Here is a 288,358-nt window from a genome sequence, read left to right as displayed (position 1 = left end):
ATGTTTTGTTTCTTACATATTTGGATGACCCATTTTATGGTTGCTATAGCTTTGCAGAAACCTACAGACTTGCAGCTTGTCCATTTTGTTTTATTTGCACAGTACACTTCATAGCACTTGAAGTTTAGTAGATCATTACTGACCATCAAGACATTCCTAATCCCATTATTTTACATGTCGAGAAGCACTTGCTAAACTGGTTCATGATTCAGTCTATAAAAGGTTTGTACTGTGGCCAAAGCAGAGTGTTACCTAATAAGGAAATAAACATGGGGGGGGGGGAGGGAGTTGATTAGAGATTCTGTTTTACTTTGGAGGCAGGTTTTTGGTTGGCTTCCATTGTGACCAGGCCAGCACAGCACACGAGAGCACTGGAGCTAGACAGGCCTGAACTAGCTGGAATTGTTCCATCCACAACACACCGAATCCCAGCCAGAGGAGACAAGCTCAGCTGTTCCTGACATGTTGAAAAATGTATAACACATCAGTGGCTTTAAATGCTAGCCTTTTAAATGCACTCCAAGTATGAACTACAGTGGTGCTTGAAAGTTTGTGAACCCTTTAGAATTTTCTATATTTCTGTATAAATATGACCTAAAACATCATCAGATTTTCACACAAGTCCTAAAAGTAGATAAAGAGAACCCAGTTAAACAAATGAGACAAAAATATTATACTTGGTCATTTATTTATTGAGGAAAATGATCCAATATTACATATCTGTGAGTGGCAAAAGTATGTGAACCTCTAGGATTAGCAGTTAATTTGAAGGTGAAATTAGAGTCAGGTGTTTTCAATCAATGGGATGACAATCAGGTGTGAGCGGGCACCCTGTTTTATTTAAAGAACAGGGATCTATCAAAGTCTGATCTTCACAACACATGTTTGTGGAAGTGTATCATGGCACGAACAAAGGAGATTTCTGAGGACCTCAAGAAAAACGTTGTTGATGCTCATCAGGCTGGAAAAGGTTACAAAACCATTTCTAAAGAGTTTGGACTCCACCAATCCACAGTCAGACAGATTGTGTACAAATGGAGGAAATTCAAGACCATTGTTACCCTCCCCAGGAGTGGTCGACCAACAAAGTTCACTCCAAGAGCAAGGTGTGTAATAGTCGGCGAGGTCACAAAGGACCCCAGAGTAACTTCTTAGCAACTGAAGGCCTCTCTCACATTGGCTAATGTTAATGTTCATGAGTCCACCATCAGGAGAACACTGAACAACAATGGTGTGCATGGCAGGGTTGCAAGGAGAAAGCCACTGCTCTCCAAAAAGAACATTGCTGCTCGTCTGCAGTTTGCTGAAGATCACGTGGACAAGCCAGAAGGCTATTGAAACAATGTTTTGTGGACAGATGAGACCAAAATAGAACTTTTTGGTTTAAATGAGAAGTATTATGTTTGGAGAAAGGAAAACACTGCATTCCAGCATAAGAACCTTATCCCATCTGTGAAACATGGTGGTGGTAGTATCATGGTTTGGGCCCGTTTTGCTGCATCTGGGCCAGGACGGCTTGCCATCATTGATAGAACAATGAATTCTGAATTATACCAGCGAATTCTAAAGGAAAATGTCAGGACATCTGTCCATGAACTGAATCTCAAGAGAAGGTGGGTCATGCAGCAAGACAACGACCCTAAGCACACAAGTCGTTCTATCAAAGAATGGTTAAAGAAGAATAAAGTTAATGTTTTGGAACGGCCAAGTCAAAGTCCTGACCTTAACCGAATCAAAATGATGTGGAAGGACCTGAAGCGAGCAGTTCATGTGAGGAAGCCCACCAACATCCCAGAGTTGAAGCTGTTCTGTACGGAGGAATGGGCTAAAATTCCTCCAAGCCGGTGTGCAGGACTGATCAACAGTTACCGGAAACGTTTAGTTGCAGTTATTGCTGCACAAGGGGGTCACACCAGATACTGAAAGCAAAGGTTCACATACTTTTGCCACTTACAGATATGTAATATTGGATCATTTTCCCCCAATAAATAAATGATCAAGAATAATATTTTTGTCTCATTTGTTTAACTGGGTTCTCTTTATCTACTTTTAGGACTTATGTGAAAATCTGATGATGTTTTAGGTCACATTTTTGCAGAAATATAGAAAATTCTATAGGGTTCACAAACTTTCAAGCACCACCGTATGTTACCTACTTCCCTCACCTGAACACCTTTGACTCCACAAAGGAAGTAATAATACCATTGAGGATTCTCTGGGTCTATGGTGATTTCAGCAACAGATATTGTGAAGTCACTGCAGAAAAAAGAAAAAAAAAGTGGCAGTTATTTAATAAAATATTCAGGTTTACTTATTCATCTTCAGATTATGATATGAATCTCCTTGTTACCAGGTACACTTACCTGTATTTGGGGTCAGTGTTGGCCAGTTGGATTATCGGAGATGTGTTCACGGACACAGCAGCAAGGATATTCTGCTCGATAGCCATAGGAAGGACGGCATAACCGCAGTAGTCAATGTGTTCTCCTGTAATGGATTTAATCTAATATAATCAGTACAATCAGTTACATTATGTACACTATGCATAGCATGTATGTGAGACACAAATTACAACCAACCTATTAAATTCACTCTGCCAGGAGCGCATGCATAAAACAGAGGACTTTCTTCATATTTTCCAATAAATGCTTTTTTCAGTTTCTGTAGTCTGTAATGGGAAATGTACAAATAAGCTACTGTGATCTACTGATCACACAGATCCAAAGCCAAAGAATTACAAGTTGAAAATCTTCTTAGAATTACACATATATATTTACTCCAGGTGACAAAATCGGTTTTGATATGTTGAGTAAAATGTATTTTTATTCAGTGGTGAGAAAAAAAAAAATTGAGCATTTGCATGACATTTTGGAACCTGCAGCAGATAATCAGATTACAGATGCAAAATGGCATGGGGCGAATTTACTTTCATTCATGCTGGAGGTGTTCAGGAAGTGATGTGAAAGCAGAGTCCAGACATGAAGCAGTCGTCATGATGGCCCCTCATCCTGCATCTGTGGCCCTGTAGTCCAAAATGTTTGGCCATGTACACATCAGCCTACTAACACAACGGCGTATTATACTGGCTCCTTACTTAAGGCTTTGGGCTACAGACTGGTGTTCAAAATCCCAGCACTGCCACCAAGCTACGACTGCTGGGTCCTTCAGCCTTTTAACTCTCAACTGCTCAGCTGTATCTTGTCTCAATTGTAAGTCACTTTGCAACGATATATCAAACAAGTTAACGTAGAACAAGATCAGATAGATTTTGGTTATATTTGTTCTGTACTGTTTGCAGGGAAACCTCTGTAAATGCTTCTACTTACTCTTTGGGGGAGTTTAATGGTGTAATCTTACAACCAACCTACCTATAGGTAGTCTTACTGCCATCTACTGATGATAATTAGTAAATTATCAAGGACTGAGAAAAGGTTTCAAAACAATTTTTTTACCAATGACCGGGGGACAATTGCTATTTTTGCAGTGTACAATTGTTATATTAAATAGTTTAGCCACTGATGACAGAAGAATCAATCCTTTTATCAAAAGGAATGGACAAAAAAAAAAAAAAAGTCTGATATTTTTGTATATCCCTCATCCATATAAACGTTTCTTTCTTGCAGTATTGTCAGAAAAGTGAATGCATGTTGACACTGGATACTTGCTTATGTTGTGTTGTAACAAATTAATAAGGAGATAGTAACGCTAAGAGATGGCATAATAGACCACCAGCAAATTGAGAATTTTTCTGTGTTTTTGGGCTTTTCAGCATGTGACAGGGAAAAAAATAAAAGTTAAGAAGCATGTGGTTCTCGGCGCCGGCCATCACCTGAGTGATTGCACAATTGTGCTGTTGATTTGAGTGATTTACTTTTTTTTAAATTAGACTAATAATTTAATTTTCAACCTAACATCTTAACTTTTTGACAAGTTATTTTTACTTTCAAAGTGGCCACATCATTCAAAAGCACAGTCACTGAAAATAAAAATAGAAAATTCTTCCCATGACCTTCAGAAAATTATGACTTGTGGAATATTGCAAATGTTTCACAGTGATGAATTAAATAATAAATTCATGGAAGAGGATATTTCAAGCAGGAGATGTTAACTTAAGTATTTTAATTGTTTTATTTACTTAAATTACTATTTTTAAGCAAAGTGTCATCACACCAATATTGACCATTTATTACTGTTTACTGCTCATTCTAGTACTTTTTAGTGTAGATACAGTGGTGCTTGAAAGTTTGTGAACCCTTTGGAATTGTCTATATTTCTGCATAAATATGACCTAAAGCATCATCAGATTTTCACACAAGTCCTAAAAGTAGATAAAGAGAACCCAGTTAAACAAATAAGACAAAAATATTATACTTGGTCGTTTATTTATTGAGGAAAATGATCCAATGTTACATATCTGTGAGTGGCAAAAGTATGTGAACCTTTGCTTTCAGTATCTGGTGTGACCCCCTTGTGCAGCAATAACTGCAACTAAAACGTTTCCGGTAACTGTTGATCGGTCCTGCACACCGGCTTGGAGGAATTTTAGCCCGTTCCTCCGTACAGAACAGCTTCAAATCTGGGATGTTGGTGGGTTTCCTCACATGAACTGCTCACTTCAGGTCCTTCCACAACATTTCCATTGGATTAAGGTCAGGACTTTGACTTGGCCATTCCAAAACATTCACTTTATTCTTCTTTAACCATTCTTTGGTAGAACGACTTGTGTGCTTAGGGTCGTTGTCTTGCTGCATGACCCACCTTCTCTTGAGATTCAGTTCATGGACAGACGTCCTGATATTTTCCTTTAGAATTCGCTGGTATAATTCAGAATTCATTGTTCCATCAACGATGGCAAGCCGTCCTGGCCCAGATGCAGCAAAACGAGCCCAAACCATGATACTACCACCACCATGTTTCACAGATGGGATAAGGTTCTTATGCTGGAATGCAGTGTTTTCCTTTCTCCAAACATAACACTTTTCATTTAAACAAAAAAGTTCTATTTTGGTCTCATCCGTCCACAAAACATTTTTCCAATAGCCTTCTGGCTTGTCCACGTGATCTTCAGCAAACCGCAGACGAGCAGCAATGTTCTTTTTGGAGAGCAGTGGCTTCCTCCTTGCAACCCTGCCACGCACACCATTGTTGTTCAGTGTTCTCCTGACGGTGGACTCATGAACATTAGCCAATGTGAGAGAGGCCTTCAGTTGCTTAGAAGTTACCCTGGGGTCCTTTGTGACCTCGCCGACTATTACACACCTTGCGCTTGGAGTGATCTTCGTTGGTCGACCACTCCTGGGGAGGGTAACAATGGTCCTGAATTTCCTCCATTTGTACACAATCTGTCTGACTGTGGATTGGTGGAGTCCAAACTCTTTAGAGATGGTTTTGTAACCTTTTCCAGCCTGATGAGCATCAACAACACTTTTTCTGAGGTCCTCAGAAATCTCCTTTGTTCGTGCCATGATACACTTCCACAAACATGTGTTGTGAAGATCAGACTTTGATAGATCCCTGTTCTTTAAATAAAACAGGGTGCCCACTCACACCTGATTGTCATCCCATTGATTGAAAACACCTGACTCTAATTTCACCTTCAAATTAACTGCTAATCCTAGAGGTTCACATACTTTTGCCACTCACAGATACGTAATATTGGATAATTTTCCTCAACAAATAAATGACCAAGTATATTTTTTATCTCATTTGTTCAACTGGGTTCTCTTAATCTACTTTTAGGACTTGTGTGAAAATCTGATGTTGTTTTAGGTCACATTTATGCAGAAATATAGAAAATTCTAAAGGGTTCACAAACTTTCAAGCACCACTAAATTTAAATATTTAAGACATTTTTGTTCTACAGCATTTTTTAAATTTGGTTTTACAAATGAACTTTTTCTATGTTCTAAGAAAACTGCTAGTGCATACATTGTGTCATGTGACAGGATTGTCAGATGACATTTGTATTGTACAACCCTGATTCCAAAAAAAACTGGGACATTGTAAAACAAATAGAAACAGAATGTGATGATTGGCAAACCATGGAAACCCTATATTTCACTGAAAATAGTACAAAGATAACATATCAAAATACTGAACCTGAGAATTTTTTTTTAAATATGCTCATTATGACTTAGATGCCAGCCAGCCACACATTTAAAAAAAAAGTTGGGATAACGGCATGTTTACCACTGTGTTGAATCACTTCTGCTGACTGGGGAGGTCTTGCTTATTTCAGCAAGACAATGCCAAACCACATTCTGCACTTATTACAACTGCAGTAAAAGAGTCTGAGTGCTAAACTGGCCTGCCTGCAGTCCAGACCTGTCGCCCACTGGAATCATTTGACCCACTGTGAGTTGCAAAATACAGCAAAGGAGACCAAACTGTTGAGCAGCTGAAAGCCTAGATCAGGCAAGAATGGGACAACGTTTCTCTTTCAAAACTACAGCAATTGTTCTCCTCAGGTCCCAAACATTTAGCGAGTGGTGGGCGGCACGGTGGTGTAGTGGTTAGCACAGTCACCTCACAGCAAGAAGGGTCCAGGTTCGAACCCAGTGGCCGGCGAGGGCCTTTCTGTGTGGAGTTTGCATGTTCTCCCCGTGTCTGCATGGGTTTCTCCCACAGTCCAAAGACATGCAGGTGGGGTGGCCTTGGGCTGAAGTGCCCTTGAGCAAGGTACCTGACCCCTGACTGCTCTGGGTGTGTGTGTGTGTGTGTGTGCGCGCGCTCACTACTTCAGATGGGTTAAATGCAGAGAATGAATTTCACTGTGCTTGAAGTGTAAAATAAAGCTTTCTTCTAAAAGTAGAGGTGATGCAACACAGTGGTAAACATTCCCCTGTCCCAACTTTTTTGAAACATCAGTTTCAAAATGAGCATACATTTTTTTCAAAAAACAAAATTTCTCAGGTTCAACATGTGGCGGCACAGTGGTGTAGTGGTTAGCGCTGTCGCCTCACAGCAAGAAGGTCCTGGGTTCGAGCCCCATGGCCGGCGAGGGCCTTTCTGTGCGGAGTTTGCATGTTCTCCCCGTGTCCGTGTGGGTTTCCTCCGGGTGCTCCGGTTTCCCCCACAGTCCAAAGACATGCAGGTTAGGTTAACTGGTGACTCTAAATTGACCGTAGGTGTGAATGTGAGTGTGAATGGTTGTCTGTGTCTATGTGTCAGCCCTGTGATGACCTGGCGACTTGTCCAGGGTGTACCCCGCCTTTCGCCCGTAGTCAGCTGGGATAGGCTCCAGCTTGCCTGCGACCCTGTAGAACAGGATAAAGCGGCTAGAGATAATGAGAATGAGATGAGGTTCAACATGTTGCCTTCGTCCTATTTTCATTGAAATCGTTTCCATGATTTGCAAATCTTCACATTCTGTTTTTATTTACATTTTATACAACGACCCAACACATAAAATCAATTTACCTGAAAAGCACAATGGGGGGGGGGGGGAATCTGTAATAATATTTCAAAAGGATAAGTTTTAAAGCAAGAGGAGATTGCATATGTCCATGTGATAAGTCGCTGGCAGCAAAAATTTCGAAAAACATTAACACTATTTCATTGTATTACTTTTCAAGTCAAGTCAAGTCAAGTTTATTGTCAAATATGCTATACATGCTCGACATACAGCACAGATGAAATTTCAGTCCTCTCTGGCCCACGGTGCAAACAGGCAATGCAATAAATAAAAATAAAAATAGAATAATTGAAACAAACAAACAAGAAACACTCTAGATAGGAACTAGACATAGACTAAACACTCAGACAAACAATATAAACAGTATAAATAAACAGTATAAACACTAGATAAGAAGAAGAACTAGACATAGACTAAACACTCAGACAATATGAACAGTGTAAACACTAGATAAGAACTTTTGCACATTAAGACAGTGGAGTTAACTTACCTGTCGTGGTCGCTAAGCAACACTTTGATTTTGGGTGGATTTACAGCCATTAGGACACTACGACAGATTCCACACAAACACTCTACAACCTGTTTTCTAAACCGGAACGGGCTATCAGGTGACGCTCATATCCGGAACATATTTCAGATACACAGAAGAGGACTTCATTCAAAAAGCGTTGGGTTGCTAGCAAAAGTTAAACAGATCTGGGAGCAGTTTCGTCCTCTAAATATCCCATGAATATGATAAGATATATGGCAACGTCTGACCTGGGATCAGAGGACGTGTCATGTCTTCTTCGCATGCGCAGTACGGCTTACACTGTGATTATTTTGAAGCGCGGAGGATTGTGGGAGTGTTTCGGCCCTGTTCACCGGTCAAAATGTCTGACATGGAAGATGATTTCATGTGCGATGATGAAGAAGATTATGATCTGGTAAATTATCTAACTGATGTGGTTTTGCATGCATGTTGTTTACTTTTTATCGGTGAATATTTTGTCTTGGAATACAGTTAGCATGCTAGCAGGTATCCAGCTTCTGTCTCTGACTGGATAGCTAGCTCTCGCATAGAGCGGAGTAACTAGCCTAGCTAGCTTATGTTTATTAATGTTTTATCTTGGCTTGTACTCGGGTAGCTACTCGTCCTGTTCGTTTATCAAAGTGTGACTGAAAAGAACTGTAGTTGTGAAGTTTGTAATGACTTCTTGTGTCATTTTGCCATTACTTGCCGCTACAGCATGCAGTATTACAGAATGCTAAACGCCTCCTAGCTAGTTAGCAGCTCTGTGAAGCCGGAGAGCTGTCACTGATTCACTCCGGTAGGTCCAAAGTGAAACAATATACAATAACTATTTTACTACATTATAATTTAGTGACTGCACTGATGCTGGGAGAGAATTGATGGTGTCCGGATATCATGCGATGCCTGGACAGTAAAGCCATCCACTGCAGTGACGTGAACTTTCTGCTGTCATTTTATCACCAAAAACAGCAACAAGAACAACAATTCTTATACCCTTTAGTTCTTTCCCACTTTGTATTTATTTAAAATGCAGCTTTAAATGCTTTGTTGTGAAGTACAAAACAGATAAAAAGCAACAACAGGTGGTCAAATATCATTCATTCATTCATTCATTCATTCATCCTGATCAGGGTTGCAGTGGATCCAGAACCTGTTCTGGGATCTCTGGGGGTACAGTGGGATACACCTGGGATGGAAAGCCAGTACATCTCAGGACGCTGTACACACACAAATGCATATTAACCTCCTAGGGCTTAGCGGTCACATGCGTGGACAGCACTTTATGGAAAATCGGAACAAGAATCCACATATGTGGACGTACTTTTTCTCTAAAAGTACATCTTATCAAAAGATGATGCTTAGTTTTTATTCTAATCAGGTTCTAATAAGCCCAAATAGCAAAGAGAAATAAAAAATGCATGTAAAAAAACAGCTTGGGCCTTAGGAGGTTAATACACATTGACACCTAGGGCTAATTTGGCATAGCTAGTCTACCTATGTTTTTGGGAGGAGGGATGGAACCCGCACAGACGAGTGGAGAACACGATAAACTCCACACGGACAGAAGTGTGAGTTCAGGGTCCAACTGGGAGATGTGAGATGGCTACGTTTATTAAAAAATAAAATGGTAATAATGAAATTGATAATATTACTAACCGAAAGCAGGAATTCTAAAATGTACAAGTCTACAGAAATGGAATAAAAGTACAACTGTTAAAGAAAAATAAAAGGAATTAATAAAATCCATTTAGCAGCTCTTAAAAATGAGTGATAATTTTGGAGCCTGATATTTAATGGTAATGGTTTCCAGATCTTTGGTGTAAATGTTATTTTGTGTGCAAACGTGAATTGGATTCACTTCTCAGCAAGTCTATACAATGTTATGAATGTTTCCATCCACCCATCCGTTATCTGTAGCCGATTATCCTGTTCTACAGGGTCGCAGGCAAGCTGGAGCCTATCCCAGCTGACTATGGGCGAGAGGTTTGGTACACCCTGGACAAGTCGCCAGGCTATCGCAAGGCTGGCACACAGAGACAAACAACTATTCACACTCGCATTCACACCTACGGTCAGTTTAGAGTCACAAATTAGCCTAACCTGCATGTCTTTGGACTGTGGGGGAAACCGGAGCACCCGGAGGATACCCACACGGACACGGGGAGAACATGCAAACTCCGCACAGAAAGGCCCTTGTCGGCTGCTGGGCTCAAACCCGGACCTTCTTGCTGTGAGGTGACAGTGCTAACCACTACACCACCGTGCCGCCTCTTATGAATGATTTTGTTTGCTTAAAAAAAAACCCACCTAAACCTCATTTTAGCTATTCCAGTTATTTGCCTGTAGTTATTAAATATTGAAAATTTTAAAACAAATTTGAATGTCAAACTGAAAAATACTTCTAAAATATGTTTGAAAAAAAATCCTGCCTCCTCTTTATAGACGCTGTACGTTTTGACAAGATTTAACATTTAACTTGAATTAAAATATTTCTATTTGGAGTGGCTGCAGGTTTTGCGGTGCAGTGGCTGTATCTGACACATACTGGAAATTAGTTTCCAAACCATATGCCTAGCACAGCAATGGGATACTAAAACGCACTGTTGATAATCTTCATAGCTGATGTTTCTCTGTTTCAAATTTCAGGAGTACTCAGAGGACAGCAACTCTGAGCCAAATGTTGACTTGGAGAATCAGTACTACAATTCTAAAGCTCTAAAAGAAGACGATCCCAAAGCTGCTTTGAGCAGCTTTCAGAAGGTAAAGCAGCACTCCCTTATTTATGTCACATATTTATAAAGTTTGCTGTTAAAGAAATGACCGCATTCTTATCTGAACTCTAGGTGCTGGAGCTTGAGGGTGAAAAAGGAGAATGGGGTTTCAAAGCGCTAAAACAGATGATTAAAATCAATTTTAAGTTGGTAAGAAGCAAGGATACCATACCATACTTGATTTTGGAATTTGTGAAAATGTTTCAACAGTGGCTGACAAATATTTGATCTCTTTTCCTCCCCAATTCAGACTAACTTTCCGGAAATGATGAACCGATACAAACAGCTCTTAACCTATATACGAAGTGCTGTCACAAGGAACTACTCTGAGAAATCAATCAACTCTATTCTAGATTACATTTCAACCTCCAAACAGGTACTGTTTCCATGGTAACGCTTTAAAGTTCCCTTAACTGACATTATTTAACCCATTCATGAACTTGAACAAATCTTAACCCTCAGCATAAATACACCTTAAAGAACATGAACAGCGTGATTAACACTTGGGCCAATATTAACGATCAGCATAAATACATGTTTATAACATCAATTATTTAACTTAAATCTATAATGACCAACAGGAACAAACACCTTAATTCACGTTTGTGGATATTAACTGGAAAAAATCCAATATTTAAAACCTGGACATCCATCCATCTGACTTTAAACAATATGTTAACATTCAGATATGGATTAAAATTTTCTTCAGTTAACATGTGCTAACTAGCCATGGGTTCAACAAACATCAGAACAAATGTATTTCATTAACATTTATACAAAAGCAAATTAACTCTTTTTTGTTTTTGTGGCGCCAAGTCCAACAGTTGTTCATGTTAATTAGTGCAGTAAATAATGCTATATGGGAACCTTTATATTAAGGTGGGGTTTACATTAGACCGTATCAGCGGATCATCAGATTAACGTTTTTAAAATGATTTGCATGCACACAGCAACGCCAATACACGGATACGCTCGGCTCCGCAGGCATCCTGCGCTCCAAATCACTCTGCCCTGAACAGCGAGTGCCCTCTGGAGGGTGCGCACTCCGGCCCTGCGCAGCTCACAGAGCGCGCGAGTGAAGTGCACGAGCAGTGATTCGGGACTGAGCCGCTGTGTGTGTGATCCCAGCGCAGATCACTTACCACTTGCAAGTGGAAGGATGGCAAGCCTAAAGACAATCATAACTACACAATGGGCAGTATTTGCATCAGTATTTGCAGTATTTTCATACTTTTATACTCTTTAATGAAAGGTGATACAAGGCGGAAGTCCGCGCCGTTTTTCAGCAGCCGCGTCACATGACCAATGCCAGCGAATCAGGAAGGCGGATGTCACAGTGACGTTGTCCAATGACGACGCCAGCTAGAGCTCAGCACAGCGTATCCGCGTATTCTCAATGTTTACACAGCACCGGACCAGACACGATCTGGATTGAATACGTGGACCCTGGCGGATTCCCGTTTCCTGGCGTTTCCAGGCGTTTTAATGTAAACGGACAGTGCATCCGCGAAGAAAACGAGACAGATACGGTCTAATGTAAACTTGGCCTAAGTGTTAGAATTTCCTTAATGAATGTTTCTAATCAAATACTGTGAATTCAGATAAATTCAGTGGAAAAGACATGTTTGTGAGTTTCTTGCTGCGTTTGTTACAGATGGACTTGCTTCAAGAATTTTACGAGACGACACTAGAAGCATTAAAGGATGCCAAAAATGACAGACTGTGGTTTAAAACCAATACAAAGGTATTTATGATTCCTTTTAATGACCAGTATATCCTCAACCACAGTTTAAAAGAGAGTGTTTTTTACTTTATTATCCGACTGTAGATGTGTTTAACATGCTGTGAAGTAATTGAACTAATTCTGCTGCATTTCCAACATAGAAATGATAACATGCCAAACATATGTTCCTTTGTTCAATCCAGTTAGGCAAGTTGTATTTGGAGAGAGAAGAGTATGGAAAACTTCAGAAAATTCTCAGGCAGTTGCACCAGTCATGTCAGGTAAAAGAGCATCTATGTGGAAACGTTTGAGTTGGGATGAGAAGTGTCATTTGATTGTAATTGTTCTGTTGTCATTGTGAAGACGGATGATGGTGAAGATGATCTGAAAAAAGGCACGCAGTTGCTGGAGATTTACGCTTTGGAAATTCAAATGTACACAGCCCAGAAAAACAACAAGAAGCTGAAAGCTCTCTATGAGCAGTCTTTACACATCAAGTCAGCAATCCCACATCCACTCATCATGGGAGTCATCCGAGGTAATTTTTCCTTCACTGTCTACTTCTTATTTACTAAATCAATTTCTCAAATACAATGATGTTCTCCCACTGTGGTTACTTGAATTACAGTCTGCATTTTCATGTGTGTGTCTCTGATTTTAGAATGTGGTGGAAAAATGCACTTAAGGGAGGGAGAGTTTGAGAAAGCGCATACAGACTTTTTTGAAGCATTCAAAAATTACGATGAATCCGGAAGCCCCAGACGAACTACTTGTTTAAAGTACTTGGTCTTGGCTAACATGCTGATGAAGTCAGGAATAAACCCATTTGATTCTCAAGAGGTAATGAAAAATGGAATTCGGGGTCTTTTTGTTCATTTTGTGGCGTTGATTTTTCTAAACTGTTGTTTTGTGGCTAGGCAAAACCCTACAAGAATGATCCAGAAATTCTAGCAATGACGAACTTGGTAAGGTAAGGCAGCTTAAAGATAAAGTATTAATTAACACACATTACATAAGCTTCTCAGACAAAAAAAGAAAAAAAAAATTAGTAATTTCTTCCCCAGCGCTTGTAATATCAGCACCAGCCACTAATGTATTGAGATTTGTCAGTTTTTGCTCACTCTTCTGTGTACTGAGTTGCACTTCAACATGGCTGCCTGTGTTTTACCTGCTGTTCAACAACCTAATCGCATTTTGTATAGAAGTGGTGTACAATCTGTTGTGACACGTCTTTTGATGGGACAGATGTACTCTCAAATACTAGAATACCCTTTTGCCACTCTACACAACTTTTACACAACACTATCAGTATTCATGTGCTACATGAATGAATGAATATTCAAACATATCAAAGTAGTACAAAACAGAAGAGGAAAAAAAAGAACAAATAAAAACACTTAATTCAATTAAAAAAAACAATGGAACAATATTAACTTAACATGTTTGAAAAGGAGTAGGAAGAAGCATTAGCTTATTTAATCCTACCCCTTTTCCAATTAATTAATAATACTATTTACTTCCGGGCGGCACGGTGGTGTAGTGGTTAGCGCTGTCGCCTCACAGCAAGAAGGTCCTGGGTTCGAGCCCCGTGGCCGGCGAGGGCCTTTCTGTGCGGAGTTTGCATGTTCTCCCCGTGTCCGCGTGGGTTTCCTCCGGGTGCTCTGGTTTCCCCCACAGTCCAAAGACATGCAGGTTAGGTTAACTGGTGACTCTAAATTGACCGTAGGTGCGAATGTGAGTGTGAATGGTTGTCTGTGTCTATGTGTCAGCCCTGTGATGACCTGGCGACTTGTCCAGGGTGTACCCCGCCTTTCGCCCGTAGTCAGCTGGGATAGGCTCCAGCTTGCCTGCGACCCTGTAGAAGGATAAAGCGGCTAGAGATAATGAGATGAGATGAGACTATTTACTTCCTGTATATGTGTGTGTGTATGTAATATATTAGTTATTATTATTTTTATTTACTATTTTTAAATCACATACTCCTAAACACAAGTAATTTAAACATATTTACCTGTACCAACAAACTACAAAATAAACAAAGTAAATAAAAATATGTGCAAAAGCCCGAGTGCTCGTCCCACCCTTCTTCCTCACTGTACCTAGTGAATACCATGTATTTGTACCGCTGTTTGAATATACTCATGCTTGGACATTGCTTCAGCCCTCCCCACAGTCTGTTCCACAATTTCACTCTACATACTGAGATGCAATGTGTTTTTAAGGTTGTGCGAGCAAAAAGATGTTTAAAGTTCATTCCCCCCCTCAAATTATATTCCACCCCCCACCCCCATGTACTTCAGTGTTTGGATATAAACTTACGTGCTGGGTTTTACAATAAGTTACATGTGCACAAACGATTAACATTGTACTATAAGGTGCTGTTGTATGTGGACGCCACATGACTTCTTTTTTTTTTTTTTTGGTCTGGGGAGCTTATACTGTAATACATATCTTGCTTATAATTTAACAACTATCTTTAAATGTCTTCATTAATTCTGAAAGTCAGTTGTTCTGATGTATATTATAGTAGTTTTTTGACACTTTTTTTTTTTTTTAAATTACAGTGCCTACCAGAACAATGACATCACAGAGTTTGAGAAGATTTTGAAGACGAATCACAGTAACATAATGGATGACCCGTTTATCAGAGAACATATTGAAGGTGAGTCTGAATTATAACTATAAATGGAATGACTACTTTGATCCCCCACCTAGTTTGTGACTGAATATTCATCTTTTTGTTTTTATCTTTTCAGAGCTGTTACGGAACATAAGAACACAAGTGCTCATCAAATTAATTAAACCTTACACTAGGATACACATACCTTTCATTTCAAAGGTAATATGTTTTCTGTAGAATGGAACTCTGTTGTTGAAAGTTCAATTATTGTGTCTTGACTTGGTGGCTATTTTTCTGCAGGAATTGAACATTGATGTTGTGGATGTGGAAAGCTTGCTTGTGCAGTGTATATTAGACAAGTAAGTTGTCTGACTCCTGTACTTTGGAAAGGATATGATTGTGTGAAACATCAAAGATTATATTGTGTTTTATATATAATTTTGTGTGCACGCGTGCTTTATTTACTGGTTTGTCATGATTGATTTGAAATGTTTCAGCACAATCAATGGCCGCATTGACCAGGTCAACCAGCTGTTGGAACTTGATCACCAGAAGAGAGGTGGTGCTCGATATACAGCTCTAGACAAATGGACCAATCAGCTGAATTCACTCAACCAGGCCATTGTCAGTAAACTGGCTTGAGACCCTGAAAATCAGTCCGTTCACCAGACACCCAGATGGCTCAAAGGGCTGTCAGAGACACAAACTCCTTTCAGGTCCTAAATCCCCTGATCACTGAATGACATGAAGTGTGCGCTTAAACTGGCTAATTTGTGTTATGCAGCTGCTGATACTTAAATCCCAAACAACACAGAAATGCCCAAAGAAAATCTGCTGTTCTGAATCCTTGAAGTCTGTTCTTTAGACTGTATTGGAATCATCTTGGGAAGTGTTATTTTAATCACATGTCTTGACATTTGGTTATAGCATACATTTGAAAGGTATACTTTTTTTTTTTTTGTAAGAAGTGTGGTGATGCTCTGTAATAAAAGGAAGAATGTTTATCTGTTGTACAAAGCATTGTCAAAGCATGTTTTTTGTTTTTGCTGAAAGAGCCCCTTTCCAAAGTTTAGGAAGACGAACTGTGGCATCAGTGAATAAAGTAATTGCTCAAGTTATTCTGGTTTTCACAAATAAATAAGATTGGGTGAGTTTAGAAAGAAGACTGTGCCTCTAAGATGGCTGAGTCATAGCATGAGAATACATATTAATGAACATCAGTTAAATTATGGCTACGTTGAATTTGAAACCTCATCCCTGCTAATAAATTGTGTTCTGTTGTTTCATATTTGAACAATAAAGAAAAGGATGCATTTGTTGCGTCATTCAGAAAATAAAATCACATGTATGTTTGATGTGGGAGAAGAGATGAAGAAAATTTACATTTGTGAAAATTTGTTGCGAAATGTCAGATTATGGATTGTATTAATAGATTGCTGGTATTGGTTTTAAAAGTGGGGTTTGTGATGGATATCCAAGGAGAATTGTGATTGGTCACTGAATGGGTTTTAATCTCAAAAACAAGTAGGTTTATAAATAATGTAGAAAACTTGCCTCTAAAGTGGACTGTTGTAGGAAGATGGCACCAATAAGTCGCTAGAATATTATTTTACATACATTATTTACAGGGCTTTACATTAACTTTTTTGCTCAGAGCTAGTGGTTTTCCCGAGCCACTAGCCACAATTTTGTTGCCTGGAAATCGCAGTTTTTTTCTTCAGCATGATACGTTAAAGTTCAGAAGATCTAGATTTAATTATGAATGGCAGCGTATAATGTATCTCTACGGTAGCACTCAAGTATTCAGTGCTGTTAAGGTAGCTCCCTATATGAAAACATGCAACCAATTCAGACAAAAATATAAACAGAGTATTCTGTTTATTGAACAATATGAAATATCGTATTATATGAAAAATAACATTCAGTACAGCTGAACTGATTCTAAAATTAAAAGTCCAATTCAAAGCATTTATCATTGAAAAACATTTGATGTTTTGATATGCAAGTATTATGTGTATTATCAAGTATTATGTATAATATATTAATAGTGTGTGTGTGAGTGTGATGCATGTGTGAACATGTGTAGAGAGAGACATTAAATGTTCTCATGACATTCATCATCAGATGAGTCTGAATGGTCCATGAAAAATGGTCTTCATGACCTGAGGCTTCCAGCAGGCCATAAGTTGATAGCTGGGGCGAGATCAACTTCTTTCCAATCGCATGAACGTTTCTAAACGTTCATCCTCTCCAGCTCAGCTGACTTCATGACAGCCAGGGACTTGAAAGCAATGCTGTCCTATGGTGAACCAGTCATCTTCGGATGTTATAGTACTGATGTGTGCATTTGACTTTTCATGGTCCTTTATAGTTTCAAGTTTAAAATTGCTGGTGCCTGTCTTTGCCATACTTTCTACAGTCTTCGCAGTACATGGTATTTTTGGTCTTGCTATGAACTAGCCAATCTCGCCCGAACTTCCGTTTGTCATTGAACTGTCTTATCTTCCTATTAGCGTCTTGTTCATCTGCATGGCCGCAGCCAGCTATGAGGCCCCCGCGGTCCGGACCTCGGTCATTTTTAAGAGCTGAAAATACATTTGTACGCTAAATATTCAACTGCATAAAAAAATAAAGAATAACATTAAAACATCTCCATAAGAAGTGCATTGTTAATTATGTTAAACGTTGATTCTATCTTCTGTGTCTGTTTCGTGCACGCGGCTCTGAGACCAAGAACACAAAAGCAAATGACCACGCGACTCGGGGGAGGAACGCAGTGCAAGAGACACGTTTTTTTCATGGTAACCATCAGCGCACTTTCATCAAGCTGTTAAATTTACATTTTCGAAGCAGCGCAGTTGTAGCCTGCCTTGTTTGTGATTTTAAAAAGAAATCATTTGATAAGCCAAAGCAATACAGGGGAAAGTTTCAACTTGTGTTTGCCTTGGATAACTTTGCCTAAAACATGGTGGTGTTTACTGATTTTTTTCCCAGAATGTTTTTTGTGTCGGTGTAACGGATGCCAGATTGTTAATGTATCTTAGTTCCATAGGCTACATGGTTAAGGTATCTTTTGTCCTCATTGCTTGGGCCAGATCAAACCAATAAACAAGCTTAAATTATTCTTACTCTTGCCACATACATGATTTTTTTTTCCAAAACTGACTATATTCAGTTCAAACACCATTAAAAGTAATTTCAGGAATAGATCTCTTGTGTGATGTGTAATTCACCCCTCTCATTTAAATATGGCGAACGTTTTTCGGTGCGCACTTTGCGCATCATGGACCTCGGTGATTTTAAAATGCTGCTCTGGCCCTGCTCATCTCTGCCCCTTTTTTCCTGAGCAGCAGGGTTTGAAACTCCAGCCATATGCCGCCATAGTGCACTTGTCAGTCGTCAGCAACTTTGTTGCTTTGTTCATTAACCGCAGGTTACCATATCACTGATTTTATCTGAGACATCAACGAACGTTCTAAACCAGGGCTTTTCAAAGTGTGGGGCGCGCCTCCCCTAGGGGGCGCCAGAGTTCTTCAGGGGGGGTGCAACGTGAGGAAAAATAAACCAGAATAAGTTACTATTGCAGACATTTAGCGAACTTCAGCTAGCCTTTGCCAGAGACAAAATGGATTGATTTTTAGTACCTAAAGCTACAGTGAGTGAGGAGACAGAGTCTGGGCCAAGCAAAAAAAGAAGGAAGTATGACCACGATTATTTAAAGTTTGGATTTTCATGGACTGGATCTGAAGATGCTCCATTGCCATAGTGTTGTCATCTGCCAAGAGGTGCTAGCTAACGATGCTATGAGATGTTTAAAATGTGTAAAACAAGATGTTTAAAAAAAGCACAGATGTTTAAAATGTGTAAAAAAGGTTTTAAAAAAGCACATTTAAGATGTGTAAAAAAGATGTTTTAAAAAGCACAGATGTTTAAAATGTGTAAAAAAAAAGAGGTTTTAAAAAAGCACAGATGTTTACAATATGTAAAAAAAAAGATGTTTTAAAAAGCACAGATGTTTAAAATGTGTAAAAAAGGTTTTAAAAAAGCACATGTTTAAAATGTGTAAAGATGTTTTAAAAAGCACAGATGTTTAAAATGTGTAAAAAGAGGTTTTAAAAAAGCACAGATGTTTAAAATGTGTAAAAAGAGGTTTTAAAAAGCACAGATGTTTAAAATGTGTAAAAAAGAGGTTTTAAAAAGCACAGATGTTTAAAATGTGTAAAAAAGATGTTTTAAAAAGCACAGATGTTTAAAATGTGTAAAAAGAGGTTTTAAAAAAGCACAGATGTTTAAAATGTGTAAAAAGAGGTTTTAAAAAGCACAGATGTTTAAAATGTGTAAAAAAGAGGTTTTAAAAAGCACAGATGTTTAAAATGTGTAAAAAAGGTTTTAAAAAAGCACATGTTTAAAATGTGTAAAGATGTTTTAAAAAGCACAGATGTTTAAAATGTGTAAAAAAGAGGTTTTAAAAAAAGCACAGATGTTTAAAATGTGTAAAAAAGATGTTTTAAAAAGCACAGATGTTTAAAATGTGTAGAAAAGAGGTTTTAAAAAGCACAGATGTTTAAAATGTGTAAAAAAAAAGATGTTTTCAAAAAGCACAGATGTTTAAAATGTGTAAAGAAGATGTTTTAAAAAGCACAGATGTTTAAAATGTGTAAAAAGAGGTTTTAAAAAAGCACAGATGTTTAAAATGTGTAAAAAGAGGTTTTAAAAAGCACAGATGTTTAAAATGTGTAAAAAAGAGGTTTTAAAAAGCACAGATGTTTAAAATGTGTTAAAAAGATGTTTTAAAAAGCACAGATGTTTAAAATGTGTAAAAAAGATGTTTTAAAAAGCACAGATGTTTAAAATGTGTAAAAAAGAGGTTTTAAAAAAGCACAGATGTTTAAAATGTGTAAAAAAGATGTTTTAAAAAGCACAGATGTTTAAAATGTGTAAAAAAGAGGTTTTAAAAAGCACAGATGTTTAAAATGTGTAAAGAAGATGTTTTAAAAAGCACAGATGTTTAAAATGTGTAAAAAAGAGGTTTTAAAAAGCACAGATGTTTAAAATATGTAAAAAAGATGTTTTAAAAAGCACAGATGTTTAAAATGTGTAAAAAAAGATGTTTTCAAAAAGCACAGATGTTTAAAATGTGTAAAAAAAGAGGTTTTAAAAAGCACAGATGTTTAAAATGTGTAAAAAAGAGATTTTAAAAAGCACAGATGTTTAAAATGTGTAAAAAAAGATGTGTTCAAAAAGCACAGATGTTTGAAATGTGTAAAAAAAGAGGTTTTAAAAAGCACAGATGTTTAAAATGTGTAAAAAAGGTTTTAAAAAAGCACAGATGTTTAAAATGTGTAAAAAAAAGATGTTTTAAAAAGCACAGATGTTTAAAATGTGTAAAAAGAGGTTTTCAAAAGCACAGATGTTTAAAATGTGTAAAAAAGAGGTTTTAAAAAGCACAGATGTTTAAAATGTGTAAAAAAATGTTTTCAAAAAGCACAGATGTTTAAAATGTGTAAAAAAGATGTTTTAAAAAGCACAGATGTTTAAAATGTGTAAAAAAAAGAGGTTTTAAAAAGCACAGATGTTTTAAAATGTGTAAAAAAAAAGATGTTTTCAAAAAGCACAGATGTTTAAAATGTGTAAAAAAAAGAGGTTTTAAAAAGCACAGATGTTTAAAATGTGTAAAAAAGATGTTTTAAAAAGCACAGATGTTTAAAATGTGTAAAAAAAAGAGGTTTTAAAAAAGCACAGATGTTTACAATATGTAAAAAAAAAAGATGTTTTAAAAAGCACAGATGTTTAAAATGTGTAAAAAAGGTTTTAAAAAAGCACATTTAAGATGTGTAAAAAAGATGTTTTAAAAAGCACAGATGTTTAAAATGTGTAAAAAAAAGAGGTTTTAAAAAAGCACAGATGTTTACAATATGTAAAAAAAAAGATGTTTTAAAAAGCACAGATGTTTAAAATGTGTAAAAAAGGTTTTAAAAAAGCACATGTTTAAAATGTGTAAAGATGTTTTAAAAAGCACAGATGTTTAAAATGTGTAAAAAGAGGTTTTAAAAAAGCACAGATGTTTAAAATGTGTAAAAAGAGGTTTTAAAAAGCACAGATGTTTAAAATGTGTAAAAAAGAGGTTTTAAAAAGCACAGATGTTTAAAATGTGTAAAAAAGATGTTTTAAAAAGCACAGATGTTTAAAATGTGTAAAAAGAGGTTTTAAAAAAGCACAGATGTTTAAAATGTGTAAAAAGAGGTTTTAAAAAGCACAGATGTTTAAAATGTGTAAAAAAGAGGTTTTAAAAAGCACAGATGTTTAAAATGTGTAAAAAAGGTTTTAAAAAAGCACATGTTTAAAATGTGTAAAGATGTTTTAAAAAGCACAGATGTTTAAAATGTGTAAAAAAGAGGTTTTAAAAAAAGCACAGATGTTTAAAATGTGTAAAAAAGATGTTTTAAAAAGCACAGATGTTTAAAATGTGTAGAAAAGAGGTTTTAAAAAGCACAGATGTTTAAAATGTGTAAAAAAAAAGATGTTTTCAAAAAGCACAGATGTTTAAAATGTGTAAAGAAGATGTTTTAAAAAGCACAGATGTTTAAAATGTGTAAAGAAGATGTTTTAAAAAAGCACAGATGTTTAAAATGTGTAAAAAGAGGTTTTAAAAAGCACAGATGTTTAAAATGTGTAAAAAAGAGGTTTTAAAAAGCACAGATGTTTAAAATGTGTTAAAAAGATGTTTTAAAAAGCACAGATGTTTAAAATGTGTAAAAAAGATGTTTTAAAAAGCACAGATGTTTAAAATGTGTAAAAAAGAGGTTTTAAAAAAGCACAGATGTTTAAAATGTGTAAAAAAGATGTTTTAAAAAGCACAGATGTTTAAAATGTGTAAAAAAGAGGTTTTAAAAAGCACAGATGTTTAAAATGTGTAAAGAAGATGTTTTAAAAAGCACAGATGTTTAAAATGTGTAAAAAAGAGGTTTTAAAAAGCACAGATGTTTAAAATATGTAAAAAAGATGTTTTAAAAAGCACAGATGTTTAAAATGTGTAAAAAAAGATGTTTTCAAAAAGCACAGATGTTTAAAATGTGTAAAAAAAGAGGTTTTAAAAAGCACAGATGTTTAAAATGTGTAAAAAAGAGATTTTAAAAAGCACAGATGTTTAAAATGTGTAAAAAAAGATGTGTTCAAAAAGCACAGATGTTTGAAATGTGTAAAAAAAGAGGTTTTAAAAAGCACAGATGTTTAAAATGTGTAAAAAAGGTTTTAAAAAAGCACAGATGTTTAAAATGTGTAAAAAAAAGATGTTTTAAAAAGCACAGATGTTTAAAATGTGTAAAAAGAGGTTTTCAAAAGCACAGATGTTTAAAATGTGTAAAAAAGAGGTTTTAAAAAGCACAGATGTTTAAAATGTGTAAAAAAATGTTTTCAAAAAGCACAGATGTTTAAAATGTGTAAAAAAGATGTTTTAAAAAGCACAGATGTTTAAAATGTGTAAAAAAAAGAGGTTTTAAAAAGCACAGATGTTTTAAAATGTGTAAAAAAAAAGATGTTTTCAAAAAGCACAGATGTTTAAAATGTGTAAAAAAAAGAGGTTTTAAAAAGCACAGATGTTTAAAATGTGTAAAAAAGATGTTTTAAAAAGCACAGATGTTTAAAATGTGTAAAAAAGATGTTTTAAAAAGCACAGATGTTTAAAATGTGTAAAAAAGGTTTTAAAAAAGCACATTTAAAATGTGCAAAGATGTTTTAAAAAGCACAGATGTTTAAAATGTGTAAAAAAAGAGGTTTTAAAAAAGCACAGATGTTTAAAATGTGTAAAAAGAGGTTTTCAAAAGCACAGATGTTTAAAATGTGTAAAAAAAAGGTTTTAAAAAGCACAGATGTTTAAAATGTGTAAAAAAGATGTTTTCAAAAAGCACAGATGTTTAAAATGTGTAAAAAAGAGGTTTTAAAAAGCACATATCTTTAAAATGTGTAAAAAAAGAGGTTTTCAAAAAGCACAGATGTTTAAAATGTGTAAAAAAGATGTTTTCAAAAAGCACAGATGTTTAAAATGTGTAAAAAAGAGGTTTTAAAAAGCACATATCTTTAAAATGTGTAAAAAAAAGAGGTTTTCAAAAAGCACAGATGTTTAAAATGTGTAAAAAAAAGATGTTTTAAAAAGCACAGGTGTTTAAAATGTGTAAAAAAAGATGTTTTAAAAAGCACAAATGTTTAAAATGTGTAAAAAAGGTTTTAAAAAGCACAGATGTTTAAAATGTGTAAAAAATGTTTTAAAAAGCACAGATGTTTAAAATGTGTAAAAAAAGATGTTTTAAAAAGCACAGATGTTTAAAATGTGTAAAAAAAGAGGTTTTAAAAAAAGCAGAGATGTTTAAAATGTGTAAAAAAGATGTTTTAAAAAGCACAGATGTTTAAAATGTGTAAAAAAATGTTTTAAAAAGCAGATGTTTAAAATGTGCAAAAAAGATGTTGTAAAAAGCACAGATGTTTAAAATGTGTAAAAAAGAGGTTTTAAAAAACACAGATGTTTGAAATGTGTAAAAAAAGATGTTTCAAAAAGCACAGATGTTTAAAATGTGTAAAAAAAAGAGGTTTTAAAAAGCACAGATGTTTAAAATGTGTAAAAAGATGTTTTAAAAAGCACAGATGTTTAAAATGTGTAAAAAAGGTTTTAAAAAAGCACAGATGTTTAAAATTTATTAAAAAAAGAGGTTTTAAAAAGCACAGATGTTTAAAATGTGTAAAAAAAAAAGGTTTTAAAAAAGCACAGATGTTTAAAATGTGTAAAAAAGAGGTTTTCAAAAAGCACAGATGTGTACAACAACCATTTTTTTAATACGAATGGAACATTAAGTATAGCAACAACAAAAATTGAAGGGGGGCTGACTCTCCCACACTGAAAACCCCTGATCTCAACAATTCGAACGTTGTGTCAGAATGTTTATGCAGGTGCCCATGGGAGTTGTAGGCGCGTAATATTACACTGCAATGCGTTTATTATATCAGATGCCTTCAGAGAAAACTACAATTAAAATATATTGTCATACCACAGAATAAACCACCCGCCAAAGTGGCTAGTGGGACTAAAGTCATTACCCGCCAAAGCCGAATTTTACCCGCGGCGGGCGGGCGCTAATGTAAAGCCCTGATTATTTCCATACTGAGCTTTTAGTCTGCACCGACAGGCTGGGGAATTCATCTACTGTCAGAGCTGGCTGAAAGGGAAGTTGTAATGACGTCATCATTCGAGCAGCCAATCAGCTGCCAGAGTTTTTGCCGCTGTTCAGAGCGCCATGTTTCAAGATGACGCCTTCAGTGTCTTTTAGCATAAACACAATGTGGCTAGTTTTAACCAGCTAGCGAGTTTGTGACTGATGTCTATAACGTCGTCGAAGAGAAATTGTAGGGTGTTTTATTGTTGTTGCTGAGGCTTTTTGAGTGTAAAAGTTTTTTTTGTCGCTGGATGAGTTAGCTGCTGAATGCTCTGGGTTGAGTGAGATGCTAGCAGCGAGTGTGATGTAGCGTTACAGAGAGAGACAGAGAGGTGGACATTCGGCTCATGGATTAGAGGTGAGTGATGGCGCTGTTTAACAGCCTGTAGTGTAGAAGGAGCTGGAGATTTTGGGAATTATTGTTGTTGCTAAGCGGCGGATAAACAGGAAAAGGCCGGCTTTCTGGAGCACTAGCTGTGTAGCTCTGGTTCATAATAACACAAAGCTGCATGTAAGAGCGAGAAGCTGAGCTTCTGATGTTCCTCCAGGTTGTTATTCAGACTGTTGGGTAACATTTAGTTGTTGCTGTTTGTTTTTTAGACATTAGCTAGCGATGTCCATCGATTTTGATAGCGCTGCTATACAAACACAGCATGAAGAGGAGGAGGAGGAGGAATATGATCAGGAGGACTATGCGAGGGAGCAAGAGGTAATGTCCCATTCCTCCTTCCAACACATCAGAGCTGGCACTAAAGTAAAAACCCTGAAATATCCAACACTCTTCCTGGCAGTTAACACACACTCCTTCAAAGAAACCCAAGCACACTCCTCTGCTCGCTCGCTCACACACACACCTTCAAAGAAACCCAAACACACTCCTCTGCTCACTCGCTCACACACACACGCACCTTCAAAGAAACCCAAGCACACTCCTGTGCACGCTCGCTCACACACACACCTTCAAAGAAACCCAAGCACACTCCTGTGCTCGTTTGCTCTCACACACACCTTCAAAGAAACCCAAGCACACTCCTGTGCTCGCTCGCTCACACACACACCTTCAAAGAAACCCAAGCACACTCCTGTGCTCGCTCGCTCACACACACACACACCTTCAAAGAAACCCAAGCACACTCCTGTGCTCGCTCGCTCACACACACACACCTTCAAAGAAACCCAAGCACACTCCTGCGCTCGCTCGCTCACACACACCTTCAAAGAAACCCAAGCACACTCCTGTGCTCACTCACTCACACACACACGCACCTTCAAAGAAACCCAAGCACACTCCTGTGCTCGTTTGCTCTCACACACCTTCAAAGAAACCCAAGCACACTCCTGTGCTCACTCACTCACACACACACGCGCACCTTCAAAGAAACCCAAGCACACTCCTGTGCTCGCTCGCTCACACACACACACCTTCAAAGAAACCCAAGCACACTCCTCTGCTCACTCGCTCACACACACACGCACCTTCAAAGAAACCCAAGCACACTCCTGTGCTCGTTTGCTCTCACACACACCTTCAAAGAAACCCAAGCACACTCCTGCGCTCGCTCGCTCACACACACACCTTCAAAGAAACCCAAGCACACTCCTGTGCTCGCTCGCTCGCTCACACACACACACACACACCTTCAAAGAAACCCAAGCACACTCCTGTGCTCGCTCGCTCACACACACACACCTTCAAAGAAACCCAAGCACACTCCTGCGCTCGCTCGCTCACACACACCTTCAAAGAAACCCAAGCACACTCCTGTGCTCACTCACTCACACACACACGCGCACCTTCAAAGAAACCCAAGCACACTCCTCTGCTCACTCGCTCACACCTTCAAAGAAACCCAAGCACACTCCTGTGCTCACTCGCTCTCACACACACACGCGCACCTTCAAAGAAACCCAAGCACACTCCTGTGCTCACTCGCTCTCACACGCACACCTTCAAAGAAACCCAAGCACACTCCTCTGCTCACTCGCTCAACACCTTCAACGAAACCCAAGCACACTCCTGTGCTCACTCGCTCACACACACACACACACACACACACACACACACACACCTTCAGAGAAACCCAAGCACACTCCTGTGCACGCTCACACACACACACACACACACACACACCTTCAGAGAAACCCAAGCACACTCCTGTGCACGCTCACACACACACACACCTTCAGAGAAACCCAAGCACACTCCTGTGCTCGCTCGCTCACACACACACCTTCAGAGAAACCCAAGCACACTCCTGTGCTCGCTCGCTCACATGCACACCTTCAAAGAAACCCAAGCACACTCCTGTGCGTGCATGTGTGCGTGCGCGCGCGCACACAGACTACAGCCTGTTGTAACATGAAGCCTCTACAGCAGTTCATATCTGTGTTAGCTGCTAAACTCCTACAGAAAGAGGATTATACAGGATTTTCTCTGGCTATTATAAACTTCTCACGACACCATTATTTTGATTTTACCACAACGACACTCTTGTCAGCATCTGATATTTCTCACATTGTATGCATTGCAGTGTGTAGCATTTTGCATTTCTATTTCTACATGAAATTTTAAATGCTCACATACAGTAATGAAACATTTCTCCTCACCTGTATTTGTGAATGTACTTTTGGGTCTGAAAATGCAATTTTACAACTTTTACTGACATTCCCCCCCGGATCAATTTATAGTTTACTAGAAATGTGTTGGCGGCGTGGTGGTGTAGTCATTCACCATAGTCACTGTCGCCTCACGGCAAGAAGGTCCTGGGTTCGAGCCCAGCAGCTGGCGAGGGCCTTTCTGTGCGGAGTTTGCATGTTCTCCCCGTGTCTGTGTGGGTTTCCTCTGGGTGCTCCGGTTTCCCCCACAGTCCAAAGACATGCAGGTTAGGTTAACTGGTGGTAAATTGACCGTAGGTGTGAATGTGAGTGTGAATGGTTGTTTGTCTCTCTGCAATAACCGGGCGTCTTGTCCAGGGTGTACGCTGCCTCTTGCCCATAGTCAGCTGGGGTAGGCTCCAGCTTGCTTGCGACCCTGTAGAACAGGATAAGCGGCTGCAGATGATGGATGGATAGAAATGTGTTCAAGGAACACGAGGGTCCTCCGACAGCATTTTTGTAGGCGGTCATGCAGCTGTTATGAATGGTCAGTTACCTAGATTTTTCTATGTTTTTTTTTTTTCTGGAAGCTTAATAATTTCTGTCAAAACGCTTATTATGGCATTAAAAAAAAAAGCCAGATCAGTCTGCTGACCTGTCATAGTTCTTTGTCATTTTCATCATAGAACGCATGGAAGCAACAGAGGAGGCCAATCTATACTGTCGATTTATTGGACAACATATGCCATTCTTCTTTATTTGCCTTGTCTGGAGCAGACATTGGTGGTCATGATCCTCCATTTTTCTCGGTCATTTGAGGTCCTTATGAATGTGTTATTGTTAGCAGCCCAGTTGTTAAGGCTCTGTGCACATTTTATTCTTTGCCTTCCTCTGCTTTTCTTTCCATGGATCTTACCTGTCAGACTGAGTTGTTCTAATCCTTTTTTTTTTTCTGTTTACATTTCCAAAAATTTATTTGTCTCATCCTTATTGTTTCAATTAAGCTCCTTTTTAACCCTGCAAGGATTAAGGAGGCCAATCTGTACTGTCGATTTAGTGGACAACATATGCCGTTAGCCTTATACAGGGATGAGAGTTTTCCGCTTTTTGTCGGAATTCCGCATTTTTTTCAGTCAAAATGGACCTTTTTTATATTGTTGCAAATCCGTTGAGAGAATTTTAGGGGGGTAGGATAGGGTCTGGTACTATTTCTGGGCGGCCGGACTGACTCGCCATCAGCTGACTCATATATGGGTCAGTCCATGAAATGTTACTTTTCATTGGTCCAGGTTTACATAATCATTTCATCTTTAATTTCCATGATTTAAAGAAATATTTAGCAGATTATCCATAAATATTGTTTGAAGAAATAAAATAAATAAAAAAAATGAAGTTTTCTTTTGAAATAAAGAAATGTGAAACATTTTCTTCCCCTGTGACTGGACACGGATGACGTTTTTTGTGACATGGAATATTTGCTGACTTTGAGCTTAAATAAACCATTACTTTCTGAGAATTTCAATAAAATTAGTTTCATGGTACTTGCAATTTAGTTTTACACTCACATAATAAAGTTAAGAAAGTTCTATAAACTATTTAGCTTTGAATTCATCCACTAAAAATAGGTTGTGAATGTAACATTGTGGTGTCCTACCGTGTTACGTTAGAAACCAGGCTTATAAAAAATGATAAAATGAGTTGAAATCATGATTGATGTTTTTAATATAAAGAAGAATATACTATAAAACGATGTAGGTAGAAAGAAATTTAAACAAACGGCAATAAAAGAAATTATCGATGTTTTTTCTCACATCCTAACTTAGCGTCCACTCACTTCCTGGTTCGTTCACAACCTGCGAGACCCATTTACTCCATCTAGGTCAGCTGAACTGACGCGGGATCTCACACACCACAACACGTGCTCTAGAGAAGTGCAGATATAAGTGTGACTAAGTAAAGTAATGAATTCAATAATCTCATTTACCCCATATAGGATGAAACTGTTTCCTGTTAATGACTGTTGTTATTGTTCAAATCTTAGAGATTTTATGAAGTTTGTGAAATACTGGTATTTCATATTTTCAGTGTTTATGATGTTGAACTAATATTTCTAATGAATTTTTATTCAGTGTTAATGTTTAAGCAAATAAAAGCAAAAAATTGATTTTATCAATATTTTTCCTTTATTTTTAAAAGCTTGTTCGTGTCCTTGTTACATTAGCAACCGGGTAAATATTTATGGATTTTATCATACATTGTAGAGCAGGAGTTATCTTAACAACTATGTTATATTTTCTTATATGGTCAATGCTTCATGGAAATAAAAGTTGTTTTCAGTTGTAAATTGTTTTAAGTGACTCCCTCTATGTCACATTTTGGTAACCCTATTTCATGGACTGACCCATATCAGGACTCGCGTAATGTTTACAATTCACAGAAATGTAGGCATCCATTTTGAATATCGTACTTTCTCATAAGACATTAGTTTGCCGTTTGTTTGTATTTGGTGTATAACCAATGTCTCGTGTTGTGATTGGCCCCTGTATCGGCATTTGCTGAATGACAACCAATCCATATTCACCTTCTTAAACCACCTTCCCGTGCTACATGATTGGTTCTTTGCACATGTGGAGTACTGCAGCAATACTCGTTTATGCAGTTTTGTATCAATCAAAATGCCGAATGTTATCGAGATTTGCGACGAAGCTAAAGTGCGTGAGATAGATGCGGATCTGAAAAACAAAAGTTTTGATGGGACTGGTTGGATAGAAAGGTGACGGTGTCACCAGTGGGAAGCAGTAAGCAGGAACCATTATCTGTACTTGTGTCTGATTTCGTGAAAAAGCTCGATGTCGCTGACAAAGCTCTCTGTACAGTGTGTGATGTCATTCTTTACGGATCGAGAGGATGGAAGCCTTTACAGAGTCATGCAACCTCGGTGAAACATCGAAAACAGACATTTCTATTGAAAAGCAACTATTCGATTTCAAGTGCTTTTCGACAGCCCGGTCAAACTCACCCTACTGGCACCTTCTGCGACTCCCAGAACTGGTGACCAATGTGCTGAACGCTGATGAAGAAAGAGATGAATATGAGCTGCAGGTGTGCAGATTTCAGGTGGATTCCTTTCTACCTCTGTATGAAGCTCACAAGAGGATCGACCATTGGTGGTCAGATCAGCGTCTCCTGGATGTGTACCCAGCACTAATGAAGATGGTCCATGCTTTGCTGTCCTGCTTCCATGGTCCACAGGTCGAAGGCTCCTTCAACATCATGGGTGATGTCCTCGACCAAAAGTCCTGCCAGATGGAGATCCACACACTAAGTGCAGTGCAGACGGTGAGCTACCACATGAGAGCAAGTCAGAAGACACCACTGGAGTATTTCAAGAGGGAAAGTATACTCCATTCTCCAGTTGATCCTTTGCTGATGGAAAACGTGAAGAGGTCTTATTCTAAGTACAAGGCTGAACTTGAGGCAAAGAGAGAATTGAAGAAAGCTACCCAGACATCAATGGCTGTGCCAAGCACAAGCATGCAGAGTAAGAGAAAGGCCAAGGAGGAGTTAGACAGGGAGCAAAAGAAAGCAAGGCTGGAGCATGTGAAAAATCAAGAGGAGTTGGCTAAAAAGAGGGAGAGGACCAACAAGCTTTTAGCTCTTGCTAAAAAGCTCAAAATAAAGAAATACATTTTCTGCACCATGAAACTGTAAATAGTTGTATATATTGTAAATAGACAAACACTTTATAGAACCAAAGTAAAAATGTATTCAAATCATATAAACCATTATTTAATATAGCAGTGAATGTGTTACCTTAGTTTGGATTTAGAGCAGCAAATTTGAAGTATCATGTTGGTGCTCACCTGGAATGTATATGCAAAATCTATCACAAAAGGCCCATGCCAATGTTTCCTTTACATAGGTGTAGTTGATCTTTATCAAATGAAAGTTTAAGTAATGTATGTACTTGAAAGAGAGTTCTACTTTTGTATAAGTGTCAATTTTGTAAGCAAACAGGGTATGGTATTTCAACAACATTTGTAAAATTTTGATGATAAAATGTTTTTTAGGGTAAAAAATCTCTAAAATCCATGAGCTCCTCCCGAGTGACTGTGCTTCTCACCCTATCTCTAAGGGAGCACCCAGCCACCCTGCAAAGGAAACTCATTTTGGCCGCTTGTATCCGCAATCTTGTTCTTTCGGTCATTACCCAAAGCTCATGACCATAGGTGAGAGTCGGAATGTAGATCGACTGGTAAATCGAGAGCTTCGCCTTTTGGCTCAGCTCCTTCACCACGATGGACCGGTAAAGCGACCGCATCACTGCGGAGGCCGCACCGATCCGCCTGTCGATCTCACGCTCTATCCTTCCCTCACTCGTAAACAAGATCCCGAGATACTTAAACTCCTCCACTTGAGGCAGGACTTCTCCACCAACCTGGAGAGGGCAAGCCACCCTTTTCCAGTCGAGAACCATGGCCTCGGACTTGGAGGTGCTGATTCTCATCCCAGCCGCTTCACATTCGACTGCAAACCACCCCAGTGCATACTGAAGGTCCTGGTTTGAAGAAGCCAACAGGACAACATCTGCGAAAAGCAGAGATGAAATCCTGTGGTTCCCAAACAGGATTCCTTCCGGCCCCTCGCTGCGCCTAGAAATTCTGTCCATAAAGATTATGAACAGAACCAGTGACAAAGGGCAGCCCTGCCGGAGTCCAACATGCACTGGGAACAGGTCTGACTTACTGCCGGCAATGCGAACCAGACTCCTGCTCCGTTCGTACAGGGACCGGACAGCCCTTAGCAAAGAGCCCCGAACCCCATACTCCCGAAGCACCCCCCACAGAATACCATGAGGGACACAGTCGAATGCCTTCTCCAAATCCACAAAGCACATGTGGACTGGTTGGGCAAACTCCCATGAACCCTTGAGCACCCTATGAAGGGTATAGAGCTGTTCCAGTGTTCCGCAACCAGGACGAAAACTGCATTGTTCCTCCTGGATCCGAGGTTCGACTAATGGCCGAATTCTCCTCTCCAGTACTCTGGAGTAAACCTTCCCTGGGAGGCTGTGAAGTGTGATTCCCCTATAATTGGAGCACACTCTCCGGTCCCCTTTCTTAAAAAGAGGGACCACCACCCCAGTCTGCCACTCCAGAGGCACTGTCCCCGACCGCCACGCGATGTTGCAGAGGCGTGTCAGCCAAGACAGCCCCACAACATCCAGAGACTTGAGATACTCGGGGCAGATCTCCTCCACCCCCGGTGCCTTGCCACCGAGGAGCTTGCTAACCACCTCAGTGACTTCGGCTTGGGTAATGGACGAGTCCACCTCTGAGTCATCAGCCTCTGCTTCCTCAATGGAAGACATGATGGTGGGATTGAGGAGATCCTCAAAGTATTCCTTCCACCGCCTGACAATGTCCCTAGTCAAGGTCAACAGCTCCCCACCCGCACTGTAAACAGTGTTGGCAGAGTACTGCTTCCCCCTCCTGAGGTGCCGGACGGTTTGCCAGAATTTCTTCGAGGCCGACTGATGGTCCTCCTCCATGGCCTCACCAAACAACTCCCAATTCCGAGTTTTTGCCTCCACAACTGCCCGAGCTGCGGCATGCCTGGCCTGTCTACCCATCAGCTGCCTCAGGAGTCCCGGAGGCCAACATGGCCCGATAGGACTCCTTCTTCAGCTTGACGGCATCCCTTACTTCCGGTGTCCACCACTGGGTTCGGGGATTGCCGCCACGACAGGCACCGGAGACCTTGCGCCCACAGCTCCGAACAGCCGCGTCAACAATGGAGGCAGAGGACATGGTCCACTCAGACTCAATGTCCCCCGCCTCCCTCGGAAGCTGGGAGAAGCTCTCCCGGAGGTGGGAGTTAAAGACCTCCCCGACAGAGTGCTCGGCCAGACGTTCCTAGCAGACCCTCACCATACGTTTGGGCCTGCCAGGTCTGTCTGGCTTCCTCCTCCGCCAGCGGATCCAACTCACCACCAGGTGGTGATCAGTTGAAAGCTCAGCCCCTCTCTTCACCTGAGTGTCCAAGACATGGGGCCGGAGATCCGATGAAACGACAACAAAGTCGATCATCAACCTAAGGTGTCCTGGTGCCACGTGCACTTATGGAACAGTGTCACATGATATGCTAAGTAATTGGGAATCAATTTTTTTTCCTCCCTCCCATAGTGGAAGTTTGAGTAATTATTCATACACAATTTGCATATTGAAATTCTTTTCTACTTTTGCAATGGCCAAAAGAACGTTAAGGTGTCGATAATTGTAGCCGCCGCTCTAATTAGCATGCAGGTGTTCCTGATTGAGCTCTAATCGCAGCGTATGTATATAAGGACTCTCAGGAACACTCCGACTTTGAAGTATACACTCTGTACCTTATGGCTGAGGCCATTATTAAAAAATGTTCTGTTTCCGGTCCACCGGCCGGGTGAGTGCCATTTGTGCGGGTGAAATTTTTTTTTTTTTTTTAAACGCTGGTTTTTCGACATTTTTTTCGGGTTCATAAATCTAAAATCGAACTTGACATTTCCGCATTCCCAGGGCTTTCCACTAAGGCTCATACTAGCCAGCCATGACAAATAAGTAGCCAGCCGGGGGGGAATAAACACAAAATAAACTCCTGTGCACGCAGTTCCCAGGGTTAAGTGTATTTTCCACAGACCATTTATTTATTCACTTTACTCAAATACAAAGTAAAATGGCAGTAAATCTTCTTTCTTTTCTTGCGTATTGCATCATGAGGCGTTCCTGGCTTGTAAATCTCTTATTTTCAGTGCATGACACATTCACGCAACTGAGCATGCGCCGAGTGTGCGCGCACACCACATGTCGTGGCGCGGATGAGTTACTCTCCCTTGATCAACGGTTCAGTTTGACATTGTCAGTCCGTTAGATAAACATATTTAATTTTATTAAAATCGAAAATTAATATTTAGAGCCTGTGGGCTACAAAAATAGTCATTAAAGTAGCCGGCTGGACTTAATTGTGTGGCCGGCGCTTGTGGAAAGCCCTGTCGAATCAGCTCTGCGCATGCGCCGTGCGGCACACAAAAAAATGGCAGCCACCATGAAGGAAGGAGATCCGGAGTTTTCAAACATTTGCTTAAGTGTGAAATCGCAAAATGGTATTCTAGCGAACAACAAAATAGTAAAGATTCAGAAAAACAAATCATTCAGTGGTTATTTTAATAGTGTAATTTCATCCGAACTAGGCCTAACGGTCGATTTAGAACTACAAAAAGTCCGTGTGTTGGACATTTTAAGTACCTTTGTAAAAGTTTTGCAAATGTTGCAGTCAGCATTTAAAATGCTAACTTAGTTTTTGTACAAGTTTCAGTTGATTTAACTGTCATTTTATTAAATGTGTCTGCTTTTGTAATAAAAAAAAAGTACTGAAAGAAAAAGCAAACACAGCATTTGCGATTTCTTATCCATCCATATATAATAAAAAAAAATCCCTCCCTCCCTCCTGAAATTTTTTTTGCCCACCCGGTGGACAGGAAACGAATTTTTTTTTTTTTAAGGATGGCCTGACGTTACCAAGCCTTGTATTTTGTATCTCTTTTCTGGTTTTGGCTGTGGTTGTGTTTTTGGACTGTGAGTATTGTATTACCTCTGATATCCTGTCTGTGTCTCACTGGACCACTGGCTATTTTTTGATTCTGCCTTTGTCTCAGTTTTGGATCTATTTGCGAGTTTGTTTTCAATAAAACTCTTCCTGCACTTACATCCGTCTACTGCCCTTACATTACGGAAATGGTCCAACAAGCTAGTGGACTAATAAAACTATTTTAACTAGTTCTATACAAAACTATTGTGAATATTTTCCATAAAATGTTAGTAAATCATTTTTAAACAAAATTAAAAATAACAGTTGGATTAAAAACCCATTTATCTTATGTAAATAAATATAGACACAAATTTTGCTGTCAAGTGTTTGAGATGTTGCCTTGCACTTATAGTGGGGTTCCTTGTGATGGTACACGTTTGTCATTCATGTACATGCGTACCTGTACACGTGTACATATGGTTAAAAGCCATCAAAAATCAGATTGATGCATTACCCATATTTTCTTAAGTATGAGGCTCTGCTCCATGCACTTTGCTCTGCTATGACAGGGTTCTGAAAAAATATTCTCCACTTTTTTTCCTTGAAAAATAAAGTCTTAACTATTGTTCTCTTTTTCATAGTCTCATTTATTTATTAAGTTACTGACTTATCAAAGTGGACTTAATACAGGTTTACACCAACCAAACTGGCACAACTCAAATATTTATACAGATGGAGCTCCATTACATATAAGATTTGGGCTCCACTCCAGCATCAAAAAAGAGAGCCCTGATTTTGGGCGCCCTGTGCACCATCGAGATAAAATAAACCTCTTTAGTTTGAGCTTATTTCAGGTTAATTTAGCATAGAATTATTCAAAAGAGGTATCAGGACTCCCTTTAGCCTTTACTTCAACACAAAACTGGATTTACAGTTGAACAGAGTCGAGAAGAATCTGGGACCAAACAACACTGAAGGAATCTGGATTCGATTCACAAACTGAACACAAAATGACCTCGTTTTCTATCATGCGTTAGTTCTCCCAGGGCCGTTTCTATTCCAGCTGTTGAACAGACCGGGGGCTCAGTCCAGTTTTCCTGGGGCTTTTTTTTTTTTTAAAGGAGATTAGCATCCGTAGGTTGGCGAGGTTACATCTAACTTTACAAAGTAATATTATCATCACCCCCCACACACATTCAAAGGTCTTTTATTAGTGATTTTTACACTGCTCTTTAACATATGTTTTTCACTTCAGTTTCTTCTTCTTTATTATTGTGATGATGATAATGATAATAATAAAAAAACAACACCCATGGTGGCATGGTGGTGTAGTGGTTAGCGCTGCCACCTCACAGTAAGAAGGTCCGGGTTCGAGCCCCGTGGCCAGCGAGGGCCTTTCTGTGCGGAGTTTGCATGTTCTCCCCGTGTCCGCGTGGGTTTCCTCCGGGTGCTCCGGTTTCCCCCACAGTCCAAAGACATGCAGGTTAGCTTAACTGGTGACTCTAAATTGACCGTAGGTGTGAATGTGAGTGTGAATGGTTGTCTGTGTCTATGTGTCAGCCCTGCGATGACCTGGTGACTTGTCCAGGGTGTACCCCGCCTTTCGCCCGTAGTCAGCTGGGATAGGCTCCAGCTTGCCTGCGACCCTGTAGAACAGGATAAAGCGGCTACAGATAATGAGATGAGATGTTTATTTTTTGGCAGTCAAACTGTTACATAAAATGCAGCTACATGTACTTCATCAGCTGACTTCATCGTTAGTAAAAAACAGCAGCTAGCAGCACTCATTGACAGTCTCAGCATTTCTATTGAAAATAACTTTTATACAAATCTCATCAACCTAATCATGTAGGGGCCTACTGAATAGAAATTATGTAAATCTAGTTATTTAGTGCGGGTTAGGCACAACAAATTGTGTGTGTGTGTGTGTGTGTGTGTGTGTGTGTATGTGTATATATATATATATATATATATATATATATATATATATATATATATATATATATATATATATGCAGCCCTGCCTAGCAGTATTGGCACCCCTTAATTTTATTCACAACTTTTGTAATATCTCCAGAAATAAATGGAAATGGACACAATTTGCAATACCAAAATCTTTTAATTGAAGGTCTAAAGGAACTGAAAAGTTGTTTTCGTTCAAAATAGACATTTTAATTTCTAAGACAACAAAAAACAGAAATACAGCAGGTGCAGGAATATTGGCACCCCTCCTTAGTATTTGGTTGCACACCCTTTGGCAGTGATGACGGCCTCCAAACGTTTCCTGTAGCCATCAGTGAGCTTCTTGCATTTGTCTTGTGGTATTTTCTCCCACTCTTCCTTCGCTATGTGCTCTAGGTCTTGGATATTTGAAGGTTTCAAACCCCCCCCCAAAAGATTCTCAATTGGATTGAGGTCAGGACTCATTGCTGGCCATTTCAAAACAGTCCATTTTTTATTTTCTAACCATTTTTGTGTGCTTTTAGATGTGTGTTTGGGGTCTTTGTCCTGCTGGAGTACCCAAGATCTTCGCCTCAAACCGAGGTTTCTTGCACTGGGCAGGACATTTTGCTCCAAAATCTGTTGATAATCTTCAGATTTCATAATACCTATGACACGGGTAGTGCCTCCAGTCCCAGATGCAGCAAAGCAGCCCCACAGCATTATTGATCCTCCACCATGCTTGACTGTTGGTAGGGTGTTCTTTTCTTTGAATGCTTCATTGCAGCATCTGTAAACATACTGCCTGTGAGAATTCCCAAAAAGCTCTACTTTTGTCTCATCTGTCCACAGGACATTTTCCCAGAAGGACTGTGGCTTGTCCAGGTTCTCTTTCGCAAACTCCAGACACTCCTTTTTGTGTTTTGTTTTTTTTTCCCTCAATAATGGGGTCTTCCTTGGCCTCCACCCATGTAGCCCTGCTGTGTTGTGTGCGCCTTATGGTGCTTCTTGAAACAGTTACCCCAGACTGTTCCAGGTGGGCCTGCGGGTCCATAGATGTTAACTGAGGTGATTCTGCCACCAATCGCACCAACCTTCGACGACTTCTATCATTGATTTTTCTTTTACCCCCACGCCCAGGGAGGTTCTTGACAGTTCCATGCTTCAAATATTTCTTAACATTACGCACTGTTGACACAGGGATACCAAGCTCTTTGGAGATGGCTTTATATCCTTTGGAGCTCTTGTGTTCGTCAACAACTGCATTTCTTGTTTCTTCAGACGGCTCTTTTGTCTTCACCATTGTGAAAAAGGGACTAAGGCTACATCCACACGACAACGGCAACGAGATGTTATTTAAAAATATATCGCGTCCAAATGGGCAACAATCAGTAAAATATCAGGTCCATATGGCAACGCAACGCTTGCTGAAAACGATGCAATACACATGCCACACCTCTAGGGGCGCTGTAAGACGGTCCCTTCGGAGACACCAGAACAATAGAAGAAGTAAGGATGCATATTAGCCACAAAGTCAGGAAAATCTGTTTGTAAAATTACATTATAATGACCAAATACAATGAAAAGTATTTTTCCAGTCTCACCTGTGAAAGGTAATCCCATGTGATCTTGTTTGGATGGCAAACCTGTTGGTAAAGTTAAACGCAGCTAATCTTTATTCTCCGCTTTGACCTCTCCAAAATGGCGGCGAGGATGACCTATGATTCTACGCGGAAGGCGGTGTCTTTAATGGTCCGGAATAAATTGAATGCTAATTAAATAATGATTAATTTGCTCCTCTACGCCCTTTTTGAGGAATGTATTGTAGGACTTAAACCCACATCTGAAGAGGTGAGATCGCTCTTTTTTTCTCTATTTTTGCTGGCGGGATTGACTCTGTCCTAAGGGCAGAGTCTCTCTCTCTCTCTCTCTCTCTCACTTTGCACCATTACACAATAAATATTCACAGTGAAAATATTTTGTAAGCGCGTTTCATGAACCAAGTTATAGGATTTGTTGACAACTCGCATCGCAATGAGAAGATCATTGGCACTACTGGTGTTAAGAATCAGACCATTTCATAAATGAATATTTTGCTGTAGAGCTGCAGTGTTTGTACAATTGCATGTTTTTGCTTCACTATTACTGTCACTATTCTGCTTCTTGCATTACTACTGTGAACTAACACTGAACATAATAATAATAATAATAATAATATCCAAGCTCGTGTTTCACTCTCACTAGTGCTCTGTAAGGCTTTTTCCTGGTGATATCCGTTACACTTCTACCCGGCGTGAAGCACTCACAGTCATGTGGTTGTGACGTCATCGTAAACAAATCCGTTTTACTCATCCAGACGACTTCACAACGGCAACGTTGCCAGATCTTTCCACTCTGGAACCCGTTCTCAAAAAGATTGCGTTTTGGGCACCCAAAACGCCGGTGCCGTGTGGACGCCAGGCCTAAACGATAAGCAATTGTATCGGAGTCACCTGAATCCGTTGCCGTGTGGACAGGGCCTAAGTGAAACAGTTGGTTTTTCAAAACACAAATCTCATCATTCATTGGCCATTTCATGTCACATGGCCACAGACAGGTCTTCACAGGTGATTTCCATTTGTAATTTACCATAGGTGAGTCAAGATGTAAGTACGAATTTTTCATGGGGCGGGATGGTTTGGAACGGATCATCTAAAATTGGGATAACATTTACCCGGGACGGGTATTTGAGGCGGATCGTCTAGCTTAAGCTTGATTAGCGTTGTTACGCACGCAGTTTGTTTTTTCGAGCAGCTGTCAAACGCAGAGTCAACTTTACGATCTGCGATTATAATGTCTTAAGCAAGGCTGAGAAACGGTGGACTAAGACGTATTTATTTTTCTATATCAACACAATGACAATAAATTTGCGTTCAAAACGTACTTACCTTTCCCTGTAGACCTTTTTAGCCACGCATCCAGCATGGAGCCGCTTGCAACTCTCTTCGTCGCCATTTGTGAGTCACATGATGGTATGAACCATTCACAGTCCATGGAACACTCTAAGCCAATCAGAGTACGGCTTACATATGGCACAAGGGGCAGTAATGGCTGCACTCATGTCAAGGATGTAAACAAAGTTGACGTGGCAACGGACATAGTGGATGTAATTTACGTTCACAACTTTTTTTTGCCGTCAGAAATATTTAATATTAAATTTTGTGACTTGACTGACAATAGCCGGCGGCATAACAAGCCACAGACGGCGATTTGCCGCTGGTGTCCGGCTACTTTTGAGACCGCAGCAGGATAAAGCGGCTAGAGATAATGAGATGAGATGAGATAAGCACCCATAATGTCTCAGGAAACTGAGGCACATGCCAATGGACTTAATGTCACTAGTAAAATTAATCATAAGTTTAATAAAAACCATTTCTCACTCACATCTCTCCTTTAGGATCATAGACACCAATTCTAACTTGCATTATTATATTACAACATTGAAAATCCCAGATGACATCCAAGGTAGTGATTTTCTATTAATTTTTTTTTTTAATAGCCTTGAGTGACGGGGCCGAACTGCGTTATCCATGGGAAGTCAACATGCCACGCTGCCCAAAACATAGAACGCTTCAGTCGTTTGCCAGTCATTCAATCAATCGACCCCTGTATTCCTGACACTGCCCGATGTGCTCGGGGACGGTTGGGGCTCTGAGTGTGCCTCCCCCGGGCTGTTTCAGCCCTTACATCATCTTCAGTGCTTGAAGGAGCCCCAAAAAACTTCCTCAGTTTAGACTGCGCTACACCAGGCCGATGAAGAAGCACTGTGATTGGTCAAAAGTTTGGTGCTCATTTGGTTGTGTGTAGACAATTATTATTAGTCACAAGCACGTGCTCATTGTTTATACTCTGGCTTCCTGCAGTCTCTTCACTGGGGTTGGATTTCAGCAAAACGGAGGGATTTGTGGCGAGATTTCTATAAAAGATGACCTATGATAAAGATGACAAATATATTCGTCACTGTGACGACTGCTGGTAATTTTCTCTTCGTCACTGATGGATTAATGATGAGCACCAGTGGGAACCTTGTGTAGGTTTCTCTAATCTGTCTTAAAAAAATAAATAAAATGAATCCCCTGCTTTGATTCAGTGTACATTCTGGCGATTGCCTGGAGTTCTGTATGGAGTGATAGAAGGTTCATGTTAATTATGAAAATTTTCTGTACTCCTATATCAGCTATAAAAATGAGTAGAAACCCGAATAATCAACCCATAAATGTGTTAAATAAACCATGTCCGCTTGTGCACTTAATTCTTTTCAGTTAGTACGACCTCTGAGTTGTGTTGATGTTTAAACACCACACGCCTCCAATCAGATGCAGACAGGCTCTGACTCATGCTTCAGAAATCTGCTGAACGGTGGACCTGAACCATTATTGGCTGAAGTGAAGAGCTGTCAGGCGTGTCTGCTATGGGTCTATCAGCATGTGCTTCTTTCCCCTGACTGACTTTCTTTGTAAATGGAGGGATTGAAGAAACTAAGCAATCTTGTTGCTTTCTAGGAGGATTTTTTTTTCCAGTGGACCGTTTATTCTTCTTACATCTGAGAATTTGACTGATCTAGGAAATGTTTTCATAAGGACTGATGCAATGTCGAACTCCTGTTTATTTGCATTGCAGGTTTTGTAAAATGTTTCTTTCTCCGCTGCAGGGGAGGAATGTTTCTCCTCCAGTTAACCAGACTCTATGGCCAGAGCCTGAGAATAAGCAAGCTTCAGGCCGGGACGGTGCCCAAAATGTTTGGGGATTTTTTTTCCCCCCTTAAAGTTGCTTAATCATATGACCTTGTATAGCTAAACAGCAGGAACTTGGAAGTGTGTGGTTTTGTTACAGCTAACTTCTTTGACTTCAGGGTCTCTGTTTAGCCTAAATGCATGAGCATGAAAGTGTATGTGTGTGAGGCGACTGTGGAAGACGTCAGGTTGATTCAGCACTCTTTATGGAGAGTAAGTCTTTTTTTTTTTAAATCTTTAATCCTGTTCTATTCTGTTCTATGACTGACTGACTGATTACATACTGTATGTTACCTTATGGTAATGGGTTTTGGGTTTTTTTTCCCCCTTTAAATGTATTTATTTATTTTTCCCCACGTGTCATTTTAATTCATTAGTATAGCACATAGTTTTCAGCAGTGCCCCTTTCTAGTCAGTTGACAGGTCTGTTTGTGTAGAGAAACCGGGTGGGAGTCTCATCTCATTATCTCTAGCCGCTTTATCCTTCTACAGGGTCGCAGGCAAGCTGGAGCCTATCCCAGCTGACTACGGGCGAAAGGCGGGGTACACCCTGGACAAGTTGCCAGGTCATCGCAGGGCTGACACATAGACACAGACAACCATTCACACTCACATTCACACCTACGCTCAATTTAGAGTCACCAGTTAACCTAACCTGCATGTCTTTGGACTGTGGGGGAAACCGGAGCACCCGGAGGAAACCCACGCGGACACGGGGAGAACATGCAAACTCCACACAGAAAGGCCCTCACCGGCCCCGGGGCTCGAACCCAGGACCTTCTTGCTGTGAGGCGACAGCGCTAACCACTACACCACCGTGCCGCCCCTGGGTGGGAGTGTTTTTGTTAACAGTTGCTATGGTTTCCTATGTGTTTGTCTAAAAGTTGCCATGTAATTTTTTGTTTCATTGTGAATAACTTGTGTCCTCTAGCTACATAAGCTTTTGACTGACCTCCCAGATGATATGCTGGAGGATAGTCACGACTCCTCACCGGAGCTGGACTACTCAACCTGCAGTCCTCAGAAAGACAAGGATAGGTACAGGAAGGGATTTACACTCAATTAGCTAAAACTACACTTTTTAACAGTATTTGTATTGTCTTTCAAAAATTTAAGAAATTTGAGTTTTTATGTATTTTTAGACCACAGAGTGCTTGGAATGGACAGACTGATCAACGACAACGTCCGGCTGAAACGGTGAGTTTATTTCTTTTAATTTGCATGTTGGTATGACTACAGTACACGTTTGGACACTTATAACTGATGAACGTTATTTAAATAAACTGTTCGAGAAACAAATTTCGTGTAGCTTTTCATTTCACCTCCACTGTGGCTTGCTACATGCAATGTTCAGAAAATATGGAGCAAAATTTGTGCACTTTCTTGCACTAGTTTATCAAATGTAACCTGTACAAACAGATTGTCGATCCTCTCGGTGGTGAATTTTCACAAATTTAGAATTTTTATGCGTGTTGGACACAGGCTGAAATATAGCTTAAGTGCTGTTTATCAGCCTAAACTGCACAATATGGCACACATCCATTTTGGAGCATTTCTAAGTCGATATCTCGTGCATGCCAAGTGGAAGAAACAAAATTCATATGTCTGAATACAACCCCGATTCCAAAAAAGTTGGGACAAAGTACAACTTGTAAATAAAAACGGAATGCAATAATTTACAAATCTCAAAAACTGATATTGTATTCACAATAGACCATAGACAACATATCAAATGTCGAAAGTGAGACATTTTGAAATTTCATGCCAAATATTGGCTCATTTGAAATTTCATGACAGCAACACATCTCAAAAAAGTTGGGACAGGGGCAATAAGAGGCTGGAAAAGTTAAAGGTACAAAAAAGGAACAGCTGGAGGACCAAATTGCAACTCATTAGGTCAATTGGCAATAGGTCATTAACATGACTGGGTATAAAAAGAGCATCTTGGAGTGGCAGCGGCTCTCAGAAGTAAAGATGGGAAGAGGATCACCAATCCCCCTAATTCTGCGCCGACAAATAGTGGAGCAATATCAGAAAGGAGTTCGACAGTGTAAAATTGCAAAGAGTTTGAACATATCATCATCTACAGTGCATAATATCATCAAAAGATTCAGAGAATCTGGAAGAATCTCTGTGCGTAAGGGTCAAGGCCGGAAAATCATACTGGGTGCCCGTGATCTTCGGGCCCTTAGACGGCACTGCATCACATACAGGCATGCTTCTGTATTGGAAATCACAAAATGGGCTCAGGAATATTTCCAGAGAACATTATCTGTGAACACAATTCACCGTGCCATCTGCCGTTGCCAGCTAAAACTCTATAGTTCAAAGAAGAAGCCGTATCTAAACATGATCCAGAAGCGCAGACGTCTTCTCTGGGCCAAGGCTCATTTAAAATGGACTGTGGCAAAGTGGAAAACTGTTCTGTGGTCAGACGAATCAAAATGTGAAGTTCTTTATGGAAATCAGGGACGCTGTGTCATTCGGACTAAAGAGGAGAAGGACGACCCAAGTTGTTATCAGTGCTCAGTTCAGAAGCCTGCATCTCTGATGGTATGGGGTTGCATTAGTGCATGTGGCATGGGCAGCTTACACATCTGGAAAGACACCATCAATGCTGAAAGGTATATCCAGGTTCTAGAGCAACATATGCTCCCATCCAGACGACGTCTCTTTCAGGGAAGACCTTGCATTTTCCAACATGACAATGCCAAACCACATACTGCATCAATTACAGCATCATGGCTGCGTAGAAGAAGGGTCCGGGTACTGAACTGGCCAGCCTGCAGTCCAGATCTTTCACCCATAGAAAACATTTGGCGCATCATAAAACGGAAGATACGACAAAAAAGACCTAAGACAGTTGAGCAACTAGAATCCTACATTAGACAAGAATGGGTTAACATTCCTATCCCTAAACTTGAGCAACTTGTCTCCTCAGTCCCCAGACGTTTACAGACTGTTGTAAAGAGAAAAGGGGATGTCTCACAGTGGTAAACATGGCCTTGTACCAACTTTTTTGAGATGTGTTGTCATGAAATTTAAAATCGCCTAATTTTTCTCTTTAAATGATACATTTTCTCAGTTTAAACATTTGATATGCCATCTATGTTCTATTCTGAATAAAATATGGAATTTTGAAACTTCCACATCATTGCATTCAGTTTTTATTTACCATTTGTACTTTGTCCCAACTTTTTTGGAATCGGGGTTGTATGTTTGCAACTGGTTATTCACAAGATCTGTAACAAAATTTCTTCTTTTTATTTATTTATTTATTTATTTATTTAAGAATCCTGGGACTGCCTATGACCAGTCTGATCATCAGGGTTATATGTATAGCCATGGTCCCCTTCATCACCTCCAGGGTAGGACAGAACATTTAACCCATGGCTGGGATACACACCAAGACCAGAACTATCAGTATGAGTCTGGAGAGTATGTCTACTCCTCTACTGGAACAGCAGACACTAACGGTACCAACGACTTCTCTGATGGGGAGGGCTATGAACAGGAAGATTACCCACACACAGACTGTCATTCTGGAGCAGATGGCCAAGACTATGGAGAACATGCCAATGTCAGAAACCACTTTAAGGTAACTGTTAAATACATATTGGATGCGTTTGCTGTTATAAAATTGTGTGTGGGTAAATGTTCTAAAATTAACAAACATTTCTTTGGCGAACGTTTCTGTAATATTTCCAGAAATTTGATGAAATAACTGACGGCCAAGATGTTGACTGTTACAAAGCCAGCTATCGGCCACATAAGCCAACAAGACAACAAAATATGTTCAGCATTCAGTCATCTCATCAAAATGGCCAGTTTGACCAGCTGCAAAGAGACTTTCTTGATTCATCACCAAGTATGTCATGTTGGATTCCCATCCCAATAAAAAACAAAAACTACAGATTCATAATTTCCTCTACAATTGCTTTCAAATATATAGAACACTGATCATTTGAATGGATAAGTGAGGAATTTTACGTCAAATGTTTTCATGTTTTAGCAACTGTTGATGCCCAGGAATATGCTCAGTTGAAGATTTTAAACAAGGCTCAATTGAGGCAGATTGAGGATCTGGAGCAGAAACTGGAAGATAGTAGACGTAAAATGAGATATCTTGAGCATCAGTTTGCCATCGTAAAAGGTAAGCTAATGTTGAAGGGATGCCATAAATATTTCAGTGTTGTCAAATTCATGGTGCCTTTTTACGATGAAACTGAGTACAGTGGTATCTAGTTGGCGATATTGAGATCAATTTTATCTATCAGCAGTCAATATTATTAATCAAGCGCTTATGAATCCATATTTAAACTATTGGGACTGTGATTTGTTATAAAACAGAAAATCCATCTCATTCCACATTAGTAACTTTAATCCAGGTGATGTGTGTTCTGTTGGAGTTGAGCCAAGGAGAATTGTGATGAAATACTAATTATTATTATTATATATTTTTTTTACTTTGCTTTTGCCCAGATGAAAAGGATGGGCTGACATTATCACTGAAGGAGTCCAGTCATCTCATAGAGGAGGCAAAAGAGAGGGAGTCTCGACTACAAGCGAAAGTCATGTCTTTGGAGCGACAGGTTCAGACCCTTACAGAGAGAGAACAGGAGGTAAAAATATAGCATTGTGAATCGAAGCACTCAAACTGCATGTCTGTAGCTGAGCAAGAGTCTTGTTTTGATTGTTTTGTAGAACATGAAGAAGCAGTGCGTCGCAGAGGCCACGGTAGACAGTCTGCAGCAGCAGATGATGGAGCTGTGTCGATCCGACATGCTGACCCGAGCACGGGAGCAGCATGACCGAGACATAGCTGCCATGAAGGAACAGCATGAAGCTAGAGTGTTTGCACTACAACAGAAATTAGACACACAAGGTCAACATCTGGAGGAGCAGGTTAGTTCACTTCTGAATCATTATTTGTAATTTTATCAGGTAAACGTACCATGTAGGTGCAGTTGTACTTGTACTGACCCGTCTGCTGCTAAGTACAGTTTGTCACCTAACACCTACAGTGCTGTTTGAAAGTTTGTGAACCCTTTAGAATTTTCTGTATTACTGCATAAATGACCTTAACATTATCAGATTTTCACGTGTCACACCGGAGCTTTTGTGATGTGGTCCTGTTGGCGTCATCAATCTGTGACTTGAGCTGAGCTGGGATGGTTTGCGGCTGGGATGAGGATCAGCACCTCCAAGTCCATTGCCATGGTGCTCAGCTGGAAATGGGTGGAGTGCCTACTTCGGGTCAGGGGGGAGTTGCTACCTCAAGTGGAGGAGTTTAAGTATCTCTGGGTTTTGTTCACGAGTGAGGGCAAGGGGGGGCGGGGGATGGACAGACGGATTGGGGCAACTTCAGCAGTGATGCGGATGCTAAACCGGTCTGTTGTGGTAAAGAGAGAGCTGAGCCAAAAGGCAAAGCTCTCAATTTACTGGTTCATCTACGTTCCGACTCTCACCTATGGTCACGAGCTGTGGGTAGTGACTGAAAGAATGAGATTGCGGATACAAGCGGTAGAAATGAGTTTTCTCCGCAGGGTGGCTGGGCTCTCCCTTAGAGACAGGGTGAGAAGCTTGGTCATTTGGGAGAGACTCTGAGTAGAACCGCTGCTCCTTCACATTGAAAGGAATCAGTTGAGGTGGTTCGGGCACCTGGTTAGGATGCCCCCTGGACGCCTCCCAAGGGAGGTTCTCTGGGCATGCCCCACCAGAAGAAGACCCTGGGCAGACCCAGGACACACTGGAGAGATTACATCTCTCAGCTGGCCTGGGAATGCCTCGGTATTCCCCCGGAAGAGCTGGTGGAGGTGGCCAGGGAGAGGGAAGTCTGGGCTGCTCTGCTTAGGCTGCTACCCCCGCAACCCAGATCTGGATAAGCAGTAGAAAATGGATGGGTGGAATTTGTAATTCTTCCTCGCTTACAGTGACGAAGCGATTGGCCGCCATTTTGCCGAGTCACTCGGGGTGGTGATTGAGAAATAGTCCGAATTTCCGAACCAATCAGCGTGCACGATTTCCTATAATCACCTCCGTATTTAGCCCATGTTTACATTAGACCGTATCAGCGGATCATCAGATTAACGTTTTTAAAACGATTAGTGTGCACACAGCAACACCAATACACGATTTGCGTGCACACAGCAACACCAATACACGGATACGCTCGGCTCCGCAGGCATCCTGCGCTCCAAATCACTCCGCCCTGAACAGCGAGTGCCCTCTGGAGGGTGCGCACTCTGGCCTTGCGCAGCTCACAGAGCGCGCGAGTGAAGTGAACAAGCTGTGATTCGGGACTGAGCCGCTGTGTGTGTGATCCCAGCGCATATCACTTACCACTTGCAAGTGGAAGGATGGCAAGCCTAAAGACAATCATAACTACACAATGGGCAGTATTTGCATCAGTATTTGCAGTATTTTCATACTTTTATACTCTTTAATGAAAGGTGATACAAGGCGGAAGTCCGCGCCGTTTTTCAGCAGTCGCGTCACATGACCAACGCCAGCGAATCAGGAAGGTGGATGTCACAGTGACGTTGTCCAATGACGACGCCAGCTAGAGCTCAGCACAGCGTATCCACGTATTCTCAATGTTTACACAGCACCGGAGCTGACACGATCTGGATTGAATACGTGGACCCTGGCGGATTCCTGTTTCCCGGCGTTTCCAGGCGGTTTAATGTAAACGGACAGTGCATCCGCGAAGAAAACGAGACAGATACGGTCTAATGTAAACTTGGCCTTATACTAACACTGGCTAGGCCCTCCACTTTCTCTCAAAACAGCCTCAGTTCTTCATAACATGGATTCCACAAAATGTTGGAAATATTTATTTTAAATTCTGCTCCAGCGGTGGCACAGTGGTGTAGTGGTTAGCGCTGTCACCTCACAGCAAGAAGGTCCGGGTTCGAGCCCTGTGGCCGGCGAGGGCCTTTCTGTGTGGAGTTTGCATGTTCTCCCCGTGTCCGCGTGGGTTTCCTCCGGGTGCTCCGGTTTCCCCCACAGTCCAAAGACATGCAGGTTAGGTTAACTGGTGACTCTAAATTGAGCGTAGGTGTGAATGTGAGTGTGAATGGTTGTCTGTGTCTATGTGTCAGCCCTGTGATGACCTGGTGACTTGTCCAGGGTGTACCCCGCCTTTCGCCCGTAGTCAGCTGGGATAGGCTCCAGCTTGCCTGCGACCCTGTAGACCAGGATAAAGCGGCTACAGATAATGAGATGAGATGAAATTCTGCTCCATGTTGACATGATCTGCATCATGCAATTCCTGCAGATTTTCTTAGGTCCACTTTCATTCTGCAAGTCTCCCATTCTACCACATCCCAAAGGTGTTCTATTGGATTCAGATCCGGTGACTGGGAAGGCCACTGGAGAACATTTGATCTCGTGGTGTTCATGAAACCAATTTAAGACGATTTTTGCTTTGTGACATGCTGCATTATCATGCAGGAAGTAGTCATTAGAAGATAGTAAATCATGGCCATGAAGGGATATACATGGTCAACAACCGCAATACTCAAATAGGCTGTGGCATTCAAATGATGATTGGTATTAACAGCCCAAAATGTGCAAAAAAAAATATATATTCTCCACATCATTACACCTCCTCCACTAGCCTGGATTGTTGACACAAGGCAGGTTGGGTTTATGGATTCATGCTGTTGGTGCCAAATTCTGTCTCTACCATCTGTGTGCCTTGGCAGAGATTTGTCAGGCCAGGCTACGTTTTTCCAGTATTCAGTTGTCCAGTTTTGTTGAGCCTGTACCCACTACAGCCTTAGCTTTCTGTTCATGGCTGAGAAGTGGAACCCGATGTCGTCTTCTGTTGCTGTTGCCCTATCCACATCACGTTTTGATGTGTTGTGCATTCCAAGATGCTTTTCTGCTCACCACAATTGTGCACAGGTGTTATCCGAGTTACAGTAGCCTTTCTGTCAGTTCGACCCAGTCTGGCTATTGCCCACTGACCTCTCAGCAAGGCGTTTGTCAGAGAACTGCTACCCACTGGATGTTTGGGTTGTGTGTGAGTCTCTCTCTCTCTCTCTCTCTCTCTTCCCCCCCCCCTTTATTGCCCCATTCTGAGTAAACTCTAGAGACTGTTGCGTGGGAAAATACCAGGAGATCATCAGTTATAGAAATCCTCAAACCAGCCCATCTGGTGCCAAAAGTCATGCCATGGTCAAAATCAGAGATCACAATTTTTCCCCACTGACTCTGATGGTTGATGTGAACATTAGCTGAATCTGCATGGTTTTATGCAGTGCACTGCTGCCAAATGATTGGCTGATTTTAGATAATTGCATCAATGAGCAGGTGTTCCTAATAAAGTGCTCAGTGTGTATCTTGATCTGATTTTGTATAGTATTGTTTTTTTTAAGTCCTTTTGATTTAGTCACAAACATGAATCACGAAATTAAAAATACCGACTGCTTTCAGTATTCAGTAGAGGGCACTACAAGCCCTTGTGGACCACTGGCCCAAAAGTTGCAAAGATGTGTGCACTGTGTGTTGCGCGCGTGTTGTATGTGCGAGACAGGTGCAGGCGGCCCAGAGGCTGCGGGAGCAGGTGAGGCAGCTGGAGAGGCAGAGAGAGGAAGAGCAGGTGGACAGGGCTGCAGTCATCAATGCACTCGCACAGCGTTTGGAGGAGAGCCAGCAGCAGTGTGCCAAACTGCTTCAAACTGGTGTGTGCATGTTGTCATTTTTCTGTGCAATGTTAATTCAGGTGAATCATTTCACCAAAATTTAAATGACATTGATGAGTGGTTTAGCAATTACCCTTAAAAGGAGTGTACCTCAAAGGTCATTTTGCGTGCCATGTGTCGTGGATTTGTAAACCCCCCTGAAGTTCCCGATGGGATAGGTCTGCACAGTTGATTGCTATCACTCTGTAAGCTTTAGCAATGCTCACATTGTAGAAGCCTGTAATATTCAAATGAGCTCTCTAATAAACCACTGTGTTTCATAACCATCACAGAGGTTTTATGTAAGATTTGTGTCGGCATTGAAAAACGCATCATTGGCATGACAAATAATTTCCACTGATCCTGAGACTTTTTTTTTTTTTTTAATTTGTTGCTCTTTTTAGGATGTGTGCAAGAAATGAGCCAGCTGCAGATAAAACTACAGCAATCCCAGTCTAGTCGTAAGATAAGTGAGAACATGAACAAAGTGCTTCAAGTAAGTGAACCAGCCCTCCTTCGTACTTGTGCAAATCATCCAAAACTCAGTAATATTGACTGCTTTTCCTCATTTCTCCATAGGAAGAGTTAATTGAGTTGAAAGAGCAGATCACACTGTACGAGTCTGCTGTGAAACTTGGGGCAGTTTCTTTTGACTCGAACCCAAACTGGGAAAACCAGCTCTCGGAGTCCTACATGGATCTTGGCATTAAGAAAGTTCGCTGGAAAGATGGCAGAAATCCCAGGTAAATTGTCTTGCATGATGTCTGAGAAAATCACAATCATTTAATGATTGGATTCTGAGTTTCAAATACATCATGATTAGGTGAACTGTTTTCAGCAAGGGCCTGTAATTTCTCTTGTTTTCCAGCACTCTTGTCCTGTCAGACTCTAGCCTGCCGAAGGAGGACTTGATGAAAGAGCTGAAGAGTGAGCTGCAGCGGTGTCTAGCACAGCTGAAAACAAAACGGGAGAACATCTCCTGCTTACAAAAGGAGCTCCAGACCTCACGGAATCATGTCGAACAGCTACAGACCCAGCTACAAGGAGCTGAGAAAAAGGCTCAAGACCTTGTGGTGAGGACCATCTCTTATATGTACATGCACATTATTTGCTATACGTAAAAAGTATTCTGTATTATAAACTGTGTGCTGTGTACACTCTTGGATGTTGCAGGTTAGGGAAAGTGGCCTAGAAAAGCTTTTGGAGCAATCAAACATGACCCCTCACAAAGAGGTTGCGAGACTGGAAGAGGAACGACAGCAACTCCAGAAACGAGTAGAGGTCCATATGCAGCAAAATCTTTTGATTTTTATCCTTGTGGGAATATGTGGCTTCCTCAATAATGCATTCATAACAAACACAAATTTGATCTTGCATTAAAAGTGACGTGTAAAAAAGATTCATAAATAGGCCAGCCTAGTAGTGCATTATGTAGAAGTCACGTTTTTCAGCAGTGATCAGACATTTCTGCTATAATGATGAGTGGTTTATTAGTCACTCTCAGCCACCAAGACCTATTCCTTCGATGCCTTTTAACAGCAACAAGACACGTGTTTTTTTTTTTTTTTTAAAAAGCCGAATCATGTAACCAGTCATTAATGTTACTCGTGTCTGAGCATATATTATATTTGAATGCACTGACTCCACCTAGGGATTGTCCTCATTCTCATGCATATGATTTTAAGAGAATGATGGCTGAAAAGAACTCAAGTTTTTCATTTTTATGAATGTTCTTAGAAATCATTAACCAGAGCTTTTAGAAAATGACTTTATGGCCAGATTTTGGATAGTTGTATTGCTTTTTGTGTTCAAACGAGGCCCATGATGGTATTTCAACGGCAGGCACTTGAGTTGAGAAATAAGGAGCTGAAGCAGAGCGAGGAAAAGGTGAAGGCAGCTAATTCTGAGCTCTGTACCAAGATGAGAGAGATGATTCAGGAGCTGGACCAGGAGAAACAGGAGGCTGCAGAGAGGTAAGACACTAGTGGCTCCTTTTAATTCCCTTTTCAGGGAAAAGTGATTAAATGATGTATTAGATTTACTCTTGGTGGTGTGTGTTTAGGTATGAGAGGACCCAGCAGCAGTACAGAGATGATGTGGTTCAGCATGTTCGTGTAGAACTCGCCCAGGAACATGCAGCTCACATTGAGCAGCTTACTGCCCAGCATCAACAGTACGTCCAGCAGCTGGAGTAAGTGAATTATGTGCAAAAACATATACCAAATCTTTACTCTTAAATGAATAAAGTGCCATTAAGTACTATATTAATTACGCTCATAATGGTTTGTTGCGTAAGCTAATTTTCTCATGAATCCTTTACACAGATCTAAATTAGCTGGCCTAAGCCAAGAAGTATTAGCTGTGCAGGAATGTTACATCTCTGTCTGCAAGGAAAAGGATAAACTCGAGGAAAACCTTCAGAGCAGAATTGATGAGGAGAGAAAGCTGAAAGACAATGAGGTGCTTTGCCATATAGCTGAATTACATGTTTTAATGAATTTTATGTCAACCAAAATGGATAATAAATATTTATTTTATTTGATGCTCCTCAGGTAAAGAGACGACAGGAGATTGAGGAGGCTCAGGAGAAACAGAAGGCAGAGTTTGCCTCCCGACATCAGGAGGCTGTTGCACAGCTGAAGGCTCAGTGGAGCAAAGACAAAGAGATGGAGATACAGTTGCAGGTCACTAAGCAGCTAGCCTCTGCCGAAAAGAGCTGGCAGGAAGGACGGCAAGAAGTGAGTGGCAAACTTACTAAATATAATTAGGTACCGGCAGTATGAATAAAATGGCAGCAGCATTGTTTCACTGCTAGTGCAGCAAGCTGAAATTGGTTAACTTCATATTAGCACCACTTCCAAAATGTCTCATTTAACCAGATTATACCCATGTACATACACTTTAAGAAAATCCCTTTCAGTTGATATTAACGTTATTGAGTTATCAGTTAAATAACTAATATTTAATCAATTTAAAGAGTAAATCAACCTTAAAGATGGCTAATTGTTGTCTCACTCGCTAAACGCTCGACAAAAACGATGCGTGGTCACTCAGCTGGCACTTGTAAACAAACACCGTCGCAAAAATTCGATGCGTGGTCTTGTATTGATGGCTACTTGAAATATAATTACCACATTCAGCAGTGTCTGATAGGTTTTATGTACATACCCAATGTCCCTGGGTTGTTTTTAATAAAAATTTACTAAAATTTGAAAGTCATTGTGTGGGTTTTTTTGTTTGTTTGTTTGTTTCAAAAATTTGACTAGAATCCATAAATTAAATCTAGGCAAACTAGATATCGATTTTCAAGCTTGTGAAAGTTTCTTCAAGAAAAAGCTGATTTTTAAAGTCACGCCACTTAACTACAGTGGTGCTTGAAAGTTTGTGAACCCTTTAGAATTTTCTACATTTCTGCATAAATGTGATCTAAAACATCAGATTTTCACACAAGTCCTAAAAATAAAGAGAACCCAGTTCAACAAATGAGACAAAACCTATTATACTTGGTCATTTAGTTATTGAGGAAAATGATCCAATATTACATATCTGTGAGTGGCAAAAGTATGTGAACCTCTAGGATTAGCAGTTAATTTGAAGGTGAAATTAGAGTCAGGTGTTTTCAATCAATGGGATGACAATCAGGTGTGAGTGGGCACCCTGTTTTATTTAAAGAACAGGGATCTATCAAAGTCTGATCTTCACAACACATGTTTGTGGAAGTGTATCATGGCACGAACAAAGGAGATTTCTGAGGACCTCAGAAAAAGTGTTGATGCTCATCAGGCTGGAAAAGGTTACAAAACCATCTCTAAAGAGTTTGGACTCCACCAATCCACAGTCAGACAGATTGTGTACAAATGGAGGAAATTCAAGACCATTGTTACCCTCCCCAGGAGTGGTCGACCAACAAAGATCACTCCAAGAGCAAGGCGTATAATAGTTGGCGAAGTCACAAAGGACCCCAGGGTAACTTCTAAGCAACTGAAGGCCTCTCTCACATTGGCTAATGTTAATGAGCCCACCATCAGGAGAACAATGAACAACAATGGTATGCATGGCAGAGCTGCAAGGAGAAAGCCACTGCTCTCCAAAAAGAACATTGCTGCTCGTCTGCAGTTTGCTAAAGATCACGTGGACAAGCCAGAAGGCTATTGTAAAAATGTTTTGTAGACAGATGAGACCAAAATAGAACTTTTTGGTTTAAATGAGAAGCGTTATGTTTGGAGGAAGGAAAACACTGCATTCCAGCTTAAGAACCTTATCCCATCTGTGAAACATGGTGGTGGTAGTATCATGGTTTGGGCCTATTTTGCTGCATCTGGGCCAGGACGGCTTGCCATCACTGACTACGTTTACATGCACATCCAAATCGAGCTGCTGTCAGTAATCGAGCTGAAGGTCCCAGCAGGGTGCCAGAGAAATCCAATCCTACATGCACACAATGAAATCGGGCTATTGTGTGAGGTGCATTGTGCACCCGAGCCACAGGTGGCGCTACACGCCCCATCGTGTTGGTACACTTCCGGTTGTCGTCATGAAGAAGAGCTATTCAAGACTCACTACGTTTACATGCATATAGAGAGAATCGAATTTCTGCCGTTGCTCGACTGAAATCGAAGTTAAAAATGCCATGTATACACCTTAATTCGGCTGAAATTGAACCGAACTTGATTTCTCGGAATCGAGCTACACGACCTAGTTTATGCGATTTCTGCCGAGCTACTTTGTGCATGTATACCCTATCGAGCTAGTTGTCGAGCTACTTCCGGGAGTGACGAGACCACAAGCGGGAAACACAACAGCCTCGGTCGGCATGACAACAGTAGTAGCGAGCAGCAGAAGAGGTCAGGAGGAACAAACGAAGAAGAGAAAATGGCGATGTAGAGCTCTCTGAAGTGTGGGTGGAGCACAGAGGACGGCAGGACAAAGCTTCTGGTACTAATAGGCTTTTTATTGTCAGACTTTTCAGTTTAACAGCCTACTTTTATTCTTGAGAGAAGCGCGCGCGCGCTGTGTTCTAGTCCCGGGATGAGCTGTCCCCTCTGCTCTCCCTCTGCCTCCTTAAATAGGGTGCGGTTACTGGGAAGACACACAAAAACACAGGTTAATTACCGTCAGGTGTACCGTCGTTCTGCCACTCACCTTCCCTGGCTCCGCCCTCCTGTCACAGACCGGCGCTTGACCACGCCCCCACTGCCACAGGCAAGCAGAAACGTGCACTTCTGGAGCAGTGAGGAGAGAGTTCATGCTCATTCAGCTTAAGGAGTTGAATATATTAAAATTCATGGACGGGAGGAAAACGCGCAATGGAGAACACGGAACTGATAACTTTGTTTACACTCTTGAATAGCTCTTCTTCATGACGACAACCGGAAGTGTACCAACACGATGGGGCGTGTAGCGCCACCTGTGGCTCGGGTGCACAATGCACCTCACACAATAGCCCGATTTCATTGTGTGCATGTAGGCTTGGATTTCTCTGGCACCCTGCTGGGACCTTCAGCTCGATTACCGACAGCAGCTCGATTTGGATGTGCATGTAAATGTAGTCAGTGACTGATGGAACAATGAATAATGAATTATACCAGCGAATTCTAAAGGAAAATGTCAGGACATCTGTCCATGAACTGAATCTCAAGAGAAGGTGGGTCATGCAGCAAGACAACGACCCTAAGCACACGAGTCGTTCTACCAAAGAATGGTGGAAGAAGAATAAAATTGTTTTGGAATGGCCAAGTCAAGTCCTGACCTTAATCCAATCGAAATGTTGTGGAAGGACCTGAAGCGAGCAGTTCATGTGAGGAAACCCACCAACATCCCAGAGTTGAAGCTGTTCTGTACGGAGGAACGGGCTAAAATTCCTCCAAGCCGGTGTGCAGGACTGATCAACAGTTACCGGAAACGTTTAGTTGCAGTTATTGCTGCACAAGGGGGTCACACCAGATACTGAAAGCAAAGGTTCACATACTTTTGCCACTTACAAATATGTAATATTGGATCATTTTCCTCAATAAATAAATGACCAAGTATAATATTTTTGTCTCATTTGTTTAACTGGGTTCTCTTTATCTACTTTTAGGACTTGTGTGAAAATCTGATGATGTTTTAGGTCATATTTATGCAGAAATATAGACAATTCTAAAGGGTTCACAAACTTTCAAGCACCACTGTACATCCGAGGTAGCACGAAACCAATGAACTTAAGGTAACCACTACGATCCTTCTTAAGTTTTTACTGGTGGATTTTGCCTGTGAAACACACATCACCACTTACTGGAACATACAAAACACCAAAAAAAAAAAACTATACTCCTACTTCTAGAATATGAACCTGCATCCCTTAGAAAAGTCAATGACTTCCAGATTCTCATTTCAAATCCCAACACTGCAGCTAGATCAGACCCAGAGCAGCCCTCCTCCTGCAGCTCCTCTTTCCACTTATGTCTCTCTGCACTACAGTGTATCTGGGGCATTCAAACAGGACATGCTGAAATGTTTCTTCTAAAGTACGCCACATGTAGTCCCCTGATTCCCTTCTTCGGACCCTGAATTGTGTACTGTTGAGGAGCGTATGACCCACCTCCTGCCTCCCACTTTTCTTCCTACTTTCTTTAAGATGTTCTACATATCTCCCTTTATCCTCTCCATCCTAAAAGACCCGTCACTGATTCACCACAGCCCTTCGAATCAGCACCTTCATGTCTCCTCTGCCCAATTTATCAATCGCTTCATTCTCATGCTTTTCAATGCTGCTTTTTTTTTTTTTTTTCCTTTTCTTTTTTTGGCCAAGCAATCTGCCTTCACATTCCCCCACACCCCAACGTGTGCTGGAACCCATACTAACTTGACCACAATCCCTATTTGTTCTAATCTATATAAAAACAAAGACTTTAATCAACAAATCCATTCTATATGACTTGAATGACTGAATACTTTTAAGAACAGCTGCAGAGTCTGAGCAGATCACCACCTTCTCTGGCCTCATCTCCTCTACCCAGTGCAATGCCTTGATAATGGTTACTATTTCAGTAGTATATACAGCCACTTCATCATTCAGCCTCCATGAAAAACTCATTCCAAGCTTCTTGACCACCATAGAAGAGCACCTGTCTGTCCAGTCTCTGGGTCCTTAGATCCAGCTGTATAAATCTGTTTTGAATGTAACTAGCCACATAATCAGCCAGGGATTCCAGCTCTAATTCCTGATGTACATATTCCAGGATGCCCATATCAATTGCTGGTTGCAGGAATAGCCATAGTGGAACTGGGGAAATGGCCACTTTCGTGCCAACTGCTCTTTCATTCAAGACCATCTCAACCCAGGTCTTTAGTTTCCATCCAAATCCCCAACCTTTAAATTTTTTTAACTGTATAATCCCAACATGGCTCCAGCACCACCTGTATATGGCCCTGCAAGTTTACCCAGTAGGCTAGAGCCAATTTCTTCCTCCGTAGTGCCAATGGCATCTCTGAGTTCTACCTGTAAGCTTACGACTTGAGAATACATTAGCACCCCACTGTACAGCTTTAGCGCTCTTGTCTGAACCCTATCCTGTTTAATTTAGCTGTGTAGCAGACGAACCGCACATCCATAATCTATTATTGAACGCACAAGGGCATAGTACATTATCAAGGACAATCTTTTTGCTGCCCACTTAAGCACCTCATTATATTTAAGTCTTTTGCACTTAGTTTCTACTTTACCAATATGAGCTTTCCATGCCAGCTTTCTGTCAAACCATAATCCCAAATATAATAACATCCACTCTATCCATATACAAATATAATCTCATATTCCTAGCAATTGTTTTATTTGTTAAAAAAACAAAGAAATGAACAACTTGCGGCACATTTTTGATACTGAAAACCAAAATCCCCAGTCTGCCACTTGTTTTTCAACTTCCCAGATTGCTTGTACAGACGTACAACCTCCCACCCGTTTCTTTTATCCTTACGCACTGACATATATCCTGGTATAATAAGCTGTAATTGAGGTACGAGCCATGTCTCTTGAATACAAAGGAAGTCTGGTAACACAAGGTCATAAACAAATGTCTTAAAATCCTGGTCATTAGCCACCAGACTGTATTGCAGTGGAATGCACAACAGTGGCATAATTTATCAACCACCTGATTGAGATGACCCTTCATGAAATTTCCTTGGTACCTCCTTTATAGTCACTCCTGCTATTCCTTGGTGTGTCTTTGCTGCGTTTACAATGATTTTTATGTGATCAGTGCGGCTGTCGGTTTGGACAGAACAATTAATAACTAAGAACTGAACTTTATCTACAAACATAGTTTCTGGTTATACTGAACATCTATGTCCACAAATCTAATTCTTGGTCTGTTCCATTCCCCCTACCTTGATCTAATGCTGTGGGGATACCTGCTGGTTTGACTTCTTTAATAGCCTCAGCATACGATACCTGATCTTGCAGCTTTTGCCTGTGTATCTCCTGTGCCTGTTGCTACATCACATATCTCTTATAAGCTGCACTATATGACCCTCCACAGTCGCAACGTTTGGGTCCAACTCCTGCTCCACAATGCCCATACTCATGACCCCTGCCACACCAGCAACACCTCCTCTCCCCTTTACACACTGCCACTATATGTCCTATTCGCTGGCATTTAAAGCACAGCAATGGGACTGGTATGTCCGGCCTGACTGGGTAACTGACGTAAACAATCGTTACCCTTTTAGGAAGTTGTTCACTGAAATAAAGCAAAATCATCTTGGTAGGCTCTTTCTTTCCATCCCTAAACTAGTACAACCCCGATTCCAAAAAAGTTGGGACAAAGTACAAATTGTAAATAAAAACTGAATGCAATGATGTGGAAGTTTCAAAATTCCATATTTTATTCAGAATAGAACATAGATGACATATCAAATGTTTAAACTGAGAAAATGGATCATTTAAAGAGAAAAATTAGGTGATTTTTAAATTTCATGACAACAACACATCTCAAAGTTGGGACAAGGCCACGTTTACCACTGTGAGACATCCCCTTTTCTCTTTACAACAGTCTGTAAACGTCTGGGGACTGAGGAGACAAGTTGCTCAAGTTTAGGGATAGGAATGTTAACCCATTCTTGTCTAATGTAGGATTCTAGTTGCTCAACTGTCTTAGGTCTTTTTTGTCGCATCTTCCGTTTTATGATGCGCCAAATGTTTTCTATGGGTGAAAGATCTGGACTGCAGGCTGGCCAGTTCAGTACCCGGACCCTTCTTCTACACAGCCATGATGCTGTAATTGATGCAGTATGCGGTTTGGCATTGTTGTGTTGGAAAATGCAAGGTCTTCCCTGAAAGAGACGTCGTCTGGATGGGAGCATATGTTGCTCTAGAACCTGGATATACCTTTCAGCATTGATGGTGTCTTTCCAGATGTGTAAGCTGCCCATGCCCCACACACTAATCCAACCCCATACCATCAGAGATGCAGGCTTCTGAACTGAGCACTGATGACAACTTGGGTCGTCCTTCTCCTCTTTAGTCCGAATGACACGGCGTCCCTGATTTCCATAAAGAACTTCAAATTTTGATTCGTCTGACCACAGAACAGTTTTCCACTTTGCCACAGTCCATTTTAAATGAGCCTTGGCCCAGAGAAGACGTCTGCGCTTCTGGATCATGTTTAGATACAGCTTCTTCTTTGAACTATAGAGTTTTAGCTGGCAACGGCGGATGGCACGGTGAATTGTGTTCACAGATAATGTTCTCTGGAAATATTCCTGAGCCCATTTTGTGATTTCCAATACAGAAGCATGCCTGTATGTGATGCAGTGCTGTCTAAGGGCCCGAAGATCACGGGCGCCCAGTATGATTTTCCGGCCTTGACCCTTACGCACAGAGATTCTTCCAGATTCTCTGAATCTTTTGATGATATTATGCACTGTAGATGAGGATATGTTCAAACTCTTTGCAATTTTACACTGTCGAACTCCTTTCTGATATTACTCCACTATTTGTCGGCACAGAATTAGGGGGATTGGTGATCCTCTTCCCATCTTTACTTCTGAGAGCCGCTGCCACTCCAAGATGCTCTTTTTATACCCAGTCATGTTAATGACCTATTGCCAATTGACCTAATGAGTTGCAATTTGGTCCTCCAGCTGTTCCTTTTTTGTACCTTTAACTTTTCCAGTCTCTTATTGCCCCTGTCCCAACTTTTTTGAGATGTGTTGCTGTCATGAAATTTCAAAATGTCTCACTTTCGACATTTGATATATTGTCTATGTTCTATTGTGAATACAATATCAGTTTTTGAGATTTTGTAAATTATTGCATTCTGTTTTTATTTACAATTTGTACTTTGTCCCAACTTTTTTGGAATCGGGGTTGTATTAAAACGAGTAGCCTTCGCCAGTGTCCGTCCCTTCCATACATTTTATTTAATTACCTCTTCTGTTATTGTCAAGGGGAACACCTGTGATAACTCCTCTTACCTCACTCCTTGCCCCTCCAAACATTCCATCACTTCCTTCTTTAATTTCATTACCTTCGATGCCTTTTCCTGCTGTTCCCTCGATTTGCAAAAAATAATAACTTTGTCACTACCTACATACTTGGTTGATGCTACAACCCCTATTGTTTCTTTTATTAGTTTAGCAAGTCTCATTGAATTTGAGAAGTACAGGTAGTCGTCGACTTACGACCTATGCGACTTATGACTGATCGACTTTACGACCGTCTGGTTATGACTGGCAAGTGTTTCCCAGCTGAGCTAGCTGAGCGTACGACGGTTTCCACTCCAGCTCCCGGCAGCGCCTCTCGCCACGTACAACGGTTTCCGCCCCAGCTCCAGGCACACGCGCAGTCTCTCTCGTGCACCCAGTCATACAGTTTCCGCCTCAGCTCCTGGTTTATGAAACGAGCAAATGCTCCAGCCAGCCCGAGCGCTGCAACAGCTGATGACGTAGACGACCCACAGCCAAGCACTAGTGATGCCAGCGGTCACTAAATTTTGTATTTTGCTATGTTTTGCATTTGTATTTTGGTATGTTATAAACTAAAATGTGTTCTATTTTTCACACCTGGATTTCGTATTTTTTGTTTTGCACATATTGAACGAATTGTACTGTACGCAGTGTAGTATGCAGTGTTTGACTTAAACCAAATAATGAGCCAAGGTAATGAAATAAGAAAATGTTCATAAAATAAGACTTTAAGATGATTACAATATCATTACACATCACAATATACTTGCGTTCATTTAACATAGGCCGACTTACCACCAGATCAGTTTACAACCGGTCAGTCATAACCAAATGCAGTCGTAAGTCGACAACTACCTGTACTTTTGAATTCCTCACTACCAATCTTTCTCCATTTACTTATGGGGCTACCTCCTCCTTCCATCTGCTGCATCATTTGACTGCTTTAATATCAGTGGAGTCATTTTCTTTCAGAAACTCATTCTACTGAAGTTACTTCCTATATCCTCCTCCATTGACTCAATCCCATCACTATCGCAGATACCTACCATTGTGTTAGCAAAAGAACAAATTAAAGCAAGAGTGCTGGCCAGACAACAGTCACTAGACCAAAACAAAAAATAAAATGCTTATCAAAGGAAACGAAAACTTGCTCACTCGCCGACAAACAATAACCAACTGAAGAGTCTGTGGGAGTACTTAATCACTCAAACTCTTGGGGCAGGGTTACACGTCAGGATGGAGAACCACCACCAAGCTTCTTCTGCACAAGTCAAAAAAAAAAAAAAAGCAGATGGTTAACGGTTAGGGGAGAGTGGGGAGACTTGGGACAGTTTATAGTCCCATAAATTAGATGACCTCAGAAGTTAGGCCCTTTTGAATAACCTACTTCCTTTGGAGATGATTATATATATATATATATATATATATATATATATATATATATATATATATATATATATAAGAATGAATATGAGAGTGATTCCACGCTTATGGGTACTGAAATGGGGACATGAACTTATTTTTAAAAATTCACCTAAAACCATTTCTTTTTTTACCATCAGGTCACAAAACATGTAATCTTTAATGAATGATATGTTAAAAGATAACTTTAATTTTCTGAGATGTAATAAAAACATATTTATATGCCAAAGTCAAGCCTATGAGTTCCAAAATGATGTCTGTTACATTACTTCTGTTACGATTGTCCATCTCGCGTCTGTTACAAATTAATTACAATCTAGCTATATACCATGTTCATCTTATTGAAAGAATGTGTATGTTTATTCTACTACACATGTTTATTAATTATATTTGCTAAAACATCACCTTCCTATGTTTCAAAAAGTAATTCTACATTGTTAAAATTGAGAATATATATGTCCACAACACTTCTGTTACGTTCTGACTTTGGCATATAAATGTTTTTATTACATCTCAGAAAATTAAAGTTATCTTTTAACATATCATTCATTAAAGATTACATGTTTTGTGACCTGATGGTAAAAAAAGAAATGGTTTTAGGTGAATTTTTAAAAATAAGTTCATGTCCCCATTTCAGTACCCATAAGCGTGGAATCACTCTCATATTCATTCTTTTTTATATATATATATATATATATATATATATATATATATATATATATATATAAAATAAATAAAATATTACACCCAAATTGAATGTTTTTAAATGGACTGTTCTCCCCTCTGGCCTCTGGAAAGAGGTTCCGCAGCATTACGTGCAGGACCACACCAGGTTCTGTAACAGCTTCTTTTTTCTTTTTTTTTCCTACACCCCCCCCCCCCCCCCCCCCCAGGTCACCAGACTGCTAAACTTCTATTTATAACTTGAACATTCCTAATTCCACAGGTCACTTTATACTATTGCACTTTATAATATTTTTGCTGCTGCATAATTTAATTTAATATACTTCATATTTATTTCTGTGCTGAGCCAAATTGCAATGAAATTTCATTCGGTGTTCACTTGTTGCATACTGGATGACAACAAAGGTTGTCTAAGTGCCTGAACCCTGTCTTTTAGGTTGCGACTTGTGGTCACCACAAGTGGTAATCTTTTGTATTAAACAATGTAATAGCATTTTGCTCACTTTACTGAATTGTAGGGGCTATAGCTCCTTATTTCTGGTGGAGATTAATTCAATCTGACTGTTTAAATGGCTGCAGGGAGAAAAATCCTAACATACTAAGTTTGGAGTTAATAGCTTATAGTAGAAGTTATTTATAATACAAAAGTGTCTTTTTTTTTTTTTTTTTGTGGTTTTTTTTTTTTTTTGTGTAAATTCTTGACTTTTAAGAATTTGAAATATGAATTGTGCAATAAATACAACTCCTCATTTTCATCCGCTTATCCGGGACCGGGTCGCAGAGGCAGCAGTCTGAGCATGGAAGCCCAAACTTCCCTTTCCCCAGGCACCTCGCCCAGGTCCTCGGGAAGAACACCGAGGCGTTCCCAAGCCAGCCGAGAGACGGTCCCTCCAGTGTGTCCTGGGTCTTCCCCAAGGCCTCCTCCCGGGGGGACATACCTGGAACACCTCCCCAGGGAGGCATCCGTAAAAGATGCCCGAGCCACCCCAACTGATTCCTCTCGATGTGGAGGAGCAGCGGCTCTACTCTGAACTCCTCCCGAGTGACTGTGCTTCTCACCCTATCTCTAAGGGAGCGCCCAGCCACCCTGCGAAGGAAACTCATTTTGGCTGCTTGTATCTGCGATCCCCTCCTAAAACTGCCACCGTATTGTGGTGGAGGGGTTTGTGTGCTTGAATGATCCTAGGAAAAATCCTTAGATTTGAATTGATACGCCCCTGTTAGGGTTTCCCAAGGCAGACAGGTCCTAGGTGACAGGCCAGACCAAGAGCAGTTCACCAAACCCCCTTATGGAAATTAAAAAATCAAGGACCATGACATCGCCCGGTATGGCGCAGCCGGGGCCCCACCCTGGAGCCAGGCCCGGGGTTGGGGCTCGTATGCGAGCGCCTGGTGGCCGGGCCTTTGCCCACGGGGCCCGGCCGGGCTCAGCCCGAAGCGGTGACGTGGTCCCGACCTCCTGTGGGTTCACCACCCACAGAGGTAGCAGTAGGGGACTGGTGCAGTGTGGATTGGGTGGCAGTCGAAGGCAGGGGCCTCAACGACCTGATCCCCAAACACAGCGGCTAGCTGTTGGGACATGGAATGTCAATAAATCCAACTAATAAGCTAAATCTGGACACTGTAATGGACTAAGCAGGCCTAGTTTAACCTTAACACCAAATATTAGCCTTGTATCTTTTTATAAATAAATGTTTAATCAACCTATGCAAAGTCCATGTTTTGGTTATTTTTTTGTTTCTATTTGGCAAAACTGACTTGGAAGGGTTTTTGACTCAAATATTTTCAAACTTTTTAATCCTAAGTGGCTGAAAAAATAAACAGTAGGCATCAACTACTTCCTTGCTGTACGTGCACCAATATAATCAATTTTGAAAGCTGCAAAAAATACTTGGTTAAGAAATTAATGAGCTCTGAAAATTTTACCAGATCCATTTTTGTCTTTTCTGAAAGAGATGGAAAAAGTGCTTCATGCACTTTTAAAAGCCCTTCATTTGTTTATTATTCAAGATAGAGACCCAAAATTGCTAGGACTTCACACTGGAAGTAGGTAATGTTGCTAAAAGGCTATTAAAGGTCTCTGCAACCTTTTTACTTTTGCAGATATGGAGTCCCGAAACGTGCATTTTTCAGCTCTGATGACTGCTGATTTTTGGGGGGTACCCCTGAAACTCCAGATCTTTTAACTGTTAAAGATAATGGCTTGACATTTTTTTCTGTTTATTTGCTTTTATATGCCTTCTTGATGAGTGAAAAATATTGCTTCTAACACCATTAATTTTGACTGCTGGTACCTAATATAATAGATTTGGAAAAATTACAGTCACTTTTTTTGTCAGCACAGTGTGTGTTTGTGTACTTGTGCTTGAGTGTGTGTCCTTAATCTCACTCATTCAGTTGGAAAAGGAGTGGGAGCGAAAACTGGAAGAGGCCCTGAAGGAAAAACAAAAAGCCAAATCTACTGAAACACAGGATGGCTCCTCTCAGACAGACACCGTGGATTCTGTGACCCAGCTTCTTTCCTTGGAGCAGCTGGAGGACAGACTCCGTGCCCAGAGGGTGGCGCTACAGCGAGAGTCAGACAGCAAGCTGAGCAAAGCAGTAGAGGAGGCAGTGAAAGGCAGAGAGAGCGAGCTGCAGCAGAAACATGCACAGGATATGGCATTGCAGGTCTGTTTCACAAAGCATTTATATCAGTATTTAAGACTCTATTTTTGGTCAGGTGAAAAAGTAATTGCTGGTATTAAAATCATAAGCTGGTGCATTAGATTAGATAAAACTTTATTGATTCCTTTGGGAGATCAGTATGAAGTTTTATCCAATCTATAGCACCGGCTTATGATTTTAATAAGCCTGTCCCTTTCAATTCTTCAAACCATTAACTAAATATAGCTGAGAATATTGTCCTATCTGTTTATAAATAAGGTTAGATGACTCTTGTGCCTATTAACTAATTCAGACAGTTGATGCCCATGGAACGTCATAATTAATAGAACCAAAATATGTCCAACAGAACTAATACCACCTTGAATTTGATTGGTCAGATGTTGATTAATTTTCTATAACAGCATGGCTGCTATAGTGCAATAGTTCTGGCTCTAAATCATACTACAGGTTTATATTAATGTGCTTGTTTTCATACATTGTGTATGTGTTTTTTTTTTTTTTTTTAATTTACCGTATTTTCCGGACTATACGTCGCTCCGGAGTTTAAGTCGCATCAGCCAAAAAATGCATTATGAAGACGAAAAAAACATATACGTCGCACCGGACTATAAGTCGCACTTTTTTGAAGGGTTATTCTATCCATAGAATCTGTGATTCTATCTGATAAGCGGCGCATGGTTACTGCGCGACTGCATTGTTTATTTAATAAACGAACAGCTGAGCAGTGATAACACGCTCTTTGCCCTGTAAGTAGCCTAGTCTGATTATTTTAAATATCTTCTACTATCTTTAATACTATCACTATCGTTATTACTAATAGCCTATATTATTATTATTATTATAACTAATATTAGTAGCCTATTACTGATGCATTAATCAGTTTGCTTTTAGATTATTTTTACCGGTAGGGCTTATTATCGCCCCATGGCTCTTTCATCTGTGTTATTAAAGCTGTAGTCATCATCGAGGAGTGTCATTCTTCATTTTTGTCGAATTTTATTTCATTAAATCAGAGGTCAAGTAGGCTATAGGTATATCATCTCCAAAGACAACCGTCTAGTGAAAAAAAACAAACAACCGCTTTTAAATACCCTACTTAAATCCTTAAAAAGAGTAATTTAACTCATGTCTTGTGTGATCTGATCTCCAGTGGTGAAATAAACCGGTTATGATATGAGTAGTCTGTTATTTTAGAAGATAAATTTAATATATAATTTAATATATAGCCTAATAAAAATAATATTTTATAACATAACACGACATATTACTGTCTGTAACTGTTCGTCACTAAAGCGTTTTCTAAGATCATAATGTCTGATATTATTATTTTTTTTTACACACACAATAAGCGCGTGTGCGTAAAGTTATAGTAAACCACCCCCCACCTTTTTTTTTTTTTTTTTTGAGTCGCCGGACCCACCCACCTCCTGCGTTCCGGGACCTCCCACTTCACAAATTAAGCACTGCCTAAAATCACTACATAACTTATTTAAATAACTATAGCCCTATCATTAATAATAAAACACAGGTCAATCAAGTTTATCAAGCTGATGATTTCACTCCAAATCAGCAAATCCATTGAATTCCTCATCCTCGGTGTCGCTTCTGAACAACTCTGCCAACTCCAGCGGCAGATGAAGCGCCGTTTCCTCTTCTTCTGCGTGGCTGTCGTCAGACTCAGCATCAGCTCCAGTTATTCCGCGGTGAAAAAAAAAAAAACAACCATATATACGTCGCACCGGAGTATAAGTCGCATGGCTAGCCGAACCATGAAAAAAAGTGCGACTTATAGTCCGAAAAATATGGTACAGGGATTTGTATGGCAGACATGTAAACAAGGCCTAATAATAAACAGATTCTTAAAGTATTATCTACCAAATAACGTACAACATATAATCATTGCTGTTGTGTTTTAGATATAACTTATTTAACATTTGTGGACAGAGTCTTCAGTGTCTGTACTTTGTAATAATTGGAGGTAAAGCTGTTCCTTCAAGTTTTCTGGCAGGGGGAATGTCTTCAGGGCAAAGACGTTTGACCTGTTCACACTAGAAGGCCCAAAGTGCAGACTTTAGGCCCTGTCCACACGGCAACGGATTCAGGTGAATCTGATAAAATTGTTTATCGTTTCGGCCTGGCGTCCACACAGCACCGGCGTTTTGGGTGCCCCAAAACGAAATCTTTTGAGAACGGGTTCCAGAGTGAAAAAATCTGGCAACGGAGCCGTTGCGAAGTCGTCTGGATGAGTAGAACGGTTTTGTTTACGATGACGTCACAACCACATGTGCTTCACGCTGGGTAGAAGTGTAACGAACTCGATGCAAGTTGTCAACAAATCCTATAATTTGGTTCATGAAACGCGCTTACAAAATATTTTCACTGTGAATATTTATTGTGTAATGGTGCAAAGTGAGAGCGAGTGAGTGAGAGAATAGCCCTTAGGGCAGAGTCAATCCCATTAGCAAAAATAGGGGAAAAAAAAGGAGCGATCTCACCTCTGCAGATGTTGGTTTAAGTCCGACAATACATTCCTCAAAAAGGGCGTAGAAGAACAAGGTAATCCATCAATGTGCAGCATTCAATTTATTCCGGACCATTAAAGAATTCTGGAGGATATCAGAATGTTGGCGTACCGGCTTCCATCTACCCCCATTCATTCCTCTTTCCGCGTCTCCATTCAAAAACCGAGCACGTGACTTAAAGGGACTATATCCATAGGATTGGGAGTGAGAAAGTGTGTGCGAGTGACAGGGATAGTCACTGTGCGCATGCGCAGTTATGCGCATGCGTCTACTTCTATTGTTCTGGTGTCTCCGATGGGACCGTCTTACAGCGCACGTAGTGGTGTGGCATGTGTATTGCATCGTTTTCAGCAAGCGTTGCATTGCCATATGAACCTGATATTTTATTGATCCGTTGCCCATGTGGACGCGATATTTAAAAAAAAAAAAAAAATCTTGTCGTGTGGATGTAGCCTTAGTCTGCAATGAAATCCCCCCCGCCCAAAATGTGTGAATAATGCCGCTTTTCCACTACCAACGCGGCTGAGTCGGGCTGAGTCGAGCTGAGTGGGGCTGTTGGAGTTGCATTTCGACTACAACCGCGCTGACCCGTGCTGGCTGGAAGTGGGTGGACACATTGGGTGGAGTTAGCGAAAGTGGGTGGACGTCACATGATGTCGTTAGGCGGCGCAAACAGTGACATCAGTGATCTTTTAAGCGGTAGTCTCACGACCCGGATAGTAAACAATAAACATGGAGTCGTTAGTGTTGCTGGTCTTGGTGCTGTGGCTTGTTATCACCGACAACGCCAACAGATACTGGCAAGAGCGTATAGATGAGGCGAGGCGCATAAGGCTTCAGAAATTCTCGTAATTCGTAATTCTTCTTCCGGGTTTACGGTGTTTACAGATCCCAGCGTGCTCGCGGGGCGTGTGTGGGCATGTGAGGACACTCCTCCTCACCAATCAGTGCACAGGGGAGTGTCTGCTCAAACCTAGCCCCACTCAGCTCGGTTTGGCTCGCTTCAGCCCCACTCCAAAACCGTGCGAGTTTTGGGTGTTAAGCAGGGCTGAAGCGAGCTGAGTCGTGCTGCTCTAAGGTGGGGTTTACATTAGACCGTATCAGCGGATCATCAGATTAACGTTTTTAAAACGATTAGTGTGCACACAGCAACGCCAATACACGATTCGCGTGCACACAGCAACACCAATACACGGATACGCTCGGCTCCGCAGGCATCCTGCGCTCCAAATCACTCCGCCCTGAACAGCGAGTGCCCTCTGGAGGGTGCGCACTCCGGCCCTGCGCGAGTGAAGTGCACGAGCAGTGATTTGGGACTGAGCCGCTGTGTGTGTGATCTCAGTGCATATCGGGCATGCGCGTCACCACTTGCAAGTGGAAGGATGGCAAGCCTAAAGACAATCATAACTACACAATGGGCAGTATTTGCATCAGTATTTGCAGTATTTTCATACTTTTATACTCTTTAATGAAAGGTGATACAAGGCGGAAGTCCGCGCCATTTTTCAGCAGTCGCGTCACATGACCAACGCCAGCGAATCAGGAAGGTGGATGTCACAGTGACGTTGTCCAATAACGACGCCAGCTAGAGCTCAGCACAGCGTATCCGCGTATTCTCAATGTTTACACAGCACCGGACCAGACACGATCTGGATTGAATACGTGGACCCTGGCGGATTCCCGTTTCCCAGCGTTTCCAGGCGTTTTAATGTAAACGGACAGTGCATCCGCGAAGAAAACGAGACAGATACGGTCTAATGTAAACTTGGCCTAAGGTAGTCGAAACGCGAGCCGTGTCGGGCTGAAGTGAGCTGAAAAAGGGTATTGGAAAAGGGCCATAAGTCTAGCATACCACTAACTGCCTCCTATTGTTGTGTAAAGAAGCCTAATTATTGAGCTGTGTCCCTGCCAGCACCCCACCCCCACACACAGGATATTCTGCAGGCCAGCAACTCTGATGTGCCCTTCTGTAAGAATCACTGGCCATAAAAGGCACATAACCAAAATATTTGCCATTTTTCCACTATAACATTTGTAACAAAAACCGTGCTGGCATTTGACAAGGGCATAAGACAAATTGTGTTACCTGAGAAATCGCCTCTGATGTGCCCTTTTGTAAGACTCAATGGGCATCATACAATTTAGATTCGATGAAGGAAGGGAGGGGAAGGGAGAAGGGAGTGTCGTAAAAAGTGTGAATGTTGTGGGCGAGAAACAACCGTAAATAGGGAATGCCTGGCACGCAGACCCAGACTTCACAATGTCGCAACCAAGAAGGATCAGTGCTCAGGAGGCTTTAGCAATTCTACAGAGCATGTTGGACTGTGAATCTGATGGTGGATATGTGGACCTCGCATTTCAGAATGAAAACGTTGTCACCGATTCGTCAAGTGATGAGGACGCGACTGCTCTTGCACCAGTAAATCCTCCCCTCCAAAGACGCACCAGGAGATGGGTGGTCAAGTATATGACTGAGCAGGACAGTTCAGACACGGAGGCCATGTCAGATGAGGAGGAAGACACCACGCATGTCAAACCCCCCTTGTAATAAAAAACAAAAAGTTGCAGATGTGGGCATAACACCTGGATCCACAGAGAAGGCGAAAGATGGCACTGTGTGGTTCCACCACAAAGTTGGAGACTTTTCTGCTCATGAAACTCCACAGACAGCATTCAATGGATCTGGAGGGCCAACAGAGTTTGCAAAATCACGATTCGCCTTCAAAGCTTCCTGTGTTTGTTGGATATCAGCATGTTGTTGACTATCAGAGACTGCACAGTCCAGGAGGGCTGTAGAACAAATCCCAGCTGGCAGATGAGTGTCTTCGAGCTGATGGCGTTCCTCGCGATCCTTTTTCGAAGGGCTCCCAAGGGTTACATTGGTGCCATGCGACTCATGTGGGCCAATTGAGGTATTTCACCCACGTGACCAAGTCACGTGACGCAGCCATTTTGGACGGCATGCTTAAGTCCTTCAGTGCAAGGCGGTATGAGATGGTGGAGACCTTTGCACATTTTAACAAGAAAGTAAGCTGTGATTCGTGTTAAATTGGATCTGTCTTTTATCACAAACACTGTACCCAGCCTTGGTATGGAGCCCTGTTTATTTATTTCTGTGTCCCGTTTCTTTCTAGCCTCTGTTATTGCGTCTTATGTCTGATGTCTGCTACATGCAACCCTAGACAAATTAACACTGCCTTGTTTCACTGCTCAGAACAAACACTGACCCATTTACTTTTTGCTATACATTTTATCAAAATTGCGTTAACTGATAAACTAACCTGAATTGAAATGATCACTGCAAAGTCTGGAGTACTCTGTTGGCTCCCAATCCTGTCTCTTCACAGCTGCAATCCATTTGGCCCTCTTGTCTGGGTCAGTAGGAAACCGGTAGTGATGTGTCGGTCGCGAACGATCCGCAGGGATGTGATTTTTCCGCGAATTCGCGGAATTCCGCTTTTCACCTCAGAATTTGAAAATTTTTTTCCGATTTTTCGCTCAAATATCTGCATTCATATCCTATTCGTTCCGACTTTCAGTAATTCTGTCATTGAGATGAAACGAGGTACGTGATTGGCCCATCGCTCTGTAACAACCAATGAACGCGCTTGTTAGATAGCTGTACGTAAGCTCGCTTCAAACAGAGTTGAAAGATGGCAGCCTCCGTGATCGAGCGTGAAGATGCAAATCGAGTTAAAGAAATCGACAGAATAGTGAAAAACAAGTCCTGCTGGGAATGGTTGGAGAAAGAGGTTGCTACAGACGTTGGACATAATACCGTGAGACATTTGTTCAGGTCGGGGGGGATCGTCTCTCGCTCAGGGGGAGAGAGAGAGATGGCGTGCTTGCTGGAGGCCCCTCTACGCATCAGCGTGTTATCTGTGAGTGTGTGTCGTTTGGTCACGAACAAACTCAGCTTTTTATGTGTGTTTTGTCCGACGTGGCAGAGCCGAGTGTGTTTGACACGACATGGTTGTCTGGGTCGAGCTAGTGGGCTTTGTGTGTGTGTTTAGGGAGGTGAGAGGTTGGCTGACGGTCACCCGGAATGAGTTCACATACCGGCGCGCTGGGCGGAGAGGAAAGGAAAGAGAGGAGGAGATGCTGTTCGTCATTTAGTCCGCGGAAATATTTCCACTTTGGGTGTAAAATGACTGGAACATTTGCTCAGGGAACAGACCCGACACCAGAGTTAGCTCCTGAGTTAGCACGGCTTGCTAGTAGCAGTGAAGTTCTGTTACTTTACACTCAGGCTTGTTGCTACTTAGCCATGTAGCTAGCAAGAGCTTTAACGCACCACTTAAACACAAGTCTGTCAAGGCCATTTATTTATAATTTAATCCTATTTTGGAGCATGTATAGCTGCTTCTGGCTACATAGAAAGTCAAAATATGTGTTGCAGCTGCCTGCTCTGGCTAACAGGCTAAGTGAAAGTGAGTGCTGTGCAGCTGGAAACGCCCCCTGTCCTGTTGCTCCACCGCGCTGATGAAGAGGAAATCTGTTGCACTGAAGACCAAACCGCTCCATAAGGCATATAGAGTGCACTATGACGACAGGGGCCCCCTGTGTAGGGCACTTGTATAAGAAGGAGGAAGTGATTTGGGATTGAGCCTTCAGTGTGTGTATATGGAGGCTACTATATAAAGTTAGTTTCGTTTTAGAGAAGTGTCAACATCATCTTGACCAGTGTTATCAGCCAGGTTGTTAAATTTATTTAATTATTTATTTTTTAAATTATTTTTTAAAAAAGTATGATAATTATGAATGAATGAATGAAATGAACTTAATTAAATTTACAACCAATGTAGATACATTACATTATTTACACATTACCGTGATATCTAAGGCATAATTAACAAAATTTACAGCAATAAAAAAAAATTAAGGGTGGCACAGTGGTGTAGCAGTCAGCACTGTCGCCTCACAGCAAGAAGGTCCGGATTCGAGCCCCGTGGCTGGCGAGGGCCTTTCTGTGCGGAGTTTGCATGTTCTCCCCGTGTCCGTGTGGGTTTCCTCTGGGTGCTCCGGTTTCCCCCACAGTCCAAAGACATGCAGGTTAGGTTAACTGGTGACTCTAAATTGACCGTAGGTGTGAGTGTGAATGGTTGTCTGTGTCTAGTGTCAGCCCTGTGATGACCTGGCGACTTGTCCAGGGTGTACCCCGCCTTTCAGAAATATGAGTAGAAATATTAGAGATATTGGCTTCTTCACAGACTTCTGATTGGATTGAATGGATTCAGCAAACACATTTTTTGTGAATGTTGTTTAGTGAAAAAGTGATTTTTATTCTTGCATATGAAAATCCTCAAGTGAGTGAACACTGTACAGTTCTGTATATGACTCAATTTCACAGAAAATTTTTTTTTTTTTTTTGTCCGGACGTGTTTTGTTTACATTTTTTAGATTTCTTAAAACCTTTTTATCGTCTCATATGATAAAACATTATCAGTTCTACCTTGCATTTCAAAATTTGACTACTTTGGTTCATTGACTACTTTGTCCCCCCCACCAGGGCGCTGCCCTGGACCAGCTGGGGGCCTGTGGCCCCCAGACCCCCGGCTAAAATTTTCAGATAATTTCACCAGCCCCAAATCACATCCCTGGATCCGGTTCAAAGAGCCGGCTCTTTGAAGTGAACGACGGGAGCCGGCTCTTCGGTGGGAGCCGAGTTGGGGAGCCGAATTAGTTTTTTGTCCTTAGGTGCCTCAGAGAGAGAGACTTTCACAAAAAAAGTTGCTGTCCGATTGCGTCTTTGTGTTGTCTATTACCATTCAAAGGAAAAAAAGTAGCATGGTGTACGCCTACTTTTTTTGGTTGGGGGGGTTGATGTCATTCACAGCTGCGAAAATACGAAAATTGGTGTAATGCTTAAAGCTGTGGAGCGCAGGGGAGAGGAGTCTGTGAGGCACCTGAGGAGGGGAAAATCAGCTGTGTATTTTATATTGGTAATATAATGCCGCTTTTCCACTACAAACGCGGCTGAGTCGGGCTGAGCCGTGCTGTGCTGAGTGGGGCTGTTGGAGTTGCATTTCGACTACAACCGCGCTGAACCGTGCTGGCTGGAAGTGGGTGGACACATTGAGTGGTGTTAGCGAAAGTGGGTGGACGTCACGTGATGTCGTTAAGCAGCGCAAACAGTGACATCAGTGAGCTTTTAAGCAGTAGTCTCACGACCCGGAGAGTAAACAATAAACATGGAGGACATGGAGTCGTTAGTGTTGCTGGTCTTGGTGCTGTGGCTTGTTGTCACCGACAACGCCAACAGATACTGGCAAGAGCGTATAGATGAGATGAGGCGAGGCGCATAAGGCTTCATAATTCTCGTAATTCGTAATTCTTCTTCTTCCGGGTTTGCGGTGTTTACAGATCCCAGCGTGCTTGCAGGGCGTGTGTGGGCATGTGAGGACACTCCTCCTCACCAATCAGTGCACAGGGGAGTGTCTCCTCACGCCCCCAGCCTCACTCGGCACGGTTTGGCTCGCTTCAGCCCTACTCCAAAACGGTGCGAGTTTTAGGGGCTAAGCAGGGCTGAAGCGAGCTGAGTCGTGCTGTTTTTTGGTAGTTGAAACGCGAGCCGTGTCGGGCTGAAGTGAGCTGAAGCGAGCTGAAAAAGGGTAGTGGAAAAGGGCCATTACACAGTTTTGCATTATGTTTGTGAGAAAATAATTTATTAATTGGTAAGTTAGTTTTATTTCTATAGCTAGAACATTGTTACACTGCTATACTTTACAAAGCTTTACAATGGCTTCAAAAACTAAAAAATAAAATGGAAAACATCCTATTGATAAAATATAAATAATAATGTAATTAATTAACTAGTTAATTGCAGCAATTAAATCAAAAATAAAATCTTGGGAGCCGAAAGAGCCGGCTCCTTATAGTAAGAAGAGCCAAAAGAGCCGGCTCCCGAAAAAGAGCCGAAATTCCCATCACTAGAAACCGGTAAAAGGAGCGTCCTGCACGCTGTCCCTGTCTGTTGTGGCAGCCCACAGCACAACAAGCAAACACCATGGTTATTTATAGTGCTTACTGACAAATTAATCTATTCTAGGTGTCTGTAACACGTTTTTTTTTCAAGCTGGTTCTCCCTCTCTGTCTGCAGCGTTAGTATGTAGCTTGACGTTCAAAATGGCGGACACCGGGGCGTCACGTGACCCTGTGACGTCAGGTGAAATACCTCAATAGATTCGGCAACCCAGATATCAAAGCCATAATGCCCTGTAACCGCTTTCTTGAAATAAAGCGGTACCTTCGCTTCGACAACAAGGACACCCGCAAGGAGCGCATACAAACGGACAAATTTGCAGCAATTTCAGACATCTGGCAGTGGTTTGTTCAGAATTGTCTGTCGTCCTACAGTCCAGGGCAACATGTTACCGTGGATGAGCAGTTATTTCCTTCAAAGGTTCGTTGTCCCTTTCTGCAGTACATTGCATCCAAGCCTGACAAGTTTGGAATCAAGTTTTGGATTGCAGCAGATCTGGACACAAAATACATGTGTAATGCCATCCCTTACTTGGGAAAAGATACCACTCGTCCGATGGGAGAGAAGCTGTCAGAGAATGTTGTTTTGAAATTGATGGAACCATTTATGGACCAGGGAAGGACTGTAACTATGGACGATTTCTTCAGCTCTCTGTCTTTTTGCTAACAGGCTTCTTCAATGAAAAACAACTCTGCTTGGCACAATCAACAAAAATTGTTGGGAGCTACCAGCAACTGCAAAGGAAACCTCGGGGCACCAGTTGTACTCCACACAGGTGTTCACATCTGGAAGTGCCTTGCTGATGGTGTTTGCAACAAAAAAAAAAAAGAAATCTGTTTGTCTTCTGAGCACCATGCATCAGAAAGTGGAAATTGTGGACACCCAAAAACCAAACACTGTTGTTGATTACAACCATTTCAAATGCAGTGTTGATGTCATTGACCGGAAATCACACAACTACTCGGTGCGTGCAGGAACATGGAGATGGCCCGTGGCTGTTTTATACAACCTGCTTGACATGGCTGTCACAAATGCACGTCTTGTACACAGCATGTATAGGATCCAAAGAAAGTCGCCAATTGTTCATGCTGGAGCTTGCAGAGGAACTTCAAAACAGGCTTTTGCAGGAAAAGGCACAAGGGGAAGAACACAAACAGCAGCGTCGTGAGCTGAGAGTTTCTCAGAAGAAAAAGACAGTGCCAGGTGCGCATACTCTGTAATAATAACAGAAGCACCGAACTTTGTGTACGCTGCCGCAAATACACCTGTGGCAAATGTAGGAAAGACTCACCATGGGAATGTGGAAACTGCTAGATGGGACAACTGTATGCTACATTTCTGTGCTTTGTATAGCCTCCATATGTAGTGAGCCTGCTTTTCTTAGTGTGAAATAAACATTTTCTTCCTGAAGTTATACCGTCTGTTTGTAGTTTTTCCAAGCTGAAATTGTGTTTTTTGGGGCACTGATTCCAGTCCTCTGACATTGTGATCTTGGCAGAGTAAGGGCCCGTCCACACGAGTACATTTTTGTTGAATCCGCATAAATACTTTATCGTTTCGGCCTCGCGTCCAGATGGATCTGGCTTTTTCGAGGTGTGAAACCGGTATTTTTTGAAAACGGGTCCCAGAATGGGAAAATCCTAAAACGCCGGATAGCCCGGAGTCGTCTGGACGGCGAATGTGGATTTTTTTTTTTTTTTTTTCCAGAAACGATGATGTATAAGCCCCGCCTCTAACCTTTAACCTCAGCTGCCGCCGCTAGACGCATCATAACAATAATGGCGGACTACAGGCTTGCGCTCGTACTGCAGAGACGTCCAATGTGACATGAAGTAGAAGTTCCACTTCATTGTCGGTCCACACAAAAGACTCCTCTTCCTCTGAGTTGCGCTGGCCATGATCATCCTCTTCTCGTGTTATGAGCTTGTTTGTAAACAGTGCGTGACCTTTATACGCATGCTCCATAGCTTCTCTTCCGGTTTTAGTGTATTGGTGTGGCGGCATCGCAGCGCCGCATACAGGCCTGGCATATGTACTACAGCGTTTTGGGTCGTTTCCAGTGAATCCGTGTGGACACGGATATTTCTGGAAACGACGCCGTGTTTACAGAGATTTTTTTTCAAAACGACAGCATATTTGGTGAGGCCGCGTACTTGTGTGAACGGGCCCTAAATTGTCATTAGGGTGTAACCTACAACCAAATTACCATTCATGAAGGATTTAGTATGCCCCTTCCTAAAATGACAGGCCATTATTAAAATAAGTGTTTTTATGACAGACAGAAACCGTTTCTCGGAACAACTGACAAAATAAGGTGAATGTGTACATCTGTTTGTTGGCTAAATAAAATATAAAATGAAAAATGGTTACTCGTAGTACAACACACACAACTCAACACACAGTATGTTGGGCTGATCAGAGTTCATTCAAACAGCAGTTTGCCCTTTGTCATTACAGGCAGCAACCTCAGTGGGGAGTGGAGTGGCTGTTCACAATACAGTGGAGACAGTTAGCACCTTGAGAGGAATACACAATTTTTGCAGAGAGGAGGGGGCATGCAGCGGAAGTGAAAATCTCTGGGCCTGCTAGTGTTAGCAATTTGCCAATGGTTTAAATTTTGTGGTATAATGGAAAAAAACATTTTGCAACATGCTGTTATAGGAGCGTAATCGCCTCTTCTCTCTTAGCATCCGGTTGCGTCCCACAACCCTTGGGCGGCACAGTGGTGTAAGTGGTTAGCACGGTCGCTTCACAGCAAGAAGCTTCTGGGTTCGAGCCCAGCAGCCAGTGGGGGGGCCTTTCTGTGTGGAGTTTGCATGTTCTCCCCATGTCCAAGTGCTCCGGTTTCCCCCACAGTTCAAAGACATGGGGTTAGGTTAATATGGGACGGCCTTGGACTGAGGTGCCCTTGAGCTCCCAACTGCTCCCCGGGCGCTGTTAGTATGGCTGCCCACTGCTGTGTGTGTGTGTTTTCACTGCTTCAGATGGGTTAAATGCAGGGAGGAATTGCACAAGTGTGTGATGAATAAAGTTGTTCTGTCCTCTTTTTATTTATTTATTTAAAATATAAAAACTGTACACCTTGTCATGTTATATTCCTTATTTAAATACCACTCAACAAAACTGTTGCCATAATAATGACAAGGAATTTGCTGATACAAATATGTTTACATTGCTCAGCCATATGAGCATTGTTTGTTCACAGAATCTTTGCCCCTCTTGTTTGGCATGTTAAGTGTGAGTTTATTAAATGTCTTGATTGATACTACCACTAAAATATGTCTATGTAAAGTGTTTCTACTAAAACTATTGGCATCTCAATTATAAAACTGTCAGTGCACAGTGTACATATTTTGTAAAGGGTATAAAAATAATTATTTTGATTGGGCATCACATAATCGTACCTCATATGGTTGCCAAGTTATTGCCTGCACCAATGGTCACAAAATACTCTGGACTTTTGTTTTTGCACTTGTGCAATGACCCAAAAAATAAACCCTGAAAGTCTCCAGATATCACAAAACTGCTTCCTCCTTTGTCCTCTTGCAGGTTGAAAGGGCTGTGTCTAGGGCTCGTAATCGCTGGGTCCAAGAGATGTCCTCCCTCCCAGAGTACAAAGCCAGTTTGCAGACTGAGAGAGAACAGTGGGAGATGCTACAACAGCAGCACATTCAACAGCAGGTAGGTTGATGTTAAAAAAAAAAAATGATCGAAAGCTGAAATTCCATTCCAGCAACAAACCAGCTAGAACTAAATTTAAAATAATGTGTTATTAAAGCTACAGGACTACAACCCCAAATCAGAAAAAGTTGGTATGGTATGTTGAGATTAAAACTGAAAATAATGATTTGTAAATAATCTTTGACCTGTATTGCACTCAAAACAATACAACAGCACATTTTTTTTGGGGGGGGGGCAATAACACTTATTTCCTGCAAACAGGTCTTAAGGTTTGCAGTAGCACTGAGTTGTCATATTTTTTTGTTTCAAAATTCGCCACACATTCTTTATTGGGAACGAACAGGCACCCTCTTCGTCCACAGCTATGCCTTTGTAACGTGTGCATGATGTGATTTTACAGTGTCCTATTGAAATATCCCTAGAACAGATGATGTCCTGAAGGCAGCATATGTTGCTCCAAAATCTTAATGTACTTTTCTGCATTAATGCTGCCATCACAGAAGTGCAAGTTATCTTTCTAAGGGCACTGACACAGCCTCATACCATGACAGGCCACAATATGCATTTCCACTGTGTGATGCTCCATCCCAGATGCCTGTGAGCCCAGCGAAGTCAATGGCACCTCTGGACACAGTTAACATAAAGCTTCCTTTTTGCACAGTCAAGTTTTAACTGGCATTTGTGGATGTAATTCCATGTTACAATGCTTGCCAAAGATTTACCAAAGTAATCCTGAGCCCATGTGGTTATATCAGCTATAGATGAATGATGGTTCTTGATGCAGTTCCATCTGAGGGATTGGAGATTACGGGTGTTCGGCTTAGGCTTGTACCCTTCCCCTTTATACTCCGTCTTCCAGAGTCCTTGAATCATTTAATGGTATTTTAGACCGTAGAGAATGAAATATCCATCTTTCTTTGAGGAACATTGTTTTTAAACATTTCAATAATTTTCTCACGCATTTGTTGACAAACTGGAGATCCTCGGCCCATCTTTGCACCTCAAATACCCCTTTTCCACCAAATCAGTTCCAGTGCTGGTGCTGGTTCACAACTTGTTCAGCTTGCGAGCCAGCTGAGAACCAGTTTGTTTTTCCATAGCTCGCAGTGCTAAGGGAAGCCACGTCAGTTACGTCGCTGTATACGTCAGTTACGTCGCCACGTTTGCATAAACCTTGGCGCAAATATCGAAGCAAAAACAACATGGAAGAAGCAGCAGCAGCAACAACAATAATAACTGATGACTTCGCGTTTGTACAGCTGCTGCTTCTCATCGCTTAAAAATGGTGATCTTTCGCGGTCTTACTGTTGTTGGTCTTAACAACTCTGCCCCCCCGCTGACGTAAGCAGTTCTTTCCTCTGGCCCAGCAGAGAGTTGGTGCTAGCCTGGAACCGGTTTTTCTGGCCCCAGAGCCAGTTCTTTGTCAGTGGAAACAGAAAACCCGGTTCCAAACTAAGCACTGGCCCCGAACCAGCCCTGGAACTGCTTTGGTGGAAAAGGGGCAAAAGACTAGGCCTTTCCTGGATACTGATTTTAGTACCAAATCATGATTTACAGTTGCCTGTTGACGACCTCTGTTTCAAATCATATCATTGTTTTACCTCATTATTAGCCCTAAATTGCCCTTGTCCCAACTTCTTTTGAAATGTGTTGCAGGCCTGAAACACAGGAATGGCTGTATATTAACTAATGAAATGAAGCTGACTAGACAAAACATGAAATATCTTGGGTTCATACGGTCTGCAATGAAATACAAGTCAAAATAAATTTAGAAATCGCTGCTTTTAAAATATTGTTTGTATTTTCCATACCGTCCCAATTTGTTCTGATTTTGGAGTTGATACATAGACTATATTTCAGTGAAATGTAGAATTTAAAGACAAACGCACCACTTGGTTGGACGCTATTGCTGCAGGTTTTTTTTTTTTTTGTATGTTAAGAAATGTGTCCTTGTTATCACACTGGGGGGGCCTTCCTCTTAACATTATTAGTTTAAAAAATAGTGTTGCGTAAGCAAAAGACCTATTTATTATCTGATCTAAAGGCCCTTTATATCTAAATCATCCAGGTGTCCTCAGCCATAAAAGCAGCTGAAGACAAATTGCAGGAAACAATGAGCAGAAAATGTAAGGAGCTAGAGGACTACGTGTTCAGAAACCAGGAGCTTCAAAAGGAGGTGAACTGTCTGAAGAAAAAACAGCTGGAGTATTCTGGTGAGGAGCAGAAGGGGCTCCTCAAAGCTGAGCTCTCTGCAGCAAGAGCTTTGTGGAACACTGAAAAGCAAGAAGAGATTTCATGCCTTAAAATGCAACTCCAGAGGGACCAAGAGAGCCTAATGGAAAAGCATCAGGCACAGCTGGAGAAAAGACTAGAAGAGACCCGGGAGGAGGCTATCAGACAGGGGCAAACCCATCTACATGAAGCCTTGCAGAGCAAGGAGCAGGAGTGGATGAGTCAGCAACAGCTCAAGTAATAATCAAAGATCACTATAACTGAACTTTTGAACCAAGCATAGTGTTATCATATAGATATACACGCTATTTGCTAAACCATGCCAGTAATTGCAAAACTTTTTTTTTTTTGAGATTGCGGGAAGAACGGCAGCGATCAATAGAGGAGGTGCTAGTGGAGTTAAAGGAGGTGCTGAAGGAGGTCCAGGAGTGGAGAGAAGTTGCTGAGGAGCGAGATAGCAGGGAAGGAGACCTGAGGGCCAGACTGAGGAACCAGTTCAGAGAGGCACTGGCCAAAGCTGTAGCCAGTACCAAGCAGGAGTTGGTGCAGGTTTGTCATGTTACCTGGTTCAGTGTTTTGTAGTTGCTCAACTACAAAAATAATCAGTATGCAGATAACGGCCAGCCCACCTCCTTTGAAAACGCACCAGCCTAATCTAAATTTACCTTTACTGCATTTGTAGCAGACAGTTGCGGTCAGAAGTGTACTTACATGGACATGAATGACATGGAACTATTGGGATTTCAATGATTGTACAACATGTATCTTGAATAGGGGAGGGGGAAAAAAGAATTGGTGCACAAGTTTTAATTTATTTTGGGGTTTCTGAAGTCAACACGGAGTCAATGTATATACAGCACGCCTAATATATATATAGTTAAATGTTCCTTAGCAAATTTCACCTTGACCAAACGCTTGTGTTAGCCATCAGCAAGCTTCTGGCAGAATTCTGGTTGGATATTTTACCACTCTTCTTGGAGAAATTGGTAGAGTTCACTTAAATTTGTTGATTTGCTGGCATGGACCCAACTTTTAAGGATGGTCCATATATTTTCCATAGGGTTGAGATCATGACTTTTTTTCATGTTAGCCTGCGTTATCCATTACACTACCAGTTTTGATGTGTGTTTGGGGTCATTGTCTTGTCAGAACACCCAATTGTGCCCATGTTTCTAATGGTTTGGGGTTATTCTGAAAAATTCTGAGATGGCAGTTCTTCTTGATTCCATCCACTTTGTGCAGTGCACCAATTCCACTGGCAGCAAACCAGCCCCAGACTATGATGCTGCCGTGCTTAACGGTAGGTACAGAAGGCTTTTTCTTTGTGTGGTCAGTTGCTAACTTTAGTCAAGCTTGAAGGTGTCCATTTTGCAACAGGGGCCTTTTTTTTCTTTCTTTCTTTCTTTCTTGGACGGCAGCCTCTCGGTCCATGGCAATGTAAAAGTCTCTTGACTGTAGACAGTGTTCCAGCACCTTCCAGTTCTTTGCAGGCCTGTGTCTTGGTGGTTCCTGACAATCCAAACGATTTTCCTCTCAGCTGAGAGTGACCGTTTGGGTTTTCTTCCAGAAAAGTGGCTTGGCAAAGTGGCTACACCTTCCAATAACTTGTATTTAAATGCAGTTGTTTGAACTGATTGCCTTGGAATGTGCAGTTGTTTAAAAATGGCTCCAAGAGACATTCTTGAGTTGCGTAAGTCTGTTATGCTTTTCTCAGATCTGCACTGAGCTCCTTGGACTTTCCTATTGGACTGTGTGTTGGTCAATCCAATGGGTGCTGTCAACCAAATCCTTTTTATGTTGGCACAGAGAAGCGACCAACTGTAGTCAATCATCACTAACAGGAAGTTAAGAGGCCTTGGCAAGTTATGGAACTTTTCAGCACCACTGAATGAATAATCTAAGTGAGTGTCTGTATAATTTTGACCTTGTTTTGATTTCAGAAAACCCAAAATAAATTAAAACTTGTGCACCAAATTCTTGGTTTATTTTCTTACTATTAAAGACGCATGTTGTACAAGCATTCTGCCACAGAAAAGGAACAAAGAAATCACTGAAAGCCCAATATTGCCATGACAGTTGTGTCTTTAGTTGCAAATCATGTTTACATACATGAGTTACAATAAATAATAATTTCATCATGCTTCCTTGTACTAAAAAATGTGTAATTTTTGTAGAATAATTCTTTAATTGCTCAGTCAGCTATTTTTGCATATTTTAATAATGGAATTAAAATTGTTGCCTATGTATGTCATCCTTTCAAGGATAGAGCTACTTTTTCAATAAGAGAGGATTGTGGTCATGTACATTTAGCAGTGTACAGTGGTACTCGATAATTTGTGAACCCTTGAGAATTTTCTATAGTTCTGCATAAATATGACCATCAGACTTTCACATAAATCCTAAAAGTAGGTAAAGAGAGCCCAATTAAACAGGTGAGACAAAAATATTATACTTGGTCATTTATTTATTCAGGAAAATGATCCTTGTCTTTTGTAATCGCGTGTGCACAGAATACGCCTGCATTTTCAACCTTATCTCTATTCATAGTATTTATGTATGTTCATTAAAATGCAAATGTATTAGTCTTTTCTGAGGTTTTTCTTTGTGTGACCTAAGTTGTAATATACAAACTAATATCTTTTTATGCTACAGAGCAGTGAGGAAAAGTTGAGGCATGTGCTGAAGGAAACCCAAGAACAACATGAAAAGGAGCTCAATCATATTCGTAGTATGTGCACTCATACTGCGAGAATTGCTCTTATTGTTTGAGATCGTTAATTTTTTTTTTGAGGTGGCACGAACACTTGCATGTTGTACTTCGCAGGCTCATTGCTCCAAAGGAAGGAAAGTGCCTGTAGCAGCAAGAGTTGTAATGACACCATAGGCAGGCTCCAGAAGAAGAGTCGGGAGCTTCAGAGGCATCTGGAGAAGGCCTGTCGTCAGCTCCAGCACACAGTCCGAGAGCACAAGAGCACGCTGCACAAACTCAAAGGTTGTTGGTACTCTGCTTTAGCGTCCACAATATTAACACACATCTACTGTAAATATTCTGTTCCTTTGGCACCTTCTTTCGTTTATGAATGTTAGTGATTTTAATTAATTTATTTTTTAGAAGAGCATGAAGACATTTTGCAAAAAGAGAAGGAAGCTCATGCAAAAGCAGTTGAGCAGGCTAAATTGTCTGTATGCAAGGAGTCAGGGTTTGTATTTTTTTATTTATTTATTTATTTTTAATAAAGGTTTCTGCCTGAAATATAAAAACATTAATCTGCATTTGGACTTCCAGGCCAGTGTTAAATTTAAGGATTATCATTTATTACAGTGGTGCAGTCAGTCAACAGATTCTTCATGCTGGTCTTGAGGAAATGAACGAACAATATATGAAAGCTGTGCAAAAAATAAGAGGTCTGTATTTCTCTCAATCTTCTATTAGGTTATAGTGCTATTTATGGAGTATTTGTTTAAATCTTTGTTTGCATTGTCTGCGGTTAACACCCATGTGTTTTGCAGGTGACATGCTGCGCTACTTGCAGGAGAGCAAAGAGCGAGCAGCGGAGCTGATCAGAGCCGAGGTCCTGAGAGAGAGGCAGGACACGGCCCGCAGGATGCGCAGGTACTACCTCACCTGTCTGCACGAGCTCCTGGAGGAGGGGGGCCAGAGCAATGGGTAAGATTGGGACCATTTTCCTTCGTCATTCTGGGTTTGTGGGTGGTGGTTCCCCCCCCTCCTTTCTTTTCTCTTCATGGCCATATATATATATATATATATATATATATATATATATATATATATATATATATATATATATATATATATATATACACACACACACAGTGGTGGGCAAAAGTTTACATACCCCAACAGAATGTTTTGTTTCTTGGCTATTTCTAAGAGAAATTGAATGATAATACACAAAACCCTTTATTTCACTTGTGGTTAATGGTTGGCTGAAGCCATTTATTGTCAAGAAAATGTTAACTCTTTTTAAACCATTATGGCAACAAAAAAACTACACAAATGACCCTGATCAAAAGTTTACATACCCCAATTCTTAATACTGTGTATTTCCCCCTTTAACATCAATAACAGCTTGAAGTCTTTTGTGATAGTTGTCAATGAGTCTCTTTATCTTTTCAGATGGTAAAGCTGCCCATTCTTCTTGGCAAAAAGCCTCCAGTTCCTGTAAAGTCTGGGGCTGTCTTGCATGGACTGCACGTTTGAGGTCTCCCCAGAGTGGCTCAATAATGTTGAGGTCAGGAGACTGAGATGGCCACTCTAAGACCTTCACTTTATGCTGTTGTAGCCACTGACAAGTTGATTTGGCCTTGCGTTTTGGATCATTGTCGTGCTGGAATGTCCAAGTTCGTCCTATGCGCAGCTTCCGGACTGAGGCGTATAGATTTTCCTCCAGTATTTTTTGATAAGTGACTGCATTCATCCTGCCATCAACTCTTACCAAATTTCCAGTGCCTTTGTAGTTCACACATCCCCAAAACATCAGAGATCCACCACCATGTTTCACTGTGGGAATGGTGTACTTTTTCATCATGGGCCTTGTTGATTCCTCGCCAGATGTAGCGTTTAGTGTTGTGCCCAAAAAAGTTCAATTTTGGTCTCATCACTCCACACAACTTTTTGCCAGAAGGTTTGGGGTGTGTCTCTGTGCAGTCTGGCATATCGTAGATGGGCTTCTTTGTGGCATTTGCGTAGAAAGGGCTTTCTTCTGGCAACTCTCCCATGCAGCCCATTTCTTCTCAAGAGTCTCCTAATTGTACTCTTTGAAACATCCACATCAACTTGTTTCAGAGAATCTCAAAGTTCACCAGATGTTATTTGGGGCTGCTTCTTTACATCACGCACAATTCTTCTAGCAGTGGTGGGTGAAACTTTTCTTGGTCTACCTGAACGGGCTTTGGTGTCTACAGAGCCCCTGACTTTCCACTTCTTGATTATTGTTTGAACAGTGCTGACTGACATTTTTAATTGCTTTGATATTTTCTTATATCCCTTCCCTGATTTTATAAAGTTCAACTACCTTTTCACGCAGGTCCTTTGACAATTCCTTTGATTTTCCCATGGCTCAATCTCAAAGATGACGCGCAGCACTGGATGAGGGATAAAAGGTTCTCTCAAAAGTCCAGCAATTTACTGACTTTTATTTTCACCCACTAATTAGAAGAAAACAGATCACAGGTGAAGGTAGTTGCCTTTAATTGCCATTCAGTCCTGTTTATGTCAAATTGTGTACAGGTTTTCAGGCCAATTCACAGGGGTATGTAAACTTTTGATCAGGGTCATTTAGGTAGTTTTTGTTGTTTTCATGGTTTTCAAAGAGTAAACGCAGTAATGAATGCAATAAATAGCTTCAGCCAACCATTAACCACAAGTGAAATAAAGGTTTTTGTGTATTATCATTCAATTTCTCTTAGAAATGGGCAAGAAACGAAACATTCTGTTGGGGTATGTAAACTTTTGCCCACCACTGTGTGTGTGTGTATATATATATATATATATATATATATATATATATATATATATATATATATATAAATAAATAAAAATAAACTGCCTCATCAGTTTTGGTTATCTTCATCTTTAAAACCCAGTGCTGAGAAGAAAATCATCAATGCTGCCAGTAAACTGGCTGCTATGGCTAAAGTGCTGGAGACTCCTGTAGCCAAAAAGAAACTTCAAAGAAATCAGGATCTAAAGGGTATTGATTGATTGATTTGCTGTTATTATTATTCGTAGTAGGACTAGTAAGTCGTAATGCTTTTAAATAGAAAACTCATGTTTTTCTTCATCACAGAACCGTCATCAAGCTCTACAGGAAACTCTAAAGTTGACCATCCTGCCAAAGTATCATGTGCTGCATCAAGCCAAAGCCACCGTTCCGTAAAGGAGTCTCATAAGATTTGCAGGGATGAGCAACACCAGCCAGTTAAAGTCCTCACTGAGACCAGCGCTGCAGCTCAAACGGCCAAAATGAAGACTACAGGCGAGGCCTCTGCGCCTGACTTTCAGTCTGTGAAGATGAATGGTGCTAAAGGTCCTGAAGTAACTGAACCTGCCACTCCACAGTCACTGCACACTCATCATGACAAGTGTGATTTTCCTTCATCTAATATGTATTGTAGTACTGTTGGCTTTGTTAATGTGACCTTGAGGAAGCATAGCAGGGAGGAGTACCTGAGGGGGATAGAAGCAGGAAAAGCCAGTGAGCGTTTTACTCCTCAAGTGAGTGTTGAGTCTTTTCTGGTTGAAGAGGCACCTGTGAGAGATGATGGCCCGAGTGACTGGAGTTTATCCAGTAATGGATCCACTTTTACCAATAACATTCACCTAACTACCACCTCCCATAGCAAAAATCCACTGAACACTCTCTCATTGACTGGACCTGCAGTGGATGATCTGGACTTTGGAGTGTTTGTAGGTGATAAGTCTGATGTAGCTGTTTACAAAGAGATTTCTAAAAAGCCATTGGTGGTGAAATCCAAGGATTACGCAAGCACGAAAATGACTAGGAGCAGGGAGCCAATTCCAGGCTCAGAGGTGTGCCATAGAGCATGTCCTAAAAGTTTACTCTCTCAGTTCAAAACATGTCAGCAGGACAGTGGCCTTGACAGCCCGGTGTGTCTGATTGAGGAATAAAATGGTTCATTTTTATTTTGTGTCCCCCCGTCCCCATTAGCACTGTGATATTTGACTGAATGTGTTAAGTGATTTTCAGGATTTCTTAAACTGCTCTTTGTACTGCTTTTGGTGAATTAAACTTTTAAAACTTTTCATTAAATGTTTATTTCAAAAAACACAAACAAAAAAAAAACCCTTAATGCTGGTCCTGTACCTGAAAGTATGCGAGTTCCATTTAACATCCATCCATTATCTGTAGCTGCTTATCCTGTGCAGGGTCACGGGCGAGCTGGAGCCTATCCCAGCTGACTATGGGTGAGAGGCAGGGTACACCCTGGACAAGTTGCCAGGTCATCACAGGACTGACACAGAGACATTCATGTTCAATTTAGAGCCACCACGTAGTAGACTTGGGTGATTACATTAACTCGATTAGGATTAGATTACATCACAGGTACCCCAATTATGATTACAGCAAATACTATGCCAAATTCTGTGATGGACAAGTGTTTTTGACTTATTTGGGGACAAATTTAGGCACTTACGAGCATTATTATTCAATGAATGAAATGATAAAGGAAAAACAAGTCGAGTCAAGTTTATTTGTATAGCGCTTTTAACAACAGACATTGTCGCAAAGCAGCTTTACAGAATTTGAATGACTTTAAACATAAAATTAGCTTATCCCCAATGAGCAAGCCTGTGGCGGCGGTGGCAAGGAAAAACTCCCTCAGACAACATGAAGAAACCTCGAGAGGAACCAGACTCAAAAGGGAACCCATCCTCATTTGGGCAACAACAGACAACATGACTATAACAGTGTTAAGATGAAGTCTGTTTCGTTGATGTTATAAACTCTTCATTGATGGAAACTTGAGTGTAAAACTGTTCATGACAACTGCAGTCCTAAAGTTAGCAAGTCAACCGTAGTCCTCGGCCATAAAAGCATTACTGTGAGTGTCCAGAGCGTCTTCCAAGTCTGACTTTCAACTGTCCATATGTGGCCGTCCTCCACAGGAGCGATGTGATGAGACTCCAACCAGACGTAGGGCGTCAGGATGGATCAGGCAGGTCTGAGGAGCAGAAGAGGTCAGCATCTCAATCTCAGGATTGACATGTAACTCAGAGGGACAGATGGTGGGGGGAGAAAACACAGGTTGTTAGGTATGCCCACTGTCACCTGAATAAGTAGGAACAGTATCCATTTTGCGCAGCGTACAAGCAGGGACTCCGACAAAATTAATTATGACGGCATAACTAAAAGGAGAGAGTCAGAAGGTAACACAGGCATGAGGACGTCCCGGGACATAAAGCAGCCAGCCACTACACCGTCAACAAACTCGAGTGAGCAAGTGAGTGGGGACTGACGGCATCCATACATCCCAGTTTACCAAAACACTCTACGTCTGAGGACCCTCCAGATCTACTCCTTTACTTCATAAACACCATTAACAAAAGGCTTGACTAAACAGATATGTTTTCAGCCTAGACTTAAATGCTGAGACTGTGTCTGATTCCCGAACATTACTTGGAAGGCTGTTCCATAACTGGGGCTTTGTAAGAAAAGGCTCTGCCCCCTGATGTAGCCTTCACTATACGAAGTACCGGCAGATAGTCTGCACCTTTTGATCTAAGTAGGCGTGGCAGATACTGTGGTGCGAGACCATTCAGTGCTTTAAAGGTCAATAGTAGTATTTTATAATCAATACGAAATTTGATTGGGAGCCAATGCAGTGTGGATAAGACAGGGGTGATGTGGTCATATTTTCTAGTTCTAGTAAGGACTCTTACTGCTGCATTTTGAACTAACTGGAGCTTGTTTATGTGCTTACTGGAACATCCAGACAGTAAGGCATTACAATAATCCAACCTGAAGGTAACGAAAGCATGAACTATACTAAGTAACTTTAAAAACGCACAATGGAATTCAACACGATATCACTTTAGATCCATGCATATATTTGAAATTTATGATATTGTATGTAATGCACACACATCTTGAAACATCGATAAAGGACAGTTATTGTCAAACTCAAGAATTAATTCACAATAAAAAAAATCAAAGTGACAGTTGGTCCATGTTCGGACCGTCATGCTGGAGATTCTGGGTCTGTGTCGTCCAGGGGTCTCAGCAGCAGTGACTGAGGGTGTCAGGAATCTGTCACGGAGGTGAGCTAGCCTGATGTGCTGATCCTGAACTGGCGTCCTGACTCGAGGCTGACCAGGGCGTGGACGATCCCTGGCGCTCCCTGTCTGTCTGTAACGCTGACTCAAACGGGAAACGGTCGAATGATGAACACCGAAGTGTCGGGCGACCTCTGTCTGTGTACTTCCGGCACGCAACATCCCGATGGCCTGTTCACGTTGATTTTGGCTCAGGCGTGGCATCTTCAATAATGACAATTTTCCCATCATTTCCCCCGGGTATTTATAGGCAAGATTGTGTGTGTACAGTGTATGCAAAATTTGTTTGAAAATTAAAGCCTGTCCATGTCATTGACTACCCGAGTCATATTGTACGTTATTGAGTACAACTCCCTTAAATTCTGATTTGAGCACAGATTTGGAACTTATTCGGGCGGAACGAAGTTATTTTTCCATTGTGATGTATTTCTTTTCTTCTTGAGATAAACTCAGCACGAATTCAGCAAGTTTTATCAATGTGCGTTTTTAAAGTTACTTAGTGTAGTTTTTCCGCATCATGTAGTGACATTCAATTTCTTTGTTCTTAGCAATATTTCTGAGATGAAAGAAAGTTATCCAGGTAATGTTATCGATGTGAGTTTCGAATGAAAGACTGGGGTCAATAATCACGCCGAGGTCTTTTACTGCTGCACATGAAGAAACAAAGGCCATCCAGAGTCACTGTGTAATCAGAAAACTTCCTTCTAGCTGCATGTGCTCTAAGTACAAGTACTTCAGTCTTGTCAGAGTTAAGCAGAAGGAAGTTAATAAGCATCCAGTGTCTAATGTCCTTAACACATTCCTCAATTCTATTAAGCTGGTGTCTCTCATCCGGTTTTGCAGAAACATACAACTGTGTGTCATCAGCATAACAGTGGAAACTAATATCATGCTTACAAATATCATCACCCAGAGGTAACATCTCATCTCATTATCTCTAGCCGCTTTATCCTGTTCTACAGGGTCGCAGGCAAGCTGGAGCCTATCCCAGCTGACTACGGGCGAAAGGCGGGGTACACCCTGGACAAGTCGCCAGGTCATCACAGGGCTGACACATAGACACAGACAACCATTCACACTCACATTCACACCTACGGTCAATTTAGAGTCACCAGTTAACCTAACCTGCATGTCTTTGGACTGTGGGGGAAACCGGAGCACCCGGAGGAAACCCACGCGGACACGGGGAGAACATGCAAACTCCGCACAGAAAGGCCATCGCTGGCCACAGGGCTCGAACCCGGACCTTCTTGCTGTGAGGCGACAGCGCTAACTACTACACCACCATGCCGCCCCCAGAGGTAACATATATAAAGAAAAAAGCAGTGGACCCAAGACAGAACCTTGTGGAACACCAAACTTTACCTCAGTATGTCTAGAAAAATCACCATTTACATCAACATACTGATAGCGATCAGTTAAATAAGACCTGAGCCAGGAGAGGGCTGTTCCCTTAACTCCCACAACATTTTCTAGTCTATCTAGAAAAATGGAGTGATCAATGGTATCAAATGCTGCACTAAGGTCAAGCAACACAAGCAGCGAGACACAGCCCTGATCAGACGCCAACAATAGGTCATTTACTACTTTAACCAGAGCTGTCTCTGTGCTATGATTAGGTCTAAATCCTGACTGATACATTTCATGGATGTTATTCCTATGTAAATATGAGCATAACTGCTGTGCCACAGCTTTTTCAAGGATCTTGCAGATAAAGGGGAGGTTTGATATTGGCCGATAATTGGACAGCTGACAGGGATCAAGGTCAGGTTTTTTTTAAATCAGGGGTTTGATAACTGCTAGTTTAAAGGATTTGGGTACATAGCCAATCGTAAGAGAAGAATTTATTATTTTTAGAAGCAGTTCAATTACTTCAGGTATTATCTGTTTGAATAGACGTGTAGGTAAGGGATCTAGTACACAAGTTGAGGATTTTGATGCAGAGATTAATGAAAGTAATTCAATTTCTCTAAGGGGAGTAAAACACTAATTGCTGATCTGATACAGTTATATTGTTAACTACAGGGTCACTTACATTGTCTGACCTTAAATTAGTAGTTAGAATTTGTCAGATATTTTCAATTTTGTCATTAAAAAAATTCATGAAGTCGTTGCTACTACATACTACAGGTGTGCATGTGTCTATAGTGGACTTATTCCTGGTTAATTTTGCTACAATATTAAATAGGAATCTAGGATTATTTTTGTTATCTTCTATTAGAGAGGAGAGATATGCTGATCTAGCAGCATTAAGAGCTTTTCTATACATCAGGAAGCTCTCCTTCCAAGCTAATTTGAACACTCTACCAATTTTTGTTTGACGTCCTTTATGTTCCAATTTTCGAGTGGTCTGTTTTAATGTGCGAGTGTCATCATTATACCAGGGTACTAATTTTTTGTCTCTGACCATTTTCCATTTAAGAGGAGCTACATTATCTAAAGTATGGTGGAACGTTGACTCTAATGCCGCTTTTCCACTACAAACGCGGCTGAGCCGTGCCGTGCTGAGTCGAGCTGAGTCGGGCTGAGCGGGGCTGTTGGAGTTGCATTTCGACTACAACCGCGCTGAACCGTGCTGGCTGGAAGTGGGTGGACACATTGGGTGGACACATTGGGTGGAGTTAGCGAAAGTGGGTGGACGTCATGTGATGCCGTTAAGCAGCGCAAACAGTGACATCAGTGACAGTGGCGGAACAAGTCAGAGCCGGGCCGGGGGCGGGGCAAATGACCGGGCCCTTTATTAAAGCTTATCATAACATCATTTTAGGCTACAAAATGTCCGCAACTGCGGTGTTTACCAATTTCAACACTACCGGGTGCAACTATGTTATTTAGTACATCAAGTCCTTCAAACGAACATGTAACTCAGAAACAAAAAACATTAGGATACTGTACATGGCTCATAATAAAACATCAATAGCCTATACTGCGCACATTATTTGAAGGGCATACGAATGAGCGCTCAGAGGTTGCAGCGGTGACAGGAAGAGTCAGAAATAAAAGGAGGGCGGTGCAAACCTCACTGAATGCACTGTGTTTACCAATTTCAACACTACGGGGTGCAACTATGTTATTTTGTACATTAAGTCCTTCAAACGAACATGTAACTCAGAAACAAAAAAACATTCGGCGACATACTGTACATGGCTCATAATAAAACATCAATAGCCTACTGCGCGCATTATTTGAAGGGCATACGGCGAGCCTTGCGCTCCGCGAACTCGTCCACGATGCTCTGTATGTCACTGATTCAGTGAGCTTTTAAGCGGTAGTCTCACGACCCGAATAGTAAACAATAAACATGGAGGACATGGAGTCGTTAGTGTTGCTGGTCTCGGTGCTGTGGCTTGTTGTCACCGACAACGCGGACAGATACTGGCAAGAGCGTATAGATGAGGCGAGGCGCATAAGGCTTCAGAAATTCTCGTAATTCGTAATTATTCTTCTTCCGGGTTTGCGGTGTTTACAGATCCCAGCGCGCTCGCGGGGCGTGTGTGGGCATGTGAGGACACTCCTCCTCACCAATCAGTGCACAGGGGAGTGTCTGCTCACGCCCCCAACCTCAGTCGGCACGGCTTGGCTCGCTTCAGCCCCACTCCAAAACGGTGCGAGTTTTAGGGGCTAAGCAGGGCTGAAACGAGCTGAGTCGTGCTGGTTTTTGGTAGTCGAAACGCGAGCCGTGTCGGGCTGAAGTGAGCTGAAGCGAGCTGAAGTGAGCTGAAAAAGGCATTCAGTTGCCTGATCAAGTTCTGCAGGGGCTGACAGTGACCCAATATTATTACTCAGACTCATTTTGAATGAGAACATTAGTTTTACTTGCAACATTTATTATAATTTTTCATTATGTATGTTTTCACATATAGTCTCTTATTAACGTAAAATGTAATGTAAAACTGGCCAGTGTACATTAAAGTGCAAGAGACTATATGTGAAAATTTCTTTCTTCTATTTCTGATGAGCAGATCGGTCTGTGTGCGCGCTGTAGTGCATACACAAGAAAAATGATAGCAATCCCCCCCGAGTTAAAAGTATTTTCCTCAAAATAGTTCATTTTGCTCTATTTTGAGTTTGGAGAGTAAAATTTGGAGTTGGAGCAAAATTACAGAGTAATTGTGTGACAGAGTAACAGAGTTGGTTGTGGCTCTGAACTGAATAACAGTACAAGAGTTCATTTTAAGACACTGACTAAAGTCAAATACCAAAATAAAGTCAAATAACAGATAAATGAAGCTGTTAAAAAAAAAAAGGTTTAGACCTGTGTTGGCATGTGTGTGGAAAAAACCATGACCTTACCCATTGTAACTTGACCTGATGGGATTAAGAGTTAATCTGATGGGATTAAGAGTTGGTTTTCACTCTTTTCACTGAATGTGAATGGAAATCTTTTGCCCTTCTCAGTGAATACCCCTCCCACTGCCAAGCCTTTATCCCAAAACAATAGGACATACACTTTTTTGATGGACAGTTAATTATCCAAATCAATGGAGCAGATTTAAATTTTTGTGCTTGATGCATTCCTGAGACTGAACACAATCACCTCAGGTGACCAAAACAGTTCATCACAATGGGTAAGGTCATGGGTTCCCGACCCCCCACACACACACACATTCCAACACAGTTCTAAAACTGCATTTTAGAACATCTTCATGTTATTTTTTTAAAGTACAGTCATAACAGGGTGGCACGGTGGTGTAGTGGTTAGCACTGTTGCCTCACAGCAAGAAGGTCCTGGGTTCGAGCCCCGTGGCCGGCGAGGGCCTTTCTGTGTGGAGTTTGCATGTTCTCCCCGTGTCCGCGCGGGTTTCCTCCGGGTGCTCCGGTTTCCCCCACAGTCCAAAGACATGCAGGTTAGGTTAACTGGTGACTCTAAATTGACCGTAGGTGTGAATGTGAGTGTGAATGGTTGTCTGTGTCTATGTGTCAGCCCTGTGATGACCTGGCGACTTGTCCAGGGTGTACCCCGCCTTTCGCCCGTAGTCAGCTGGGATAGGCTCCAGCTTGCCTGCGACCCTGTAGAACAGGATAAAGCGGCTACAGATAATGAGATGAGATGAGACAATCATAACATACATACTACATAGATATTATTGTAGCTGAACACAAAAAAGTAATATGACTTTGAAAATACTGCTTAGATTTGTTGAAATTGATAAAATCAGAGCACATCAAAATCATCAGAGTGCCAGAAAATACCCTAAACGTCTACTGACCTTGCAGGTAAATGGACTAAAAGATGTTCAGTATACACAAGGTACCAATGTTCTTCACTTATATTTTTGCCATGTAGAACAGGATAAAGCGGCTAGAGATGAGATGAGACAATTTTGTTATATAATTACCATTATTGGTACCTATGATTACAATTACAGCACGTTTCCTGAGTAAAATTACGATTACCCCATGTCTACCAATTAACCTAACCTGCATGTCTTTGGACTGTGGGGGAAACTGGAGCACCTGGAGGAAACCCACACAGACACAGGGAGAACATGCAAACTCCACACAGAAAGGCCCTGTTGGTCACTGGGCTTGAACCCAGAACCTTTTGATTTGATTTATTCAGTAAATAATATAACACATGAAAGTGAAAACACATTTCCAATGTGGTCCTAGGAAATCACATAACTGCGTGGGTTTCCCCACAGTCCAAAGACATGCAGTTAGGTTGACGTGGGGCAGTCTTGGGCTGAGGTGCCCTTGAGCGAGGTACCGAACCCCTGACTGCTCCCCGGGCGCTTTGGGCTGCCCACTGCTCTGTGTGCGTGCGTGTGTTCATTGCTTCAGATGGGTTAAATGCAGAGGATGAATTTCACTGTGCTTGAAGTGTGCATGTGACAAAGGTTTCTTCTTTCTTCTAAAATCTATCATGGACACATTACTACAAAAAAAAAAATTATAAAAGGAACAAAAACTAAAGTGAGCACCACCGTGCCATTTACAGGTAAATATATTAAAACACTGACACTGTCAATGTTTTGTTCCTCACATTATGCGGATTGTAATAGTGCATACAACAGCATCACATCTCTCTTCCTATGCAACAGTTCTTTTGGCCCAAAGCCAAAACAATGTATGTTCCATTATAAACTCCACCCACTCGAAATGCTGAAGAATGTGGTTGCCATGTTGCAGGAGAATCTGCAGACTGGCAAATCTCTGTTAATAGCCGTTTTCTAAATGTGGTTCATGTTTAGGATATTTCAGCCGATTCATGTAGTTTGTTGTCTACATCAAAGCCAGTGTTTACCTCTGAGCAAAAACGAGGATATTCAGCATCCTTAAACTAATTGTTAGAGCTGCAGGGTATTAATTCCATTTGTGCTGCATCTGTGACTTCTGACCTAAATTATGGAAATGTGAGAAACTAGGTAAACAAGACTGGCAGTCGTCTTCTTGAACAGCTAAATTATTTTATTTTAAGCATTTTACCATCAAGTCCGGTAGAATGACGCAGCATGAAGTTTAAATGTTTATTCCTCTGCCCAGTCTGTTTTCGTGAATTATAAAAGTTTCAACTGAAATCAGTATTTGTGGGGAAAAACAAACAGTTGTGTCCATCAATCTTTTTTAATAGTTTCTACTGTCCTTGTTTTAAAGCCTTTCTTGTATTAGAATTGTATATAGTTTTGGCATTTATTGACTACCATACCGTACAGAACACACCTCGGCCCATGCGTCATTCCACCGAACATTCACATGGTGTTGCAGAAAACACCAGATGAGTGAAAAATTTCTGCTAGTCATTTCTCATTACCCCCTCCCAATTTTCTTCATGAACAAATGGCCAAGCTACAAATAACACATAGAATAAACTATTTGATTACAAACGTGGAAATGAAAGCTTAGGTGCATCAATCTATCAGACAGCATAGAAACAAATTCAGCAACAAGCCTGCATACCTATGGGTGTGTCAGTGCTGCTGTTGCTGGTCTACATTATCTGTGGCTGTTCTGCACTTAATTATATTAGATTTGATTTATTAGTGGACGATTTCCTTCAAACATAAAAACTATTCAAATATATATATATATATAAAAAAGTATTAACTTGTACCACGGCGGTATGTGGTGTCACAGCAAGAAGGTCCGGGTTCGAGCCCTGTGGCCGGCGAGGGCCTTTCTGTGTGGAGTTTGCATGTTCTCCCCGTGTCCGCGTGGGTTTCCTCCGGGTGCTCCGGTTTCCCCCACAGTCCAAAGACATGCAGGTTAGGTTAACTGGTGACTCTAAATTGACCGTAGGTGTGAATGTGAGTGTGAATGGTTGTCTGTGTCTATGTGTCAGCCCTGTGATGACCTGGCGACTTGTCCAGGGTGTACCCCGCCTTTCTTAGTCTACATGATTTATGAAATGCAGATCATACAGGGTGGCAGTGAGGCACGATCGAGCATCAACTATGAGCGGTGAGGAGCCCAGTAGAACCTGTAGGTAGCACGTGGTGAGGTTCACCTGTGTTTAACTGGCAGGTTACTGAGGTGTGTCTTGTGTTCTTTCAGGGAGAAGCCAGTAAGATGAGAGAGACAGACAGACCCAGAGCACGCTTTCTCTCTCTTTCTCTCGCTCTCTTCACTCACACAGAAAGAAACTAAAGTCACTGAAAAGTGACCTCTCAAAGGAAACAGGTGTGAGTGTGAATGGTTGTCTGTGTCTGTGTCAGCCCTGTGATGACCTGGCGACTTGTCCAGGGTGTACCCCGCCTTTCACCCGTAGTCAGCTGGGATAGGCTCCAGCTTGCCTGCGACCCTGCACAGCATAAGCAGCTACAGATAATGGATGGATGGCTCTTGTACCACCTTTTTTTTAATCTCTTGATTGGGTCCTCGTTTTTAGTATTAGAACATTTTAATTTCCTACCATTTAACGTTTTCTTAGTCTACATGATTTATGAATTTTATGAAATGCAGATCATACAGGGTGGCAGTGAGGACCGATCGAGCATCAACTGTGAGCCCAGTAGAACCTGTAGGTAGCACGTGGTGAGGTTCACCTGTGTTTAACTGGCAGGTTACTGAGGTGTGTCTTGTGTTCTTTCAGGGAGAAGCCAGTAAGATGAGAGAGAGACAGACCGACCCAGAGCACGCTTTCTCTCTCTTTCTCTCGCTCTCTTCACTCACACAGAGAGAAAGAAACTAAAGTCACTGAAAAAAGTGACCTCTCAAAGGAAAAATAAAGTGCACCTTGAGTTGTCAAACCTTTCTCCCAGTCCTTCATTCTCTGAGCTCTCAGGGTTGCATACAGACAGACAGTCAGACCTTTTGTGCAAGTCAGCAGGAAAAAGTAAACCCTCTCAGATAAAGCAGGTGATAAACTAATCAGCTTCAGTATTGTCACTTGATCAGGATTCTCACTGCAGAGGAAGTTTCGACTCATCCTGCATGCGTAACAGAAATTTGTACCCCAGTATCCCTTCCAAGTGGATTTAACTTTCAATCTGGCAACTCCAAAGTGAATTCATGGAAAGGAAAGGATCTTGAGCGCTTGTGGCATTTCACAGTGCTGCACTTGGAGCTTGCTGGAACCTGTGGCTGTACTGGCATGGACACATCCATGTGGCTGACTCTGCTCGTGGCTGCGCTGTGCGCGCTGCCCGTGCTGCTCTGGACTTTGTGTCCATACTTCACCCAGGACTGCATGTACATTCTGAAGATTTTGCACTTAGGATTGCGCATGGAGCGCTACAGGAGGAGAGCTCGCTTGTACAGCATTCTCGACTGCTTTCTGGATGCTGTGAGGAAGCACCCACACAAACCCTTCATCTACTTCATGGGGGAGACGTACTCGTACTTGGATGTGGACAGACAGAGTAATAAAGTGGCTCATGCTTTGCAGAAGGTGGCTGGACTGAAGGAGGGTGACATTGTGGCCTTGTTCTTAGGCAACGAGCCTTGTTTCATGTGGATGTGGCTCGGTCTGGCTAAACTTGGCTGTATTGCTGCTTTACTCAACTTTAACATCAGATCCAAATCCCTTCTGCACTGCTTCTCCTGCTGTGACGCAAAGGTGCTGATAGTAGCCAAAGGTAAAAGGTTCATCCACTGAAATTACTTACTGAATGTGTCCATACCAGGCCAGGTGTTCTGAAATTTCTTCCTACCTATAATTTCTTCCTACCCGTAGCGGAAATTTATAGCTGTATCTGATATTTTGTCCTACCTTGTGAAAATATCCTACCAGCACATATATCTTCTTCCCTCTGTGTTCAGGGTGGTAGCAAATTATTATAGACATCAAACCCCTATAAATTTCTGCTTCCCTCCATGTTTTAGGTGGTAGCACATTATTATAGATATCAAATCCCCATAAATATCTGCTTCCTCTGTGTTCAGGGTGGTAGCAAATTATTATAGACATATAACCCCTATAAATATCTGCTTCCCTCCATGTTTTAGGTGGTAGCACATTATTATAGATATCAAATCCCCATAAATATGCAGATATTTATAGGGGTTATATGTCTATAATAATTTGCTACCACCTTGAACACAGAGGAAGCAGATATTTATGGGGATTTGATATCTATAATAATGTGCTACCACCTAAAACATGGAGGGAAGCAGAAATTTATAGGGGTTTTGATGTCTATAATAATTTGCTACCACCCTGAACACAGAGGAAGCAGATATTTATGGGGATTTGATATCTATAATAATGTGCTACCACCTAAAACATGGAGGGAAGCAGATATTTATAGGGGTTATATGTCTATAATAATTTGCTACCACCCTGAACACAGAGGGAAGAAGATATATGTGCTGGTAGGATATTTTCACAAGGTAGGACAAAATATCAGATACAGCTATAAATTTCCGCTACGGGTAGGAAGAAATTATAGGTAGGAAGAAATTTCAGAACAAGTGCAGTTGCGCTTTATCAACCCCCGTGCCCACCTGTTAACCCTCCCCTCCAATTTTCTCACAGACACGCGTTACAACCGGAAAGATGCCAAACATAAAACAACACACACAAACCTACAGGCAAGTCCTTTACATTTAAAATACATACAAATAGCTCCGCGGCATGAAAACAAAACGTCAATGCAAGTCTAAGGTACTTGGCTCGGCGGCCAAAATCACAAGTTAAAAAAATCAACAGACCCCGCGGCTGCACCAGTAATAGCCTTCCTGACTCGCACCGAGTCAACGCTAACCACTTAATCTGCGATCCCAGTTTAGGCGTGTAGGGGACTAAACACTCTGAAGTGATGAATTTTCACCCCCGCTGCATGGGGGGTGACGTCAACGACACATATTCTTACGCTATTTGCGCACAAAGTGGACCATATATGAACACATACACCAACATAAACGGAGATAAACTTAGCCTACAAAGAAAGAAAATGGATTCACAATATTGTGATTGAATTCGTTTAATTCGGTGGGGGAAAGACTACTCCCGTAAACTTGACTGCATATTACAGGATATTGCAGAGACAGTGCACTTGTAAGTGTGCATGTAAAACCCCCGCCCGCCCGCCCGCCCGCGCGACCCTTCTCCTTGTCCTTATCACAGGTCTGTGTGTGCGCGGCTGTGTCAGCATTTCACACATACACCCACAATAACTATCCCCAGTTAGGATTGATACATATGTCTAAAACAGGTGATTTATGTGAAATGTATTTTTGTGCAATGCACAACCACTTAATATTTCGTATTTGAAAATGCAAATTATTAATACGTCTATAATACATTATATTTTCATAAGAAAACAATTAAGTGATCTGAGTCTCCGTTGAGGGGGCGGGGCTGTAGCCACGAGGGGGCGACGCTGCCTTTCGCCCCCCCCACGGCGCCGGGCCGGTCCATACACAGGGGTTTTACAGCAGTGAGTCTCCAAATCACAACCAACCAACATCCCAGATGTTTATTATTGAGCCCTTCAATTACTGCCGTGTTTGACTGGAAAATTGATTCAGAAATTAATAATTGAAAACAAGTCTTAAAAATAATGACAAATAATGTCAACTTGGACCTAATGTTTCCTGTGAGAATAAAAATTTCTTTGACTCTAATAAATATTATTTTACACACATGACAGGGCATCTGCACATTTTTCAAGTACAAATTTAAAGACTTTTAAGACCTTTTCAAGACCTCTAAATGGAAAAATTAAGACTGTACCATGGCAAAGAAAATGATAAATACGACAACTTAAAACTGTTTTCTGCAATAGATTTTTTTTACTAACTTTAAGAAGAATGCACACAACTGGTGAACAACAGGGTGCATCAATGGCAGCTGTTAGACACGCAAACAGCTGAAGCAAAGCCGTGTGTTCTGGGCCTGCAAAGCTACTGTAGCAGCAAGGAGAAGACTGGGGTTTACTGGAGAAAACATCGTGAATCATTTCAAAAACAATAAACGGCAAGTAGAACCAGCTGAACAACCTTAGCCGGCATTATTTCAATCCCCAAAGATTATCTTTGATGATGTGTGATTTTGTGTCCGACAGCAAAATCAGTCTGAGTGTGGTACAGTACACAGCTGGCTGAGGAAGTTCTCGAGTATCTTCTGCATTATAGCAGATAACAGCATAAACCTATTTATGCAGTCATACAATCATCAGAGCGTTATATTAAACACAGAAAAACAACTGTCACCTTTCATAACCATTATTATCAATATTAATCAATGTGTTGTAATAACTAAACTAATCATCATCAGTGCAATTGTTATATCAATGTTCATTATTCAAAAATAATCATTAATTATTATCTATAATCCATGAATAATTGTTTGTATTACTACTACTACTAATAATAATAACTACTTTTTTAATAATTTTTAAAAAATTAACTCAATTTTATAACATTTTAATAATCACTACTTATTAGCTATATTAATTAATAATTAATAGAGTAGCAATTATTATAATTCAGTATTATTAATAAAAGAGCCCAGTTTTCCAAGTGCTTGAGGTGAGATTCAACAATGAAGGAGGCAAAAATTATTCATGGCGTCAAACATCTGTCTCTACAGTTACGGGCCTCCTTTCAAGAGAATGGGAAAAAAAAATTATATAAAAAAACCCCCCCAAAGATCTTATTATTCCACTTACACAAAGGAGAAACTGTTTACCTTCTTTTCCCTCTTTCAAAATGCATTTCCACAAGTTTCTTTTTTAAATTGCTTAACACTATTACACTTATGGATCACCTACAAATATTTAAAATAAATAGTGAATACTTTTCTTCTTTTCAAAAACTGACCTTACTCACCAGACATTGCTGTTGCCTGTGACCAAATACAAGCCTGGTCACATAAAATAATTTTACATGACAAATGATCGTCATCTTATCACAGGAAACAACAACAACAAAGACCTTCACACTGCATAATCCATAAGCAGGGCCATAATAGGAAAAAAAAAATTTTTTTGGAACAGTTGAAAATTTGTCTGGAAGAGGATACATGAGCACGTTGCCCCAAAAATTTTTGCCCATGACCACCTTCTGTATTAGATGTTAAAATATGGCTGCATACAAGGAAAAATCCCAAATGCACTGTAAACTAGAAGGGCACTCAGAGAGCTCAGACCTCCACTAAGGACAATAGTCAACTCTTCTATGATATGAAAATCTACACCCATTTTGTGTCTTGATATATTTCTAGGGGCGGCACGGTGGTGTAGTGGTTAGCGCTGTCGCCTCACAGCAAGAACGTCCTGGGTTCGAGCCCCGTGGCCGGCGAGGGCCTTTCTGTGTGGAGTTTGCATGTTCTCCCCGTGTCCGCGTGGGTTTCCTCCGGGTGCTCCGGTTTCCCCCACAGTCCAAAGACATGCAGGTTAGGTTAACTGGTGACTCTAAATTGAGCGTAGGTGTGAATGTGAGTGTGAATGGTTGTCTGTGTCTATGTGTCAGCCCTGTGATGACCTGGCGACTTGTCCAGGGTGTACCCCGCCTTTCGCCCGTAGTCAGCTGGGATAGGCTCCAGCTTGCCTGCGACCCTGTAGAAGGATAAAGCGGCTAGAGATAATGAGAATGAGATGAGATATATTTCTAAAATTATTACATTTATGTGCTTACTAGGCTTGCACGGTATACCGGTACCAGTATAGTATCGCGGTACTGAGGCATTTAAAACGGTACTATACTGCATTTGTAAAGTAACGGTACTTGCAAAAGCGCGGCAAACTCACCACGTGACGTCGCGTTGTAACTAGGCTACAGCTGAGTGGAGCAGGAGAGGAGAATGGCTGCTGCACCTGTCAATCCCCTAGTTGACAAACCAGGAGCGCGAAGTGCAATATGGAAGTATTTTGGCTTTACCCCAGATGCGGAAGGCCAACCAATAAACTCAGATGCACCCGTTTGCAAACGGTGTTTAAAAACATGTCTGGCAACACCTCCAACCTTGCTAAACACTTAAAAGACAACCACCCAGACCTGCATGCAGAGCTCAGAGAACGACAGGTGACTCATGAACTGTAATGTTGTTTTTTTTTCTTAAAATTCCAGGAAGCCATTAAGCTTAAAATATTTTTGGGAAGTGAGCAAGTCACGTCAGGCCAAAAAAGTCACAACTTTGCATGTGTAACGGCATACGCCTTCAATAGCGGAGAATGCAACATGCAGGCTACCCTTTTCAAACCCAATAGCTCAGTAGCCTAGATAATAGTTCACTGTGCACTCACAGCGACCAACCACATTTCACTTTTTCCAATATTGCACACCTAAAAAGTTTGATTTAGTTCGTAACACCGTTGCTCAAAGACGATCAGTAGTCTTTCACAAAACAAATGTAGTGATGTGTCGGAGAACCGGCTCTCTGAAATGACAACGGGAGCAGCAGGGGCGATTCTAGCATCTGATCTTTGGGTGGGGGTGCTTAGCCCCCAGAGCTGACAGAGGCACCTGGCTTGAACGACAGTGTTTCCACGTTTATTCCGCATTTAGACTAGACTTAAAGGGATAGTTCGGGATTTTTGACATGAATCTATATGGTATCCCCGTCAGCAGTGTCGTGCATCCACACTGACTTACCCCCGACAGTGTTCTGTGAGCCTAGATATTGTCCAGTGTTGGTCAGTGCACAAGTAGTTCCGGCAGGTTTCCTGGGGTCTGCAAAGTAACACGTTTTTCTTCTCAAAACAGCTCGTGTTCGAATGAGTGATTTATTAGCATAACAAAACCCTTGTAGTCCAAAAAGTCACACCTTGTAATTGCTTGGGGCTACTTTCCCTCAATAGCGATCAGTGCGCGCTGTCACTGTTAACAGTTGTGTGCGAGCTAGCCAACAACTTTCATTAGTTGTTCGACAGTGTTTAGCAGCAGCAAATTGCTTTCCTCCTCAGTATACAAGTGCGCTTCCATGGCAGGGACAAAGAAACTACCACTGCTGCCTATGTAGTGCCCTATTTATACAAATAGGAGTCATTCAGGATTCAGCCATGACACGGAGCAAAAACATAGGCAGCAGTGGTAGTTTCTTTGTCCCTGCCATGGAAGCGCACTTGTATACTGAGGAGGAAAGCAATTTGCTGCTGCTAAACACTGTCGAACAACTAATGAAAGTTGTTGGCTAGCTCGCACACAACTGTTAACAGTGACAGCGCGCACTGATCGCTATTGAGAGAAAGTAGCCCCAAGCAATTACAAGGTGTGACTTTTTGGACTACAAGGGTTTTGTTATGCTAATAAATCACTCATTCGAACACGAGCTGTTTTGAGAAGAAAAACGTGTTACTTTGCAGACCCCAGGAAACCTGCCGGAACTACTTGTGCACTGACCAACACTGGACAATATCTAGGCTCACAGAACACTGTCGGGGGTAAGTCAGTGTGGATGCACGACACTGCTGACGGGGATACCATATAGATTCATGTCAAAAATCCCGAACTATCCCTTTAACTAGACAAGAAGACTAGACTAGACTTAGGCAGCTGGGCCATAGAAGGTTCACGCTGCATGCTGCACACTACACGCGTGTAAAGAAAAGTGGACAAACGTAGCATGACTTGCTCTGGGCCATAGAACGGCGTTCACGCTGCACGCTGCACACTTCACGCGTGAAATGAACATGCACACTTTTTTCTAGGCGTGAAGATGGAAATTCCAGTCAATGCATGCGGTCACCGCCGCGCCAGCCAATCAGAACGGGTCTAGGGAGATAACTCTATGCTTTCAGGGGAAAACTTCAGAAAAAATATAATTGAATGGTATAATTGAAAAATAGTTCTTCATCGGGATTGTCAAGCAGATTATAGAATGTTCGGTGAAATTCACCACGGGTTTCTCTCAGAAGGAAGTGTTCTCGGCTCCAAATTCTGTTCCTTTTTCTCTTCCTCTGTCTCAGTAAAAGCAGAATGAGGCAATCGTCGTCATCCGAAGAGTCCATATTGCGGTCAAAGTAGAACAGACGCAACACGTGAACATCCAAGCATGAAGTTTAATGGCCCAGGGTCCGGTTCTTCACGTGATCGTGTAGCGTGCAGCGTGAACCTTCTATGGCCCAGCTGCCTTATGCAATGTTTTAACAGAAGCTGACCCAATAAACTATGATATCTACACATTTACAACCACTGACACAAATATTTACGTTATATTTTTAACTAAACAAGACCTACTACTGCATTTGTAATGTTGGAGCTATTCATTTTGAACAGTGGTAATTATTAATTAATGTATTATTGTGCATTGTGTAATAATAGTGTGTATTATTACGATTTTACATTAGTTTACATTAGTAAACGCTATGTTACATTAAATAAAATTGACTAGCACACGGTGGTCTAGCACCTTAGCACATGTACAGCTCTGCACAAAAGTATCTCGATATGGATGATAAATGTCGTTTTTATCATTCTGTTCATAGACCAGGGAACATCAATATTGCATTATGCATGTGTTGTGTTTAACAATTGTAACTCCAGTCCGTACCTTCACATCTCGCTATGCCAGTAATACTCAGGTGCTATTCGAGTTCCTCATCGGCGTGGAATCCAGTTAAAAAAAACACCATGTCGTAGCAAGCACTCGCGCAGACAGGCAACCCAATCAGAGGGGACGCAAGGAGGAGAGGGATTTTACTGCTCATAGAACTATCACGGAACAGGTGAATTCAAGAACACACACACGCCCGCGCACACATTCATTGCGCAGTGCGCAAGGGCACTTATTTCTGAAAATTACGTCCAAAAGCAGTGTTTTTGAGGGTGCTGAGCTAGGGGGTGCTGAGCTCGTTTTTGGGGGTGCTTGAGCACTCCCCAAAATAGGCTAAACACGCCCCTGGGGAGCAGCGATCGCAGGCTGCTTGTTAGGAGCTGTAGGTGCTGCACTGTCTCTCGCTCCCTCATGCCGTGCGCTGCTGCACGGAGACCAGGAAAGGGTTTTTTCCCCCTTCGGTGCGTCATCTCGTCACACTCTCCCATGCGAGAACTCCGCAGATACAACACTGACCAATCGAGTGTAGCTTTCATTTAAAAAGAAGCGGAGGGGAAAATTAGAGAGGGGGAATTTTCTCACACACACTAAGGTTGACTGTATTTGGAAAATAAAGCCATACTGTAAATGATACACATTTCATGCCATGTATGCCTATTTTACATTAGAAATTCAGGTTGCATACAGGCGGCACGGTGGTGTAGTGGTTAGCACTGTCGCTTCACAGCAAGAAGGTCCGGGTTCGAGCCCCGTGGCCGGCGAGGGCCTTTCTGTGTGGAGTTTGCATGTTCTCCCCGTGTCCGCGTGGGTTTCCTCCGGGTGCTCCGGTTTCCCCCACAGTCCAAAGACATGCAGGTTAGGTTAACTGGTGGCTCTAAATTGACCGTAGGTGTGAATGTGAGTGTGAATGGTTGTCTGTGTCTATGTGTCAGCCCTGTGATGACCTGGTGACTTGTCCAGGGTGTACCCCGCCTTTCACCCGTAGTCAGCTGGGATAGGCTCCAGCTTGCCTGCGACCCTGTAGAACAGGATAAAGCGGCTAGAGATAATGAGATGAGATGAGGTTGCATCCGCGTGGGTTTCCTCCGGGTGCTCCGGTTTCCCCCACAGTCCAAAGACATGCAGGTTAGGTTAACTGGTGATTCTAAATTGACCGTAGGTGTGAATGTGAGTGTGAATGGTTGTCTGTGTCTATGTGTCAGCCCTGTGATGACCTGGCGACTTGTCCAGGGTGTACCCCGCCTTTCGCCCGTAGTCAGCTGGGATAGGCTCCAGCTTGCCTGCGACCCTGTAGAAGGATAAAGCGGCTAGAGATAATGAGATGAGATGAGATGAGGTTGCATACATTGCATTGTTTGGAGAGAAACTGGGCTAATGAATTAGGATCTGGTTTTTACCTGCTGAATGAATGTTATAGGCTACTCGAGAGGACAACGCCGTCAATAATAATAAAAATGAAACAATTGAAAAAGTTGTGAGAGAGTTTTCTGACATATAGTCTTCATGCCGCCACTAACTTTCGATCTGAGCCGACGTTTCGGCAATCTTGATGGTCAAGTGCATATTATACAGCGTAACAGCCCTGAGAGCGCGAGGCTATTTCCCCCCATCGCGCGCTTCTGCCCGCGCTTTGAATTTTTAACCACAATCTGAGATGCATTCATGTTTTCACTCCTCCTTTACCAGAAAACACACAATTTGTGCCATTAATAAAGAGATGCAGGTTGTTTCCCTGCCTGCTCTTTTCACGCAATGGCAATAGGACAAAATGAAAAAAGAGATGAGTGACTATGAACAGTCAAGAGAACTGAGTGCTGCACAGGACCCCCTAGCCTGGTGGGCTCAACATGAGGCTGATCTTCCCATCCTGGCTCAGTTTGCACATCAATATATGTGCATTGCAGCCACAAGCTGTGCTTCAGAACGCGTGTTCAGCACATCTGCAAACATATGCAGTCCAAGGCGTTCTAGGTTGAGTGAGGAAAATTTAGACATGTTGGGTTTCTTGGCCAAGAATTTGAAAAACACAAAATGCCCGAGACAGACTCAGTAGTACTACTCCAAAAGAATTAGCAAGAGAGGGAGAAGGGTGAGGTTTAAGTTGACAGATGTTGGTGTAAGGGCAGCACGGTGGTGTAGTGGTTAGCGCTGTCGCCTCACAGCAAGAAGGTCCTGGGTTCGAGCCCCGGGGCTGGCGAGGGCCTTTCTGTGTGGAGTTTGCATGTTGTGTCCGTGTGGGTTTCCTCCGGGTGCTCCAGTTTCCCCCACAGTCCAAAGACATGCAGGTTAGGTTAACTGGTGACTCTAAATTGACCGTAGGTGTGAATGTGAGTGTGAATGGTTGTCTGTGTCTATGTGTCAGCCCTGTGATGACCTGGCGACTTGTCCAGGGTGTACCCCGCCTTTCGCCCGTAGTCAGCTGGGATAGGCTCCAGCTTGCCTGCAACCCTGTAGAAGGATAAAGCGGCTACAGATAATGAGATGAGATGTTGGTGTAAACTGTTTATTGGTTCTCGTTACTCTAGTTTGATTCCTTTTATTTAACTGTTCTAAAATTGCTGTTACGATTTTCTATTAATAAAGTCAGTAATGACATTTTCTGTGTTCTCTTTTTTTATTTGAAAAAGTATCGAAAAGTATCGAAGTATCGAAATACATTTTTGGTACCGGTACCAAAATATTGGTATCGTGACAACACTAGTGCTTACATGTGTATCCCAGAGAATTATGTGAATGCGGATTGTGATACGGATGCATTGTATTTCTACATTTGGTTATGTTTTATCACTAGTGAACTTTACTCTCATGTACTGGATTTTAAGATGTACGGCATTGTTAAGTGAAGAAAGCCAGATGTTTTCTCTCTCCGTTTTGGCGAAAGTGAAACCAAATTAATTGGATTCACCCCGTGACTAAAATTTCATGGTTCCTACTTGGCCCATGCTACAAAACAGATCTTTGTTAGAGCAACCTTTAAAAAAACCCTGTGGTCTGAATTGAACACATGCACAAATCAGAGGATATAAATAAACCGTTTCTGCAACAAGTCCAGCATCCTCTACAAGTGTTTCCAACCTTGTTAGATATTGCAGGTGCTGTTCTACATCTTAACAGTGTGGGGCGTGGATATTTTTGGAATCCGGGGTTTCCAGAAAACATTGCACTCCTTAAGAAATAATTTTTGTCGAAAAATCTACACACAGTGCCCATACAGTACATATTTATTTTCAGGAAGTGTGCCAATAATTCTGGAGTTCAGAGTATAAACCTGTAACAGCTTTCCTGTCGTTAATGTAGCTCTACTCTAGTTTCTAGCCTTCTCTCACCATTTGTATGTTATGCTGCGGATTTTCTCGTTTAAGGTCCAGTTGAACTGATGGTGCATGTTTTCTTGCAGAGCTCTGTGGTGCCATTGAAGAAATTTTACCTGCTTTGAAAGAGAAGAGCATCAGCGTGTATGTGCTGTCTGATACATGCAGCACAGATGGCATGAAGGGCATTTCTCAGGTCATCACACAGGCGTCTGATGAAGCGCTGTCTCCATCACTCAGAGCGAACATTCATATCCACAGCAGAGCGCTGTACATCTACACATCTGGAACCACTGGTAACGGACTACCCAGATGTTGCAGGCTTTCAGACAACACTGGATTTACTCGACACACAAACAAACTTATTGAAAACACATGAAGAAGCATTTCCTAACATTATGAGCTCTTGTTTATAGACAGGCGACAAATGAAAGGAAAACTGGGGTCTGTGTTAGACATTTTAACATGGTTTAGCTTCATTTGTCCCCTTTGAAGGAAGGGTCACTGTAAGGTGGGGTTTACATTAGACCGTATCAGCAGATCATCAGATTAAACGTTTTTAAAACGATTCGCGTGCACACAGCAACGCCAATACACGGATACGCTAATCACATGACTAATTAGACAGCACGTAAGTTGAAATGTGTCAGTGCGGCTCAGCGCGTCCTCCTCAGCGGCTGCGCTCCAAATCACTCCGCCCTGAACAGCAAGTGCCCTCTGGAGGGTGCGCACTCCGGCCCTGCGCAGCTCACAGAGCGCGCGAGCAGTGATTCGGGACTGAGGCGCTGTGTGTGCGATCCCAGTGCATATCGGGCATGCGCAAGTCACTTACCACTTGCAAGTGGAAGGATGGCAAGCCTAAAGACAATCATAACTACACAATGGGCAGTATTTGCATCTTACCATGAACAACATTAAGAATGACAAAGCAAAGCATTATATTCATACTTTTATACTCTTTAATGAAAAACAAAAAGGTGATACAAGGCGGAAACAATAGCAGGAAGTGAAGTCCGTGCCGTTTTTCAGCAGTCGCGTCACATGACCGTGGCATGAACAACGCCAGCGAATCAGGAAAGTGGATGTCACAGTGACGTTGTCCAATGACGATGTCAGCTAGAGCTCAGCACTGCGTTTCCTCGTTCCTCAATGTTTACACAGCACCGGATCAGATACGAACTGGGTTGAATACGTGGGCCCTGGCGGATTCAAGTTGTTCCACCTGTGGAGTCGTTTCCCGGCGTTTTAATGTGAACGGACAGTGCATCCGCGACGAAAACGAGACGGATACGGTCTAATGTAAACACCACCTAAATCACTAGGAAGCTCACTGACTGACCTTTATCCTTTCACAAAACTTTTCTATTATAATGTTCATGGTCTCTTCCAGGATGATAACGTCACCCCCACCGCAAGGCATTACCGGACTTATGGACTCACTGAATGGGTTCATGTGCGTGGGGAGAAAAAAACAAAAACAAAAAAAAAACCAAAAAACTTATACTATGGTGTTCACAGTCACCAAGAGCTCAGTCTCAGAAAATGAAATACAAATGTTAATTTGTATTTATTCGATTGTTGAATTTGTCTTGCTTTTGGTTTAGGTCTGCCTAAAGCAGCCATCGTGACTCATGAGAAAATTTGGGCTGCTTCGTTCATCCAGGGGGTCGCTGGAGTCACATCTAAAGACGTGTTTTACCTCAACCTGCCTCTGTACCACAGCTCTGGCTTCCTCATAGGATTCACCAACTGTATTGAGAGAGGTACATTTATCTGCTGCCTCACTTTTATTTCATCCATTTATTTACGGTTCATGAGAATATTATACTATAATATTAGAATATTGCAATCTAATAAACAATAGTTTTATTTCTAAGACTGTGTATACCACAATTCTCACACCTGATCGGCAAGACAGTGTGGATTCATGTTCTAGAACAGTGTAGCGCCAACAGGATTAGTGTTCAAATCACAGGTTTATATTAAGGTCTTCATTTTACGTTGTTTATGTTGTAACAACTTTAGCCTGGGGCGGCACGGTGGTGTAGTGGTTAGCGCTGTCGCCTCACAGCAAGAAGGTCCGGGTTCGAGCCCCGTGGCCAGCGAGGGCCTTTCTGTGTGGAGTTTGCATGTTCTCCCCGTGTCCGCGTGGGTTTCCTCCGGGTGCTCCGGTTTCCCCCACAGTCCAAAGACATGCAGGTTAGGCTAACTGGTGGCTCTAAATTGGCCGTAGGTGTGAATGTGAGTGTGAATGGTTGTCTGTGTCTATGTATCAGCCCTGTGATGACCTGGCGACTTGTCCAGGGTGTACCCCGCCTTTCGCCCGTAGTCAGCTGGGATAGGCTCCAGCTTGCCTGCGACCCTGTAGAACAGGATAAAGCGGCTACAGATAATGAGATGAGAACTTTAGCCTGCTATTTATATATGTCAGACATTCTACATAATCTAAACAGATGAAAATTATTTAACAGATAATTGTAAATGGTTGATCTGGTGTATTCTGTGAGGAGATGGTTATTTAACAGTTAAGGAAGGAGTCTCCAGTGCCAGTACTTTGTAACAGTAAAAAAAAATAAGGTTGTGCTTTAAGTTTTCCAACACAGAAAAGGATGGAGGCGTTTTGTGGTTTCTGTAACATGACATGATGTATTTTTGTCTTATTAACTTGAGAGAGGAAAGAAAGGAAGGCTGAGGAAGGTGAGTGAACAAATGCTTTATAATGGAAGTACTTGTTTCATGGATGTGCCGTGTCGTCGACTATAACTATAAAATGGACAAAAGGGTATGATATGTGGTATATTAATGAATAAAATGTTGTAATCATTGGCAAATTGTTGTGTTAAGATTCAGAACACTTCAGAATATGCTGTTACTGGAAATTAATGAACTCCATTTCATGTCAGGCTGCATCACACCACCTTACTGTAGAATAGTTCCCTAACAGCATACCCATCATGTCTCATCTCATCTCATTATCTCTAGCCGCTTTATCCTTCTACAGGGTCGCAGGCAAGCTGGAGCCTATCCCAGCTGACTACGGGCGAAAGGCGGGGTACACCCTGGACAAGTCGCCAGGTCATCACAGGGCTGACACATAGACACAGACAACCATTCACACTCACACCTACGCTCAATTTAGAGTCACCAGTTAACCTAACCTGCATGTCTTTGGACTGTGGGGGAAACCGGAGCACCCGGAGGAAACCCACGCGGACACGGGGAGAACATGCAAACTCCGCACAGAAGGGCCCTCGCCGGCCCCGGGGCTCGAACCCAGGACCTTCTTGCTGTGAGGCGACAGCGCTAACCACTACACCACCGTGCCGCCCACCCATCATGTTTTATTCATTATTTAAAAGTATGAGCCTAGATCTTGTGCAGTGTTTACATTTCCTGTCCTGGTTTTAGGTAATTCTTTAGTTCTGCGGAGGAAATTTTCTGCCTCTCAGTTCTGGGATGACTGCAGGAAGTATAATATTACAGTGATACAGTACATTGGAGAAACAATGCATTATCTCTGCAATACACCAAAGGTCAGCATTGTGCAATACAGTGTACTGGATTTATTATACTTTGTTCAGTTAAATTATTGAGCTCCACTTACAGTATGTGTGTTTCTATACAGTGCCCTTCCCAGTTATTGGCACCCCTTGGAAAGATTAGTAAAAATCCATCTTTTGGTGAAGTTGCTTCATCTCACAATGAGAATGAATATTTAAAAAAAAAAAAATCCAACCTTTAACTGAAAAATTTATTCAGAGAAAAACAAATCCCTTATCAAGATAATTATTTAACATAAATAAATAATGTGCCACTATTATTGGCACCCCTGGAAATTATAGTGAACACAATGTACCTGAAGCAGGTTTCCCCATTTAAATTGTACATTTTCGAGCTGATTGGAGTGTGTAGGAATGTCCAAGCTGTAATCCAAGACTTCCTGATTAACTGGGGGACAAACGATGAGGTGACACAGGGGCCAAATTCCCTTAGTCATCTATCAACATGGGAAAAATAAGAATAAATATAATAAAATCTGAAGAAATTTATTTCAACTAAAAAGGTTGGATTATTATTTTTTTCAGTACGAGATGAAGTTTTTCACCAAAAGGTGGACTTTCTTCTAACCCTTTTATTAATCTTTACAAGGGGTGAGCGTGATTGTGGAAGGCTCTAATATATACACATACAGAGTGAAAAGTTTGAACACACCTAATTCAGTGGTTTATCTTTTTTAATAAAAATAAAAAGACACTTCATGTCTTAAAGTAATGATGGATGCTGTTTCTCGTTGCTTAGTTGAGCAGTTCTTGACACATGTACCATACACGGAGGAAAACAATGAACAACAGCGTATCTTACTGTTGGTGTTGTCAAAGTAGCGTTGAATACTTTACGAAAAGGAAGACAAAAGTGTCAGGTTCAGTCTAAATTTCCTTTTTTCTTCGCTTGTATATAGAAACTACATAGCAAGCTGTCGAGCTCCTTAGAGGGGACGACTTGCATCTCTTTCCTCCTTAACTTCAACAAGAAATCTTTTGAAAACGTTTACGTCATACTTAGGTTTTTTTTTTTTACACCGTGTTTTCTTGTTGTCGTCGTCCTTGTATAAACGAGTGCATTTCTTCACTTGAAAGTACCTCCCCCCACCACCATTTTCTTTAACAATTTCAGCTTGTTCAATCAGGTCTGTGTCTGATAAATCATCTGGAAAATAAAATTCACTTTCACAGTGCTCAGTTGTCACACTCATTTTTCAAAAAGTAACAATTCGGAGCAAAATGAGAAACGGCGGAAGTGAGAGAAACGGGTCTGGGACTGTATATGGCTTTTTCCAGACCAGATTCAAAATTTCATATTTGCCCAGTCACATGACTTTCCCCCAATGGTTTTATTAAGAGCGTGTGGGCGGGTCCATATGGGTCATACGATAATCTGGATTACTGCAGTTGTGGAATAGGGCTACTTGCTATATTTTTATTATTTACCGTTTGATCTCAAACACATTTAACTTTTGACAAAGCACACCAGTTGATTGAAAAGCATTCCAGGTGACTACCTCATGAAGCTGGTTTAGCACAAAGAAATTCCTCCCCTGCATTTAACCCATATGAAGTAGTGAAAACACACACATACACTCAGAGCAGTGGGCAGCTATGCTACAGCACCCGCGGAGCAGTTGGTTAGGTGCCTTGCTGAAGGGTCCTTCAGCCATGGAGGGGATTCAATCCCCCCTTCCTGCTCCAGGGAATCAAACCAGCAACCCTTTGGGCCCCAAGTCTGCTTCTCTAACCGTTAGGCCATGGCTGCCCAAAAAGCATTCCAGGTGACTACCTCATGAAGCTGGTTAAGATAATGCCAATAGTGTGTACAAGTGTCATCAAGGTAAATGGTGGCTACTTTGAAGAATCTAAACTATGAAACATTTTTTGTTTAACACTTTGTTTACCACATAATTCCATATAAAAATGTTCCGTGTGTTATTTCATAGTTGTGATGTCTTCAGTATTGTTCTACAATGTAGAAAATAATCAAAATACAGAAAAATCTATGAATGAGTAGGGGTGTCCAAACTTTTGACTGGTACTGTATGTATACATGTATTAGTGCTCCACATATACCGAGGTATGATTAAAAACTGTATATTCAGAACACATGAAATATCTACTAGCTTTTAAATTTTCTATTTGTGATATTTCCTACAGAAAGATAATGACCGAGACCACAAAGTAAAGATTGCTATAGGTAACGGCATACGAGCTGAAGTGTGCAAGGAATTTTTGAATCGATTTGGGAATATTCACATCAGGGAGCTCTATGGTGCCACAGAGGGTAACGTCGGGTTTCTTAACTACACCACAAAGATTGGAGCGGTAGGCCGGATTAACTTCCTCCACAAGGTAGACTTTTCAACTCAAAGACCATATAAAAAGAAGCATATTGAAGCATAAGAACATTGTTTGAAATGAGCGTATCCACAATGTCTGTTAGAAATTCTTCCCCTGCGCCCTGCTCAAGTTCAACACTGAGAAAGAGGAGCCTGTGAGGAACGCTGACGGACTGTGTGTGCCAGCAGCTCCAGGTCAGACAACTAACTCCTGCTCAACTCATGGGCAAAGATTTCCGATCCTGTATGTGTGAATGCATCCGTTTGTCTTTATGCATCCCAGATGTATTAATATGAACTTTGTAAATGATCTTACAGGTGAGCCTGGACTGCTGGTTGGGAAAATCACCATCAAGTCTCCATTTACGGGTTATGCTGGAAATAAGCAGCAGACGGAAAAGAAAAGACTCAGCGATGTGTTTGTTAAAGGCGATCTCTATTTCAACAGTGGCGACTTGCTGAAAATCGACCATGAAAACTTTGTCTACTTTCATGATCGGGTTGGAGACACTTTCAGGTAAACTAGCACCAGTGATCAGGGTCTGTGTAATTGTCGCTGGGGCAGCCTCTACAAGATTCTCATCACTGACAAAATGTGGAATAATCATTAATCTGAAGCATGTTGAGCTGATTACATTTGGCATGATTTACAGATGGAAAGGTGAAAACGTAGCCACAACTGAAGTATCAGATATTCTCATGATGGTGGACTGCATTGAGGAAGCAAACGTCTATGGTGTCAAAGTCAAAGGTAAAACCTACAGGGATCGAATTTGGGGCATTTAAGGTTCTGCACTTAAGTGGAAGACTGTGATCTGAATTGCCAGACTTCCACTGCGGAGCCGTGAACCCTCAGCTGTTCAGCTCTGTTTATTTCACATTGTTATGAAGGTCAGTTTGGGTAACCAAATCATTTTAAATTCCGTTTTAAGGGCATGAAGGGAGAATTGGAATGGCAGCTGTTGTGTTAAAAGAAGGGAAGGAGTTTGATGGCATTGACACACATACAGTCATAGCTAACCACCTACCAGTTTATGCCAGACCCCATTTCATTCGCATTCAGGTAAGCAATGTGTAATCATATTAATGAATGATTAAAATCCAATGTAAAAAAAAAAAATCCAGCAATGTTGATTTCATTGCTTTCAGTCCTTCTTTGGATCGAGCTCAAGTGTTTCATCAAAGCACATCTCTCTTTCAGAGTTCTTTGGAACTCACAGGAACGTTCAAGATGAAAAAGGTGAAGTTGGTGGAGGAAGGCTTTGATCCGGCGCTCATTCGCGACCCACTCTACTTCCTTAATCTAGCTGAAAAGAAATACATTGCCCTCACACAGGAAATTTATAATTCATTGATTGCAGGAGACATTAAACTATAAGTTTGGAAATGTAAAAATATGAGTATACCTTCATTTTTAAAAAGGTTGTGTGGCCTTGAGAGAAAAACAATAGCTAATGGTAAATTTGTTGCAGACTAATAGCAGGGAGGCTCATGGTTCACCTTTGTCAGTTTTTAAAATCTGTTGACCAATTCAGTAAACAAACCTTTATCCTGTGATACTGATTAATAAAATGTAGCATGCTTAATTGTATACATTGTGTTTTATAAGTAATGCACTTACAGTACCAGTCAAGAATTTGGACACCCCTACTCATTCATAGGTTTTAGTGTAGTTCGATTACTTTCTACATTGCAGAACAATACTGAAGACATCAAAACTACGAAACAACATATGGACCAAATTTGGAATTATGTGGTAAAGGGGGGGAAAAAAAGTATTAAACAAAGTTTCATATTTTGTAATTCTTCAAAAGTAGCCAGTGTTTACCTTGACGCTTTGTACACTATTGGCATTATCTTAACCAGCTTCATGAGGTAGTCACCTGGAATGCTTTTCAATTAACAGGTGCCTCGTCAAGAGTTAGTGTAATTTCTTGCCTTCAATACATTTGAGAACAAACAGTAAACAATAAATACAGTAAATAACCCTATTCCACAACTGTAGTAATCCATGTCAAGAACTGATCAACTAAGTAAAGAGAAACGACATCCATCATTACTTTAAGACATGAAGTGTCTTTTAATTAATAAAAATAAAGAAAAACCACTGAATTAGAAGGTGTGTCCAAACTTTTGACTGGTACTGTACATCACTCTAAAATGGTTTAAATTTAATTCAGTGTACTGCCATGAAAATATTAGACAAAATGAGACAAAAATATTATACTTATTTATTGAAGAAAATGATCCAATATTACATATGTGAGTGGCAAAAGTATGTGAACCTTTGCTTTCAGTATCTGGTGTGACCCCCTTGTGCAGCAATAACTGCAACTAAACGTTTCCGGTAACTGTTGATCAGTCCTGCACACCGGCTTGGAGGAATTTTAGCCCATTCCTCCGTACAGAACAGCTTCAACTCTGGGATGTTGGTGGGTTTCCTCAAATGAACTGCTCGCTTCAGGTCCTTCCACAACATTTCGATTGGATTAAGGTCAGGACTTTGACTTGGCCGTTCCGAAACATTAACTTTATTCTTCTTTTCTTTAACCATTCTTTGGTAGAACGACTTGTGTGCTTAGGGTCGTTGTCTTGCTGCATGACCCACCTTCTCTTGAGATTCAGTTCATGGACAGATGTCCTGACATTTTCCTTTAGAATTCGCTGGTATAATTCAGAGTTCATTGTTCCGTCAATGATGGCAAGCCGTCCTGGGCCCAGATGCAGCAAAACAGGCCCAAACCATGATACTCCCACCACCACCTTTCACAGATGGGATAAGGTTCTTATGCTGGAATGCAGTGTTTTCCTTTCTCCAAACATAACGCTTCTCATTTAAACCAAAAAGTTCTATTTTGGTCTCCTCTGTCCACAAAACATTTTTCCAATAGCCTTCTGGCTTGTCCATGTGATCTTTAGCAAACACCAGACGAGCAGCAATGTTCTTTTCGGAGCGTAGTGGCTTTCTCCTTGCGACCCTGCCACGCACACCATTGTTGTTCAGTGTTCTCCTGATGGTGGACTCATGAACATTAACATTAGCCAATGTGAGAGAGGCCTTCGGTTGCTTAGAAGTTACCCTGGGGTCCTTTGTGATCTCGCCGACTATTACACGCCTTGCTCTTGGAGTGATCTTTGTTGGTCGACCACTCCTGGGGAGGGTAACAATGGTCGTGAATTTCCTCCATTTGTACACAATCTGTCTGACTGTGGATTGGTGGAGTCCAAACTCCTTAGAGATGGTTTTGTAACCTTTTCCAGCCTGATGAGCATCAACAACACTTTTTCTGAGGTCCTCAGAAATCTCCTTTGTTCGTGCCATGATACACTTCCACAAACATGTGTTGTGAAGATCAGACTTTGATAGATCCCTGTTCTTTAAATAAAACAGGGTGCCCACTCACACCTGATTGTCATCCCATTGATTGAAAACACCTGACTCTAATTTCACCTTCAAATTAACTGCTAATCCTAGAGGTTCACATACTTTTGCCACTCACAGATATGTAACATTGGATCATTTTCCTCAACAAATAAATGACCAAGTATAATATTTTTGTCTCATTTGTTTAACTGGGTTCTCTTTATCTACTTTTAGAACTTGTGTGAAAATCTGCTGGTGTATATTTATCTGCTGGTCATATTTATGCAGAAATATAGACAATTGTAAAGGGTTCATAAACTTTCAAGCACCGCTGTAAGTAAGGCAAAGGGTGACCTGGTGAATGAAGCCTGCAGACTTTATAATGCAGCTCATTTCTGAGTGCAAGTACTCATCAGCTTTACTGGAACTAGTAATATTTATCCACTGTTAAGGGTCATTATCCCCGAGACAGCGTCAAGACAAACTTTGTACCTTTTTCACTTTGGATACACACCAGTTATTCACAGTGCTGACACTAGAAGCATATGACATTACTTTAAAAATGAATTTATTTAATACAGTGGTATATTTAGAAATGTGCAGCAAAACAAAAAAAAACTTAAACTGAAAACAAAATTCTCAGCCTCATAAAAGAAAGTCAGATTGGGTAGAAGCTGTTTTATATCAAAAGAAAAGAAAAAAGTACTGATGTGCCTTATTAAATTGTTTACTAGTAGAAAAATACATTTCAGGGCACACAATACAGCATCCAGTATCACAAAGTACAGGACCACTCACCACAGCAGTCCCTTCTTAAGTACAGAGTCATTAAATTATCGAAACTGAGCACTTTCCTATTCTGTAAGTAAGAATAAAAATGTGTTCTTACTGTTAAAAATGCCATTGAGTAGAGATTTGCGGATATGATGGTAGAAAAGGTTTTTTTTTTTGTACATTTTTCTTCGTTACTGCTAAGTTTAGTTCCAAGGCTCAGGGGTATTAGTGTAATACAAACATAACCCTTTTTTTTTTTTTAAAGATTTTTTTTTACCATCTTAATTTTTTTTAATACAAAATAACAAAAAATGTACAAAAGTTAATTTACAGCGAACCAAGGCCATGTGCTAGCAGTATATACAGCTATAATTTAAACATATCCTAGTGTTCTGTGTATCTTTTGACTTCATATGCATAGCAGTAAAATAAAAGCATACCTGTTCGTTAGCCTCGATTACTGGTGTGCTAAATCCAATCCACTAACATAATGGGTTTCAAATGGTGAGAGAATTTAAATATCCTTCATAGTTTCACTCAACATCAACGTAAAGTTTGCATGTGGTTTTGTTAATGTTATATGCAGGTAAGGCATCACTGCTCGCAGTGTAAAGATGGGGAAGTTGGTGTTCTGAAACGTAGTAGCAGGTGTCTGGACCTGAGTCGTAGCACATGCATAGATCTCTAGACAGCAGGAGTTTTGCCAGTGTGTTCATCTATGGTAAAACATCACTAGAAAAGGTCTGTTCAAAATGTAGAGCCCATTTTAAGCCCATGAAGGAAGTTCATCAGCAGTGAGCGGAAAAGCTCGAATCCTTCAGAAACACATCATTACGTTTTAGTGTCCTTCATTCACGTCCCCGGAAAACAGGCTCAGAATTATGCAGATCCACAGCAGTCCTCATGTACACCCACAAAAGCAAAAACACGCATGACCACAGACTTCACAAACAAAAAGTTATGCATTCAACTTTTGTTTGTAAGCATAGATGTAGAACTGTAATATTTAAAACAAATTAATTATTTTTCTTCCTTTGTTTAAATTCTTTTCAAATTAAAAAAAAAAAAAAAGGACAATGTCAGAGGAGATCGTTTCAGTCTGTCTGTGGTATTGGTCATGCATTCTTTTCATTTAATTAACTCTTATTCCATCCATTTCATATTTTTGCAAGCCTTCAAGCACCAAAACAAGAACAATAAGAATGAGTTTTTTGGGGATTCAGCACCAGGAGGAGGTGCTCTCCTTGTCCTCCGATCAAATAAACTGTCTTGCAACTGTCCACAAAACAAGAGAAAAGAAGGAGTCCTTTGTAAGGGGAGAGGGGAAGAGGAGAAAAAGGGGGGGGGGGGGAGGACTTTGTAATGTTCTCTACCGACACTTTGCCTTTCAGTAACAGACCAGCTGTCGCCCTCTTCAGAAGTGGTCAATGAGTACAGACACACAGTTAGCGCCCACCAGGTAATTGGGGTCCCCTGGGAGAGATTTATTCTGCCAGCATTTGGGGTCACCTGCAGAGAAACCAGAAGGTAAACAAAGAGAATACAAATCTGTAGACTACCAGTGTCACTGTGTGTTTAAATGAATGACTGTCAAAGTCAGGTCTGAGGATCTGCAGGAGGTCATGATGCGGAACCAGATGGTCTGTGACTTATTTTTTTATTTATTTTTAAAAGGTTTGTTACAGTGGTCGAAACCTACCATTATTCTGGATGCATTTGTATGTAGTGGTATTATATTTATTATCAAATTTTTTTATAGTTATTAGCTGGTTTGAACGGTCGTTTCAAATTGAAAGGTTTTAATCCAAATCCAAACCAGTAAAACAGCATTATATTATACATTTAAATAATGAGCCTAATCTCTCAATAGTTGGATTATGCGATTCCTACCTGCAAAATGTTTGAGAATCCAAATGTTATAAATTATTAAATATTGGAAGAACATTCCACTGTTATAAATGGTAAATATATGTTTTTGGTCTCCCCTCCCAATGAAAATTAAATTTTAATGATTTGTTTGCAACAGGATTTTTATGATTATTCAACTGAAACATGAATTATTAGCTCAGCAAGCATCATATGGAAGAGCAGAAGAGTTAAACTGGAATGGAAACAGAAATGGAATGATAGTCCAGATGAAACCCCAAGATGAACCGGTACCATACCCACCAGGGAAGTATCAACCCTATTTAAAAAACACACCCATTTCATACAATACTGATATGAATGCACTAACTGACCAATACACAAAAACGAATTTTGGTTTCTAAGCTATACAAAACGTCACGAACACGATGGCAGCATGCTTTAACATTCACACACAGGGTTTAATCACGATTCACAACACTGGACAGGTATGGCGACTGTGGTACTACACTGCTTACATAAAACTTGCATGCAAATCCCACAAGCATCGTACATGCCAGACTGAAATAAATGAAATAATATTTATTATTATACATACAGGACACTTTTTCGATGGAATAAAAACAACTATTCCCTTCTTGCGGGCTTCATTCATTTGGTTGGATAGCATGCAATATTGTTAGCATATTGCTTATCCTACGTGTATTACGTCACTCTACCCAACGGAGAATAAGCGTTCAATATGGTTTACGATACTGCATGGTTATCAAGACAACATGACGTCATACGTCGGAGACGTAAAACTTCCGCGTTAGTGAGTGACTGATGATTTGTAAACAAACACGGCCACCAGATTTGCTTCGTTAAATACGGAAGATTTTGTGAGTGGGCAATTCCATGAAATGGTCAACCCAAGGGGTGAAAATTCATTTTGTATATATGGTGTTAAATTTGATTGGTTCATTCACTGCAGTCAATATTTTTGTGCTGAACTCATGTCACATGACTGGCAGCCATTTTGAAACTGGCAGATCCAAGCACATACTTTAAACCCAAAACTAACAGACACAAAGAAGCACTCAAACTGCTGTCAAGTCCTCATCAGGCAAGTTAAACTGTGTTTGATATCAAATGGACCTTATTCTTCACATTTCCATGAAAAAATTGATTCCACTGAGTAATTATCACAGCTTTGGGGCCTTTTAGATCTAACAAGTAGCTTTGTTCACGGATTGATATGACTAAGAAAGAGAAAATTACCACATTTCATCTCTCTCTGTACATCAAATCTTATGTAAATTCGGAAAGTGTTGTGTCAGTTACCAAGAATGTTGTGTCAGTTACTGTACATTCTATGATCTCAACTGTCAGTTCTAAACATTTTTCATAGTTTATTTCTTTCACTGTATACTATGGCATGTTAAAAGCAAAGTTGGAAAAAATGTTAATAAAATTGCAACAAGTTTCACAGAAATTGGCGTTTGCACTTGTGTGTTCACAGTTGTCAAATTCTCCAAGTTGCGTCAGTTACCAATGTTATCTGCATGCCACTAAATAAATTATTCATATCTGGGAAAAACTCTCTGTTGTCCAAGATGGGCTTTGGGCTTTAAGTCATCATACATTTGTTTGAGTTTGCTCTTTCTATAATAGCCACACAGTTTCATTTTAAACCCTCTGAATGTTGCGTTAGTTACCTGTGGAATTGCCTGAGAATTTTGAAAAGAGAAAGATGCATTGAACACCCAAAAATAATGTATAATAATAATAATAATAATAATAATAATAATAATAGCTTTATTTCATGGTATATCAGATATGTTCCATTCAATTAGCATGCTACTGAACTTGTCTTTGACTCGTTCAGTATCATGCTAGCTGAATGGAATATATCTCTGATAGACCATGAAAAAAAGCCAGCCAACATTATTTAAATATTTAATTATACTTAATTTTAAATAATCTTGGACACTGGAGTCACGTGACCGCTGTGAGGGATGCAGTAGTTTTCTCACCGCAGCTCCGTAGTCCCCCCCCCCCTGAAATTTTCATATTTTTACTGCATACCTGTACTTTTGGTTGAAGTTTCTTACTAGATAGATAGTGACGGCAGCATCATCGAAGAAGCAATCTGCCAAACAAGCTCAAGTGCAGACAAATACTCCTTCTGTCGACAGCGAAGAACTCGCTAAGCTAGTTAAGCCTAGCAGTGGCAGATGCCATTAAGGAAGCTATCCCCAAGTTTGTGGATGACGTGGTAGCTCAACTTTCAGCTAAAACACAGGCTATGGTGGCTGAACAACTTTAAGACTTTCGGAGCGAGATGTTAACCATTCGGGCTGACACCTCAAAGTGTATGGCGCATATGGAAACGAGCAAAAGCCGCTTGACTGAGGTAGATGGCCGTCTCTCTGCCTCAATGGACAAGCTAACGGTACTATGTGCCACTCTAGAGGACAAAGTAGCTGATTTGGAGGACAGATCGGGCAGAGACAACATACGGATACATGGGATTCCTGAAAATGCTGAAACGGCTAACACCCTCTTACCTATTTGTCCAATGCTATCCCGAAGTGGTTCCCGGAGCTGGGGTCGGTTGAAATTACGGGTGCACACCGAGTGGGTCCAACAAGGGAAGATGCTAACCAAAAGCCTATTCCACGTACTCTTCTGTTGAAGCTGCTACGATTCATAGACAGAGATAAGATCCTGGGCGCCGCTCGGAAAACAGCTGTGGAGGTTGGACGGGTTGGCTATCCGTTTCACCCCTGATTACAGCACACAAGCTTTCAAGCGCAGACTGGCCTTCTCCAACGTGATGGATGCCTTACAGAAACTGGGTTTCCATACCTTTTTGCTCTACCCTGCTAGACTGAAAGTGATGCGAGGAGGAACCAGCCACCTCTTCAACACTCCACAAGAGGCCAGGGAGTTTACGGAGACCATCAATGGCTAAGTACTTTTATTATTAAGGTAACAGGAAGATTTTTCGTTGTTGTCGACTGACGAGCCATTGGCATAATAGCCCAATTCCTGCCGTGCATCCGAGTTTCTTTTCATTTATGAATCTTTTTTTTCCATTTATTGGTAGATATAGTCTAGTCTATGTTTGAATTGATGAATAGTGTTAGTATGGCACTATTATTTAGGCCTACTGTGTTTATTTACGAACTTTTGACCTAGTAATATTCTTATCATACTGTGGTATATTTTTGTTATACCTGGCTGGGAGGGGGGAGGGCTGCGGTTTTTTGGAGGATGTTACTCTTCAAGGATCATGGGTCCAATGTTTTGGGGTACACCAGGCTCGTTAAGAGCAGACTTTTATGTGGGATGTTGCTATGCTGTGGATGTTCTGCTCTCTAACGTTCTTTGGAGAGCTTTGGGGTTATGGCGACAGGGTTATGTGGGTGAGCATGGATCTCTCTTTTTGTTGTTGCCTCCTAGATATCTCATACTCAGATTGCTGCACTGCTTAATACTTAAGATTTTGTTTCTTTTTATTATTTCATGAATTGTAACAAGCCTATGGCATCATGGCAAAGCTCCATGTAATAAGTAGGAATGTTAATGGGTTGAATGGCCAAATTAAGCGAGCTGCTTGCTTAGACTTCTTACGTAGGCAATTAGTGGATGTTGCTTTTATACAAGAATCTCATGTAAGAACCAAAGACACTCATCGTTTTGCAAACAAATACTACTACGCTGCTGCCTCTGCATCCTTGAACTAAAAAAAACAGAGGCTCACTAATAGTATTGAAACGCAATCTCTCACTGAGTATACTTGGAAAGGATGGCAGTGAGGATGGCAGGGTTTCATACATTAAAACCATCATCTCAGGTCACAAATTTGCTTTTATCTCTATTTATGCTCCATCTCAATATGAACCGGACTTTTCCCCTAATTACTTCTAACTAACTTCAGTTTTAGCACAACTACATGACCTCTCACTCATTATACACTGAACAAAAATATAAACGCAGCGGTCCATATTTTATGAAATACAAATGTTCAGATAGAAATTCATTTTCATTTTCTATGTGCCCGAGCCCAGTCCAGACGAGAACGTCGTCGCCCAGCAGTCAGGTCCAATCCTCGATGAGGTCTACGTGCATGGAGGCCAGCTTCTCTGAGTCGGTTTCTCACAGTTTGACTGCTGACCCTGCGATTGTGTCTCCCCATGGTCTCATCTGCGGTCCGTGTTGCAGTCCGGCACCGATCACGCAGGTGGGTCAGACGGATATGCCGGTCTTGTGCTGGAGTGGGGACACGTGGCCTGCGTGCATGTGGCATGTTGTCTGTGGTGCCATGCTGCTGAAATCGTCGTCGGAGGCGGACTATCGTGGAATAGCACCCCCAATTGACGCCCTACAGCTCTGATGGACATTCCAGCCTGCAGCATGCCAATGGCTCGTTCCCGGTTGATTCTGGTCATCTGTGGCATCTTGACATTTGAACATTTTTGTCATTTTAGGGTGGCCTTTTATTGGCCCCACATAAAGGATGGTCATGACATGCATTACTCAGTGAAATTTTTGTCTGCAATGGTCACACCCGACTGGATCATGGATTATCTCAAGTCTGGGCACTGCTCAGAACTTGAGTAGAGGGACTTTTTTTTTTTTTCAAAATATGTTTACTGGTATGCTATACTATCATTTGATGTGGGCAGAAAAAAAAAAATCAGTATCGGATGTACAAAATAAATAAAATCTTTAGGTGCTGCGTTTATATTTTTGTTCAGTGTAGGTTCAGAGATGAATGCTTGTGTTAACTTAGCGTTGGACAAATCTGCGCAACATTCCACCCCCACGCAATTACGTGCATTGAAGGATATGCAGGACCTTTTATCAGCTATCAGTTTGGTTGACCTATACCGCATAATTAATCCCACCTCTAAACAGTACACTTTCTACTCAGCCAGACACCAGACTTTCTCTAGAATAGATTATATATTAGCATCTCCTTCTTTTTCTGAAATTCATAATGTAGTAATTATACCTTGCCCATTATCAGATCACGGTATTGTTTCAGCTCATCTCGCACTCAGGGACACTCCCCCTAGAGCGTCACGGTGGCCTTTCAATACATCTCTTCTCAAAAATGAAGAGTTCTGTGCTTTCTTTAGTAATGCCTTGAAAACTTTTATAGAGATTAACACAGGTTCAGTGGAAGATCCTAGATTCTTATGGGATGCCATTAAAGGGTCAATTAGAGACTCAACTATTTATTTTTCATCTTACCTTAAGAAAAACAGACTTTGGAAAATAAGTGAGCTAGAGGACACTCTTGCCCAACTTGAGTCAGAATGACAGACCACGCAGACTGACACTCTGTTGGGGAAAATATTTGCAACAAGAACAGAGCTGAACTCTTTATTGAGGCAGAGGACGGAGTTCTTAATACACAGAACTAGAAGAAATTATTACTTCAATGGATCTAGGCCGAGCCATTTACTAGCCTTAAGACTGAAACAAAACGAGAAATATTCTAATATCATGGCCATCCAAACACCCACTGGTACTTTAACCGAACCTAGTGAAATTAATTTGCCATTCAAAACATTCTATTCTACCCTTTATTCATCTGAAGTCACGCTGAACACAGATACCCGTAAAAACTTTTTCCACGGCCTTGAGCTTCCCACTCTTACTAGACAAGATTAAAAAAAACCTTAGTGTTTCCATTTCACTAGAGGAGTTGAGGAAGGCTCTCGTCACCATGAAGAAAGGCAAATCCCCAGGTTGGGATGGTATTCCACCAGAGTTATATCTTGCCTTTTGGGACATACTTGGCCCACCACTGCTGGACATGATTAATACTGCTATTGATAAAGGCGCTTTCAATTCAGGTGCCAATGCTGCAATAATCACATTACTTCTTAAGCCAAACAAGGATCCTTCCCAATGCGGTAATTATAGACCCTTATCTCTTTTGAATGGGGATGTGAAACTGTATGCCAAAGTGCTTGCCTCACGACTTGAAAGAAAGATATTTGACAAGATTGACACACAATGATCAGACCGGATTTATTAAGAGCAGATTGGCATCTGATAACATGCGCCGTCTCCTGCACATTATCCACGCAGCAAATGTGATTGATTCCCCCTGCTCAGTCCTGTCACTTGATGCTGAGAAAGCGTTTGACAGACTGGAGTGGGATCATCTCTGGGCTACTCTGGACAATTTTGGATTAGGTTCACAATTTATCCAAATGATCAAGGTCCTGTATGCAAACCCTTCTGCAATGGTCTATACTAGTAATATTTGCTCCTCCCAGTTTCCCATATCAAGGGGTACCCATCAGGGTTGCCCCCTTTCCCCATTACTCTTTGCTCTCTCTCTCAATCTCTCTCCCCACTGGCCCAGAAAATCAGACAACACCCCTCTGTACTTCCTATCTCTTTCAGTAATATTGAACACCGTACATCACTGTACGCAGATGACATCCTGCTCTATGTTGGTGACGCTGGGTCTTCTCTGCCACATTTATCATCAACCTTTGATTTGTTCAGCTCACTATCTGGATACGAAATCAATTGGACTAAGTCTTCATTGATGCATTTAAATTCAGTTCTATCAGCTGCGCCTTTGCCCTCTAATATCCCAATAGTGAGACAGTTCAGATACCTTGGGATTGATATCTTTCCTTCTATATTTCACATACCATCACATAACTTTCAAAGCATACATAACCAAATTGAGAAGGATCTAGAACGCTGGTCAAAGCTTCCAAATTCTCTTCAAGCCCGCATATCAACTGTCAAAATGGACGTGTGTAAATTTTTATTCTTCAATGATTCCCCTTGCTCCCCCCAAAGGGTTATTGGGAAAAACTACATTCTCTCATATCCAAATTTGTACGGAATGGGAAGAGACCACGTTTGAAACTAAAAACCCTTCAGCGCGATAAGACACAGGGTGGACTGGCTCTACCAAACTTCAAGATGTACTTTTGGTCTTTTGTGCTTTGACCTTTGTTTGTATGGTTCAATTCTGATGCCTCTGTCTTCTGGAAACTAATTGAGGAGAATCTTTCTCAGCCCTACAGGCTTCAAGACCTGGTGTACTCCAACATACCACCTAAAGAAGCTAAATCACATCTCGGCCCTAAAATTTCCTATTTGCTCAGAACTTGCCACACTGTAATGAATCATGCTAATGTAGATCTATGCCGCTTTTCCACTACAAACGCGGCTGAGCCGTGCCGTGCTGAGTCGAGCTGAGCGGGGCTGTTGGAGTTGCATTTCGACTACAACCGCGCTGAACCGTGCTGGCTGGAAGTGGGTGGACACATTGGGTGGAGTTAGCGAAAGTGGGTGGACGTCACGTGATGTCGTTAAGCAGCGCAAACAGTGACATCAGTGAGCTTTTAAGCGGTAGTCTCACGACCCGAATAGTAAACAATAAACATGGAGGACATGGAGTCGTTAGTGTTGCTGGTCTTGGTGCTGTGGCTTGTTGTCACCGACAACGCCAACAGATACTGGCAAGAGCGTATAGATGAGGCGAGGCGCATAAGGCTTCAGAAATTCTCGTAATTCGTAATTATTCCTCTTCCGGGTTTGCGGTGTTTACAGATCCCAGCGTGCTCGCGGGGCGTGTGTGGGCATGTGAGGACACTCCTCCTCACTAATCAGTGCACAGGGGAGTGTCTGCTCACGCCCCCAGCCTCACTCGGCTCGCTTCAGCCCCACTCCAAAACGGTGCGAGTTTTAGGGGCTAAGCAGGGCTGAAGCGAGCCGAGTCGTGCTGTTCTTTGGTAGTCGAAACGCGAGCCGTGTCGGGCTGAAGTGAGCTGAAGCGAGCTGAAGTGAGCTGAAAAAGGGTAGTGGAAAAGGGCCACTAAAATGGCACAAATACTCTCCTGTATTCAATAATTTTTCTCTCCTTATTGGAAAAAAGCCTTTTTCTTTCCCACTGTGGAGGAATAAGGGAGTTAATGTTTTCAAAGACCTGTTTGATGATGGTTTGCGTGCTTTTAGTGATCTACAAGCTGAGTATGACCTACCTGGTTCATCATTTTTCTTTTATCTACAGTTGAGGTCTGCCATGAAGGCATATGGTGTCCCTTGGGGCATAGCACTTCTAACCCACCTGCTGCATAAACTATGTGCGCCACAAAGCCAAACATGGGGGATGGTTTCCAAACTTTATAAATTTATTTCTGATCCACGTGCACCGTTGCCTGTAGAAAGTATATGGGAGAGGGACCTCCCCTCCACGGGAGAGGAAGAAGTTTGCTGGGACACAGTATGGGAGAATCTACATGACACCTCCAAAAACCCTGACCATCAATTGATGCATTTTAAATTTATACACAGGATGTATCTAACCCCCAGGAAACGGCATGCTATGAAAATCACCACATCTCCTAATTGTGATTTATGCACACTCAATACTGCAGGATCATTTATACACATGCATTGGGATTGTCCCAGTGTGTCTGCTTTCTGGAGACAAATCTCTATCACCTTGAGCGATATGCTTGAGGTCAATATCCCACTATCACCATCTTTACTCCTGCTTAATGACGACTCCACTTTAGAACTTTAAATAAACTTTAGGCGTTTATTATGGGCTGGCCTCACTGCAGCTAAGAAAATGCTGACATTGAGGCCCTGTCCACACAGCAACGGATTCAGGTGAATCTGATAAAATTGTTTATCGTTTCAGCCTGGCGTCCACACAGCACCGGCGTTTTGGGTGCCCCAGAGTCTTTAGTCCAAACACTGCAGAAGCAGTACCAAACCGCGCACCGCCCATGGGCTTTCCAAAAACAAAAACAATCCAGCCAGCAAAAATAGGAAAAAAAAAAAAAAAGGAGCGATCTCACCTCTTCAGATGTTGGTTTAAGTCTGACAATACATTCCTCAAAAAGGGCGTAGAAGAACAAAGTAATCCATCAACGTGTAGCATTCAATTTATTCTGGACCATTAAAGAATTCTGGAGGATATCAGAATGTTGGCGTACCGGCTTCCATCTACCCCCATTCATTCCTCTTTCTGCGTCTTTCGTTTTACGCTACTGATTAATAATCAAAACTTTATGTGACTGATGCTACAGAAGAAGGGGTTTATGCGCATGCGTCTACTTCTATTGTTCTGGTGTCTCCGATGGGACCGTCTTACAGCGCACGTAGAGGTGTGGCATGTGTATTGCATCGTTTTCAGCAAGCTTTGCGTTGCCATATGTACCTGATATTTTACTGATCCGTTGCCCATGTGGACGCGATATTTAAAAAAAAAAATCTCGTTGCCGTTGTGTGGATGTAGCCTGAGATGGCAGCCACCTCATAACTTGCCATGGCAACAATGGGCCAACTCTTTCCTAGACATCGTCATGATGGAGAGATCAGTGGCCCAGATGCATGCAGCTAGTCAGAAAACAATTAGCGCATGGGATGCAGCTTACACTTTGGTTAAAGAAAGAGTGCAGCATGATTATCCATAATTTACATGATGATTTATGTTTGCATGTTATACTTTTACCTGTACATGTATTTTTTCCTTTTTTGGATTGTATTTTGAGATCTGGGATGGGTTGGTTAGGGGGTCGCCATGTTTTTTTTTTTTTGGGGGGGGGTGTTATCATTTGTTTACATTGTGTCATGGATATCTTGTGTTGTACGTATTCTTGAAGATGCACAATAAAAAAAAATTTGATCAAAAAAAAAATCTTGGACACTATAGTTAGTGTGATAAAATACAAGTTTGCTAATGTAGCAACAAGATGCATTTGCTTGGAGTACACCAGCTAAACATAAATAGACTATAAGCTGCTTGAATATATGCAGCCATAATTAGAATGGGACGTCACATCACATACCAGTAAACGTCCTAAAAAGTTTGTATTTTAGTTATAATTCAGCATAGAATTATTGAATTGAAAATATTTCATTGCCAATGTGCAAATCTCCTTATAACCACTCGCAAACTAGTCTAATGCCAGTTCTCAATGTTGGCTTTTCCTCATTTGCCTGCTAACTTAAGACCTGCTTGGTAGGTAACAAGAATTTCTCTAAAGTTTTTAACTTTATAAGCCTGGCACTGTGCTTCCTACAACAGCACCTTTCACTGCTCTGGCAGCTGCTTCCCACAGGATTACAAGAGAAATACGGTGGGGGGAGGGACGACAACAATGCAAATCTGAGGTGGGGTTTACATTAGACCATATCAGCGGATCATCAGATTAACGTTTTTAAAAACGATTAGCGTGCACACAGCAACGCCAATACACGATTCGCGTGCACACAGCAACGCCAATACACGGATACGCTAATCACATGACTAATTCGGCATGCAAGTTGAAATGTGTCAGTGCGGCTCATCGCTTCCTCCTCAGCGGCTGCGCTCCAAATCACTCCGCCCTGAACAGCGAGTGCCCTCTGGAGGGTGCGCACTCCGGCCCTGCGCAGCTCAGAGAGCGCGCGAGTGAAGCGCACGAGCAGTGATTCGGGACTGAGCCGCTGTGCGCAAGTCACTTACCACTTGCAAGTGAAAGGATGGCAAGCCTAAAGACCATCATAACTACACAATGGGCAGTATTTGCATCAGTATTTGCAGTATTTTCATACTTTTATACTCTTTAATGAAAGGTGATACAAGGCGGAAGTCCGCGCCGTTTTTCAGCAGTCGCGTCACATGACCAACGCCAGCGAATCAGGAAGGTGGATGTCACAGTGACGTTGTCCAATGACGACGCCAGCTAGAGCTCAGCACAGCGTATCCGCGTATTCTCAATGTTTACACAGCACCGGACCAGACACGATCTGGATTGAATACGTGGACCCTGGCGGATTCCCGTTTCCAGGCGTTTTAATGTAAACGGACAGTGCATCCGCGAAGAAAACGAGACAGATACGGTCTAATGTAAACTTGGCCTAAAAGCACATTTTCAGAGCCATTTAGGCAACGCTGTAGCTGCGGTCACATCAACAGTATCCTGGCTAGAGTTAAACATTAGCTAGCTTTATGTAGCTAAACACTAGTTTATGTAGGTAAACACTGCAAAACTGAAGCACTTCCTTCAACACAACAGAAACGGTGTCTGACTGAATATAGATCCAGCACTTTAGGTCACCATCAGTCTGATACAGTTACGCTATTAGAGTGATACATCCCTAATAAATCACCAATCACAAGACCCAAAGAAACCCAGAAAGTCAGAGAAAGGACAGCATACCCGACGAGGAGTCGGAGGATTTTAGAGCAAAAGACCAACCATCAGGAGTCATAGACGCACAGTGTGGCAGGCGCAGCTCCACTGGCTTCAGGAACTTCAGACCATGAGGCCCACACATGACCAGAGGGCTGAGCAGAGTTTCACCTGCATGAACACACACACACACACACACACACATACGGCTTGAAAACATTTGATGTTTTCCAGAGACATTTTAACAACAAAGTGCACCAGGCTCGGTCTGTTCTTGTTCTAATTTAAAGCTCATAGGCAACGGTTTTAATTTTATGCACATTTGAAACTTTATATGTTAAAAAACCCTCTGTAATTTTCTTCTGGTCCCAAGAAGTATTGTTAATAAGTAATAAATAAAATAAGTTAGCGTGGATCGTGGCGAATTTCTGTTCGGCTATTTTTGTGACCACTCGGCGCATGAAGTCATTTAAGCCAAACAAACCACTTGAGTTGAGTCCATTTCCGTTTACTTACATTGCTGTTTGGCTTGAGTGCAGACGTGCGTTCAGGAATTTCCAAAGAAAAACCCCATGCCTTATTGTTGTGCAGTGAACTGTAACAACGGGACCGGTTCAGGAAGAAGTTTTTACTTTTTACCGAGAGAGGAGAAGAGGCAGAGAGAGTGGATTGGCTTTTTCCAGATGAGGAGAAGAGGCGGAGCGAGAGGATTGGCTTTTTCCGAAAAAGAAGAGGCGGAGCGAGTGGGTTGGCTTTTTCCAAAAGAGGAGATGAGGCAGAGAGAATGAATTGTGTGCATGAAGCCAGGGGGTTGTTTTTTTTTTTCCATAAGAGGAGACGAGGCGGAGCAAGTGGATTGTGCGCGTGAAGCCAGAGGGTTGTTTTTTTCCGGAAGAGGAGACGAGGCAGAGAGAGTGGATTGTGCGCGTGAAGCCAGAGGGTTGTTTTTTTCCGGAAGAGGAGACGAGGCAGAGAGAGTGGATTGTGCGCGTGAAGCCAGAGGGTTGTTTTTTTTTCCGGAAGAGGAGACGAGGCAGAGAGAGTGGATTGTGCGCGTGAAGCCAGAGGGTTGTTTTTTTTCCGGAAGAGGAGACGAGGCAGAGAGAGTGGATTGTGCGCGTGAAGCCAGAGGGTTGTTTTTTTTCCGGAAGAGGAGACGAGGCAGAGAGAGTGGATTGTGTGCGTGAAGCCAGAGGGTTGTTTTTTTTCCGGAAGAGGAGACGAGGCAGAGAGAGTGGATTGTGCACGTGAAGCCAGAGGGTTGTTTTTTTCTGGAAGAGGAGACGAGGCAGAGAGAGTGGATTGTGCGCGTGAAACAAAATCAAGCAGTCAAAGAAGAAACGGACCAGCAACGCTCAAGCAAAAAGGAGAAGATTGGAGGTAAACATTTTTACTTTTGCTTGCAATTGACAAGTCAAGAATCCTGAGGGATCCTGTACAATCATTGTGGAAATGAGACAAAGGGATATTTCCTCGCTTAGAGTAGGCTATAAATAGTATAATGCCGCGGATGGCAGGCTAATGTGGCCTACCAGCGCACTGCCCAGTAATCGTTACCTATATCCACTAGGGAGGGCGGTTTAATTATTCTTCAAAAGGGCTCTTATTTAGTATTATGACGAAAGTAGGAATTTATCATAACTACCAGAATAAATCGTTTGGGCGCGAGTCTTGTTGAGGTCCGGGGTCACCGTGATCAGAGTCGGCTGAGTCGCTGCCCGATTCCAAGGCTGCACGGTCAAACCAGTGAGCCACATTCACTGACGGCTTTGCAACGGCCATACATGTAGGTTCATACATACATGCTTTCACCTCTCAATATTCAATTGGGAGAGTTCCTACTTCAAAATCGCTATCAGACATTTTACACAACCTCTCACGATCAAAGTCAGTACACGTGTGCTTGGTTCGCAAGTAAACACACAGCTGCTCCCAGTCTGTTTGGCTTAAATGACGTCACGACAACGGTCCCCTGGTGGTGAAAGTGTGCATAAGTGAGCTGTAAACAAACCTTCGGAAACTGGGCAAAACGGTATATTTTAACCGTTTTATTCAATTTTAGGGTGCAAATTAGACACTAGGAAAATTGAATTCGCTTTTTGGGTCGTTCTTCTAGACAAAGTTGATATTCTACGTTTCACCTCTGACCATTGCCTAGGACCTTTAAACACATCAGCATTATTTGTTTCACAAGATAATCAAGAATAAGTGAAGTAGAATAAGATGGAGTGTGTCATGTCCTCATTACGCAAGGATACAAACCCTTCTCCTTGTCCAGTGGAGGCAGGATGCTGTTGTCTCTGCACACTTTAAAGTAGATCTCCTGCTCCACGTTTTCAGGAATGGCTCCCTGGGGGATGATAATACTCACACCTGTCTCGATTGAGCTCAATACTCCGCCGTTACAATTAAAGATGCCCCGTGCTGTGGCAACCACAGTGTGTCCTTCATCATCGTCATCATCATCTAGTGCATTGGGGCTGAAAGAGAACATGATCACTTACTCAATCCAGAAAGTGATAAAGGAGGCCAGTGCAGGGAAGTGAGGGACAGTAGTAATGAAGAGCAAATGAAATGGTAAGGCATTTTACCTCACAGGGATAGCTTTGGGGATAGCGTTGACATTGTTGTGCTGATATTTGGGCCTGTTGTCCATCGTGCGAGTGAATGTGTCCACTCCACTGTCTGTGTCCTGGGGTTGAGGTGAGAGGTGAGTTTTGGGGTTGCTGTTCACCACGATCGGCTTGGGCTGGGTGTCATTGGGCAAAAGGTTGTGGTTGAATTTAGGGCTCTCAAACTTGCGCTCAAAGGGTCGTGCAGTGCTTGTATAAGGCTTTGGAACATAGCGGTTGTAACTGGTGGGAGCAGGGACACTCAGAGTCTTGGGTGGGATGTCAGTGCCATTAACTGGAGCCTTTTGGTGAAGGTAGTTGCCTTGGACTGGTTCATCCCGGGTAGGAGGGCGGAGAGTAGGCAAATCTGGTTTGCCTTTGGGAGAGCTGTGAGGATCTGGGAGAGAGTTTGCTGTGAATTACAAGAGAAACACAAGTGTCTTTTTTTAAAGCTTCACTGGAAAGTAATCATGTGATCTAGATTAAATAAAAAGGTGCTACGATATTACTGATTGCTCAATTCGAAGTACTTATTGTATTAGATTAGATTCACTTTATTCATCCCACATCGGGGAAATTCACGTGTTACAGTAGTAAGAAAATGTCAAACAGATAACAAATAAAACTGAAATAAAAATTAGACAAACAAAGGATTAAATAGAGAGGGCTATTTGCATTATCTACCGTGAAAAAGTATAGAAAAATTGCCTTATTGAGAGGCTCGGAAAAATTGCACATTGCAGGTAGACTCTGTGTGTGTGTATATATATATATATATATATATATATATATATATATATATATATATATATATATATACACACACCGTATTTTTCGGACTATAAGTTGCACTTTTTTCATGGTTCGGCTGGCAATGCGACTTATACTCCGGTGCGACGTATATATGTTTTTTTTTTTTCACCGCGGAATAACTGGAGCTGATGCTGAGTCTGACGACAGCCACGCAGAAGAGGAGGAAACGGCGCTTCATCTGCTGCTGGAGGCAGAGTTGTTCAGAAGCGACACTGAGGATGAGGAATTCAATGGATTTGCTGATTTGGAGTGAAATCATCAGCTTGATAAACTTGATTGACCTGTGTTTCATTATTAATGATAGGGCTATAGTTATTTAAATAAGTTATGTAGTGATTTTAGGCAGTGCTTAATTTGTGAAGTGGGAGGTCCCGAACGCAGGAGGTGGGTGGGTCCGGCGACTCAAAAAAAAAAAAAAAAAAGGCGGGGGATGGTTTCCTATAACTTAAAGCACATGCGCTTATTGTGTGTAAAATAATAATAATATCAGACATTATGATCTTAGAAAACGCTTTAGTGACAAACAGTTACAGACAGTAATATGTCGTGATATTATATTATAAAATATTAATTTTTATTAGTCTATATATTAAATTATATATTACATTTATCTTCTAAAATAACAGACTGTACTCATCACAACCGGTTTATTTCACCATTGGAGATCAGATCACACAAGACATGAGTTAAATGACTCATTTTAAGGATTTAAGTAGGGGATTTAAAAGCGGTTGTTGTTTTTTTTTCACTAGACGGTTGTTTTTACTACCGTACCTGTCTTTGGAGATGATATACCTATAGCCTACTTGACCTCTGATTTGATGAAATAAAATTCGACAAAAATGAAGAATGACTCTCCTCGATAATGACTACAGCTTTAATAACACAGATGAAAGAGCCATGGGGCGATAATAAGCCCTACCGGTAAAAATATTCTAAAAGCAAACTGATTAATGCATCAGTAATAGGCTACTAATATTAGTTATAATAATAATATAGGCTATTAGTAATAACGATAGTGATAGTATTAAAGATAGTAGTAGATATTTAAAATAATCAGACTAGGCTACTTACAGGGCAAAGGGCGCGTTATCACTGCTCAGCTGTTCGTTTATTAAATAAACAATGCAGTCGCGCAGTAACCATGCGCCGCTTATCAGATACAATCACAGATTCTATGGATAGAATAACCCTTCAAAAAAGTGCGACTTATAGTCCGGTGCGACGTATATATGTTTTTTTCGTCTTCATAATGCATTTTTTGGCTGATGCGACTTAAACTCCGGAGCGACGTATAGTCCGGAAAATACGGTGTGTATATATATATATATATATATATATATATATATATATATATATATATATACACACATATATATATATATATATATATATATATATATATATATATATATATATATATACATACACACACACATACACACACACACACACATACATAAATAATATTTATATATAAATATAAGTATGCATAAAAATAGTTTAAGACCTATATTATTGCACATAATTGCATCGATGAGAGATGGCAGAGGTAGTAGCGGTGAAGTAGTGCAAATTAAACGACTAACAGGTTATTGGTGCTACGTTACAAGTTGTGGGTGTTCTACAGTCTGACAGCAGTAGGTATGAATGACCTGCGGTATCTCTCCTTCTTACACCGTGCATGTAGCAGTCTACTACTAAACGAGCTGCTTTTAGTAGCTGCTATTCATTTCCCTAGTTCACACAGATGCAAAATGTGTTCTAAACAGATATAAATACAGACACAAACAAAAGGCGTACTTTAAAAGTTTGTTTTTTTTTCTTGGAAACCTTGCAAAAAAGTTCACAGGGCATCTGATTATAACCAGTGTGTATTGAGATTGGGGTTTGTTTGTATTTTTGAAAACAGATGCAACCAATTTTGTTAGCAAATACAGATACCGTTGCAGATATCTGGCATACTAAACAGATAAAGAAACAGACAGCGGCATTGCATTACACTTCTAGTGTGAACAATGCACTTTTTAAGAAAGTGTGTGAGACTGTTCAGTGTGTGACTTTAAACAGTTACCTTCTGTGTTGCTGAGTTTGGGCAGAGATGTGGGCGGTACAGCAGGGCCTGACTGACCATACGGAGCTGGTGTAGGGTTAACCTGGGGGACCAGCTCATATCTTTTATCCACAGGGCTCACTTTCTCCCCCGCCTCCGTCCTGAGCAACAGGATGGTTCAAACATAGTTAATCAAGAAGTGTATTCAAGAATGAATCAGACCATGTTTTTAAAAAAAAAAAGTCACATTAATAACCACAGTCTACAGTATGTCATGATACAAGTGTGCCACCTAAGCCCATCATAAGTTTGATCAGAACTCATCATCTCTAGCCGCTTTATCCTGTTCTACAGGGTCGCAGGCAAGCTGAAGCCTATCCCAGCTGACTACGGGCGAAAGGCGGGGTACACCCTGGACAAGTCGCCAGGTCATCACAGGGCTGACACATAGACACAGACAACCATTCACATTCACACCTACGCTCAATTTAGAGTCACCAGTTAACCTAACCTGCATGTCTTTGGACTGTGGGAGAAACCGGAGCACCCGGAGGAAACCCACGCGGACACGGGGAGAACATGCAAACTCCACACAGAAAGGCCCTCGCCGGCCACGGGGCTCGAACCCGGACCTTCTTGCTGTGAGGCGACAGCGCTAACCACTACACCACTGTGCCGCCCTTGATCAGAACTTAATCTGGAAATATACTAAGTAACTTTAAAAACGCACAATGGAATTCAACACGATATCACTTTAGATCCATGCATATATTTGAAATTTATGATATTGTATGTAATGCACACACATCTTGAAACATCGATAAAGGACAGTTATTGTCAAACTCAAGAATTAATTCACAATAAAAAAATTCAAAGTGACAGTTGGTCCATGTTCGGACCGTCATGCTGGAGATTCTGGGTCTGTGTCGTCCAGGGGTCTCAGCAGCAGTGACTGAGGGTGTCAGGAATCTGTCACGGAGGTGAGCTAGCCTGATGTGCTGATCCTGAACTGGCGTCGTGACTCGAGGCTGACCAGGGCGTGGACGATCCCTGGTGCTCCCTGTCTGTCTGTAACGCTGACTCAAACGGGAAACGGTCGAATGATGAACACCGAAGTGCCGGGCGACCTCTGTCTGTGTACTTCCGGCACGCAACATCCCGATGGCCTGTTCACGTTGATTTTGGCTTAGGCGTGGCATCTTCAATAATGACAATTTTCCCATCATTTCCCCCGGGTATTTATAGGCAAGATTGTGTGTGTTTGAAAATTAAAGCCTGTCCATGTCATTGACTACCCGAGTCATATTGTACGTTATTGAGTACAACTCCCTTAAATTCTGATTTGAGCACAGATTTGGAACTTATTCGGGCGGAACGAAGTTATTTTTCCATTGTGATGTATTTCTTTTCTTCTTGAGATAAACTCAGCACGAATTCAGCAAGTTTTATCAATGTGCGTTTTTAAAGTTACTTAGTGTAGTTCTGCCTGAAACAAGTCATCCTGTGTCAACACATCGTTACTGTATACCGTTTTCCTTATCCTGCTACACTGCCATCCTAGCACACCATCATACTTCAACACTCAAATTTAAGAGACATTTATTATGGTCTACACCTATTATAAGGATATCCTAGCTGAGGCTGTGAAGGTTTAGCCACATCATGGAAGCGACTGACTGCAGGCTGAGTCACGGCCTTGTTATCAAAGCTGCGGCGATCAAAGTAGGACAGCTGTTTCCTGTAGTATTCTTCGTCCTCATCAGGATCATAGTGGTTGGCACGAACCACCTCATCTCCTAATCGAGACTGGGGTTTCTGTGGCTCTGGAGCCCTATGTAAAGAGGCAAGATGAAGGAAAATTAAAATGGACTCATGAAGACAAATTTTCTGGTGTCCTAGATCTCATGCATTCGCTAAAAAACACAAGTAGAATGCATTGGATAAACCTGTTAATAACCACATAGCCATCCTAAAGCCACGTTTCTGAGACAGAAGATAACCATCACGACATATTTACATGTAAATATATGCAGCTTGTTTTGGTTACCTATATACAGGTTTCTCCTGTTCTAGGTTGTTGAGAGAATTTGCCTTGGGCACTGGTCCAGGGGTGATCACAGGTTTTGGGAAATCAGTGGGCTACATCACAAAATGATATTGGTTTCAATAATAGCACAAGAATAATTCATCATCAATACACCAAACGATGAGACTTATCAGCAGTCGATCTAAATAGAAATACAATTATTTTCTTCTTATAACAGCCAAAACCTATTGTTTTATAATTCATGGGGGGGGGGACAAAACAAAACCCATACCCTGATCCCTGGCACATCTCCAACCTCCTTGGCTCTGTCTACACTCACAGAGCGCTTGTTCTCAAACATCTTGACCCTGTTGAGAACAGACTGGGGTTTCATGGCAGGATCCTCCTCCTCTGGATCTTCTCTGGGTGGAGGAGGTAATGGTTTAGGAGTTGCAGAATGTATATGCTCCCCTGGGGACAGCACAACTTCAGGTTTAGGAGGAGGAACTGGAGGATCAGAATTTAGAGGTTCATGTTGCCCTGGTTTGTAGCCACGGTTTGGTAGCCCTGGGTTATACGTGGGTCTCAGAGAAGCATCTCCATAATACTGCTTGGGAGGGTCAGGGGAGCGGGGATTATTGATGGGGAAGCCATGGGGTTCTGGTTCATAAGGAGAGCGGGCATCATACACAATCGGGGGAGGAGGAGGAGGAGGATCCTCATAGCGAACAGGCCCTGGTTTTCCATGCCGTGGTGGTCGGTTATCATAAGCCACAGATGGCTCATCATAGCGAAGCTGAGGAGGGCTATAGTCCCGTGTGGGCCCATCCTCGTAGGGGGAACGTGGCTCGTAGCTCAGAGTTGGAGGCTGGTGGCCCTGAGGATAGCCTGACCCAGCTGGAGGAGGAGGAGGCGGAGGTGGCGGCGGCTGGGCCGAGGACTGCTGGTCATAATGGGGCCACTGTTCGTCATAATGAGGCACACGGTTGTCATAGTGCAGGTGCGCGTTGTAGTTGTGAGGCTTTGGTTGTGCGTAGCTGCCACCGTCATAGCCGTAAGGTGGGTGGTCGTACTCGCGGTATGGCTGTTTGTCCTGGTACACAGGCTGGTGACTGTAGGACAGAGAGGATGGGGGAGCTAAAGATTGTGGCTGCTGGGGCTTCATCATGTGATTTACACGCACAGGCTCATCGACACTGTACAGATCCTTCTTATACATCTGCTGGGAACAGAACAGCAAACATGCACAAAATGAGTACCCAAGAGATCTAATGCCTTTAAACTAATCTGGAACTAGGCCCAATAAGCAAGAAGAGAAATAAAACTAATTAGGGGGGAAAAAAATCGCAAACAAAACAGCACAAGCTGTTCAAAATCAACACAATGTGTTGTCAAAACAGATCAAATCCACATCCTTTTACAGAAAAAAAAAAAACCAGCTTATACACATTGTGGTTATTATGCAATTAAACAGGCAGATTCTCTCAGTTTAACATATCCAGATCTACATATCTATACAAGTTGATAAGAAGCCTTTCAGTAATGACAGCCAAAAGATTATTATACATCCAACTGGAAGATGTCATAAGCTTGAAAATAACTTTAGGGGAACATTAATTGCTTATTCATGCCTGAAAAGCTACTTTCAAACTTTCTGTAGCCTGAAGACAGTAAAATTTTAAGAAAATGCTTTAAAATGATGTATTGAGTGAAACAGTAAATGCATTTGGTGCTTAATCTCTTCATACATTAAAAACATTTGAGATAAGAGATTGCGTTAATTCCTTTTATATGGTTATGTATACTGTCTGCAGGTTAGACCGACATGCAGCTACAGACAACCACTCTTGCAAATAAGATAAATCTTCCATTTGCAATTCCTTATTCTACCAAAACATCTACAGTGCTTGGTGGTGCAGCTTCTATTTCTATGACAAAACATATGCTACTTCTTCTAAATACTACTTCTACAGACAGAACAAGCTAAAAGAAATTTCAACATTAGGAGCCATGCAAGAGATAGGAGAGGTGAGAGTGAAGAGACTAATAGTGAGAGGCCTCTTTCCTATGATCACGCTGATGTGCCGGGCCCTCTTCCTTTTCCCTCACACATCACATGCATGTGTACCAGTCACCCATACTCTTGAGGTGGCAGAGGCACACACAGCACAGACATGGGTGGGCACAGTACACATGCAGACAGCAGAGTGGAAGGAAATAGCATTGTGCAAGGAACAGGCAGCTTGAAAAGAGAGTGAGCGAGCGGGGCTGAACCAGGCTGAAGCGGGTTGTGCCCGGGTCCAGCTCATGGTGATGCTACTGGTGGTACCTTTGGATGTGGGCTGGGCGTGAGCGACTGGTGGGGGTCGTGTGTTGGGGCCTGAGTGAGCTCAGGTTCAGGCTGGGACTCGGGTTCTGGGGTGGGAAGGTTAAGTGAGTCGGCCTGAGCGGTGCCAGTTGGCTCCTTGGATTTCGTACCCGCTAGTGGTGCGGCGGGCTCAACAGCAGGGGGCACTGATACCACTGCAGGGGGGAAGGAGGGCAGGGCCACAGCAGCCTCAGCCTGCTGTGGAGTACGGGGCACATAGGTTACAGAGACACGCCACCAAAAGTACATTCCTATAAGCACACAACCTGCTCTGTGGGTTTTTAACACTAGGTCTTTAATTAATGCGCGACACCTGCAGGCTGCTAAATCAACCACTTCTACGTCCGAAGACTCGATATGATGATTAGTGTTATTGTACACAAGATGGTCAATCAACAACACAAAAAGTCTTTAATGCTACCAAAAGCAGCTTAGAAACCGGATGATTTCAATAAAAATTAAAAAAATAAATAACTAAACCAACCAAATCCCAGATATCTCTATTCCGATGGTATCTGTAAGGGTATTAGCTACAATAAAATATTTTCTTGTCCCTTTCATTATACAACTCTTGCCCTCAGAGGGCATAATCCTAGATTTAGAGACTCACAGAGACCCATTTATCAAAGTATCCATCACTTGGTGACTGCCATTAGTGTTTAATAACTCTAAATACAATCTCTAAATGGGGGGGAGGAAGGAGAGAAAAAAAAAAGTGACTAAATGACTCCAATTACACGTTTTATTTATTTAAAAGAAAAAAAAAAAAACCCCTGAAATAGCTAAAAATAAAACGTCACCCTTAAAAGTGCGAATCTACCCAAGCGCCCCTTGTAAAGGTAATGCAGCAGGACTGCCGTATCCACAGACACTATAACCATGGTTTCAATTACCCAAGGTTTACTCCAGGACGAAAACATTAAGTGGAAATCATCAGAATCCCTTGATACCTTTTCAACAACACCTCTTTGTATTGATATAATGTAAATTTTGTGTGTCTGTATAGGGGTGTTGTGTGCGCATTATTTATGAACCATGGAAGATTATCCCCGTAAGGAGTTAGAAGGTATCTCAAACTCAGAATCCCGTTCATTAGAGAGAGCGAGCACATAACTTATTATAGTTATACTTGTTTTAGCTTATTATTAAGTCATGTTGAGGGCATTTTGTGTGTAATTTGTAATATATAAATTAAACTTTATCATAGGCATGTATGTACATGAAAAAGAAACGTTATATATGGTTCGCCAGCATCCACGGTTTCGACTAGTTGTGTTAGATCTTGGAACATATCCCCTACAGATAGGGCAGTCCCACTGTAGCCTCTGAACAGGGCCTTTAATATACTGCACAAAAACCTCCCAAAATAAGAGCATGTAAATACACGACGCATCAACCTGCTGACGACATTTCACGTTCCAAGTGCGTGTGTTAGTTCAGAACTGAACTGAATGTCTACGACTGAATGCTGGAAAACCTTTGCAGACAACAAAACATCTTCATGTCTTATAATTACAGTTTCATAAACTGAAGCTTCATTGCAGAGCAAGCTGGCATGACTTGTGTCCTGTACCTGCTGGGGAGCAGGAACCTTAAATCCAGCAGGCTCCATGCGGTTCACGGGCTCCGGTTGGGGAGGTGCGTGCTGGTAACTGGGGTAGGCTGGAACATCTTGGATGACGGGTGGATCCTCTCGCACAGGCTCTGAAGAGCGGGTGATTGCAGGCTCACTAGGTAAGCCCACCTCATCGTTCAGGGTCTCATCCAACTCCTGATCTGTATATGCACCCCCTTCAGTGTCGGTGTCCTCATAGTCAGACGTGTGGCGGCTGTCGGTGCTGTACATGCTGTACTCGCTACCTGGCGCTGAGAGGTAGGACAAGCGGTCGTCATGGATGTCTAGGTCATCCTCTGGAGCTCCGTCAGCCTGAAAATGATATTATGGAGCAGACCACAATTATGCAGTTTACAAATTTAACTTAAAAAATGTATAGAAAATAAACTAACACTACGTTCAGACTGCAACCTGAAACGACCCATATCCGATTTGTTGTGAAATCCGATTTTTTTGTTAGGCCGTTCACATTACCAATTATATGAGACTTGTATGCGATCTCCAATATGAACGGAAAACGACCCAAAAGTGTCCCGCATGCGCAAATTGACATGTAATAAGCACATCGTGTGCTGTGTGTGTGAGTGAGAGTGTCTCTGTGTGAGAGGCTGTGTGTGTGTGTGTGAGAATGAGAGTGTCTCTGCATGAGAGAGAGAGTGTCTCTGAGAGAGAGAGGGTGTGTGTGTGTGAATGAGTGGGGCCGTGGCAGCAACCTCCGTTGAAAGATTGATTGAAGTGCGCATGCTCTCTACATAAACACTGTCTAGTGCAGACATCCCAAGTCTCCCGGAAGTTCCGGGAGTCTCCCGCATATTGATAGCGGCTCCCTGATGCCCGCAAATTGGAGAATATCTCCCGGAATCTAGAGCAAGTGAGCAAGCGCGTGCACGCGAAACATTAATGTCTGCATCGCGCATATGACGGAGTGCGAGAGAGACTGTGTGCGCGCCTGTTCATGTAGCGCATTATGTCATTGTTGTTGTTTTCCACCAAAGAGGTGGGATTAGCCAACGCAGAATAGTGACGTTTGTCTCTTGCTGATGACGTGTAGGTCGCATGAATGCGACCTGTCCGGTCAGACTGCAGTCGCATGTGAAAATAACGGATATGAATCGGAATTAGGACCACATATCCAAGCGGCCTGGGTTGCATGTGAAAAAATCGGATCGGTGTCGTTCAGATTGTCAATAACAAATCGGATACAGGTTGCATATGGGCAAAAAAATCGGATATGGGTCGTTTCAGGGTGCAGTCTGAACGTAGTCTAAAATTAACTTTATGAACAAATGTAAAAAAAAAATTGCTATCAAATTACAGCTTGAATTTCTTTAAAATAAATTTTTTAAGCAGCAGGTCAGGGCGTTTATACACTTGGAACAGCCAGACTAATCTCTAAATCACTCAGTTATTGAGGTCATTTCTGCTCCTGTCCAACAATGGAGTGTTGTTTTAAATGACTATTTATTTACTTAAAAGTAGTATCTGTGTACCTTTCCGATGGAGGAACTAACAAAACGTCCTCACATTATGCTCTCATGCACCCTTTTAAATCAATCCATTAAAACCAGGCTTCTTTTTTAATCTCTTAAGATATTTTGAGCCACATCTGTTCAGAGGAAGAAAAAAAAATTTGCTATATTATAGTGCTGAAGTACAACATTTATTGGCGATTGGCTTACCTTGCCCTCAGAAACCCAGACCAGCTGGTTCTGCTGTTGCTGGATGGTCTCTTTCAGAGCTCCATACCATCCATCATTCATATTGTTCAAATTAATGGTGGCTAATTAGAAAGCAGGCAAGAGACAGGGAGAAATCAACTGTGCCATCCATCTTAATTGCATCATTGTTACAATAAATATTCATGTAGTAAAGCCAGCATTTGACTCTTGCTGGAATCTTCTTTCAGAGGTTAAGGAGAAATTAAGTGGTTATTAAATTTATAGACTCTGTAGTCTCTGCACATACTGGTGAAGAGATGGTGGTTGTTCTTCCTCAGTTTGAGGGCACGCTCGTAGAGTTTCCTTGCACTCTTTCTGGACTCAGGACACAGTCTGGTCCTCATGTTTTTCACACCCTGTTTGTTGTCTGGGTTCAGAAATACTACGATGGGGTACCACTGGGCATAGTTCAGACGGTCCACAGCATTAGGGGTGATGTCCAACACTGCATGCTTATCCTAGCAAAGGATACATAACCCAAGTGGGAATTTTAGGATCAGCAAAGAACCAGACTGCAGAGTTTATATCTAGCTAAGTGTTATATGCTGCAGTAAGCACTCAGATACTCACTCTATCAATAATCTGTTTAATGGTATGGAGACGGATGATTCCAGAACTGCGCTGGTCTGTGCCTGCATCTCTGGGCTCACTCTCTGAAGAGAAGATACAGTGTTAGACCATGAAAGATACAATTAATGAGGTGTTTAAAAATTTATATATATATATATATATATATATATATATATATATATATATATATATATATATATATATATATATATACACACACACATACATACATACACACACACACACACACCATGAAATATATGAATACCATGAAAAAGTTCCTTTTTATCATAATTGAATTCAAAAAGGTAAACTTTCATATATTCTATATTCATTACATGTAAAGTGAAATATTTAAAGCCCTTTTTGTTTTAATTTTGATGATTATGGCTTATAGCTCATGAAAATCAGAACTCCAGTATCTCAAATTATTAGAATATTCCCCAAGATCAATCAAAAAAAGGATTTACAATACAGAAATGTCCAACTTCTGAAAAGTATATTCATTTATACACTCAATACTTGGTTGGGGCTCCTTCACCATGAATTACTGTATCAGTGCGGTGTGGCATGGAGGTGATCAGTCTGTGGCACTGCTGAGGTGTTACTGAAGCCCAGGTTGCTTTGATAGTGGCTTTCAGTGTATCTGTATTTTTGGTCGGGTGTTTCTCATCTTCCTCTTGACAATACCCCATAGATTCTCTATGGGGTTCAGGTCAGGCAAGTTGGCTGGCCAAACACAGTAATACCATGGTCAGCAAACCATTTGGTAGTAGTTTTGGCACTGTGGGTAGGTGCCAAGTCCTGCTGGAAAAGGAAATCAGCATCTCCAAAAAGCTTGTCAGCAGATGGAAGCATGAAGTACTCTAAAATCTCCTGGTAGATAGCTGTGTTGACTTTGGACTTGATAAAATACAGTGGACCAACACCAGCAGATGACATGGCACCCCAAATCATCACAGACTGTGGAAACTTCACACTGGGCTTCAAACACCTTGGATTCTGTGCCTCTCCACTCTTCCTCCAGACTCTAGAACCGTGATTTCCAAATTAAATGCAAAATGTACTTTCATCTGAAAAGAGGACTTTGGACCACTGAGCAACAGTCCATTTCTTTCTCTCCTTAGCCCAGATAAGACACTTCTGACATTGTCTCTGGCTCAGGAGTAGCTTGATATTAGGAATGCGAAAGTTGTATCCCCTTTCTTGAAGATGTCTGTTCGTGATGGGTCTTGATACAATGACACCAGCCTCAGTCCACTCCTTGTGAAGCTCTCCCAAGTTCTTGAATCAACTTTTCTTGACAATCCTCTCAAGACTGCAGCCATCCCTGTTGCTTGTGCACCTTTTCCAGCCACCCTTTTCAGCAATGACCTTTTGTGGCTTACCCTCCTTGTGGAGGGCATCAGTAATCATCTTCTGGACAACAGTCAAGTCAGCAGTCTTCCCCATGATTGTGGTTGTGTGTACTGAACTAGACCGAGAGATACACTGTGTTCATACTGTTTTACTCAAACTCGAAATGAAATATTCTAATATTTTGAGATGGTTTTTTTTTATGTTTTTGTACTGTATGCCATACTGATTAAAATTAAAATAGAAAAATGCTTGAAACGTTTTAGTTTGTGTAATGAGTCTATAATATACAACATTTTCACTTTCTTAAATAACTGATGGAAAATATTGAACTTTCACAATATTCTAATTTTTGAGATGCACTCGTGTGTGTACACACACACACACACACACACACACACACACACACACACACGCACACTGTAATGTTCTTTATATTATATGGACACACCCACTCATACAAACTCAAGTGTGTTTATTAATTTCAGAATAAATAAATCACACCACAACAAATACAAATAGTACAGGTGCAAAACAGAACTGTCACAGTAAGGCTTATCTTCAATAAGGTAAACATGACAGAGCAGTAGCATGTGTTATTTTGCACAGTCCAAAACATAAATCGTCCTTCAGATTCACCGGTGGTCCAAAAATTAACATATTTGTCCCTTAGAGAAAGGCATTCCAAATAAAACAGAGTAAAAACAAACTGTTTACATACAGGGGGAACATGCCTCCAGTGCTTTCCTCCCTTCTAAGAACAGCATAAAAGATCTCCATATATTGTCAAAGATGAGATATTTACCCTTTAACGTGAAAGTGAGTTTTTCCAGTGCAAGAGAGTCTGACAGTCCTGCAAGCCAAACACTAATACTTGGTTTGGTAGTGGATTTCCAAGATTTGGCTATGGTATATTTGGCTTGTAGCATGCAAAATGTAATCACAGATTTGTTTGCCTTGCTAAGGTTATGATTTACTGGAAAAACACCAAAGATACACAGTTTGGGATCTATTGAAAGTTTTATGCCTGTAACATGTAAAATCATATCCATCACTTCACTCCAAAAAACCTGAATCTGTGGGCATTCCCATAGGCAGTGGTATAATGTGCCTTTTCTACCACGTTTGTAGCAGGTGTCAGGATTATTGGGGTTGAATTTATTTAGCTGAGTTGGTGTTACATATATTCTCATTATCCACTTATACTGAAGTAATTTAAAATGGGTGTTAATCGTTTGTGTTTGTGATTTTAAGCAAATCTTCTGCCAGTCCTCAGTTGAGATTACTGAATTTACATTCTCACACCATGCCAGTCTTTTACTGTCTGAGGAAACCTTTGATCCATCCATGATTATTGAATAGAAACATGAAGTCAATCCCCTCTTAGAGTGTTGATTTGTTGCTATTTCTTCTATATAGCTAAGTGTAGGTAGAGATAAAGATTTCTGTAACTTAAATATATAGCTTCTTATCTGCAGGTATTTAAAAAAGTGCTTTGGTTGGATGTCATACTTTTGTTTCAAGTCTTCAAATGACATGAGAATTTTATTATTAAATAAATCTGCAATTTTACTAAGGCCTTTGTTTGCCCAAATTTTGAAGCCCCGATCCTGTTTGCCAAGTGTAAAATCACTTTTACCCCAGATGGTGTGAACTGAGAGAGTTCAGGTATCTCACCTTTATGTTTATGAACCTCATACCATACCAGAATCGTGTTTTTAACAAAGGGATCGTGTGTTGATGTCTTTAATTCTTTTAATTTAGCTGAGTATAAATATGAATTGAGTGGTAGAGGGGATGTCATATTTCTTTCCATACTCATCCAGGACCGTGGCGTTTCTTGTGAGAACCAACAAGAGGCAGTAGTGAGTTGGGCAGCCCAATAATACCATTGGAGGTTTGGGAGTTTCAACCCACCTCTATCATAGGGGAGATAAAGCAAAGATAAGCGAAGTCTAGCCCATCTGTTGTTCCAAATGAAATTACAGAACATGCTTTTCATCTTTGAAAAAAAAAAATGAATAGGAGGACCAAGAGGAATGGAATGAAAGAGGTAAAGAAATTTCGGAAGAACATTCATTTTAAGTATGTTAATCCGCCCTATTATGGAGATTGGTAACATCGACCATCTATTAATAGATTCAGAAACTGACCATCACTGGATTATAATTTTAGGAGTAATTCTAATACCAAGATACTTGAAGCTATCCCTAACTATTTCGAATGGTGTTTGAACTGGGGGATTTATTCTTTCCGAATGCTTAAGGAAAAGAATAGCAGATTTTGCTTCATTAATTTTGTAACCGGAAAGTTTGCTAAAAAAGAGCTAATGGTATTAAACAAGTGATGTAGTGACTGTTCTAGGTGGGATAAAAAAAAAATTACAACATCATCCGCAAATGACCCTATTTTGTTGTCAATCTCATTTATTCTAATGCCTGTAATGTTTTGATTGCTCCTAATGGCAATAGCCAAGGGCTCAATTACCACCACAAACAGAAGAGGTGAAAGGGGACAGCCTTGGCGTGTGCCTCTTGAAAGATTAAAAGGTTTGGATATAATATTTGTTAATACTGATGAAACCGAGTTATTATACAAAACTTTAATCCAATTAGAGAAATATTGACCAAAACCAAAACGTGCAAGTACTTCGTGGAGATATCGATGCTCAACTTGATCAAAAGCTTTTTCTGCGTCCAACGACAGTACTGCTGTATCAGGATGTTCTGTCTTTGCATAAATAATATTGAGAACCCTGCAGACACAGTGGAAAGCTTGACGTCCCCTAACAAACCCATTTTGGTCTGGATCAGAGAGAGAAAGCAAGTATCTTTCAAGCCTTCGTGCCAATAATTTAGCAATTATTTTAGCGTCAGAATTAATCAATGAAATCGGTCGATAGGAATCACATTTTGTTGCTGATTTTCCAGATTTTAGAATCAAAATTATAAGTGCATTACACATGGATGGTGGAAGTTTGCCGGAGTTAAAGCTTTCTACAAACACATCTAACAGGGGTGATAATAGCTTGTTCTTAAAGATTTCATAGATGTCAATAGGTAGCCCATCTGGGCCATGGGCTTTTCCCCCTTTCATTTTGTCAAGTTTCAGAAATTTCAGCTGTTGTGATGGGGGAATGTCAATCAGCTTTAGCTTCCTCACTAAGGCTACATCCACACGACAACGGGAACAAGATGTTATTAAAAAAATATCGCGTCCACATGGGCAACGGATCAGTAAAATATCAGGTACATATGGCAACGCAACGCTTGCTGAAAACGATGCAATACACATGCCACACCTCTAGGTGCGCTGTAAGACGGTCCCATCGGAGACACCAGGACAATAGAAGTAGTAAGGACGCATGCGCATAAACTATTATGCGCGAGACTTCATATTAGCCACAAAGTCAGAAAAATCTGTTCGTAAAGTTACGTTATAATGACCAAATACAATGAAAAGTATTTTTCCAGTCTCACCTGTGAAAGGTAATCCCATGTGATCTCGTTTGGACGGTAAACCTGGTGGTACAGTTAAACGCAGCACATGAATGAGGCATCTTTATTCTCTGCTTTGACCTATCCAATATGGCGGCAAGGATGACGTATGATTCTACGCGGAAGGCGGCGTCTTTAATGGTCCGGAATAAATTGAATGCTACACGTTGATGGATTAATTTGTTCTTCTACGCCCTTTTTGAGGAATGTATTGTAGGACTTAAACCAACATCTGAAGAGATGAGATCGCTCCTTTTTTTCCCTATTTTTGCTGGCAGGATTGACTCTGCCCTAAGGGCTATTCTCTCTCTCTCTCTCTCTCTCTGCACCATTACACAATAAATATTCACAGTAAAAATATTTTGTAAGCGCGTTTCATGAACCAAGTTATAGGATTTGTTGACAACTTGCATCGAGTTCGTTACACTTCTACCCGGCGTGAAGCACTGACAGTCATGTGGTTGTGACGTCATCGTAAACAAATCCGTTTTATTAATCCAGACGACTTCGCAACGGCGCCGTTGCCAGATCTTTCCACTCTGGAACCCGTTCGCAAAAGATTTCGTTTTGGGGCACCCAAAACGCCGGTGCCGTGTGGACGCCAGGCCGAAAGGATAAACAATTTTATCAGATTCACCTGAATCCGTTGCCGTGTGGACAGGGCCTAAGTGAAGGGAGCATTAACTGGTCAAAAAAAAAATCTTGAAAAGATTCATTAGTAACTAAGCACTCTGATGAGTATACAGTAAGTGTGTGTAGTAAGTTTCAAAAAGTGTATTAATTTTTTGAGGGTCTGATGTTTTGTCTCCATTAGCAGTGACCATCTCTGAGATAATTAGTTCATTTTGTTGTATTTTTAAAAACGCCATGCAAGCAGTTTCCCTGCCTTCTCTCCCTGATCATAAAAGGTCTGCTTTAGTCTAATTAATCCAGCCAGGGCTTTACTGGTAGATAACCTATTGTACTTTGCTTTTAGAATTGTTAATTTCTGTTGTTTTTCCTCTACTATTATCACCAGTAATTTCCAATTCAAGTTCCTTTATATCCCTTTCCAGCTCCAATAATTCTAGACATTTTTTATTTGATTTATTTCTTGTGTATCCCATCATTTGACCCCTAATAAAAGCTTTAAAGGCCTCCCACCTTATTGAGGCAGATCTGTTGGGTTCAACTGAAAACAGTCATCAATGTTTTGTCCGACATAGTCAAGAAATTTGGGATTTTGTAACCATTGTGGCTTTAGGCGCCAAAGAGTTTTCCCTTTGACCGTAGTTGTAGCTGAGTAATTAAGCAGAAGCAAAGCATGATCAGAAATGAGAGTACCGTTGTATATACTGTACAACCACTCACATTTGGAGCAAGTGATTTGGACATGAGAAAGTAATCTATGCGACTGCATGTCTTATGTGTAGCTGAATGACAAGAGTACTCTTTCTTTGTAGGGTTTTCTACTCCAAATATCAACTAGGTTAAGCTCCTGCATAAATTGGTGGATTATTTTCCTGCTTCTAAAGGCCTCTGCATGCTCTTGCGACAAGGCTTTTGCAGATAGCTTTTCGCAGACAGTTGTAATTTATCGTTGAGCGGGGAGTAATAGGCGTGCGCGATGTTATTCACCGCTACAACGCAAGGGGGCGCGAAGTCGCGAAATCGCTAGGAGTAGTTGGTGGGTGTGGTTAGTGGAGTGTTTATCCTCCGGTTACTTATAATGACTAGAACTGGAGTCGTATAGATGTACGTACTTCCTCACTTCCTCAATCAACCGCTCTTCGTGCTGCTCCATCTTCGCTCGTGTTTTTAAAAATGGTGGTAGTGAAAACAAACCAAACCGGGAAAGTAGGGAAGCGGAAGTGCGTGTACAGCGGATGTAGAGTGGACCAATCAGAGCCCTCTTGTCTGCGAGGCTTCTGCGGTGGTCACAATTTTTGGGAGGTGCGCGCAGAGCGCCTGCGAAGGTGGGGGGGCTACGCAGACGTCATCTGCGAGGACTGGGTTGTCAGCATAAATTGGCCTTAACATGGGTTAGATCTATGCCTGAAGAGCGATCAAGTTTAGGATCAACGGTGCAATTAAAAATCACCCCCAATCATTATGGCTCCCTGTAAAGAAGAAATTAATAAAAATACATTATTATAAAAATTTGGATCATTATTAGGGCTGTATAAATTCACAAGAATCAAGTCTTGGTTTATTAACGAAGCTTGTATAATAATAAATCTCCCCGCTGGATCCAAAACAGTCTTTTGAATACGAAGAGGAACAGACTTATGAATAAGCACTGCAACACCCCTGGCATGTGATGAAGAAGAGCATGTGATAACTTGGCCTGGCCATCTCTTGGTTAAGCAACCTGTTTCACTTGAAAGCAAATGTGTTTCTTGTAGGAAAACTATTTTTGGATGATATTGCTTGATCCTATTCATAACTTGCTTAACTTCAACTAATTTTCTTAGTCCTCTAACATTCCAGGAAACTATCTGAAGGTCTAAGTTCTTATTCATTTATAAATACTGTGATTACAATATTTATAAATGAATAAGAATTTAGACCTTCAGATAGTTTGGCATGGCTCTGTTGATAACGTTTTGCCTTTCCTGTGAAAAAAATGCACCTTACAATTTAACCAAAAAAAAAAAAAAAAAAAAAAACACTCATAACTCTTAACCCATTGCGACCTCTGTGAACTGATTTACACAGATAGCCCTCCCCTCTTGTAGCGGCTTGGTTATGTTCACTGATCCTTTAAAAGGAGCAAGAGAAAAAAAACGAACAAAAAACCCCCGATCAACCTAAACTAAATAGGTCAATCACTCGATCCCAGTGAATATTAATTAAATGTCACCCAACTCACCCTCTTGTCAAATGAGCAATTGTAAACAACCAAAATAGATTCACTTGTATTCAGGATACACAATGACACTGTGGTAATGTTCATAATTGTCCTTCATATGACCTATAGACATGTTTAATATTGTGAGGTTTAAGCGTACATAATGCTGGCCGTTGTTTACCCGTCTTTCTGCTAATGAACATGCTGAATGAAGTCTTCCACCTCCTCTGGCATGTGGAACAGGTGTTGGCTGCCCTTATGAAAGATCCTCATCTTTGCTGGAAATACAAGTCCAAAGTCCAGGTGTAACTCGCAGAGTTTCTGCTTCACACCGTGATATTGTCGCCGTTGTTTCCGTACCTCCACAGACAGGTCTGGAAAGAACATGACGTGGTGCTCTCGATACATCACTTTCCCTTTTTGTCGAGCTGCTCTCATTACTCGAACTTTATCTTGATAATTAAGAAACTTCATGATGAGAGCGCGCGGGGGTCCGCTCAGGTCTTGTCGGCCAGGCAGCCGGTGAGCATGTTCAATAGTAACGGGGCTCGGAAATGTGTTAGGTCTGAAGATTTCGGGCAGCCAGGTTTGGAGGAAAGCGGTCGCGTCATCCCCTTCGGTTTTCTTGGGCAACCCAATCAGCCGTAGGTTCGATCTTCGGTGTCTGTTTTCAAGGTCATCAAGTTTTAGAGTAAGCTCTTGAACTTTCTTTTGAAGGGACTTTTCCTTGCCAGTTAGCGCTGAGATGTCGTCTTCAGCTTTGCCAATGCGGGACTCTGCTGCGGTTAGCCCCTCAGAAAAGGCACCAATTGCTTCTTTTATCTCTTGATTAGACGAGATGACTTCACGCAGTTGTACAGAAAAGTCAGCTCTCGTTAAATGAATGGCGGCTAAAATGTCGGCACCATCGTCTTGGTGGCCCGCATCCACCAAGTCCAGCTCGCCATCCCCCGAGGTGTGGTCCATGCTAGCGTTGTCGTCGTTATCGCCACTCGCTGTCGTATTAATCTGGTAGCTTTTTTTTCTTCTTGGCATTTTTGTTCATAGCAAGAACAAGTAGCAATTGTTGAACTAAATTAGTTGGTCGAGGGTAAAATTGGCAAAATGGAAGTGCAAAATAGAGCACACGGGATCAGAGCTCAGAAACCTGCTACTGCTCAGGCAGATGCCATAACTGGAAACCCACCCACTCATACAAACTAATCAAAAGTATTTTAATTTTGAAACGGTTCACCATTTTGACAACACGTGTCTAGACAGCGGGAAAACACTGGTAGTGACATCACTGGAGTGAAATATCAGGAATTATTATACATACAGGGCGGCACGGTGGTGTAGTGGTTAGCGCTGTCGCCTCACAGCAAGAAGGTCCAGGTTTGAGCCCCGTGGCTGGCGAGGGCCTTTCTGTGCGGAGTTTGCATGTTCTCCCCGTGTCCGCGTGGGTTTCCTCCGGGTGCTCCGGTTTCCCCCACAGTCCAAAGACATGCAGGTTAGGTTAACTGGTGGCTCTAAATTGAGCGTAGGTGTGAATGTGAGTGTGAATGGTTGTCTGTGTCTATGTGTCAGCCCTGTGATGACCTGGCGACTTGTCCAGGGTGTACCCCGCCTTTCGCCCGTAGTCAGCTGGGATAGGCTCCAGCTTGCCTGCGACCCTGTAGAACAGGATAAAGCGGCTACAGATAATGAGATGAGATTATACATACAAGACACTTTTTCCATGGAATAAAAACATTTATTTTTTTTGCGGTCCAAATCCTGCGCTCTGATTGGCTGGCGAGCGGGTCTGTATCCTATGGTACGGACCCCAGTTACGGACCTCTGGCGACTCGCTCGTTCACAACAACAAACGTAGTAGAATTTTTTGTCAACATTTATTTTTTTTTTATAAGATTTATTTATAAGATTTATTTATAAGATTATCAAAAATCTTATAAATTTTTGCCAGCATTTCTCAGGAGAATAGCATTAATTTTACAGCATGGATAGCGATAACGACAGTGTTCGCAGCGAAAGCGAGTTTTACTGCCCTGAGGAAGAAGAAATAAAAGAAAACATTTCAGGAGAAGGATAAAAACCTGTAACTTGCTAACGCTGAGCAAAAACATGGCTGAATCCTGAATGACTCCTATTTGTATAAATAGGGGACTACGTAGGCAGCAAAATGTAGTTTTTTTCCTGCCATGGAAGTGCACTTGTATACCGAGGAGGAAGCAATTTGCATTACAGCCGTGAATGAGGATTCAAAATGGCGGCTCGGCTCGGTTTCCCCTTTCGGGCGCTCTCGTTTTCTGTTAGAATTTGGTAAAGAAAAAAATAAATATATCATTTACCAGCTTAAGGTCGGTCCGTATGGTGAAATACCGTGACCTTGAATACTGACCTCAGCCCAGAGGGCCTCACTCAGTACTTTCAAGACCTCGGTCACGGTATTTCACGATACGGACCTCCCAGCTGGTAAATAATGTATTCTATTCCCTTCTCGCAGGTTTCATTCATTTGGTTTGATATGCAATATTGTTAGCATATCGCTTATCCTGTGTGTATTACATCACTCTACTCAATGGAGAATGAGTGCTGAATATGGTTTATGATATTGCATGGTTGTCAAGACATGGCGTCACACATCGGAGACGTAAAACTTCCATGCTAGCGAGTGACTGACAATTTGTAAACAAACATGGCCGCCAGGTTTGCTTCGTTAAATACGGAAGATTGATAGAATTGTGAAAGAGAGACACGGTGAACACCCGAAAAGAGTGTGTATGTATAATAATAATAATAAAAAATATTGGCTGGCCTTTCTTCATGGTATCAGATATATTCCATTCAGCTATTCCATTCCATTCATCTTCGACTCGTTCAATATCATACTAGCTGAATGGAATAGATTGGATATACCACTCAATGACAGCCAATATTAATTAAATAATGTCCCTGCATTTCATATGAAAAATGCAAGCTTAACAATGAACTGTTTTGATAAATTTGGGTACTTTTTGTTTGTGAATGTGTCTATATAATAAAAAGAAAATTCACACGTTGGCTTGAAGATACGAAGTTTATCTTCTTGTGCTGAAGAACTCATTTTTCATATGAAATACATTCCGGATCCAAGTAACATTTTTGCCAATATCCTCACTCCGATGACGTCACTCCCAGTGTTTTCCCGCTGACTAGATGTGCATTGTCAAAATGGTGAAGAGTTCTAAATTAAAATTCTTTTCATTAACTTGCGTATTTTTTTTGTGTGTGGATGTGTCTATATAATAAGAATATTTCACGGTGGTGCGTAGATATGAAGTTGTCACTTGTTCACTTCGCTCACTCCTTCATATATATTCTCATATACTAGTGCATCTCAAAAAATTAGAATATTGTGAAAAAGTTCAATATTTTCCATCAGTTATTTAAGAAAGTGAAAAATGTTATATATTATAGACTCATTACACAAACTAAAATGTTTCAGGCATTTTTCCATTTTAAATTTTAATCAGTATGGCATACAGTACAAAAAAAACATCTCAAAATATTAGAATATTTCATTTCGAGTTTGAGTAAAACAGTATGAACACAGTGTATCTCTCGGTCTAGTTCAGTACACACAACCACAATCATGGGGAAGACTGCTGACTTGACTGTTGTCCAGAAGATGATCACTGATGCCCTCCACAAGGAGGGTAAGCCACAAAAGGTCATTGCTGAAAAGGGTGGCTGGAAAAGGTGCACAAGCAACAGGGATGGCCGCAGTCTTGAGAGGATTGTCAAGAAAAGTTGATTCAAGAACTTGGGAGAGCTTCACAAGGAGTGGACTGAGGCTGGTGTCAGTGTATCAAGACCCATCACGAACAGACATCTTCAAGAAAAGGGGATACAACTTTCGCATTCCTAATATCAAGCTACTCCTGAGCCAGAGACAATGTCAGAAGTGTCTTATCTGGGCTAAGGAGAGAAAGAAATGGACTGTTGCTCAGTGGTCCAAAGTCCTCTTTTCAGATGAAAGTACATTTTGCATTTAATTTGGAAATCCAAGGTGTTTGAAGCCCAGTGTGAAGTTTCCACAGTCTGTGATGATTTGGGGTGCCATGTCATCTGCTGGTGTTGGTCCACTGTATTTTATCAAGTCCAAAGCAGGGATGAGAATGAAAAATATTTTAAAAGTCTGAAAAAAACCGGGGCGGGGCTAATGATTTTTGGCTTTTTTTTTTTTTACCCCAAAACCATTAATTTTATCATCAAAAAGTTGCAATGTATTTGGAAATAAATTCCCCTTCTTGGTGGACTCCCAGGTGAAAATGATTAATATGGTACAAGAGACTTGTTTTTAATCAATTCACATTTGATGATTTCAGAAAAATCAATGCACCTTTTAATATAAACGAGCTCTACAGTATTATATTTCTGCATTTTTGCTATTCATGTTTTTGAATACTCTAATCCTTTAAAATGAAGTGCAAACCAGAAAAAAGTTCTACCATATAATTCTCTTAAGCTTTCTTCTGATGTTATCATGGTAGCAGGAGGTCTTGCATATTAAGCAGGCAACAATCAACATCACTCATCACTTCCCTATCAACTGTTGTGTGTACTAACTAGGATTTATCTGGACAGGATGTTGTGTAATGTAATATAGATACCATACGGTCAACCTGAAGATCAAGATGGTGATTTTGAATTAAAGAACAGGCATGTACAATTAGCATTACATATTGGAAATTTTTTTTTAAATCAAAAACTAAGTTCATCTCGGCCTAAAAAATTTGGGCAGACGCTCCCGCGCGGCACATGCCAACAATTCCGTCCCCCATGAAATGGGCAATAAGTAGGAGAGTTATACATGGTATCATACTTAAAATTTTATCAGAAATATAGATGATACTATGATTCTCCCCAACATGCTACATTAGATAAGCTAACCCCATTTATAAAAAGATACACACTTATATATGACATGTAATTGATATATATTTTTTGAGGCGCGCTCTCTCTCTCTCTCTCTGCCATGCCGATCCTGTAGGCTGCACTGACTCAATACAACTGAAAACTCCGGTCCTCGAGAAAAGAAATAAAAGCCCGCCCACACTGAAAGCTGATTGGCTTATTTTGCTGAGTAACCCAATCAAGATGCTCTTTGTCTGGCATGCGCTACATGAACAGGCACACAGGCAGTGTTGCCAGATTGGCTGGTTTTAAGTGCATTTTGGCGGGTTTTGAACATATTCTGGGCTGGAAAACGTCAGCAGTATCTGGCAACACTGCACACAGTCTCCCTCGCGTGCGCACATTCTAAGATGCGTGATGCAGACCTTAATGTTGCGCGCGCACGCTCTTGCTCGCTTCTATCAATATGCAGGAGACTCCCGGGACACTTGGGATGTCTGCGTTATAAGGTGACCACAGATCGTTAATCATACCCCCCCAAAAAAAAAAAAAAAAAATTCTCAACGGATTTACATCGATCTCAAAAATGATCATTTTGGTCTGAAAAAGTCGGAAATCCGCCAATCGGCGGAAAATTCTCACCCCTGCCAAAGTCAACACAGCCATCTACCAGGAGATTTTAGAGCACTTCATGCTTCCATCTGCTGATGAGCTTTTTGGAGATGCTGATTTCCTTTTCCAGCAGGACTTAGCACCTACCCACAGTGCCAAAACTACTACCAAATGGTTTGCTGACCATGATATTACTGTGTTTGATTGGCCAGCCAACTTGCCTGACCTGAACCCCATAGAGAATCTCTGGGGTATTGTCAAGAGGAAGATGAGAAACACCCGACCCAAAAATACAGATACGCTGAAGGCCACTATCAAAGCAACCTGGGCTTCAATAACACCTCAGCAGTGCCACAGACTGATCACCTCCATGCCACACTGCATTGATGCAGTAATTCATGGTAAAGGAGCCCCAACCAAGTACTGAATGTATAAATGAATATACTTTTCAGAAGTTGGACATTTCTGTATTGTAAATCCTTTTTTTGATTGATCTTAGGGAATATTCTAATAATTTGAGATACTGGATTTCTGATTTTCATGAGCTATAAGCCATAATCATCAAAATTAAAACAAAAAAGGCTTTAAATATTTCACTTTACCTTTTTGAATTAAATTATGAAAAAAAGGAACTTTTTCATGGTATTCTAATTTTTTGAGATGCACTAGTACATATATAAAATGTAAAACATGCTCACTGGCAAGCTCAAATATGTCTGGTTCCTCCCTTGAAAGCTTCTCTCTGGCAACATCAGCAATAGGACCAAACACTACTACAGGTCTCAGGAAACCAGCTAATCATGTAGGAATAAGAACAAAACAGGTCAGTGCAAACAATTACAAAGTAGAGATACAAAGACAGACCGATACACTGCAAGATAAAATCAACACACCCCGTCGGGGTGAGCAATAAAGAGGCCATATATAGTGGTCCTCACCTTCTCGGAGTACTACTCTCTCATAGGCGGGGAATTTCGTCTGGACAGGCTGAGCGGAGAGATCCTCTCTACTTTTCCTCAGGTTCCTCTTGGAGCTCCTGAGGCCACGGAACCTCCAGAAGTCTGCCCTGTCCCCTCCTGCTGTCTTAGGAAGTGTGTACTGCACACTGGAAAGCTGCTCCGCTCTGGAGGACCGAAAACATCATGAGGGGCCCATATTTGGTTTGTAGCAAACACCACCCATCTAACCCACTATAACGCATATCTGTCTGTGTGGTATGGTACATGTTATCTTTTATCACCTGAAAGTATTATGTCTGAAATTACTGGAACAGAAATCATTAACACAGTTCAAAAAAGAAAAACACCCACCTACCCACCCACAATCCAAACATTTTACTACAGATTAACCAGTACCTGTTCTTGTTGGGGATGATGCCCCTCTCCACCTCCTGGTGGTTCTTGCCAATGCGAATGGCAAGCCAGGAACCCAGTTTGCCATTGTAAAGGGTATCTACTACTCGGAATACCTCACCCTTATTAAAGCTCAGGCCGTACGGAGACTCTTTTTCATACTCAAAATGAGTTCGGATATAAAATGAGTCACCCACGTCCGACTCCACAATTCGCCGGTACACTACAGAGAAGAGAGAAAAACGTGTCGATGCAAAAGAGGAGAAAATGTTTTGTTATGCCCGTTTTTAATCTAGATAATTAAATGATTAATAAGTACATGATGAATCATTTGATCACAGGAAATCGAATAAAACAGTGAATGATCTCAGCATCCTCACCATCTTTCTTTTTCTGGGCCAGAATGGTGACATCATCCCCTCTGGGCAGATCCAGAAGAAACAGCACAGCCTCCTCTCGGATGATGTTTGCAAAGTCTACATTATTGACCTAAGGAGAGAACATCAAAAGGATTGTCCCTGGTCAAATCAACAAGAGTCCAAATAATGAACATACAATCGCCACAGAACACACACAAAAACACGGAAAACAATGTGAGTGCACATTACAGAGAAAGTCACTGTTCATTGTTCTCAAAAAGGATTCAGAGTGTGGGAGACGCACACAGGCAAGTGTTTTTGGCAGTGGGACAAGTGAACAGCTCAGATCACTGGGGAAACCACCAAGAAAGTAAAAGCATTTTGGTACAGGCTAGGGTTTAAGAGCATTTACACAACAAGCAAGGCAGAGCTTGGGAATCGAGCCTCCGTAAAACTAAGGCTGCCATCATACAACCCGAAAAAGTCGGTATAAAACTTGAATACTAAAAAGAGCTACTCATCATTCAACAGAGCTCAACCATCATTAAGATGTGTTGTGTTAGGATACAGAAGCCTGGTCTACTTCCAGGCTACCAAAAAATAAAAAGTACATAATGAACGCTAACATTTCTCTACAAATTCACAAAAACCTTTCAGTTAAGAGTTATTTTGTATTGGGTAAGAGACAGTCAGGTGGCCTCACCCTGAGTATCTGGTCTCCCTCCTCGAGACCTTCTTTAGCAGCAGGACTGTCCTCCAGGACACCAGCCACAAAAATGCCCACATCATTGCCTCCAGCCAGCCGCAGCCCCACGCTCTCACCCTTCTTAAACTTTACCAGCTTCATACTCGGCCTGGAGAAAAGAAGTCCCATTGTTTAAAAAAAACCAAAACGTCCCTTCAAATTCCTTTGTAGTGGCAAGTTTCTCTCAACTCTGTGCATTAGAAGGAGGAAACTTTTTTTTTTTTTCAAGGAGGACAAAGGGTACCGTAGAATGCCGTCATCATGGGCTACACTAGGCGCAGGAGCATCCGCTGGACTGACAGGCAAATCCACATCAGGCTGGCCAGGCTGAGCGTACACAGGCTTTGGCTCTATGAAAAACAATAAACATGTTAAAACACACACACAGCGGCTTCCCTGCTAAGAGGTCAAGCCAGCACAAAGTAGGATGCTACAGGCAGGGAGTGTGTCAAAGCTGATAAAAATCATATTGCGCACATCTCCACTACTATGCACACAGTCTTCATGGCATAAACATACTAATTGCAGCAAGCATGCTGGTGAAAGGTGGGTTAGGGCAGCCTCTCTCAACCAGGGTGCCATGGCACTCTGGGGTGCCATCTGGCTTCATTAGGGGTGCCGTCAAAAAATTATATATTCTAACATTGAAATAAATAAAATGAATTTGGAATTAAAAACAAAACAATAGTTACACTAATGCAGATCATCGCCGCCTCATGCATCATCAAAATTTGTCTCGCGGCCCCCTTTCCCATGGTCACAACGTCACTGCCGGGGTCAGCGTGACTGTGTACATTTTATATGTGGGTGCCTTGAGAATTTGCATACTTCTGAAGGGTGCCGTGACTGAAAAAAGGTTGAGAAACGCTGGGTAAGGGTATTCATCTGAACTCTGACCTGGCAGAGGGGGGAGCTGTTTCTCCTCTCTGGTACCAGTCTGTTCCAGTGATTTATGAGTCTCTTCCACCATTTTAGCAGGCAAGGGGAGTGGCTTTGAGATGCGATCCTCATCACGACTCCTGTGACTGCAAACACAAGGACACGGTTTTCAGTTAAGCCACAGAGTGATGCTTACTTGTAGTAAATCAAAGTAATTTTGTTGTACATCCAAAATACCAAGTGCCATAAAACACTTAAAAAGCATATACGATTGGCACCGCTTGTAAAGATGAATATAAAGGGTTAGAGAAAAATAAATCCACTTTTTGGTGAATTAGCTTCATCTCACACTGGGGGAAGAGAAAAATCCAACATTTAACTGAAATAAATTTATTCAGTGAAAAATTCCTCAAATAATTTTTTTCAACAAAACCCACATATGACACTATTATTGGCACCCCTGTATTGATACTTATACAACCTCCCTTTACCAGTAAAACTGCACTGAGGCTTCTATAAAATTTTATAAGGTTGGAGATACAGAGCAGGGCATCAGAGACCATTCCTCTTTACACAATCTCTCCAGATCATCCAGGGTCCTCGGCTCTCTCTTGTGCACTCTTCAGCTCAGCCCACAGGTTTTTAAATGGGGTTCAGGTCAGGGGACTGAGATGGTCACAGCAGAAGCTTGATTCTGTGATCAGCTTACCGTTTTTGTTTTGTGTTTATTTAAGCACATGTTTCAGATCACTGTCTGGCTGCAAGATCCAATGATGACACAGTTTTAGTTTCCTGACAGAGGCATACAGATTTTGATTTAAAATGTTCTGGTATTTCATGGAGTCCATGAAGCCATGACAGCCAACAAGGTTTCCAGTGCCTCTGGAAGACCCCCCCCAAAAAATATAAAAAAATTGCATTGAACTTCCATCACAGTTGGGATAGGGTTCTTTTCATGATGGCCATCTTTCTTTCTACACCAAACCCACCTGGAGTGTTTATTGCTAAAAAGCTCCATTTTTGTTACATCAGACCATAGAACACAGTTCCAGTAGCGTTTCGCAAACTTCAGGTGCTTATACTTGTGATTAACTGACTGAAAAGGCCCCCCCCCACAAACCTTCCAAATAATCTGTTGGCATGGAGGTGGTGTCTGATGGTGGTTTTGGAGACTTAAATCAAGATTTTACTTTTTCTTGTAATTCACCAACAGTGATCCTTGGGGATTCTTTTTATTTTATTCTGCCTCTCTAACCACCCTCCTCACTGTACATGGGGAAAAATCAACTTGAGTCCTCTTCCAGGCGAGTTTCAAAAGATTCAAAGATTGTCAATTCACTATATATCCAGGACATATAGGAGAATCAAAATGCCATTTCTCTCTCACCTTACTTGTAACCCCCCCCCCCCAAAAAAACAAATAAAAACAGATAAAGATCACACATACGTGTGATATACATACACACACGTATATACACCTCACACACACACACACACACACGTGTGTGTGTCTCTCTCTCTGTGGTATACATATCTCACACACACGTGTGTGTCTCTCTGTGGTTGGTTGGTATATATATATATATATATATATATATATATATATATATATATATATACACATACACACATATATACATATTATATATATATACACACACACACACACACACACACACACACACACATATATATACATATATACACACACACACACGTATGTATGTGATGTATATCTCACGCGCGCGCGTATAAAAAAATATAGATTTAAAAAAAAGTTATGGATAGATAAAAAATACACTCTAAAATCAAACAATGTACAAAATAGCAGTAGTGCAATACAGTACAATAACTGAGAAGGTGCTAGAAGAGCAGCTTACGAGGTGTATATGACATTAGTGCAAACGGGCAATAGCAGCAGATACAGCAGTAATGCTAATGTTTGTGGTGTGATGTGCAAACGGATGAGGTAGTTTACTTGTGTGAATGAATGGGTTACAGACCAGGGGTAGGTAGTGGATAGAGTTCAGCAACCAGGCGGCCTGGTGGATGGCCACTTTTGTATTATTGCCCTAACAGTAGAAATGGAAATTTTCAGGCAAGTAGTTTTTTTTTTTTTAAATAACCATTCCCTAACTTATGAAGATCAACACACTCCTCCCTCATTTAGTTTGTTTTCTCTTATCTTTCCCATGTTAATGGGTGACTAAGGGAATGTGGCCTCTGTCTCACCTCATATTTGTACCCCAGTTAATCAGGAAGGGATTAGAGCTTGAAAGTTCCCACACACTCCAACTCAAAAATGTACAAGTTAAATGGTAAACATGCTTCAGTTACACTCAGTGCGTTTACATGCACATAGAGAGAATCGAATTTCTGCCGTTGCTCGACTGAAATCGAAGTTCAAAATGCCATGTATACACCTTAATTCGGCTGAAATTGAACTGAACTGGATTTCTCGTAATCGAGCTACACGACCTAGATTATGCGATTTTAGCCGAGCTACTTACCTATCGAGCTACCGTATTTTCTGGACTATAAGCCGCTACTTTTTTCCTAGGTTTTGAACCATGCGGCTTATACAAAGGTGCGGCTATTCTGTGGATTTTTCTTCCACCGCTAGGGGCACTCTAACCGGAAGTAGAATCAAAAATAAGATCGACGAAAAATCAATGCAAAGAAGAATTAGCAGATCTCTAGCAGATAGAACACGCACGACAAATTACTAACTGGTAATTATTTTCAAATCCTTGCCCCTTCATCATGGAAACCACACGAAGAAGTTCGTATGATGCAAGTTTTAAGTTGAAGGCCATCGAGTTTGCTATCCAGGAAGGAAACCGCGCTGCTGCACGCAAGCTTAGCGTCAATGAATCTATGGTGAGACGTTGGAGGCGGCAGCAGGAAGAGCTCATGCAATGCCAAAAGTCGAGAAAAGCTTTCAGAGGACATAAAAGCAGGTGGCCTGAACTTGAAAATGTCCTGGAGGACTGGGTGAACACACAGAGCAGGTGGCCAAGGTGTATCCACTATACAGATCCGACTGAAAGCCGAAACAATCGCCCGCGAAATGAATATTGAAGATTTCAAAGCTGGGCCGTCATGGTGTTTCAGATTTATGAGACGTAAAAACCTGTCCATTAGGGCACGGACCACTCTCTGTCAGCAACTCCCCCCTGACTATCAGGAAAAAATTGAAAACTTCCACAAATTCGTTGAAACAAAGATACAAGAAAACTCCATCGGACCAGACGACATCATAAATATGGATGAAGTCCCTTTGACGTTTGATCTGCCACTGACCAAGACTGTTAACAAGACAGGTGCATCATCCGTGTTGTTGAAAACAACAGGCTACGAGAAGACACACTTCACCTGCGTTCTGGCATGCACGGCATCCGGACAAAAACTTCCACCAATGGTGATTTTTAAGCGCATAACTATGCCGAAAGAACAACTCCCGAAAGGCATAGTGGTCAAAGTTAACACCAAAGGGTGGATGATGGAAGGCCTAATGAATGAATGGTTAACGGAGTGCTACGGTAAGCGCCCGGGAGGATTTTTTCACCAGAAAAAAAGCACTGCTTGTTTTGGATAGCATGAGGGCCCACATCACAGATTCTGTGAAAGCAGCGATCAAGAAAACAAACTCCATTCCAGCTGTGATTCCTGGAGGTACAACAAAGTATTTGCAGCCACTTGACATCAGTGTGAATCGGGCATTTAAAGCTGCACTCCGGGTTGAGTGGGAGACTTGGATGACAAGTAGTGAGAAGTCTTTCACAAAAACTGGCCGCATGCGAAAAGCATCCTTTTCTGATGTCTGTCAGTGGATCCTAACAGCGTGGACTGCTGTGAAAGAATCCACCATCACCAACGGGTTCCGAAAGGCTGGACTGCTACGCGAAGAGAGCGGCGCACCTTCAGAGCTAACTTCACCGGAGGATGACAGTGACACGGAGAGCGAGACTGATGGAGACAGATGTGACGAAGCGCTTCTGAGGCTGTTCAACTCCGACACTGAAGAAGACGACTTCATGGGTTTCAGTGAAGATGATTAAAGTGACTTGTGGTTTCAAACACAGGAGAAATGAAGGTAAATAAATACCGGTTATTTTCTCTTGGTTCTGTTCCGTTTTAATCAGCAAAGTTGCTGCCGTGTTAAAAGGCACTGTTCGGAAAGAATCTGTTCAGGTACATACATGTACATTTACAGTACAAAATCGTTCTGTACATGCAGTAAATATCTAATTTTTCAACATAGATATCTGCGGCTTATAGCCCGGTGCGGCTTGTATATCTTTTTTTTTTTTTTTTAAATAGAGCGGATGCGGCTTATATACAGGTGCGCTCTATAGTCCAGAAAATACGGTAATAGTCGAGCTACTTACTTCAGCACTGCCCCTTCCGGAAGTGATGAGTGACGAGACCACAAGCGGGAAACACAACAGCCTCGGTCGGCATGACAACGAATCATGACAACGGCATGAATCTTTTCTTTTTGTGGCATTGTTTGCACTGTTAAAATTTAGCTCACTTACTGAATCACCAAATACATCTGTACAGCTGTTGCATAGCTGTGAATTGTGTACATAAACAAGTCATTGTATTTGTGTGTGTGTGTGTGTGTGTGTGTGTGTGTGTGTGTGTATATATATTATATACATGTCCAACATCTGAAGAATGTCAATAAAAACAAAACAATTGAACTTGTGTGTTTATTAAGACACAAGTTAAATTGTAAGCAAAAAAAAAATATATATTTTTTTTGTAAGCAAAAAATGGACTTTAGAAAAATATACAATTGTGCAAAATAAGTTGTCTTACAAAACAGTGGTCTGCGCAGGACAGTTTGTAGCCATACAGTCTGTTAGAGCAAGCCTAACAGCTTGAGCACGGAACTTGTAAACACGGAACTGCCAGTGTTGCCAGATTGGGCGGTTTTAAGTGCATTTTGGCGGATTTGAACATGTTTTGGGCTGGAAAACGTCAGCAGTATCTGGCAACACTGCTGATAACTTTGTTTATACTCTTGAATAGCTCTTCTTCATGATGACAACCGGAAGTGTACCAACACGATGGGGCCTGTAGCGCCACCTGTGGCTCGGGTGCACAATGTACCTCACACAATAGCTCGATTTCCTTGTGTGCATGTAGGATTGGATTTCTCTGGCACCCCTGCTGGGACCCTTAGCTCGATTACCGACAGCAGCTCGATTTGGATGTGCATGTAAACGCACTGACTGTTCACTATAATTTCCAGGTGTGCCAATAATAGTGGCACATGTGCTTTTGTTGAAAAATTTCCTTGATGAGGGACGTTTCTTTCTCTGAATAAACTTTTCAATTAAAGGTTGGATTTTTCCCATTTTTTCAGTGTGAGATGAAGCTTGATTTATTTTTCCTAACCCCTTTTTACTGATCTTTACAAGGGGTGCCAATATAAAATATGTCTATACTAATAAACAGTGTTGAATGTTCAGCAAAGAAATAGCAAGTGCAACTTTTCCACTGAGCATGTTTAAAAGATTACTGCATGGCTTTTAGCCTGAAAGGCAGACAAACACACACACACACACATTGCATTCCCTCACCATCAATGCAAAGCACACACACCCGATAAAACACAAGAGTGCGTGTGTGTGTGAGCAAGACAAGGACAATGCATGGCTACAGCAGTTAGGTAGTCTTGAAGGTCACATCTGTGTGCTGCTCCTTTGCTGGGCTATATTTAGACCAGCCCATCTGATCTGGAGTGATGGAGGGTGTGTGTGTGTGAGTAAAAGAGACAGAGCGCACGAGCGTGAGAGTGTGGTCCTGAGTGCCCAATGAGAAAATGGCCCTTGAAAAATCAGCACATGGCCACAGAGAACCAAAATGTGACCATTCAGTAACCTTTAATGTCAAAGTAGGCACAGGGAGAGCAGAGTTTATAGACTGAGGGGAGAGCGCGCTCTCTTGTTCTCTCTTTTTAAACTCCTTTTTCCTGTCTTAATGCAGGCTGACTCCACATGTGGTCCTGTTTAATTCATGATGTTGTTGAATATTCTTCCCAGCAATTAGTGTAGCTCAGGAAAAAAAGGGCATTATACTGACACTGAGTGTAATGCTGCATTCACATGCCAACTGTTTAAACAAACATACAAACAAATAAATGCTGTTCTGTCAATGGTTTCACTACACTACCGTTAAACAAAAAGTAGTGATGACCACAGTGATGGTAAGATACAAATGTTAAAATGTGATGTGCTTGTTTCTATAAATGACCCCGTGGCCTAGAGCTTTATTTGGAATACCATCAAACCGTGGAAGAGAAAATGAACTCACTCGCCATGTCTGAGTAACTGAATGGCAATCAAAACTGATTGTGAATTTGTGCTTAATTTTGTCTTGGCAGGTTTGAGTTTTTTTCTCCCCCCTCCTGTACTTCACAGTACATGAAGCAGGAAAAATTACAATAACGTTTCTCTCACCACTACAGCATAGGGTGACCAGATTTCCCGAGTCTAAAACCGGGACACTTTGCGCGTGACCTTGATACTCGTGCACGCACACGCGTTTTGATGTAAACATGCGCCGGCTCAAACCATGGCTCAGACAGGTGCTTTTATCATTTTGTAGACGCTCACTTTTATCAACATTTCAGAGAATAATCAAGTATTTTCTTGGTATCTACATGTACTTCTATCACAATTCAGTTAAGGTAAGAAAATCAGACAACAGATGTGATGATAGGGAATAGGCCAATAGCCTACATTTCAACTGATTTATTTCACCTTTGTGAAAACGCCAAGAAAATGCATTGCTTGCATATTAACATCAACATTTTGTGTGAACTTTTTTTTTTTTAAACAATAGAGATCTTGCAGTCACGTGACCGGAAAGTACACAACCCCCATCTTGTCGGTCAAAAACACAGCTGAATATTGCTGCACTCGTGTACAGAATGGATCAATTTAAACCGACGGACTACACGGCTCATTTTTCTAATGAACAGATAACTAGATATATATGTCTAAAATAAACGATCTACAGATTTGTGACCCTTATGGCTTACCGGACGGAGTTTTCACGACCGGATTTTGAACTGCCAGCGGAATACCCGGACGTGTATGATTACCTCATCAACTTTCCCTCGCTGTTCAGTGGTGAAGCACTGCGTGCTTATAAATCTCTGGACAGTTTTCTTTACAGAAATTCAGGATTTGTCAGCGACTCAGATGTGGCATCTTGTAAACAAGAAAATAACTATCCTCATTGGATGGGTAAGTCACTTAAGTATTGAGTATAGCACTGACCAGCCGATTATAGAATAGAATAAGGTAATTCCAAATCGTCCGTGTTGTTTACATGGATCTGGCGTTGGAGAGGTAGAGGCTTGGCAGTGGAGGTTTGAGTGGCTGTTTTCTGAGCTTAGTCAACAGGCCGGCTCTGCCTGTAGCCTCGCTTCGGCTCCCGGCGCCGCCTCCCTCGCTTTGCTTCCAATAACAATCCACGGAGACCTCGCTGTCTCGTCCGGAATGTTATTATTTTTTTTCTTGTCCGGAATGTTGTGCATGCGATGGAAATCGCTACAAACCGTCATTTTCTGCTGGAAACCAATGTCCAGTAAGTCCATACGGTTGTAGTGGATATTGAAGTCCAGTACAGACGAACAACCCACAAAAATACACACAAAAAACAAAAACCGTGCACAGGTAGGGAGAGCTTGTAGCCGCAGCCGTTGTAGTAGAATTGTATATAGTAGGGTTTTCCAGAAGAAAAGGTAGAAGTAAAAGCAGAAGTAGAACCAGAAGTAGAAGTAGAAGGCGGAATATGGCGTTTGACCGACACGATGGCGTCTGTCACAATCTGGATCGGCTGTGACGTCACATGCAAGATCTCTATAGGCTATACATTGTAACAGCAACGAGCGCAATCGTTGTCACCTCTGAACCTTTACCCAAAATGTCTACGTTTAATCTTAACCAGTGTCGGCTATTAACTATTTTGAAAACGTGAACCCTGAGTTGACAACAGCATCAAACAAGTCAAGACAATCTGTGATACAGATTAAAGACAGACGAAACAGATGAAAGGCAACAAAAAACGTTTCAGAAACACAACCCACCCACCCTAAAGATGCCGCCATTTTATTGCATATATTTACATGATGAGTGAATTTGCTCCAGTAGCGCTTTATTGCCCGAGAGCCTGCTGTGAAACTGCCAGCAAGTATCGTCGAAATTGGCCCGGGTAATGAGCAAGGCTTCGAGAGTAGGCACGGTCATGCGATTCCTCTCATCAGTCCAGGTGTTGCTCATGAGTGAAAATATTCGCTCAACTGGAGCATTGGTACCAGGTAGGTACATGGCAAACTGGCAAAGCTGGCTGACATTGCTGTAAGGAATCTCCCTACTCTTGAAGTGCGTGAACATCTCCGCCCAGTGCTCATCCGTTCGGCATAGTCGCGTAGTAGTTGACAGCCGCTAGCGCAAAAAAACGTTATAACGCGGCCTCTCTATTGCAACACTGTACAAATAGATACAGGTTAACTGCGCACACATGCTCATTGATGCTGAATTGCTAGAAGCTTTATTGACATCTCGTTGGCTATGTATGATCGCTGTAACCGGGACAGTTTGTTAGTGTTTGGTGTAAACCGGGACATTTCAGCATCCTGACGGACCTTTGTCGGGACTGGGGACACGCAACTCAAAATCGGGACTGTCCCGGTCAAACTGGGATGTCTGGTCACGTTACTGCAGCATGTTGACAGAATTTGAGAAAATGTAACTGGTGGAAGGTTTGTTTGGAGACGGTGCTTTCCACTGCCGGCTCAGTGAAAAACTGAAGTTCCAGTTTCTGCCAACATTAAATGCTCCACAAGCATATATTAAAATATACATACAACATTAAAATCTTGTAAGGATTAATATCATTGGGAAATTTGTTTTCTTGTTGACAATGACATCACCACCACCACCACTCTACAGTTGTGCTCATAAGTTTACATACCCTGGCAGAATTTTTGCTTTCTTGGCCTTTTTTCAGAGAATATGAATGATAACACAAAAACTTTTTCCCCACTCATGGTTAGTGGCTGGGTGAAGCTATTTATTGATAAACAACTGTGTTTTCTATTTTTAAATCATAATGACAACAAAAAACATCCAAATGACCCTGATCAAAAAAGTTTACATACCCCAGTTCTTAATACCGTGTATTGCCCCCTCTAACATCAATGATAGCCTGAAGTCTTTTGTGGTAGTTGTAGATGAGGCTCTTTATTTTCTCAGATGGTAAAGCTGCCCATTCTTCTTGGCAAAAAGCCTCCAGTTCCTGTAAATTCCTGGGCTGTCTTGCATGAACTGCGCGTTTGAGATCTCCCCAGAGTGGCTCGATGATATTGAGGTCAGGAGACTGAGATGGCCACTCCAGAACTTTCACCTTGTTCTGCTGTAGCCAATGACAGGTCGACTTGGCCTTGTGTTTTGGATTGTTGTCATGTTGGAACGTCCAAGTACGTTCCATGCGCAGCTTCCGGGCTGATGAGTGCAAATTTGCCTCCAGTATTTGCTGATAACGTGCTGCATTCATCTTTCCTTCAACTGTGACCAAGTTTCCTGTGCCTTTGTAGCTCACGCATCCCCAAAACATCAGCGATCCACCTCCGTGCTTTACAGTAGGAATGGTCTTCCTTTCATCATTGGCCTTGTTGGCACCTCTCCAAATGTAACGTTTATGGTTGTGGCCAAAAAGTTCAATTTTGGTCTCATCACTCCAAATTACCTTGTTCCAGAAGTTTTGAGGCTTATCTCTGTGCTGTTTGGCGTATTGTAGGCGAGATACTACCTGACCGTGGTTTGGTTTTAACAGAGCCCTTGATTTTCCATTTGTTAATCACAGTTTGAACACTGCTGACTGGCATTATCAATTCCATGGATATCTTTTTGTATCCCTTTCCTGTTTTATACAGTTCAACTACCTTTTCCCGTAGATCCGTTGACAATTCTTTTGCTTTCCCCATGACTCAGAATCCAGAACCATCAGTGGCTGGATGAAAGATGCAAGAGTCTGTCTGGATCCCAGAAACTCACTCAGCTTTTATGCACACACACTGATTACAAGCAAACAGATCACAGGTGAGGACGTTACCTTTAGTAGCCATTCAAACCCATTTGCGTCAACTTCTGTGCATGTTATCAGGCCAAAATCACCAGGGTATGTGAACTTTTGATCAGGGTCATTTGGGTAGTTTCTGTTGTCATTATGATTTAAAAAGAGAAAAACACAGTCGTTTGACAATAAATGGTTTCACCCAACCACTAACCATGAGTGGAAAAGATGTTTTTGTGTTATCATTCATATTCTCTGAAAAACGGTCAAAGAATCATAGATTCTGCCAGGGTATGTAAACTTATGAGCACAACTGTATTACTCCTTAATTAATTAAACTAATTAAACCTTTATTCATCTCCTTTGTTTCTAAAATTTAAACTGCAGCTCATTTATGGTATTCCTTTTAGAAACACATGGGAAAAACATCCTTCTTTGTGTATAAGGGGAGACAGAGGAAAAAGGAGGGGGAAGGAGAGAGGATAGTGACTGGTGCAAAACTTTAAACACACACACACACTTCTCTGATAACAAGCTGGTAAAATAGATCCAGGTTAAAAAGCAACCATGAAAGAGCATGTGAGGAGAAAAATTCTTAAACTCTTCCCACGGTTGCCCTACATAGTAACTTTTCATTAGACACTTTCAGATCAAATAGTTCTAGGGACTTAGAGAGGAACTACCCACTGGGGAGCTCCCCCGAGAACTACATACCTTCAATGGCTTTTTTTCCCTGCTTGCATTCGCACTGCCAGTAGGAACGCTGAAGTGATGTATGCCAGCTTGCTAGTGTGACGTTAGGAGGAAATGCTAGCAAAGATTTTTATATTTCGCTTAGACATGTCAAAATTGCGTTGCATTTCCTCTATCGCATATAGGCTCAATAAAGCCTGACCTTCCTGTCGGTCCACTTGTCCATGCTATTTAAATTCCATTTTTTAACGCAAACATTAAGAACTATTGTCATACATGTCAACCTATACGGAATGTCCGTATTTTATACGGATTTGATTCAATAAACGTAGTATACGGGCGTACAAATAAAGTTATATGGATTCTTTAAAAAACTTCAATATTTATTTAGAACTATAATCAATTCCCACGATGATAAAAGAGCGCATAACGTTCATTTACAAACGTACTGTACACCACAGAAAGCACAAACAGCCAGTAAAGAGCCTTATGAAATTGCGCGTTATCTTGTGGTAGCGAGACTTCGTTCCACTTCTGATCATGCGCACACCGCATTGTGAGAATCCCGCCAACCGGGAAGTTACATTTTGTCTGAAACGCGTATTTCCACCTGAGCGACTTTCACTAGCGACTGAAAAGATTCTGAATGGGCACTCCAGCAAGATCAACACAGACACTTGCTGTGACATGCAGCCTAGTGAGGTATTGGTGCAGAGCACTAAAAAAGCTGTCATGGAGTACAATTCAGAACATTAGAGTGACACTTTGTGTTTTTGTCGAACATTGGAGCTTTGTATTCATTCTGAAGACTTATTGTTATTAATATTGAATAAAAAGTAACTTGGATATATCATTGTTAATTATCATTCAAATTTAAGGTAAATTATTTTAATTTGCATCTTATACGGATTTTATAAGGGAAATACGGATTTTGGAGGTTGGTTATACAGGTTTGATTGACCAAAGGTTGACATGTATGTATTGTGTACATGGCTAATGTTTTACAGATTTTGAAAAATCGCAGTTGCCTGTGCTATATTGACTCATGTTTGACCAATCAACTTATGCTTACAGTACCAGTCAAAAGTTTGGACATATCTCCTAATTCAGTGGTTTTCTTTATTTTTATTAATTAAAAAACAAAACCCACACTTCATGGCGGACAGTCGTTTCTCTTTACTTAGTTGAGCAGTTCTTGACATAATATGGATTACTACAGTTGTGCATAGGGCCATTTACTCTATTTTTATTATTTACTGTTTGATCTCAAACACATTAAAGGTAAACTGACTTTCAGATTTTTCAGGTTTAGGTCATAAAAAGAATTTTCCCGACACCTAATTATTTTTGTTTAGTGGACCGAAAGCTACTGCAGGGATGTGTTTTGGGGCTGGTGAAATTATCTGAAAATTTTAGCCGGGGGTCTGGGGGCCGCAGGCCCCCAGCTGATCCAGGGCAGCACCCTGGTGGGGGCACAAGGGGGGGCGAAGCCCCCCGAAGCTCCTGGGTTCTGGGGTTTTCTGACTTAAAAATTGTACTAAAATGGCAAGCAAACACACAAGAAAAAACTTGTCATGATTAACAAATTCAAGCCAATTTAATGGTCAACATGCAACTCTGAGCCCCTATAGTAAATTCAATGATTCTTAACTGACAAAAAGCCAAAACATGGAACCTACAAATGTCATTCTAAATTAAATCATCTGTATTAGAATAAATAGAAAACTGTATAAGGAAAAACAAAATTTATACTTTCAATTACTGTAGAAGTTGAACATACCTAAATGTGCCTTTTCAAACAAACATGATGCAACATAAGAATTCATCCACCATTATTTATTAAACTCTATTGCTGCTGGTAGTCTCCCGGTTTGCTTCTTATGTATGGCAACTTCTAATATTTGATTAAGTTACTGCACACCCCGTTTAGACAGGGTAACAGGATTGACACAAAAAAATTAGTCATGCATAGACTACTTACCAAAACTGAAATTTTTAAGTAAATATTCTCAGATTCAGTTAATTCTGCCATCCATATAAAAGGTGAGAATATGTAGATCCTTGGCAACAAATAATTTCAATAATAGCTTTTGGGAGCATTTATTTTTGTTATGTGATTAATCATGGTAACAGAACTGACACAAACCTCTGGGACAGATACAAAAATTAACAAAACATCGAAAAAATCTCTTTTCTTAATGGCATTTTCAATTTGTGACATCATATGTCCATTGTGGTTTCCACAGTCTTGTCGTTGAACATGAAAAAGTTTCAATTCCACCTTTGTCTAACATTAAGAATCATGTCTGAAAAAAAGTCTCTTTTCAGTGGGACAGCCATTTTTGCTCATTTTCGACCCTAAAATTTGCTACAAAATACACATTTATGAACCAAAAGTAGTCAAATTTTGAAATGCAAGGTAGAACTGATGATGTTTTATCATATGAGACCATAAAAAGGTTTTAGAAATCTCAAAATGTAATCAAAACGCGTCCGGACAAAAAAAATAAGTTTTCTGTGAAATTGACTCATATACAGAACTGTACAGTGTTCATTCACTTGAGGATTTTCATATGCAAGAATAAAAATCACTTTTTCATTAAACAACATTCACAAAAAATGTTTGCAATTAATTGGGATCCACTGTTTTTATCATTTCAACCGCGCATCAGACCCTCGGCCAACTGAAAATGTCTTTCATGCACTTTTCTCCCTCATGAGAATTTTGAAAAGTTGGCAAGTATGTATTATTATTTGCACTAACATTTTAATATTGAATAAACAAATCAAAATTGTGTATAATTACCTTACATCCACGCTGTGGGAAAAGTTTTGAGCGAAAATTAAAACTAACTTCGAGTGTAAAAGGTGAAATAATGTGTGATGAAGTTGGCAGAGACTCTGAGGTAAAGTGAGAGGAGGCGGGAGGGGGGAGGGGTCAAGCATCACTGCCGCCTCACAGACTCACTTTCCCGGGTTAAACTCCCACCGCTCCCCCTCTCTCGAGCTTTTGTTTTGTTTTCACCGAGTAACCATTTTGATTTGTAAACTAGAGCCGTGATTTAAACTGCTGTTTCTTCGGACGTAACTAAAACAAACTGAAATAAAAACCACCCCTTCTTTTCTCCTCAGAAGGTTTAGCCTCCGATGCTAACCTTTTCACCACAGCTTTCATAGCGTGCGCATGCGCATCCAGGAAGTGTGAGGCCCCGTTGCCATGGCAACCTTCGTCACCCCGCGAAAACATACCCAACTGTCGCACGTGCAGTGACGCCATCACCACTCACAGGTTTAATATGGGGAAAGAAATGAGCTGGGTTGTTTTTTTTCCTTCTTCCCCATGTTTATTTACTTTAAAAACAGACACACACACACACACCCCAAACTGATGATCAGGTGCATCTTTACGCTCGATCACGGAGGCTGCCATCTTTCAACTCTTTGTTTGAAGCGAGCTTACGTACAGCTATCTAACAAGCGCGTTCATTGGTTGTTACAGAGCGATGGGCCAATCACGTACCTCGTTTCATCTCAATGACGGAATTACTGAAAGTTGGAACGAATAGGATATGAATGCGGATTTTTGAGCGAAAAATCGGAAAAATTTTTTTTTTCAAATTGAGGTGAAAAAAGCGGAATTCCGCGAATTCGCGGAAAAATGACATCCCTGCTACTGAATTCAAGTCACAGACTTCCAACATTATTATTATTATTATTATTATTATTATTAATAATAAAATAGAACAATTAATGAATTTAGGGCCATGTGGCCCTAAATTCTCTGCTATTATTTCTTGCTTCACCGTGACACAATACAAGATACTACGTCATGCATCACGTGGTGGGCTTTCCCCGTTTGCGCAAGGTATTGTGGGATACAAATTTGAAACAGGAGAGGAAAATGGAGGAAACGAACAAAACCTGAAAGACCGACTACAGTAACGGAAAGCAAGAAGAAAAGACGTTATGTTGAGAAGGAAAGGAAACGCAGGACCAAACTAATAAATATCGGCGGTCAGCGAGCACCTCGGTGTGATCAGCTGTTCGTTTAGCGACAGAATGACGGAACTGTCAGTGCACCGTCAAGGTAAACCTGTAGATGGCAGTAATGCAACACTGGATGCCAGCTGCTGTAAAATCCAAGAGAAGATGACGACGACACCGAAAGGTAAACGTGCACACGGACTTCCTCTGTCTGCTTGACTGCGCAAAGCGAGTGATTTCATGCACATTATTTGCTAGGGAATCCCCTCAAATTAAATAACCTCCCAGCCACAGAATGGCCTGGGGTGTTTTTTTTTGTTATATATTACATCACAATGACCAAATTTCAGAGGGAACTAAATTTCACCGGTTTTAATGAAATTGAAAGGCCGTCTACTTTTAAGGTGGCAAGAAATTGCGCTAATTAACTTTTTTTTTTTTTTAAAGATTTTTTGGGGGGGCTTTTTTCACCTTTATTGGATAGGACAGTGTAGAGACAGGAAATGAGTGGGAGAGAGAGATGGGGAGGGATCGGGAAACGACCTCGGGTCGGAATTGAACCTGGGTCCCCGGATTTATGGTATGGTGCCTTATCCACCTGAGCCACGATGCTCCCGCACTAATTAACTTTTGACGAGGCACCTGTTAATTGAAAAGCATTCCAGGGGACTACCTCATGAAGATGGTTAAAATAATGCCAATAGAGGATTTCGGCCTACGTCATTGTTTCCATAGCGACAATATTTATGCCGCCATTTTGACGGTCACAAATATGGCGACTACCGGTAGCGATACACTGTTGATCATGACGAAGTCTCATTGTCGAGTATTTTATCCGGCCTAGATGACGCGAGTAAGAAGCGATATCACCAGAAAATCAATGATGCTGGTGTACGTGATCCGTACACGTTACCAGGCTATCTTTTTCTGGCTTTGCAGCGCGGGTGATCTTCCTGACCTGCAGTCAGGCGTGTGGGAAATACCAGGGAAAAAACATAAAAGAAAAAGGAGCGAGATGCAGAAAACACCTTCACTATCCAGTGACGTAGGGCATTTACAGGGCGAGCAGAGGGAGAGGTATTTGCAAAAATTGAGGTTAGCAGGCTTAGAGAACGACGTTTACCTGCTTCCATCAGGATTGTTCACTGACGTACGGAAGTACACGAAGCCCTCGTCTTTACCTGACTTCGGCCCACATGATCTGTATACCTATGTCGTTAAAAACCAGGCTGGGTAACATGCCTACATCAGCGGGTCGTCCCTGGAGCCGGTGGTCGCCATCTTATTACAGCTAAGGTTTGTTCACATTTTCATTTACTTTCGGTCCTCAGGATAAACAAAATGTTATTAAATGTCATTGAAATAGCTTCTTAGTCTGTTGAGACATGGCCCGTTATAAAATTTGCTGTTACCAGGCAATGACCAAGAACTGTATTATTAGGGTCGGTGTAGTTGTAGTAGTGCACTAGCAGCTAGCTGTTAGCACTAGCTAATGTCAACAACAGTAGCTGGTATGTTACTGTAGCAATGTTTACGTTCAGTCATTTGGATGACTGTTAAAACCTTTCAGCCTCAAGTTTTTCCTTTACTGTATTTACTAGTTTACTAAGCTAGCGCGCTCGCTCCCAGCCTGCCCGAGCTAGCGCGCTCGCTCCCAGCCTGCCCGAGCTAGCGCGCTCGCTCCCAGCCTGCCCGAGCGCGCTAGCTCAGTAAACTAGTAAATACAGTAAAGGAAAAACTTGAGGCTGAAAGGTTTTAACAGTCATCCAAATGACTGAACGTAAACATTGCTACAGTAACATACCAGCTACTATGTTGTTGACATTAGCTAGCTTGACCTTCAAAATGGCGGACACCGGGGTGTCACGTGACCTGTGACGTCACGTCGAAATCCTCTATAGTGTACAAAGCGTCAAGGTAAACGATAGCTACTCTGAAGAATCTAAAATATGAAACATTAATACTTTTTTTGTTTACCGCATAATTCCATACAAAATGTTCCATATGCTATTTCATAGTTTTGATGTCTTCAGTTATTTTCTGTATTGTAGAACAACGTCAAAACACACACACAAAAAAAAAAAAAACTATGAAGGAGTAGGGGTGTCTAAAATTTTTTACTGGTACTGTACATTTGGATCAATCACTGTACACTTGCATCACTCATGGTTCCTCTTATGCTGGGAGTTGTACCTACCCTGAAGTACAAACTACAATCATTCTCAGTTTCTGAAGTGCGGACACACAAAAGGGGGTACTTCCTACAACAGTTCTTTGAACTATGGAAAGGTTCCTCTGGTCCAAAAGTGCCTATTTAGGACCATATATGGATAAACCAAACACGGCGATTAACATTTTTACTAGAAATTTACAACACACAGAAAACAGCCCATCACTTAGGAGTTAGGTTAGTTTGCTCAGTACACACGACTATGCAATATCATCAGTGCTCCAAACAATGATGAGAAAACAGCCAAGTTAGTTGGCAGCACTTGTGTCAAATCGTGTTACATAGCTGTTGGGATGCTTTCAAACCACATTTGTTTCACTTACACTGGCCGAATTCCGTGCAACAAGAATCGTGTAGCTCTGATTTGAAATATTAATAAATTAAAATGCATATGAAGGGGAAAAAGAGAGGATAAACTTTAACATGTGTGTTGAAAAACAAAACAATTAACCTCCTGCGGTACAAAACAGCAGCAGGAAAGTTGGAAATTGAAGAGAGATAGAGCGATAGTGAGAGCACAAGCACAGACCTGCCATTGCTGATTTGGGGAGGGGAATGTCTAGAATGGTCCGAGGGCTCAGAGCGTCGGTCTGGGGAGCGAGAGCGACTGCTCTTCTTCTTGTCGTGGGATCGGTTCGAGTGATCAGACGCTACTGAGTGGATATCTGAAATATCTGTCACCAAAGACCACAAAACATAAGCTTTCGCTGGAAAAACATTACATAATACAAATGAATATTCTTCAGATAAAACACTCATTCATTCAATGCACATACTAAATGCAGGGGGAAAAAAAAATGCAAGAACTAAAAATGATGCGTACACTGATCAGAAACGACAATACTTACCATCTCTATCAGAAGCATTAGCTGAGGGGATACTGTCATCCAGATCAGGGATGTTGAGCAGCGTGGCTCTCTCGTCTCTCTGCACGACCATCTTCAACTTGCCCTTCGACCTTTCAATCAACTTCTTAGCGTCTATCAGGGAGAGGTTCTCAGTCACTGTGCCATTTATCTAAGCGGAGACGTTACAAAAATAGTTAGGAGACTTTTTACACTGCACAAACTCCAACGAAGCAGGCGGCACACATTTATAGTCAGCGATTTGAATCAAGCTGGTTAGAGCTAGTTTTCAAAACTTAAAATGCAAACATATAGTAGCAGCATGCATTCTGGCACTGGTTAAAATCCAAGCTTTATGGGATAGAGTGGTAATGATTGATTACGTTTATTTGGAAATCAGAAGAGATTTTTTTTTAACATTGTGTTTCCTTAATCAGTACAAGAAAGCACAGAAATGTGCTATTCCCTGTGTACCTGTGCTGCATTTGTTTCAGAGTGGTTGTGGCGTACAACACACACTACGTTATCTCTAGTGCTTAAAGTGCATATCACGGGTAAATTCAGGAGCAAGATCAATGTAATTCTCCTATTTTATATTAAACTTTGGTCAAATGTGTGTCACATTTTGTGCAATTTTTTTTTTACCTTACACAATACCAGAAAAATTCAGTTGAAATCAAGCCATCTGAGGCGAATTGGTCCGCCTCTGAAAAAACTTGGCATTTGGATTTCCCGTCAAACATTGATTTTCGTGACGTCGCGTGCGGGACGCCTCCCTCTGAATCCTACGTCAGCGCTGGTTTGTTTATGAGAAAACGACCTGGTGGTTTTCTGCAAATTCCTTCAACGTTATCGCATAATTATTAAAATGGTTAACAGATGTATCGTAGAAGGGTGTAGCAACACCAATCTTGATGGGATTAGCACTCATCGTTTCCCAAAAGGCCGGACAATGAGAGAGAAATGGGAGCGCTTGGTCTACACAGGCTGTGCACTGAAACCGTGCAAAGCTCGCGCAGCCTGCTGGTGCTTCCGCAGGTGACGTCACGAATCTGGCTCCAGACTCCCTTGGGATTTTTCCAGACATGTATTGTTTTATTTTTTTTCTGCTGTAGACAGATGGCCTTGTGCAAAATTACCCTTCTGGATGAGTGCGTAAAGGGACATACCTTCATAAATAAAACCAAAATTGGTCCAGGATATGCACGTTAAGGGTAGTATCTCACTGGGCTGCGACAGCTTGCGAAAAATTGCGAACATCATTCGCGAAAGAGTTTCAAAAGTGTCTTGAAACATTCGTGGGGCTTCTCAATTTCCTCGCATGAGTCGCAAAGTGTCGCTGCTTCGTCGCTGAAATTTTGAACATGTTCAAAAAATTCGCGTGACAAAATTTCTCTCAAAATAGCCGCAAATGCGTCGCTGGTGTCGCAAAGCCGTCACGAACCCTTCTCAAGTCAGTTTCCGTGAAGCTTCCTCTACTTCCCTGCCTGCCGAGAGAAAGCCGGGCTGTGACAGCCTGTGACTAGTCGGAGACACAACATATCTCATCATCTCTAGCCGCTTTATCCTGTTCTACAGGGTCGCAGGCAAGCTGGAGCCTATCCCAGCTGACTACGGGCGAAAGGCGGGGTACACCCTGGACAAGTCGCCAGGTCATCACAGGGCTGACACATAGACACAGACAACCATTCACACTCGCATTCACACCTACGGTCAATTTAGAGTCACCAGTTAACCTAACCTGCATGTCTTTGGACTGTGGGGGAAACCGGAGCACCCGGAGGAAACCCACGCGGACACGGGGAAAACATGCAAACTCCACACAGAAAGGCCCTCGCCGGCCACGGGGCTCGAACCCGGACCTTCTTGCTGTGAGGCGACAGTACTAACCACTACACCACCGTGCCGCCCGGAGACACAACAATTGCGGTAAAATATGCGAATATCAATTCAGTGTGATTCCAAGTGAAAATTGTCGCTAATTCGCATATTTTATCTCCAACTAGTCGCAGGCTGTCACAGCCCAGTGAGATACTGGCTTAATACCCGAATATTGACAACCACATAAAAACACCTCCCTCTTTATGGCCCACATCATTTTTGTGTTTTGCCATTTTCCAGCACCTAGAGTTTTTCCCTCTGAGCAGACATTAAACTGGAGCTGCCAGAATGTGAGGAATAATTTAAATATTACACAACATGTTCTAAACTAAGAATAAACAATCCCACTTTTGAGTTTCTTAAAAGGTTGATAACCAAAAGTCCTTTAGACTATAAATAACGGTGCTCTTATACAATCATGTAGTAACTATACAATAAAACTATGTAGCAAAATAAATAAATAAAATTGTTGGAAACCCAGTGAGAAAAACATTGCAGCCCAAGGTCCCATTTTTATTTAACGACAGATTTCTAACATTTTAAAAAGATAGTGTTCTGTCCCATTCGAAGAACCGATTGTATATACTTTTGAAACCTTTTTCTTTCGGTACATAAAATGTTGTTACATAAAATCTAAAAACACACTCAACACAGGCCATGTCCACATTAATATGTTTAGTTTTAAAACGCATCACTTCTGCTACATTTACACCTGGTGACCACACTACTCTTTTGGAAAAGCTGCCGGCCTTGTTTTAGTTGAAAACTCCAGGGTAGGGTTTTAGTTTAGACGGGCAAAAACAGAGACGTTTGGAAATGACGACACAGACACCCATGTTCGCTTCCTGATTGGGTCTTTGTCATGACACATCCTTCCCTGATTCGTCACGCTCCTGTCACATGACCCTTTTCTGGAAGAAAACAAACTGCATCAGCTGTTTATACTGGCATGCGCATGCCCAGTGTATGTGAATGGTCATGTGACATGCATTTTCATGCATGTTAGGATGGCTGGAGATTATCGCTAATACGGAGCCAAAACACTCTGGACAGAGATCGTTTTAGTTTTAAAATGCTGCTTTAAAACTAAAACTTATTTAGGTGTGGACGTAGCCAGCGTCACGTATGTGATGCTCTAAAAACGTGGGGTCACAAGTCAACCTGCTTCATTTTGTAGGCTATACCATGGTGTACTTCAATAGTTCTTACGTTTTTCTTTCACTTGTAAACTTCACAAGACATCCTACAAATATTATGAGGCATACCAAGTTGGTGCACACAATAAAATAAACAGGAAGAAAACTATTAGGCAAAAGTATTTAAAAAAAAAAAAAAGGATCCTTAATCTCAGGGTGTATTCAGACCAGAATAGTTCGATAGTTCACTTGCTTTGGTCCGAACCAAATGTTTTTTTTATTTTTTCATTTTGGTGCGGTTCGCTTTCACACTGTACATTTTAGTAAGCGGACCAAAATCTGTCAACAAAGCCACGCGCCCTGAGGTCGTTCAGCTATTGGTCAGAGACGACACGCGCACAAAGCGTTAAGTTCAAAAGTAGTCATGGAGGCTTTCCGTGCTGTTATTCTTTTTAATGTCATCAAAGCTATATGTTTTTTCCAGTTTTTACTGTTTTCACAATTGTGCGATTACTATGCTGTTGTACAAGTAATTTATCAACGACGACTTCAAAGGGCAAGGCGGCTACAGAGGATAGCGCTGATGAGCGCACATCATGTTGTGACAGTTCTGGCTCTTCACGCAATAGATGAATTTCTTTTTTGCGTCGCTAGTACCGCCACTTTTTGAAAGAATGTCCCTGATTTTAATGTAGGTCTGACGGAGTTTCTTCACTTTTAGCCGACATTGTTCTGGGGAGCGCGTGAACCCCTTCTCCTTCATTTTCTCACTGAATACAGCAAACGCGTCGGCATTTTTGTGTGTTCTCTCCAAAAGCTCAGATGTGTGGACATCTGCCCATTTATCCACAAGGGTACGCGTTTCTTCCTCGGCCCACGTTTGCCCCCTACTCATGTTTTGTACTCTGTAGTCTAGCCTACCACTGGTCTGAATGACTGAACGACTGTTGTAAGGTTCCCTTGACAACCGAAACAGTGTTTGCACTTTGCGGTGGAGTGCCAAGACTCGGTTTCCCATAATGCTCGACAAACGACGGAAGCTCCCGAGGTACAAAAAAGCAAAACTGTCGGATTAGGTCCGGTCTGCTTTCACACCTCCAAAAGATCTGCACCAGGGTTCCTTTGGTCCGGACCGAGTCCGACCTTGCAGCTCGGTCTCGGTTCGCTTGTTTGGTCCGGACCAGAGTTCGGTGGTTTGTATTCAGACCAACCCAAAAGGTCCGGACCAAGGGAAATTTGGTTTGTTTGGTCGTTTGGTCCGGACCAAACAACATAGGTGTGAATACGCCATCAGAAGACCTAATGAAAATGAATAGGTCATGCGCTCTTAACTTGGCCATCTCGATCCTTGTCTAATTGTATTTTACCACACTGCTAATTTCTAGCAGTCATGCTCGCTCACCTTCAACACCACATCACCTTCCTGGATGTTGCCGTCCCGGGCAGCCAGGCTCTCAGGAGAGATGTCCTTCACAAAGATGTGGCTGGCCAGGCGAAGGCCATATTCTGCTTATGAGAGTGAAGAGCAGGAATGCGCGCCATGTTAGTATATTTATTTAGTAAAATTCATTTGCTCATCTATCAATTCCTATTTGTTAGTCTGTAATAAAAGACACATTAGAAGCCAAAACCACTTAATTTTAGTCCAAATACAAACAAAGAGGAACTAAGGGGCCAGGCTGACATTGTGAAACTAACCTTCATTCTTGCGAGACTTGACAAGCGTGACCTTGGCTGGACGGGAAGCCAGGTTAGAAGTGACAGAATGGCGCTCAGAGCGTGGAGACAGGCTCCTGTCTCTGGAGGCGCTACGCTCTCTGTCCCGCTCCCTTCTTGTGCCCTGTCGCTCTCCTCTAGCACTGCGTCGGCCGGTGGCACCACCCCCACCGTACCCACTCCGCACTTCATAGATCTCGTCTTCATAGCTGTCATCATCTTCGTCGTGCTCAGACATTGTTTCTCGCTCTCCACGACGCCCTGTTGGGACCTGAACCTTCCTCTTTCGTCTGATGGTCTGAGAGGGAGAAAGAAAGACAGGAACAATGCTCAGTCAATAACTAGTCAAGTTGAGTTTATTTGTATAGCGCTTTTAACAATAGATATTGTCACAAAGCAGCTTTACAGAATTTTAGTGACTTTAAACATGAGCTAGTTTTATCCCTAATCTATCCCCAATGAGCAAGCCTGTGGCGACAGTGGCAAGGAAAAACTCCTTCAGACGACATGAAGAAACCTCAAGAGGAACCAGACTCAAAAGGGAACCCATCCTCATTTGGGTGATAACAAATAGCATGATAATAACATTAACAGTTTTAACATGAAGTCAATTTTGTTAAAGTTATAAACTGTTCATTGATGGAAACTTGAGTTCATGACAACTGCAGTCCGAAAGTTAGCAAGTCAACTGTAGTCCTCAGCCATAAAAGCAGTAGTGCAAGTGTCCAGAGCGTCTTCCAAGTGCGACTTTCGACTGTCCATATGGGGCTGTCCTCCACAGGAGCAACGTGAGGAGACTCCAGCCAGACATAGGGCATCAGGATGGATCAGGCAGGTCCGAGAAGAAGAGGAGGTCAGCATCTCGATCTCAGGACATAACTGATAGCTAACATCCTGACGTTTTCCATGTTGTGTGTGTGTTTGTGCACAAGATTGAACTGAAACTTACTATCTTTGCGTTCTTTCCACTTTTCCGCAGCTGCTGCACCGCATACGCGTGTTCCACATTATCCATGGAGACGGAGTTAACCATCACAACTCTGTCATTCTCCCTGTGAGGACATTACAAAGCATTAAATTCCCCAAATTTCTTCATCTGGGGGTCAAACTGTTATCGTATTATCAGTGTTTATGCTTAATTAAATAACACACAGCACTGCCCAATGCTAGCCATGCACTATAGGACAAAAAACTTTATTCCCCATTTGCCCACTTTGATATTTCTGAAAACTCAAGTGAACTTCCAGGTTGGGAGCACAAACAGAACTGTTTACAGGTGTAATGTACTGGTGTGAGAGGGAAGACAAATCAATTCTAAGCCTTCTAATCTTGTTCCAGACATTAAAATATTGATTTTTACAACCCCGATTCCAAAAAAGTTGGGACAAAGTACAAATTGTAAATAAAAACGGAATGCAATAATTTACAAATCTCAAAAACTGATATTGTATTCACAATAGAACATAGACAACATATCAAATGTCGAAAGTGAGACATTTTGAAATTTCATGCCAAATATTGGCTCATTTGAAATTTCATGACAGCAACACATCTCAAAAAAGTTGGGACAGGGGCAATAAGAGGCTGGAAAAGTTAAAGGTACAAAAAAGGAACAGCTGGAGGACCAAATTGCAACTCATTAGGTCAATTGGCAATAGGTCATTAACATGACTGGGTATAAAAAGAGCATCTTGGAGTGGCAGCGGCTCTCAGAAGTAAAGATGGGAAGAGGATCACCAATCCCCCTAATTCTGCGCCGACAAATAGTGGAGCAATATCAGAAAGGAGTTCGACAGTGTAAAATTACAAAGAGTTTGAACATATCATCATCTACAGTGCATAATATCATCAAAAGATTCAGAGAATCTGGAAGAATCTCTGTGCGTAAGGGTCAAGGCCGGAAAACCATACTGGGTGCCCGTGATTTTCGGGTGCTTAGACGGCACTGCATCACATACAGGCATGCTTCTGTATTGGAAATCACAAAATGGGCTCAGGAATATTTCCAGAGAACATCATCTGTGAACACAATTCACCGTGCCATCCGCCGTTGCCAGCTAAAACTCTATAGTTCAAAGAAGAAGCCGTATCTAAACATGATCCAGAAGCACAGACGTCTTCTCTGGGCCAAGGCTCATTTAAAATGGACTGTGGCAAAGTGGAAAACTGTTCTGTGGTCAGACGAATCAAAATTTGAAGTTCTTTATGGAAATCAGGGACGCCGTGTCATTCGGACTAAAGAGGAGAAGGACGACCCAAGTTGTTATCAGCGCTCAGTTCAGAAGCCTGCATCTCTGATGGTATGGGGTTGCATTAGTGCGTGTGGCATGGGCAGCTTACACATCTGGAAAGACACCATCAATGCTGAAAGGTATATCCAGGTTCTAGAGCAACATGTGCTCCCATCCAGACGATGTCTCTTTCAGGGAAGACCTTGCATTTTCCAACATGACAATGCCAAACCACATACTGCATCAATTACAGCATCATGCCTGCATAGAAGAAGGGTCCGGGTACTGAACTGGCCAGCCTGCAGTCCAGATCTTTCACCCATAGAAAACATTTGGCACATCATAAAACGGAAGATACGACAAAAAAGACCTAAGACGGTTGAGCAACTAGAATCCTACATTAGACAAGAATGGGTTAACATTCCTATCCCTAAACTTGAGCAACTTGTCTCCTCAGTCCCCAGACGTTTACAGACTGTTGTAAAGAGAAAAGGGGATGTCTCACAGTGGTAAACATGGCCTTGTCCCAACTTTGAGATGTGGTGTTGTCATGAAATTTAAAATCATCTAATTTTTCTCTTTAAATGATACATTTTCTCAGTTTAAACATTTGATATGTCATCTATGTTCTATTCTGAATAAAATATGGAATTTTGAAACTTCCACATCATTGCATTCCATTTTTATTTACAACTTGTACTTTGTCCCAACTTTTTTGGAATCGGGGTTGTACACTGAAAGACTTATACAAGTCTTGAGAGATAGTGAAGTAACTGAATGACCGATAGAGAGCTAGGAACATTCACAAAAAAACAGCAAAAACAAATACAGCAATATGAAGTAGGAAATGTCTAGTCAAATTGACTGGATACCATTTTTCTATACCAATACTGAAACCTTGAGTACTCTGCCAAAAACAAAACCTGATATTAACCTTTACAATTATTGTTTTTTATTTGAAGCACTTAAGATGGCTGTCTAAAATTATTTTACTCACTCAAATACTGCTCAAAAAACAGACAAATGAATATTTCGATATCAGGATGGACAAATGGTAATTTGGGTGGCTTCTGTTATTATTGCATAACCTACTTTGAGTTGCTTTGTGTTACACTGTGCTACAAGCAAGTTTGTGATATTTCAGGCAAGATCTGTGACAGTATTGGATTCATTCTTTTGACCCCTGTGATATACAATCTAGCATTTATTGGATACTGGATCACGGCCATCTCCAATGTCTAGCAGTCATAATAATAATAATAATAATAATAAGTTTCTTCATTGTTTATATGCCTATAGTTACTGTGTGTGATGCACCATAATTATTTGCCCTATTTTACAAAATAAGTCCAGAATGAAGAAGGATGGATGGATGGATGGATGTGTATGCCAAATGTAAAGTGTTAAGCAGGAGTTGAGTATAAAATTTAAGGTTACTTTTAACATCAAACTTCACTGTATCTCAAAAGGTTGTTGATCGGCCAAAACACATTTAGTACCTGAAGTTTGTCTCTTTAGTTTTTCACCGAAAGTACAAAACTAATGTAGCAAGAAAAATAAGACCAGCTATTTTTGCTGCCATTTCTGCAATGTGAAAACTGCAAGTCTGAATCATTACACGCTTGACTCAAAACTCTTGTCAAGGAATCTCAAATATATCTGTCCACATATAGGCAAGTAGGTGATGTACAAACTGGTATTACATAGAGCAAGCATTGTTCTTCTTAGTTGACAGACTATATTTGGGCTCAAGTGTGCGTCATTTGAAAAAATAATGCACACCATCAGTCAAATTCCAGAAACATTCTCGTATTCTTTGCTTGAAATTACGCGACTTTTTGCCTCCTGGTTCATTTCCGGTTTCCAAGTGATGGGCAGCAATCTAATATGGCGTCCAAGCCAAGTACGCGTCCATCGTCATCTCATGGAAAACATTCTACATCTGAGTGTTAACGGACTAGAACCAAAATCAAAATTGAGATAATCCGGGGGGGGGGGGGGGGGGGGGGGGGGGGGTCAAAAGAATTATTATTTGAGATGTAAGTATCCCAGAAACTACATTAGTCTAGGCCAGGGCTTTTCAAAGTGTGGGGCGCGCCTCCCCTAGGGGGCACCAGAGTTCTTCAGGGGGGGCGCAACGTGAGGGAAAATAAACCAGAATAAGTTACTATTGCGGACATTTAGCGAACTTCAGCTAGCCTTTGCCAGAGACAAAATGGATCGATTTTTAGTACCTAAAGCTACAGTGAGTGAGGAGACAGAGTCTGGGCCAAGCAAAAAAAGAAGGAAGTATGACCACGATTATTTAAAGTTTGGATTTTCATGGACTGGATCTGAAGATGCTCCACTGCCACAGTGTGTTGTCTGCCAAGAGGTGCTAGCTAACGATGCTATGAGATGTTTAAAATGTGTAAAACAAGATGTTTAAAAAAAAAAAAGCAGAGATGTTTAAAATGTGTAAAAAAAAAAAAGTTTTAATAAAAGCTCATGTGTTTTAAATGTGTAAAAAAAAAAGATGTTTTCAAAAAGCACAGATGTTTAAAATGTGTAAAAGAAAAAAAAAAGTGTACAACAACCATTTTTTTTTAAAATACAAATGGAACATTAAGTATAGCAACAACAAAAATTGCAGGGGGGGGGGGTGCTGTTGTTTATTTGCTCTCTGAGGGGGGGCTGACTCTCCCACTTTGAAAACCCCTGGTCTAGGCAAATGAAACTGGACAGGCTTAATATTGAGCAATAGAAGATTTATTCCTCAAAATTTGAATGAGAAATTCAAACGCATGTGGATTCCATGAATGATTTCACAAATTCAATATGCGCGCCGCCTGAGACACACGTCAAGTCGTTAGTCCAGCTCCTGCCAAACACGCTGCAGCATGTCTTTGGTAACAGTCTTTTCTGGCAACAGTGCATTTTCAGAGAATTCTCTCATAAATGCACGTTGCACAGTCTTGTTCGAGCATACTAACACACACAACGCCTTTTCTTTTCCAGTGAATGGCATTTCTACACCTAAAAAAAATAAAAACAAAAAACATTAAAAGATAAGTTTTGACCCGTTTCCAAACATACTGTTAAAATTTGAGGTCAATTGAACAAGAATCAGCAAAGTTATTAGATTGTGAAATATCAAATTTTTTGAAACACCCTGTATCCATTTATGTGATGGATTGGATCCCTACAAAAGGCGGAATTTTCAAGCGATTTCAACAACTTTCCAAATATAGTTTCCCAGGGATCCCCCTGGGTTCTGAAAAATATTCTCTACTTTTTTCCTTGAAAAATCAAGTCAAATAAATATTCTTCACTTAGTCTGCATTTTTTCTTAGTTACTGACTTGTCAAAGTGGACTTGATACAGGTTTATACCAACCAAACTGGCACAATGCAAATATTTAGACAGATACAGCTAGGCCTCTCCATTACATATAACATTTGGGCTCCACTCCAGCGTCTGAGAAGAGAGACTTGATTTTGGGCGCCCTGTGCACCATCAGACTAAAATAAACCTCTTTAGTTTGAGCTTACTTAAGGATATTTTAGCAGGGAATTATTCAAAAGAGGTATCAGGACTCCCTTTAGCCTTTACTTCAACACACAACTTGACTTACAATTGAACAGAGTCGAGAAGAATCTTGGACCGACCAACAGTGAAGGAATCTGAATTCGATTTACAAACCAAACACAGAATGACCCCGTGTTTTACATCACGTGTCCACTGCAGGAATTCAGCATGCCATGCCCCCCGAAACATAGAGCGCTTCTCTTACTTGCTGGCTGAGTGCAGGCCTCTACAGTGCGCACGTTTCACTCGCATTTGCGAGCAAATTTTTCAGCATGCGAACGACGAAAAAAAAACCGCGCATTCATGCGAGGGCTTCTTGCGGCCGACAATTTAGGAAAGCACTGAGCACAGACGCGACGAGTTTAACATTCTAAAATGTATCAAACATTAAACTGCAAAGTATGTAAATCCAGCGCTGGACAGCCTACCTAATAATATTAGCATAACGAGCAATGGCCTGTATTGTTGTGTGTGTGTTCAGTGTTGTGTGTGTGTGTCCTGCCTGCGCCTTGCTCCCTGTCTGTAGTTGCGTGCATTGCCCCGTCTTGCACCTGTGGTGGTGAAAAAGTTACATTTTTTTTGCCGTTCTGCCACATCTTTCTGTGATTGCCCCTCTTTCCCACGGTTGTATGTTGTGGGTGTGGCATTAGGTGGGAAAAGTGCTTTTTAAGGATTCATCAGATCATTCAACTGAGAGATAACTGAGAGCTGGTTCGGACTGAGCTGAGAAATATATTCGCTATGCAGAGAATAACGGCGTTTTTTAAAAGCAATGATGGTGGAAACAAGAATAAAAGAACGGACGAGGAAGAAAGTGTAGTGAAGAAAGCTAGAACGACGGGAGAAAGTGTGGGGAAAATTATATAATGAGATGGAAAGCACACACCCCAGTGCAAACATTTAGATGGGAACATACAACACAGCAGAAAAACAAATAATATACAGTATATACAAATGGTGCATGTCACAACACAGCAGAAAAACAAAGAATATATATATATACACAACTGGGCGTGTTGAGTTGCGGATGTTAACTGCACATTAGTTATAGAAACTCAGTTCAGCTACAAAACTCCGGATATTGCACTGTATTGGGTATGGATGTAAAAGTGTAGAAATATAAAATATACAAAAGCTATAAAAACTAAAAAGTTGCTCTGTGAGGTTGCACTATAATAAAAGTATTGCACTGTATCAGGTAAGTGTGAGAATATTGTCCTTTTAGGTCCTTGTTGGCGCATTGTTGCACCTGCCAAAAGTGGCATCAGTCAGTGCATGTAACTAGCCTTTTTCACATTACGTCACTTGCAGAAGAACCTCACATCCGTTTTCAGCCTTTTGAATGGAAGAAGAGGCGGCATGCTAATCTGCTGGCTAACAAGTAGCAACCATAGAAAGTCAGTAAACTTCCTTTCCAAAACAAGGCAGATAGGTGACTGGAATGGTCGCTAACAATACGTAATGATAAACAACAATGCGCAATATTATCATCAATCTTATCTGTGAATGACACAGTTTTGTTAACATATGTTGCCGCCGTATACCTCTTCTTCCATTCAAAAGGCTGAAAACGGATACGAGTTCCCCTGCAAGTGACGTAATGTGAAAAAGGCTAATTGTTCAAGGTGGTTACGGCCTGTGGGAAAAAACTGTTTGAGTCTGTTGGTCCTTGCTTTGATGCACCTGTAACGCCTGCCTGAGGGCAGCAAGTCAAAGAACTCAGAGCCAGGGTGGGAGCTGTCCTTGATGATGTTGTTAGCTCTGCTGAGCTCTGCTCTCTGTTTAGCTACTGTTTGTTCATTCATTCAGTTGTTTGTTATTCATTTGTTTGTTCATTCATTCATTTGTTCATTCATTCATTCTCAATTGAATTTTGCGTTTTGTGTGTTGGTGTGTCTAAGGTTTGCGCTGCAATAAACCTTTAAAATGAAAACCTACTTGTGCTTCTGCCCCCATTTTTTTCCCTGTGCTCCTAAAATTTTTAACTTAGGAGCATGTGTGCTCCTGAAAAAAAAAAAAAAAAAAAGTTAGTGTAGAGCCCTGGCTGAGTGCACCTTCACTTTAGCCTCTTTTTTTTTTTTAAATATAAATTACACCGATCCCTGTATTCCTGACACTGCCCGATGTGCTTGGGGACGGTCGGAGCTCTGAGTGTGCCTCCCTCGTGGCTTCCCTCTTGGTGTAGTGGTTAGCGCTGTTGCCTCACAGCAAGAAGGTTCGGGTTCGAGCCCTGTGGCCGGCGAGGGCCTTTCTGTGCGGAGTTTGCATGTTCTCCCCGTGTCCGCGTGGGTTTCCTCCGGGTGCTCCGGTTTCCCCCACAGTCCAAAGACATGCAGGTTAGGTTAACTGGTGACTCTAAATTGACCGTAGGTGTGAATGTGAGTGTGAATGGTTGTCTGCGTCTACGTGTCAGCCGTGATGACCTGGCGACTTGTCCAGGGTGTACCCCGCCTTTCGCCCGTAGTCAGCTGGGATAGGCTCCAGCTCGCCTGCAACCCTGTAGAACAGGATAAAGCGGCTAGAGATAATGAGATAGGAGTTTAAACTGCGCAGTTCACAATCTAGACTGTTTAGACTGTTCAGTTCACGCAGAGATATTGACATCACCACACCAGGCCAATTAAGAGGCACTGTGACTGGTCAAAAGTTTGGCACTCATGTGGTCATTACGTGTAGTTGGTTTTTATTGGTCACAAGCACATGCTCATTGTTTACATTCTGGCTTCCCGCCATCTCTTCACTGGGGTTGGATTTCGGCAAAATGGAGGGATTTCTATAAAAGATGACTTATGATAAATATGACCAATACATTGGTCACTGTGACAACTGCCAGTAATTTTCTCTTTGTCACTGATGGATTATATTCGTCAATGACAAGTGCCAGCGGGGACCCTGGTTTCCAGACATTTCCAATTATCTGGTAGTCCAAATAGCGTCTTTCATGAAGAATCAAATGAAAGCTTTCAAAAGTCTTTTTCGTTTGTGGCTGGATTCATGACGTTGGAATAAAGACTTCTAAAAGGACAATAATTGTCTTATTTTTGCAAGGGTTAGTAATGCAAGCCAAAGTGTAGTATAGGATTCAAGTCGGCGCTACTGTAAGCAGCCATGGGCCCAAAGGGTTGCTGGTTCGATTCTCAGGACTGGCAGGAAAAATGTGAGGGAGTTGGGTGAATGAACAGCACTTTCCCCTCCTTCTGTATCATGACTGAAGTGCCCTTGAGCAAGGCACCTAACCCCCAACTGCTCCCCAGGCGCTGTAGCATAGCTGCCCACTGCTCTGGGTCTATGTGTGCACGCACATTGCTCACTTGTACAGTGGCATGCAAAAGTTTGGGCACCCTTACTGCAAATGTCTGTTACTGTGAATAGTTAAGTGAGCAGAAGATGAACTGATCACCAAAAGGCATAAAGGTAAAGATGAGACATTTCAGTGTTTTCTGCAAGATTTGTGTATTATTTTTGTTTTGTACAATTGGAGAGTGAAAAAAGAAAAGCAACACCATGTGAAAGTTTGGGCACCCCAATACATTTGAGTTCTCAGGTAACTTTTACCAAGGTTCCAGACCTTAATTAGCTTATTGAGCTGTGGCTTGTTCAAATTCTTCATTAGGAAAGGTCAGATGATGCAGATTTCAAAGCTGTATAAATCCTCTGACTCCTCAAACTTGTCCCTAAAATCAACAGCCATGGGTTCCTCTAAGCAACTCCCTCGCATTCTGAATAATAAAATAATTGATGCTCACAAAGCAGGAGAAGGCTACAAGAACGTAGCAAAGTGTTTTCAGGTAGCTGTTTCCTCAGATCGTAATGTTATTAAGAAATGGCAGTTAACAAACAGTGGAGATCAAGGTGAGGTCTGGAAGATGAAGAAAACTTTCTGAAAGAACTGCCCGTTGGATTGCTAGAAAGGCAAATAAAAACCCTGTTTGACTGCAAAAGACCTTCAGAAAGATTTAGCAGACCCTGGAGTGGTGGTGCACCACGGGCGATTGCTCTAAGACAACGAGGGAGGCTCAGCCTCCTCTAAAAATGACGAACATCGTGTAGGATGAATTGCGCTAGGCTTATGTTATAGCCGCCTTTATAACATTGCTATTTCAGATCCAGAATCATAGAAATACATGTGCTCAACCCAACTACAGTGCGAAATCATTCCGTTATAGCTTTCCCCAGTTCACCTAATGTGTGCGTGAGTTTTTCCCCCTCGTGACAGCGCGATGCAGCCCAGCCTCAGTGGACTTCAATGGCATGTGGGAGCTATGCGCTTTTCAATCTCAAAATGCAAGACGGTTATTGGACAAATACTGCGAAAATGCCCGCCCACGGACTCCCAGCCTCACGGTGGGAGGGACATGGCAAAGCTTTCCGCGAGGAGACTGGTGATTGGTGAAAGCGGCCGGATATTTTCTTTGATTGACAGCTCGTTTCAAATATAGACAGGCAGCGGTGAATCTCAGTTCAGTCGCATGCGGAATTGGAAGTGCTGTGGTGTATTGTCAGAGATCAGCTTACATTTCGATTTCATTCATTACATACGGTTTCTACCAGCTTTTTTAGTTTGTATATATTTTCATTGTAAATTAAGTGTAAATATAGTGTTGTCAAGTTTGCTATCTTAGTTCCAGAAATTTCGTTTATTTGAGTGACTGAACTTGAACTTGAGGGGGCTAGTCAGCTAGCAAGAAAGCTGCGCACGGATGCCAAGCATTGCTGATTTAATTTTGGTGAAGCCATTTGCCAATCTTCCTTTCGAGGAAAAAATTAAAATTAAAGAGCAGGGTAGACCAACGCCTCAAATTGACTTGGTGAAAAAGGTAGGGAATAATACTCGTTCCTTTCAGCTCTCCTGGTACGAGAAAGTGAATTGGCTAACAGCAAGTGACCCACATCAACAACAGTAAATAGGCTACTTTAGTAATACGTCATGGATGGACCAAAAATATAGAATCTATTTAAAATGTTTATGCTGAGTATATTATAGTGGAATATATATTTTTCTGGATATGAATTAAACACAGCTACAATTTGGAAAACATTTTTAAACAAAAACACAGCCGAGAACATTTCACACTACAGACCTGGATTAAAAGTGAAGGGTTATCAAAATTGTCAATAAAACATTTCTCAGTCAAAATAAGTAAAATATAGGGAAAGTGCCATTGAATGAAATGTGTGGCACCCAGCTCTATGTTTGGCTCCCCAAGGTCAGTGCTTGTGCCTATTCCAGAACACTCTGCTGTTACTGCTGAGGTTCCTGACAAAGAGCTGCTTTCAATAATGATCAATTTTTAAACAACATGCCACAATTTTAAAATATAAAATGTTAAAATATACCCCCCCAACACCACCATCATGTATATTGGACAGTAGGCTAATGGGCCAAAAGAACCTGTTATTTCACAGTTTGTGACCCTGCCAACAATCAGCCAGATCAGAGGCAAGAGTATGGGCAAAACTGATGTGTTTTTTCTTTTTTCTTTTAAAATCTGGAAATATCGTAACCGACCAGCCTCCCCTGTTTGAAAGACTACCAGCCGCCACTGTGGTGCACTGTTCTACTATGCAGCGACACCTGAACAAATATGGCCTTCATGAGAGAGTCATCAGAAGAAAACCTTTCCTGCGTCCTAGCCACAAAATTCAGCGTCTGAAGTTTGCAAATGAACATCTAAATAAGCCTGATGCATTTTGGAAACAAGTCCTGAGGACTAATGAAATCAAAATAGAACTTTTTGGCCACAATGTGCAAAGGTATGTTTGGAGAAAAAAGGGTGCCAAATTCCAGGAAAAGAACACCTCTCCAACTCTGAAGCATGGGTGTTGGTCAATCATGCTTTGGGGTTGTGTTGCAGCCAGTGGCACAGGGCACATTTCATTGGTCGAGGGAAGCATGGATTCGAATAAATACCAGCAAACATCACACACCACCTGTAAAAAAGTTGAAGTTAAAAAGAGGATGGGTCCTACAATAAGACGATGATCCAAAACACACCTCAAAATCTACAATGGAATACCTCAAGAGGCCCAAGCTGAAGGTTTTGCCCTGGCCCTCACAGTCCCCTGACCTAAATATCATTGAAAATCTGTGGATAGATCTCAAAAGAGCAGTGCATGCAAGACAGCCCAAGAAACTTGTAGAACTGGAAACCTTTTGCAAGGACGAATGTGTGAAAATCCCCCAGGTAAGAACTGAAAGATTATTAGCTGGCTACAAAAAGTGTTTACAAGCTGTGACACTTGCCAAAGGGGGTGTTACTAAGTACTGACCATCTCAGGTGCCCAAACTTTTGCTTCAGGTCCTTTTCATCTCATTATCTCTAGCCGCTTTATCCTGTTCTACAGGGTCGCAGGCAAGCTGGAGCCTATCCCAGCTGACTACGGGCGAAAGGCGGGGTACACCCTGGACAAGTCGCCAGGTCCTTTTCATTTTTTGGTATTTTACACCTGTTTTTTTTTTTTCTCTCCGTGCTTCCACGGAAGGCGGTCACATTATTCTTCTCTAACTCTCCGCGGTCGCCATTTTTATCCCCAGTGTGACAAGCGGGTGCGTGACCAGCGCCTTCATGGCTGCAGGAGCGGATGGCTGCTTGCTTGCGCTGGATTACCTCCTCCCCTTCTTACCCCTGATTCCCCCCCTCAAGTCCCGTGTTTAAAGTGTACCTGTGTTGTAGTTGTGCTTATGCAAAGGGTTTTTTTTTTTTAAATGTTCCCACACTGTACTCCTGACAGGAGCATAGTGTGTGTGTGTGTGTGTGTGTGTGTGGGCGGGGGGGTTCTTTTTTTTCCCCTTATCTCTCCTCATGTTGTGTTTCCTTTTTATCTTTATCCCTGTCTTCCTGTCCCGTCTACCCTATGTCAATTGTATGTTGCATATGTACGGACAGGTTGACGGCTAATTTCGCTGGTACATGTGACTAGTGACAATAAAGGGTATCATCATCATCATCATCATCACCTGTAAATGATGGAAATAAAAATGTAATCTTGCAGAAAATATTAAAGAAATGCATCGTCATCTTTACCCTTATGCCTTTTGGTGATCAGTTCATCTTCTGGTCACTTAATTATTCACAGTAACGGACATTTTCAGCAAGGGTGCCCAAACTTTTGCATGCCACTGTATGCGCATGTGGGTGTTCACTGGTTCAGATGGGTTACATGCAGAGGAGGAATTTTACTGTGCTTGAGTGTACATGTGACAAATAAAGGTGGTTTCTTCTTTCTTCTAAAGGCCAATTTATGCTGACAACCCAGTCCTCGCAGACGGTGTCGCAGATAGCGTCTGTGTAGCCCCCACCTTCGCAGACGCTCTGTGCGCACCTCCCAAAAATTGTGACCACCGCAGAAGCCTCGCAGACAAGAGGGCTCTGATTGGTCCACTCTACATCCGCTGTACACGCACTCCCGCTTCCCTACTTTCCCGGTTTGGTTTGTTTTCACGACCACCATTTTTAAAAACACGAGCGAAGATGGAGCAGCACGAAGAGCGGTTGATCGAGGAAGTACGTACATCTATACGACTCCAGTTCTAGTCATTATAAGTAACCGGAGGATAAACACTCCACTAACCACACCCACCAACTACTCCTAGCGATTTTGCGACTTCGCGCCCCCTTGCGTTGTAGCGGTGAATAACATCGCGCACGCCTATTACTCCCCGCTCAACGATAAATTACAACTGTCTGCGAAAAGCTGTCTGCGAAAGTCTTGTCGCAAGAGCATGCAGAGGCCTTAAGCATTTTTGCAATAATAATTTTAGATACACAAGTTTTGATTTTAGATGCATACATTTGATGTATGTACCTTTAACAAAATGATCACCGCAAACACGAGCATGTGAACTCTTAATTCCTTTCGAACACACTGAAAGGTTTGCGAGCCATTTTTCACGACGTCTTTGAGATATTTTTCGTTCTTTCACCTTTGTGCACAACTTTTGGTATCCTGTAATACTTTGTCTTTTTCTCGATTTGAACATCCAAATACAGAGCAACAATTTGCCATATTTGAAGGTGAAACACAAGAAACTACTGCAAAGCAACTAAACAAAATGTGATGCCTGCCCATCAGCTGGAAAACTGAATACATAATGAGGTGGATCACTACCAGGAGTGACATCTATTGCAAACAAAGAATAAAGGATTTTCTACATTAGAATAATACATACATTAACATTATGAACAACAGGCATGAACCACACATGGGCAGTCACTTCACTATATACTTTTGCCTACAATGAAAAGAAACCTCAATTTAATCTAGCGTTTCCAAACATTTGATTGGTAGTTCATGTTTACAAATGACGGTATATGCCAAAAAACAGGAAGCAGTAGTGTAGAGAGTGTGGCTTACTGCAACAGGCCCTCTGCTGGTCCTCCCTTTAACACATCAGAGATGACGATGGATGTCTCTCCACTCTGGAAGTGAGGGTTGTCCCTCCCACCTGAGATGGCGATTCCAAACCCAAACCCTGGAGCCTGCAGTGAGGAGCACAAATGATGCACAGAAAGGAAAACAAGATTTATAGAAACTTTGTCGCTATCCAATTTATGCGATTCGTTTTTCTGTACTCACAACAACTGCATTTGTAATCATGTTTTTCGCACTGTCACGCTGTTAGTTTCCACAAATACACACATAATGGAGAACTGCGATAAATGAACAGCTTAAAAATAGAAAGTAAAACACAGGCTATATGTGAACGCAAGAGTTCTTTAAGGCAGGAATAAAAAGTGAGTGGTCATGTCCATGACATGCACTAGTGAAGTGCCAAACCAAATATTATTATTGATTAGGCGCTTTTATTATTTAAAAAAAAAAAAAAAACACTCCCAGTCAAAAGTTTTAACATACCTGATTCAACAGCTTTCTTTATTTTTATCAATTAAAAGACACGTCATTCTTAAAAGTAATGGAATGTCATTTCTCTTTACTTAGTTGAGCACAATATGGATTATTACAGTTGTGGAGTAGGGCCATTTACTATTTACCGGTTTTGATTTCAAATGCATTAAAGGAACAGTCCACCGTACTTCCATAATGAAATATGCTCTTATCTGAATTGAGACGAGCTGCTCCGTACCTATCCGAGCTTTGCACGACCTCCCAGTCAGTCAGACACAGTCAGACGCGCTGTCACTCCTGTTAGCAATGTAGCTAGGCTCAGTATGGCCAACGGTATTTTTTGGGGCTGTAGTTAGATGCGACCAAACTCTTCCGCATTTTTCCTGTTTACATAGGTTTACATGACCAGTGACATGAAACAAGTTCAGTTACACAAATTGAAACGTAGCGATTTTCTATGCTATGGAAAGTCCGCACTATAATGACAGGCATACTAACACCTTCTGCGCGCTTCGACAGCGAATTGATACCTTCACTCCTGTTTTTTTTTCTCTCCCCCGCCCCCCCCAACTTCCGTCAATACAACCAACGTGACCACCAAGACAAGTAGCCTGCACTTCTTGTAACACATTCTAGTCAGGGGGGCGGGGGAGAGGGGGAAAACAGGAGTGAAGGTATCAATGCGCTGTCGAAGCGCACAGAAGGTGTTAGTACGCCTGTCATTATAGTGCGGACTTTCCATAGCATAGAAAATCACCACGTTTCAATTTGTGTAACTGAACTTGTTTCATGTCACTGGTCATATAAACCTATGTAAACAGGAAAAACATGGAAGAGTTTGGTCGCATCTAACTACAGCCCCAAAAAATACCACTGGCCATACTGAGCCTAGCTACATTGCTAACAGGAGTGACAGCGCGTCTGACTGACTGGGAGGTCGCGCAAAGCTCGGAGAGGTACGGAGCAGCTCGTCTCAATTCAGAGAAGAACATATTTCATTATGGAAGTACGGTGGACTGTTCCTTTAAGACAGCAAGAAACTGCACTAATTAACTTTTGATGAGGCACGCCTGTTAATTGAAAAACATTTCAGGTGACTACCGCATAAAGCTGGTTAAGATAATGCCAGAATAGGTAACTGCCAGAATAGCAAGGGAGGGGAAGCAGAAGGTACATCTGTGACTTTGTGGTGAAGGTCCAGGCCACAAATTTTGTGTAAAATTTATAAAGGCAATAGGGGCCTCGTGGTGCTTGTAAAACTAGTTTTTAACCATTGTTCAAGTAATATGTACAGAGCAAAATGTATTTTGCCCTATAACATTGTTCTTCCATGCCATTATCACTCTGGATAAATCTCAAATTGTGTGCACTACACCATTATACCTGCTGTACCTTAGGAAGTGCACACAAATAATGAACAGTAGGTCATTTGAGAACCTCTGTTGCCCCTTTTCCACCAAAGCAGTTCCAGGGCTGGTTCGGGGCCAGTGCTTAGTTTGGAACCGGGTTTTCTGTTTCCACCGACAAAGAACTGGCTCTGGGGCCAGAAAAACCGGTTCCAGGCTAGAGGTCTGCGCGGGTCGGATTTTTCAGTCCCGCTCCCGCCCGCATTGTGCAGTCCCACTCCCGCCCGCAAAGAATTATGATTTTCAGTCCCGCTCCCGCCCGCCATATTTTGTCCCGCTCCCGCCCGCAAATCCCGCATGATGCAGACGCTCGCGTTATTTCTCAGGAAAGTTCTTGTCTTGACACAGCGTGATGGTGCCCCGCCCCCTACTTTGAGTGGATTTGAGCATAAATATCTACAGCTCACGTTTGTTATTGTTTACCTTGTTTCTGAATACAGCATGTAGTATCATAATAATAATAATAATAATAATAATAATAATAAGTGCTGTCAAACGATTAAAATACTTAATCGCAAATCACACATTTTTATCACATGAGAAACCATTGTAATTCTCTGATCAGCGTAAAAAAGTGAATGGGCTTGCTTTGTACCAATGATTTTTTTTTTTTTATTGCAAAGCAGAGCTAGTAAAAGAAATGAATTGATTTACTGCTTGCGTTAGTCTACAACTTTAATCAGAGAGACATGTTACACAGTGACGGTAGGCTTGACTCAATGCTATCCCAGAAATCCTTCCTGTAATATGCAAATTTGGCCGCCTCTGATTGGACAGCAAAATTTGCATATTACAGGAAGGATTTCTGGGATAGCATTGAGTCAAGCCTACCGTCACTGTGTAACCTGTCTCTCTGATTAAAGTTGTAGACTAACGCAACAAGTAAATCAATTCACTCATGGTACTCTTGCTAGCTGGGTGTGAACTGCGAGTCATTAGAGTGATCAAAGAATTTCCCCTTAGGATGATCAATGGCAAGTTTAAGATGCCATTTCTCACTCAATCTGGTAATCTGACTTTCTCTGCAAATTTAGGCATCTTAAAATGTTTTTATTAATACCAAATAAAATATCCAGCACAAATTATATATGATAGACATAAATTAATAATTTAAAAATTTTATTTCAAGCACGTTTTTAGTTAGCGGGACTGCAGCTTATCACCGCTCACACCCGCGCCGCATATGTGCACTCCCGCTCCCGCGCGCATATGTACACTTCCGGTCCCGCCCGCAATGAGCTTTCAAAATTTGTCCCGCGCCGCACTGCTTTGCGGCGGGTCCCGCGGGAGTGCAGGGCTCTATTCCAGGCTAGCACCAACTCTCTGCTGGGCCAGAGAAAAGAACCGCTTACGTCAGCGGGGGGGCGGAGTTGTTAAGACCAACAACAATAACAAGACCGCGAAAGATCGCCATTTTTAAGCGACGAGAAGCAGCAGCTGTACAAACGCAAAGTCATCCATTATTATTATTGTTGTTGCTGCTGCTGCTTCTTCCGTGTTGTTTTTGCTTCGATATTTGCGCCAAAGTTTACGCAAACGTAGCGACTAAACTGACGTATACAGTGACGTAATGACGTGGCTTCCCTTAGCACCGTGAGCTATGGAAAAGCAAACTGGTTCTCAGCTGGCTCACAAGTTGAACGAGTTGTGAACCAGCACCAGCACTGGAACTGATTTGGTGGAAAAGGGGTATGTGAAAACTGTTGAGGATGCCATCTTGCTGTTGAGGTTCTTTAGTTGTTATTTAAGAAGAGAGAATTTTGCATTGTTCTTGTCCATTGTGGAATAAACCTCAAAAATGAGCTGAAACAACAACAAAATTTTAAATATAATTTATCGCATAAGGGGGAAAAAAAAATGCAAGCTGCTGAGAGTGGAGAATAGATGAATAAAAAGAATGACTGGTGTCCAAGATGTGTTCCCACCTCACTTCTAGCAGTTACTGAAGATGAATGAATGATAAAAGGGATAGGAGATAAAACAGGAGGCAATAAAGATAAAGGAAAGGCGGTGATGGTCAAAGAGATACAGAGAAAGGTCACAGAATAGTGATACAGAAAGGTCTTATGATGCAAGAGGGGACTGAAATAAAAGGAAAATATTACTGCCAGTGACAAAGTGCAGAAACCTTACTTTTAATTCAGTGCAAGTTCTCCCAATTACAGACATTAACGCTGCTTTAGAATTACCTTGACCAATTAATCAAACTAGCCAGATGATGGTTCAAGGGAACACGCGAGCCTGGATCTTTCAAAACATAATGAAGTAAAAAACCAGAAAAGCATCAATACCCACCCTGTGCAGAGTTACTGTGTGCTGTTCCCATATTACCGTCTCCTCCATTGCTGCACTCTGCATTGGGAAAAGAGAGGACAAGCAAAGAGTAAAGTTGTGAGATTTACATCCAAATTAACATCCTGCACACCCTGAGAGGATTACACGCCTCAAAACACAGTCGAATCTCAGTAGCATGCCAGCATCAGAATGTTTCTAAATTAGCGTGTGTGTTTTCCTTGGGCTCCTATTAGCCGGTGCATGACTGCATGATTTCCCCAAGAGTCTAAGGAACCATGATGTGCTGCACAATGACAGGAAGGAAGAATAATGTGGCAAACAAACAAACCAACCAACTCAGATATACCGTCTATGCAATGAAAAGAAATCAAAAAGCACAGCTTTTTTTTTTTAGATGCTAAATTTACAGGAGGTATATGAGCATTGGTTTATTCATTTATTTTTGCACCCTTTCTGGAAGGCCCACAACAACAGTACTATTATATTATATTATATTATATTATATTATATTATAGGTCATGCAGTTCAAGCAACTTTAATGGGTTAAAGAGAAATTCCACTGTTGTGGTTTAGAAACGCGTCAAGAAACACAACAGACTTTAGCATGAGATGCTCTGCAAGGGGCAATACCACGAAAACCACGAAAAAGTCAGTCAGAAAGGATAACGTCGGGTCATTTTTGCCAGGCCTGAAGGCTGCACCTGGCAGGATATTTACATATAAAAGTGGTGCATAACCTACATCGCTCACCCTCACCCAAAATGAACATCCTCATCTCCCCAGGTTTCAAAGGGCTTTTCCATGTACACTCAATGTAACAACTGAAACCTACAAGCAAACCACATACCTTCACCAAAAGCAAATAAATACCACAACCATCAGAATTGGTGTACCTTGCAACCTTCAGCTTGCTGTAAATTCACAGGGATGAGTTGAAAGAGGAAGTCTTTAGTAAACACTTCCTTTGGCATTGTTTAAACAAGCTAGAAGTCTAAGGGGGAAGCTGGCGACTGCCGAGTGCAGCATACCTCAGGACAATGGGATAGCAGTGGCTGAAGTAAACAAAGTGAAAGTATGCAGGTCTGTTAGAGAGCTTTAACCAAGAACCTTGGTCTGACAAGAGCTCATGCATCTCTCTGACAGATGAGTGTTCAGACCCTCATCTTAACAGTGGGGATGGAAGGATTGAGCAGGCAGTTTTCCAGGCGGACGTTCCACACTGCAGTCTATTCCTCTGCCTCCTCTACCCCAAATACAATCACTTACCCGGTCTCTTTCTGCCATCTCTGCAACACAACGCCAATAAACCCCTGGCAGGAAAACACGAGGAGAAGACTGCACAGCTTTACTGTAACTTAACAGCCTCCTGTGGATATGGGCAATGAAGTAAGATGGAGAAAACTAAACAGGCCTCGCTAGGTTAAACACAAATTTCTTTCCTTACATTTGTGGTGAATACTGTACATTAATTTTTTTTCACGGTCCGGTTTCCATCAAATCCTGCGCTCTGATTGGCTGGTGAGCGGGTCTGTATCCTACGATATGAACGCCGGTTACGGACCTCTGGCGACTCACTCGTTCACAACAACAAACATGGTAGCATTTTTGTCAACATTTATCTTTTTTTTTTTTTTTTTAAATAAAATATTTATTTATGAGTGATTCCACGCTTATGGGTACTGAAATGGGGACATGAACTTATTTTTAAAAATTCACCTAAAACCATTTCTTTTTTTACCATCAGGTCACAAAACATGTAATCTTTAATGAATGATATGTTAAAAGATAACTTTAATTTTCTGAGATGTAATAAAAACATATTTATATGCCAAAGTCAGAACGTAACAGAAGTGTTGGACATATATATTCTCAATTTTAACAATGTAGAATTACTTTTTGAAACATAGGAAGGTGATGTTTTAGCAAATATAATTAATAAACATGTGTAGTAGAATAAACATACACATTCTTTCAATAAGATTAACATGGTATATAGCTAGATTGTAATTAATTTGTAACAGACGCGAGATGGACAATCGTAACAGAAGTAATGTAACAGACATCATTTTGGAACTCATAGGCTTGACTTTGGCATATAAATATGTTTTTATTACATCTCAGAAAATTAAAGTTATCTTTTAACATATCATTCATTAAAGATTACATGTTTTGTGACCTGATGGTAAAAAAAAGAAATGGTTTTAGGTGAATTTTTAAAAATAAGTTCATGTCCCCATTTCAGTACCCATAAGCGTGGAATCACTCTTATAAGAATATCAAAAATCTTATAAATAAATTTTTGCCAGCGTTTCTCAGGAGAATAGCATTAATTTTACAGCATGGATAGCGATAACAGTGTTCACAGCGAAAGCGAGTTTTACTGCCCTGAGGAAGAAGAAATAAAATAAAACATTTCAGGAGAAAGCTAAAAACCTCTAACTGTTGCTAACGCCGAGCAAAAACATGGCTGAATCCTGAATGACTCAATTTTGTATAAATAGGGGATGACATAGGTGGCAAAATGTAGTTGTTTTCCTGTCACAGAAGTGCACTTGTATACTGAGGAGGAAGCAATTTGCATTACAGCCGTGAATGAGGATTCAAAATGGCGGCTCGCCTCGGCTTTCCCTTTCGGATGCTCTCGTTTTCTGTTACAATTTGGTAAAGAAAAAAATATATTATTTACCAGCTTAAGGTTGGTCCGTATGGTGAAATACCGTGACCTTGGCCTTGAATACTGACCTCGGCCCAGAGGGCCTCGCTCAGTACTTTCAAGACCTCGGTCACGGTATTTCATGATACGGACCTCCCAGCTGGTAAATAACATACACATATGCAGCTGTACTATGTTGATGAACAGTGAGGTTGAAAGTTAGGGTGCATCAGTTGCCCTCACTTTCATAAAATCTGATGCATGTTTGTTTGGGTGTTCCTTTTCACCAATAAAGACATCCTGTAAAATTTTTTGACCATATTCAAAAGTCTAATGGTGGCACCATGAGGTTCATTTTTTGCCAAAAAACGCTTAATGTTTTCGCGTAAGGTTTGAATCACAATGTTGGACTCCATTTATTGATTTCTTGTGAGCCAGAGATCATGTTAAGAACCTTCGCAAGGGATTGAGAAGCATTAATGTGATTCATAATACATTTGTATTGTTTAAAAGTATTTGAACAATGATTCAATGAACAGCTAAAACTCAAACTGTGCTTGATAATAGATTTAGAATATGTACTAAAAATGTGTATCTAAGATATTTGGGATACTCTATAAGGTGCCATAATGTTTCATGAAAAGTGATCGAAATTTTGTCATAAAAGTCATAAAATAGCAGCTTTTTCCATAACTTTGAGTTCCTGGTGCCACCATTAAACTTTTGAATTTTGTCAAAATATTTCACCCAGTGTGTTTTCTTACCAAAAGGAACATAAAAACAAAAATACATCATGATCGGAGGAACTTTTCATTTTTAGGGGGCAACTGATGCACCCTATTGAAGGTCAATATCAGCTTTGTCTGAGAATGCAGACGTCAACTACGCCTCATCTTTAAGTGCCAGCTGCCCTATTCTGTACACAAAAAAAGCAAACAGATACCCAGGACTGGTGAGTGCCACTCTAAGTGTCAGGGTTGTAAAAAATGTCAACCTTCCCACCTCCAGAGTTGGGCCAAATATGCTCATTAGACTCTCAGCCATAGATGGCTGCAACACAGTCATGATACAAAACCTTCCAAACATAGGGTTCTGAGTCAGAGTGTCTTTATTCTTACAAGTTTGATTCTTTTTGCCCATCTCATGATCCCTATAAAAGAAAGCATCCCTCCTAAATTATCCACTGTACGCTCCCTCTCAGTCAGCTGCCGTCTCCTATGAGGTGAGCGCACTGGCCAAATGAGCTCGTTCTGGGGACCATTAAAGCATAATGAAGCATGAGAAATGGATTATTAATTAAAAACAACAAAAAAAACCCTCATCTCCAATTCCTAATTCAGCAACAGATGAAAAAGTGTGGGAAGCTAGAAGTGTGGGAAATGAACTGAACGACGAGACAGCTACTACAAACTCAATCTCTTTACCTGTGTTTTGTAGGACATGGAGATTTTATATTATTGATTTTACTTGTACCCCCGGCTGAACGGGCTCGTTCATGCTATAACTGTAGCCTGTGAAAGAACGAGTGAGTATTTTTTTGACGAGAGATATAGGCAGAATTGGGGGCGTCGTGGCTCAGGTGGATAAGGCGCCATACCATAAATCCGGGGACCCGGGTTTGATTCCGACCCGAGGTCATTTCCCAATCCCTCCCCGTCTCTCTCTCTCTCCCGCTCATTTCCTGTCTCTACACCGTCCTATCCAATAAAAGTGAAAAAAGCCCAAAAAAATATTAAAAAAAAAAAAAAAGATATAGGCAGAATTGGCCAAATCCTCTTCTCATGCGTTAGACATTAACCCTATTCACAAGGCTGCTTTTTAAGTATGTAAACTGAGTGCCGAATTTAAAAACCAAGGTAAAAGGAAAACTGAAAGCCAAACATTAAGTTCTGTTTTGAAAACAAATTTAGATCATTTATTTCCATATCAAGCAACTCCTATTGTGTGTGTTTGTGTACACACACACAAAGAAAATGTCTATGTTCACCAAATACGTGTGCTATGGGATCAGACAATCCTGGAAACAGATGGTGTGTCTCATCTCAATTCAATTTTATTACATAGCACTTTTTACAGTGGACTTTATCGCAAAAGCAGCTTTACAGAGATCTGGATATAAAATTTTAATTCATCCCTAGTGAGCAAACCAGAGGTGACGTGGTAAGGAAAAATTCCCTGAGACATGAAGAAACCTTAAGGGCACTTTTTATAAATAGTCACCAAGTCGCCTAGCTTTAGCGATAAAAGCTAAAAACTCAGTGCCACTAAATATTACAGCATTAAATTACACAAAATTGTTACAAATAATTCAACACTCTTGACTGGGAACAGAAATTAGAAAATACTACAAGAGTAAAGTTCATTGATCATAAGAGGCCTGTTTGCTGATGCATGACTGACTACATTCCCTGGACATTTATACGGTATGGAACCAAAGGACGATGAAAAGTAAGAAATACAATTCTGTCAGCACAGAGGCTCTACTCTTATATTACAACAATAACATTACACTAAACAGGTTACACTTTATGCCTTTCATAATGAGGTACAATAACATGTCTATACTGCTCTTTAGGAATAGGCGTTCAGCACCATGTTAAAAGTAGACGGCCTTTCGAGTTCATAAAAATCGGTGAAATTTAAATCATTGTGATACATGTTTATTTCTGTAATATCTATTTTAAAAACACCCACCACACTCACACAACCCCAGGCTATTCTGTGGCTTGGAAGTGATTTAGTTTGAGGGGATTCCCGAGTAAATAGTATGCATGAAAAATCGCTCGCTTTGCAAGGTCAAGCAGACAGAGGAAGTCCATGTGCGCATGCGCACGCTTACCTTTGACCGTGCACTGACAGTTACATCATTCTGTCGCTAAACGAACAGCTGATCACACGGAGGTGCTCGCCGACATTTATTAGTTTAGTCCTGCGTTTCCTTTCTTTCGCAACATAACGTCTTTTCTTCTCGCTTTCCGTTACTGTAGTCGGTCTTTGTTTCATTTGCGCCCTCCAGTTCACTTTCCTGTTTCAAATTTGTATCCCACAACGCCTCGCGTGAACAAGGAAAGCCCACCACGTGACACATGACAGTCTCTTGTTTTGCGTGGTGGTGAAGCGGGGTGGGGTGGGGTGAGAAGGGAATTTAGGGACGTGTGGCCCTAAATTCATTAATTGTTCTATTTAAAAAAATAAAAGAAAATGCTAATAAAATTGGAAGCCTGTGATTCAAAATTCAGTAGCAGCTTTCAGTCTACTAAACAAAAATAACTGGGTGTCATGGAAAATTCTTTTTATGACCTAAACTTGAAAAATCTGAAAGGCAGTATAGCTTTAACCTCCTAGGGCTTAGCGGTCACATGCGTGGACAGCACTTTATGGAAATTCGGAACAAGAATCCACATATGTGGACATACTTTTTCTCTAAAAGTACATCTTATCAAAAGATGATGCTTAATTTTTATTCTAATCAGGTTCTAATAAGCCCAAATAGCAAAGAGAAATAAAAAATGCATGTAAAAAAAACAGCTTGGGCCTTAGGAGGTTAAATTACCACCAGCAATAGTACCATTTCAATTGAGGTGCTGTAGTCAGTGACGAGTATAATCCTCAGTGACAAAGAGAAAATGATCAGCAGTGGTCACAGTGACTAATACATTCGTCATCTTTATCACAGGTCATCTTTTACAGAACTGTCTCGCTGAAATGCAGCCCCAGTGAACACACACACTTTAGGAAGCCAGAGTGTAAACAAACAATGAGCGCGTGCTTGTGACCAATACAAATCGACAACACGTAATGACGACATGAGCGCAAAGCTTTTGACCAATCACAGTGCGTCTCCATCAGCCTGGTGTGGTGATGTCATCATCTCTGCATGAACCAAACAATGGCGCAGTCTAAACTGAGGAAGTATTTTTGGGCTTCTTCAAGCACTGAGGATGATTTAAGGGCTGAAACAGGCCTGGTGGAGGCACACTCAGAGCCCCGACCGTCCCCGAGCGCAGGCAGGAATACAGGGGTCGGGTTAAACAAACTCAAGTGAAAGTGCTGTCAGCTGGCGAGCGACCTAACAGAGCTCCGTTTCAGGGCTACAACCCCCAGGGCTTCACCCTCAAAAAACACAGATTAATAGAAAACCACCAACTTGGATGTCATCTGGGATTTTGAATGTTGTAATATAATAATGTAGGTTAGAATTGGTGTCTCTGTGATCCTAAAGGAGAGAGATGTGAGTGAGAAGTGTTTTTATTAAAGCCTAGGTCACAACCGGACGTACGATTTTTTGGCCGTGCGATTTTTGGTGTTTCCCAAATCGCTGCAGTTTTTTTTTTTGTTCATGGAGAAAGACGCACGTTGGCCGTAAGTTTGTCTTGCAATCTGGAAAAAAAAAAAAAAAAACGTAAGCGCCCGTAGAGTTTGACATGACAAAGAACCTCTGCGGCTCGAAAATCAGCACGTCACACGCGTGCCCTCCGTGCGTTTCTTGCGTTTTTTTGCACGTAGACCGGCCGTAGGAGCACATACAGCCAGTTGTGACCGAGGCTTAAACTGATGATTAATTTTACTAGTGACATTAAGTCAATTGACACGTGCCTCAGTTTCCTGAGACATTATGGGTGTTTATAATAGAGACAGAAACTGAAGTGAACGACATGCATGTTAAAGAGCAGTGTAAAAATCACTAATGAAGACCTGTGAGTGAGTGATGATAATATTACCCTGTAAAGTTAGATGTAACCTCGCCAACCTACGGATGCTAATCTCCTTAAAAAAAAAGTACCCACAAGCCCCAGGAAAACTGGACTGAGCCCCCGGTCTGTTCAACAGCTGGAATAGAAACGGCCCTGGGAGAACTAACGCATGATGGAAAACACGGGGTCATTCAGAATCAGTTTTTAAAGAATGATTCTGTGTTCGGTTTGTGAATCGAATCCAGATTCCTTCAGTGTTGTTTGGTCCCAGATTCTTCTCGACTCTGTTCAACTGTAAATCCAGTTTTGTGTTGAAGTAAAGGCTAAAGGGAGTCCTGATACCTCTTTTGAATAATTCTATGCTAAATTAACCTGAAATAAGCTCAAACTAAAGAGGTTTATTTTATCTCGATGGTGCACAGGGCACCCAAAATCAGGGCTCTCTTTTTTGATGCTGGAGTGGAGCCCAAATCTTATATGTAATGAGCTCCATCTGTATAAATATTTGAGTTGTGCCAGTTTGGTTGGTGTAAACCTGTATTAAGTCCACTTTGATAAGTCAGTAACTAAGAACAAGTAACTTCAGAACATGTTGAATAAATATAGAATCAGAATTTGTCATTGTATCAAGTACAACGAAATTAAAAGCTAACTAAAGTGCAAGACCACATAGGAATAGAACAGACCCCAAAAAAAACCCACAAAACACTTGTAATAGATCTTTATTTTATGGCACACATCTATCATTTCATGATATCATGTGCAAGTAGATTTGGTTGTACTTTGGGGTCGAGAGCTTTGCTGGCGAAGCTCGATAGGTTTAGAATGAGGTGGTCATGTATTGAGATAAATATCTTCGCAAGTTTTTTTTAATCATACAAGCATGATAAACTTTATACTTTACACCAGGGGTCATCAAACTCCGGCCCGCGGGCCAACTCCGACCCGCCACCCCCCTTTGACCGGCTCCCCAGCCCCTCTGCCCCCCACCACTTGAACCGGCCCTATGAGGCAATCCCCAAAAGTGGTCATGGCCTATTTTTTTTTTTTTAATGGCTTTTTGGCAAATAATAATATGTCTGCATCTTGTATTTTGTTGATTATCAATTAAAATTGATATTTAGTTATAAAATGAACTATTCATATTTTCCGAATTTTCGTCATATGCTCGCGATCAAGCAGTGACAGGCAGCGCACGCGCAGAGAACTGTCAGTGTTCAGGACAGCAAAATGGCTAGCGGTCAGTGAAAAGCTGACCGAGAGTGCAGAGTTTTTAAAGAACAGTGGACCACCGATTATTTTTTCGTTAGTGTAAGGACCGTGCAGTTTATCTTGTATGTAAAGAAAGTGTGTCGGTTTTCAAAGAATATAATCTGCGTCGTCACTACAAAACCCGCCACAGAGAGTATGCTAGTTTGCGAGGGCAAACAAGAGAAGACAGGATTCGGAGGATGAAATGCGGACTGGCTGTGCAACAGAATACATAATACATTCCTTCACCAAACCCAGATCAACCAGGCTGCTGTCCGAGCTCGCTATAAGGTAGCTCACCTACTAGCTACCCATGGAAAGCCGTTTACTGATGGGGTCTTTGTTAAAGTATGCATGCTTGCTGTGGCTGAGGTGGTGTGTCCCGACAAGAAGGATGCGCTCAACGCGGTGAGTCTCTCCGCACCTACTATGACCAGGCGAACCGAAGATTTGGGGGACAACGTGCATGACCAGCTGAATGAGAGAGAGTCAGAATTCGAGTTTTTTGCTTTGGCCATGGATGAGAGCAATGACGTGCAGGACACAGCACAACTGCTGTGATCTATTGCTCATATTATTACAATTTCACTGGTTTTTTTTAAATGTATTTATTTTATAGGCCTATTTATTTGACCTGTATTAAGTGCTGCACACAATTATTAATATTATTAATAATATCAACAGGCCTACCTACAATTTATAAATTTTCCACTCACCTTTGCCAGCATCAGTCACCTCAACTAGGCAGATGTTTCTTACCTTGATAGCTTTGATGTTATTTTTATTTGAAAATAAACGGAATATCTGTGGTATTTCAAATGAAAACAAAGTGTGAAGACTCAATTACTACTTTTGCAAACCACTAGTAAAGATAAACAAATATGTGCCAGGCTAGTAATCTCTACTACACAATGAGGCCTGCTGGTGGTCATATTTGTCTGGGTCATACAATTCTATGTTATATAGCTGACCCGGCCCCCCATCACAGTCAGGAACGACAATGTGGCCCCCAGAGGAAAAAAAAAAAAAAGTTTGGTGACCCCTGCTTTACACCTTCCTATGTGGCCACTAACATATTATTAGGTTTTTAAATTACCCAAATTAGATGAAACATAAAACTTGTCACCTTACTCAGTCCCACCAGAGTCAGAGGGCCGAGTGCCCACTTCCGCATTCATAAGACTGTTCACATGCCCCATGTCTGAAATCGCTCCCTACTCACTATATAGGGCACTATATAGTGGGGACGCCATTTTGTAGTGCTGTCCAAAACAATAGTGAGGATTATCACAACCTATTTAGTGTACTCAAAGTATCCCACAATGCAGTCATGCTGAAAGAAATCAAATTAAAAAGTCTCAAATTTGAGATTGAATAAAAGGCAGCAGCAAAGAAGAAAGTATTCAGCTTTGATTTAAAAAAAGGAAAGATACCGGTACTTTGTATTGATTAATGTGGGAAATACACCCAGTATAACATGTATTTATCACAAAAATACATGCAGGTATTTATTATTTTGAAAACCCGCCAGCTGACTGATCTGGCACGTTTTAATTGTGTGACAGTAACGATGTAAATACCAACATGATGGACTAGTATCCAAAAGCATTTTTTTTTCATTTTACCAATGAGCTCACGATTATAGCCCTCTATAAAGTAATTCCCTAAATAGGGGGTAGTGAACGAGTGAGTGATTTCGGACACAGGGATGGTAATGGCATGATAATCACTTTCACTCTTTCGGTTTTGATTGGTTTCTCTTTCACAGTGGGAACGCCCACCGTAAACGGGATAAACTCTGTCTGGCATAGTTTGGACTGTTTGGAGGTAAAACTTGTTGCGAGATGGCATGCGAATTTTATGCGCTTCGGATGATTCAGGACAGCGATTCAATTTCAGGACAGCGATTCAGTTCCATCTTGAGAACTGCGACACTGATGAACGGTGCCCTTTTTTTTTTTTTTTTTAAATACTTCGACTCAATCCAGCCAAAGATCAGTTCAAGTAAGTGTAAATGTTTCTTCTATTTCTTATGAGCAGATTGGTTGATAATGTACTATCTTAGACTGGTGTTTGCAACACGGGGTCAGTGACCAGTCCACTGCAGCCCAGACAAATCGGACAAACCAACGACTGCGCGTCACTACCGGTGCCGGAACAGCCCATGAAGGAGGCAACATGTCGCTGACCGTACCTGACTGGTGGAGCAGGGACTTAAAACTCATGCATACTTGACAAGAGCTTATGATGAACGTTACATGACAGAACCACTGGTATCATACATGATCTTTTGAAACAGATAGTAATTAAATTAAAATTCACTACAGGTACCTTTTAAGTCCCATATCATTATACTCAAGCAAAAACGCACTCAAACGACCAGCTAACACGTCCCTTTTTTTTAAAAAAAAGGTATATTGCTCATTACATTTTTTAATGAAATTAACTAGCAAAAGACGACACCCTCTTGCACATTTAGTTTTTCCACTTTTTCCCAGAAAACCAGAAGGCTTTAGTTTCCCCAGAACACCCAAGCCAATCGAGATTTCTAGTGTAGGAAGGAGCCTGGCACAAGTGTCCGCTGACAGCTCTCTCTCTCTCTCGACTAAGGGGGCTGCAGGCAGAGACTGAAGCAGAGCCATTTGGGCCCACACACAGATGGATCAGACAGCCGAGTGCAGCTATAACGAGAGGCTGGGGCCAAGCACTCCCTAACAGAGGCAGCTGTCCAAATCAGCTCATCAATAAGAACAAAGCAAATGGGATGGGAGAGCGAGTTATCACATCAGCATATTACTAGCTGTACACAATATACAGGGTGTTTAAAAAAAAAAATTTGATATTTCACAATCTAATAACTTTGCCAATTTTCATTCAATTGAACTCAAATTTTAACAGCATGTGTGGAAACGGGTCAAAATGTTTTTACCTTTTTAGGTATAGAGATCTTGCAGTCACGTGACCGGAAAGTTCACAGCCGCCATCTTGTCGGTAAAAAACACAGCTTGAATACTGCTGCACTCGTGTACAGAATGGATCAATTTCAACCGACGGACTACACGGCTCATTTTTCTAATGAACAGATAATTAGATATATGTCTAAAATAAACGATCTACAGATTAGTGACCCTTATGGCTTACCGGACGGAGTTTTCACGACCGTGTCAGTGGATTTTGAACTGCCAGCGGAATACCCAGAGGTGTATAATTACCCAGGCTTTCGTCTAAACGGGGGAACAGGGGCGCTGCGCCCTCTTACTCTCGGCGTGCGCCCCCTTACCGACTCCGTGAAAACATCCCAGCAACACTACATGACAATGTGTCTGATCATCAAATACGTTATAATTGCTCCAAAAATATTCCAATCATAGTAGATACACCGCCAGACGGTGCAAAAACAATCCGAATTGGCGTTTTCCAGACTGAGGCGCCATGCTGTTTAGTTGTCGCGGCTGCTCTCGGGAGATTTGACATGGGTTACATACAAGGTCAGCTGACTTGTAGAGCGAGATTTCTCGAGACTGAATGACCTGTCAAAAGCTCCCGCACCGGTGGGTGAAAGAAGTAGTTCGCGAGTTGTTTTTGTTGACACTTGGGCATTTAAAGATGTCATCCCACGGCACGAAGCGGAAGAAAGCCAAAGACTGTCCGGGGCAGAAGAAGATTACTTCTTTCTTTTTCAATGTTGACAGACAATTTGTTACAATTTCCCTCTCAGATAGCCTCGGAATGTCCCATTGGAGCATTTTTCAAAGGCTTTGCGCGGGGGGGGGGACAACCGGCACCATCTCCCCCCGCTTCGCTCCCTCGCCATGGTGAGCGCCCTCATACTAAATTTTTCTAGAAAAAACCCTGATTACGTCATTAACTTTCCCTCGCTGTTCAGTGGTGAAGCACTGTGTACTTATAAATCTCTGCACAGTTATCTTTACAGAAATTCAGGATTTGTCAGCCCCCCTCAGATGTAGCATCTTGTAAACAAGAAAATAACAATCCTCATTGGACGGGTAAGTCACTTAAGTATTGAGTATAGCACTGACCAGCCGATTATAGAATAGAATAAGGTAATTCCAGCTGTAATTCCAAATCGTCCGTCTTGTTTACATGGATCTGGCATTGGAGAGGTAGAGGCTTAGCAGTGGAGGTTTGAGTGGCTGTTTTCTGAGCTTAGTCAACAGGCCGGCTCTGCCTGCAGCCTCGCTTTTGCTTCCGCTCCCGACGCCGCCTCCTTCGCCTGCCAGACCCGATAACAATCCACGGAGACCCCGCTGGTCTCGCTATCTCGTCCGGAATGTTGTGCATGCGATGGAAATCGCTACAAACTGTCATTTTCTGCTGGAAACCAATGTCCAGTAAGTACATACGGTTGTAGTGGATATTGAAGTCCGGTACAGACGAACAACACGCAAAAATACACACAAAAAACATAAACGTGCACTGGTAGGGAGAGCTTGTAGCCGCAGCCGTTGTAGTAGCATTGTAGGTTTTCCAGAAGAAAAAGGTAGAAGTAGAAGCAGAAGTAGAACTAGAAGCAGAAGGCGGAAATATAGCGTTTGACCGACAAGATGGCGTCTGTTACAATCTGGATCGGCTGTGACGTCACATGCAAGATCTCTATAGAAATGCCATTCACTGGAAAAGAAAAGGCGCTGTGTGTGTTAGAGTACGCTCGAACACAGTCGAACCAGACTGTGCAGCGTGTATTTACAGTGGGGCAAAAAAGTATTTAGTCAGCCACCAATTGTGCAAGTTCTCCCACTTAAAAAGATGAGAGAGGCCTGTAATTTTCATCATAGGTACACTTCAACTATGAGAGACAGAATGGGCGGAAAGAATCCAGGAAATCACATTGTAGGATTTTTAATGAATTAATTGGTAAATTCCTAGGTAAATAAGTACTTGGTCACCTACAAACAAGCAAGATTTCTGGCTCTCACAGACCTGTAACAACTTCTTTAAGAGGCTCCTCTGTCCTCCACTCGTTACCTGTATTAATGGCACCTGTTTGAACTCGTTATCAGTATAAAAGACACCTGTCCACAACCTCAAACAGTCACACTCCAAACTCCACTATGGCCAAGACCAAAGAGCTGTCAAAGGACACCAGAAACAAAATTGTAGACCTGCACCAGGCTGGGAAGACTGAATCTGCAATAGGTAAGCAGCTTGGTGTGAAGAAATCAACTGTGGGAGCAATTATTAGAAAATGGAAGACATACAAGACCACTGATAATCTCCCTCGATCTGGGGCTCCACGCAAGATCTCACCCCGTGGGGTCAAAATGATCACAAGAACGGTGAGCAAAAATCCCAGAACCACACGGGGGGGGGGCTAGTGAATGACCTGCAGAGAGCTGGGACCAAAGTAACAAAGGCTACCATCAGTAACACACTACGCCGCCAGGGACTCAAATCCTGCAGTGCCAGACGTGTCCCCCTGCTTAAGCCAGTACATGTCCAGGCCCATCTGAAGTTTGCTAGAGAGCATTTGGATGATCCAGAAGAGGATTGGGAGAATGTCATATGGTCAGATGAAACCAAAATAGAACTTTTTGGTAAAAACTCAACTTGTCGTGTTTGGAGGAGAAAGAATGCTGAGTTGCATCCAAAGAACACCATACCTACTGTGAAGCATGGGGGTGGAAACATCATGCTTTGGGGCTGTTTTTCTGCAAAGGGACCAGGACGACTGATCCGTGTAAAGGAAAGAATGAATGGGGCCATGTATCGTGAGATTTTGAGTGAAAACCTCCTTCCATCAGCAAGGGCATTGAAGATGAAACGTGGCTGGGTCTTTCAGCATGACAATGATCCCAAACACACCGCCCGGGCAACGAAGGAGCGGCTTCGTAAGAAGCATTTCAAGGTCCTGGAGTGGCCTAGCCAGTCTCCAGATCTCAACCCCATAGAAAATCTTTGGAGGGAGTTGAAAGTCCGTGTTGCCCAGCGACAGCCCCAAAACATCACTGCTCTAGAGGAGATCTGCATGGAGGAATGGGCCAAAATACCAGCAACAGTGTGTGAAAACCTTGTGAAGACTTACAGAAAACGTTTGACCTCTGTCATTGCCAACAAAGGGTATATAACAAAGTATTGAGATTAACTTTTGTTATTGACCAAATACTTATTTTCCACCATAATTTGTAAATAAATTCTTTAAAAAATCAGGCAATGTGATTTTCTGGATTTTGTTTTTCTCATTTTGTCTCTCATAGTTGAAGTGTACCTATGATGAAAATTACAGGCCTCTCTCATCTTTTTAAGTGGGAGAACTTGCACAATTGGTGACTGACTAAATACTTTTTTGCCCCACTGTATAAGAGAATTCTCTAAAAATGCACCAACTGCAATGCAGATTTGGATGCGGCACAAAAAGTTCAAAAAGAGGAAGGCTGTCTGTGCAGGGCAAAAGGATCTGGACGACCACCAGCATCGGAAGAGATGGTCAAGCGGGTTCGCGAAAAACTCTTGCGAAGCCCCAATAAGTCCATAAGAAGAACAAACCCGGAGACCCAGATTACTCCAATGACAGTTTGGCGTGTCCAGAGGAAACGTTCGTGAATGAAACCTACAAGTTGCGCCTCGTTCAGTGCCGTGTCTCAGACAGCGTGTATATTGAAAGTTTGTGAATTTGTTCATGGAATCCACATACTTTTGAATTTCTCATTCAAATTTTGAGGAATAAAATCTTATATTGCTCAACATCAAGCCTGTTCATTTGCATAGACTATGTAGTTCCTAGGATATTTATCTCTCAAATAATATATTTGTTTTGTTTAAAAAAAAAAAAACCCTGTATATGCACACACTCCCTGGCCAATTTAATAGGAACACCTGTTTCTAAATGCAATTATGCAATCAGCCAACCACGTGTGAGCAATCAGACGACATTTTCAAGCTGACAGGAAGGCTATGGCAACCCAAATAAGCACTCTTCACTACAACCCCAATTCCAAAAAAGTTGGGACACTATGTAAATAACAGAATGCGATAATTTGCAAAATCATGGAAACCCTAGATTTCATTGAAAATCGTACAAAGACAAACATGTCAAATGTTGAAACTGAGAAATTTTGTGTTTTTTGAAAAATACGCACTCATTTTGAATTTGACGCCAGCAACGCGTTTCAGAAAAAAAAAAAAAAGAAGGTTGGGACAGGGGCATGTTTACCATTGTGTTGCATCATCTCTACTTTTAACAACACTCTGTAAACGTTTGGGAACTAAGGAGGCCAGTTGCTGTAGTTTTAAAACAGAAATGTTGTCCCATTCTTGCCTGATATACAATTTCAGTTGCTCAACAGTTCGGGGTCTCCTTTGTTGCATTTTGTGCTTCATAATGTGCCAAATGTTTTCAGTGGAAGACAGGTCTGGATTGCAGGCAGGCCAGTTTAGCACCCAGACTCTTACTATGGAGCCATGCAGTTTTAATATGTACAGAAAGCAGTTTGGCGTTGTCTTGATGAAAGGAGGAAGGTCTCGCCTGAAAAAGACTGTCTGGATGGCAGCATATTGCTCTGAAACCTGTATCTCTCATTCAGCAATAATGACGCCTTCCCAGATGTACAAGCTACCCATATCACATGCACCCTCATACCCTCACAGATGCTGGCTTTTGAACTGTGCACTGATAACAAGCCGGATGGTCCCTCTCCTCTTTAGCCTGGAAGACGTGGTGTCCATGATTTCTAAAAAGCATTTCTACTTTTAATCCCATCAGACCTCGGGACAATTTTCCACTTCGCCTCAGTCCATCGTAAAAGAGCTCGGGCCCAGAGAAGCTGGCGGTGTTTCTGGATATTGTTTATATTTGGTTTTAACTTGCATTTGTGGATGCAGCAATGAACTGATTTCACAGACGATGGTTTTCTGAAGTGTTCCTGAGCCCATACAGTGATTTCCACTACAGACACGTGTCTGCTTTTAATGCAGTGTCGCCTGAGAGCCTGAAGATCACAGACATCCCCAATGTCAGTCTTCCATCTCGTCTCTTGCATACAGAGATTTCTCCAGATTTTCTGAACCTTTTAAATGATATGTACCATAGATGATATGACCCCCAAATTCTTTGCAATTGTATATTGAGGAATGTTATTAACTTGTTGCACTGTTTGCCCACGCAGTCTTTCACAGAGCGATGAACCCCTCCCCATCTTTACTTTGCTCTTTTTATACCCAAATCATGTTACCGACCTGTTGCTATTTAACCAAGGTTTATATTTTTTTTTTTAGCATTACATTACTTTCAGTCTTTTGTTGCCCGTCCCAACTTTTCTGAAATGTGTTGCTGACATCAAAAATTCAAAATGAGCATATATTTTTCAAAAAGCAAAATTTCAGTTTCCATATCTGATATGTTGTCTTGGTCCTATTTTCAATGAAATATAGGGGTCCCATGATTTGCAAATCTTCACATTCTATTTTTATTTGTGTTTTACACAGTGTCCCAACTTTTTTGGAATTGGGATTATACGGGGGGGACAAACATCTCAGAAGCTTGAGGCTGATGAGCTACAATAGCAGGAGACAATATTGGGTTCCACACCTATCAGCCATGAAGAGGTGCCCGAGGCTATAGTGAGCATGAGGCCGGTTGAAGATTGGAAAATACTAAGTGAAAAGAAAGATCACTTCAAACTGTCTTATTTATATCCATTAACTAGTCACCAATGATTTTATGTATCCATATGGCACTATAAGACACTGTTTAGTCTCATCTCACTCAGTGCGTTTACATGCACATAGAGAAAATCGAATTTCTGCCGTAGCTCGACTGAAATCGAAGTTCTAAATGCCATGGAAACACCTTAGCTCGGCTGAAATCGAACCGAACTTGATTTCTCGTAATCGAGCTACGCGACCTAGATTATGCGATTGTAGCCGAGCTACTTAGTGCATGTAAACCCTATCGAGCTACGTAGTCGAGCTACTTACTTCAGCACTGCCCCTTCCGGAAGTGACGAGTGACGAGACCACAAGCGGGAAACACAACAGCCTCGGTCGGCATGACAACGAATCATGACAACGGCATGAATCTTTTCTTTTTGTGGCATTGTTTGCACTGTTAAAATTTAGCTCACTTACTGAATCACCAAATACATCTGTACAGCTGTTGCATAGCTGTGAATTGTGTACATAAACAAGTCACTGTATTTGTGTGTGTGTGTGTGTGTGTGTGTGTGTGTATCCAACATCTGAAGAATGTCAATAAAAACAAAAGAACTTTTTGTGTATTTATTAAGACAAGTTAAATTGTAAATAAAAAATGGACTTTAGAAAAATATTTTTTGTAAGCAAAAAATGGACTTTAGAAAAATATACAATTGTGCAAAACAATGGTCTGCGCAGGACAGTTTGTAGCCATACAGTCTGTTAGAGCAAGCCTAACAGCTTGAGCACAGAACTTGTGAACACGGATAACTTTGTTTATACTCTTGAATAGCTCTTCTTCATGACGACAACCGGAAGTGTACCAACACGATGGGGTGTGTAGCGCCACCTGTGGCTCGGGTGCACAATGTACCTCACACAATAGTTCGATTTCCTTGTGTGCATGTAGGAATGGATTTCTCTGGCACCCCTGCTGGGACCCTTAGCTCGATTACCGACAGCAGCTCGATTTGGATGTGGATGTAAACGCACTGACTATCTGTAGCCGCTTTATCCTGTTCTACAGGGTCGCAGGCAAGCTGGAGCCTATCCCAGCTGACTACGGGCGAGAAGCGGGGTACACCCTGGACAAGTCGCCAGGTCATCACAGGGCTGACACAGACACAGACAACCATTCACACTCACGTTCACACCTACGGTCAATTTAGAGTCACCAGTTAACCTAACCTGCATGTCTTTGGACTGTGGGGGAAACCGGAGCACCCGGAGGAAACCCACGCGGACACGGGGAGAACATGCAAACTCCACACAGAAAGGCCCTCGCCGGCCACGGGGCTCGAACCCGGACCTTCTTGCTGTGAGGCGACAGTGCTAACCACTACACCACCGTGCTGCCCAACACTGTTTAGTGCTTATTTTAATTTAGTTCAAAAAGTGAAACACACACATGATCCTGTTAATCATGAAGTGACTGATCATTTGAACCATTAAAACACAAACCATTTAAAAACCAACAACAATGGTTATGCATATGAAAATAAAAGGTGGCCATGAAATTGTTTGAGGGCTTCTGTATGTTGATGTATTTTGTAACAGGAGGTCAGGAACAGATTGTTGAAGGGCTTGACCAAATTCCACAACCATTCAGGATGCGTTATTCATCCCCGTCAAATCCAAAGAAACTCAGATGTGGCTTAACCAATCTGTTAAATAATATAGCCAAGGGTTTAAAAGGTGTAGATTTCTCACTACTCATTTTTCCCTCTGCGACATGTTCCATATCCTAGTGTGGTTTCCGAGCACTGGGCCTGGAATTGGTACTGTCCCACAGCACATTTTCCCCTCCACCCTGCAGTAAGCCTAATGTGGTAGCAAGAGAGTATTAGAGGTCCTGCAGGGAAAGACTGCTGTTCAGGCAGTGAAATAAAACTATCATCAAGATATAAGCATTCAAGACAACTTGGGCATGTACACACGCTTGCCCCAAGTCATACACACACACACACACACACACACACACACACTATTCTTACTCTGTTCTAGCACACAGACAATCACAGCCAATGCATTCTGTGATATTTCATATACGAGGGTACAGAAGAGTGAAATCTGTTTTACACACACACACACACACACCCGATGGTTTAGAGAGAGAAATAAAAGTGCAGAAAGCTGAACAACCCTAACTACACTAACAGCCCTGATGCTTGATGATAACTAGTTGTTACTGAAGAGCAGCGCCCCCGTTTGCTCTTGGGGATGGGACCTTCTGTTGCTACAGTCTGTGCAGAAGAGACGAGAGTGGAAGCCAGGTACACCCAGTCCTTTGGTAGGCCTGCCACCTTCTCTCAGTGTACAGTGGTAGAAATGATCAGACAAATACAAGTACGTTCTCAAATTCTCTTTATTACATCTACCCAGACAGCTAAAATAATTTCAGCTGGGGAAATTTCATTAATATGACTGTATCTAGGAAAGACATTTATCACATGAACTGGAAATTTGCTGACATCTAGTACGTGTCTAACGTTGCCCATTAAATCACCAGTGAATTAAAAACTCATTATTTGAGACACATGGCTATTCTGAGTGCACTGTAAACTAACAAGCCTACTTATTAAATCCATCCTAAATGTTATCGGTAGTGTGTGTGTTCACAGATGAACAAATGGATTTTGCACCAATTTCATATCTGACTGGCTGAATGTCATTAATACTGAAATAATATAGCTATCAATGTGGCTATATGGCTAGCTAGCGCAATCAAACTAGCCTTTTCCCATAAAACCGCTCACTCAATGTTTCCAACATTTTTAATAGAAATGGCTAACAGTTTGTATTACTGTGCATGTCCAGAAAAGGTCAAATAAGTATGCATATGAAATGAAAACAGGACACGGTGCAGGTGCTGCAGCCAGTCTCTTTTAGCCAAGGCTGTCAAATCACTTCATTCCCAAGTGTATCCATGCCTTCTTACGATATAGGAGAATAAAATGTTTTAAAACTAAATTTCTGGGGGGAAATAATTTTTTTTTTTTTTTTAAAGTGCAGATATCAGCATAGGGAAAACTGTGTGAATTTGACAATATCGATGTTTAGATTTGGAGAAAAAAAAAAAGCAACATGGAACATAGTTCATTTTGTCATTGAAATACATGGGGATGGGCGGGGCTTAAAACTGTACTGCAACCAATCAGCCGGGGCGCTACAGCTGCGATGCCTTCACTTTTTAGAGACAATGCGCGATGCATGCTTTCTAGTCAATACACTATTATATTTAATCGGTTTCCAGGATTCCCCCCCCCCCCAAATATATTTTTTGGGGGGTCTAGCAGCAAAGCTGCAGAACCCCATTGTGTTTCTATGTATTCTTATTACTGTTCAACTTTCTTCCGTAATGGAAGTCTATGGCAACCTATAGAACCGTATGGCAAGTTGTGAAATTTTGCCCATACATTGGGGATGGCACACTGATTAATTTGACCAAGTTTCATGTATGCAAGTTAAGCGGTCTAGCGCCACCAATGGATCAAATTTGGAGTTGCATCCATGAGTGTAACTTTTGAACCGTATGCCCGATTTTCAAAAATCAGGTACCATTGGGACAAGCCGAGTTCAACGCACCCTATGACGTCATTTTCCACCATGTTGGATTTTCCGTCATTTTGGAGTTTGTTGAAAGTGAAACAAAATTTTCAGCGGTCACAAATTTAGCCCAATTGTCATGAAAATTGGAACACATGGTCTTCAGGTCATTCCCCACAAAACTTACTTATAGCCGTTTAGAAATTCCAAAGCGTTTGCCTGCCACAGCCAAACGAAAACAGCGGCAGAGCCACCAAACAGGAAGTGAGGTCATATCTCAGAAACGGTTTGACGTTCCAAGTTCAAACTTGGTACATAGACTCTTGACCCCATCCTGAGGGCACTCGTTAAAATATGGTGATCTTTGACCTCTGGGAGGCGCTATAATTAGTGAAAGTGTGTTATAGCTCAGTAACGCTTTCACGTGTTGAAACCACATTTGGTACATGGACGGATTATTCAGTTAAGACTATGAAACCATTATATGGTGACCTTTGACCTCTAGGGGGCGCTATTTTCCGCCATATTGAATTTTATCAAAAGTGAAAGCAAATTTTCACAGGTCACAAATTTTGCCCAATCTTAATGAAAATTGGCACAGATGGTCTTCAGGCCATTCCACACAATCTCTACTTACAGCCGCTTTGACATTCCAAAGCATTCACCCCTCAGACACAATCGAAATTGGCGGCAAAGCCGCCAAACAGGATGTGAGGTCATATCTCAGGAACGCTTTGATGTACCAACTTCAAACTTGGTATATTGACTTGGGTCCACATCCTAGTGGGGCTCAACAAATCTGGTGACCTTTGACCTCTGGAGGGTGCTATAATTTGTGAAAACGGCTTTTTTTTTTTCACAGGGTCACAAATTTTGCCCAATATTAATGAAAATTGGCATAGATGGTCTTTTGGCCATTCCCCACAATCTCTGCTTATAACCGTTTTCACATTTCAAAGCATTCAAATTTGGTTTTAAATAGGGCTGTCAAAGTTAATGTGTTAATAGTACATTAGAGCAATCTCAATGTCTCGCGATTAAAACAAATGTTGCCATTAACGCAGGGTGTTTAAAACAGTGAGTTAGGCTCATCTTGGTAAAGAACAATGCAGATTTTGGCGGGTGACTGGCATGCAAAATAAATTATTATTATTATTATTATTATTGTTCCCAGCATTTATTTTCCATTTATTCTGTATTTAAAAAAACAAACTTGATTTAGAGTGATTTAAAAAAAAAAAGGAAAAACTGTTTCATTTTCTTTTTATTTTCCTTGGTACATTTGCACTGTTTCAATGTTAAAAAGCTAACACTGAGTTAAAAATGTCATTAATTTAAATAAATGATTACCTTTGCTATATTCTCTGATTCTATTATTCTTTTCCTTGTACACTTACAGATGAAAACACCTACATTCTCTGATAGCTGGCCTGCATTTCATTTTTTTTTAACATTATAAGACCATATTTTATAGGTCACACATTTTCTTATGAAATTGGTAACAGCTGATCTTTAGACCAATCCTCACAAAAGGTACTAACTGTCACAGTGTCAATTTTTTTAAAGCATTTACCCAAAAGCCCCCAGGCAGGAGATAAGTTCACATCTCTGTGAATCTTTGGTTGTTTGTCATGCAACATGCAGTCAGTGTTGCATCTGAAGACCATTGCGGATGCTGCCATTTCTGCTAGACCTCCACATTGCTGCTTGCAGCTATATTGATATACGTGTCTTCACCACTCCAAAAGGCCTTATGGGCATTTTAATATTAATGCATTCTTACAGCATATACAACCTGTAAATGGTTGGCTTTTTTATTAAATGCTCTTCAATCACCACAGTAGATCCTCTGTCCTTATAATAACGAATGCACTTGGGTATGGATCTTGGCCGCCTGTCAAATACGATCTTAAGGCATGACTCATCTCAAAAAAGTCAAAAGATGCACATTAGCATCATTTAGCGAGATACCTTAGATGATTTTTTTTTTCGTCAGATGGCAAATGAGGGTGTGTGTTATGCATGGGTCACTATAGTGAGATTCAGTAATTAACATTCTGAGCTATTGATGGGAAGACTGTGAATATAATCCCTTTAGCCATCAGGACCTTAACACTCAAGTGCTCAGCTGTATGCATGAACTATAACTCATCTCAAGCACATGCTGCATTGGATAAAAGCACTTGGTACAACCCCGATTCCAAAAAAGTTGGGACAAAAGTACAAATTGTAAATAAAACGGAATGCAATAATTTACAAATCTCAAAAACTGATATTGTATTCACAATAGAACATAGACAACATATCAAATGTCGAAAGTGAGACATTTTGAAATTTCATGCCAAATATTGGCTCATTTGAAATTTTATGACAGCAACACATCTCAAAAAAGTTGGGACAGGGGCAATAAGAGGCTGGAAAAGTTAAAGGTACAAAAAAGGAACAGCTGGAGGACCAAATTGCAACTCATTAGGTCAATTGGCAATAGGTCATTAACATGACTGGGTATAAAAAGAGCATCTTGGAGTGGCAGCAGCTCTCAGAAGTAAAGATGGGAAGAGGATCACCAATCCCCCTAATTCTGCGCCGACAAATAGTGGAGCAATATCAGAAAGGAGTTCGATAGTGTAAAATTGCAAAGAGTTTGAACATATCATCTACAGTGCATAATACCATCAAAAGATTCAGAGAATCTGGAAGAATCTCTGTGCGTAAGGGTCAAGGCCGGAAAACCATACTGGGTGCCCGTGATCTTCAGGCCCTTAGACGGCACTGCATCACATACAGGCATGCTTCTGTATTGGAAATCACAAAATGGGCTCAGGAATATTTCCAGAGAACATTATCTGTGAACACAATTCACCGTGCCATCCGCCGTTGCCAGCTAAAACTCTATAGTTCAAAGAAGAAGCCGTATCTAAACATGATCCAGAAGCGCAGACGTCTTCTCTGGGCCAAGTCTCATTTAAAATGGACTGTGGCAAAGTGGAAAACTGTTCTGTGGTCAGACGAATCAAAATGTGAAGTTCTTTATGGAAATCAGGGACGCCGTGTCATTCGGACTAAAGAGGAGAAGGACGACCCAAGTTGTTATCAGCGCTCAGTTCAGAAGCCTGCATCTCTGATGGTATGAGGTTGCATTAGTGCGTGTGGCATGGGCAGCTTACACATCTGGAAAGACACCATCAATGCTGAAAGGTATATCCAGGGTCTAGAGCAACATATGCTCCTATCCAGACGACGTCTCCTTCAGGGAAGACCTTGCATTTTCCAACATGACAATGCCAAACCACATACTGCATCAATTACAGCATCATGGCTGCGTAGAAGAAGGGTCCGGGTACTGAACTGGCCAGCCTGCAGTCCAGATCTTTCACCCATAGAAAACATTTGTCGCATCATAAAACGGAAGATACGACAAAAAAAGACCTAAGACAGTTGAGCAACTAGAATCCTACATTAGACAAGAATGGGTTAACATTCCTATCCCTAAACTTGAGCAACTTGTCTCCTCAGTCCCCAGACGTTTACAGACTGTTGTAAAGAGAAAAGGGGATGTCTCACAGTGGGAAACATGGCCTTGTCCCAATTTTTTTGAGATGTGTTGTTGTCATGAAATTTAAAATCACCTAATTTTTCTCTTTAAATGATCCATTTTCTCAGTTTAAACATTTGATATGTCATCTATGTTCTATTCTGAATAAAATATGGAATTTTGAAACTTCCACATCATTGCATTCTGTTTTTATTTACAATTTGTACTTTGTCCCAACTTTTTTGGAATCGGGGTTGTAAATGAATAAATGTAAATGAGAGTAAAATCTTTGCAAAGCTGTTTAGTTATTACCAAGCTACAAAGGGCTGTGCCAGGATATTGTGTGTTGTTTAACTTTATCCCTGTGTAATGTCTAAAAATAACCTCCATTGCTGCTGGTGGGTCTGGATGCTGAGCCTTTTGGGACACTCAAGTAGATGCACACAAAAGTATAATTAGGCAAGCAGGTCAGATAATTTGTGCAAGTCAGCATTTACCTACATTAACCGTCACAATCTAATGCTTTATAATCTGCATTAGCATTTAAAAGTACTGTGTGACCAGCCATTTTTTCTGCACTGCTCACAATGTTGAATTTTACCAATTCACGTACAAAAGGAGAATGAACAAGTGCCCTACTTTTAACAGAGCCTAGCAGCAGAATGAGGTTTTACTACCCGCCTACAGGAGAATTAATGACTTCAGACACCAAATAACTATGCCACCATGAGGCATCTTCAGTCAAGCCTTCAATGGTCAGATGCTCAACTACAAAACAGATATGTTGATCGTTCAGAACACAGAAATAGCAGCATCGATACCACAATAAGAGGAGCGAAAAAAGAAAAAAAAAACAACAAAACAGCGGAGCTGCTGAATACAGTACAAACGAGCGCGCATCATCAAGACATTGTGTACAGATATGCCACACACACACACACACACACACACCTTAAAAGAAGCATGTCATGACTGATCTAAGAAATAACCAGGGGGGCAGGGGAGGGAAGAAAAAAAAAGGAGGCATCACCCTGCTGACATTTTTAAATGTCCACTAGCAAGAGAGCATATGGTGACAGAAATCCTCACTGACAGTAGAGGTCGGAGCACAATACAGGAAGAATGGCACCCCAGAGGATACTGGGACATCAAATACACATGTCTGTGTGCACACACACATCAGGAGACCTGTATAAGCAATAATAAAAAGCTGGCTAAATTAATGGAATGTTAACGCCAACCTAGAAACTAGCAGTCGGTTTATTTAAAAAAAAAAAAAAACCCACAGCATTTACAATATGAAAATGAACAGGTCTGCATGAACACGCAACACACACACACACCCACAGGCTACTGATTAAATGGAAATCTGTTTTTCTTGCTTATAAGACCGCAAGAAAACGTAGTGAGCAGTTGTTTACTGAACTTACAGCAGTTTGTGTCACAACAGAAGACTCGGCATCATCTCTACCTCCAAACTCCCACACCATCCAGCTGAAGGTACCGCAGAGTTAACCGTCCGCTGACACAAGCGTCATAATTAAACTGCTTCCTCCATTTAAATTAATGGCCAAGAGACAGGCAGAGTAGCGGATGCAACAAGAGCGAATCCTTGTCTGTCTTGTGCTGCACAGTGCAGAAGTACTCGAAACACTTCCAAACAGTCTTAAAGTAAGAAAAACTGATTTAATCCCACATTTGATTGCACCTCAAAAATAGCTCCTTCCTTTCCTTGGCTGAAAACGCAGGAGTGACTACATTTATTAAATCCATCCCCATCTGCACCTCTGCCTTTTGTTCAGTCTCTTTCTCTCCCCACACACACACACACGCCTGGCAGCGTTATAGTGTGCATAGAGGGAGGGGAGCTGCAGTTGTGCTACAGTGTGGAGCTCCTCTGTTCAGTAGGAGTACGGATCCATCTGCAGTGTAAAGTGCTGTACTGGCTTTAACCCTTGCAGAGCCACCGAAGAGAGTTCCTGTTACGCTCAGGAATGGCCAGATAAACAGATACTAGTAAAATTCTGCCTGTAATCCATCACACCAGCATACTAAAATTAACTCTAATCTGTCTGTGGGAGAATTTTACAGGTAGCCCCCCACACACACTAGTGGAAATTATTTGACGTTAATTAAAGGGGACAACAGGACATTAAAAAAAAAAAGTGCCAAAAATCACTGATTCAGAATCCGTGACATTTGCATATCACACCTGGTTGGGAACTCCACTGGCGTACAAGTCCAATATGCTGCATAGCGAGCTTAACACTGCATGACTTCCTTAGAACTTGTGCCAAGGTGGCTTTCGATCTTGCGCTCATGCACAGACGCACAAACGGCATGAGCCCTTTTAGACATTTTACATACAGCTGAACCAGCCTGGATAAGTAGTCTGATAGCCGCTGTAGATCATACAGGGATATACATATGGTCAATCTCTCAGTTTTAGAGTGACAGAAAGGGGTCTGTATTACTCCGGATACAAACAAACAAACAAAACACACACGCGCACACCCCTTGTCTACAAGCTTTCTGGCACACAGTCATCATAGAATGTGTGTCAACACCCAGGCTGGGAGTGGTGAGATTCCATGCATGCTTTCTCTTCCTGCTCTCCCGAAAGTGAAAGTATGCCGACACAGAGCACATCAAATAATTTTGACTGTGAAGGTCTCATCTCATCTCATCATCTCTAGCCGCTTTATCCTGTTCTACAGGGTCGCAGGCAAGCTGGAGCCTATCCCAGCTGACTACGGGTGAAAGGCGGGGTACACCCTGGACAAGTCGCCAGGTCATCACAGGGCTGACACATAGACACAGACAACCATTCACACTCCCATTCACACCTACGCTCAATTTAGAGTCACCAGTTAACCTAACCTGCATGTCTTTGGACTGTGGGGGAAACCGGAGCACCCGGAGGAAACCCATGCGGACACGGGGAGAACATGCAAACTCCGCACAGAAAGGCCCTCGCCGGTCACGGGGCTCGAACCCAGGACCTTCTTGCTGTGAGGCGACAGCGCTAACCACTACACCACCGTGCCGCCACTGTGAAGGTCACTAAGGTCAAAATTATTATTTGGGCGGCACGGTGGTGTAGTGGTTAGCATGGTCGCCTCACAGCAAGAAGGTTCCAGGTTCGAACCCAGCGGCCGGTGAGGGCCTTTGTGTGGAGTTTGCATGTTGTCAGCGTGGGTTTCCGCCGGCTGCTCCGGTTTCCCCCACAGTCCAAAGACATGCAGTTAGGTTGACGTGGGGCGGCCTTGGGCTGAGGTGCCCTTGAGTGAGGTACCGAACCCCTGACTGCTCCCCGGGCGCTCTGGTGTGGCTGTGTGTGTGTGTTCACTGCTTCAGACGGGTTAAATGCAGAGGATGAATTTCACTGTGCTTGAAGTGTGCATGTGACGAATAAAGGTTTCTTCTTCTTATGTGAACATGGACCACAGCCAGAAAATATGCAAACAAACCGCTTTAGAATGCTAACCATTCTCAGCCATATAAAGATTGTCTTGCATATCTACATTTATCTGCAAACGTGCTGGAGGGAAGCAAAAGTCAGCCTTTGCTCAGAGCAGAGATCAAGCTTTGTAAACATCAATCCCTTTAAGAAAAAAATATGGGGGAAATTGTGTCAAGCTCTGGTGAAGCTGCTCTTCGTATAGATCACACGTCTATAAATAGCCCAAAGCTGCTGATGCTATGCTATCCTAAAGAGCAGATATGCAATGCGTGGTGCTAAGGTTTCACATGGAGAGATTAGGGAGCAGGCATGATAAGGTGTAAAAATCACATTAACATATTTTACACTGTGAAGGTCACCAAGGTCAATGGTGACGACCAAAACACAGGACTCTGTCGCACTCGACTGTCGGAATCATGTCACGTTATTGATCAAGTCTTGCCATTAGATCAGAGGACGGCTAATTTTAGATCGGTTAATGTAATGCAATACATGAGCCTTGGCTCCCTGTTCAATGATAAAGAAAGGGGGGGAAAACTTTTAAAATCCAGCAATAGGATGTAGGGCTATATGCTCTTATAAACTACACAAGGAAAGTCGTAATTATCATTATCCCTAAAATTATAGAAGGAACATTTGTAAGCCAAGTATTAATAATACACCAGCTCTGCTTATTGAGGCACTCAGTGATACCCCCCCTCCTCCAAGAGAATCCAGTGGAAAAAGAAGGATTCTTCTTCATCAGGGCTCGACATTAACTTTTTCATCCACTTGTCCAGTAGACCCCTTCGCAGTAAATGTCATTCATACGCAAGAGGAAATTGCGCGCGCAGCCTGGACCCAAAAAACACTCTGCGACGGTAGAGACGAGAAGAAATATTTGGAAGAAATGCCTAGTTGTTGTGTTGTCGGGTGTCAGAATCGTAGCAGTGATGGGGTTAAAATGTACAGAATTCCAGCAGGATCTCACCCATTCCAAAAAACAAAAAACAAACAAAAAAAAAACCGCCGACGTCTATGGCTACAAGCCATCAAACGTGTAGACTGGGATGAAAGCACCATCAAAAATGCACGGGTTTGCAGCGCCCACTTCATCACAGGTAAGATCAGGCTATTTATTAAATCTTTCTTTTTTATTCTTTCTAGTCTTCGTTTATTGATGTAGCAAAATACTTTGGTAGCGTTTGTCTGATTAGCTGGGTCATAGTTACACAATGTAATGAATATTGTTAGCATGTTAGCTTAGCATGCAGTTTTGTTTGTAGGAGAGCTCTCGCTTGACTCAAGCAGTCCAGATTTTGTGCTGTCATTATTTGTGTATGCCAAAAATCACAATTTTAAAGCAAGGATGGAAAGGTAAAATTGTGTGCCCTCACTCTAAATGCCAACTTACGTTGACTGCTGTAACCTAGCTCCCGCCCCGTTCAGTTTCATTTCTGCTCTCTGCCTCTCGCTTTTTACGCAGCTCTGATTTCTCTTAGCTGCACTCTTTACACTATCATTCCTTTCATGCCATCACCTCCTGCAAATTGCTGTTTAGTGTTGGTATTTGCTGTTGTAGCTAAAGCCACATTGCCATCACATCACTGGCAGAATTTGATTAAAACAAAATGGATATGAATGTCCCATTGTTAATCAAGTTGTAGTCTCGCTGTAACCAGAATGTTGATGGCAGGCTACTTTTGTAAATAGTATGACTGCCTTCAGGTATCAGAGGAAAACTTACTAACATCGTCCGTCCACTCTTTAGTTAAATACGGATCCGGTAGGCGATGTCCACTTGTTAGAGTTAACTTATTTATGTAGCATTCTCGATCTTGTAACGACAATTGTTTGGCATAATCTGACAGCTCATAATGCCGGTCTATGGGCAGCGCCATTGTTTCTGGGTCCAGGCTGCGCGCGCATCCTGGCAACGGTCGGTTTGTTTACAAACATGCGAAGGGGTCTGTTGGACAAACAGCAAGATTTTTCACTTGTCCTGACCATAACCTTTTGATTACTATGTATTTACTAGTTCAACGAAAGGAAAGCGATTAACAAAAGTTTATCAAAAAGCAGGTATAGTTATGATGATCATTATGCTTTCATGGTTTTAATTTTTTTTTTCCCAATAAAACTCGAACTTTAACTGTAACAATAAAGCGTACGCTCAGAGCACAATATCTCCTGCTGGCAACTATATCAATCTATGCTACAAGTGCTTAATACACCCTCATGAAATTGTCAAAGTACAAATTTAGTAATCAAGGATAAACTCTGGTAAAATGCGACTGAATTGAACGAAATCGCAATACGCGTATTGCCGACATATAACAAAGAATCCTGTCAAGTTTTCTGAAATTCCCCCAAAAATTGAGAGAGAGGAGTTGATTTCAGAAGGTGAGTACCCTCCCGGGACAGACGGATATCGCCACGACATAATCCCCCTTTTGGCCAGCGGGGGATAAAAGCTATCCAGTGCCCCATTACGGTGCATGTGTTATAACCCATTATCTGATCTGCTATTTTAAGAGCTTGACACACTCAAATTCAAAAAGTTTCTGGAGGAAATAAAAGTTAAATCTTGATTAATCCAGTAAAACAAAGAAGTATAAATGAATTTAAAGAAATAGAACTGAAAGAACAAGTTGGACCTAAGGGTAAATCACGTTGTGAATGAAAACAAACCGCAAGTGAGTTCAGCACTGTCATAAAAGTCCCGCGAAATATTTTACGACATTTGTGATGGTTAATGTGAACCATACAAAAGAAAAATACAACAAACATCCGAATGAAATGAAGATTCATCACAGATATTTATTTTATGCCCTTTTTCCACCAAATCAGTTCCAGGGCTGGTTCGGGGCCAGTGCTGGTGCTGGTTCACAACTCGTTCAACTTGCGAGCCAGCTGAGAACCAGTTTGCTTTTCCATAGCTCGCAGTGCTACGGGAAGCCACGTCATTACGTTGCTGTATATGTCAGTTACGTCGCTACGTTTGCATAAACCTTGGTGCGAATATCGAAGCAAAAACAACACGGAAGAAGCAGCAGCAACAACAACAATAATAATAATAATAATAATAATAATAATAATGGCTGACTTCGCGTTTGTACAGCTGCTGCTTCTTGTCGCTTAAAAATGGCGATCTTCCGCGGTCTTGTTATTGTTGTTGGTCTTAACAACTCCGCCCCCCCTGCTGACGTAAGCGGTTCTTTCCTCTGGCCCAGCAGAGAGTTGGTGCTAGCCTGGAACCGGTTTTTCTGGCCCCAGAGCCAGTTCTTGGTCAGTGGAAACAGAAAACCCGGTTCCAAACTAAGCACTGGCCCCGAACCAGCCCTGGAACTGCTTTGGTGGAAAAGGGGCATTATTGAGGTATTTGATCGCCATTTCTTAGATTTCGATGAATTCAAGTGTCTAATAATCTATAATTAAATGTTACAATGTTGTTTATAAATAAATAAAAAAAGAAATAAAAAAAAAAAAAACGACCACCCACACCTGCTGTACTCAGCTTCTCCAGAATTTCGTGAACAATAACACGACCGGATCACGGAAGTGATTGAACTAGTTTTGTTGGAACTTTATTGAAGTCACTTTTAAATAATTACTATAAAAATGGTGATTTTCAACAAAATGTTCAACTTGTCCCATTGGATAGGCAGATGCGGATTTGACTTGTCCGGATCAAACCTTTGGTTGTCCCAGACAGTAGGACTACCGTTAACCTTGAGCCCTTTTAATTCAGTCCTGACAGCTAGAACTAGGCTTACCGTTACTCACACACCAGCGCTCGAAACTAACGGTGTCCCGACGTCCCGGGGACCATAAAAAATGTCATCGGGACACAAAATTATCATATCTGGGACAATCCCGGGACAATGGAAAAAAATAGATCTAGAAAAAAAGTTCTACATTAATATTATTTACAAAGCCGTAACACATACGTAGACATTCACCTAATTTGTCAATTTTAATTTTAAAACGTTAACAGCGAAAAATACATAGTAGCTACACTTTCGATGCACCTGCATCAGTAGGCTACAGAGCAGCGCATTCTGTTCTAGAATCTTCGGCCGGAGTCCGCATTATATGGACTTGGAATGGAATTGCTAGCGCACACGCTGCGCCGACTCTTGCCAGAACAAAAATGCTGAAGTGGTTGAAGCGGACTGACCGCGGGGAAGAAACTGAAAGCCCAGACATAACGTCTCCGGGACCTTCAGGATCCAAAGTGTCATCGCCTGGTCTGCAGGCAACGCTAGCAACTGAATGAACTTAATGAACACTGTTAGACACGTTATAAAATACAACAGGAATGATGTGGATGATATTGACGGAAGATACCGTTCAACAGAATAAGTGAGTTTTCTTGGTGTCTTTCTAGTTCACAAAGTTTAGTCAGTCAGCAGCACAACTGGGCTCGGACCTGGCACTATGCTGATGGTGCTAACATTCGCACTCGGCAGCGAAAGTTCATAAAATGGATAACGGAAAGTTCATAAAATGGATAACGGAAAGTTCATAAAAATGGATAACGGTAATGGATAACGGAAAGTTCATAAAAATGGATAACGGTAATGGTGAAAATGATAAGTTGGCCTTATAAGTGCCAACAGATATTCAAGGTATAAGTAGATGAAATGAACATAAAAGGGGTCTTATTTTCAACTAAAGTGTACTGCAGATGTAGGGAGTTGAAACATTTTCTGAATGAGCTAGTTGGTCCCTTTAAATAAACGAGTATCTATTCATACAGTGAGATCGCCAAAGTTTAATAAACTGAAAATGCAATAACTGTAATTTTGAAGTAGATGATGTATAGGACATGTCGCTTGTGTCTTGTGACTTATTGTAAAAATGATATAAAGGGTTCAAAATCGCATAGTTACAAATATAATAGTAACTTCATATGATAATATTAACCACTGGTTATTTCAGAGAGGAAAAAAAATGGGGACACTATTGCTTCCATTCGGGACAATACAACACAGAATTCGGGACCACTGGGGGACACAAAGAAAAAAAGTTAATTTTGAGCCCTGTCACACACTACTGGTAAAACCAGCTAAAACACACACACCCCACACACACACCTGTAAAGCCTTTGCTTTTGTTCCAGTGTATTAGAAAACCTTAGACTGCACTGCAAAACAAATGCCAAGACACTAAAATGCTTTGAGGCAGGTTTAGAGCCGACCAGATCCCCAATGACTATTACGAATAAGCGTGCGATTTATTTTGTAAGGCCTGTAAACACCACGTTGAGTGAAGCTTCAAGGACAACAATAATGAGCCCCTCAACCTTCATGCACAGGGAGGGGGGTAAACGCCACCTGTTAAAGCACAAACTTTTTTTGCTTGGAATATTATTATGCTAATCAAGGAAAACATTTCCATTCTTATGGAATTAAGAGAAGGTAAGACAAAAAGGGAAGAAAAAAAAGGAAGAAGGGGAAGCAGCTTTTATCAGGTCACCTGTATACTTCACAGAGCTCAGTGGAGATTTGCTGATAAGCAACATTACATGCAAAATATCTTTCGCCACACAGACGTACATTACTCTCAGTGATGTATGAGCTGACAAACATGAAGGGTATCTCCACTGATATCGCGACCGCAGGGATCTCATTTCAATAAGAGAGATTAATGAGAACATATGATAAACCTTCAGATTTCCTGTTCACGTCTGTATACAGGAGGTGTGATGCCAAGATGTGATGCCAAGATGTGAAAACAGTTTCTCATCTTGTAGACAGAAGTTAAAAAGGAAAAACAGACTTAAGTCTGGGGACAAAATGTAACTCACTGGACCAGCATCAAGCCATCATCATGATCATCCAATAGATCATACAGCTTTGGGTAGTGATGAGCACAAGAATGAGACTAATCTATTATTTTTTTTATGTAAATGCCTAAGAGAAAATACTGAATACTGCTCAAAATGATTTTGTTTGGCCTGATGTAAAAATAAATAAAAACAGGCCTATAGTGTTTATTACATTAAAAGGTCATAGGCAATGGTCGGAGGGGAAACGTAGAATATCAACGACCCAAAAAGCAAACTCAATCTTCCTAGTATCTAACTTGCACCCTAAAATTGAATAAAATGGTTAAAATAGTGTTTTGCCCAATTTCCGAAGGATTGTTTACATCTCACTTATGTGCATTTTCACCGCCAGGGGACCGTCGTCGTGACATCATTTAAGCCAAACAGACCGGGAGCAGTTCTGTGTTTACTTGCGAACCGAGCACATATGTACGGACTTTGGTCGTGAGAGGTTGTGTAAAATGTCTGAAAGCAATAGCGATTTTGAAGTAGGAACTCTCCAAATTAAATATCAAGAGGTGGGGGAGTCGTGGCTCAGGTGGATAAGGCGCCATACCATAAATCCGGGGACCCGGGTTCGATTCCGACCTGAGGTCATTTCCCAATCCCTCCCCGTCTCTCTCCCGCTCATTTCCTGTCTCTACACGGTCCGATCCAATAAAGGTGAAAAAAAGCCCAAAAAATATCTTAAAAAAAAATATATATATATATATATATATATATATATATATATATATATATATATATATATATATATATATATATTTTTTTTTTTTTTTTTTTTTTTCACCTCTTGAGAGATATATATCTCAAGAGGTGAAACCATATGAACCTATGGCCGTTGCGAAGCAGTCAGTGAATGTGGCTCGCTGGTTTGACCGTGCAGCCTCGGAATCGGACAGCGACTCGGCCGACTCTGATCGCGGTGACCCCGGACCTCAACAAGACTCGCGCCCAAACGATTTATTCTGGTAGTTATGATAAATTCCTACTTTGGTCGTAATACTAAATAAGAGCCCTTTTGAAGAATAATTAAACCGCCCTCCCTAGTGGATATAGGGAACGATTACTTGACAGTGCGCCGGTAGGCCACATTAGCCTGCCATCCACGGCATTATACTATTTATAGCCTACTCTAAGCGAGGAAATATCCCTTTGTCTCATTTCCACAATGATTGTACAGGATCCCTCAGGATTCTTGACTTGTCAATTGCAAGCAAAAGTAAAAATGTTTACCTCCAATCTTCTCCTTTTTGCTTGAGTGTTGCTGGTCCGTTTCTTCTTTGACTGCTTGATTTTGTTTCACGCGCACAATCCACTCTCTCTGCCTCTTCTCCTCTTCCGGAAAAAAAAACAACCCTCTGGCTTCACGCACACAATCCACTCGCTCTGCCTCATCTCCTCTTTCGGAAAAAGCTAATCCTCTCGCTCCGCCTCTTCTCCTTTTTTTGGAAAAAGCCAATCCTCTCGCTCCGCCTCTTCCGAAAAAAGCCAATCCACTCTCTCTGCCTCTTCTCCTCTCTTGGAAAAAAGGTAAAAACTTCTTCCTGAACAGGTCCCGTCGTTACAGTTCACTGCACAACAATAAGGCATTTCTTTGGAAATTCCTGAATGCACGTCCGCGCTCAAGCTGAACGGCAACGCAAGTAAATGGAAGTGGACTCAACTCAAGCAGTTTGTTTGGCTTAAACGACGTCATATGCCGAGTCATCACGAAAGTAGCCAAACAGAAATTCGCCACGATCCGCGCTAACTTATTGTTAGTTGTTAATTGTTAACAATACTTCTTGGGACCAGAAGAAAATTAGAGGGTTTTTAACATCTAAAGTTTCAAATGTGCATAAAATTAAAACTGTTGCCTAGGAGCTTTAAAACAAGTCTATGGGGCAGGGCTCGGTCATTTATTTACTAAAAGAACAGAAGGAACCAGGTGGTTAGTCTGCAGTGGTGACAACACCCTCGCCCAAAGTCAACTGTGGGGAGTTTAATAGCCTTGAAAAGGTTGATAAATGTTAAAATACACACAGTCTGTTTTTTTTTTTTTAAATGGCTTATTTTTGTAAAAAAATGTGTTGCACTCAAATAGCTTTGCACGGTTAGCAGTTTTCCAGGAGGTCCTTACACCAAAAATAAACTGCTGTAAATTTGATGTTGCTACCTTGAAAGCGTCAAATATGTCAGGATTGTTACACTTTTGGTGCGAAAACTTAACGTTCTTAATTCTACAGTAATCTGCTTAATTTTACAGGTACTCTGATGGCTGAGTTTTGGTGCTAGATATCAAACAGGTGGGCCGGTGGTGTAGTGGTTAGCGCTGTCGCCTCACACCAAGAAGGTTCTGGGTTCGAATGTTCTCCCCATGTCTGCATGGGTTTCCTCTGGGTGCTCTGGTTTCCCCCACAGTCCAAAGACATGTGGTTAGGTTAATATGGGACGGCCTTGGGCTGAGGTGCCCTTGAGCGAGGCACCTAACTCCCAACTGCTCCCTGGGTGCTGTTAGCATGGCTATGCGTGTGCGCTCATTGCTCACGTGTCTGTTCACTGCTTCAGATGGGTTAAATGCAGAGAGGAAGTTCACAACTGTGTGATGAATAAAGTTGTTCTTTCTTTAAACTGGTGGGTCAATTCTTAAAGTGACAGTTGTTTGTATAGCAGTTGCTGTTGACAACCTTATTGTTATAAGAGCTGGGATTGAAGGGGTTGTATTGGAACAAATTTGACTAATTTGTCTGTTTTACCAAATACAGCATCACTGTTGCTTGAAAATTACCCTAAATACTAAACCTGTGACCTTTTTTTTTTTTTCTTCTGCTAACCATTTATTACCCTGTCCACACTAGGGATTTTGTACCGATACAATACTACTTTCGTACCGCAACACCTGTCCACACTAGCAACTATACCGGTACTGTAGCGGTATAACTGTATCGGTACGAAACCCACAAATGTATGGGTTTCGTACCGGTACAGTATCGGTACTGTAGCGCTTCGCTGTAGTGTGGACAGATGAAGCGGCTCTGTATCGATACAAATATAATGCGCATGCGCAATGTCACACACCTCAATCGATGTCTTCGCTGAATAAAATGAAGAACGGAGATTCGTTTTCTTTGTTTCTTTCTCAACTGCCTCACGCGTTTTATACGATTCGACTGAATAAATGACCACCAGAAATACAGACTGTACACTGACAACAAAAAGCACACACACGTTGTTTCATCCGTACGGAAGCCGAGAGAGGCCCTTCATATAATCCTTTTTTTTTTTTTTATTCACCTTGTTATCCCGAGATAACGACATAATTAATTCAGGATCTCGAGAAAACAACACAACTAATTTGAGATCTCGAGAAAACAAAACCGTTATTTCGTGATCTCAAGAAAACAAAATTATTTCATGATCTCGAGTAAACAGCTGAGAAATGGTTCATTCAGGTGCGCCAAGACTTGTGATATGCTGACTTTGGGGCTATTTCTCATTCTGTATAGACGCAACTTTGGTCATTAGAATGTCTGGAATAATCGATCACCTAATAAGGCAATGTTTTGATCAGGGGTTGACACAGGGAGAGATTGCATTAAGTCTTTTAATAAGGGATAATTTCAAAATTAGTCCGCGGCACCTCCGCAGAAGACTGGCCTGGCTTCGCCTCTACCGACGGAGATACAGTGATCCAGCTGAGATCACGAAATAACCGTTTTGTTTTCTCAAGATCTCGAAATAACGGATGCCATATATTCTCGGAAGGAAGTTACTCGGTAACCACGGAAACATTTCGCGCACGCGCATTTCAACTATCGTGAAAGAAAACTGCAAACATTTCTCACTAGTGTGGACAGATGCACTAAACTGTACCGGTATACTTTGTATCGATACAGTTATACCACTTTCGTACCGGTATAAGTGTGAACACAGCATGTGTCATTAACAGTAGTGATGGGCCAAAAGCCTTCTCAAAACACTTTAAAACTGTCAGGGGTGTTACAGTAAAATTACTTCTTGCCCGATGGTGCATGTACTTTGGATTCTGGGGATGATCTGGCTATGTACAAGTACTTTACCTGGAGGACATGCAATATCTACCAGGATATGTTGTTGGATGTGCTTTTAAGTACCGAATCTCTTCTGCTATGTGGCCAGAAATAACACAGCACCCATCAACGTCTATCCTCTTTTTAAAAAGACATTTGCCTGTTTCACAGCAAAACTAGAACACAAGTTAAATGGACATCGTTTCAGAAACTATGGACGTGGTAGTGCACAGGAAACACAAAATATAATTTGAACATAGTTTCATTTTTCACCCCTTTATAACACTCAGGCTACACGCATAAATGTTAAAAACGTGTGCCTGTGTGGCACTATGCAAGTGTTCCAGTACCAGTATGCCACAGTACATGTAATGAGCACAGATGGTGAATAAGAAACTATTTAGGATGTGGCCTAATTCTACACTGGAGGTGCTTAATGAAGAAAAGAAAAAAAATAAACTGTGCTGCTACTTAAATGTTTGTTTGCCTAATGCCGCTTTTCCACTACCAACATGGCTGAGTTGGGCTGAGCCGTGCGGTGCTGAGTTGGGCTGAGTGGGGCTGCATTTCGACTACAACCGCGCTGAACCGTGCTGGCTGGAAGTGGGTGGACACATTGGGTGGAGTTAGCGAAAGTGGGTGGACGTCACATGATGTTGTTAGGCGGCGCAAACAGTGACATCAGTGATCTTTTAAGCGGTAGTCTCACGACCCAGATAGTAAACAATAAACATGGAGGACATGGAGTCGTTAGTGTTGCTGGTCTTGGTTCTGTGGCTTGTTGTCGCCGACAACGCCAACAGATACTGGCAAGAGCGTATAGATGAGGCGAGGCGCATAAGGCTTCAGAAATTCTCGTAATTCTTCTTCTTCCGGGTTTACGGTGTTTACAGATCCCAGCGTGCTCGCGGGGTGTGTGAGGACACTCCTCCTCACCAATCAGTGCACAGGGGAGTGTCTCCTCACACCCCTAGCCTCACTCGGCTCTGCTCACTTCAGCCCCACTCCAAAACCGTGCGAGTTTTGGGTGCTGAGTAGGGCTGAAGCGAGCTGAGTCGTGCTGCTCTGAGGTAGTCGAAACGCGAGCCGTGTCGGGCTGAAGTGAGCTGAAAAAGGGTAGTGGAAAAGGGCCATAATTTTTACTGCTCAGTCAAAAAGGTAAAAATATGATGAAAATCTGACAGCAGAGTCCTCCAGTAGAGAATAAGTTAGGGTTAAGGACAGGACTAATACTGGGCAATAAATTACTCTTTTAGGTTCTAATACTAGACAAATGTTACTCTATACACCCATCACTACCTTTAACTAATATTCAGTAACCATTTCATTATTTAACCTTTCAGGGTAAAGAGACCTCAGATCCACTGCAATGCTGACAGTTACTGAAAGTGAATGAATGTTCCCATTGTTATCTATTTAGGAGGAAGAAGGAAAAAAAAAAAAAAACCTTGTTCAGCAAGTTTTACATTTTGTTGTGCATCCAGTCAGTGCCACATTAAACTTTTATATTTTAAATCGCAGGAGGCACGGTGCAGTGGTTAGCACTGTTGCCTCACAGCATGCGGGTTCTGGGTTCGGACCTTGCAGCCGACAGGGGCCTTTCCGTGTAGAGTTTGCATGATCTCCTCGTGCCTGCATGGGTTTCCTCCCACCGTCCAAAGACATGCGGGTTAGGTCAACATGGCTACTCTAAATTGCCCATTAGGCATGAATGGCTGTTCATCTCCGTGTTAGCCCTGCGACAGATTGCCAACCTGCCCAGGGAGTACCCCACCTCTCGCCAGAAGTCACCTGGGATTGGCTCCAACTTCCCCCGTGACCCTGGCAGATAAGCGGTATAGATAATGGATAGATTTCTTCATTTATTGCAACGCCATATCAAATGTCCACCAACTTCAGTTCACACAGGTCCATCGCTACGTTTAAAACCAAATTAAAATGAGAAGATGAAATGTCTGGTCTATGTCTAGTAAATACAGATTGAGCCATTTAAATAGTGTTACTGGGAAGGAAACAAAATGAAACCCCGAGCCGCATTGCAAAAGAGGAAGTATTTATATCACTGTTAGGGAGAAAAACAATTTTGTACAGTGTACAGGGCCTTGCTTCCGTCCACCGTGTGCAAACCTGACAGCCAAAAAGGTGAACTGCAGGGAACTGTAAAAATCATATCACTCCAGTGTGGAGATAATTCACTGACCAGGGGAGTGCCGCATACACCGCTAACAGCGAATAGCTTTTCCTTGAGTGTCTTGGTCATCCAACAATCTCAGAAAAATGACAAAACCAGAGCTTTCCCTCAAACCTGGTATTTAACTTAACTTGTATTACAGTGCTACGGTCAAAAGACTGAGACACGGCTGTGTGCACGCAGCAGCGTGCACCGTCTGTAAGCTAAAACCATGTGTTCACACCATAAGGCCGAGGTCCTGCTGACAACCAGCGAAGTAATACTACACCAGCCAGCAGGAAACACAGTCTCCATTACTGCCACGTGTCACTGTTGACCCATCACCCGTAGAAAGTCACCGGGGCTTGAGCTGCTGGTGCACATGGGAAGAGAAACACGCCTTGAGTGTAGTTAGTTAATATGCAACCTACATTTCATACTAGTATGATCAGCACAACCCCCTCCTTTTGGCTTACAAATCAAAGGCTGATATCGGAGTAGAAATGGGAGTGCGTGAAACAAGGAGGAGTAAAGAAAGCAGGACTGCTTATTTTTAGTATTTGGCATTACTTCCTCTGAGGAACCACAGTATCTATGTCTATACAAAGATAAACAAGAAAGAAGAAGTATGACAAAAGTAACGGGATACTCATGGCCATATCTTATAAAGATTAAAAAATAAATAAAATTACATTTGAATCAGACGCTGTGTAAACAGCAAAAATGCAAATGACAGATTTTACTCATTGTTGTATCCAAGACGATGGGGCGTACATACTAGCCTGGGCCCGCCCATCCTAAGTGTGACGCAACACGAGGGCCTGTTGCGAACTTAGTCTGGCAAGGCAAGCTATCTCCAGCTCTTCCAAGCTCCCGAAAAATCGGGAGCCAATCAACTTTGAGCATCTCCAACGGCCCTGGGTAGAGGCGTGTTCAAGGCAGTGACGTAGTAGAACTGCGACCGGAAGCCATAGATTGTTTACAGAATCTATGACGGAAGCGCTTCATTCACTAGAAACATTACGAACATGGAGCAGCGGCAAGCCTTTGACACAGCGGTAGATGCTGTATTGAAAGCATTCAACGGGAAGTTCTCATTGAAAACGGAGCAAAGAGCAGCCCTGGAGGTATTTATCTTCTTCCTGTTACTCAGGCAGTTTCCGTCGCGTCACATACGTCAGAGGAAAGCGTGATGTGATTGGTTTAAGCTTCGTCACAGCCTTTCCTGGCTTCGACCAGTAGCAAACTGAGGCATTTCAGGGAGGCGGGTCAACCACGCGCTTTGGGAAACGGTTGGGCTTAATATCTTTGCCAGACCAGTGCTCGCAGAGCTTTGAAGTTGCATTAGCCAGACTACGTACATACGGTAACCCTCTCAGACATTTGCATCCCTTTTTTTTTTTTACAGGTCTGTGTTTTGCATGTTGCCATCTTTGCATCTTTGACAGTAACATCAAGTATCCCATTTCCCCCACATTCAGCACACCTTGGCAGGACTTTTTTTTTTTTTAAACAATATAATACAAGATATGAAAAATCCATCCTGCTGACAGGACAGGAAAAACTATTGATTACATCTTACATTTCACAGCCACATTCAACAACACGAACACCATAATATCTGTAAGCAACATTTTGTTCCCCAAATGTATACATGCTTCACTGGTTAACGTCACAGTAACCTTTAAACTCAAATTCAGTTTCGTCAAGGATGAAACCACAGATTTCAAACAAGACCACGTCAGTCTTAACCCCATCATCATGTTCTCTAGAGTCCGTTTAAGTGTTTTATAAACCACCATATGGGTTTCTGCTTCACTGGAGGCACTGAGCCCAGAGCAGCAGCAGCATCACTGAAAACACTATGACGGCTCTATTTTGGGATCTCGTGTCTCAGCACATCCATTTCATTGGATTTTCATCCCACTCAGAAATTGTGCATAGGCATCATACAATGCTTTGAGATTAGGCTGTCAAAATTAAGCACTCTGTGCAAAGACTTAAAGTCTTATAAAATCCTCACAGCCGCACTGGCAAAACACTGAACGAGAAATCAACTGAAATCTGTGTTATTCTGTCATTTTCTTTGCTAAAAATAATCTTTGGAAATACAATCTTACTGATACATCAGCATCCTGATTCACAATTTATATACAAGTAGGAGCATGTGTGTTTCTCAGAAAAGCACCCAAGCTGATATGAATTATGTCCAATTATATTTAAGGCTGATCTGTGGTTGGTAGAAGAGAGCAACTGGACTTGCTTGAAAAGTCTTGAAGACGTTTCGCCTCTCGTCCGAAAGGCATCATCAGTTCTGTCTGTCTAATAGGGAGTATCAAGTATTTATCCTCTCATGGATCATAATAGAATCCAAATCAGAATGCTGATGGCTGCATTGAAGGTGGCTGATAGATGTCATAGACCCCCACCTCTGTTCAGTGATGGTCGTTCCAGGCTGACAAAATTGAATGCAGCCATCAGCATTCTGATTTGGATTCTATTATGATCCATGAGAGGATAAATACTTGATACTCCCTATTAGACAGACAGAACTGATGATGCCTTTCGGACGAGAGGCGAAACGTCTTCAAGACTTTTCAAGCAAGTCCAGTTGCTCTCTTCTACCAACCACAGATTACTATGTACCTGGATGACTGAGTATCTTCACAGATATATTTAAGGCTGATCTGAACCCCAATAACTTTAGTATACATATGCAGGTGATCATAGGAAATCGTGCACGCTGATTGGTCGAGAAATTCAGACCATTTCTCGATAACCACCTCAGCAAAATGGCTGCCAGTCGCTTTGAAGAAGAATTACAAATTCTTCATATCCATTTTCAAAACCCGTTTAAAAACCCACCTTTTCAAACTATAACTTGTCATCCACTACTGCTTATTTCTGATTTTATTGCATTTACACTACCGTTCAAAAGTTTGGGGTCACTTTGAAATGTCCTTATTTTTGAAAGAAAAGCACTGTTCTTTTCAATGAAGATCACTTTAAACTAATCAGAAATGCACTCTATACATTGCTAATGTGGTAAATGACTATTCTAGCTGCTGGTTTTTGGTGCAATATCTCCATAGGTGTATAGAGGCCCATTTCCAGCAACTCTCACTCCAGTGTTCTAATGGTACAATGTGTTTGCTCATTGCCTCAGAAGGCTAATGGATGATTAGAAAACCCTTGTACAATCATGTTAGCACAGCTGAAAACAGTTGAGCTCTTTAGAGAAGCTATAAAACTGACCTTCCTTTCAGCAGATTGAGTTTCTGGAGCATCACATTTGTGGGCTCGATTAAATGCTCAAAATGGCCAGAAAAAGGTCTTGACTATATTTTCTATTCATTTTACAACTTATGGTGGGAAAGAAAAGTGTGACTTTTCATGGAAAACACAAAATTGTCTGGGTGACCCCAAACTTTTGAACGGGAGTGTATATTGTGTCTTTTTTGCTTTTCTTTTTTAAATTGTCATTTATGTGTATTGTGAGGTGACCTTGAGTGCCCTGAAAGGCGCCTTAAATAAAATGTTGTAGTATTATTATTATTATTATTAAAGGGGCAGCACGGTGGTGTAGTGGTTAGCGCTGTCGCCTCACAGCAAGAAGGTCTGGGTTCGAGCCCCGTGGCCGGCGAGGGCCTTTCTGTGCGGAGTTTGCATGTTCTCCCCGTGTCCGCGTGGGTTTCCTCTGGGTGCTCCGGTTTCCCCCACAGTCCAAAGACATGCAGGTTAGGTTAACTGGTGACTCTAAATTGAGCGTAGGTGTGAATGTGAGTGTGAATGGTTGTCTGTGTCTATGTGTCAGCCCTGTGATGACCTGGCGACTTGTCCAGGGTGTACCCCGCCTTTCGCCCGTAGTCAGCTGGGATAGGCTCCAGCTTGCCTGCGACCCTGTAGAACAGGATAAAGCGGCTACAGATAATGAGATGAGATGAGATCATTCTTAAATTATAAAATAAAATGCTGTTCCTAAAAGCACTAAATATGCTATGAAGATGGATCTAAAACTATTCAAAAGTTAAGGTGGGATTGTGATTTATTTTATCCGTTTCAAAACAAAGCTTTTTTACGTGACTCAGGATAGATAAGTGACAAGTCTACGCCGTGCTGTTATTACATTTGCATGCCGCTTTTGAAGTTTGAAATAAGTGATGTTTAATCCTCACTGATTTACAAAAAAAAAAAAAGTCCATTTAGTCTAGCTGATTTAAACTTATTGCATTCAATGGTTCTGCAACACAAGTTGATACCATCACTCATTGTGACTCCAACCACCTGCTGCACTACACACATTGGATGAGACACAAGCTGCTTGGTGGTAAAGTGATTTTTAGTAGGTGGATTCATTTCCTTGCACAGATAAATCTTTTACGAATCAGGAAAACAAATGACGAAAGGAAGCAAAATAAATTCCTGCACAAAGCCGTTATAATTCTCCTGCTTACTACATGCAGTCAACTCACGGGTCTATCTATATCGAGAGAAAAACAAAACACGCTAACCGTGCAACGTAGGAACAGAACACCACATCTTGTAGCCAAAATGCTGGCCAACAACTTGCTAAGGTTTTGTCAAAATCTCTCTCACACTCACACACACACACCGTTAGCTATATTAGAAACTTTGTTAGAAGTGGTTAATTCTGCATTAATGCACTTAACTATAGCTTGCTACTTTTAAGTCCAGTCAGGTTTCTGGGCAAACAAGACTGGCAGCACACGATAGCTTTTTGTCACTTACCTAGTGGCTTAAGCTTCAAGTCAAACTAAACCTAAAAATAAATGCTGTTTGCTGATCACAGCACGTGCCCTCCACACGTTTAAATTTAAGTTTAGAACAACGAGTTATCCATTTTAAAAAGTTATGATGTTGCTCAAAATAGGCTTATCTGCCTGCAGCCATTTGCACTGAAACTGGGTATCTGCCTGTGACATTAACGGCACCCTAGAACGCCGTTTACCTTCGTTACACAGAGCTATCGAATAAAGACTTAATTCTTTAAAAAAATCATTGATTGATTGATCAATCATCACTAGGCACCGCTGTGTCCGTCTACCTGCGTGTGTGTTTTCACTGCTTCAGCTGGGTTGAATGCAGAGAAAGAACTTCACTGAGCTGTAATGTGTGACAAAGGCTTCTAATTCTAAAAATCTCCTCAGAAACTCTGCAACCATGTGATTTTCACTGGCAACACAATACGCCAAACAACAGATTTCACTTTCATGAAGTTTAAATTTCACTCGACTCAATAACACACATGTAGTATTGTCACAGACATTAGTAAACAATCCCGTTGCCATAGGAATCCGATTCTCACAGTCTAAAAAGATCACCTTTTTCAGTGAATAAAAACAAAAGCATGTCACATAAAACGATCGATGACTGGGCTTAGCTTTACACCCGACCGCCTGACACTCCGACATCTTTAGGGTTGTTTGCAGCAATTTAGACACGATGTGTCCACGTGATCCTCTAGCCTCAATAAGTCATGTGACATGTAGATGACGTCATGATTTGTACTCAGAGCGCGATATTTGAACCTTGGAGAGAGTAAGATGGCAGCACTCAGGGATATTTTATTTTAAAAGGAAAACAAATCTGTACACAGTATACAGGTCAATTATGAACAAGAGAACACTCAAATGTGTCTCGTATGGATATTATCTGTCAGTATGAAGGAGTTTACTTTTTGGGTTTTATTTGTCTTTAAAGCCAAGGTAGTGTAGGTACAGTCCATCTAAGAACTACAACACAGTCCCTTTAAGGACTACAACTCCCATCACCAACGTCCGCGTTGACCTGCGTCACGCCTGGGCGGGATTTCCAACGTCACATCCTCCATGAAAGCATAAGAAACGGAACAACGCTTCCGTCTCCCTCTCTCTCGTCTTGGATTCCAAGCATCCAGACACAGAGATACCCTGCACCAGAAAACCCAAGAAAAGATGTCTTTCTTGCAAGATCCACGATTCAACGCGATTTTTGTTTACCTTTGGCCACGGTAAAAATCCAGAATCACGCGATTTTTAAACTCAGCTTGAGTTACAGACGGTTTGTTTATTCATTATAAGTACGTACGACTGCCGCCCGAAGCAGTTTTAATTAAAAAGTTAGGAGCGACCGGAATTCCTCCTGATTAAAGCGCTGTGCACATTATTTTGATCAGAGACTTTCTTTTCATCACGAGCGACCACGGGAAGCGATTCACGTGCTCCACCATGGTGAAACTACAAAAGTCTCGGAACATCTCTTCATAATCTTGCTAGAGGCAAGATACTGAGTAAGACTGGCAAAATTTGGGCATAAAACTCGTCTTAAGAATTAGCTTTATTGAAGTAGTGTGAATTTAAACTCAGGAACTGTTTAAGTGTGCACGCTGATTTTCGTGTTGAATTGATTGTTCTATTTTGTTTTGATCTCTCAATTGTTTAATAGACAGGTTGCATGCTATCTTTTCTTTTCTAACATTTTAATTTCATTCTTACACATCTTTTGACCTTATCAAGATTTCAGTGAATATTATAAGCTAGTGAAATTAGCCTACGGCTAATTCTTTTGTCCCATTAGCATCCAGGGCTAAGTGTATTGTCTCAAGGGAACACGTGGCGGCCCTCCTCCACACTCACATACACACCTTTTGTCTTAACTCCATGAGGTAGGATCCTTGGGCCTTAGCTAGCCACTAGCAACCAAAGCTAACTCTCTTGTGTTACTTATGCCGCTTTTCCACTACAAACGCGGCTGAGCCGTGCCGTGCCGAGTCGAGCTGAGTCGAGCTGAGCGGGGCTGTTGGAGTTGCATTTCGACTACAACCGCGCTGAACCGTGCTGGCTGGAAGTGGGTGGACACATTGGGTGGAGTTAGCGAAAGTGGGTGGACGTCACGTGATGTCGTTAAGCAGCGCAAACAGTGACATCAGAGCTCGCTTCAGCCCCACTCCAAAACGGTGCGAGTTTTAGGGGCTAAGCAGGGCTGAAACGAGCTGAGTCGTGCTGGTTTTTGGTAGTCGAAACGCGAGCCGTGTCGGGCTGAAGTGAGCTGAAGTGAGCTGAAAAAGGGTAGTGGAAAAGGGCCAATAGAAACACATGGTCACCAGGCCTCACACCCACATCTTAGCTAGCATTCCTTTCTCTTAGCTAGCGACACAAGGCTAACCTGTGGCTCCACACGTGGCCAACACATCTCAATTAGCAACCAAAGCTAACTCTCTTGCTGTACTTAGAAACACGTGGTCACCAGTCCTCACACACACAAACACATCTTAATTAGCACACAAAGCTAATCTTTTGTCTTCACCACAACACACTCACATCTCATTGTTTGTATATATTTCAACTGACATTATTCATTTTTAACTTTGTTATAATAAATTCAATTATTATTATTGAAACTGTGTGTTTCATTTGTTCCAATACTTTTGAAGTCACCTAAATCTCAAAGAATTCAAAAGGTGCATACAAGTTGTGTAATACGGTAAGTGATCATCATAATCTGGAACATACCATAATTTAGCTGTTTGGTAATTTATTATTAAGCACCAAAATTAATGAGACTGATTCAGTGATTTAATGAGATTGATCACTCAATTACCAATTGCACCTACAGTAGGCAACATCGGAGAAATCAGCAAGATTTAGGAAGTACCCCCCCCCCCAAAAAAAAAAAAACACACCACCTCACCCCCGCCCTTCAGAACACATGAACACACACTGCCTGATTACTTACTGCTGGAGGACATGTCCATGAGAGAAAGCGTACCACATCATTATCATCCAATTCTCAAAATCTCATTCACATGTACGAATACACCAAACATTATCATAATTAACGTAAACAATTAAATGGATATCGTTAATACTCACAGCTAGCTTTAACAATGTGTCTGCCTAGACTCATGGAAGACTACAGTCACGTGTAATGAGTGCATGTGCGCAGGTAGGCAGGAAGACAGGCAGGTAGGCCATCCAATCTTCCCCCCCCGAACCAAATGAGATGACTGGACAGGCTTTTTACAGCCCTGTAAATGCCACAGATGTTGCATTTTTTCTTTTTATCCTCAGAGCATTTGATTTATTCACTGATGTTGGAATGTAAAGAGAATTTCAAGAAATATAACAAAAACAGCTGATAAAATCAAAGTTGTCTACCCTTGCTTTAACTAATATAAATTTTCAGTTTATATACATAGGAATGAAATTTCCTTGGGACCATGGTGTAAACACAAGACGGAGGCACAACACACAGGACTACATAAAGTGCAAATACACAGTGTGGGACACTTTCAGAGCACTTTACTATGCTGCGTTTCATTCCGCTACTTTGGCCAACAATATGACTGGGATTACTCATATATACGAAGATATCTCAAGGTCACCTGAAGATATGAAGTTTATCCTCGAATGGTGAATGGATGCATCACGAGTGAGTGAAGTGAATGAGTCAAATATTTTCAACACGAGAAGATAAATTTCATGTCTTCGTGCCACTGTGTAATGTTCTTTATATTATATGGACACCTCCACCAAAACGTTGATCAAAAATTTTTGAACCGGTTTGCCATTTTAACAATGCGTGTCTAGCCAGATGGAAAAACACTGGGAGTGACGTCATCGGAGTGAAATATCAAGAATTATTATACATACAGGACTTTGACGGCATAAAAACACGTATTCTATTCCCTTTAGCAGGTTTCATTCATTTGGTTTGATAGCATGCAATATTGTTTGCATATCGCTTATCCTGTGTGTATTACATCACTCTACCCAATGGAGAATGAGCGTTGAATATGGTTTACGGTACTGCATGGTTGTCAAGACAACATGTCACACGTCGAAGCTGATATGAATATTCAATGAGAAAGTTTTCTGCTGCGCAGAAGCATTTCTCTGTCCGCCGCCAGTGCCTGCAGTAAACCGAAAACGCCATATGCATTATATGTAAAACGTCCATGCTAGTGAGCTTCTTTTTCTTCCTCCTCGTCCAGCACTATTGCCAGGTCAGGGTCCATGTGGACCCTACTGAGCCACACATCATACTAATTAGAGCACAGTTTTACACTGGATGCCTTCTGTGCTAGCGAGCGACCGAGACAATTTGTAAACAAACATGGCAGCCAGGTTTGCTTTGATAAATATGGAAGATTTTGAGAGAATTTTGAAAGACAAAAAGGAGGTGTGTATGTATAATAATAATAATAATAATAATAATATTATTATTATTATTATTATTAATAATAAATTTCCTCACAAACATCTGTATTTCTTGGACCAGTTGAAGATCAAGTACAACGTAGGGGTCTTTCAGAAATCCACATTGCTTGGAACCGCAAATATCTTGCGGAAGGACGGTGCTGTCGATCGGAGGTCATGGGGACCTGATGGACATGCAGCAGTACAGACAGACAATTACACCGAGACTGTAGCCTAGCAAACTAGACCCACCCGCCTAGCGGCCAAAAATATTTTTGCCTACGAGTGGGTCTAGCCTCGGACCATATCAACAACACACCCCGGGCATCAAATCGTGCCCGCCAATCACAACGCAAGGTTTTTGTTTGGATTCTTTGGGCGGGCTTTTGCAAGAGTGACGACAAGGCTGCGCAACGCTGAAGAAAGCACAACAGGAAAGATGGCTACGGCTAGTGAACAGCGCGCGTTTGACTCCGCTTTGGAATCAGTTTTAGAAGAATTAGACTTGGAGTTTTCGTTGAAACATGAGCAGGAAGAGGCTCTCCGCTCATTCCTTTTCAAGAAGGACGTTTTCGCTGTTTTGCCGACCGGCTATGGCAAAAGTCTGATCTACCAGCTGTTTACCCTCCCCCACTGCTTTCTGTCGCTCTGACTACGTCACAGTCACTGTTGCGCTGATTGGTCAGAGCGTTGGCCTATACGCACAGAGACAGTTTGAAAGACAACGGGTTGTTCCTACCCACACCCTTTGGAAATGTCTACGACCGAGACCAGACTAAATATTCATATTTAGTCTGGCTTGCCAGGCTACCGAGACTGTGAACTTATTAGTATAATAATAAATAGGCCCCCCCCCCATGGTATATCATATATTCCATTCAGCTAGCATATGATATACTGCTTAATGCCAGCCAATAATATGGAATGGCTGCTCCAGTTAAAATGATTACATGGGACACCTGAGAGTAAACACTCATACATGAGCAATAAAAAAGGAATGCATCTTAAGTTTCACAAACTGTAATCATGCAGATTAACTGTAATACCTGGACATTGACTCCATGAGTCACTCGGACCTAAGCGAGTCAGGAGAAAAGTGTGAATGATCTAGGCTATTGAGTGAGTAAAATGAACAGAAACTGATGTTAGGAGTCACTACAATGCATAACACACGATGGATGACGGAGAGGAAGGACAGGTTCAGCCCAAGTTTCAACCGAAACACAAACACACCCCTGTTTAATAATACTGTACTTCACAGGAGGCGGAGATCCTCCACTTCACAACAGTTTCAACTTGGCGTGTTGTTCAAACGTGTTCAGCAACAAGACACAAATACCCAGCAGAAAATAACTAAGGTAAAGCATACCTTAGAAATGGTTAAGCAGCCAGCTAGTTAGATACCCAAACCTGGCTTTTATCCAAAGTTGGTAAAAACTAGCTAGGTTTTATTTGTGTGCCTCGTTGTAGAAATTAATCTGTTATAAAGAGGCTGTAAAACAGGTGACCAACATTTACTACTCAGCTTCACCAGCAAAACATAAGCAGTTTGGATTGTATAGCTAAATAATGTCAACCTAAGAGCAAACTGGCCATGTTTTAAATGTTATATTTGTAGTAAACCACCTCAGAGTGAACAAGCTAAAACTTCACTTGAGCTTCTTACGAGTCTCTTTATTTCTTATAATTATTTTTTTCTTTTTCAATAATAAAAAGTTATAAATATAAAAATTCTTTATGTCTCATCTCATTATCTGTAGCCGCTTTATCCTGTTCTACAGGGTCGCAGGCAAGCTGGAGCCTATCCCAGCTGACTACGGGTGAAAGGCAGGGTACACCCTGGACAAGTCGCCAGGTCATCACAGGGCTGACACATAGACACAGACAACCATTCACACTCACATTCACACCTACAGTCAATTTAGAGTCACCAGTTAACCTAACCTGCATGTCTTTGGACTGTGGGGGAAACCGGAGCACCTGGAGGAAACCCATGCGGACACGGGGAGAACATGCAAACTCCGCACAGAAAGGCCCTCGCCGGCCACGGGGCTCGAACCCCGACCTTCTTGCTGTGAGGCGACAGCGCTAACCACTACACCACCATGCCGCCAAATTCTTTATGTAAAATTTATTAATTTCTAATTGCTTATTTCTCATTTTTTGAACAATTTTATCATGAAAGTTTGGATATTTGATACAATCTAGAAGCAGGCATTTGACATTTTCTTTTACACCACAAGTGTAAAATTGATTGGAGGTTTGTTTGCTTTTTTAAAGAAATTGTGCATCATTAAGTAGACATTTTCCAAATCTGAGTCTTGTAATTATCCTTTGTTCGTTTCTGTCAGATGATGTGGTATGTCTTGTAATATTTGGTTCAGGTTGGTAGAAGAATCTACCAGTTTGAGAACGATCCCATCTGTCTTGCCATATTGTAAAAATAACATCTGTGTTTTGTGATATCAGAAGTGGTAAAAGGGTAATGAATGTCATAACAGGTTTTATTTACAGACCTTTTGGCCAATTTATCAGCCATTTCATTTCCTTTAATACCAACATGAGTTGGAATCCAACAAAAAAAAAAAAAAAAAAAAAACCCAACCTCACCACCCATAAGAAAGCTGGTACATAAGCTATCGGAAATCTAATAATTCTGTGTCATTATCTTCCTTTTGAATTTTTTGCAAAAGAAGAATACATGTGCATCAGTGAGAATGGGGATGAGAGTGTAGTGAAGATGCAAGGAGTAGACGTAAAGAAAGTTGGCGAATTCAAGTACCTGGGGTCAACTGTGCAGGAAAATGGGGGCTGCGATAGTGAGGTGAGAAAGAGAGTGCAGGCAGGGTGGAGCAGTTGGAGAAGGATTTCGGGAGTCATTTAAGATAGGAAAGTCCCAGCAAAAGTGAAAGGTAAGCTGTATAAGACAGTAGTGAGACCAGCTGTGATGTATGGATTGGAGACCGTACCCTTAACGAAGAGACAGGAGGCAAAGTTGGAGGTGGCGGAGTTGAGGATGTTAAGGTTTGCGATGGGAGTGACGAGGTTGGACAGGATAAGAAACGAGCACATCAGAAGGACGGCACATGTGGAGAGCTTGGGAATTAAGCTGAGAGAGATGAGACGGAGATGGTATGGGCACATCCTGAGAAGAGATGCAGAGCATGTGGGAAGGAGAATGTTGAGGATGGAGCTGCCAGGCACACGAAAACGAGGAAGGCCAAAGAGGAGATTTATGGATGTGGTGAGGGAGGACATGAAAAGTGGCAGGTGTGGTAGAGAAGGATGCGGAAGACAGGGAGCAATGGAGATGAAAGATTCGCTGTGGCGACCCCTAATTGGGAGCAGCCAAAAGATGTGGTGTGTGTTGTAATATTTGGTGCAAGCTGATAGAAGAATCTACCACTTTGAGAATGATCCCATCTGTCTTGCCATATTGGAAAAATAACATGTGTTTTGTGATATCAGAAGTGGTAAAAGGGTAATGAATGTCATAATAGGTTTTATTTACAGACCTTTTGGCCAATTTATCAGCCATTTCATTTCCTTTAATACCCACATGAGTTGGAATCCGACTCTAAATTGAGCGTAGGTGTGAATGTGAATGGTTGTCTGTGTCTATGTGTCAGCCCTGTGATGACCTGGCGACTTGTCCAGGGTGCACCCCGCCTTTCGCCCATAGTCAGCTGGGATAGGCTCCAGCTTGCCTGCGACCCTGTAGAAGGATAAAGCGGCTAGAGATAATGAGATGAGATGAGTTGGAATCCAACAAAAAACAACCTCACCACCCATAAGATAAAGCTGGCACATAAGATATCGGAAATCTAATAATTCTGTCATTATCTTCCTTTTGAATTTTTTGTAAGACAGACAAGGAATCAGAAAATATCACACTTTGAGGAGGTTTATCAATAAGAAGTTCCAAAGCCTTTGTAACTGCAGCTCTAAAAATAGTACCATTCGAGATTTTATGATCTTTGAGTGTTTAGACTTGGAATTACAATGCCAGATGCACAATCAAAATCTTTTTTTGAACCATCAGTAAACATATGTAAGTGCTGATCGTGTTCGAGTTGAATGTGTTCTGATGCCGATTGTAACAGGTAGCAACTACTATCCTCTTGTTTAGGGATTTTAGGGACTAAATCCAAGTCAACTACTAAAACTTCAAATCGCAGCTTTAGTTATTAAAGCTGACATGAGCTAGTGAGTGCTAACCAAGGATGATAAACATAGCTGCAAGCTACACTAACGTTAACCAGTCCCATGGATGTACAGTGGTGCTTGAAAGTTTGTGAACCCTTGAGAATTTTCTATATTTCTGCATAAATGAGACATAAAACATCAGATTTTCACACAAGTCCTAAAAGTAGATAAAGAGAAACCAGTTAAACAAATGAGACAAAAATATTATACTTGGTCATTTATTTATTGAGGAAAATGATCCAATATTACATATCTGTGAGTGGCAAAAGTATGTGAACCTTTGCTTTCAGTATCTGGTGTGACCCCCTTGTGCAGCAATAACTGCAACTAAACGTTTCCGGTAACTGTTGATCAGTCCTGCACACCGGCTTGGAGGAATTTTAGCCCATTCCTCCGTACAGAACAGCTTCAACTCTGGGATGTTGGTGGGTTTCCTCACATGAACTGCTCGCTTCAGGTCCTTCCACAACATTTCAACTGGATTAAGGTCAGGACTTTGACTTGGCCATTCCAAAACATTACCTTTATTCTTCTTTAACCATTCTTTGGTAGAATGACTCGTGTGCTTAGGGTCGTCATCTTGCTATATGACCCACCTTCTCTTGAGATTCAGTTCATGGACAGATGCCCTGACATTTTTCTTTAGAATTCGCTGGTATAATTCAGAATTCATTGTTCCATCAATGATGGCAAGCCGTCCTGGCCCAGATGCAGCAAAACAGACCCAAACCATGATACTACCACCACCACGTTTCACAGATGGGATAAGGTTCTTATGCTGGAATGCAGTGTTTTCCTTTCTCCAAACATAATGCTTCTCATTTAAATCAAAAAGTTCTATTTTGGTCTCATCTGTCCACAGAACATTTTTCCAATAGCCTTCTGGCTTGTCCATGTGATCTTTAGCAAACTGCAGACGAGCAGCAATGTTCTTTTAGGAGAGCAGTGGCTTTCTCCTTGCAACCCTGCCATGCACACCATTGTTGTTCAGTGTTCTCCTGATGGTGGATTCATGAACATTAGCCAATGTGAGAGAGGCCTTCAGTTGCTTAGAAGTTACCCTGGGGCCCTTTGTGACCTCGCCGACTATTACACGCCTTGCTCTTGGAGTGATCTTTGTTGGTCGACCACTCCTGGGGAGGGTAACAATGGTCTTGAATTTCCTCCATTTGTACACAATCTGTCTGACTGTGGATTGGTGAAGTCCAAACTCTTTAGAGATGGTTTTGCAACCTTTTCCAGCCTCATGAGCATCAACGACGCTTTTTCTGAGGTCCTCAGAAATTTGTTCGTGCCATGATACAGGTGTTGTGAAGATCAGACATTGACAGATCCCTGTTCTTTAAATAAAAAACAGGGCGCCCACTCACACCTGATTGTCATCCCATTGATTGAAAACTGCTAATCCTAGAGGTTCACATACTTTTGCCACTCACAGAGGATTATTTTCCTCAATAAATAAATGATTAAGTATAATATTTTTGTCTCATTTGTTTAACTGGGTTCTCTTTATCTACTTTTAGGACTTGTGTGAAAACCTGATGTTTTAGGTCATATTTATGCAGAAATATAGAAAATTCTAAAGGGTTCACAAACTTTCAAGCACCGCTGTAGATGTGTGTGTGTGTGCTGTACATACCTTGAACAGTTAGCCAACGCTGATGCTAGCTCTACAGCACACCGGTGTTTTTAGTAAACACATGACCTTAGGAGGAGGCGGCGGCGGCCGGCTAGCTGCTGCTGCTTTAGTGTTTTAGCATGCGATAGGCAGGAAGCGAATGCAACGCTTATGATTTGTTTGTTTTTCAGGAAAAAGGTCGAAATTAAACCCTAAAGGAAACAGCATTACCTTACTGGAAGCAGCCCTGGCAGACATTTTGTTCTTCCTTCAGCTTTGTGAAGTTGGCGAAACGGTGTCGCGTTTAAAACACGATGAGCTCCGTTTGCTTGCTCGAAAGGAGGAGAGAAAAAACCGTAAAACGAGCCGGTCGGGTTCCTCCGGCCAGGTGCCGCAGCGCCGGGCTAGAGTTTATAACTCATCCGCCCTCTGCAGCCGGTGAGCAACATGTCAGCGGTGTAACAGCCCAAAGTTCCCGGCGAGCTGCTCCGGAACGGACACGCTATCAGCAGAGCCGCGTCCGCTGGGACTAACGGTACATAATCCTTTCCGGATGAAGGGAAGGGAAGAAAAAAAAAACCCCACAACGAGTCCAAGTCAGTGTATTACAGCCTGAAATGAAATATCCTCCAATCCTGAGCGTGTTTACTCCCGGACCGCAATGGCAGACACACAGGCTGCTTTTCCCACAGCATCAGCTCCAAGCAACAGCCGTGACATGTCTGTCTGGGACAGTCCATTCCGTCCTTCCTCCGGGGGGGGGAACAAAAACCTCAGCAGCGCAAAGCGCGTCGCCTGACTGTAAAACCTGTCTGTGGACGGTGACGTCTTCCAGTACAGACCCAAACTGCAGAGCCCGGTCCGGTTCCTCCGACACGGACACGACTGGATGAGTAAAGAGCGCGGTGTGAAGACGGGATGCCGCTCTCCGAGCAGGAGAAATGATTCAGTCCGAGCGCCGCTCGGGTGCATTTCATGGCAGCTCTGTGTAACTGTAAAGTCATGTTGCAAAGCCAACTTTACATGTGGCTGCGACCACATTACCCTTCCTCACCACACCGGAACCCTCAGCCGCTTTCACATGCCTCAGAGCCCAGTCTTTTGCAGATACACTCACTTAAGAACATCCATCCATCCATCTATTATCTGTAGCTGCTGGACACCCTGGACAAGTCGCCAGGTCATCACAGGGCTGACACAAACAACCATTCACACTCACATTCACACCTACGGTCAATTTAGAGTCACCAGTTAACCTAACCTGCATGTCTTTGGACTGTAGGGGAAACCGGAGCACCCGGAGGAAACCCACGCGGACACGGGGAGAACATGCAAACTCCACACAGAAAGGCCCTCGCCGGCTGCTGGGCTCGAACCCAGGACCTTCTTGCTGTGAGGCGACAGTGTTAACCACTACACCATCATGCCACCCTGCAATTCTTTTTGTTATTTAATCGTTTCAAATCCTCATAAAGTTGTATTGCGATTTATCATTGTGCAATTTATTGTTACATACCTAGTCAGGCCTGAATATGAACATCGGGAAGGATGGAAAGTTAGGTATTTGTGGGTCTGTGCCCCTTCAAATGAGTTATTGTGCCCCCACCCCACCCATAGGCCAAGCCTTTGGTGCCAATCTTTGCATTTTATTAATTTATTTATATTAATGATCTTAAAAGTGAAAACCTTTTCAATAAATGAAATTAAATAAAAACAAAAAAAAGAAAAAACACACCCTGTTGGTCTTATTTGCTTTCATTTATTTTGCATTTACTTTCATGATTATTACGCAAAATGCTGAATGATTTTTGGGTCTCATCTCATCTCATTATCTCTAGCCGCTTTATCCTTCTACAGGGTCGCAGGCAAGCTGGAGCCTATCCCAGCTGACTACGGGCGAAAGGCGGGGTACACCCTGGACAAGTCGCCAGGTCATCACAGGGCTGACACATAGACACAGACAACCATTCACACTCACATTCACACCTACGGTCAATTTAGAGTCACCAGTTAACCTAACCTGCATGTCTTTGGACTGTGGGGGAAACCGGAGCACCCGGAGGAAACCCACGCGGACACGGGGAGAACATGCAAACTCCACACAGAAAGGCCCTCGCCGGCTGCTGGGCTCGAACCCAGGACCTTCTTGCTGTGAGGCGACAGTGTTAACCACTACACCATCATGCCACCCTGCAATTCTTTTTGTTATTTAATCGTTTCAAATCCTCATAAAGTTGTATTGCGATTTATCATTGTGCAATTTATTGTTACATACCTAGTCAGGCCTGAATATGAACATCGGGAAGGATGGAAAGTTAGGTATTTGTGGGTCTGTGCCCCTTCAAATGAGTTATTGTGCCCCCACCCCACCCATAGGCCAAGCCTTTGGTGCCAATCTTTGCATTTTATTAATTTATTTATATTAATGATCTTAAAAGTGAAAACCTTTTCAATAAATGAAATTAAATAAAAACAAAAAAAAGAAAAAACACACCCTGTTGGTCTTATTTGCTTTCATTTATTTTGCATTTACTTTCATGATTATTACGCAAAATGCTGAATGATTTTTGGGTCTGTCTGCATTTATTCGGTAAGAGATGGGTGTATGGTCTATTTGGAATGATCTAATTCATTAATTAATTCACACACTGCAGTGCAGTGTGAGTGAGGGTGTGTGTTTGTGAAAGAGAGAGATTTTGCAGTATGTTTTGAAATTGGAACTGGGTTGGCGTTTTGGTTGTTGATGGCAAACATATTATCTGATAATCGACTGGCAATCTGTGCCCATCCCCCTCCCCCGCAACGGTTACCCTAATGCCCCTCGATCAGTTTTATTCTGATGCAGAGTCTGCGAACGGGCTTTTTAATGTTATATAATTGAAGAATAGCGGTGTGGTGTCTGGGATGCCCCACAAAAGGAAAAGTCTAGCATGTCAGAATTTTTTATACTTTCTCACCGTTTGATAACTCCTGTGTGTTCCTTGGTAGCTATGATTGACAATTTCTTGATCCTTCCTCCTGATGATTGGTTGGGATCAAACTTGTAGTGTTGCTGGTCTCCTGACCAAGACATGGCAAGAATTTATGGCACTATGACTGCCTAATCTGACATGGTGACCATCGTGAAACACAAAAATATCTTGTCTGATTCAAGCAAAATTCTTTTTAGGATTCAATACTGAGAACTGGTATTAGTTTGAAATAGTTGATATATTTCTGAGACAATTCTCAGGGGTGTTTTACACCATGAACATTCATAATGACTCAGATCTTACATGTAGACAGAGGATACACCTTCTGTTACAGTATGTTACCATCATGCCTCTGATGTTTTGCATAACTTAGTAAGAGAAGCTGGCAGGGTATTGGCTCAGATACTATAAAGGATGTCAGGATCAGTTTCAGGTATCAGACAATACTTGGAGTTCTGATATTCTTTACAACAATGTAAAAAAATCTAGGAACCATGCTTAAGTTAATATCTCAGGCTTTCAATTTTGCTCATTCAAACGTTCTTTTGGAATGGATTCACTATCACTCGGAATATGACAGAGTAAATCAAACAGACTTGTGCATTACTGCAGACAACTGCGCAGGTCTATAATGGACCCATAAGCAAGATACACAGCTCCATAAGCAAGAAAGTGTTTAGCTTGCATCTAAACTGCCAGGCATAACTCAGTTTGATGTTGTATGGCAAAGTAAAAGCATTTTACAATTGTACACAACAAGATCAATGAAGAATTAGGTAAAACCCATGTCCAATTGTTATCTAGTTTTATAAATTGTGCATTATCCTTACACTGATGTCGATGATGTCAGCTCTATACCATCTCTCAGACTCGTGAATTTACGCTATTCCTCTGGAAGCACTATCAGTTTTGACTGCTTGTCAAAACACAGGCTATTGTATAACAAGGCTAAACTGCTAATGACACCAGGATCTCTGTCGCACTTGGAGTATTTCGCTAACATACAGAATCCTCTGTCCATCAATTTTTAAGTTTCCACAGCAGTCTTATGTAACAGATCTGATAATTAACAATAAAAATGAAAGTGGGAAGTATTCCCTGTCATAGGTTTGAACAAAAATATCAAAAAATAGTGGATATTGTACTGCAGCATCTGGTGATTTTTGCATCAGGAGATGGTGATCAGGAGCTTAGAGAGTGAATCACTGTCATTAGCTGCATGAGCAAAGAGCAGTTTAGCCTGTACCAAATGTCCTCTGTGTGTACCATCCATGTTCAAGCTCTCAGCAGAAACAGCATGAAGTCATGGAGTAGGCAAGACCCATGAGGCGCAGCAAGGAGAACACAAAAGACACTACGTTAATCAGAACGAGGGAGGCCAAAGTTATTTATGGTCCTATACTTCAGAGGTTTACTGGTGGTTTTGTCATCTGGATCCATCTTTGGAAACCTTCACAAAGCACCACACTGACAAATATTAGTGAAAACCAAGCATGCATTAGGAGGACAACAGACTAATCTACCAGTCAGAGAAGACTATAGCCTGGTTCTGGGCTACAGATTATGTTTTCTCTTAGAAGAAAAATAAATTAGAAAAAAAATGCATGATTTTATGAAAACATTTGCATGAGAGTAAGTACATTTCTACGGCACACGGCTGTTGTGCTCTTTGTATCTCCCCTGACCACCGCTGTCACCTCTTATCTCTAGTGCTAATGAGCACAGGGGAGATTCTGGCTCAGTGTGAGCCAAGCGGAGACAGGGGTCCTGTAACGTTGCTGACGTAAGGAGACCTCATGCTGTTTCCAATGGAGGATAGAGAAACAGAACAAAGACAGAGGGAGCCAAAAGAGTGTGGTGACTTCCGCTATGCTGTGACAAGGTCACATTCATGCATTAAACAAATACAGTGGCTGTGAGATGTAGTTACATGAAGGATGGTGAGTGTTCAGTGTTGTCTCAATATTTTCCACATTGCTGGGTATAACTATTCTCTGCTGAGTGCAAGAGACCACCCAACAGGCAATATTCTTCCAAACCATACTTACAGTTCAAAGAAATCAATGAAAGGCCAATATTGCCATGACATTCATATCCATGTATGTAAACTTCTGACGCAACTATGTGTATGGCAAATATGCACATATCAGCAATACAGAGACCGTGTTTTACTATATACGGTACTAACTTAGCTTAGGAGAAATGATGATAATATCAATTGCTCAGGGCGGCACGGTGGTGTAGTGGTTAGCGCTGTCGCCTCACAGCAAGAAGGTCCTGGGTTCGAGCCCCGGGGCCGGCGAGGGCCTTTCTGTGTGGAGTTTGCATGTTCTCCCCGTGTCCGCGTGGGTTTCCTCCGGGTGCTCCGGTTTCCCCCACAGTCCAAAGACATGCAGGTTAGGTTAACTGGTGACTCTAAATTGACTGTAGGTGTGAATGTGAGTGTGAATGGTTGTCTGTGTCTATGTGTCAGCCCTGTGATGACCTGGCGACTTGTCCAGGGTGTACCCCGCCTTTCGCCCGTAGTCAGCTGGGATAGGCTCCAGCTTGCCTGCGACCCTGTAGAAGGATAAAGCGGCTTCAGATGATGAGATGAGATCAATTGCTCAGTGAGGCATAAGAGCAAAGAAGTACAATGCTGCTTATGGAGAACAGAATTGCAGACAATATTTATAGTGTTATCTTAATCGTTACTGTGCTGATTAACAGGTCCAGTTTAAAATACGGTTTGATTGTATCATGGTTTTTTTATTCTCTAGCAATTAAAAGAAAAAAGTGTGCTGTATAAAACTGAACACTACAAGTAATAATTAATTATGCAAATAGTTATCACAGTCCTTATGCATGTTTGAAATATGGAATAACATAGCGAACCCAAAATGTGCCCATGGCATAATGAACAATGAATAACAAATTCTGTGGGACGATCACCAAACTCATTACAGCATTTGGCTTTTGGCAAGAATGAATAACTAGCCATAATCAATAGTCCAGTCATCAAAAGTCTTGTATGATATTTTGAAACCCACAACTTCAATGCTCGGGCTTTGCCAACTGTTTAGTCAGCAACAGCACAACTTGTAAATATGGATTAACACCTTAATGAGACTCAGAACTTTACAACTGTACAAAAGTCTTTTTACTTGACTGTAAGCATCTGTGGCTCTGACCCACACAAATCCATTATGGAACAACAGCGTATTACTCAACAAAAGGCAACAAACTGTAAATCCTCTAGCTTTTCTCTTCCAGGATTATGCCTGGTGCCAGATGTACTCATATGACATCACACTGGTATACTCACTAACATAACAACATAACATCTGATGCCAAGTGATTACAGTTAGGTCCATATATATTTGGACACTGACGCAAATTTTGTTTTTTTACCTGTTTACTGAAACATATTCAAGTCATAGTTATATAATGGAAATGGACATAAAGTCCAGACTTTCAGCTTTCATTTGAGGGTATCCACATTAAAATTGGATGAAGGGTTTAGGAGTTTCAGCTCCTTAACATGTGCCACCCTGTTTTTAAAGGGACCAAAAGTAATTGGACAATTGACTCAAAGGCTATTTCATGGGCAGGTGCGGGCAATTCCTTCATTATGTCATTCTCAATTAAGCAGATAAAAGGCCTGGAGTTGATTTGAGGTGTGGTGCTTGCATTTGGAAGATTTTGCTGTGAAGAAAACACGCGGTCAAAGGAGCTCTCCATGCAGGTGAAACAAGCCATCCTTAAGCTGCGAAAACAGAAAAAACCCATCCGAGAAATTGCTACAATATTAGGAATGGCAAAATATACAGTTTGGTACATCCTGAGAAAGAAAGAAAGCACTGGTGAACTCGTCAATGCAAAAAGACCTGGATGCCCACAGAAGTCAACAGTGGTGGATGATCGCAGAATAATTTCCATGGTGAAGAAAAACCCCTTCACAACAGCCAACCAAGTGAACAACACTCTCCAGGAAGTAGGTGTATCAATATCCAAATCTACCATAAAGAGAAGACTGCATGAAAGTAAATACAGAGGGTTCACTGCACGGTGCAAGCCACTCATAAGCCTCAAGAATAAAAAGGCTAGATCGGACTTTGCTAAAAAACATCTAAAAAAGCCAGCACAGTTCTGGAAGAACATTCTTTGGACAGATGAAACCAAGATCAACCTCGACCAGAATGATGGAAAGAAAAAAGCATGGCAAAGGCGTGGTACAGCTCATGATCCAAAGCATACCACATCATCTGTAAAACACGGCAGAGGCAGTGTGATGGCTTGGGCATGCATGGCTGCCAGTGGCACTGGGTCACTAGTGTTTATTGATGATGTGACACAGGACAGAAGCAGTCGGATGAATTCTGAGGTATTCAGAGACATACTGTGTGCTCAAATCCAGCCAAATGCAGCCAAACTGATTGGTCGGCATTTCATAATACAGATGGACAATGACCCAAAACATAAAGCGAAAGCAACCCAGGAGTTTATTAAAGCAAAGAAGTGGAATATTCTTGAATGGCCAAGTCAGTCACCTGATCTCAACCCAGTTGAGCATGCATTTCACTTGTTAAAGACTAAACTTCAGACAGAAATGCCCACAAACAAACAGCAACTGAAAACCGCTGCAGTAAAGGCCTGGCAGAGCATTAAAAAGGAGGAAACACAGCGTCTGGTGATGTCCATGAGTTCAAGACTTCAGGCAGTCATTGCCAACAAAGGGTTTTCAACCAAGTATTAGAAATGAACATTTTATTTACAATTATTTAATTTGTCCAATTACTTTTGAGCCCCTGAAATGAAGGGATTGTGTTTAAAAAATGCTTTAGTTCCTCACATTTTTATGCAATCATTTTGTTCAACCCACTGAATTAAAGCTGAAAGTCTGAACTTCAACTGCATCTGAATTGTTTTGTTCAAAATTCATTGTGGTAATGTACAGAACCAAAATTAGAAAAATGTTGTCTCTGTCCAAATATTTATGGACCTAACTGTATGTAGTGCAGTTACAATGCATTCACTGGATAACAGTATAGAGCTGAGATGCACCCAGATGAACATTTCAGCCTAAAGCTATGAAATCCCCTTCATTGAGAATATGCTTATTGATTACTTATTAAGAACATGTTGAAACATCTTAATTTTTATTCTAATGCTTTTATGTACATGCACTACAGGCGCAAAGGTCTCAATTAAAGCACTTAATGCAATGTCAATAGTTTAGACATGTAAGGTCAAAGCACGGGCGGTGTAGTGGTTAGCGCTGTCGCCTCACAGCAAGAAGGTCCGGGTTCGAGCCCCGTGGCCGGCGAGGGCCTTTCTGTGTGGAGTTTACATGTTGTCCGCGTGGGTTTGTTCCGGTTTCCCCCAAAGACATGCAGGTTAGGTTAACTGGTGACTCTAAATTGACCGTAGATGTGAATGGTTGTCTGTGTCTATGTGTCAGCCCTGTGATGACCTGGCGACTTGTCCAGGGTGTACCCTGCCTTTTGCCCATAGTCAGCTGGGATAGGCTCCAGCTTGCCTGCGACCCTGTAGAACAGGATAAAGCGGCTACAGATGATGAGATGAAGTCCTGACATTTATGTAATAGATATTTCCCCTTTTTGATTTCTGTTTTCATGAGTACAGACACAGGTCCTATTCAACAGATTTTTGTCCTGTCAGCTGTTACATAGCAGCCTCACTCTAAAGCAATTAAGGGATTGGTTTGGAAGCAGACTGATTTTGTGCCTACTGGTCTATCTTAGGGGAATTATTAGTCCAATTTTATTTATTTTTAAAATTATAATTCTACTTACAATACTAAGTACAAATGCTCTTGTTTTCAACAAATTCTTCCTGGTTCGACACCAGCGATGTATAATACATACTACTACTGTACCACCTTTTTGTCCAACATGCTGTAAATCATTACACATACAACTACAGGTACAAGGAAATTCAATTTTCCAGTAATAAACGAATGATACATTTAGTGACAGATTAGGTGACACCAGTGTAATAATAATTTATATTCTTACTGGACTGAGTACTGAGTTAAATATGCATTTATTTATTTGTTTCTAATATTTCTATAAGTTCTAAAGATGACATAAACATGGACTCAGGTAACTCTTTCAATGTCTGTGCCTCTCTCAACAGCTCTTTCTTTCTCATCTATCATTAAGATAAATATCTAGAGCTGAGAACCCCTAGGGACCAATGTCTTGGGAATTTGTTGTCAGAGACAGATAAGTGAGCAAACTCAGAATGATGCAGTGGAGGGCAGTACTGTAATTTAAATGACAAAACTGTTTGATGAAACTGTCAGTTGGCCATCTTTAGAAATTTGCATAACTAAAAGTGAGAAGTGGACAGAGTCTGAAGTATAACAGGTCAAATAACACATTATCATAGGTACAAGCAGGCAGCTGAATGATCAGGGAATACTAGAACAACTAATATGAGAGAAAGGAAGAGGTTTAATCACCCTAAATCATGTGGGTCATAACACAAAAGTTTTAATCACCCTGGTGGGTCATAACACAAAAGTGGGTCGTGGGCCATATAAGATTGGGTCACAGACTGCTGGAAAGAAGAAAATATGTTGCTAAATGCAAATAATAAAATATAACATGGAAAACCTTGGAAAATATGACAATAAAGCCTTGCTTTTGAAAAAGGATAATAATAATAATAATAATAATAATAATAATAATAATAATAATAATAATCTTCTTCTTCTTCTTTCAGCTGCTCCCATTAGGGGTCACCACAGCTGATCATCCTTCCCAATTTATGATCCGCATATTTGATTTGGCATAGGTTTTTACACTGGATAACCTTCCTGACGCAACCCTCACCAATCTATCCAGGCTTGGGACTGGCACTAAGTACGCACTTACTTGTGCAACCCCAGTGGCTCGGTGTTTTTGCCTAATCTGCATGTCTTTGAACTGTGGGGGAAACTGGAGCATCCGGAAGAAACCTACACAGACATGGGGAGAACATACAAACACCACACATAAAGGACCCCGTGGACCATGAGGTTCAAACCTAGAACCTTCTTGCCGTGAGGTGACAGCGCTAACCACTACACCACCGTGCTGCCCTAATAATGATGATGATGATGATAAAGGAACAGTCCCCATCATGTCATGTTGTGCATCCAATCCAATTCTGCCATTTTAGCATTAATTCATCTTTACACAATTGTTGATACTGGAGTGAAATTCCCTCTTCCTGGAAAAAACTATTCAAGGGTAACCAAAAACATGACAAGCGTGGTTTGTGTAGGTGACAGTCAGTGTGTTTACATGCACATAGAGAAAATCGAATTTCTGCCGTAGCTCAACTGAAATCGAAGTTCTAAATGCCATGGAAACACCTTAGCTCGGCTGAAATCGAACCGAACTGGATTTCTCGTAATCGAGCTATGCGACCTAGATTATGCGATTGTAGCTGAGCTACTTAGTGCATGTAAACCCTATCGAGCTACGTAGTCAAGCTACTTACTTCAGCACTGCCCCTTCTGGAAGTGACGAGTGATGAGACCACAAGCGGGAAACACAGCAGCCTCGGTCGGCATGACAACAGTAGTAGTAGCGAGCAGCAGAAGAGGTCAGGAGGAACAACATCTCTCGATGTTGCTGTCCTCGTCGTTGTTCTTCTTGTGAACACGGAACTGATAACTTTGTTTATGCTCTTCTTCATGATGACAACCGGAAGTGTACCAACACGATGGGGCGTGTAGCGCCACCTGTGGCTCGGGTGCACAATGTACCTCACACAATAGCTCGATTTCCTTGTGTGCATGTAGGATTGGATTTCTCTGGCACCCCTGCTGGGACCCTTAGCTCGATTACCAACAGTAGCTTGATTTGGATGCGCATGTAAACGCACTGAGTGTGTTTCATTTGGTGAGTTATAGGCTGCAGAAAGCAGCCATCAAAATTCATAAAGTGGCTATGTCCAGACATAAAGCCATAAAGACAAGCCAGTTAAACAATTTTTTCAAAAGAAAGCAACAGGATCTGGATACATCTCAAAAAATGATCAAAAATATGTGCAATGTTCAGGAGCAAGCACTTCATGTATCATACAAACTCACTCATAACATTTCAAAATGCAAAAAGATCCACATGGTTACAGAGGACCTTGTTTTACCTGCTGCTGTTGACATGACCAGAGAGATCCTTGGCGCAAATCTGCCACAAATCAGTTGAAAAAAATCTTGAACTCCAGTGACACAATATGGAGGAGAATACAAGATATCCAAGGACATGAAGCAGCAGAAGGTAATACGCATTAAGGCAAGTGACTATTATGAGCTCAAACTAGATGTAGTTGTATCTGATCACACCATCCTGATTTTGAGACATTAAAATTAAATCACATCCTCAGTTTTCCCACTGAAAGGCTATGCTTTCAGCTCTATTCTTGTTAAATCTCATTATTATGGTTGTGCATTTAATAGTTGTGCATTTTTCATACTAAGTGTACAATGTTATTTAATATTTGTCTCGGTGTTTGTTTTATTTGTTGGGCTAGGTAAACTGCACTTACTCCGGATTACATGTATGTATTTAGTGTTCCATTTTCATATTAATGTCATGTGAATAATTAATTTTGCACTCGATTAAGCATGTGCATTGCATTTAATAATCTGATCATTTCCACCATAAATACATATAAGGGATAACCATAACACCTCAGTGTGTAAGTTGATTTCTTTCCTGTTATCTGAGGTAGTAAATGTTTATTATCCAAGTTTATTAGGCCTAGACAATGGATAAGTATAAGCATTAATAACATTATTATACAAAATTAATATACATTTGTTCACTTACTTCCATATGATAAACAGCTTTAATGTAAAGATAGTTTGCGATTTGATGTCCAACATAAAATGTGGGTCCTGAAGCAAAACCAGTTGAGAACCACTGCCTTAAATCATTTCTACCTAACCATGCTCCTGGAGATATGGCACCCTGCCCAGTTTAATTCAAACCCTGTTCTAATACACCTCGGAGCGCAGGTGGCCAAGTGGTTAGAGCGCTTGACCGCTAAGCAAACGGTCCCTGATTCGAGCCTCGGCTCGACGGGGATCTGGGGCTCGCTCCCTGTCCACCCAGGGACCATATGTATATTATCACGTGATATTTTATGCCACCCTCGATAAATAAAGTTTTAACTAACTAATTAACCCAGCAGTGAATGGGGACCTGGTGGAAACACTGGGGAAGTTAAAGGCGGCGAGGAAAGGAACTGGCCACCCTACCTCACTATGCCGATGGCCCAGGACAAGTGCGCTCTCTAACAGGCACTCCCCCAATGTACGAATCATATATGGGACTCCCCTTTGCTTTGCTAATACACCTCACCCAGTTCATCAAGAACTTTAAAGATAAAATATTAATGTGTTTTGAAAAAAGAAAACTCTGCTTGGTGGTAGTTCTAGACAAAAGAAGGTGGGCAGAAATGTCAGAAGATGTAAAGAATGTCTTGTCCTCTTTTATTGTTCAGAATGTTTTGTTGAATATTTTGTTTATGCATTGATCTTTGGTATGCAGATTTAGAGTGCCAACTAAATTACAACTGTACAGTTCTTCAGTTTGTCACAGTGCAGGCACTTACGGACGTATGCACAGAAGAGGAGTGTAGAGCAAACAGTAAACAAACCAAAACGTGAGACGAGAATCAGAGTCGAGGGACTAGTGATGGTCGGGCGAATGGCAAACAGAGCAAATGAGAGGAGACAAAAGAGTAAACGTGAAAGAGGGAAGCAAAGGTCAGAAAACCAAGAATCAGTCAGAAGACCCAAGACTTGGTATGAACTGAGGATGGCAGAACAATACTTCGCAATGAAGTGGTGTGAGAGTGAGGTTTAAATAGGCAGAGGGACTAATTAGAGAGATGAGTGACAGCTGTGGTTAATAGTCAGGAGACAGAGGGTGCTGTGAGTTCTGGGAAGTGTAGTTCAAGGAGTCCATATTTGTAGTATGGTCAATATCAGCAGGGTTACTAACAGAGGCCCCCCCCTGAGGAGCTCCAACCGGGAGTTATAGATTTTCTAGGGTGCCCCCTACTGTACCTCTGGGTGCAGGTTTGTCTGGATGTGTGGCATGGAATTCTTACTTGAGGAGTGAATCTAGGATTCCTTTGGCGGGAAACCAGCTCTGTTCCTCGGGTCTGTAACCCTCCCAATCTACCAGGTACTTGATTTTCCCTCTTCTTTGTCTAGAGTTGATGATCTTGTTTCTAAGTTGAGAGCTGGGTGTTCCTGGCTTGGTGTGTTTTCAGTGAGAGGGCCCGGGATAGCAGGTTTCAGATAGGATACATGAAATGTGGGTGACAGTCTCCTGTGAGGGGGGAGCTCTAGCCAGTACGAAACTTCATTGATGCGGTCGGTGACTTTAAATGGCCCGATGTATTGTGGTTGTAGCTTCCTGCATGAATTGGGTTCTCGGAGGTTCTTTGTTGCTATCCATACTCTGTCCCCTGGGTTGTATGTAGGTGCATCTGCTCTGTGTTTGTCTGCATACTCTTTGTACTTGGCATTGACTGTTTCAATACGTTGGTGTACCTCCTCCCAAACTGTCTGGCTGTGTGAGAACCAATCTTCAATGGCTTGAACTTGGTTGGGCGAGTCATCCCAAGGGAACAGGGGTAGTTGGTAGTCGAGTATGCACTGAAATGGTGTTAGTTGGGTTGCAGAGTGCTTGAGGGAATTCTGTGCATACTTGGCCCATGGAAGGAAGTGTGCCCAGTCCCCCTGATCGCTCATACAGAAGATTCTCAAGAAGCAGCCTTGGTTTGCTCTTTCGACTTGGCCATTGGACTGAGGGTGGTATCCGGATGTGAGACTCACAGAAACTCCTAATCTCTCCATGAAGTTCTTCCAGAAACATGAAATGAACTGTGTGCCCTGGTCACTGACATTGTCCTCAGGGAGACCGTAGTAACGGAATACCTGCTGGAATAACAGTTCTGCCTGTTATGTGGGACCAGGGTCTCTGAGGAACAGGGAAGGGACAAGGTTTGCCAGCGGAAGGTGTTCTGGGAACCTTGGCTTGGGCACAGACAGAGCATGAGGTGATGAACTGGTTAATTTCTGTGAGCATGTTCTCCCACCAGTACTTATTCTTGATCATCTGATGGGTGCGTTGGCTGCCAGGGTATCCAGTGGCTGGTGAAGCATGGGCCCACGTAATTAGTTTGCCTCTAAGATGCTTGGGCACATATAGTAGACAAGGCGGAAGATCGTCAGGAAGTGTTTGGGGTTGAGAGTCTCTGATTTCTTTATCTAAATCCCAAGTAATGGACTGAAGGAAGCACTGAGATGGAAGTATAGGATGAGTAATGGGATCTTGGTGAGTGGGTGCAAAGATTCGTGATAGGGCGTCAGCCTTGGTATTCTTGGAGCCAGGATAGAACGAGATGGTGAAATTAAATCTTGTGAAGAAAAGAGTCCACCTGGCTTGGTGAGGATTTAGCTGCTTGGCTTTTCTGAGATATTCGAGATTCTTGTGGTCAGTGAGAATAACAAATGAGTGAGTGGCTCCCTCAAGCCAGTGTCACCATTCTTTGAGGGCCAGTTTTATGGCGAGTAGTTCCCGGTTTCCCGCATCATAATTTCTTTCAGCGGAACAGAGTTTCTTAGAAAAGAATGCTACTGGATGGAGTTTCTGTTTTTCCCTGAAACATTGTGATAGCACAGCCCCTACTCCTGTGTCAGATGCATCGACCTCCAGAGTGAAAGGTTTGTACGGATCTGGATGCTGCAAGATGGGAGCTGAGGTGAAGGCTTGCTTGAGACGGCCAAAAGCTTCTTCCACCATGGGGTTACAGTGAAGGTGCTTGGGTCCTTTCTTGAGTAGTGAAGTTAGTGGAATGGTGATGGAGCTGAAACCCTGAATAAAATGGTGATAGAAGTTGGCAAAACCTAGGAAATGTTGAAGCTCCTTAACTGACGTGGGTATGGACCAAGACGTGACCGCAGAGACCTTAGATGGGTCCATACTGACACCTTCAGAGCTAATGATGTAGCCCAGGAAAGAAATGCGATGCTGATGGAATTCGCATTTCTCTGCTTTGACATAGAGGTGATTCTGGAGTAGGCGTTTGAGGACCATCCTAACATGCTCGATGTGACTTTCTTTGTCAGGAGAATATATTAAGATGTCATCGATATAGGCGATGGCGTATCTGCCTAGCATGTCCCGTAACATGTCGTTGATGAGACACTGGAACACACTAGGCACCGAAGAAAGGCCATACGGCATTTCCCGGTACTCAAAATGGCTGGCAGTAGTGCTGAACACTGTTTTCCACTCGTCACCCCTTTTGATTCTGATGAGATTGTACGCACTGTGTAAGTTGAGCTGATAAAAGATCTTGGCCGATCTGAGTTGTTCCGAGGCTGCTGGGACAAGAGGGAGTGGATACAGGTACTTGACTGACACTTGGTTCAATCCTCTGTAGTCGATACATGGGCGAAGACCACCACCACGTTTCTCCACAAAGAAGAAGCCTTCTGAGGCTGGAGACTTTGAAGGATGGATGTAGCCCTGTTTGAGGGCTTCCTGGATGTATTCTTCCATGGCAGCTTGCTCCTTCTGAGAGAGAGGGTAGATGTGCCCTCTTGGTGGTGATGTGCCCGGCAGTAGGTCGATAGTGCAGTCATAAGGCCTGCAAGGTGGCAACCCGCATGCCTTACCCTTACTAAAAACCTCCTTGAGGTCAAGATAACATGCTGGGACATTGTCCATAGGACTCTCCACAGAGGTGGAGGCAAGTGTGATCTTAGGGCGAGAGATGCAGCCTTGAAAGCATGTGGGTGACCATTGCAGAATCTCTTTGTTCTGCCAAAAAACCAAGGGATCATGAAGTTGGAGCCAAGGGTAACCAAGAATGATGTCATAATGGACTGTGGTGGTGACATAGAGTGAAATGAGCGCTGAATGGAGGGTGCCCACTTGGATGCAGATGGGAGTGGTGCGTAGGGTGACTAGACTGTCCCCTATGGGTTCTCCATCGATTGTACGAATGCTGAGCAAACTTTGAAGAGGGGTTGTTGGCAAGTTGAACTTCTGGATGACAGTGCTGCTGACAAACTTCCCCTCTGCTCCTGAGTCTATGAAAGCAGAGAGGATGTGGGTGGATGAAATCAACTTTAACAACACTGGAACCTTGAACGACTTGGAATTAAACCTGTGTGTGGGACTTACATGGTGTGGAGGACATTCTGCAGAAGATAGATGACAAGGATGAACAGGACAGTGGCTGAGCTGATGTTCAGAGCTTCCACAGTAAAAGCAGAGTCCCTACCTTCTCCTCCTAATGCATTCGGAGTGAGTTAACCGGGTGCGTGAGACTTCCATGGCGGAACTGTCCTCCAGGATCGAAGCTGGCTTTACAGCCTCCTGCAGGGAGGGTCGATGAGTTAGGAGATTGCCCAGATGAATTGTGAGGTCAATGAGAGAATCCAGTGTCAACTGTTCATCTCGGCAGGTGAGCTCACTCAGTATCTCAGGGCGCAGCCCTTTGCAAAAGACAGCCTTCAGAGCAGGATTATTCCATCCACTAGCAGCCGCTAGTGTTCTGAATTCCAGAGCATACTCTGCTATGCTTCTGGAGCCTTGTGACATGGTGAGTAAATGTTCACTTACTTCGATGCCTTCAGGTTCGTGGTCAAAAACCCTTTTGAATTGAGCAAGAAACTGCTCATAAGACTTCATGGGTCCGCTGCCATTGTTCCAGACTGCACTGGCCCATCGAATGGCTTTACCTGTGAGAAGGGAGAGGAATTTAGCAATCTTGTGCTCATCAGACATGTTCGGCATGGCAGTGAAGTACATGGAGCATTGGAGGAGGAAACCCTTACATGCAAGTGGATCTCCGGTGAACTTCTCCGGAGCAGGAAGTTGTAGCGCTAGGCTTGGAGATGGTTCAGACATCACAGTTGCTAGTTGAGACATCCTTGTGTTGAGGTCGACTAGCATCTGCTGATGTTCTCCTAGTAAGTGTCCTTGAGTGTTGAGAGCTGTCTGCTTTGCCTCTTCCGCTACATCCATGATGGCGAGGTATCCTGTCATGATGCAGGCACTTACAGACGTATGCGCAGAAGAGGAGCATAGAGCAAACAGTGAAGGAGCCAAAACGTGAGATGAGAATCAGAGTTGAGGGACTAGCGATGGTCGGGCGAACAGCAAACAGGGCAAACGAAAGAAGACAAAAGAGTAACCGTGAAAGAGGGAAGCAAAGGTCAGAAAACCGAGAATCAGTCAGAAGAAACAAGGCTTGGTATGAACTGAGGATAGCAGAACAATACTTCACAATGAAGTGGTGTGAGAGTGAGGTTTAAAACCCAAGGAAGCCCATGCAGACACGGAGAGAACATGCAAACTCCACACAGAAAGGCCCTTGCAGGCCACTGGGCTCAAACCCAGGATATATATATTCTATCCACATTCACTGGATATAAGCAATCGCCTGCTCTGTTAGGCTACTTTACTCCTAGGATACCAATTCATATACTGTGAGTAGAGAAAAACACAATGGTGGAGCGTATTGCTGAACCAGCCAAGGACGAAATAAAAACTCTACTCAAAAACATCCCCCCCAAAAAAAGAAACAATATATGGAAATAGAGTATTTGATGGCAGCAACATATCTTTTTTTTTATTTTTCAAGAATTATTATGATACCATTTTTCACAAATTGATACTTTCTTTTTGCCAGTTTGTTTACATTCTAAGCGGAAATGATTTTGTCGGACATTTTGAATAAAATTTTTATTTATTGAATTTGCAAAAAATAAAAATAAAAATGCTCTGTTTCTCAAAATCCAGTAAATATGGATAGAATAAAACAGTTATTCCACTGAATCTCATCGTACATGGCTTATAGCCAACTTGGCGCTATGCGCCTTTATACACACACACACACACACACACACACACACACACACACACACACACACACACACACATTATATATATTAGGCACATGTAAATAAATGCTGTAGACCAGTTTTGCAAAGTGCTCGTTTAAGTAATATGCTGCTCAGATACAGACTTTTTTTCTGTAACATTTAATTTTGTTCTGGAAAACGAACGTTTGGAACCCTAAAATGTTTTTGTACTGACTCGATAATGTAGAAGTCATAAAATAGAAATTTATAACAAAGTTTGTATGAAAAAAATAGGGTGCCTAAGACTTTTGCACAGTATTGTACAACTTTGATGGTGTTCCTTGATCAGTCTTTCTACTGGCCCCTGACACAAACCAGAATATCCTGAATTGTCAGACTCTGTGATGAAACTGAGACTAGGTAGTGTGACGGACTGTTGGCAACCCAGACATTTGAACTGAGAACTGTTGTTTTCCTTCAAGAATTGGAGGTTCATGATGAAATAATTATTCTTATTTATTATTAACAATTATTATTTTTACCTGTGAATATATTTCATATACTCCAGCCTCACAAACTATGCTATTATACAACACATGCAATGTGAAAATACCCGCAGGAGTGGGTGAGATTGATCTTATTGATTTTCTGAGGGAGCAGGTCAGAAGCTGAATTGTTCAAAATTCTTTCAGGTGAAGGGTGGATTAAAAAAATACAACAACAAAAACAATCCCATGCACACCTCCACACCCAACACATCCCAAACTGCTTTGCTACTGGTTTAAAAATTAAGCTTGCATGTCAAAATTCACCAAAGATAAACTTAAAGCAAAATCTGCATGCAAAATCTAATTCATACTGGACACTAATCATAGATATGAGCCTTTACATTGCTTGCTAAACTTTACTGTCAAATACAAGTGTGACCAGACCCATAAGTAACGAGAAGGTCACTCAGAAGAGTGCATACCTCTGCCAAGCCACATATTAGAATATCCAAATGTTGACTATGTTTACATACATGTCTGGATTTGCATCAAAATCTAGTCAATTGTTTCTTGGCCCATGGCTCAGCATTCCTCAAATTTTCATCAAAATCCATTCACTACTTTTTGAGTTAAGTTGGGAACAAACAAACAAGCAAACAAACAAACAAGCATGCAAAGAGATGCAAAAATATATCATCCTCCAACAAGTTACCTCCAAGTTGGTAGAGGTAATAAATAAAGTTTCTTATTTGGGGGGGTTGGCCAAATTATCTTGTCAGGTGGGCTGGTTTTGGCGTATGGGCCACTATTTGTTGACTCCTGCTCTAGCAGGCAACACCACAGCTTGAGTACCATTTTGACAGCCAGCAATTCTATGTTCTCAATGTCAAAATTTGTATCAACAGATGGCAATTTTCCTTGACATATAAACACCTCAGAAGGGATAAACCTGGAAATTAAACAGCTTTTTAGTTTCACAAATGCCTCATCTGCAGCTGTTGTCCAGCTGTGTCCATTCTTACCACATCTGGACTCAGCATATGAGAAAGTGGCTCATTTCAGGCACATCTCTGCCTTTACACATATCTTCTTGCGCTAAAGAGTATAACAACACGTCATCAATTTTGACAATTACAAATAAATCAGTAGTGTCACATAGGACTGCAAGTGTATTAAAGTTAGTGCTAATGGCTGTTGTCCACTCATCACTTCCCTGAATCTGAATCAGCTGGAAAACTCTGCATAGATCAGGTTCGATCTGTTTGCAGGTTCTCCAGAAATCCAATCTTGTACACCAACAGGTGAACTTGATTGTTCCAATCACATAATTCTGACACCAGTTTGATGCCCCATGCTGGATGGACAAAAATAATCAATGCCTACTGAGCAAATGTCACTGACTCACAGCTGGCATCCATTCCATACCGTTAACTAAATTAGTATTATAAGGTTCTATCTAAGGTGAGACTGAATGGCATAATACTAAAGTCACACAGGGTGAAAGTACTAATCTATAACCTGTCCTACCAGTGTGAGTTTTGTGGATCAAATCATATAAAATGGAACAGTGAGATCAGTTCAGTTCCTTCAACAGTAGCAGCAGGTTATGACCTTTGACACACCTTAAGACATGTGATGGGAAACTTTCCTCTCACAATTTCTCACTTATTCCCTTTCTTATCTCGCTATTGTAGTAGATAGTAATCTAACAAAATGTAACATTCATTAGTGGCTAATGTCTCTCCTGATTGATGCTTCTGGTGCCAGTGCACATGCTTGGATGACAAGGGTAAGACAATTAGCAAATATGTAGGCTGTGATTGGATGCTCTTATCCTGGGATGAGGTAGCCGAGGGTAGGAGTGAGGAGGTGGTGGAAGAAAAATCATCCCTGGGGTAATCTACCGCACTGCGCAAAAAGCTTGACAACACAATAAATCTCCTTCACTTCAGAATTCCATTCATTTTAACCTGTGTTTTATATGGATGGTGAATGGTTATATGAAACTAAGAGTCTTATGGAATCCAGAGGAGCAGTTATGAGGTGTGAAAGAAGATAGGTTTGAGTATAAAGGTGTGATGGTATGCTATGAGGGGGCCGTGGGAGAGGATAGGGGTAGGAGGTGGGTATTAATCACCAGGGGGCAGTGGTGAGAGCAGGGTGAATCATTCCAAAGTAGAGTAACAGGACCAGATTATTTATATCTTTTCTCATAAATGGTTAAAGCATTTTGAATTAAAATAAATGGTCACTTATACAAAAGGTTTTGTGTTTTCCCCACACATCCTAAATTGAAAGTCTATTGAAAAAAGCTGACACTGTATGCTGTAAACAGTCATGAACTGGAAAGTATTTGTTTCGGATATATTGCCAATATGAATCAAAGTACATGCAATTTTCCTGTGCTCACAGACTACTGATCATTGCACTAAAGGACATCACATACTGATGACAAAGTGAACAATCCAACAGCTTGTGAACTGAATCTATCATCATTTGACTTTGCAAAACACTTTCTTCAAGACTCCCTGAGACAATATACAAGACTACGTGACTTGCATGATGAAAGTAAGGCACACACAGTTCAGCATCCAAAGCCACTCTGATCCCCTCTTTGAGAACACTAATTGTGCTGACAGTGGAGTGCCAGTGTAGTGAGGTCATTGCTCTCCTTGCACTTGCTGTCTGTTTTAATAGTGAAATTCTGCCCTCTGCAGGAGCTTGGTTGCACCTTGGACTTGATGTCTCTGACACCATGTAGAAGAAGAAGAAGCAGAAACCTTTATTTGTCACATGCACTCTTCAAGCACAGTGAAATTCATCCTCTGCATTTAACCCATCTGAAGCAGTGAACACACACACACACTCAGAGCAGTGGGCAGCCCAAAGCGCCCGGGGAGCAGTCAGGGGTTCATACACACTGCCTGATTGTCTACTTTGCAGCCTTAGACAGCAATTGTCTTGGAAACACTGAATACTCAATGAAAACAAAAGTATTTTAAGAAGAACTGCATGAATTGTTTGGAATTGAATTTTAAAAATATCATAATTTGTTTTGCTTGTGTAGTTAAAACGTTAACTATACACACAACTGTAATGTGACTACTGAGGATGTATGCACTGTTACAGATGGATTACAGGAATATATTACATATGTTGACTTCAGTCATGGCTTATGATCAAAACCGTAATTCCACAGTACCTACACACAACCCCAGTTTCAAAAAATGTTGGGACACTGTGTAAAATATAAATAAAAACAGAATGTGATGATTTGCAAATCTTGGAAACCCTATATTTCATTGAAAATAGCACAAAGACAACATATCAAATGTTGAAACTGAGAAATTGTATTGTTTTTTGAAAAATATATGCTCATTTTGAATATGATGTCAGCAACACATTTCAGAAAAGTTGGGACGGGGCAACAAAAGACTGAAAAAGTTGTGTAATGGCAAAAAAAAAAAATTGGTTAATTGGCAACAGGTCAGTAACATGATTGGGTATAAAGAGAGCATCCCAGAGAGGCGGAGTCTCTCAGAAGTAAAGATGGGGAGGGGTTCACTGCTCTGTGAAAGACTGCGTGGGCAAACAGTGCAACAATTTAAGAATGACGTTCGTCAATGTAAAAATTGCAAAGAATTTGGGGATTACATCGCCTATGGTACATAATATCATTAAAAGATTTAGAGAATCTGGAGAAATCTCTGTATGCAAGAGACAAGGCTGAAAACTGACATTGGATGGTTGTGATCTTCAGGCCCTCAGGCGACACTGCATTAAAAGCAAACACATGTCTGTAGTGGAAATCACTGTATGGGCTCAGGAACACTTCAGAAAATGATCATCTATGAAAACAGTTCATTACTGCATCCACAAATGCAAGTTAAAACCAGACATAAACAATATGCAGAAACACCGCCACCTTCTCTGGGCCTGAGCTCTTTTATGACAGACTGAGGCGAAGTGAAAAATTGTTTCGAGGTCTGACGAATCAAAAGTAGAAATTCTTTTTAGAAATCATGGACACCACGTCCTCCAGGCTAAAGAGGAGAGGGACCATCCGGCTTGTTATCAGTGCACCCCATATGGAAAAGATGTAGATACAGTGGTGCTTGAAAGTTTGTGAACCCTTTAGAATTTTCTATATTTCTGCATAAATATGACCTAAAACATCATCGGATTTTCACACAAGTCCTAAAGGTAGATAAAGAGAACCCAGTTAAACAAATGAGACAAAAATATTATACTTGGTCATTTATTTATTGAGGAAAATGATCCAATATTACATATCTGTGAGTGGCAAAAGTATGTGAACCTCTAGGATTAGCAGTTAATTTGAAGGTGAAATTAGAGTCAGGTGTTTTCAATCAATGGGATGACAATCAGGTGTGAGTGGGCACCCTGTTTTATTTAAAGAACAAGGATCTATCAAAGTCTGATCTTCACAACACGTTTGTGGAAGTGTATCATGGCACGAACAAAGGAGATTTCTGAGGACCTCAGAAAAAGTGTTGCTGATGCTCATCAGGCTGGAAAACATTACAAAACCATCTCTAAAGAGTTTGGACTCCACCAATCCACAGACAGACAGACTGTGTACAAATGGAGGAAACTCAAGACCATTGTTACCCTCCCCAGGAGTGGGCGACCAACAAAGATCACTCCAAGAGCAAGGCGTGTAATAGTCGGCGAGGTCACAAAGGACCCCAGGGTAACTTCTAAGCAACTGAAGGCCTCTCTCACATTGGCTAATGTTAATGTTCATGAGTCCACCATCAGGAAAACACTGAACAACAATGGTGTGCATGGCAGGGCTGCAAGGAGAAAGCCACTGCTCTCCAAAAAGAACATTGCTGCTTGTCTACAGTCTGCTAAAGATCATGTGGACAAGCCAGAAGGCTATTGGACAAATGTTTTGTGGACGGATGAGACCAAAATAGAACTTTTTGGTTTAAATTAGAAGCATTATGTTTGGAGAAAGGAAAACACTGCATTCCAGCATAAGAACCTTATCCCATCTGTGAAACATGGTGGTGGTAGTATCATGGTTTGGGCCTGTTTTGCTGCATCTGGGCCAGGATGGCTTGCCATCATTGATGGAACAATGAATTCTGAATTATACCAGCGAATTCTAAAGGAAAATGTCAGGACATCTGTCCATGAACTGAATCTCAAGAGAAGGTGGGCCATGCAGCAAGACAACGGCCCTAAGCACACAAGTCATTCTACCAAAGAATGGTTAAAGAAGAATAAAGTTAATGTTTTGGAATGGCCAAGTCAAAGTCCTGACTTTAATCCAATCAAAATGTTGTGGAAGGACCTGAAGTGAGTAGTTCATGTGAGGAAACCCACCAACATCCCAGAGTTGACGCTGTTCTGTATGGAGGAATGGGCTAAAATTCCTCCAAGCCGGTGTGCAGGACTGATCAACAGTTACCGCAAACATTTAGTTGCAGTTATTGCTGCACAAGGGGGTCACACCAGATACTGAAAGCAAAGGTTCACATACTTTTGCCACTCACAGATATGTAATATTGGATCATTTTCTTCAATAAATAAATGAGCAAGTATAATATTTCTGTCTCATTTGTTTAACTGGGTTCTTTTTCTCTACTTTTAGGACTTGTGTGAAAATCCGATGATGTTTTAGGTCATATTTATGCAGAAATATAGAAAATTCTAAAGGGTTCACAAACTTTCAAGCACCACTGTAAATCTTCTAAAATTTGTATGTCCTTTGTCTGAAACTTGTATGTAAAACATACAACAGTGAAACCAGATATAAGATCCTTAGTAAATTTGAACAAAATGAAACTTGTATGATTTGCGTATTTATCAGAACAATATATGACAGGAATGCAAAAGTGGCCACTTTCAGGAGTAAATCATATTCCTTATATGATGCACAATACATGAAACATAAACTGAAGGTGATGGAAAGTTATATTTTTTTAAATAAGTTTCTTCTATTTCTTTTCCATATAGTTCAAAAGCCAGCATCTGTGATGATATGAGGGTGCATTAGTGCACATGACATGGGTAGCTTGTACATCTGGGAAGGCATCATTAATGCTGAATGATATATACATGTTTCAGAGCAATATGCTGCCATCCAGACAGCATCTTTTTCAGGGAAGGCCTTCCTTCTTTCAGCAAGACAATGCCAAATGGCTTTCTGAACATATTAAAATTGCATATGGCTCTATAGTAAAAGAGTCCAGTTGCTAAACTGGCCTGCCTGCAGTCCAGACCTGTCTCCCATTTCAAACATTTGGCACATTATAAAGCGCAAAATACGACAAAGGAGATCCTGAACTGTTGAGCAACTGAAACTGTATATCAGGCAAGAATGGGACAATAGTTCTCTCTTCAAACTACAGCAATTGGTCTTCTCAGTTCCTAAATGTTTACAGAGTGTTGTTAAAGGTAGAGTTTACAACACAGTGGTAAACATGCCCCATCCCAACTTTTTTGAAACATGTTGCTGACTTCAAATTCAAAATGAGCATGTATTTTTCAAAAAACAATTAAATTTCTCAGTTTCAATGTTTGATATGTTGTCTTTGTACTATTTGTAATGAAATATAAGGCTTCCATGATTTGCAAATTATTGCATTCTCTTTTTATTTACAGTTTACACAGTGTCCCACCTTTTTTGGAATTGGGGTTGTACTAACTACACGTGAATGTTCTACTTGTTTGAAAATTCAACATCTAAATAAAGTTCCTGGTAAGGTAAACTGTCCAGGCGTTGTCAGTTAAAATGGAAAAAAAAAAGTACTGTAAAAACTAGCAGATCATACAAATCCAATTACATCCTGTTATATCTTATGGTCGTGGTAAACTTGAGTACGTACAGAAGCCAAAAACCAACACAAATGTTTTTACATCAGATATATGGTAACTCTATAATCCATCTGCAACTGTGCATACATATGCAGTAATTATGTTATAATTACATGTATAGTTTATTTGTAACTATATCGGTATCAGTTCACTTTACACTCAGTATAAAGTGAACATATGGCCTTCACAAATGAGAAGGTATAGTATTGCATATTATATAAAAATATTTATATTATACAATCAGCAACTGTCTTACTGTTAACACATTTTACTGGTTTTGTACAAAATCATAGTCAGGTAACTCTATCTGACTCATGGGAAATAAAAATGTATTTAAAAAAGTTATAAAAGAGATGATTCTGAAAATGTCTCTTACAGCAAATATTGAAAGGACTGCATTCCTTGGCTAAAAAGAAACAAACAGAAAAGTTTTCTGTTCCCTTCTGAATAGTGGACACAAAGATGTATATTTTTATTGCTGTCTTATAGAATACAAAGGCTCTTGGCAGCATATGGTGTCTCACCAGGACATGCAGATCTACAGCATACAACCACACAGCACAAACAACTACGTCCAGTACACAAAGGGCTCTTAGTCTATCCATAAGCAGACAAACATAGCAAACTGATTGGGAAAAATACCAAAAATGCAAGACACATAGTTGTATTTGACTGAAAAAGACATAAACACACAGAAATTATGCACGCCTAGGTGAAATGGCTTTGTGCATGCAGATACTAGAGATTTCACTATTAATTCCTAGTAATGATTTTTAGTAATATCACTTCTGATAACTTACTCGGTATTTTTACTTGGTATTTTAATTGGTGTTAGGTTTAGGATTCAATATTTAGGATTCAGTGTAAGATAATTGTTTGGATTCTTTATTCCCAAAAGCATGGTTACATTTCAGTCACGGACCACACAAATATACAACAACAACAACAACAACAACAACAACAACAAACCCCTATATGAGCACATAAACTATTCATGCATGATATTTACCAGCAATTATAACAGGATCACTAAACCAGTACTAATTGGCATTGGAGCAAGGACATATTTGCTTCGAATGCCTCAACTCACCTTCATTGACTAGGCATGCTTGAGAGAAGGACAAGTATACCATGGTGCATAATGCAGTTGGTTGTGGCTGTGATGATTGAATAAGATTTTACTGCAGTGTAATTGTAGTGGACCAAGATACCTTTGTGAAACTCCAGGAAGCTTCACAGCACAGTCTGGCAAATAACATGGATCAGTACCTCCAAACATAAACACACACATACACACATACACACTGCATTAAATCATTTCCCTAAGCCTTTGCGTTTTAAATCCAGGGAGGAATCTATAACCCCAAATCAGAAAAAGTTGGGACGGTATGGAAAATGGAAATAAAAAAAGAAAGCAGTAATTTCTAAATTTATTTTGACTTGTATTTCATTGCAGACAGTATGAACCTAAGATATTTCATGTTTTGTCTGGTCAACTTCATTTCATTTGTTAATATACATCCATGCCTGGGTTTCAGGCCTGCAACACATTCCAAAAAAGTTGGGACGGGGGAAATTTAGGGCTAGTAATGAGGTAAAGCAATTAAATAATGATGTGATTTGAAGCAGGTGATATCAACAGGTGATTGCAATTGTGATTTGGTACAAAATCAGTATCCAGGAAAGGCCTAGTCTTTGAGGAACAAAGATGGGCCGAAGATCTCCAGTTTGTCAGCAAATGCATATGAAATTAGTGAAATGTTTAAAAACAATGCTCCTTCAAGAAAGATATGAAGGGATTTGGATATTTCACCCTCTATAGTGGATAATATCATTAAATAACTCAAGGAATCTGGAGGAACTTTGGTGTATGAAGGGCAAGGGCGCAAGCCTAAGCTGAACACCCGTGATCTCCAATCCCTCAGACAGCACTGCATCAAGAACTGTTATTCATCTATAGCTGATATAACCCCATGGGCTCAAGATTACTCAGGATTAAGGCAAAACGGAAGCGTTATGTTAACTGTGTCCAGAGGCATCATCAATTTCTCAGGCTCAGAGGCATCTGGGATGGAAATGTGTATTACAGTCAGACAAATCAGTATTCCTGGTCTTTTTCGGAAGAAATGGATGCAGTGTGCTTTAGTCCAAAGACAAAAAGGACCATCCAGACTGTTACAGCAAGTCCAAAAGCCAGGGTCTGTCATGGTATGGGGTTGTGTCGGTGCCCTTGGCAAAGGTAACTTACATTTCTGTGATGGCAGCATTAATGCAGAAAAGTACACTGAGATTTTGGAGCAACATATGCTGCCTTCAAGACGACATCTTTTCCAGGGATATTTCAACAAGACAATGCAAAACCACATTCTGCACACATTACAAAAGCATGGCTGTGGAAGAAGAGGGTGTCTGTCCCCTCTGTCCCCAATAGAGAATGTGTGGCCAATTTTGAAATGAAAAATATGACAAAGATGACCCTGTACTGTTGCAGACTTTAAGACCTTTTTGCAGGAAGAATGGGACAAAATAACACGTGAAATGTTTCATAATTTGGTGTCTTCAGTCCTTAAACAGATTTCAAGTGTTGTGAGAAGGAATAGCAACACTACAAAGTGGTAAATGCTTTACCGTCCCAACTTTTTTTTCTAAATGTGTTTTTCAAATATATATTTTTTGAAATATTTTGTTAAAAAAATCATTAGGTACATCAATGCTGTTGTATTGTTTGGAGTGCAATACAGGTGAAAGATTATTTACAAATTATTGTTTTCAGTTTTAATTTAAATTTCAACATACCATTCTAACTTCTTCTGATTTGGGGTTGTAATAGTATTCCACAGAAGGAGGCAGAATCTATTCCATTGGAGTAAATTAACGACAAGCTAAAGATAGCAGGGGATTGGGCAGGAAGTCAAAAGTAAATGTCACTCTCAATGCTCACAAGGAACGGTTTAATAAAAGCTAACAGTTCACCATAAGAGAGACAAAACATGGTCCAAAGGCTGCAAGGCAGAAGAAACATTAGCCAGACTTTCAGATGAATTTCAGAAGAAATCACACAATCACTTCTGATGATATGATATTCTGATTATATTCCAACATCTTTCATGAAAGATTGATAATAGCCTCCAGCTTTCGCTGGCAGCTTGGCCAAGATACTGAGGGCAAGCCAAATTTCAGCAGGCACTGCTCTTAACCACCTGGCATTGAAGCTGATCTCTGACCCAGATTATCACTGACAAACAAATCATTCCATTAGCTAAACAAACAAACAAACAAACAAACAAACAAACAAACAAACAAACAAACAAACAAACAAAAGTATGGATGCCAATATGTTGGTACCTCTCTGGGATCGATGGACAAATCGAGGGACAAATGCTGGTTTTGAATTGTAGCCAGTGCATGCATGTGCTCTGCATAAGCAACTACCAGGTCATTCACTCATAATGACCGCATTAACTCTGGTTTAACAAGACTCTTAACAGACACTTAATTAAAGTGATTAAGTCTTTAAGTAATATTATGGAGTTACAGGAGTGCCATAAAAAAGAATAAACCTGCAAAAGAATAAGAATAAAAATGTTAAAAAAAGAATAAGAAAATGAATAAAAATAAAAATAAAAGAATATGAAAATAAATGCAGAAATAAAAAGAATAAGAAAATAAATAAAAAGCAAAAATAAAGGAATTAGAAAATAAATGCAGAAATAAAAATAAATACAAAAATTATTGATTATTTTATTGCTTTTTCTATTCCCTATTGCTTTTTCTTTTTCAGGATACTCATTTGGGGCCACAATGTCATTATTACAACCAGTAAATCCTGAAATTAGTCTCTGTTATGAAATGACACGTGAAAAAAATTATCGAATTTACCTGATTTTAAATGTGTACATTGGTTGTATGTGAATGAACTGAGTTGTGTTTACAAAATTTGTATAGGAAGGCCAACCCAAAGCTAGTTAATTGACAGCTTTGCCACTCAAGCAAAAGAAAAAAAACAAGAGAGAAAAGCAATAGGGAACAGTGAAAGCAATAAAGAAAAACATTTATTTTCTTATTCTTTTGCAGATTTGCATATATATGTAATCTGCAAAAGAAGAACAGGAGAAAGCGGCTAGAGATAATGAGATTATATATATATATATATATATATATATATATATATATATATATATATATATATATATATATATATATATAAACCCCGATTCCAAAAAAGTTGGGACAAAGTACAAATTGTAAATAAAAACAGAATGCAATAATTTACAAATCTCAAAAACTGATATTGTATTCACAATAGAACATAGACAACATATCAAATGTCGAAAGTGAGACATTTTGAAATTTCATGCAAAATATTGGCTCATTTAAAATTTCATGACAGCAACACATCTCAAAAAAGTTGGGACAGGGGCAATAAGAGGCTGGAAAAGTTAAAGGTACAAAAAAAGGAACAGCTGGAGGACCAAATTGCAACTCATTAGGTCAATTGGCAATAGGTCATTAACATGACTGGGTATAAAAAGAGCATCTTGGAGTGGCAGCGACTCTCAGAAATAAAGATGGGAAGAGGATCACCAATCCCCCTAATTCTGCGCCGACAAATAGTGGAGCAATATCAGAAAGGAGTTCGATAGTGTAAAATTGCAAAGAGTTTGAACATATCATCATCTACAGTGCATAATATCATCAAAAGATTCAGAGAATCTGGAAGAATCTCTGTGCGTAAGGGTCAAGGCCGGAAAACCATACTGGGTGCCTGTGATCTTCGGGCCCTTAGACGGCACTGCATCACATACAGGCAAGCTTCTGTATTGGAAATCACAAAATGGGCTCAGGAATATTTCCAGAGAACATCATCTGTGAACAAAATTCACCGTGCCATCCGCCGCTGCCAGCTAAAACTCCTATAGTTCAAAGAAGAAGCTGTATCTAAACATCATCCAGAAGCGCAGACGTCTTCTCTGGGCCAAGGCTCATTTAAAATGGACTGTGGCAAAGTGGAAAACTGTTCTGTGGTCAGACGAATCAAAATTTGAAGTTCTTTATGGAAATCAGGGACGCCATGTCATTCGGACTAAAGAGGAGAAGGACGACCCAAGTTGTTATCAGCGCTCAGTTCAGAAGCCTGCATCTCTGATGGTATGGGGTTGCATTAGTGCGTGTGGCATGGGCAGCTTACACATCTGGAAAGACACCACCAATGCTGAAAGGTATATCCAGGTTCTAGAGCAACATATGCTCCCATCCAGACGACGTCTCTTTCAGGGAAGACCTTGCATTTTCCGACATGACGATGCCAAACCACATACTGCATCAATTACAGCATCATGGCTGTGTAGAAGAAGGGTCCGGGTACTGAACTGGCCAGCCTGCAGTCCAGATCTTTCACCCATAGAAAACATTTGGCGCATCATAAAACGGAAGATACGACAAAAAAGACCTACAGTAAGACAGTTGAGCAACTAGAATCCTACATTAGACAAGAATGGGTTAACATTCCTATCCCTAAACTTGAGCAACTTGTCTCCTCAGTCCCCAGACGTTTACAGACTGTTGTAAAGAGAAAAGGGGATGTCTCACCGTGGTAAACATGGCCTTGTCCCAACTTTTTTGAGATG

The 288,358-nt window shown here is 41.4% G+C and overlaps 5 protein-coding genes across 25 annotated transcripts in view; 3 read left to right on the top strand and 2 right to left on the bottom strand.

Annotated features, from left to right (window-relative positions):
• Positions 1–8,017, bottom strand: part of galk2 (galactokinase 2) — a 14,269-nt gene extending 6,252 nt beyond the window's left edge. The window contains exons 1-5 of one of the 2 annotated variants that reach the window (XM_060914829.1): positions 7,905–8,017; positions 2,580–2,668; positions 2,364–2,487; positions 2,166–2,256; positions 311–457 (exon numbers count right to left, since the gene is read on the bottom strand). In XM_060914829.1, the coding sequence (XP_060770812.1) occupies positions 311–457; positions 2,166–2,256; positions 2,364–2,487; positions 2,580–2,668; positions 7,905–7,954 (501 nt within the window). In that variant the 5' untranslated portion in view covers positions 7,955–8,017. The remainder of the gene's footprint in view (positions 1–310; positions 458–2,165; positions 2,257–2,363; positions 2,488–2,579; positions 2,669–7,904) is intronic. The other variant, XM_060914830.1, reaches the window with a different exon arrangement.
• A 216-nt stretch (positions 8,018–8,233) lies between these two features.
• cops2 (COP9 signalosome subunit 2) lies at positions 8,234–16,381 on the top strand. The gene is made up of 13 exons (XM_060914828.1): positions 8,234–8,340; positions 10,575–10,688; positions 10,772–10,849; positions 10,950–11,075; positions 12,354–12,443; positions 12,626–12,703; positions 12,786–12,960; positions 13,084–13,262; positions 13,340–13,392; positions 14,987–15,084; positions 15,179–15,261; positions 15,343–15,401; positions 15,540–16,381. The coding sequence occupies exons 1-13, from the start codon at positions 8,287–8,289 to the stop codon at positions 15,682–15,684; spliced, it is 1,332 nt and encodes a 443-aa protein (XP_060770811.1). The 5' UTR covers positions 8,234–8,286; the 3' UTR covers positions 15,685–16,381.
• Positions 16,382–24,324: 7,943 nt separating this feature from the next.
• On the top strand, positions 24,325–87,233 carry cep152 (centrosomal protein 152). Of its 5 annotated transcripts, none has more exons than XR_009654082.1 (29): positions 24,325–24,603; positions 24,846–24,954; positions 42,048–42,154; positions 42,259–42,313; positions 44,409–44,714; positions 44,825–44,984; positions 45,129–45,269; positions 45,599–45,738; positions 45,821–46,021; positions 49,659–49,806; positions 50,211–50,302; positions 50,386–50,549; positions 50,675–50,879; positions 50,980–51,087; positions 51,649–51,779; positions 51,869–51,997; positions 52,131–52,266; positions 52,359–52,544; positions 64,753–65,025; positions 78,076–78,207; positions 80,276–80,676; positions 80,793–80,988; positions 83,092–83,167; positions 83,264–83,431; positions 83,552–83,639; positions 83,762–83,844; positions 83,950–84,106; positions 84,578–85,316; positions 85,488–85,849. XR_009654082.1 is itself a non-coding variant. In XM_060914822.1 (29 exons), the coding sequence occupies exons 2-29, from the start codon at positions 24,859–24,861 to the stop codon at positions 87,089–87,091; spliced, it is 5,025 nt and encodes a 1,674-aa protein (XP_060770805.1). In that variant the 5' UTR covers positions 24,326–24,603; positions 24,846–24,858; the 3' UTR covers positions 87,092–87,233. The 5 variants fall into 5 exon arrangements, 4 of the variants coding, with proteins under 4 accessions (XP_060770807.1, XP_060770805.1, XP_060770804.1 ...); XM_060914822.1 differs by lacking the exons at positions 84,578–85,316; positions 85,488–85,849 and adding exons at positions 86,047–86,153; positions 86,250–87,233 and having other exon boundaries at positions 24,326–24,603; positions 83,555–83,639; XM_060914821.1 differs by lacking the exons at positions 84,578–85,316; positions 85,488–85,849 and adding exons at positions 86,047–86,153; positions 86,250–87,233 and having other exon boundaries at positions 24,326–24,603.
• Positions 87,234–97,790: 10,557 nt separating this feature from the next.
• zgc:101540 (hsFATP2a_ACSVL_like domain-containing protein) lies at positions 97,791–115,710 on the top strand. Of its 2 annotated transcripts, XM_060909329.1 has the most exons (10): positions 97,791–98,274; positions 108,532–108,741; positions 110,050–110,208; positions 111,854–111,978; positions 114,151–114,345; positions 114,437–114,527; positions 114,651–114,849; positions 114,986–115,083; positions 115,265–115,395; positions 115,534–115,710. In XM_060909329.1, exons 1-10 carry the CDS (start codon positions 97,791–97,793, stop codon positions 115,708–115,710), a joined length of 1,869 nt encoding a protein of 622 aa, XP_060765312.1. The 2 variants fall into 2 exon arrangements, with proteins under 2 accessions (XP_060765312.1, XP_060765321.1); XM_060909338.1 differs by lacking the exon at positions 110,050–110,208.
• A 2,697-nt stretch (positions 115,711–118,407) lies between these two features.
• Positions 118,408–258,213, bottom strand: tjp1b (tight junction protein 1b). 15 transcript variants are annotated; one of them, XM_060914810.1, is made up of 28 exons: positions 257,764–258,213; positions 202,708–202,764; positions 198,515–198,639; positions 185,311–185,413; positions 184,344–184,659; positions 184,048–184,154; positions 179,632–179,800; positions 179,313–179,457; positions 161,797–161,924; positions 161,144–161,249; positions 160,858–161,008; positions 160,176–160,284; positions 159,799–160,018; positions 159,382–159,566; positions 159,142–159,237; positions 145,271–145,353; positions 144,948–145,158; positions 144,662–144,762; positions 142,941–143,294; positions 141,329–141,565; positions 139,292–140,221; positions 139,021–139,112; positions 138,589–138,804; positions 136,995–137,134; positions 134,087–134,519; positions 133,758–133,975; positions 131,523–131,666; positions 118,408–119,979 (listed from the first exon to the last, which is right to left on the bottom strand). In XM_060914810.1, the coding sequence occupies exons 1-28, from the start codon at positions 257,788–257,790 to the stop codon at positions 119,885–119,887; spliced, it is 5,298 nt and encodes a 1,765-aa protein (XP_060770793.1). In that variant the 5' UTR covers positions 257,791–258,213; the 3' UTR covers positions 118,408–119,884. The 15 variants fall into 15 exon arrangements, with proteins under 15 accessions (XP_060770793.1, XP_060770796.1, XP_060770792.1 ...); XM_060914813.1 differs by lacking the exon at positions 257,764–258,213 and adding an exon at positions 257,554–257,747; XM_060914809.1 differs by lacking the exon at positions 257,764–258,213 and adding an exon at positions 228,466–228,559 and having other exon boundaries at positions 139,292–140,218; positions 184,048–184,151.
• Positions 258,214–288,358: the final 30,145 nt, after the last annotated feature.

This window comes from Neoarius graeffei, chromosome 2 (assembly GCF_027579695.1).
Source record: "Neoarius graeffei isolate fNeoGra1 chromosome 2, fNeoGra1.pri, whole genome shotgun sequence".
NCBI lineage: Eukaryota > Metazoa > Chordata > Actinopteri > Siluriformes > Ariidae > Neoarius > Neoarius graeffei.
The sequence above is the reverse complement of the archived record's forward strand: the minus strand, read 5'-3'. Positions and strand labels throughout refer to the sequence as shown.

Excerpts from the sequence above, each read along its gene's own strand:
- cops2 (XM_060914828.1), top strand. The coding sequence starts at position 8,287 with ATGTCTGACATGGAAGATGATTTCATGTGCGATGATGAAGAAGATTAT. Across the intron at positions 11,076-12,353 it reads ACATTTCAACCTCCAAACAG|ATGGACTTGCTTCAAGAATT; the intron begins GTACTGTTTCCA and ends CGTTTGTTACAG. Across the intron at positions 12,444-12,625 it reads GGTTTAAAACCAATACAAAG|TTAGGCAAGTTGTATTTGGA; the intron begins GTATTTATGATT and ends TGTTCAATCCAG.
- cep152 (XM_060914821.1), top strand. The coding sequence starts at position 24,859 with ATGTCCATCGATTTTGATAGCGCTGCTATACAAACACAGCATGAAGAG. Across the intron at positions 42,155-42,258 it reads CCTCAGAAAGACAAGGATAG|ACCACAGAGTGCTTGGAATG; the intron begins GTACAGGAAGGG and ends ATGTATTTTTAG. Across the intron at positions 52,545-64,752 it reads GGCAGGAAGGACGGCAAGAA|TTGGAAAAGGAGTGGGAGCG; the intron begins GTGAGTGGCAAA and ends TCACTCATTCAG.
- zgc:101540 (XM_060909329.1), top strand. The coding sequence starts at position 97,791 with ATGGACACATCCATGTGGCTGACTCTGCTCGTGGCTGCGCTGTGCGCG. Across the intron at positions 110,209-111,853 it reads CACCAACTGTATTGAGAGAG|GTAATTCTTTAGTTCTGCGG; the intron begins GTACATTTATCT and ends TCCTGGTTTTAG. Across the intron at positions 111,979-114,150 it reads ATCTCTGCAATACACCAAAG|AAAGATAATGACCGAGACCA; the intron begins GTCAGCATTGTG and ends TATTTCCTACAG.
- tjp1b (XM_060914805.1), bottom strand. The coding sequence starts at position 228,525 with ATGGTGTGGGAGTTTGGAGGTAGAGATGATGCCGAGTCTTCTGTTGTG. Across the intron at positions 144,763-144,947 it reads CAACCACCATCTCTTCACCA|CCACCATTAATTTGAACAAT; the intron begins GTATGTGCAGAG and ends CTTTCTAATTAG. Across the intron at positions 143,295-144,661 it reads TCTGGGTTTCTGAGGGCAAG|GCTGACGGAGCTCCAGAGGA; the intron begins GTAAGCCAATCG and ends TATCATTTTCAG.